The sequence below is a fragment of the Amblyomma maculatum genome, chromosome 2 (genome assembly GCF_055883805.1).
Source record: "Amblyomma maculatum isolate TAMU_Amacu chromosome 2, ASM5588380v1, whole genome shotgun sequence".
Taxonomy (NCBI): Eukaryota; Metazoa; Arthropoda; class Arachnida; order Ixodida; family Ixodidae; genus Amblyomma; species Amblyomma maculatum.
Window position 1 is genome coordinate 74447740 of NC_139345.1, and position 288358 is coordinate 74736097.

At 45.7% G+C, this 288358-nt stretch overlaps 6 protein-coding genes across 14 annotated transcripts; 2 read left to right on the forward strand and 4 right to left on the reverse strand.

Annotated features, from left to right (window-relative positions):
• Positions 1 to 605: 605 nt before the first annotated feature.
• LOC146199025 (uncharacterized) lies at positions 606 to 102823 on the reverse strand. 2 transcript variants are annotated; one of them, XM_084594498.1, is made up of 12 exons: positions 102518 to 102823; positions 60039 to 60311; positions 54478 to 54557; positions 54194 to 54269; positions 52577 to 52735; positions 15906 to 16070; positions 15410 to 15559; positions 14532 to 14835; positions 13437 to 13778; positions 12337 to 12525; positions 11482 to 11767; positions 606 to 9631 (listed from the first exon to the last, which is right to left on the reverse strand). In XM_084594498.1, the coding sequence occupies exons 2-12, from the start codon at positions 60223 to 60225 to the stop codon at positions 9338 to 9340; spliced, it is 2232 nt and encodes a 743-aa protein (XP_084450624.1). In that variant the 5' UTR covers positions 60226 to 60311; positions 102518 to 102823; the 3' UTR covers positions 606 to 9337. The 2 variants fall into 2 exon arrangements, with proteins under 2 accessions (XP_084450624.1, XP_084450625.1); XM_084594499.1 differs by lacking the exon at positions 13437 to 13778.
• A 4603-nt stretch (positions 102824 to 107426) lies between these two features.
• On the reverse strand, positions 107427 to 149460 carry LOC146199026 (calpain-7-like). Of its 4 annotated transcripts, XM_084594503.1 has the most exons (20): positions 149321 to 149459; positions 149040 to 149079; positions 142927 to 143075; positions 141234 to 141342; positions 138187 to 138422; positions 136742 to 136809; positions 133850 to 134128; positions 131830 to 132043; positions 131126 to 131211; positions 126044 to 126137; positions 125190 to 125336; positions 124183 to 124413; positions 123557 to 123701; positions 122046 to 122145; positions 120215 to 120344; positions 120069 to 120144; positions 117627 to 117835; positions 116974 to 117116; positions 114542 to 114634; positions 107427 to 112825 (listed from the first exon to the last, which is right to left on the reverse strand). In XM_084594503.1, exons 3-20 carry the CDS (start codon positions 143032 to 143034, stop codon positions 112681 to 112683), a joined length of 2613 nt encoding a protein of 870 aa, XP_084450629.1. In that variant the 5' UTR covers positions 143035 to 143075; positions 149040 to 149079; positions 149321 to 149459; the 3' UTR covers positions 107427 to 112680. The 4 variants fall into 4 exon arrangements, with proteins under 4 accessions (XP_084450629.1, XP_084450631.1, XP_084450627.1 ...); XM_084594505.1 differs by lacking the exon at positions 149040 to 149079 and having other exon boundaries at positions 138265 to 138422; positions 149321 to 149460; XM_084594501.1 differs by lacking the exon at positions 149040 to 149079 and having other exon boundaries at positions 149321 to 149460.
• On the forward strand, positions 149384 to 178277 carry LOC146199027 (uncharacterized). Its single transcript, XM_084594500.1, has 14 exons — positions 149384 to 149572; positions 150370 to 150684; positions 151591 to 151812; positions 154883 to 155263; positions 160015 to 160386; positions 164346 to 164486; positions 164787 to 164882; positions 166208 to 166306; positions 168098 to 168430; positions 170321 to 170423; positions 171076 to 171153; positions 171503 to 171631; positions 174983 to 175088; positions 176066 to 178277. Exons 1-14 carry the CDS (start codon positions 149384 to 149386, stop codon positions 176235 to 176237), a joined length of 2736 nt encoding a protein of 911 aa, XP_084450626.1. The 3' UTR covers positions 176238 to 178277.
• A 3526-nt stretch (positions 178278 to 181803) lies between these two features.
• Positions 181804 to 193516, forward strand: Pyroxd1 (pyridine nucleotide-disulfide oxidoreductase domain 1). Its single transcript, XM_084594506.1, has 11 exons — positions 181804 to 182093; positions 182238 to 182318; positions 184320 to 184439; positions 184611 to 184682; positions 184777 to 184833; positions 184930 to 185003; positions 185672 to 185862; positions 187146 to 187225; positions 190098 to 190313; positions 191451 to 191714; positions 192942 to 193516. Exons 1-11 carry the CDS (start codon positions 181983 to 181985, stop codon positions 193185 to 193187), a joined length of 1512 nt encoding a protein of 503 aa, XP_084450632.1. The 5' UTR covers positions 181804 to 181982; the 3' UTR covers positions 193188 to 193516.
• krz (beta-arrestin protein kurtz) lies at positions 192852 to 231438 on the reverse strand. 4 transcript variants are annotated; one of them, XM_084594510.1, is made up of 10 exons: positions 231142 to 231438; positions 206777 to 206884; positions 206625 to 206716; positions 203421 to 203793; positions 202697 to 202917; positions 201006 to 201078; positions 197683 to 197826; positions 196172 to 196258; positions 195423 to 195554; positions 192852 to 194479 (listed from the first exon to the last, which is right to left on the reverse strand). In XM_084594510.1, the coding sequence occupies exons 2-10, from the start codon at positions 206860 to 206862 to the stop codon at positions 194395 to 194397; spliced, it is 1293 nt and encodes a 430-aa protein (XP_084450636.1). In that variant the 5' UTR covers positions 206863 to 206884; positions 231142 to 231438; the 3' UTR covers positions 192852 to 194394. The 4 variants fall into 4 exon arrangements, with proteins under 4 accessions (XP_084450636.1, XP_084450635.1, XP_084450634.1 ...); XM_084594509.1 differs by having other exon boundaries at positions 206625 to 206731; XM_084594508.1 differs by lacking the exon at positions 231142 to 231438 and adding an exon at positions 230557 to 230828.
• Positions 231439 to 249814: 18376 nt separating this feature from the next.
• LOC146199030 (lysosomal dipeptide transporter MFSD1-like) lies at positions 249815 to 285645 on the reverse strand. Of its 2 annotated transcripts, none has more exons than XM_084594513.1 (13): positions 285512 to 285645; positions 281160 to 281368; positions 276055 to 276122; positions 275260 to 275368; positions 272887 to 272983; positions 272104 to 272202; positions 270696 to 270807; positions 259913 to 259969; positions 259035 to 259191; positions 258186 to 258283; positions 256329 to 256441; positions 253909 to 253956; positions 249815 to 250049 (listed from the first exon to the last, which is right to left on the reverse strand). In XM_084594513.1, exons 2-13 carry the CDS (start codon positions 281310 to 281312, stop codon positions 250012 to 250014), a joined length of 1149 nt encoding a protein of 382 aa, XP_084450639.1. In that variant the 5' UTR covers positions 281313 to 281368; positions 285512 to 285645; the 3' UTR covers positions 249815 to 250011. The 2 variants fall into 2 exon arrangements, with proteins under 2 accessions (XP_084450639.1, XP_084450637.1); XM_084594511.1 differs by lacking the exon at positions 285512 to 285645 and adding an exon at positions 282208 to 282474.
• Positions 285646 to 288358: the final 2713 nt, after the last annotated feature.

Genomic DNA, 288358 nt, shown 5'->3' on the forward strand with positions numbered 1-288358 from the left:
TGAGTGCTTCTTTGTGCGTGAGTGTGCTGGCACACACGACAGCAGCGTACACTCGAACCCATACGCCTTACCCCAACATTGGACACATCTGCATTTTGAATGTCGCTGTAACTGGAAGAATCGCGCCGCGCCGATATTTTTTTTTTTTTTCACTTTTTTTTCCCCCGCGCCTCTCGACGCACACCGTACACAATTCGGAGCAGTTTTCCACTTTACATCAGCTCTAAAGCTACATCGCACGCGCTCTATAATTATTAAATATTTTAACAATCGCGAGTTGAACTTCTGGCTAGATAACACCTTCATATCTTCACATCTGCTTACGACGCTGGTCACTGCTAAACTCGTCTCGTCTAAGTGTCTGCCACACAGAAAGCTATCGCCACTAAGACGTCATACACGTCACTGCTAATATGGACACAGTTATACTCAAGCTCTGCTTTCATTGTAAAGCAGTACACTGGCAACATTAAAGTATAAGATACGCAGCTCAAGCGCAACATTTCTCGCCTCGTAAACTGCTGCTGCTTCAAGTACGCGGCTAAACCCTGGCACGAAGTATACGTTCAAAACGTGCGCTTATGCGTGCGATGTAAAAAAAAAAAAAAAAAAAAAAAAAAGAAAAAAAAGAAACAGTGCTTAGGTAGGACGCTAAGCGCTACCATCTTGTGGAAGTAGTGAGCAGTCTTGCGGATAATTCCTTCGGCATTACTGCGACATCACTTCCACCTCCCCGGGTCGCTTTGCTAATTCCTTAAAACACGGTGCACGGTCAAACCGGGCGACTTGTCGCTCTTTAATAACGAACTAGGTAGGGGAAATAGGTTTCAGCTGGACTAAACGATTACTTCCTATGTGCTCGTGTAATTTAGGTCACGCGCCTCTCCCACGACGCGCACCATTTCTGCCTGCCCGGCACTGGAATGTTCGCTTCTCTCGGGCCCCACTAAAAAAAGAAATGTGCTAGCGGCGGGAAAGCTAGGCGCGTCACCAACAGCTGCAGCTACCACGTGCACCAAACAACCTGTCGCGGAAGCATTTATTATAGCGAAAGCATACAGTCAAAAAAGAAAAAAAAATCAGACATATTCAACTAAAAGTATCTGCTAAGCATTCAGTAATAGGAGCTAACTAAAAGCATCCCATTCACGAGGACACGTTCCATTGAGACATGATGCATTCATTATTTATCCCGTTTTGTCTGTCGCAAGCATTCGTGCGAATTCAACGCGAGCAACATGGACAGAAGTTGGTTACGGACAGATCTTGGCAGTGAGCGCACTAACGCTGTACTTTTCGTCAATTGCCGACCAGACAGCCGGAAGACTTTGCTGCGACCGTCCGAAACCCGAACCTACTAAAAATCGAAAAAGAGAAATATAAGAAACGTAGCATATTCCTTTCTTGGCTACGAAATGACTGGTGAGTGGGTATAAGCATACGCTATTTGTCGCTTAGGCATTCCGGTAACCATAAATCCACAGTGACGCAGACCGAGATTGTGCAGTTCATTCTCGAAACTAGCAAGAACATCACCTGCGTCTGCGCACTCTCCAGACAGTCCACGAGAAGCAACGCGAGAGGTAGACGAAAAAGTTGCTCTCTTGACGTCTCTCTCTCCGGACGAGGCGTATACGCCTTAAATATTGTCCCGTGTATAAGTCGTTATGCTATACGGGCAACATCGTCGCATTTATGGCAGCTTGTAGCTGTGGGCTGAACTTTATCACGTTGTATACCATTTCCTCTCTCTCTCGCTCACTCTCCGTGTCAGAATAGGGGTGTGGAATAAAGCGAAAGAAATTGCACATGCCCAAACAAGTGAAAAACCACACGACGCATAACAGGAAGGGGCTTGGAGCACTCGATAACAATCACCGGATGGGAGTGGATATAGTAAACGTTGCAACATCACACGACAAAAAAAAAAAAAAAAATAAAGCAGAAGGAGGAAGTGGGAAGATAAGGGGGACGACGGAACGGAAACAATATGGTTCCACGTAAGCAGTCAGGGAAGGGCGGACCTTACCTTACTTATTTATTTATAAAATGACAAGGCGTCTCATTTCGTTTTTACTCTTTATGAAAGATTAACGGACACTACTTTAGTTTCAAGAAAGTGCGAGAGCATTGACAACGCAACCTGCCTCACTGGTACCGTCAAGGGCATCGCACAATCCTATCCACCTTCATTATCTCTCAATCAAAATTCAATGTGTTTTCATGTACACGTGACTGCTTTGTACCAGACGAAAACAGTGGACACGGCAATTTTCGCACCCCTAGGACAATAGTCGCCACTCTCGCGCTGGTAATACGACGAGACAAAATCGGGGTAAAATCAACAAAAATAACAAGTATTCTCGTATCCTACGCTGGTGTTCTAGTATGCAAAAAAAAAAAAAAAAATCCTTTCGGTAATCTTATCAACCTCATCAAACACTCGCGCGCTTAATGAAACGTTTGAACGCTTCAAATGAACAGAATTTAGAGGGCAGATACTTGAAACCTGGAGAACAACACTCGCGGTAATAAGAAGTAGACAGGAAAAACAGGAGCTTGCTGCCGCGAGACAGCGCGGGCCCTTGTGTTTACGGCAAAGACGGTCGTTCCACTGCTGACGTCATCCACATGCTTCACTCGGCTCGTATGGGCAACGACAGCAGCAACCGCCTATGCAACGGTAAAATGGATGGAAGGATGGCGTCCGGTCCTTCTAAAGGTGCGTGGCAATTTCGAGGACGCATATCATTTCTTTTGTAACTTTTATATGTAAACTTTAATCTCAAGTTCTTATCAGCCAAGGTCGGATTTTCGCCTGACAACTCGGCGCAATCAGCTTACAACGCCACCCGGCCTATATATCTATATTTATGAAATGCTCCGTGACATTATAAATGTATCCTTTCAGGTTCGAATCAGCCAGGAATGAACGTACGTCCTGAACACCAAGACATCTCCCCAGAAAAGATAGGAAGGAAAAAAAGCTTTCGTCCCAAAAAGAAAGAAAGAAAGCTCAATTCTTAAAGACTAATATTATAAGGTCAGCCTCGGTGTGTAAAATGTAGCCGAGACGAATGGTAATCGCTATGTACAGAAGAGAGATAAATGATGTCAGTGAGCGTTACAAGTTTCTTGCTGGAAGAAAAAAAAAGTGGAAAACTACAGCGCATTGTAATCGGTCTCTCTTATGCACTAATCAGTATACTGTCCAGGCGCTTACCGGATTTGCCGAATAAAACATATGGAACGACGCTTGCAGCAACGCACCGCTGCTATTAAGAACGCACAGACACACGCGAAGCAGTACACGCAAGCACTGGTCACACGCTAAAAGCTCGTACAAAAACGCGCTTTACTGGCAGTGTTATACAGCGGCAGGCCAAGCCCCTCCCAACGACAAGCAAGCTCCGCTTCCGCAACAAGATCCCGCCTTACGATACTAAGCTTGCGTGTCCGTCCACCAAAACTCCGGCTGTTGGGGGCCTCCTAAAGATCGATGTCGGCAGTCTCCAGCGTGGAGAATGGCTCGCGCGCTCCATACATATCTCTCCCATGTCGTTGTTCTCTATGTAAAAGATGTCAAGTTGGCACACTCCTCCTGTTGTTACTGAACGCAAATTACGATACTGGGAAGCATGATGAAAACGCGAGAGGTATGGAGAAAGCTATACAAACAACGCGCACCGAAATGTTTTCGAAAATAGCGTACGTTGAGCGTAATTACCTCTGATACGTTACGTTTCATCGCTTCGTATTGTACAAGGTGCTGCGAAAATTTAGGACCCGTTGGTAGACAAAAAAAAAAAAAATGTCTCTGTTATCCTTATACCTTCGATCAAGGCGAGAACGCGGGTGCACGGGCGGAGGTGGACCTCGTTCAAGGTCGGCATTAGAGGACGAGTTTTAACTTGTAGTGATCTCTTCTCGATTTTGCGAGACCCTTTCACGAAGCCGTTTAGCGAAAAAATAAATAAAACCGCCAATCAACTTCAGGAACGAATTATGCTACATGCCCTTGCACTAAGAGCAAAATGCGCAAAGGAAGGAGATGAGGCAGCGAGACGGTGCTAAGGCTTGGTTTTTTGGGTTTAACTTCCCAATGCGAAACAGGCTATAAGAGACGCAGTAATGGATGACTCAGGAAATTTTGACGACGACCCCTGGGGTTCTTTAAAGTGCGCTGACATCGCACAGCACACGGGCGCCTTGCTTTTCGCCTCCATCGAAAAGCGGCCGCAGCGGTTGAGATACGAGACGGTGGTAAGTAGCGAAGCGTCTGAATACGTAAATGTGTGCTAGTTGCAGTGGGCTTGTGACTTACTTTACGAATGAAGACGTGGAGAGGTTTTACAGTGCTAACGAAGTGAGTCGACCCAACACGGTCTATACGTTTTGAGTCGTAAATGCATTTTGAAGGCCGGACATTCTCACTCACACGAGTGTTCAAGAAAATGAAAGAAAAAGTGAGTAAAATGGAGCTTTCGACGGAGATATGGACGTTTCAATAGTTGAGTCGCGATAAATAAAAAAAATTGCGAACAGCGCGCCGCCTACGCGTCCCATCGCTTGCGTTTCGTATTATCGCCCCGTACGCAGCCTACGTAGTCACATATATGATTGTAAAGTCTCCCATAGAATGTTTACGAAGGAATATAAGAAAATGTATTATTTTTTCATGTATATATACAAGGGTTCACATATAAAATCACATAACGGTAATTATTATTTATACATCAAAATATCAATTTTTAACACTTGTGGTAGCGAATAATGTGAAAATCAATTTCTTTGCATATAAACAATCTGTTACATACGAGTGTGAAAACTGCCACGGACCTCCTTATTGATACCATTAGAGATAAAACGAGATAAAAGCATAAAAAGATCGAAAGCAGGCCAAAACTGTATGGAACAGCCAAGCAAAAAAACTAGCCGGCATGATCCATCTCGCTTATACACCAGAACAATTCCTAAAATGCATTCTTAATTAAGCCATCGTATCTTAAAAATCATCGATTCTCGCAACTTTGCACTTTCACGTACCACGCTCTGCAGTTCAGAAATATCATTTTCGCACCAACTTCCGGCCACGTCGGGCTCCCGCTATCTAAGCTCAGAGTAGATTATCTTATTCAGCTTCAACGCTGCGCGCCACACAGGTCGATTAGGGCGTCCCAACTAATCTATCAGCCCGGAAATGAAGGTATATACCATCGACGAATTACACGATTATTCAGAGATCACTTAAGCAACCGCGGCTTTCGCGGAAGGAACAGAGTAAACCAAGTCTGACAAAATTTGTGAAAATGAGGCTCACATCAGTATTTGCGAGGTCGAGCTTCGCCTACACGGAAATGTGACGCAAGGAGAGAACCTGGTTTGCAAGTTTTCGCAAACGTTTCAGCACGAAGCACTTTATAGTGTAGACGATCAGATTACATCAGGAAAAATATATTACTTCTGAATATCGCTATGGTACCGCACGACGAAAGCGCAGGGTTCCTAATCGCCCCACAAAAGCCGCGCAACCATGGCCACAACAGATTTTTTTTCTTTCTCTTTTTTTTTTCTTTTTTAGAGTTTCAGAGCCGTTATTTTCTGACCGATCGTACATCAACACAGGTTTCCACCGAGGTAACGAGCACGTACACAGTGAGGGAATCGATTTGTATGTGTACAAGTCGATCGACTGAAACAGGGGAGAACCGTCAGCGCCGGCAAGATCTAACAGACGAGCGGTCCGCTTCCACCGTTGAAAATCGAATACTGGAAGGCATCGATTCCGGATGTGTACCGTCTCGGGAAACGCCACCTCAGGCGGCATCGATCTAAACTAGCACTGACCCTACACAAGTTCACGGTTGTAAAATAAAAGGAAACAAAAATCAGCTTGAACAGGCCGGCGCGCGGACACACAGGCGTCAATTCAATATATTTTATCTAGGCTCGCACATGCAAGCGTAGCGATTCTTTTTGCTGACGTGACAAAAAAAAAAATAAAAAAAAATCGCAGTGTTACACACAACATTGCCAACAGTATGGACGAATACGAATTTTCCAACAGAGCTCTTTGATCGTACCAACGTCTCAAACTCCTCTTCTAAATCCATCTATTCCCCGTGAATTATGGCAGAGATTAGCAGCTGCAGGCGTCAGCTATAGATGCGCCAAATAACTGTTGCCCTTCGTTGTTATTTAGCCCAGAAACGAAGGAGGTTACTCCTCCATTTAAAGTTTTTAACTTAGCGCTCGCAAACTATTACATCTGCGCATTTTTGTTACTGCGCTGTTTTTTGTGGGCCGTATGCCAGGGCTGTTATCAACCATCTCGGAACAGTTTGCAACTTTACGCCGTTTCATTTTAGAATAGATGCCTATAGCGCGAGTTCTTGTTAAGTCTTGGTTTCGCGATGTTTAACAGTCTTATCTTACTGCCCACCCAGCAGCGTCAGAACAATCTGCCAACCTCCGAGGTTTGGACCCAACGGGCCAGCGAATCTGGAGATGTGAGTCCTACGGGAAGTTTCGAAATTGGAACGATCGATGAGCTCTTGTTGCCAGCGCTTCTATAGGAAGTGCGTGACGTTACGAAGCACTTTTTTCAATTCGCGTTTCTCCAACCTTGACCTCCTGAACCACGTGTCTTATGGCTTCAGTAATGACCAAGACGTCATGGGCTTACGAGAGGTTCAGCTCCTTGCTCTACTGCAGGACATATGACCAAAGAAGACAGTTATGCAGCCATAGACGCGGAGAATGCACGATTGCCACTTGAACAAAACTACCTAAATGCCTCAGATTATTACTGAGATGAAGTGGAGACCTTCTAGCAATGACAGAGTTCGTGTAAAGGATAAAATGTGACGCGCACCCCGGTGGCTGCTTCATGGTTACTTCGTCTTGCGCAAAAATAAACTAATAATAATAAACACGATAGGTACGGTAAAGTGGCACACGTGCCAGCCGGTGACCCTCACTGCTTACATTTCGCGCCCTAAGAAGAAAATTATGTTTAAAAAACTCCCTTTCCGCAGAAACTCCACAGGCTTCACTTGACATTTCCTGCTACGGATAAGTCCCTCCCTCATAAGAAGCTGCAAAATGGCTTAAAGCCATGTATGATCAAGACAAAGCATCACGAAGCTTTCGTTTCAGAGGTTTAATGGGCGGCGCCCGCCGAGCCCGTGACGAAATCACCCTCGCAGTCTAAAAAAACGTGCCTAGACCTTTCTGTGCGTTGTTCCTATAACGTCGGTGCAAACTGGCAAAGTTCGAGTTCCATTGAAGACAAGGCTGGTGGGAGGAAAATGAAGAGGAAGACGTTTTCAGAAGCGGAGTGGAAGACATCTCTCGTGTCACGCCCCTTGTGCGTTACTTACATTATACGGATAAAGGACAAATAAATTTGAAAAAAAAAAGAAGAAAAAAAAAACGATGTGACAATTGAAGTTTGCGGGGCTGACGTAAATGAGCACGGCCAGCCAACAGTCTAGGCGACCGAGATAAGGCCTCCGGTCAGGTGTCCAAGCCATGCTTCACTCTGCCGACTGTCGCAAATTTATGCTTTTATCGCCTCTGGTCGCCCTACAGCTTTAAGGGAGTAAGACGCCTAATTTCATGGGCACGAAAAGCTCGCTACAGGGAAGTATTAAAGGGAATCAACGTTTGGAATACGCTTTATAAACATCAAAATACGCACGACTGAGCTCAATTAATGTGCGAACCTATTGTTAATGGGATCAGATGATCGTTTGAAATGGCGTTCAGAGGCTCATTTTTCCATACACACGTGGCCACCACGCAATACGCAATATCGTCATCGTGCTGCGTAAACCTCGACAAGCAGAAACCTAAATTGAGACTACAGAACCCAAAGCTTGCCCGATATTAATTCACGCAGAAGCGTACCGGTGAACAGAATACACCCTGTTACAAATTACTAACGCTGCGCGCGACTTTTACAGGGATAAAAATCTGACCCATAAGCATGATGTCTCTACTGCTTTAAATGACCAGTGCAAACGCAAGGTTCTTAAAGTTATTATCCATTTTCAACAAAGTGAGTAAGAATATCGAACGAAGCAGAATGTGCTGCCTCCTGGAACTGTCAGAAAACGACCAATCAGAAAACGGCAACAAACGTACGTCCTCTGCGAGCTGATGGCGGTTTCCACCTGCTCGCTTTTCGGAAGTTCTCCGCGACCGCACGCTAGTATGCGCTATCACTTTATGAAGTGCTGGCGCCGGTCCTGCATGCATACTTTACCCGAAGCTTTGTACCGCACCCGAGTACAGCATGGTACGTACCTACGGCATCACAGGAACGTCCAAAGTATGACAACCACGAAAGACCCCCTTCTAACAAAAATAAATAAAGAAATACAAACAATTTTAGACACAGCACGCTCGAAAATGTCCCACTCGATCGCTCAAGTGCTTGATGTGACGACAATTTTCACCATGGTGAAGGAATCAATGGCCAGTCTGACAGGGCAAAGCACTCATGCCGAAGTACAGAGGGCGCCAGGCTTGTCCAAGGAGAGGAGAGCAGTGCGCTGTAATTTTGAGAGGGCGTCGCTCTGGGAGCTCGCGGGCTGCTCGTGAGCACACCCAGTGAAGTGGAGATACATAATTATAATGCCAAACACATGCACGCGCTGCACATCCGCCGTCGAATAGTGCAGTTAAACAAGACTTCGACAAGAAACCCAGGCTGCAAAGAAGTGGACGTCGACAAGCTGCTGGAAGAAAGTGAACCTTTCAAGGTATATACGCAAGATATGAAATAAAAAACAACAAAAAAAGCAAGAAAACTTTAGCTTTACGAGCTGTATAAATAAATAAATAAAAAAAAACGAGCTTTAACTGTGTCCGTGTAGAGCAGGAAAGCGAATGTGCCTGCAACCTATAAATATATATACCTCGCAAAGTTTTCTTTTTATTATTTATATTCATTCACATATCATACCTATAATTTTCCTGGGCGCCTTCTTAAAGTTTTTTTCTTTTTTTTTTTTGAAAAATAATTTCAGTTAGAAGCTCAGTCTCATCGTTTTGCCGTGCACCACTCGAACGTCCTGAACAAGCCAGACGCCCACTGCACGTGACTGCGCAAATGACTATGACAGAGCGGCGAAACAGCAGGCGCGCACGATTCTTGGAATCGCAAAACGACTCCGGCAGAGCGTGTCCATGCCCGCATATCCTCTTTGCCCGACCCAGCCACCAGCGAACTGCTTGGCGCTTCACCAGGACGGTGTCGCTTATTTGAGGGGTCAACCCCGGTGATGTGGACGACGATCGAGCCAGCTGGTGGCGGAAGAAGGAGGCGCCCTCACACGTAGAGCTTCCAGATGGAGATGGGCTGCCGGTAGAGCCCCGGGGCGCCCTGCTCTCGGCCTCCGAACACGTAGAAGCAGAGCCGCCACTGGTGCAGCTCTGTGCGTCCGCCCGGCGGGCTGCCGTGCGTCGTGCGTCCGGCGCTGCGCAGCCGCACGGGCGTGCTCTGGCAGCTCTCCTCCTTGATGGCCTGGATGGGCGCCCGCTTGGCCACCGTGGCCGTTTGGCTGCACACGGTGGCCGTCCGTTGGGACACGCGGTCCCAGGAGCGCGCGCGCTCCTTCACCACCTGCCGTAGAGGAATGTACCGCGCGACGGCGGGGTGCTAACATTAGTTCAAGAAGGCACCGGTTAAGGCGCGTGACATTCAAAAGGAAGAACGAAATAACCTGTAAACAAATTATGGGCTACACTTAAGCTCCGCCTTAAGGGCATGACGTGATAGTATTAATGACTCCGTATGCCGACTCCCCCTGCAGTTCCTCCCACTCGCGTGCATGCAGTTTCAGATTGCTTAACTACCATTCCTTTATTCTCTGCCTCTTATATCTAAAGCATTCTTATTAGCATACTGTCCTCAGCTGCCGGCCGTAGGCGAACACCCGACATAGACATGAGCTCCGCTTTAAGCGAAACGTTGATTGGTTGGGTGGTTGGTTTGTGGGGTTTAACGTCCCAAAGCGACTCAGGCTATGAGAGACGCCGTAGTGGAGGACTCCGGAAATTTCGACCACCTGGGGTTCTTTCTTTAACGTGCACTGACATCGCACAGCACACGGGCGCCTTGCTTTTCGCCTCCATCGAAAAGCGGCCGACGAGGCCGGGATTTGATCCCGCATCCTTGGGAACAGTAGTCGAGCGCCCTAACCACTGCACCACCCCGGCGGGGTATCAAAGTGCCTACATGACCCAGGAGTAATAGGGCACCTGACCCGGCATCTAAGAGGCCTGGAAGGTTGATTCCCATCGAGAAATCCGAGTTGGCAGTTTCGCAAAAACTTGTGGAAGCACGTGGTATTGCATCGAAGAATCAGAGCTCAGCACCCTGTCACCTGCCAACTACCACCTGCCGAAGCCATGCCCGTAAATTTTCGCTCACAACGCCCACAGCGCAGGATTTGCGGCAAAACGGAGCCATTAACGCCATCGCGTTAGAAATAGGTATAATTCTAACCGCTCCCCTGTGCAGCGTGAGGCATCTAAGGTCCCTTGATCGACCAGCCCATCAAGGTACCTTAGAAAGGCCGTCATCCCCCAAACGACTGCAATTTGCTGGTAGCGACGAAGCTTTAGGCTGACAGCCCATACATAGGTTTACGAAGTTACATGCTGCACACTTCACCGTCTTATCTCAAATGAACACAAACTCAGGGATTCCCCGCGTATGCGAAAAAAACCAGTGCGCAACGTCGCAAGACCATCGGAATGAGCCATCAGCCGCGAGGCCAGTGTCGTGAACGAATGGACGCAGCGCACGGTGAGAAGAACGCTCTAACTCATCAGCCGGATGTAACCACGGAAACGCATTACACGACGTTTGTGCTGGCGACTAGGATTGCGAGAAGTATATTTAATAACGCGACAGTATTAAAGACCTCGGCCTCTAGAAAATCCGGCGTCGACGCGGTCGTTGTGAGCGAACAATCACGAGCGTATACCTTTCTTGGCAAGTGGTAGTTGGCAGGCGACATGACCGGGAACTGACTGGACATCGGGCTGTGTGACGTCACGAGACCATATATGGCATGGCCGAGTTGGCAGGCGCGCCGACTCGGGGGACATTGGGATGGGAGGGTGAGATGGAGACCCCTCGAGGCCCTTGGATGCCGGGACACACACGCTAAATTTAGGCCACGAAGTGTAGCCCTCGGACGGCGATTTCTACGGGACGTCTGGCCAAGCGCATGAAACCACAGTAAACAACCTCCTGTGCTACGGACTCGCCTGCGTTTCGGAAATTTATGGCTGTCTGCACCTTTCCCACCATAGAGGCAGTGGTGAGTGCCGATCGCACAAGAACTGTGTTTATGCCCTCCACTCCTAACTCCACTCCTCTAAAAGCAAATCTGTCGCATGTGTTTCTGGGTCCCGCAGAGTAGCGCTCCCGATTGGGCCGCACTCCTGAACAAAAACAGGCACCTGTATTCCCGGCTGGGCGGCGGCACTGAAGGTGCTCAGCTCGATGGCGGCCGCCGTGGCGGCGTTGAGCGAGGTGGGCCTCGACCGGGGCCCGTGGCCCGTGAGGAAGTTCATGATGTCCCGTTGCAGCTCGGGGTCGTCCTCGGCGAACGAGTAGTAGCCCGAGCAGTGGGACGTGCTGTGCGACAGCTGCAGCGGAGTGCTGGCCGGCGCCCCGGAGCTGCTCGCGTCCGAGAACCACGTGTAGCTGCTCGTCGAGCGCCGCGGTCCGCTGCCCGCGCGGTACCTGCGCCAACGGCGAGCAGGGGGCTGTGCTCCTTCTCTCTTCGAAGACCACGCTATGCACTGGACTTCATGATCACACATATCAGGCTGTGGACCACTGTCTCGGCGAGCTGCTCCGGACCAAAATAAGGCTGCTAGTGAGGTGACAAAATGAGGGGCAGAAAAAAAGGCCGTTGCTTTGGGTCAATCTTACCTGTTTAAGTCTCAAGAACTATTTTACTCTAAATGGGATAAACGAGTGACTGACGGCTGTGAGGCAGCTCAGGCCCCTCCTCGCCTCAGTCGACCACTCGTAGCATCCGCGTAACATCCTCGTTGCCTCTTTGGTTCGATAACTACGACTTCGGGGTCCAGACTAAGCAGCCCATTCTGTAGAAACTTCTACATACGGTTGTCATAGCAAAGAGGCACGAGCAGTCCCAAAATGGGACGAAAACAACAAAGCTGAAGGCTTCAGCTAGACGAACGAATGCATTAAAACAAAGTAGGTCCTGACTTGCTGCGAAAGGCAGCGAAGCAACTTCCCACTCCTTTTTCCCACCGGCCCCTTTTTCGCTTTGAATTGTGTACCTGACGTTGCTCTGGTCAAGGTCGATGAGCAGGTCGGCGCGGGGGTCGGCGGCGTTCTCACACGGCGTGTGCTGCTGGTCGCAGCCGGTGGTCGTCGTTGGCGTGCAGCAGCAGCTGGCTCCCGCTCGTGCAGCAGCCGAGGCGGCCGCCGCCGAAGACGACACGTTGAAGGTGTTCAAGCTCTGGGAACTGCGAGGCCGACCGCATGCACGGCGATATGTCAGACTCCGCGCCGACCAAGATCTGCGCCTTTATATGCTTCAGATTCCGACCGCGTCTGGTCCACTGTGAGTAGCATCGGTACAAGGCTACCGAAGTCTCAGTACACAGGCAAGCTCTTGGCTGTTGCTTACGCAAACTTACCGAGCACTGGTATGGTTTATGGGGCTTATTTCAAATACCGCTCAGGCTATGTGAAAGGTCGTCCCCGGAAATTGGGATGAACTCATGTTCCTTAACGTGCACTGACATCGCACAGCATACGAGAGCCTTGCTTTTCGCTTCCATCGAAAAGCGGCCACCACGGTCGGGGTCGAGTCTGTGTCCTTGAGATCCATATAGTCGAGCGCACTAACCATGCACCGACCCACCACGGCGGGGCCCTTACTAAGGACTAGCGTAGCATGGTGTTCCATGCCTCATTACACGTCTAGCAGTGTTTCTAGCGGGTGCCATATATGAGCGGCGTTCAGTGACCATGAAGTGACTTGCTCAAGAGCGACCAGAGTGCTGCGCGTGGAAGGCAAAAAGTGCACAGGGCCCGCACACCAGCAGCAGAAAGACAAAACGCTAAATCAGCTACAACCTCAAAGCCTGTGCTGCCCCTTACTCGCGGTCAAGCACCTATCAGATGCATTCGTCCAGGAACGGTCACACAGCGGAACAGATGGGCTCGGGGAGTTGCTTCCCACTCCTTATAGCAGATGGAATCCAGGGTGCAGAGGGATGAGGCGGCGGGATGGGTTAGGGGAGTCAGCGGCGGTGTGGCATGGGTTCAGGGAGTTGCTTCCCATTCCTCATAGCAACGGGATCCAGGGAGCCCAGGGATGAGGTGGGGTGGGTTGGGGTTGTCAGCGGCGGTTTGGGGAGGATAGGCGCACCTTGTAATTCGTCGGGATCTGTTGCTCTGCGGCGGCGGGCTGAGCATGCCCGGCGGCACAGGCACCGAGCAGTCCCGATTGCGGGGCAGTATCTCGGACAGGGGCCGCACGCGGACGATCAGCTGGTGCCTGGGCGTAGACGCCCCGCTGCTGTCCGATGCCTCGAGTACGGCGTCCGAGCTGGCCGACTTCTGGATGGCTTGAGGAGTGGGGGCGTTGGATGCCACCCCGTCCCCTTCGAGCAGCTTCACGGTCTCGTCGCGGCGCACGCCGCCCACGGCGTAGTTTCCGCTGGAGATGCTACGCACCAGCCGGCTGCTGGACAGCTTCTCTTTTAAAGACCTGCGTCGGCATCCCCCATGGGCGGCCGCCGTGTATGCGTGTGCAAGTACGCAGGACAGTGACACGGAAGTGCGTCTAAGCAGGCTACGTCCAGAGCATGCTTTCCCAGCCACCACTAAGAGACCCCATCCCTGCATTTAGCTCTAAACTCAGGCAGAGCCAGCGGGCATGTGGCTGCGGGCGTCATACAGCGTGCACTTCAGTGTGCGCTCATGGAAGCGGTCTCAGGAAACATGAACGCATGAATGATGACGTTAGGGCGAAGACCGTGAGCGAACGATAACAGCCACCATGTGCATAACCATCGGTAGCCGCCAACACTTGTCTAAATGCAATCCAGCAGTAATCCATTAAACCGGGTCTTCCCTCGACATCATGGAAGCAGGTAGCAGACACGTGCATGAAGAATGCTTTGCCATTTCTTTATGGTGGTCCACGATACTGCCTCGCTTCCACACCACACAAAAATGATCTCGTCGTAGAGCAAAAATAGAGAAACAGTGGAAGGCCCCCAAGGTGTCTTATGTCTCAAAGATGGCAGAAATGTGTTCTGTATTTTTTTTTTTAATAAATCCAAATTGCTAGCCCCCCTACGCTCCCTACCTCACATGACTGCATATTTCTCGCAAGGCACCTGGTTAAAAATTCAAACGGAGCCGGCCATAAGAGTGTTCCGTACACCCAGAGGCACTCCACAACTTCATGCGCATCTACGCGAGTCCCCGTTTAAGGAAGAGAGGGAAGGGGCCGCACCTGAGGTTGACTTGGGCGCCGCAGCCGCCGTACGCGCAGCCCCCGTCGTCGTCGTCGTCCTCGTCTTGGGAGCCGGTGTGTTTGCTGCACAGCCGGGACACTGGGTGCACCTTGAAGCGCATCGAAGCTGCCCGGCCAGCGGGACGGGGCCGGTGCTGGGACAGCGCAGCAGCACACTCTTCTTCTTCCCGGGAGGCCACGCGGTCAGCCCATGTGGCCAGCCCTGGGTTGACCAGGGCCACGTGCCGACACCGAGGCGTCGGCACGGCGCCCTCCACGGCCACCTTCTCCCACGTTTCGCTGGCTGCACGCACAAGGGCCAGGGACTCGGCTATATACTGTTTCTAGAAAGTTAGGGTCGAAGGTGTAAGTTCATTGTTGAAAACGGTGCGGAACGCAGGGCGAAGGAGATAAGCAACACGAGAGCTAACGAGAACAGCTATGCTGCAAGCTAGAGCCGGTTTCACGCCGAGCAATTCTAAGGCCGCCTGCCTAATTTATACTCATCACTATGGCAGTAGACCAGCTATAGATAAGAGTGCGCGTCCACTTTTACAACAGGATCATCAATGAGGTGTGTACACGAAGCAAAACCACACAAGGCTATGGTTATATTTTACTTGACTAAAGTCCATTGGCAGAAGGTTGGACGGGAAAGAAAGAGGCGAAGTGTGACGCCACCAGTGTCAGAGATGAACGAGATAATCGACCCAGTAATTCGGTCTGCAGGAGAGGCTGTATAGATGTGATTTCCGGACAAGTGAAGATACCATGACAACCAGGACAGTAAAAAGAGTTTTAGTAATAATGTAGTTAAGTATTTATTGGCCATCGCGAGAGTGAAGCCCATTAACCGCATGCACGTGTAGATCCCTTACCAAAGTGAAACCTCCAGAGGTCGTTGTTGGCGGCGCCCGCCCGCTCCCCGCCGAAGAGGTACATGAAGCCTTGCGCCTGCACGGCCGCGTGCCCGTGCAGCTCGGCGGGGCCACCCTTGGCCTGCCGCACTCGACTCCAGCGGCCACTGTCTGCACGCGCACGGAGTCAAGTTTAGTGCACTCCAAAAGGATCACCCACAAGGTGAGCACGTTTCAAAAGAGGCAGGAATTATTCACCTAGCGCCCACATGAGCGCAGACTGGTGCAGACACACGGTTGCAACAGAAAGCTGCTCACGTCTCCCAGAATTTTCGCGGTCGAAAAAAAAGTTACTCTTAGTCCTGGGGTTCGAGCCTTTTCTAAGAAAACTGCGCACGTAGCCGCATGGTAGCGCTCAGGCAAATGCGAACGAGTCGCTACTTTCCTGCATAAGACTAGCAGGTGTACGCAAATGACGTCACTCTACCCTGAAGGGGGCAGAGGCGTGCCCGCTTACCGAAGTGGTAGGTCCAGAAGTCGCAGCGCTCCTGGAGGTCAGTGAGCCCTCCGTAGATCCACATGGCACCCTGGTGTACCACACACGAGTGGTTGTGCCGAGCCGGGGGGTGCTCGCCGCTACTGCTGCTGCCTTCGCCGCTCGTAAGCTCCCACTGCTCCGAGTCTGCGAAGGAAGGCAACGCGAGTGAGAATGGCGCTGGGCAACGAGTCTGCGAAGGAAGGCAACGCGAGTGAGAATGGCGCTGGGCAACAGAGCGCTGCCCCGCCGGGGTGGTGCAGTGGTAAGACGCCCGACTACTGTGCCGGAGTTCCCGGGTTCGAACCCGACCGCGGCGGCTGCGTTTCGATGGAGGCGAAACGAAGTGGCGTCCGTGTGCTGTGCGATGTCAGCGCACGTTAAAGATCCCCAGGTGGTCGAAATTACTCCGTAGCCCTCCACTACGGCTCCTCTTTCTCTCTTTCAACTTTCATTCCCACCTTCCTCCCTTCCCTTACGGCGCGGTTCGGGTGTCCACAGAGCAAGTGTGACAGTTACTGCGCCTTTCCCTTCCTATGAATCAATTTAAACAGAGCGCAGTGTTGCCACGTCTAACTATAATATAAAGTAATAACTATAATAAAGTAAAGCGTCACACTGGCGAATGCGATGAGGACACGGCGGTCTGCACAGCTTCCATGATTACATGTACAGAAACAAAGTGAAAACTGACTGCCGGCCCGTTAGCGTTAGAGTAAACTTGGAAGTAGGCTTGGCTTGGTTTGTGGGGGTTTAACGGCCCAAAGCAACGCAGGCTATGAGAGACGCCGCAGTGGAGGGCTCCGGAAACTTCGACCACCTGGGGTTCCTTAACATGCACTAACATCGCACAGCACGCTCTAACTATACTGCACCATCACGGCGGGAATTGGAAGGAGGTAATGCCTAGCGGGGGACGGGAGACAGTGGGGTGGGAGAGGTTAGGAAAATGCTGGCACTAGAAGGAAAGGGGTAATGCGCAAAGAAATGCTGTATTATCGCGCTTTCATTACTGCGCACACTTGCTGGACCTTTGATGTAAAGAAACAAACGATCCCCACCTGTTGTCAAGAGCGGCCTAAAACAAATAGGGAACCGAGAAAAAGGTGATGCTGGGCGATTTGGTTCTTCGCGTTTCAATAAACGCATGGATGGATGGGAAAACATTTATTTCATCGGCTTTAAGAGGTTCAGTTTGATTTGCTGGCCGCGCCAGATGGCCGCCAGTTGCGTCCTGTCGGCGACCTCTTCGGCCCACTCTGTGATAAGCGTTTCTTTTATTCAGGCGAGAGAAAGCTGTAGAGTGTTATACATTGAATGCTGGGAAAAAAAGAAAAAAGGCTACAACTTCTCAGGCGGCCAGTGCGATTCATGCAGCGATATATTCCAATTCAATTTATTTTACCAAATACATGGTAGGAGCTCTTGGGAAAAAAGCTGCTCGGGGCAGCTTGACGAGGCCTAAGAGACCATAACAAGGTAGAGTGTGACAAATACATGATTGCAATAACACAAAAAAGCAACTAATATTTTATACAATAATATACACTACATTATACACAAGTATATATAAATTAAAAGTAGCTTGGCTATGTCAGTAGTTCTGCTTGAGTGCTGTTAACGAACTATTCTCTTCACAGCAGTAACACATAACATATGTACAACATTAGGCAAGAAACAAATATATATATATATATATATATATATATATATATATATATATATATATATATATATATATATATATATATATATATATATATATATATATATATATATATATATATATATATATATATATATATATATATATATATATATATATATATATATATATATATATACAAAAGAAGTCTTTAACAACATAATTACCGAATAAAGATCAAAATAATAAAAAAAGTGTGAAAGCATAATGCAGTCAAAAGAAGGCTACAAATTACGTTTTCTTTTACTTGATTTCCGTCCTAGTTCCTTTTCATGGCACATTTAGAAACAGTTGTAACTCGTTTGTTTCGGGCTTATAGGATTGAATATATATTTGTTTAGCAGTGAGGGAAAGTTGTGTTTCAATGACTGGCACTTATAATTTGTTCGAAAATGAGGAACGTGATAGTTTTCATTGTTTCGCGTATAGACGACTGGTTCATTCATATTCGTTAGAGTTTGCCAGCTATTTGTCTCTCGTGCACAGATCCTATAGCAACCCATTTCCGTGTTCGAATTTGATTTCACCGTGAGCCTGGAATTTGTTGGTTGGACAAAGGCGGGTGAAGGCACATGGAAAGGCAAGGTTGAATGTGTGTGCTGTGTGGACGCTCGTATGTCCGAGAGGCTTCACACGAACGCCAACCCCGGATACTTTTTTTGCGATCATCGAAGTGCTAATGCTGAGGCATTAAAAATGCGCCGCATTATCAGCCAGAAGCATTCGCGATGTTTCACACGGCCGGATATAGGTTGAAGGGTTGCATATGCAAGCAGCAGACTTTTTTTTTTTTTTATGCGAGAAATTTCCAGCAAAATCCTAGCCTTTTCGTCCACGCTCTAGCCTAGATTATTCGCGCCCTGAGGTTTCGCCCCTACACGTGCGAACAAACGAACCAAAAATGCGATGCCAAACATACACGTTTTTTTTTTTTTTCAATTTTCTTCGACTTTTTTTTTTTTTTTTTTTTGCATCAGTAACCGTCCTAGCAAAGGCATAAAGAAAGAAATAGAACGATCGAGGCACAGCATTCCACGACAGACATTTTCTTCTCAGGCGACGACTCTCGATCGGGGGTCATCGCTCAGCGCATCCGCCCCTCCGAGCTGCACGGCGCAAGAGGACGGACGCGATCGCGACAAGCGATGCGCGCGATAGCGAGGCGTTCGAGCCATCCAAGCAAGCGCGGCTGGCGCGGCCGCGCACCCGCCGCCGGGCCCCAGGGCTGACAGCGCCACGCCGCCCAGGGTGGATGACTCACCGCCCGGCCGCCGATCGAGGCGTGACGCCACGCGCGCGCTGGCGGCACACGATCGGGCTACGTCGGCGGAACGCGAGCGCTATCCGAAAGCCGCAGTTTGAAAGCAAAAACAGAAAACAAAGTAGCGGAAGAGAACGACGGAGAGGGAAATGAGATAGAAGGCTCTCGGCCTGGAAAACAAAGCCGCGCTGTCGCTACGCCAGCGACGCGGCGCAGCCTCCGGTACCAGATACGATCGCTCCCGTTTCAGCCCCCGGAGAGATTCAGCGCCACCACGCACACACTTACGCCTGCGTTAATTAAATTGCGGGTTAAAACAAACGCCCGCATAGGAGACCAGAATATGCACACAAGCGCGCTTGCGCCCAGGCTCCGCCGCTGAAGTGGGAGGCTGTGCAGGGAAACTCACCCGCAGGCGGACTTCGCGCGCCGCGGCTGACGAACGGATGTGCCGAGTTATGGGGGCCAAAGCGCAAGGCTGAGGAGGCAACTCGTCCTAACTAATACGCTCTCCAACCTCATATTCATTCATTCCTCCGCAGTCTTTGCAGAGATTTCCCAGTCGCGTTGGCTCGAAAGGCATAGAGTTGTGGAGGCTACCTTACAAAAGGGGTGCGGGAAAGTGTTGCCTGCATATACTAATTACGGGCTACGCACTTCGGATCCTTAATTCGAATCCAGGCCGATCCCACTCATCCAAAAGGCGAAGAGGGAATTCCCTCACGGCACGCTCAGCGATCTGTGCGAGAGGGAGAGAGAAGGAAGAAGGCAGGGAGGGGAGGGGCAAAACTTTACTGCAGCGCAGCGCTAGGCGTAGCGCCCATCTTGTGCCAGAGTCGCCAAGATCAGCTGTGTAGGGTTGTAGCTGCGTAGGTCAGCTGTGTAGGGGTGAGCCAAGCCCGCCACATGGGAATATAAGGGTAGAAAGGACCGACGGAATCGGCAACCTCAGAGATACCGACCCCTTTAAACGGACAAGGGCACTGTCCACGGTCCGTTCAATTTGCCCGCGGTGTTAGCCGTAGGCTAGCTCGGCCCAGCTCGATACGTTACCGAAAAGAGCCTGATACCCAGCCAGCATCTCGAAAGTTAGCTCGCACAAAAAAAAAAAAAAAAAAGGAATTTGCAAGTACAGCAAACTCAGTCTGACGGAGCACTGTTACGTTTAACGTAAAAACTATGCTCAAGCTTTGTTTTACGGTCATCGGTTAGAAAGCGCTCCCGGCACACCTCACATGTCCCATGCTTGTACGCCATCATCACTGCAAACCAGAACTGTCATTATCCTGTACAGAATCCTTAGCAAATCGATGGCTAAATACCGGCGGACAGACCGCTACAACGCGGAAAACTAGTACGCAGCCGGCGGTTTGTCACGCCGCCTAAAAAGTCGCGTTTGCAGTCGTGTGACATCATGTCGAACACGTGACTACGCGGTGTTTCACTACTGCTTACATTGCTGTCTCGCGATATTCCTTCCACTTTATTCAGCCCCCGTGTTAGCATCCATTCAGCCTCCCCACGAGCGAGACGCCGGCTCCTCAGCACGCTAGCTGCCACGTGGTGTTATCACGAGCGAGTCGCTGATGCGCGTAAATAACCTCTTTTTTATTTTGTTTTCATAACAAGTTAGGTGGTAGCTTCCGGGCAGCGAAGTAGAGTCTGTCATCATCTTGCCTCAACGTAGCACGGCTGAGAGGGGAAAAGCCGCATGCTGGCGTAGAGACGGAAGAGGGAAAGCCCTGCGCGTGGTTTCCATGGTGATAGGCATGCGCACGGATGCAAAAGGCCCCGTTCTCCGAAACTCTCGGCGTCAATGTTATCCTTGTGAGAGAGAAATCACAGGCATGACCCAGGCATGTGATAGTTGAAAGGCGAAGTGGCCGAGCACGTGATGGTCGTCGGACTCCGTGACGACAGGAGACAGCACGATATGGCCCTAGTTGGCAGGAGCTGCAGACTCGGGCAGATCCTTTGAGATGGGAGGGTGGCACGGGAATCGAGGCACGCTCCTGGTTAAACCGAGACTTTATATCTGTGTTCGGTGGTGGTCTTTCCTAAAATGTAGCGGCTCGCGAGGCCAGAGCCCTTAACACAGTCAGGTCATAACCTTTAAAGGCGGGGCTTAAGAGTCCTCAAAACATGCACAGCTTTCGCTATAAAGAAACTCTTCAACGGTTACTAAGCCATTGCAACTCGACATCCTACAACAGCAGTTTGCAGTGACGAGAACGGCACAGTGAACAGGGCTACATGGATCCATGAAGAGGCGCTCGATCATCTTTCTAATTTTTCCCACTCCACCTCCTCTTCATGCCAACGCCGACGCAGAACAAGAAAGCGTGCATGCACTGTCCAAGCGCGCATCGTTCACACGCTCCGATCATGATACGCAGAGGAAATGGCGCGAAAAGCTTCGAGCGCCGACCAATCGGTAAACAAAACAAAGATGGTTTGGCCCCCACTACAGGGACTTGTTCGGAGCAGACGAGATGGAGGGGTTTGTAAGGAAACTAGCCTCCTTAATACCTGTATACCGATGCAAGGCCTCTTCCTCCAGTGCACGTGATAGTTCTATATTCCGTGCGTAGACCAGTGAGAAATTTGGGGATCTACGAACTGGTACATGATCCAATGTAGTAAAGTGAACTCCTCCAGACGGCTCACAAGTAGTGGGGCGCAGTCGACAGCTGACAGTATAGACTCCATGGGCTCTGCCTCAAAGCGGTAGCCCCAGGAAACTGATCAAAGAAAAGACCGGAATTTCGGAGGACAGCTCCGTAAGTGGTATCACTAAGAAGTGCCCACTGTCTCGCAATGGCACATGCCCAGCGCTTCCCCCTCCTTACCACCTCAACAAAACTTCTGGCTCAGCACTATGCAACTAAACGAGGTTTGACAGCTGTTGCTGTTTGGCAGCTGTCACTGTTTGACAGCTGTCGCAATATTTTCTGATAGCGGGAGAGGCTGCGGCATCATTTCTGAGAGTGTGCTAAACTTGACGCCCAGTTGATGGCAGCTCAGCTCGCATCTTCAGTCGCGCCGAGGATGGAAAGAGCCGATTCGCTACACAATTCACTAACTGAAACACTAGGCCCCCTTGCCAATGAGAACCTTTAAATCACCGTCAGAAGGCAAATGCCACGCCCTCTGTCGACCGCGTAGAACGAAGGCGTCTGACGTGAAGACGACCCGGGCCAGTTGACGACGAACAGCGCTGGCCGGGCTTCAATAAAGGCGCGGACCGAACAAGCCGGCCAGGGTTGAACGGATGAAGGCTTCAATGCACAGCCGGTGTAAAGACGCGCAGCGCGGAAGATCATTGAAAAAGAAACACAAATAGAGACAAGAGGGGGAGGACGCATTTTAAAACCAGGCGGGTGGCGGCTGCACAGCGTGTCTCCCGACTAATAGGCTCTCCTCAAAATGGAATCATCCAGAGGAAGCCATTGGAGGCCAGAGAGAGCTATACCCGGGAGCAGCAACGGCTGTGGGCGGACGAGGCGAGTCAGACGTAACGGGGGAGCGGCGGACCCCTTCCGGAAGAAGGGTATTCAGGAAGAGGGGCGCCCTCCCCATGCAACTGTGATGCGAGCAGTGGTCGTTAATTTCACCGGGCGCTGAACAAAGGCGGCAGAGGAGACTGCGTCTTTCCCTTCACCCCCAGCGCTCTTTTGCGGGTGGCTACGGCAGCGCTATTCCTATATCTGAAGCCAGCTCAAAACGGGGTGAACGACTTCTCCAGAACTGCCCGCCGCTGATTGGATTCCGATGGTGGCAACCGTGATCACGGCTACCACCACGCCGCCGACAAAATCAAGAACTCTGAAAAGATTGCAATAAGCGTTACAGATTCGGCTTCCAGGACCAGAATAGGTGGATGTGCAGAGGCGTCCCTGTTAGGGCGCGCAAAGCAAGCTGAGAAGTCCCAGTGCTGCGCCTATCGCTAGTTGAAAGTATCAAACTGCCACATTGTAAAAAAATAGATAATAGATTCACAGACGAACAATGACATTCATTAATTTTCTACAGGATGCTACATGATTATGTTATCATCGATGTAAAGACGTGACAGTGAGATCATTGCTCGTCTCTGAACCATTTATTATGCAGTAGCAATTTCCTTTTAGGTGACCTACACATTTTTGAATGTCGAATAGCCGTCAACTTTTCTTTGATGTGAAAGTTTCGAGTCAAAGGGGACCATCCTAACCCTGAGGTCCGAGAAATGGACACACCCCGGCCACCTCCTAGAGGCATGCTTGTGGTTTCAGTTGTGGTTCATAAAATGGGGGGAGGGGGGGTACGTGCAAGGTTGGTTTATGAGCTTTAACGCGCCAAAGCTACTCGGGCTATGAGGGACGTTGTAGTGGAGGGTTCCAATAATTTCTGCTACGTAGGGATCTTTAACGTGCCCTAGCATCACACAGCAGGTTGGCGCCTTGGTTTTCGCCTGTATCTAAAAGCGGCCGCCGCGGCCAATGCTTTGACAGTACCGCGCGACCGTCGACTGCCTGGCGCTGCTGCGCCGGAAGACGTAGGAGGTGGCGAGGCAAGCGAGGCAAGGGCATGCCCACAGTTCCTGCTGCTGCAGTCAGCGTCGCATGCTAGGCCATTCTAATTAGTGCGAATTAACCCCTGCCCGCAATCGCCTTCCTTGTATGCATCGGCGCCACAAGAAGCTGTGTGACTGCTTTTTATCTGCTGCTAATAGTGCGGATAATATCTGTTGAAAACATGCATTTGCTGTAAACACGTTACCATGTCCAATAAATAGCTGCAATCATTACTTTTGGAACAAGCAATTGTCGAGGACATTATGTAAATATCGTCACATTAATTAAAGGAAAAAAGAAAGCGCCCTGTAGACAGTGCCCGCAAATGGAACAGGGGCAAATATAGTACTCGGAACGTTAGAAGTTTGCCCCGATCAAAGCCAAAAGCGCACACTAGATATTGTCACGTACTGGTGACAAGGCCGTTGACACCAAAAGAAGACACAGGCTTGATGGTACTGAAATTACCTCTTTATTGGGCTGACTTGCGCCCGCAAAAAGAACTAAGCAACTCGGCGCGTGGCGGCGACAGCAACAAACGTGCTCGTCGATCGTCGAACAAAGAATGCCCGTCACACTCGTCAACGCTCAATTTAAAGGCTGCTCAGAACAATCTAGATAACGTCGCAAACTGCTACTAGTACACCCTGGAACATTGTGGAAACATACGCACGTGATCGGAATCTTCGAGACAGATCTCGGCGCATCTTTCGCGACAAAGAAAATGATATATAACGCGTCGTATCGCGAAAACGAGCATGAACACGGGTTACAGAATTGATACGCGTGCCAGAATCAGTGATAAGGCCGCATGCCGGCGGCTGTTAAAAAACAACAAATACAGTTTTGAAGGTTTCGCGGTATTATAACAAGCGTTCTCAGAACTTGGAAATGAAACTTTATTCAGGGGGTAGCGTCCGACGGAGCAGAGCAGCGAAGTAGACGGCACTCGCTCGAGCAGCATGGTTCCGCCCCTGTGCTCGTTCTCTCTCCCACTTTCCACTTTGTTTCGCTTCGGCGCAGCCGCGCCAGGCAGCCGACGATCGACCGGTATACTGTTAAAGAATAAGCTGGGTGTACAGGCGCGGCCAAAATATTACGAAACACGTTTCTGCGTCCGAAGGTTTCTCAAGCCCTCCGTAGAAAAGATATGATGGTTACTCGAATCCATACACGAGAGAACACCTGTGTGATGTGCTAACTTATGTACAAACACTTTCGAATTTTCTCTAGGTAATGAGTGACAAGTTTGAGTACCCCGTAACCTTAGGACCGGAATTGCAGAAGTGCGTCTGCCTGTACAGCTACTCATCCCTTCACTATGCGCGCTCTCCCACCTTCCTGCAGAACAGAGTCGGGGGAGAAAACCCCTCTCTTCAACCTAAAATACAGTTCCTCTCTTGCGTATTGAACAAGATTATCCGAGTAGCCGATGTGCCACATATAACGTCAAACATCATATCTTCTCTTGGTGATACAGTGAAAAAAATACTAATAAAGGGAACGGGGCTCTGGATTCGATCTTGTGGCACACCGCGCCATGAAAAGTTAGAAGGCCGACATCCTCGTTGTAGGAGATATTCCTCGTTTTCATATATGTAGGAGGAGTAGCATTGATCTTGAACTCCAAGGCCGGCAACGGGGGGCGCCCTACAGCTGAACACGCCGCGTTTCGCTGCACGAGACAAAGCGGCGCAGAAAGGAGGTAGTGCTTGTGGCAAGGCACCTCCTGTAAGGAACCTAACAAGTTTCGCGAGCGAGTGAATGAATTGAAAAAAAAGAAAAGAAAAAACCAACCACACAAACAGCTCATGGACACGGGCTTCAGTCCAGGTCTGGTACTTTGAGGTAAGGCAAACGTGGAGGGTAGGTGGACGAGCGAAAACTTTGCGCACGCGTGTTGTGCCCGAAGAGAGTCTGTTGAGGACACGCCCTCCATAACGACATGGTTTGAAAGGACCGAGCGGCGAATAACAAGTAGAAAACATCTGCTCGAGACCCGAACAAAAGGTGGTTACGCACTACGCCGGAATCGCAAATAAAGGAAGCGCGTTCCACGGCCACTCAACACGGCGATGCAATGCAGAGTGGGCCGCGGGTTCAACGTGCGGCCGCAGCATTCCCAGCGCGCGGGCACGCGGAGCCCGACGACAGGCGGCTTTGTTTTCACCACTCGGGAGGGTTGGAGCGCGGTCATACGACCGGCTCCTCGAAAAAAGGGAAGGGGGCCGCTGCCGGAGTTGCGCGCGTCTGGCGAAGAGGAAAAAAGGGAAGAAGGAGACGATCTCGCAGTGGGAGGCAGCGTTTGAGAGATGATTTGGAGTGCGCGAGATGCGGGGAAGCCGGAAAAGCGGGCGGGGACGCAGGAGCCATCCGCTCTCTCCTCTTTAAGTCCAGCCTCTTTGCCTCTTTCTCCTTCTTTCCTCACAGGCGCACTAACCTACAAGGCGGTGCGCGCCCCTTTCAAACGCCAGGCCCTGGGTCGAAGAAGGAAGAAAGGAACGTCGATGAGGGTGAGTCATACACCCGCTGCCGAGAGGCTGAGTGGGAGGGGGCGACTCGGAAACAAAACGGAGCCAAAGAGAGGAGCCACGGGCAACGGCGCGCGGTGCGTACGCTGGATGCGGGTTATAGAGAAAGCCTGTGCAGGGGCCAGCCCGCGTGTCGCTAACGACGCTTAAAGAGAGGGGCGCGGAAGACGACGACAAGCAGGCGCTCGAGAGGAGCGCGGGCTCTGGCTCCGGGGCTAAGGATGCCACCCTCTTTTAGAAACACTTGGGGAGCGGCTCTGTTTGGACAGTCAGGCGACGCGAGCGTCGTTGGCGCTCTTCTTGAGGCGACAAGTGCGGGACCAGCGAGGACGAACTGTTACCGCTGGTCGAGCATCCCGCTGAATGCCAGCTTGAGTACACACACTCGGAGACCCGGAGACTTAAAGAAGAGCGTAGCGTTGGTAGTGACCGCCCGTCTGTCGACAGAGATTTCGGGACTTTGCACGAAGGTCAACCTGGCGAAAGTGCGTTCACTCTCTCCCATTAGAAGGATAGAAAAGGATAGAAGAGTTGCGTCGGCTTCCGTCAGACTCTTTTGGCCCCTTCCTCATGGCACAAAGCGGACATATAGACACCAGAAGGAAGAAGGAAGGTTTCATTTAACGGTTCAAGGCGGCTTGGCTTGCTCGTTAGCTAAAGGTACTGATGCGCTCAGATGCGACATCTACCAAGAGGAAACGCAGCGATAGCCGCCCTCCAAATACAATTACAGGACCCGGAGATTTCCATTTCGTTCCTCGCGCAAAAGTTCATTCGTACTTACGAGTATATATTTATCACGAAGCCATTTCTTCAATGAAGGAAGTATTGAATCAGGAGCACGCCGTAGCCGGACGGTTTCTCGGAAGGCGATCGGTGAGAATGACATGAACCAGCTACTACCATAGAGAAGGAAAACGGAATGAATTCCTACTGCTCGCCCTGGTTTCCGGCCATTCTGCCTTGCTGTAGAAAGCAAGTGACGATGTAACACGGCATCGTTACTAAGAAAAAAAAAAAAACGGCGTACGTGGCTATGCATCAGCTTATATTACAGATGGTTTGTCTTGAGTGCCGAAACCTCCGTGAGCCGACTATTACTGGGAAAGAATAAGTTTTTGGCTCGTTGAACCTCGTTAACTCTAATGAACACATGCTCGGTCGCCCCAGGGAAGGACGAAATAATTGTCAGCAGCGTGATTTTTGTGTCGACCTGATAGAAACGATTTCCGGAGAAAGCATTCCAATAACCGAGACCCGCAGGAAGACGTGTGCAGCGGCTATTTCAGAACGCATCTGGTGAAACTATAAACGGCAAGTTTTTCGCAGGTGTCGACCAGGGATGGCACCGGGAAGACTGCAAGACCAACGTGGCACCCTCATTTCTCGCCTGGTTTCGGAGAGCGGCTTTCACCGTTGATAGCATCTCAAGCAACCTCTTGGTGAGCCCAGCAAACTACAGGGCATCTGCTTTACGCAGCGACCAAGCCACGGCTCACCCACATCTCACATGGTTGCGTTGGCAACACAAGTCGCTGCCACCGTCGACATCGCACCACCTTAAGTGTTATACTCACGGCTGTGCATACCCCGCGAGATTGTATGAGTACTATGAAATGAAAGCCGCACAGTCAAGGAAGAGCAAGGCGGGGGACCTCGGAACAAGGCGGTAAAGTTGAACGCAGATGAGCTAGGCGCCTCTCAAAGACGAACGTTCGCCCAATGAAAGGCAGCAGACAAATGCACCCAGAAGGGAACAATAGCCCATGGATACCACGGGATACAATGAGGACGGAGGAGCAGCATCCGTAGGCAAGTGTCGGTAAAGGGAGCGCAAATGACAATGGAAGAGAAGGCTTCGAGCACAGACCGTCGACTCATATGAACACTGCGGGGGGTTGCTCGCTCTCTCTGCAGCCGCTGAGGAATGGCCGCTAGCCCGCTTTCAGTGGTGCTAGACAGCGGTGAGGCGGAAGGAAAACGCGTAGCTGAAAGCGGCCAGCACAGTGTAAGCGCCCAAGCTTCATCTTGTGAGGACGGGAAGGTATGCTGAATTTCGTTATTAGCTGCTTTCCACCAACGACACGTGGATTAAGGCAAATAACTCAAACACTTTTCTGGAATCCATATTGGTCAAATTATTTCGAACTTGAGTAGACATCCGGGCTCCTTGCGTTTCAAAGTGGCGATAATGCGCCCTCTCAGTCATTTATTGCAACGACATTAATGACATGCATGAAGGCGAATGCTGCGAAAGAACACTGCAGAAAAATTATATTAACGAATAACTAAATTTCCGAATAAGAATATGCGTTCGAATAGTGATTATCCGATCTGTGAAAATGCAGAATTAAAAATAGCAAACACTGTTCATCTCGTTTTTTTTTTTTTTTTTTTCAGAGTTCACATTGTATTCGCAAATAAAATTAGATTGGAATTGCACAGTGCATGTCCCTACTGAACTATCTAGTATCCGTCCTATACAGGATTCCGCATACCGGTTTTTTATACAGCAAGGACTTGCATGCAACCGGGTGGAGCTGTAATATTACTGCTAGATACAGTAAATTTCGTTAATTCGGCCTTCAAATTATCAGGAAAAAATATGCCCGAATTAGCCGAAAGCTCGAATTATCGAATATGCCCGAAAAAGCTGACCGAAAGCACTTGGTATCACAGTAATTTTACCCGATGAACACCTGTACGATGGCAGTCTGCATATGTGATGAAGCCGAAGTGAGAACGACGTTTTTTTTTTTTTGTTTTGTTTTCGCGGTTTCATCAAGTGCTTCGTTGTCCGCATACAGTCGGGAAGGCCCTCTTCCCAAAAGAAAAGGTCCCATTTCCCAAAACGGCCCCGTCGCGTTTTGAGGGTGCTTCATTGCACAGTAGGCACGGTCAAGTATTGCTCCAGTATTCACGCGTTGCCTGTTGGCGCAGATTAGGAGGTTGCGAAAACCTGTGAAAACTGAGCTGTTGAGAGCAGCGTCAAAACTCAATTTAATTTCTACGTTCGCTACCGCATTGCCCATAACTAACTGGAAAAATAATCAAATGCGACCGCCATGAGATGAAGGATCCGAGGAGGGGGTCATACAAAGAGGTCCACCGCCGAAAATTCAATGTGTTTGGAGACCTCTGATGGGTGCGCCTGGAAATATCTGAATTCTATCTGGGTCGCGCAGAAGACTGTCGCGGGATGCGACAGAATACGCAGGCAGCACCCGACGGAACACCTAAAGAAGCTCCACGGGAGAGCTGTTCGCTTCGTTCGATACCCGCCTTCCTTCTCTCCCCTGCCCCGGCTACACAAAATTTAGTTCTGTTTTCCTTTTATTTGTTTTTTTTTTTTTCTTTCCCGGCGAGGCGAACTCAGGGCCCTCGGGCGCCCAGGGGATACGCGGGGCGGGTGACCCGCCGAAGTCTCGCGGGGAGGCTTCCCATTTCGGCCGCTTTTCATTATTGCGAGACGAGCGCGTGTTTGCACGCCAATTTTGCGCCAGCCCCGGATCCCGCGTCGAAAAGAAAACCGGGATGACGCAAGCGCTGACAGAATTAAAATAAGGGAAAGAAATAAAACGAGATGTGAATTCAAAACCGACGTCGACTTCCTGAGTGCAAGCGCAACTGTAGCTTGACAGACAAAGGAACGTATTAAGAAAAAAAAAAAAAAAGGACAGTGCTTGCCGCCAAGGGTGAACGGCTGCCAATTTGAAGCTCACCGTAGCAATTAAACTGGAAGAAAAGCGAAAAGGAATAAATCTTTGATCGTGGTAACGAGTATCGGGTAACGAGTATTGCCATAATTAATGCGACAGCTTCGGTATCGGGTCTGCGCGATCAATTAGTGCAGCGAAAGTGGAGAGCACGCCACCTGACAAGGCGGGAAAACATGAGCAGCGACGAAAAACAAAAATACAGCAGCATCTCAACGCGGCTAAACATAGCATAGCGCCTGAAAGCAATAGTTTTGCGTAGTTTACCTTGGTCGGTATAGGTGATCTGCGGGCTCACTATCAATTTCGAAGCAGACTGCATTCACCCGGCTCATCACGCGATTTTACGCGGTTAAACCGTGGGATGCATGTGTCACTGCTGACGTCATGCACACTTTTAATGTAAGCAAACACAGACAGGTAGCCTTAGGTCAGGTGACGTCATAGAGACCACCGACCAATCATTTGCCGGCCATGTCGCCTGTCAGCTGCCACCTACTTCCCAGAGGCATCCTCAAAAATCGAGGCTTTAAACATACCTCCTGTTTTCTGACTTATCCCGTGAAGTAACACTCACGCACCGCCCCTTTTCCTCTGTCCTAATTTTTAATACGGGGTCGCTCAAGCACTGGTATACGTCCAGCGCAGAGCCTATAAGACATGGAAGCCACCGCGGTGGTGGTGGCCGATTAGTTTGAACATCCGCCACGCATGCGGGATACAGTGAGGCAACTGCTTTCTTTTCTTGATTAAAGCAGTCAAACACAGTCCGCTTCTTTTCTCCGCCCTGGCCCCTGCAGCATCCCCCCGAAGCCACCATTAACTCTCAGCAAAGCTCTCCTGTCCTCCATTATACGTCCTCGAAAAAGCAACGGCGTTGCCGCCGCGTTGCGACCGGAGCCGGACAAGATGTATCGAGTGATGTGCTCGCATCGACGCGCTTTCATTCGCGTGCCAGCACGCTCAGTGCTTGAACAGCGTGCGACAACGAAGAGCCGCGCTCTCCCACAGCTTCCACGTGTAGGACGGCGACCTTAGCGTTCCTGCACGAACTTGAGACGCGTGGTTGGAATTCGAGAGCTGCCTGTGCAGGGCTTAGCTTAGAGGCAGATGAGGTTCGGCGCGCAACATGTTGTGCTCGACGGCTGGTCCCTCTCCCTAATGCCCGAAAGAGAGAGCGAGAGAGAGAAAAAGCTTAAAGATACTTTGGTGCGCCAGCATTGGCAAAGAACAAGCTAAAGGTCCCAACAAGCCGCGAAAAGGGCGCACCTCGATCTTTGAAGTGACCCAAACCACCAAGGCGAAACGTCAAGAGAACAAAATAAAAAAGGAGAAATAAAAAGAGCTTCAGCGTGCCGTCTGTTGCAAGTGGACAAAATCTGCAGCAGGCATGACATTAAAGGGCGTGATGTATGGAGACGGCTATAATATTACAAGGTAGGCTTGGGCGATCCAACTTTTGTCCTACCTTGCACAGCGAAAATTGTAAAGTACTTTATACACGTGTGAGCACATTCCATTGATGCGCTCATGTACAAACCAGGGAAGCGCTCATATTTTATCAATGGGGCGCGTGAAAACACTTCAAACGGTGATGCGTGCCTCGTAATATTTCGGCCGCACCGTTGTGCGACTGCGTAACAACGTTTGTTGAAAGAAAAAAAAATAATGCCCTAATTCTAAGCGATATCAGACTAAGATATCTGCAATCATCTGCGGAAAGCGTTTCGCGCGTTAACGCGCGTGGCATTTCGCACAGGGGCGGCCGTGTCTTTCGCCTCGACCAACCAACGTTACTGATAAGTTGGCTTTTCTTTACAGCTCAGGAGCCTAGTGGGTGAGCTCGCTGTAGGTATCTCGAAGTACAGCGGGTAAGAATTGCGGGGAGATTACAGCTCCAACTTTAAGGGCATGAACCGATAGATTTAATTGACACCCTTTTGCCGGCTCCCATTACAGACCCTCGTTCACGCACACTATTGGCCAAAAGTACTGAAGCCAAATGGTTTTCGTCTCAGCCGCAAAACGAAGCAGTCGCTGCGCCATTAAAGATTAAAGGGCAGTGAAATGTTATGACATATCTTCTTGCTGTGATAAGAAATCGCTTCCTAGCATTTTGAATCTCATTTGGCCTTTAATGATGGCGTGACGGCTCCACCTTTCGGCCGAGATAAAAATGATTTGGCTTCAGGACTTTTGACCAAGACTGTACATGCAATTTGCTACTCGTTATAGCACCCATTTCATATTTGCACCCCCGTTATCTCGCACCTACTTAATCACCATACAGTCGCAAAATATCAAGTTATATGAAACGCCACCCGACGTAGATATAAAGCCTCGTTCTAAGGAAGCCATACCAACGTGCCTGTGCGGCTTATAGGCAGCGTGTCCCATTCTCCATACTCTTCATTCTGATCTCACCCTCCCTTCTCGAAGGCGAAGACCGGTTGGCAGCGCCTGCCAAATCGGACATGTCACGTGGTCTCGTGACGTCACGCGACACGATGACCAGTCAGTTATCTGCCAACTACCATCTGCATCAGCCCATGCCCGTAATGTTTCGCTTACAAATCCGGCGCTTTATTTCGGGGGAACAGGCCTTTAGCGCAAAAGACGTTATATTTCGGTCCTAGACAACGCAAGTTGCGAAAAGAAGCGTATAAAACTAGAATTTTTTTTTTATTGCATTTGTGCAAATTACAGCTTTCGACAGGCACCAGCATCGTGATCTATTCCGAACAAGCGCGTTGGACCGCTGCAGCCATTGAAGGAGCAAACACGTAAAAGCACCAGAACAACTTCTTCCGTTATCATATTCGACACCTAAAATATGCACATTTAATTCCTAGTGATGTCCGCAGACATAATACCATTAGGATATATACATAATACCGTGAAAAATTAAGTCGGCGATCTTTCGCAGAATGGCGAGAAACTTAGACGTAGTTATAAGGGAAACGGTGATAGTAAGCGCTGTTGACTGCATTCAACCAGTTCAAACCCACTACATGTATTCTGCGTGCACTCACTCTCAGCCTTACCCCAACCTCGAGGAGAAAGGTAGGCGGCAGAAAAATGTCATGCATAAAAATAGGTGTAGTTGAAAATGGGGGGAAAAGAGAAGCGCCCATTTGCTAGCTGCCCGACACTAGATATGTAAAACTAAATAAAAAACGAATACAAAAGAACCAAATGTGCGGCGCCGCAATAAGAAGTTCTTTTTCGATAGACGACGCCGTAAAAAAACCACAGATGTTCTCAGCGTCCGCCCACCAAACCAATCTGTCCCTTTAGGAAATATCCCCAAGCAAGCTAAGAAACCCGGTGCGCGGTCGAATCAGGCGGCCAGAATATCTAGCGGGTCTTTTTCCGATATTCCCCCGCTCAGAATAACTTTGGCAGCGTTTTCAGCTCGGGTGGGCAGCCCGCATTGCTCGGGATCCACAGAGGCCGGTCAATAGGCCACTCAGCTGGCACGCCGACCCGTGTTCCAGCTGACGCCTTTTCCGGAACTTCCCGCGCTTCTGAAGTCAGCACGTCGATTGCTAAACGGCCGACGACACTAAAGTTACCGCTCTTAAGTATGCGACACGCCAGCATGTTCCAGAACACTTCAAGAGTCCCAGAGATTTCTCCTACGTTGATAAGATGTAATAAATAAACAAGATAAAGAATATGCACCAACTTGCAAGAGACACGTCGAGTGTTCATTTGTATGTGCTTCTGAAAACTTGGCATATTTCAGAATAAAAATGTGGGCTTTTGATGGACACTCCTCCTTAGCCCACGCGTATTTACTTCCAGCCCGAGTTTCGGACTCTTTTCTACTCCACCAAAACCTAACACGCGCTCTTCCATAATCATATGGTGACGCATGCAGCGTAGCTACGAAGGCTGCAGGGTATGAGGGCGAGCCTATTCTCAGCGTCTGTGAAAAAAAGAAAAAGGAAACAAACAAAGACAAACTAAGATGACGATATAAGACTCAGAGCGAACTGATTTAGTATTATGCAGTGTGCTCGTTTCATCGTTTCAAATGCGTACTAAGGTAAACGAAAAAAAAAAAAAAGCAAGAAAGGGCGTGGAAGATAATTTACGAGGTGCGGAACACTGGTGAAGCAACGAAAGCAACCCTCGTACAAGGCTGGGGCGGGAAAAAGATCAGAATTACCTGATCGCCAGAGTTAAGGCGGCGGAGAGAGAGAGAGAGTAGGGGGGGGGGGGGGGTATATAAGCGGGCTCTGCAGCCTTTTCCTCTCCTCTAACAACTGCAATAAATAATAAACGGGACAGAACCGAAAACGATATTAAAATCAAACACAGTTTGGTGCTCAGCGTTCGGGAAGCAGGAAAAACAATACACAAAGGAAGGGCTTAAAGGATGTGGAGAAGCAGGAGAACACGAAAGAGAGCAAACAAGCGGAATGATAAAGCGAACCGGGAGCGCTGAAGAGAAATAGTGAGAGACAAAGACAAAAAAAAAAAAAAAAAAAAAAAAAAAAAAAAAAAAAAAAAAAAAACGAGGAAGAGCACGGCTTGTTCAAATATGTAGGAGCGCATTATACGTGACTGCAGAGGTGTCGCACGGATGCTGGGGCGCGGATCGTCGACATTGGGCGCTACGGCGCCTAGACAAGCGCTAAACGCTTGCTGGTTGCCGATGCATAACGTAAAGACCCTGAACGCACTCAGAGGCTCTGACTTCGATCGGTTAGGACGGCGATGGGAGAAAAACAGCGAACAAGGGAGAAAAAATGACAGGAGCAGACGCGGAACTGAACACGGAAACCAAAAGAAGCTTATCCTCGACTTCAGTCGCGACTAGTGACAAGACTTTAGCCTCGCTAATTCCACTCTTCAATGCGGCTAACTTGTTTCCGCCGCACCAATGCGAGTTGACGCACTTCAAAGAGGCCGCTGGGTAAACGGGCAGCGGCAGCACCCTGCCACTCAGAACACAGTGGCTGCTACGGAACGGACGAAGAACGAAGCAAACATCAGTACAAAACATGCATTCTAAAACACGCACGTACGAACAAATTCACGGGCTTTTTCAGAACAACATGGCTGAAGTGTCGCTACGAACTGCCAATCGCACATCTCAACAAGCTAGAAATAAATTTCTTGTAAGTGGCCAACGGAAAGGCTTTCAAACACACTGCCTCGCTCCTTCTTGGCTGGGTGCCCATATAGACACAAAAAAGAAAAGTAAGAGCCCGGTGCCTTCCTTTTCTGTACTTGGTTAACCGTGCAAGAATAAGTGCCCTTCGCGATATGGGTGTCTGCTGCATTCACGCCTCTTTCTTTTCAACATAGTCTTTTTTTTTTTCGCTTAGATTGCCCCGGTTCAGATTCTACAAAAAAAAAAAAAAAAGAAGAGAAAATAACTCGAGGGGGAAATCAAGATGTTTTAAATATGCCATCACTGACGTGACCAAAAAGAAAAACAAAAAAAGAAAATTAGCAGAAAACTGAAGTCGGGGTCAAGCGAGAAGATCGAATCGAAAGAGCGAGAGATCGAGAAGCAAAATAAGTAGAATGAATTAAACGCAACAAAGTTCAGGAAAATGCGACCACGACAGAGCAGGTGGAGGGATTTTAGGTATCGTCACCACTTCGGCCACCAAAGCGGTGACCTGTTAAAACCTCCGTCTCGCATTCGGGAAGGCCTGAGTTCGAACTCCAGTGTCGCCGGGTGTACACCGATTTTTAATGGCCATAAGATTTTCCCCCGGCCTGGTTACCTGCTATTTTGGGATGAAGTTCTTGAGAAAAGAGTCTTAGGCCGTTGCTATGACGGGTCAGTGATTTATTTTGCAGGCACGTAAACCCCCATCGTGCGGTAAAGGCTACATTCAAGCGACCCCATCGCACCCTTTTTGTCTCCTAATTTTCTGCAATGTTGCTTCACTGCAACAACACTATTACTAAGGAGAAGCAGCCGTCGTTCTGCAGGCAGGTTTGGGGAACCAGCGAATGAAAAACGTCTCTTGGTTAGTCGAAAACTAGACGTTAGTTTCAAGCACATTAAAATGGTTTACGTTGCTTACACTGAACTATTTACCATGATTCTCTGAACTACTGAATTCACAGCTGAAAGTTACGACCCATGAGCCGGCCTACTACCGGGGTCACCGAGACCCAAAGTAGACCACAGAGACCGAAGGAGTAAATGCGCCCCAAACAAGCTCCCTTGTTTTCGCCCTGTCATGCATCAAATATCTCGCTTGCGGCATCCCAACATTAAACGCGTCTACGTCTTCATCTCCAGCCCTCTTATTTGACGCTGTGACTCACGTTAGCGTACAAAAGACTAGAAGTTTCAAAGAAAGAAGCAAGGCAAAGAGAGAGAGAGACGCTTCGAAAAGAGAACGCACGTATCACTTCAGGCTCCCGCCATTCATTTCTTCTCTGTCGCAAGTTGAGCGAGGCTAATCCCGACGCCGGATGTCCCCGTGATGTCTCCTACACGAGAGTCCCTCGTGGCGGGGCTCCTTCGAAAGCCCCTTCTTACATTCGGGAACTCCGACGCCCCGTTCCCAATGTCGCTCTTTCATTAATGCCCAGAACGACCTCGCGCAGCGAAAGCGCCTCATTTCTCTCGCTATGCGCTAATCTCCTGCCCGAATGCCGAGCTGTACCGCGTAAACCCCGCTGCTACTGTCTTCCCGTCTCCAGCAGCAGCTAGGGAGAATTGCTCGCGCGCCGAGTTTATATCTAGCGCGGAGGATTAAGGCAGAAGGTCGCGCTCCTAATCCCAGCGGGCGAGCATGAACGTCCTCGCCCGACAGCAGCTCGCATAACCGGAGGAGGACAGTGAGTCGTCAGGCACACATAAAATAAACCTAGTGTCACGCTCCAAGCTGCGTAAAGGCTGCACCGCTGCCACGGAAAACCGGGGGGGGGGGGGGGGGGATAGTGTACTCACGCGCGGCGCCATTGCTATCGCTGCTGCAACCACCACAACTCCTGAATACGACACGGTTTTCAAGCTCCAGACGAGCTTCGATAACGCTGTCGTAGCGACTTGAGAACGAATTGCAACAACGACGCCTACGTGGCAGACATTAAACAGTAAAAATCAGCGCCCAAGAAACGATGTAAGGCATATTTTACGAACTCGAATAAAACACACAGACAAAAAGAACTGACGTAAATGGCACCCTCATTCTGCTTACGGAGCAGCATTGGAAATATTCATGCTTCCGAGATGGGGCATTATCAGCGATATTTCTTTTAACATTTAATTGGTATCAAGGCTGGGCGAAGCTTTCGTTGCACAGCTTTGAGTTGTTCCAGATCATAATACTAATACCATTGTTCGCGCTCTACAGACTTTTAACTGGATACTGGCTTATGACAAGGGCTACAGTCCAACTTCACGTAAAATAAACACGAAGGGCGCAAATATGTAAAAAAATACCAGCGGCATTCCAACCAAAAGTATTTTAGAGGCACTGCCACGAAACTTACAGGATCGCTCTTGTCGCGTACGCACCACCATAGAGTTGTGCGACAAAACAGCAAACCCATCTTGTACCGCGGAAACATCGCCGCTTCGCACGCACGTCAGTTCCAGCGGGCTCCGGTCGAAGGTTTCCAGCAGCGAATGAAAATAATCGCAGTGCGACGAGGACGAAAATGTCTGGCCACGAGGGAGGGGGCAGCCGCCCCGGGCGTTCCCTGCCCGGACTGCAATTTCGCCAATTTGAGCGGCGATGTGCGCAGGGAATGACGAGGGGGCGGGGGCTGCCAAGTGGCCCCCATCTTCCCGGCCGACGCCAGCCATAGCAGAGTAAACCGCCAATGCACCCCCCCCCCCCACCCCTACTTTTTCTCCCCCCTCGGACACTCCCTCTTTTCACGCGCCCTCTCGCCCCGGGGGAGCTTCGACGGGCACGTCCCAGACACGTGCCGAAATGGAGGAAATACGAGAAAAATAAAGCGGGCGCACGCGCACACAACGAGCAGAGACGTCTTCCAAAGTGATGCCGCCTTCGATATAGAGTCACGTCTTGAAAGCACTTACCGGTACGCCTCTCCTTCGCGCCCCTCCTTTTTTGCTGCGCAAAGTTATCCTCGGGGCGCGCTGGAGGGGAGAAGGTGTCGCTGAAATATTGAGCCCGAAAAACGTCCGCTGGAGATGCGCTGGGATGCAGAGCGAGAGAGGGAGAATGAGAACCAGGAGGATGTTGGAAAGGCCAACGTGCAAGTTTGGTTCTCTGGCCGATGAGGGGGGAGGTTCAGGCTTTCGTTTCCGGCAGTTTCCGGCAAGTATTGGTGGTGGTGGTGGTGGTGGTGGTGGTGGTGGTGGTGGTGGTGGTGGTGGTGGTGGTGGTGGTGGTGGTGAGCCTCAGCGGCGTGCATATGAGATGTTCCCGCCGAGAAACAGACGAGGAGCCTGCCATTTCGCCAAAGGCGCATGCAAAGAAATGTTCTTCGCCAATAACGAAAACGACCGAGAAGACTGCAGGCGGAGCAGCAGACCATGAGGAAAGACAAGCGCGGCAGTTTTCCTTCGAAAGGCCACCCTTTACGTTTTATTTTCTCCCACTGCTTTTTTTGTTTACTTTATTTTATTACCTACTTATTGAACTGCAAGCACTTGGTGACAGAAATAGCAAGAAAAACAGTGACCGCAAGAAAGCGTTGGTCACAGCGATAGGGAGCGTATGGCACGAGGCGCAGTTAGAAGACACTTTTGCAGGAAGAACTGTATCGAAGCAAGACGAGACAGCACAGCGGCTGTGCATGTCATATCTAAGCGTCTATAAATTTGCAAATAAAAGGCGGGGGGCAAGCGCGTGCGACGGGAGCCAGCGGAGACAGAAAACTGCCTGATAAAGACAAAGGAAAAGCAGCACACAAACGCCGAATGAAAACGCGCTGAAGGGCGATAGAAAATTTCCTTAAACATATTAGAGAAGGCTCGCACCACTTATTAGCCATTTTGGACGTCTCCAAGAAAGCCTTCAGCAACAATAAGGCGAGCTGGTATTGCATTGTTCTAAGCTAAAATCGCGAAAGACAAGAAGAAGCAAAACAGCAGCTAGAGCCCTGTCTCGCGTCTTCTTAGTTACCGTCTCACGACTTTCCAGCTGTTAGGTTAGAAAGATGCCTTTAAGGGCAAACGCACTGACACCGTTATCCCTTTGGTTATCCCTTCAAATCTGGTTATCCCTTTAAGTCGTCTCAACGGACGTCACGATTCAGTACCAAGTTCTGATGAGCGCCACCTGGATGACACAAATATATCCTGTCGGACACAGAGGCTATTTAGGGCCCATCGTGTCACGGGTCGTTTTCTGCTTCTCCGAAGACTCGCACGGAAATGTTAAGGCGTCAACGAACATTACCTTCCTCTCATATCCGCGAGTAGGGCTCAAAGTGGCGTCTTCCGACTGTGCACCTCTCTCTCGTAGCAACCGGCAGTCCGTCAAACGAAGCCCGTAAGCAGCCCGTCAAACCTTCTCTGCAGATCTTGCTCGGACAAAAGCAACATGCAAAGTGAGCCACAAAAACGTAAGCGGAACGAACGTCGGGGACGCCCTAGAAAAGAACGCAGTCGCAAAGCTCCCGTGCTCTCAGCTAAAGCGACTTCCTACCTGAGAGCTGCGAAGAAAATTCTATTTTCGTCGCAAAGATAGCGAGGAACGGTGGGAAGAGAAACACAGCTCCAGACGCTCAGCGATAAATATACAAAAGAGCTGTTTCTCAACGCGCCAGCAGAGCGACAACTCTGATTCTTCCGGACTCTTGCTCCGCGTCGTCGCCGAGGCGTACTTTTCTGCGAGAAAAATAAATAATGAAAAATAAGAGAAAACAAACACAAGCCAACAAATACAAGCCAGCGAGCTGCGCCGGCGGTGAGAGCATGCTAGCTGGGTTGGCGCTGACAGGAGCGGACATTCTTTCATGAGCATGGCCGACTTTATTCTCCCTATCTTCTCTCTACCACTGCTGAAGAACGAATGTGAAAAAAAAAAAACATCTCTACGCTTCCTACACAGCTTCTGAACAGTTTGATGCGCTACGAATCTGCCCTACTTGCTCGCAGCGGGAAACCTGTACCGATGAAAGGAGGAACAGTGCATCTATCTTCAACTTGCGCACACCACCTGGAAATCTGTTTATATATGTGTCGAACTGAGCGCACCTTTTATGTCTTCTTTGCAGTGGCGCTCTCGTCAGCAAAATGTACCCGTAGCATTCACTTGACAATCCCCAACATAAACTCTCCATTACACTTTAGGACAAAAACGTGCGGAGAAGTAAAACAAAAATCAAAGCGTTCCAGCTTAAAGGCTCATGAAAGAGGACGTAAAATTAAGCTGCATATTGGAAACAAAACTAGGTTCACAGAGTTAGACAGGCCTGCATTTTTGTCACCACTGTGCCCCGTCTTCGATATAGGGCGAAAAATTTATTGACAGAGATAACACCCCATGAACAGACGCACACACACACACAAAGTGGCGCAGCGCAAACGAACCGGGTGGAGGAGGGAAAAGTAAAACATGGAAACTCGCTCGGGAACGCGCGATAAGGACGCCAGCTTAATCATTCCGCTTCGAGGATGGGTTCATCAACGAAGAAAGCGTAAGCGAGGGAGCACGTCGTCATAGCAACAGGACAAAGTAAAAGCAGTGTGAACTTCAACAAACTTGCAAGACGAGCAGATACGCGTGGACAAGAACACATGCATATTATACGAAAAAAAAGGGGGGGGGGGGTATGAGTGTGTGATGTGGTGGGGGAGGGGGCTGACGACGTGAAAACAAAACAGGAGCTGCTTAAATGGCTCGCACGCTTCTGAAACTGATTTCAGGATCGCTCAATGGAAGAGCTTAAATACCGCTTTCGGACCACAGAATCGATTGCATTGCATTATTTATGAACCTCATTAGCGAACTGAGATGCGAACACTCATTGCCGCAGTCGGTAGAAATGAACGAAAGCTAGCGCAGACCAGACAGTATAATCGTCTCTGCTACCGAGAACGATGATGTTGAAGCTTGCTATTATTTATTTCTCAAATCCCATGACATTTACAGCAAAGCAAATAGTAAAAAAAAAGCCCAGAACGATGGAAAACTGTACGGGGAGCAGGAAGGAATAGAATTGAGGAAAATGATTCAATGGGACAAAGTTCCAACGGAAAGCTTACTTCTCCGCATGCTGCGTGTTTATGAGGTGAAGCTAACTTATTGGCGAAGCGCCTTGGCGGAACGGAGTATAACTGTCAATTCTTATGGAATGAAGAAGGAAACACCTTATCACTAAGAAACTGTCGCCACTGGCGATGTTACTGAAAGCCCAGAACGATGGAAAACTGTACGGGGAGCAGGAAGGAATAGAAGAGAGGAAAATGATTCAACAAAACAAAGTTCCAACGAAAAGCTTACTTCTCCGCATACTGGGTGTTAATGAGGTGAAGCTAACTTGGCGGAGCGGCTTGTTGGCGGAGCGGACTATAACTCAACTCTTATGGAATGAAGAAGGAAACGCCTTATATCACTAAGCGACTGTCGCCACTGGCGATGTTACTGAAAGTGATTCCAGCGAAGGACAGCGCGAGCACTACGCTGTAATTACATCCTCTACCACGCTGCACTGACCTTAAAAACTGCACGTCGATGAATAAAATTACGTGTTCCTCTTCGTAGACCTTATTTTGTTGGTGCTCAGACCCAGCTCATGCAAGAATATGACGCGAAATATCGTGCATTTATCGTGGACCAAAGCCGTTCACGGGGAGACCGCTAAACGGTCCAGATCTACACATTAACGATCCATATCTCTATAAGTGCAATTATTAGCGCTTCCGCAACTGTGCAGGCGTGTTGCTTGAATTTGCTTTCGCCAGCAGTTCACAAAGCATAAAACACCCGCAAGTCATTTAATTAGCAAACGTAACCAAGAGAGAAGAGAGCAAAGGCACATAATATTGCGATTGTCCAATGCATTTGGAATGAAGCCCTAGAGCTGGACGAGATTTCATTAACGGACTAACGACAGCGCGGATCGTGGACGAAGCCGGATGAAGGTTGACATTTAGTGCAGGCCATCCGCTTAGAACTGCGGATGTTTCTTGATATCCTAACGGAGGACGACCAACGTGTTCTAGTGAAAACGTATGATTCGTCTATCCAAACCCATTAGGGCGGCTAACAGTCTCCTTCCACGCTCGTTGTTGAAACGAAAGTAAAGTTTATTAGACTTGTTTTTCTTTCTACCGCTATTCTTTTGCTCACGCCGGGCACTGAAGCTTTCCGTCTCTTGAGTTCCACGGAAAATCGCCGCCGCAAAGAACCTCAGTGACGATTCTCAAGTGGCGCCGAGGAGGAAGCAATCCCACGCATCGGAGGAGTTGGTGCGCACTCCAGCAAGAGGAAAAATTGGAGACGCGAAGAAAAAAAAAAGGAGGGGGAGGGGCGCCCCACATGCTTTAAGAGATCTCCTAAAAAAATAAGAAATAACAAATAAAATTTAAATGGAAAGACAAACTACTCAGCCAAAATGAAGTACAAACAGGCGAACCCTAAAGCGATGGAAAAAAAGAGAAAATAGAAAGAAACACAGGTTGTCACCTCTCCCGACAACACAAACATACAACACGGATTGCGGACACCAGAAGCATCCGCGTGGGGCTCCTAAATCCATGATGCGAGAGAGTACCCGAGTGTGCACGCTTTTCCAAGTGCCTACACCTCGAAAGAGATGGTCGAAAAAGGGAGCGCCAGGCGTCCGAGCAACAAGGAGTGAAAGCGGACGCAACGATGGCCACAAGGTGAGCGATAGAATAAGACCGGCGAAAAAGAAGAAAAAGAGACCAGCGGCGTCGCTTTAACGACGGTAGCAGCCATACCCGGGATGGAAAAGCAGCAGAAACCACCGCTATGACCGGCGGCGTTTTCAGGCATAGGGCGCTTCCTTTTGGTCGCGGGAACGGGCTCCAGACGGAAGAAGAGACGGCAAGAAACAAAAATAAAACTAAGAGGAAACACAACCTTCCCCTCGGGTGACAGATAACTGCGCCACTGAAGGGTAATACGGGCAGGAAAAGGGCCATCGCGAATAGCAGTCTGCGCGAACCGACGGCCCGCGGTGCCACCGTTCATTCCCAATACCGCTGGGGACAGGTTATTAGGGAGCAGTTCGCTGCGCGTCCCTCCTTGCTGCTTTGAAACCAGCGGGAGCTAGGTCCTGTAAGTGCGCCCGCGCACTAGACGCCGCGAAGACAGCCCACACCTCTTTATACGGGCAGTGAACACGATTCAGACCGGGGGCTATGTCGTACTACAAAGTTTCTCTTTTTTATTTACCAGGGATTCTTTATCTTTATTATGGATTCTTTAGATATTCTTTAAGAAATAACCCATTTGCATTTCACTTTTCACCACGATCAACGGTCGTCGTATTTTACCACGTTGTAGTGTTTTGTTTGGGACATTCGCAAGATTTTTGCAGGTATGTGAGATTATAAGGTAACTGAGTCAACAAATGCAGAGCTAGCTCTTGTTGGCGGATCTTTAGTTCGAGGTAAAAACGTAGCATGAAAAAGTGACGGTCACTCAGCCTAGAAAGCACTTGGCTCTTATAAGAGCATGAATTTTGTTTATCTACTCACGATGCTTCAAACTTCTCATGAAATGGGACTCATCTCGTGAGGTGGGTAAATGAAAGAAGTTTGTGTAACTACAAGAATTCAACTAAGGATAAAAAAAAAATCTTTAAGGCAACATAGCATGTCATTGATATCAATGCAGCTGTATGCAGTGCATCGAATACTTGACCCGCAAACAAAACAAAAAAAGAAAGAGAGAGAGAGAAGAAAATGCCACTGATCAAAATCCTTTGGTCAAATGCCGCGAGGCAATAAATTTTAGTTCCACTTTGCATATAACGTTTCCTCGCCAGCTGCTGCATTCTAATTTTTTTTTTCTCCGGTCGCCGTTTGCGTATCCGCGCCCGCAGATATGTTCATTCAGATTCCCTCACATTTTGAGCGCCTAGTTTATCTCTATTCAGGTGCACTGGAAACTCTGCTGTGTAGCTGAATTGGACCAAAGAAACGTCCGATACTGACGTGAAAGTTATCAATCACCGACTAATGACCTGTTCACTTCACTCTGATATGCACGCATCAATAGTCGGATTCTTTACAGAGTCGAGTAACATCGAGACAGCGTTCTCGTGAAATGATGGGCAAATAGAGTGTTGTAGTTTTTAGCAGCGAAAAAAAAAAAAACTCAAATAGATGTCGCATGAAAAGGATCGTCCGAGCGCTATCTGAAAACTAAGTGAACTTTGAAAATAGAGAGAGGCAGGGTATTGATCTTTAGAGAGCAGGCAAATTACCCTTCTTGCCGCTTGCATAAACATCGCTTTGACTGCACCGAATTCATCCGGTAGACGAAGCACCTGGTATCCACTACACTCTCCAAAAAGCAAAAGCGCCACAACGCAGAAAGCGAACGCGACGACTTCGCGTGGAAGCCAGCCGACCGTCGCCTCCCCCGAGCCAACGAGAAGCCATTAGGGACGAGCCAAGCCCAACTCCAATCAACGCGCTCTTCGGTTTTAGCGCAAATAGCGTCTCGGCGCTGTGTCACCACAACCATTACGAAACGAAGAGGGAGAGAAAAAAAAGGTATAAAATAAAAGATGACACAAATCGAGCCATCTAGAGATCTCGGTCGAAACTGAAAGGGGGGGGGGGGGGGGGGTATGGGTGAGGTTCTAACCGTTTGGAATTCACGCTCCATAGGGTATGGTCAACAACCCGAACTGCGCATGCTCAATCAAGCTGATGACGACCTTCATGCTCAGCACCGAACCAGGCTCACCCCTACACTTTCGAGCACCACTATCGCTGTGGGAGTCTAGCCATCGCCGCAGGCTTTGTCAGTGGCAAGGCGCGACGTGCCGGTGAGGGAGCCGATGTCACGCGGACCCCGGGTTGCGGCAACGACACCGGAGGCATCGTGGGAGCATTACCCACAACGCTCTCTCTCTGCCGTGTTTACGACTCGTCGTAAAGCGGGTGCCCGTCCATCCCGGCACGAATGCGTCGTGAATAGTAATCGCGTGGCCTGCTTTTTCGCGTCCGCGGCCGCACGATGAAGAGCAAATTGCGCGTGCCGACGCCAAGGCGGCAGCACGCATATCTGGAGCCGCCCAGGCGGTTGCGCACCGAGGAAGAATTCGAACGAAACCGGCGCATTGCAAGGCCCGACGGCGCAGCCGAAATCGAGATTGGAGGAGAGGCGGCGGCAGCGACACGGTGTGGTCGCGAGTCCCGCGCGCGCGCGCGATGTCGTCGTTAATAGATAAATACCGCGCGGTAGGAAAAAGCGATTTGGGGGGATGGAGCGAGATTATATATGCGAATGAGACGAGCGCGGTGGTTTCGGCACTTCTCTCGGCCTGTGCGCTCGATGTTTGAGGCCGTAAATCAGTCGGGCAGAGAGAGAAACATCGCGGTGCGTTCTGCGAGGCTACATCGTGAGCCTGCGGGGACTAACGAAGCCGCTCTCCTTTAATACGGGGCGGCGCTGAGGAAGCGTGCGCTGCATGCCCAGATAGCGCTCGAAAGTGGTCATCGTTGTAGGCACGCCCCTAAACATAGCGACGGCTGCTGAAACGATGCTTAAACGTGCATTATTAAATTTTGCTTCCTCAGACGACAAAATCGCTCCTTGAAAAGGGCAAGTAATGTTTGTCACGCCATTACAAAGCTCTCTTCGCCCACACGCAACGGAGTTTTTCTACCCGAAAGCGAAAGCGGGTGCTTGGTATAGGTGGTATATTACCTCCTCACTGTGGCACTACTGGATAACGTTTCTAATTCTGAAGGACAAACTACTGCTAAAAGGAAGATTTCTAGAACCGCATCCAGAGCTTGCACACTATAGAAGTGGATTTCGGTGCACTCACCGCACTGCCGCAGACGCCGTCGAAGATGTTGCCGCGGTCAAAGCACACAGGCCAATTGGGATGCCTGGCGACGCAGCCGATTTATAAGTGTTCGTAACTCTAAAGTCGGCTCACTAATTAAGAGCGCAAGCGAGCCACAAAGCAGCCAGATGCTGGGCAAAAAATTACGGGGGACACTTAAGCTCCGCCTTTAAGGATATGAAGCAATATAACGTAGGCTACCAACCCACTATATATAAAGCCCTGCTTTAACCAATCCGTATGAACGTGCTTGCGTGGACTAGCATCCAAGAGCACTGGAAGGTTTCCAACTTTCTGATGTCACGTGGTATGTCTGACATCTCCTCCGAACTTTCTCCTTGTAGGGCTCGTGGCGCGCCGCACATTCGAAGGCCGCGCCACTATCCCAATGCCCCCTGCGCGGTGCCTGTTTCCCTCTCCCCGCTCGTTCGGGGATGATCGGTCCCGCGCGAGGGGGCTATAAAAGGAAGCCTCGCGCCGCCGTCGCTCTCTCTTGGTTCTTGGTCCCTGGCTCGTCGCTCCTGCTTCGCTCCTGGCTCTCTCCACGGAAACGAACCGCAGCCACCCGGACGACGACCCCGGACAGCCTCGACGACGCCCGCGCTTAACGTGAGATAAAGGATGTTTGCTATACGGCCCACTGTGTGCTTGTCGTGCGCATCCCTCGGGTAGAGAAATCGCCCACATCCTATCATATAGTCTCGTTAAGTCGCACAAAGGATCAAAGAATCAGTGCCTGGCCACGTCAGCTGCCAGTTACCACCCGCCACTGCCATGCTTGTGATTTTTCGCGTAACGCGCCATGTAACACTGTAGCGTTAAAATAATAGCAGGCAATCCGGGCTGCTGGAAAAAGCATAAAGCGTAGAGCGGCTACAGCTTGCTTTGAGGGGCCAGCATTCAACGCGCAAATCTACTGCGGGCCCATCATAAACATCGTAGGAATATTCACCGTGAAGCCTGATACGTCATCTGACATGCAAGGCGCACTGTGCATGGCATGGCTGCTCATAGAGTCGCACGTGCTCGCACCAACGAACCCAGAGCTTTAGCCTCAGTGCTAACGCTTCGAGCACAGTCCGCTTCGAGTCGGAGCCGAATCAAATAGAAATCGATTCAAGCAAGCGCACGGGGGTAACAGACCGACAGCGTCCTGCAGCACACTTGGGAGAAGGTTGGGAGCAGGCAAAATGGAGTTTTGGGCAAATTTGGGAACCCTTAAAATGTGGATCTGCCAAGTTTAAATGAGCACAAACTGCATTTTAGAGCCGCATATACACCATTATGCGGACACAGTGAAGCATCAGATATATAAAATTTGTAGAAAGTGCTGCCATTCCCAGCTACTTCTGCAATATACATTGTGCGTTCGTAACATTTAATTCCACCCAAAGTATCCGCGTTAGTTCAATCAAATACAATGCAGCTTGAACGAATATGGTAGCCTGAAAGCACAAATAATACTTAAGAGAGGATAGGACTCGCACTCGCCCTGTCCTCTCATTTTCTGTATGCTGTCTCAACACTACATTTATCGTTCACGTTATGTCTGACGAAGTGGCAAAAAGAAAAAAAAAACTGAGAACAACTTCCATTACAATAAATTTATTCGAAAAAAATTGACAAATGATCCCCACTTTTTAGACGAGAAAATGACTTCTTTTTCTTTTTTTTTAGTATTTCTGTCAGTGCTTTATTTTGTGCAATTGTCGGGTGAGTCAAGGCAGAACAGCTTGAAAATAGCAATCAGCGCCTTCCCGGCATCCTTCACGATGTGAAATGGTAGTGGCGGTGGCCCTCACAAGTAGCCTGCGTCGCGCGTGAGGAGGCTTCACCGCACGACGCGCTGAACGGCGCTTGACGAGCGCACGTTTCCGGAGGAGTGGAAGGACCACGCGGACGAAAGCGCTGAAAACGGACAATGGCGTCAATTATATGGTGTCCGAAATGTCGCGCAGCTGGGGCTTGCTGGCTGGCTGGCCGCCGTAACTCTATGTGGCTGATGCGCGGACGCCGATAGCCGCCGTCGCCGCGGGCTGGCGTAAAGGGCGCGAAGCTCGCGCACGCAAGTAAGAGGTGCGCGCATGATCAGTTAAGGTTAAGGATCGCTTAACGTGACAATCGTACCTGGACACGGCCTAATCGGGGCAGCCTTTAGCCCTCGAGTATCGGCTCCGCCGAACTGCAGGCCCTGCGATAGTCCCAAAACCCCTAAACGCTATAGCGAGCAGCGAGAACGAAATCACGCTCCAGCGCGCGCGCGTTGCATTGTACGCGGTGCGGTTGAGCGGGCTAACTTATAGCCCAACGTTTCTTTGTTTCTCTGCGGCCGCAGTTCGTAGACTCTGACGAAAACGGACAAATATAGAAGCGGTTGCTGCGAAATAACCGCCGAATTAAGCGCACACATGTTGTAATTAACACACACGAACATGCACAGACGCGCCTCTGATGCAAGGCTGCGGGCTGCATTCAGTCACGCCGCAGCGAAGCAAAACGTTCGAACAGAAACAAACTTTTTCAAGGTGAGGGGGGTAAACGTTTTACGCGTAATTCTGGAGTAGAATGGCGCAAGAAAATTCGTACAGTATGGCATGGCGCAAGTGGCGCGGCAACTGCACCTCCGAGCAGTCGAACAGATTTATTCGAGTCGGAGGGAAGCCGGGACCTGTCGAGATCGAGTGTGTAGGGGCCACGTAGCCGTGGTGGAGCTGCGTCGAACACGAAGGTTCTATTGTCAGCTCGCGCGGTACCTTATGCAATTTAGTACTGGAACACTAGAAAGGTTCTACCCGCGTGCAGTAGCGAAGCTCATGCGACACGGTTGTGTCTGTGTCGCCGGGCGGCTTGTACGACGTCACGAGACGTTACAGCCGAAATGGCAGAACCTGACAACTTGGACAGCGCTGATGAGACCCAAATCGAATCCAGCAGGACTCTTGCATCCTTAGTCAGATGCGATACCAAAGGCTATGCATCGCACGTTCGTAAGGCTCGGTTAACGCGAGGCCTTATATCTGCGTACATGTCCGGTGGCCTTTCCCATATTGCGAGATATTACGGCTGTATGCCAATTAGTATGCGCCACCCAAAACCGAAGTGAAAAGCGGAGTGCAAGCGCAGATATTTCGCATCTGGCCTAACAAAGCTAAATTCTTCGTCATTTTATTCTTCCGTTATTAGGGATATGGTGCATTTCATGAAAACAAAAGGGGTAAACAAATTGCTTTCCCTTTTCCCTGTTTAGTGGACATGGGCTTTTTTGTTTTCTTAGTGTACCATTACTTCTCTCGTAAACATGTTGAGGGCGCCTTAGAGCCATACTATAGAAGCGCCGTGGTTAAACACTTTTGCCGAGCTTGCGGGAATTACGTGCTAGACAAATCACGTTTGCACCTGTGATCAGCGTACACACGATCACACAAATAACGCGTTACGGGCGGCCTTTTTGAGAAAAAAAGAAAGAAAGCGCTTGGATCGATGCCGTATTACCCGCTTCGCAGGCGACGCCGAAAGGCAGTCTGTTTACACAACGGAAACGAGTTCCCTCACCCCTCGTACAAGCGACCCTCTTCCCACCATGTTGTCACCAGGATTATAGTAAAGTTGAACGAAACTGGGCAGCCAAGCTAAAATTCAGAGAGGCGTAAACAAAACGAGAGAAAAAGGATTCGCACTCCCTCCCGTATGCAATTCGCGCTCAGCGGATTTAAGTTTTTCACACGCACGCTCCTTCGGCAACCCTCGTAAAGAACGAGGCCGGATTCAATTCCGGCGGAACGCTGCTGATTTGTTTGACTATATGCTTCCTAAAACACGCCGTTCGGAGAACGGGCCGACAGAGAAGGGATGCGCAGCCGGCTTGTATTACGCGCACTACAATCTCGCCAGAAATTTAGGCGAATCACAAAAACGCACGCTTCGAGCAAAGTTAGAGCAGTGTTCACTTTTGTTTCCTGGAAAACCCAATTTACTCGCCGTCATGTCTTCCCCTTCCCAGCGTTCGCAGAAGCCAACGGGCAATCTTCCCACCCACGCATTTTGCGCGGTGCGCTTTTTCCATTATACACCAGCGGCACCCAGGGAAGCGGATTATAATAAATGAAAAATCTCGCGCTCTGAAACTTATATAACCCTTGCAAACACTTAATACGCTGTGCACACAGCCAGGAACTGATACTGGAAGTCGTTCATCATCCAGCAGTAGACGAGCAACGTGGAAACACATAGAACGCATATTCGCGGCGATGGGCGTTAACAGTATAGTTTCGTCGACCATGGCCGTCCCCCATCCACAAAGGTGTTTTAACTTCGCCCGTCTGCCGATTGCCACAGTTTCTTCATCATTCCTCCGCGATATTGTGAAGCAAGACGGCAGCTCATCAAAATTACGTCTTTCGCAGCCACCCGCTGTGCGGGCTTAAGGAGTTAGCGCGCTATACTACTAAGCACAGAGTGGCGGGTTCGACCTCTGCCGCGAGGCTGGTGCAGCGCAAACTCTCATTTGCTGAGACCTCTCAGCACGTTCACGAAACACCGTGCGGTCAAAATATATAACTCCGCGTTAAAGTGTATCGCACAGCCGCCGGCAGCGCTGCTTCGGCACACGAAAATTTTCTGATTGATCAACGAATCCACGACATTCGCAACTATCCATATAGACGCGGGAGCGCCGGAAATGCGCGCGCAAAACGCATGCAAGAAACGAGAGGCAAGGAGAATGCGAAGCCACCCGCAAGACGGTTCAGCACCGAGAACACGAGTCGGCGAGAGCCGCAATTAACGCGTGCATCAGGCCTGAGCCGTTCCAGTTCAATCCCTGCTTCGATGTAAATGCATTCACAAATAAAAAGAAGTCAGACTTGGAAAATGAATATGACACTGTTCAGCTCGCATCTTCCGTGATTTCGAAGGAAGGCACAGTCGCGAGATCACGGCGTACGAAGAACGTCGCGACAGAAGCAATAAGCGCTACGGAGCGGGGATTAAACTGGAGCAGCGCAGATCGAAATCACTATTGAGTAAATCAGTCTCCAGCTACTCGACTAATCTAAAAGATGATGCAGCTCGAATTTGACAAGTACCCCGAGTAATGCCTATATAAGTACCCCCAGGACCTCTCTCTCTTAATAAGCGCCTTGACGCCTTCTATTTCCAGCGCGTTTAATTTCCGCCATGAGGTTCAACGCAAGTGAACTTCCGAAGCGCTGGGCAATATATTTATAGCGGGAAATTTTTCTCCTCTTCGAGCGGACGTTTAAAATGAATACCGCGGGGATATATCAAGCTTGTACAGGAAAGTGCCAGGGAGAAAGCACGCGAGGGTAGATTTATTAAAGACACTGAGGTTCGTATGAAAGGATCACGACAATCTTTGAAACACGGTTCCTTAACAACTCCAGAGCCCCAAGATAGATGACATTCCTGAATCCCAATAACGGCTGCACGGACGTCTACCTCGGTGAATAGAAGCGATAGAAGAAAAAAACAAGACTTAAAAAAAAAATGGACAGCATCCCGAGCACACTGAATTTAAAATGCCCGGGCGCTGCATAAGAAGGAAGTTAAACGAATTAAAAGCGAATCATAATATAACACTGAAGCAAATGGCACTTATATGATAAAAGACCCAGAGCGAAAGAAAGATGAAGATGAGTGGGAATATATGCAGGCCCCGTGGTTTTCTCGGCCGGTTATGAAAGGAGAAGAAATTGAGTGGAAAGCATATATACACACATGCAAGAGAAGAAAATTATGAGCTTCGTCTTGGCGGTATGTGCAACTAGCGACGCACATTGAGGACGGGCCCTTCTCGGAGCGTTCCTTGCGAGCTTATACTTACTCGCCCGCGTGATTTATTTTTACGGCGTCCGTTATGGCGAGGTGGCTGCTCTGATGGGTTATTCGCGCAGTGCGCTGAGCTTGCACGCGGGAAGTGCGCGGCGATCTCCGCGCACGCGGCTACAGACACACGATGACACGGCGCGAAGAGCAGGTGCTATAGGTGTCCGAGTTGAGCGAGTCCGTTAGCGATGCTGTGGAATACAAACGGCCGCCGCTGCTGAATGAGCGAGATGGAAAGGACAAGACTTTGTGCCCGCGTCCCTGTGTATCCCTTTGCTTATGGCTTCGGAGGGTGCGCATCATGGTCTGGTGTCTCGAACACCAAAACTATATACGACGGGCCGTAATGTGCGTGCACGTTTGCAAATCGATGAGGCTCACTTTCTGTCTACGCCGCTTGAACCTTTCTAACCCGGTTAAATGGAAAGAAAATGCTTAAAAAGTTTAGGCACTAATTAGAGCAGAGCAACGACAAGAAGGTGATCGCAAGACATCTAGACCCAGACCCAGTGGAACCAGTGAAGCTCATATAAATACTTTGCGTCACCTAAGGAAATAAAAAGCTTTGCTTCGCTAGCAATGGACTGAAACCATAGCACAGCACAGCACAGCACAGCACCCCCCTCCCCTCTTCTTTTACCTTCTCCTCCATATTTAGTTGTCTTTTCAAACGGGCTCCGTCTGGAATACGCATGCCAGAGTAAATGCTTCCCAGCCTCGACTTGAGCACCTGTCTTCCATCTCTGGGACAGAATGCTCGAAAGATAGCTATTCGACACCGCCTTGTGTAAAACGAAGCACTTTGTGACATAGCACTCCTAGGCTAGTCTTGACATTACTTCATTAAAACTCATTATCATTACCTACCCCCTCTGCCTCTGCAGGGCCGGCGCTTGGGACAGATAGCGCAAGAGCAGAACAAGGAAGGAGACTATACGGCCACCGTAGTCACGCATTCGCATAGGAGGTATAAAGGTAAAGGCACGGGCCTGCTTGTGTTGACCATAGGTGGCGAGTATGCCTGAAGAAGCGCTCGCTTTTTTTGTTAAGGCCGCCTACGCGTGCGCGAGCACTTGCCGAATCGGAAGGCCCACAGCTGGGAGGAAGAGCCCCGCAGGTCCTGGTACCCGCCGAACACGTGCATGGCACCGTTGTGCACCACACAGGTGTGGCCCCTGCGGCCGGTGGGCCGCTGGCGCTCGCCGCCGCCCGCATGCTTGCGCCACGCTCCACTGCCTGCGGAGAGACAGGAAGAAGGGGAGACATTTAGAGGCACACCGGGAAACATGGGAACCAGGGCGAGGCTGGAATCGATGCCATGGCGGCCCCAGGGGCTCGCCATGATACATCACATCGTTTATTCAGCGCTGACACGATATCCAATATACTATGAATGCAAATGAAAAAGATAAGAATAAAAGCTATGAAAAGAGGGTAACGAACAAGACAAAATACAGGTAATGCGTAAAACCCATCTCCAGACCCCGCCGAAACCGCAGTGCTGAAATAAACAAAATAAGAAACTTCCGTTCCTGCAATATAAAAACAGAAATAGGCGCGCGAATATAATATTACAAATTTTATATATGCCGGGCCAGTAAGTGCATTTGCTTGTCCTCGTCCATTAAGATGAAGCGTTGTTCAAACATGACATGGCATAAAACATGTCATGTTTTACGACATGTCATGTAACCAAGGATAATTTGTACGCACAGTGAAGCTTCCTCTTATGTTCTTATTATTTATCGGCTCTTGTTTTTATCTTCGCTCTAGGAAAATTGTCAATGAAAATTTTTGGTCATCTCGCTCACGTGATCTCCGTACGCACTGGTTTTTGCTGCCCAAATAATACAATAAGCTCGATTTAAGAAAATAAGAGTGGCGCGGACGAGGGAGTAGAGACGACAGACATGCGCTTGTCTCTTTCTTCTCTATTGTTCCAAATCGTCGAACCGTTGACATAAACCAACCAGCCCGCACCAGCCCTGTTCTACAATAAGGCCAGATTATATACACTCAAATATTCCATAATTTTACACCAAATCTGCTAGCGGCTCATTTGTGCCATAAGCGTCGGCGTCTAGCACTGGCGTAACACATCACTTGACCAACAGGACACAAGAGACCGGTAAAGGCACGTGACATCACTGGTCACGCGGCTGGTGGCGTCAGCGAGCGCATTCCGCGCGGAGGAGTCTTTTCACTCATTAGTAAAAATAGCAAACAGCGAACGGTCGTTTTCCTGTCAAAAAAGTTGGGCAGCAACTCAATAGCACGGCAATATGCATCTCTAATCTCTATATATATTGGCCCCGCCGAGTGGTTCAGTGGTTAGTGCGCTCGACTAATAACCCGCTAGATGCAAGTTCGACCGGCCGCGTTTCGACAGAGGTGAAACAGAAGAAGCATGTGCGCTATGCGATGTCTGTGAACGTTAAAAAGCCCTAAGTGGTCGAACTATCCTTAATTCCTCGCTATGATATCCCACGTAGCCTGAGTCGCTTTGGGATGTTAAACCGCATAAGCCCATTTATCGAAGTTCGCTTTTCTGCAAAGCGGGACGCCACAAAGTCCACGTTACCACTCCACTGGGAGAGGCTCGTTAGCGGTGTTTTGTCCAGATGACTTGCTTGGTGCGCCTTCACATCGTGAGCCGCGTCCCCGTTGCCTTCTGACCTTGCGATGCGCACTCACCTGTGTCGAAAATCCAGAGTGGAGTCTCCCCTGTCGACGCGAAGCCAACTTCACCGCCGAACACGTACAGCTTGCCCTGTGGGGAAGGCGAACGCAGTCAATGGAAGCACTCAATCACCGGCTGCAATCACACCGGCGACAGCAGCGTCGCTGTGCTCTCTTCCCCAATTGTCACTGAATGCAGTGGGTGAACGGGAAGCAAGATCGCTTCCCCGAATGCCCCGTTGCGTGCGCAGTTCTTTCAAGACATCACGGAAAGGTGGCGGTCGTTAAGATACACGTACCTTCCAGGAGACGACGGTGTGTTCCTGAAGGCAAGGCGGTCGGCTTCCTCGGCAGCGCAACTCTTCCCACCGACACTGAACTGCACGACACAGAGGCAGGAAGAGAAAAGAACGGCTTGAGAATTGAGAGAGAAATAAAGAACGGTCACGCAAGAAGAAGCTCACTGCATGTTAGCAAACCGAAACAGTTGAATTGCCTTTTGCTGAGCTTTTCTAGGAATTCGCCATAAACATATAACTTAGAAGAAAAAAAAAGAAAAGAAAAAGACACGACATGGTGCGATTGATCTGCGCTTGCGGAATAGGCTGTCCACTTACCTTTTAAATTGATCGCCATTCTAATTCTTTTGAGATGGCGTCCAGAGGGCGGGGGTGGGAGTTGCATTTGTGTGCACCGGAGGGGGCACGAGTGCAGGCGTTTATTTCGATTGTCTATTTCCTTATTTGCAATGGCGCGTAAGCTGTTAGTATAAGTGAATCCCCAGAAGGCTTTTGCCTACGAACACTAAATACTTTGAATTGGAATTTAATATTTCCTTCCTCGGTATCGACAGCCGACTGATGGCTGTGACGCCAAAGTTCATTAATGGTCACGTGAGGCATAAAAAACTGCAAAATACTTGCTGGTCCTTCATTAGTTGCTATTTAGACTATATCCGGGGGTTGGCGTTAGCGTTCCAGCGCAATAAAATGAGGAATCAGCTATTATATTTGCTATTTTTTGCACGTCTCGCCTGACAGGCGGTGACCATGACGTGTCATAGAAATTGCCGGGTTTAAACAATCGAAACAGGTGAAGGAAAGGGAACTGTAAATCATTTAATCATCGTAGACGAATATTAAGTGACAACCTAGGTAGCCTAATGCGCACGCACGCACGCACGTCCACACACAAACGCACGCACGCTTATAGGGAGAGAAACAAAGACAGGCAGACCGTGGCAGGCAATTCCTCCGCTGCTAGTGCTTATGAAGTGGCAACGCGATCCTCCCTTCCTCATCCTCGGCCTCAGCCCAAGAGATTCACGAGAACTTGAATTCTTGAACTACGATGGTCAGTATATTTGTAATTGCCAGCATACGGGCCCAACAGTTTTCGGTCTGTAGTCTAAACCCTAGACCCCCGTGCTCACACTGCATACTTATACGTTTGAAATTAAAGACCATAAGTGCATTGTCGCATCAATGGCATTTTCAAGTTATGCACATCGAAGAAAATGGTAGGATTCATCTTCGAGATCATGGGCTTCCTAGGCTAGTTAGAACACGTTACGACTTCCATAGGAGAGTGTTAGAGTGAAATAGTTGTTTTGAGGAACAGCCCAAAAGCAGGCCGCAACATGCGTTTTTTTCTTCTTCACGACACTGCGAGAAGGCTTCTGCAACGTTACAGAGGAGACAAGTTGGCACACCTTAGACCTGACTGCCCACGAGCTGCTGTGCGCAAGGTAGTCACACTCCGCTGAGCACGTGATAAGGAATGGTAAGGTCGCGTGCCATAAGCAACAAAAACAGTCACCAGTTGGAAGCAGCCAGAACAGAGGTAGACGCGGCAGTGCCGTGAACCCGAAACCAAGGGCGATAATTACTTCCCGGCACCCATACCACTCGCGCAATTGCTCGCGACCGCAGTCAGGGTGCGCAGCACATATCGACTCCGTCGCTGGCAACCAACGTGGAGGAGGGAACGGGGAAGGAACAGCCGTCGTTGTCCGCCTTTGCTCGCTGTTGGGGCCAACGTACCGACGTCATTAGCGAGTGCAATCTTCCCGATCACTTAGAAGGCGGTCGGCGCGCCTCGTTATCGTGTTCCTCGGACCACCGGCGACTCGCAACCATTGTCCAATGGTGGCGCACTCGGCTGCCACCTGGCGCATGCGGCTCTGACATCGGAGACCCCGCTTTACCCGGCCGGGTGCAAGGAACCTGGGTCGCAATCGGAGTGCCGCCGTGAACGGTCGATCGGTCGCCACCGCCCGTGCTACGAATACGGGCGTTCACATACTAATGGACGCATATCTTACGAGGGAGACCCATCGCTGATGGGGAAGACCGGAGACAGGTCGAGAATCAAACATTCCGCGTCAGGAGCTAACAGTCGCTTATATCGCATTCCCTCCATCGAGCAAACAGCGCCGCGTACAAGAAGTGTTGGTGCTGTAGGACAAGTTCCCCACCTCAGCGCACAGTAGTCTCATGCAGATGTGCATGTTTTACTACTCCCAGTAGATTTACGGCCGACATAAACATTTTCTTCTAGCGAAGCTACTTTTACATTAAAAAAAAAAAAAAAGAAAAGAAAAAAAAAAAAGAAATGTGTGCTTCCTCTACCTTACGGTTAATTCAGTGACCAGTCGTGTCAGCGTTCTCGCGAAAGCCGAGTACGACCCTTAAACAATCCTGTTGTAGTAGTATTCCACATGTGTTCAGAAACTTAACACGCTTTGCTCTGGCCCCGTAGGATAAATACATTTCGAGAGCATTGCAGAATCGTTATTTTTAATGCCTCTTTGCCTTTCTTTCTTTCCTTATCTCTCTTGATTCTATTTATCGTCCTTTGTCTGGCGTTCTGCGTTACGCTCTCCGCACTGTTACACCCCAACACGTCCACACACCACGCAATTAAGCACCGCGCCATCCGGCGCCGGCGACGAGAATGGGGGCGGCGTAGGAGAGGGGCGCCACCGGACGTCGTGACGTCACGTGTGCTAGGCTGTGTCATGACGTCACCGGCGGCAGTCCCTATGGCAACCGCATCGTTGTGACGTCACAACATTTGCGTAGCCATTTTGCGCATTTGTTTGGTCTTTTTTTTCGCTCTTTTACGCCCTAATAATATTTTCATTTGATTAATTGACACTCATTACACACTTCTAATCACTATAAAAGTCAGAAGCTTCTATTTGGCGTGACATCACATTGAACGTCGACATTATTAATCGTATGGCTATTTCGACATCTGGCTGATTATACGATTACATGTTTGGCTCTAATTAAGTGACTAATCACCTTATGAACATAATTTTTGTTTAGTATCACCACATCATCATCTTTCGATTGCAACCCCTCGTTTGATCCTAACTCTTACAAGCATGACTGTACACACGTTTTGTACACACTACCTTGCCGACATAGCCTATATAGTAATGTGTCCGCATTAATAAGGATGTCATCTATGAACGTAGCAGATGCGCTGCTGAAGCTACTTGCCTTTCGACATTGTCTGCGCGTGGGCTGGCATTTAAATTCAAAAGCCTCTCCTTTACACAGATTCAATAGTGCATCCCCACTATTTGTTTTCGTTAACTTTCCCGCTGAGCACTTGTAGCACTACACAAAGGCTGTGCGGAGGCTGTAGAAACCAGGCATGCGGGAAAGAAACAAACTAAAAGAGGGCAAACAAAGACGGAGGTGCGGCTGCCACAGAAACCCACAGTAAGCTCGCTGTTCACTTCATGCCGTGACGTACGGCAAAGAGACTCGCGGCTAACAACAATGCAAGAAGAGGAAAAAAAAAGAAACGTCTCCATCCTCCGGGGAATTTATCGAGAGTGCCCCAAGGGAGAGCGAACTCCTCGCCAGCCGAAATATTGTCTGGCGCGGCGCCAATAAAACAGGGTTTGCGTTCCGCACACGCAGGCTAACAATGCGAAGCTCCACAGATGGAAGGGACGGCAAGGAACGGAGAGAAAGTTGCGCAGGGCCGGCTCCCCAAAGGGGCGAATAAGCGGGCGCAAAATACATAAACCGAAAAAGGCAGTAGGGAAAAGAGTCGCAAAAGATGCGGACGACGAATAAAACGAAAGCGAGAATGCGCAGGTCACTTAAGAGTGGGGAGAGGTGAAAATGAAAGAGGCAGCGAAGCAGGGAGTGGGGCAATGACGGAAGAGACAGGGCACGTCCCCAGACTGTGTGGCGATGCGCCTCCGGCGGGGTTGCGGACAGACACGCACAGCGGTGGCTATATTATAAAGCTTTCTTTTTCTTTTCTTTTCTTTTTTTTTTTGCATAGTGTTGCAGTATATCCTCAAAGCCACACCGCCATTTTGCGCGTGAACTTGGCGGCTAGCGGTAGCGTTATAACGACACCTATACACGGTAGCGCTAAACTAAAACGTCTAATTTTGGTGCGAATCTGAATACAGTTGAGATGGAGTGCACAGTTTCAGAGCACAGTTTCAGCACTGCGTAGATGTATAGCTGAGTGCTGAAGCGATCATTCAGTGGCAAGGGTCCGGTTCGGGTAGACTTACTGCGCATGCGCTGCCGACGCCAGGAGATGCTATTTAAGTGCCCGATATAGCACTATCACGATGAAAAGAAACGAGAACAGCTGTTGGCCTTCCTTGCTTTTCACCGCGCTCGTATCTCTGCGGTAATGAAGACGATACAGTTGTCCATGATCGTATCACGGATGACACATGCGTCTCTTTAATGCTACCAAACACAAGCGTAATGAAAACGAAGGCGAAAACTTCTTTGATTTGTTTTCGTCGCAACGCCACGCCTCCGCCACGCTGAAGCTCTGTGATGCCGAACAACAAGCGACGGCCGTCCACATTCATCTGTGAGAAACGCTGAATTTATTCGTTCTGGTCAATCACCCTTTGTTTTCTACCAGATAGGGCGTGACGCTATTTAACCGAGATGCATGAGACTTCAACCAGACCTTTGCGACAAGAGAGAGAGAGAGAGAGAGAAGAAAAAAACAAAACAAAATGTTCGATCCATTACAAGCCTGAAACAAAGATGAGACCGTTTATTACGTTTGTAAATCGAAAAAGAGCAGTGCGGTCTTTATGTCCTGCTGTTCATTTCACAGTTCTTTCCACACTCAGAGGTTATGGTGCACTCTCCTATTTTTTTTTTTTTTTTTTTTCTGGCATGGGTTGTGTGCTGCTACAAATTTATTTTTATTCCGAATTCCAGCTGTTCTAGTAAGGAGTCGGCAATACTGGAAGTTGCCAAGTTTTAATTTCCCACCAGTTATCAGTTCGCAAGTCGAGCCAACGTTTCGACAACACTTGTCGAAACGCTGGAACGGTGGCTAGACTCTCTCCCTCTACCCCTGTTGAGTGCCTCTTTCATACTGTGTAGCCATCTTCTTTATCTCGTTCTACCCTGGAGCCACCGGTAATCAGGTATATATGCCCAACGGAGGCCGTATTTCAGCGAAGCCGGAGAATCAACTTAAAAGTTTCGCAGTGTTTAAATGATTTACACGCACAACGAACTACCTTACATTTTACTTGTTACGACTGGCAAAATAGTCCAGGACAGCTTTGCTAAAAGCGGTCTGTAATAGACCCCGCAATAACTGACTGACCAACATTTACTGTTTATCCGAGTGGCCTCTCCAGGTACCCTTACGTAAAAGCTCCCCGAAGAAAATTCTGCTACCGATCTGATTTTAAATATATCGAAGAGCTCTAAAGCTTAATTCTGAGCTCTTGCCATGAGGTCACCGTAGGCTACAAGTGACTTCCCTTCAAACGGCCGGTGCCAGTGTACACTTGGCAGACGCGCGTGCAGTCGCCCACTCCCCCGGTATATGTACTCACCGGGGTCGAACCTCCAAAGGTCCTTGAGGGGCAGATTGGCCGAGCGGCCGGCGAGCAGATAGAAGCATCCGTCCTGCGAAATGCACATGGCATGCTTGGAGCGGGAGCTGGGAGCGGCGGCAGCGGACTCCTTGACGGGCGCCTCGCCGCTGCCGGGGGCGTTGGCCAGCTGCACCTGCGCCCACATGCTGAGCACGGGGTCACGCGTCGACGCCGTCCTGGAGGCAGAGGGCGCCTCCTCCGCACCCAGGAGGAGGACGACGGACACGAGCCCTGAGTGGATAGAGAAGGCAAGGGCGATGCAATGATTTACTGATTGATGGGTCAATCAGCTGTTGTCAATTAATATGTTTGATTGGTTAATTGTACTGTTTTACACGCCGAAGCAGCTCTGAAGCATGTCGCAGTTGTGGGCTATGGATTCATTTCGATGACATGTGGCTGCTTAATGTGCACCTATATCTCTGCCGACAAAGTTGTTTGTTGTAATGTGCGCACCTGTGTAGGGGGCATAAGTCAATACAAGGAAATGTGCGGTAGCAGTCTTTACAGCTAGTGGACAATTCACAGCACGACTGTGATATTCGGTACTCTTAATCATATCTGCCTTAAACGCACAGAAGTCTTCCAGTGAATATCCTGCGGCGAAAGTCGCCTTAATATTTGAGTAGCATATAAAATGCACAAATAACAAAACTGCATTAAATTGAGGAAGCCCCGCATAACATCTGCGTTGTAATAACGCGTTATCAATTACCGTAATCGTGCTTCAAGATTTTTTTTTTTCTTGCTCTGGAAATACGATGTTGAAATGCGCTCTGCTTCTCAAGAGTCGACGTCATCTATTTAACAGTCAACAGCCCACAAAGAAGCCCAAAACAAAAGTTTGGAGCACTTATGCACAGCATTTTTCACGTTTCTTGCGCTGAGATAGAATTGATCACATATTTTGCGCTGGGTACTTCCAGAGTGCGAAGTACTCCGACAGCAAATTGTCTTTTCTTTTTTTCTTTTTCATAAACACAGCACACTTTTCATGTTTTGCTAATTTCATTAACGCTCTTCCTCTACTGCCAAGAAAACCGTACAAATGCTGACAAACGGACACCCCGATCTAACGTTTCCGCGAGGCATAGCATGCATAAGAACACCACGAGTCGTTTAATACTATTACATGGCCCGCAACATGCCAGAGCTGGCAATCAGGAAAGAGTGACCAGCGTTTATCCCAAAAGGAAGCTGCCCGGCACACTGACTGCGTACAGTCTGCGAAGAAATACATCCGCCTGGGGTCAGTAGCTGCGCGAGGCGCCGGATGTCCGGCATCAGCTCTCAAAGCCGCCGAGCATGGAACCAGCCGACCAAAGAGGCGCCACAGGGTCGGGGCCGTGGCGTGGCGCGCGGAAGGCAGATTAATCCGAGCAGAAAGCAAACAAACCACCTTCAGGGAAGAAACACACGCACGCATCGGGCACGCACAGAAAACACGCTCAACAGGCGTCCGCGTGCCGGGTCTCCACGGGACCCGCTGGCGCCAGAAGCAGAACGCAATTACGTCATTGCGACGGCGCCACTCCCCTCTGCCTCGCACCTTCTTGCTTCGCTTCTCACTAGGCGCCTGGCCCGGGCAGCCGGCGCTCATTAGCCGCCGCATATCGCAGCCGCGCCACTGCACACTGGACAGGCGGCGGTGCCAAGAAGCGAAGCGGGTACACACGAGGCGCACACGCCAGAGCGAGCCGACAGACCAAGCGGGAGAAAGTCGACCGGAAAAGGAAAGAAAGCGGCGCCGCCAGGTAGTCCGCCACCTTCTCGATCCCCGACAGTTCGTGTACCGAGTTCGGGTTACAAATCTCTTCCTGCTCCCGCTTTGTCCTGCACGTCCCTTTTTTTTTTTTTCTTCTTCCTCTCCTTCCTTGCGGGGAACAGAGGGAACGACGGTAAGGATTGGGAGACATCGGTCTTTCTTAGCCGCGGTCCGCAGGGAGGGGGCAAAGGAAGAGAAAGACCGTCACGAGATACGGCCCACGAAGGAGGCTCCAAACGGCCTTCGCAGGAAAGCAGGAGGAGAGGGTAGAAAAAGAACGGGGTCGAAGGAAGTGGCTGCCCCCTTTGCTGCCATGGAGTCCAACGTTTCCAATTTTTTCGTTCGCTTCCTTGTTTTTAGTGCCTTCTCCTTTCCCCATTCGGCAGCCTGTCTTCAGGTGCGCAGTGGCAGCCGCAGGCACCACCGAGCCCCATAAAATGGTAATTTGGCGCCAAAGTGTTTCGCGGGCTAATCTCGCGGAAATGTTTCTCGGGAGAAACTGTTTCCCTCTTCTTCTTCGCTTTTTTTTTTTATTTTCTTCCATCTCTGATTCACGTCTTCAACGCGGTGAAGAAATAAAAAGGCGACAGTGGAACTTCAAGTTGTTGTGAGGTTAATTGATTCCTTGCACCGATTCTGGTACAACATTACAGCGCTCTGATATGAGCTTCGACAGGCAGGCCGTAAATGAAGCAGTTTGCCATCCTTAGTACCGCTTTAAATGTGAATCGATAAGAGCCTCTCAAAGAAGGCTCTTAGCGTCACACAAATGCTGAAAAGGGGGAACTGAAGGATGCACAGAAGGTAGCGGTACAATCCATGCTGCACCTCGACTGCCTCACTGCAGGAATGCGTGCATAGTGACCCGTGTACGTCTTTTATAGTCGTAAACATACAATGGGTTTAATTTAAGAAAACTAACTTTTATCCATTCCTATGCAACCGGCAGTTGAAGCACGATGAATGATTAATGCTGGTCACATCGAAAAGCTGAGTTTAGATGTAGTTTATTAAAGCGGCGGTTCTGCTCGTCTCTTGGACAGGGGTGTTTATACAATGACGACAACGAGAAGTTCGTGCATAAAATCCAGTACAGGGTTGAAATCCGCTACACCGCGATTGGTTACGCCACTGTCTTAGGTCATAGCACCACAGTTAGAAAGTGAAAGGTTCGGAATGCGAACACGTTGACCGGATTTTAATGAGCGATATTTCTATTTACAGTGTTGTTCTATGACAGGACTTCAAACCTTAAGAGAAGCAATGGCTAGTTCAAAACAGCCTTTATCTCCGGTTTTGATACAGGGCAGGCGTAACAATGCCTACAGCGAGCGGCTCACTGCTATCACATTACCAGAACTTTGGTGGGAGGCGCGTCGCTGCAAAGAGCGTGTCACTGGCGTGGGTACAATGCATTCCAACCGCTCGGTTAGATAAGCTTATCTAATGCACTTCTTTATATATAATATTATTAATATATCAAACTAATTCGCAATCCTCTTTGAATTCAATATTACCAGGATTCTAGCGTATGTCAAAACATCGTACAAGTATTAAGGCCGCTAACAAATTTTCCCACCGAAGCTCGTTTTCAGCTTCCCAACAACAAAAATATTTATTTAGCAGGGAAGCGGGCCCCACAAGGCAAATAAATTCCGCCAAGTATAGCGTTATTAATCGGGCACTCTCCTTCTAGACAGTTAACACCTTTAGCATTGTGATTAAGTAAACAATACGTAATTTTCAAACCGAAATTTAAACCCAAAAAGATGCTTTATTCGTCGAAGCTGGCTTCCCCGCATCAGCACCACGCTTGCAACAAAGCACACTTTACACCACCAACGACAGAGCCATGCAAACTGCAAAGAGGTACGAACACTGTTCCATCATTTTTAGGCGACAATAGTGGATTGTAAATAATGCACTCCATAGTCGATAATTTGCGATGACATTTGAATTCAGACCTTGATTTAATTATGAACATTATGTGGATAACGAAGCTGAATAGTCTTTCGAAAAAAAAAAAAAAAACTTATGCACGCTAATTAAACCTGCTGCATATAACAAGCCCTTGTAGACAAAAATATGGATGTGCATTAAGAAACCAAGAAAACTTCCGGCACAACGAGATGCTTCGAACAGCAAAAATTCGGAACAAGGCACTCAATTTCTCAATTTTTTACGCGGCCAGAAATACGGGCCATTAATTAAAAAAAAAAAGATAAAGAAAATACTAAAACGGCGAAAAGGCATCAAGCAAAGAGCGGCAATAAGCATCGCTTGGGAGAAAACCGGACACTTTTTTTTTTCTTCCGCGAAGTTAATTGCGGCAAAAAGGCGGCGTTTGTATCCAGCATGTTGCATATACTGCGTCTCACAAGATATCTGCAGCACTGTGAGAGGCAGAGGAGCCCTTGCAATTGTGCTCCTAAGTGCCTCTCGCCCGTGGGCACTATAATAGAAAATTGTGCTCCTACTGTCACCCCCGCCAATTTGAGGGGCGAGAGGTGCGTAGGAACACAATTGCCTATTGTAGTGAGCGTGATCCTGATTGGACAGGGGTCGGGTAGTATACTTGTCCCAATCGATAAAGAAAAACGGACGCAGTAGAGGAAGCACCAAGCCGTTTCCTCAAGATTGCGATTGATGTAGTGCCCTCCGCGCTTTCCCAAATACTGAACACCAGCTCCTCACGCTCGACAACAAAAAAGCAGAACAAACAACTCTGACAAACCACAAACCGCCTCCAAATGTGCCTGGCTGGTCGATACGTCTGTTGCATTTGCTTCTTATGTCTCATACATCGTAGCTTCCCCACAACGATGTAGAAGTCACTGGACGAAAAAGAAAAAAAGGTCACATGCGCTAGCGATTCCCGGGTATGTCAGTATGAGCGACGGCTCACTCCATCCGCGCTGGCCCTCCTGATAAAAAAAAAAAAAAAAAAATGATGCCCGCAGAAGGATAAATGCGCCGCCAGTGGCTGCGCCCAGAGTTGCAGGAAATAATGATGAGCAGCCCGCACCGTCGTGTATCTTGCTCGCAACAGCAGATTCGGACATACGCGGGGTCTTTGCATGGCGACGTCAAGAACATACAAAACGAACCGCAGCACTGTTCACTCTGCATCCCCCCCCCCCCCCCCCTTTTTTTTTTCTCAGAAGACGCACATATCAACACCTCAGTAACAGCGGGCTGCACAAGGTAACCAACGCGGCAAAAATGAATGAAAGGAACATAGTTGCGAGAAAAGGCAATCGGCGCTAAGTGACTCGCAACCGGGGTGGCGATAACACTTTTCTATACGAATGGGCGAAAGGGAGTTGGAGGTGAAGCGACACTGGCGACATTGTGAGTTAGGTGTAAAGCCAGGGAGAAAAGGAAAATCGAAACAATCCGAAACGACGACCCCTCCCTCGGTAGCCCTCGCCAGTATATCATGCCATATGTCCAGGCGCACGAAGGGGCTCGTAAATAAATGGAAATGGGGAGAAAACGCTATGAACACGAAACAAATAAAGGCGTCACATGAACGCGAAAGGTGATCAATGCGCGGTGCGAATGGATGGCGCCATGGCAACCTTATAACAGGTGGACTGGTGAGCGTGTGTGCTTGTGCACTCGCGTGGGCGCGCGGTTGTTCACTGACGCTTTTACCCGGAGAGAATGGTACAGCCGGAAGCTATTTGTGCGATTGGACGTTCGTCGTAACTATGCAGATCGGTTAGTTCGTTTCTGAACAAACATAAAGCAATTCTTAGGGTTTAGGACCTGATGAAAAATTTGTTCTCATGTAAAAAGTTTGTTCTTTTTTTTATCATGTTGTGTCATTGTACTCAATCATGTCAATGAACGTGCCCTAGGCCGACAACGCTTTCTTACGCGGTGAGCACCGTGCACTTCTTCAGAACGCTTCCTGCAATACATAAAATACACTACAATACAGCCTTTATTTCCCTGAAAACAAAGTAGTCGACGAGGCAAGAATACAAGCAAAGAGCGCTTGTGTACGCAATATGCTGAACAACACTCTTCTAAATCCACGCTCTCAACGCAAATGAAAGCGGTACAAATGCCGTAATTACGGAAGTAAGGTGTTATGAAGCCGCAGTATTGCGACCTGTTCAACCAGAACTTTCTTACGTACTGAGAAGCTGGGGCAGAGATCCACTCAGTTTGCCCACGAAACAAAGCGGTTCCGAGCTAAAATTTGTGACAAGGATTAGCGAAGATGATTTCATTCTGTGAGAAGTCTGACAGGTGAGCCACTGTTATCAGGGTGTTTACAGCTAGCGTGCCCAAGATTGTTCCGGACGCAGTGTATGTAGTGATCCCAACCGAATTAATGCCAACATATCTCCGATAGATCAGCTAGCTAGCACTCTAGTTCGACCCCTCTTCATTAGGTTGTGACTAGCAGCGTTCGAGCTGTTTGCCGTCCGTACGTCCAAACAGCACGGAAGAGAAGATGTGCACACACGAATACACTGTCCAAACTTCCCAGGCGTCGGCAGATAAGCGCATGTAAAACCATATATCACCTCACGTATTCTTAAGGCTTTCTCCCTAGAAAAATTACGTACTTTATTCTCTCAATACATTTACTTACACTGTCGCTTTGCGTTCGTCTGTTCGCCTGGCTACAATTGGCCCCGCAACAGCTATCCCACAGGCAAACGCAAATCCTCCCACATGCGGAAATGTGTCTGACTGAAGCATAGATGGTAGTAGCAGTAGTAAGAAGAAGCGCCGTGCCTCGTACTCTTTGACGGCCCCCTGGCCCCCTTATCGGCGACGCGACCGTTGCTCATAGCGCAGCCCATCGCTCACTCCGAGCGTTCTCTGAGCCTGGCAGGCAAGAAGGCAGGCAAAGAGAAAGAAAGAAAGAAAGAAAACAAACGACAACGCAAAGCGCGGCTCTACGCGCTCAGGGCTCGGTCCGCAAGCGGCGTGCAGCAGGGGCTCCTGAGATGAATGGTGCCGGGCTGTCGGGCTAACCCCCCACCCGCCTCGGACTCCCTCCGATCTCCGACCCACAGCCACCACTACACCACCATCGCCCGCCACTGGAGCCGACCAGTACCCCGGTGCGACTGCAGATCAGAAATGTGCGCCTCGGTAACGCAACATATATCCCGGTGGCGAGCGATGAGGGGAAGAAGAAGAAGGGGATGAAGGAATGCGCGCACCGAAACGCCGCCGCCCCTTTATCCTGTCCATTATTATTTCGGGGAAACGACGACTGTAGAGCGGGCTTTCCCAACCAGCGCTGGTCCCCGACTTGCCCCTGCTGATCCAGTTATACGTCTTGTGATCCCCGCCGTAATAACCGCGGCCCCGCATCAAAGGGCGAGAAGACGAGGCAGAATTTTCACGTGCATAGATCTCAAACTCAGATAGTGCCATGTAACTAAGGATCGCGCCTTTCATTTGCCAGTTAATGCTTATGCTGTTAAAGTACAATCAGATGAAGCAGCAGTACAGCAAGTGAAGGCTAAAACAGACGCTTGGGCAAGTTGGTAATCCTATGTATGGTGTCTATGTATATCAGTGTCATTGCGTTTTCTTTTGCTGATTGTTCCCAGTATATATTTTCGCGGGACGAGCAATAAAACATCAGTTGAAATTCAGCGCTTGTTTGTGTACTTATGTCCTCGTCTTTTTAGCGCTGTCTACCCTCAATAGTATAGCAAATGAAGACTTTTTTTTTTCTTTATAAAAATGCCCCATCGAATTTTTTCGCTTTTAATTTCCAAAGTACAAAGGTTTGATATCTCAATTTCAATAATTTATTGGCCTCACACGAGATAACGTACACCTCGCACTAACCTTCTACTATATCACGTAGATGAGTTGCAGAACTCATTTTCATTTAAGTACTGTTCCAAGTAGTACCTATACTGACAATACTGGACGATTGTTATCTGCACAATTCATTTCGCTATACATGCACTTAAGCTTCTGTTTTCACGCGGACGTCCATAATAAAAAATACGAAAATAACAATGGAAGCTGAAGCAGACCGCGACTTCCGGGTGCCCACACGGCAAAGTATAGCTCTAGGATAAAGAGTCCGCTAGCTAACTTCGCATGTTCTCAGCCGTAAAAGTAACAAGACAATCGGACACCGCAAGGGCAGTTTTACTGAAGCGAAAGCTTCACTACACCACCTCGTGCCAAGGCCAGCATGGGTAGCATTTAATCTTCAAGGACCCAGAGGACAAAGTATGGCTATAAGCAAAGACCCTACTCACACGAGCCACTATCCTTCCGATCCACAGCCGAGCGCGCAAACTACAAGCACAAGTCGGGCTCGTGAGAAACTGACAGATAGTATTTTTCCTTGTCTAGCGTGTGGATGATAGTAGCGAGGACAGTGGCGATGCAGTTAGTGATAATGATGACAGTAGCGATGACAATGACGGTTCATTTAGTTGATAATGATGATAGTACCGGTAGTGATGATGACACGCAACAAGAAACGCAACCAAGCCTAACGAAACTTTCGCTTCGTCTTGTTTAGCAGGGTTACAGCAATTTTTATATTAATGAAAAATCAGACTAGCATGCACGCAGCATACGTCAGGTTTATTTTCGGTGCATGCAGTGATAGCAGCAATGCTAAGTTCGTGAAAAATTGGCGTGCTTATTTACTAAGGCAAACTTGTCAGGTATTACAGATCACGCACAGCAGTATCACATATCCCGTTTAAAGATTGACGCCAGCACAGAAATCATAAGATTTTCATCGCGTCAGAGTGCGTTTTACTCTAGAGCTGCCAACCATGCAGCAATTTTACGAGCGAGGAGCTCCACACGTGGCGAGTGCAAAAGACACGCGGGAAACCGGGCACGAGCCACGCCAGTGTTCAGACTCCTAACTCGGGCACCCATCATATGTGCTCCATCCCCAACGTTACAATCATCTGCCTCATGTCGCTGCTTCTCAAAATGTTCTGGCAACAGGGCATGCATCGGCATATGCCTCGCCCGCAATTTCTTGTTCGCGCGTTGAGCAATATACACATGCCAGCACGCCACCAGTCCGGAAGAACCACACGCTGGGATGACTAAAGGAACGCGTGTCCTCCGCTAGCCGTGTTGGACACTGCGGCAAAGGAATCGCGGGCTCTCGGAGAAATAAAAGGGAGACCCATCCTCGCATCTTCCCTCAAAGCAGCAGCACGGTGCCGGCTCGCAATGGTGAGTAGGCGCGAACGACCCCCGCCTTTGCCGCACTGGTACAGCGGAAGGAGCAGCAGACGAGAGAGAGTGGCGCCGAGGTGGGGGGGAGGGGGGGGGACACAAAGAGAAGCCGCACAACAGAGGAACGGAACGCTGTTGATGACACGAGACGTCGCCGGACCAAGAAAGAGCGCCGAAGACTCATCCTTCCCGCGCCACCATCGCCTTTTCCCTATTCTTGCCGTGCATACCCCCTAGTCCTCCTCCCTACGCTATCCCCAATTCTCTGCCGGCGACGGGAGCGGGGAGTCGCTGCTCCCCTGACCGCTGCTGGCTTCATCCCCGAAGCGGCCCGCATGCAGTTGACTCCCTCGGGGGAGTCGGCTTACGCTCATCCCCCGCGGTGAGGGAGAGAAGGATCCGTTCTCCCATCTGACACATAAACGCGATGCCGAGCACCCGCTTCACTGCAGACAGAGCGCGGGAAACACCAGGACGAGCGGCGAGCAATACGAGGCAAACTGGGGGTATCGCGTCAGTCATATGCGTCCTCCTAATAGGAGCAAGCCGGCGCTCGTAGAGACGTATATTTATCTTTCTCCCGGGACGCGACAGCAGTCCTCCGCGATAAAGAAAGAACGAAAATCCGACGGCAGAAATGAGGAAAAGAATAGGACGAGGGGAAAAGAGCGGCAGTTAAATAAAAACAGACGTCAACTGCCTGGAATATAAGCGTGTGCACAAATTATAACCCAACTTACTTTCTCTTCTCTTTTATTTTTTTTTTCCCACTTGATTCGCTCTTCCTTTCTGCTCGTTTTGTTGTCAGCAAAAAACAATAGCCACATCGGAACGACATAAGGGACCACCTCTCCCAGATATCTTCCTTTCTTTTTCCCCAGACAGCGCAGGAAGCGGTGGGGGGCGTCGGAAGTCGTGCGCGCGGCAAAACTGACAGTGTTATCAAAAATGGGGGGAGTTTCAGGCTTAGCGCACTTCAGGAAACTGCGACAGGCATCGTATTAAAAACTGTCTTGGTATAGTAGCACTAAGAGTAATATGAAGCAAGCGAGCGGTGGCCGAACTGGAAAAAACTGCATGACAGCGTGCTGTATAAGCAGATGCGCGGCAAAGAGCGAGGCTGTACGTCGGCACATCTGGCTGACCCACCTCGATAAATTGATGCTCTCTCGTTATCCCCACCACGAGCGAAGCTGAGCTGCTACCATCACTGCTAACCAGAGGAGTTTTCAATACTTCATGCAGGGGTTTGTTCTTTGTGCAAGCCGTGTAGAAAAATTTGTATAGAAAAAGTGTAGAAAAGTACTTTAACAGGATGGAAATTTGGGCTGGTTGGTGCATTATCTGTGGCTAAAAACAGCGCTAACACGAGACGAAGCAGAGAAGGGACACGACGCTGTAAAGACAACGAAGTGTCGAAAGACAAGATCCAGCGTCGTGTCCCTTCTCTCTGCTTAGTCCCGCGCTAGTGCTGTTTTTAGCCATGGAAGTGTAGAAAAAGCGCGCGCTTTTTGCTTCGTCAGGAATGGCACCGTTTAAAGTCGGCGCGACCATGGTACCGTGGCTCCCTCTTCGCTTGACGGCGAGTTCGTGCGCGAGCTATAGGGCATAAACGTTCATTCATCGCTTTGGCAAGCGTGAACAATGTTTTATTGCGAAAGCAATACTGCTAACACTTTTCTGCCGTCGGTGGAGGTCGTTCCTTCGCTCCGGCTACCACGTGACAGCGTGACGTCGACTGGCCAGTCTGCGCCCATCAGCTCTCTAGACTAACTAACTTACACGCGCTGTTGTTCGGCTCGGCTCGTTTAGCTTAATTATGTTGAGCGCACGTTTCCTGTCCGTAGGCTCCGAAAATTATTCCGACAATGCAGTGAAACACACGGAAAAAAAAAAAAAAAGAAATCACCCGCATCTTCACTGCCGGCATCGCAGTTCCATGGCTCAAAATCCCACGCTGAGGTATAACCGAGTTTATATTCACACAGTAACTCAACTCATTCCTCTTCGCAGACACGGTACGCGCGATTTCGGCTAGCACGTGGAAACGGTTTCAAAAGCGCGCAGATGGGATTATAGTCAAGCCGCCATGTGCGGCTTTTACCTTTCACCGTGACAAACGCAGCACTTCGCATACACTCGAAACATGGATGATGGTGATGATGAAGAGCGGACAGAGAGGTTGTGACTAGCGATTCACATCGCCTCATATTATTAACGCCTGGGCCTTACAAAACCATAAAAAAGTGACCGATCGCGAGACGTTCATTCACGAGCAGTTTTCACTGTCCCAATATGTTCGTACCTGAAAAATAAACTTTACACCCCTGAATAGCTATACGTTAAAGTTGCAGCTACATTCCTCACCTACCCCGCCCCCCAAATACGATACCCCTACAAACACAAACAAAATTGGCATTTTTGTTGTCTTCGTCGCAAGACGAAGATGTGTTTTGTATGCGCCTCCTGCGTGCCTGCAATTAAGCAGAGACGGCGTTTAGGGCATCGTGAACAGCGCGCTGTGTACTGCTTCAATGTATAGCACTCAATTCCAAGAGGCAAAATGCGAGAATAGAGAGTGGACTTGATCATGGCGGATGCTCGAATGGACAGCAAGTGCTGTCCACCGTGCTGTCCACTTTGTGTTCTGTCTTCAAAGCGCAGTATTTCAGCCAATAGGGTGGATGCTGCAGCGAACATGGCCCCTCCCTTCAGAACGACAGGAAAAGCACGGCCACTGTTACCAATAGCAGCACGCTCCCCGACAGTACAGCAGCACATGTACCGGGAACTGGCTTCGCGGCGACATTGGTTACTGGTGGAAGAAAACGAAGTATAGTAGGAGGGGCAGTACGAGAAGGGGTAGCGGTATCAGTAGCAGCAGTTGAAGACGCCGCCGATGATATGTGGGGCCGAGGGGGTTTCTTGGCGCCTACCAGTAGTCTACGACGACTGCGGCGGTCGTGTGTTACCAATATAGGGCAGCACACATGCTCTCTACAGGCTTACCTCAAGAACGGATGTGCAACGCCTATTTCAAAACTACTTTAACACACATCGGCGCTATATATCTAATTTTTTTTCCTTGTTCTTCACTGGTGCGCCGGTAGCTTTGTTAGACTGTTGTTAGAGCGCAGATTTCTCAGCGGCCTCCCCTCCTTTCAACCGCGCACTGCATCATGGCAAAACAAAGTTCGCCGCCAAGCTCCTGACAAGGTAATTCTGGTAATAAAGGGAGATGGAGATAGTCACGACTCTTGGGCTTTCCGGGCACAGGCGGAGGGCAATGTGAACGCACCAGCTGCTTGCAGTGCTCTGCGTGACGCACTGCAAATGATTGCGCCACTGACATCGAGCGCGCGGTCATGCAGTAAACAAGCAATACGAAAAAAAAAAAGAAAACGGGAGAGGGGGGGGGGGGGGGGGGGGGGGGATGCAGGAGGAAGTGCACTGGAGAGCGCCTCTCCTCGAGAAACGATATCTCGGACACGGCGCCCGATCCACCACTGCTCCACAAGCCCAAGGAGGCACGCACGCGGAATCGATTGAGCTCTGTTGCAGTCGGCTACATCTTCCACGATTCGGAGGGGCCGGCGAGCGGCGGAGGAGACTGGATTATTGAACTTCCTCGCCATTCCACATTCGCTTAATATTTTTTTCATGACGCGGTGTAACTTTTCTTTCACATATACGCGCACGCTCTGCCGCCTTGTCTCGGCGTCTGCGTCCCCCACTCACTTTCGCGAACTTTCTTATACCACGCTCCTTTCCCGCCTCAAACTCCGCACCCGTACACGTCCGCGCGCAGTACATGATTTGTCTTGCGTCTTCGAGATGCCGGGGCTCACTCTTTCGATGCTGCAGCGCACGTTGCCTCCCGGGGATTTTGCCCGTTGCCCACAAATCCGCGGTCCCTTATGTCCCGATGGTGCGCGCCCGCTTCACGCACTGGGACCTGGCGGAGAATCGGAAACGGGGGCGCACGGTGTGCAGCGTACGGAAGCGCAAAAAGAAAGAGTGGCGGGGAAGGAGAGGAGATGATGTGGCAGGCGCGATTGATTTCGTTGCGCAGTAGCAGTACAGCGCCGGCAACAAGGGGGAAGAGGATGGGGAGGGGACGGAGATGAAGACACACGAAGCCCAGGTGTTCGCCTCAGCCGAACGACAGCCATCTCCCTACAGCCCCGCTTTTATGCTCAGCTCGGAAGTCGCACCGGAAAGGTAGCCCTCTTGTTCTCTTCAGCAAGTATGATTCGCGGTGTCTCGGCCGAAAAGAGTGGTGTATTTTGTTCTTTTTTCTTTTTGCTCTCGTCGCCTTCTTGTGGCCTTTCTTTTTTTATTTAAATCTTCTCGGTATACGAAAACAGTTTTTATCGGAAATCCTTTTTCTTTCTTCCCAGATTCCGTCGAAAATTTGCGAACTGTAAGATAAATTTAACGCGCAACGCTTCTTCTTTTTGACATTTCCGCGCTGTTTCTTACCACCGTGTCTCTTCGTCGAAACCGATTGTGTTCCTTCCAGAAGAACTGAAAGAGGCGACAGAAAATGAAAGGAAGAGAGCGGGGCCGCCTGAAAATTCAATATTTAATATTCAGTCGGTGGCGAAGATTCTCCCGCTTACGCCCTGTTTGAGGGCCGGTTTTTCGTCCAGTCTTCGAGACAGAGGTGCGGGAGATATTCCACAAGCGTGCAGAAACTGAGGGAGCCCAGAGTTGTGGGGCGTGCGATCAGTTTGTAGCTCACGCGTCTTCGTATACGGCATGCGGATGACCGTATACGACTCAAAGAAAAAAAAAAACAGTTTTGAGGGAAGGAAAAAGCGCTGTTACTGTATCACACCTTACTATACTCTGTATGCCACCTGGGTCGACACCTCAACCGCGCAGTGAGGCAAATGTGGAAGGAGAGAGCGAAAAAAGCAACGGAACATGAGGTACAGTAACGTGCATACGTCTATTCGAATGAGGATAGACGTACCTGACCCCCCCCCCCCGCCCCCCCACAAGAAAGAAAGAAAAACCTCCAAGAAAAAAAATCTGGATACGAAACTCAATTTTAAGTGAGGATTAGCTCGAAAAGATAATACAGGGAAAGGGCGCAAAAGCAGCGGAAGAAGGAGACAGAAAAAAAAAAAAAAAGCGAGGGCACAAAGCTGGAGTTTTTCTAATACGGTACTATATTCAGCTTTAAAACTCGGCAGAAAAGCCGGTAAAGTGAACAGTGCGACGTTTTATCTTGTTCCCAAGAGCACGTGCAAAACCCTGTTTGCATTTGCATAATCGGCTTATCATATTCACTGAGCAACAAACGGCGCGTGCGATTTGCAGTATTCTGAAAGCTGTGGCGTTAAACGCTTGTCCACCACCTTCAAAGACATCAAAGACACAGGAACGGGGATGAGGCGCTGACAGAGGGCGCTGACAGAGGGCGCTGACAGAGGGGGCAGACAGAGGGGGCAGACAGAGGGCGCAGGCAGAGGGTTCAAAGCCTAAAAACCGCGAACTTTCATTTTCAGTGCGTGCGTGCATACGCCGCAGGCGGCTAAAGAAAACTTTCAGCGAACACCTCGAGCCAACATAAGCCCAATCCAGAGACTATCGTTGAAGATCAGTCGAGTGTAGATGTGTTGCTCGACAGACGCCGACGCATCGCCTTCCCATTCATAATGTGCACTTTCGAAGCCCACTACAGACGCTATGACGTCACCAGCAGCATTCGAGGGACCCTTGAACAAGCGGAAGTAAGAGGTCGCTGATCTACAGGAAATGAAAACCCAACGCTGTGGTCAACAGCCTACAAGGGTGGTAAGTGACAAGCGAATAGAGGTATCGCGAAAATATTAATGAACGGACTTTGACGGGCAGGGGGAAGTCAACAACAGAGGCTCCACTTCCGCTTTTAAGGGTTTCGTTTTAATCCCGACTGATGCGTCGATGCCGGTATATATGCATCCACTTCCTTCCACAGCGCCTCGGGTGCACTGTTTGCCATGTTTTTACATACTCTGAGGCGACAGCAGGCGCCTTCGCTCGTCAAAACAACGCCGAGACATAAACACTTTTGAGTTCCACACAGAGTTCTTGCGAAGTGCAAAGCGTGCTGTGCACAGCGTTCGCTCGTGTTTTGAGAGAACACGAAGAGCGCGCGCGGCCACGCGTCGACCCGTACTGGCGCTGTGTTCGTCCAAGACGTATACACTCAAAGCTCCTGCGTACAGTAAACAGTGGCGTCATCTTTTCAGGATGCCGATGTGCTTCCTGCTTCGAGTCTCTTAGACGCTTTACGCCCGTGAAATGCGTGCCGAGAAACGAGAAGAGAGAAAGCTCATTTAAAGCTGTTTTCGCGAAGAAAAAAAAAAAAAGCGAAACTAGATTAGCTTTGCTTAAAGAGCCTGAGTTAATTTTGAGAGCTTTTAACTCGATTTATTACATTACCACGCGTTTCGCGGCACTTTCAGTTTTCGTGATTTATTTTTTCTCTTAGATCAGTAAAGGCAGAGGAAAGTATCTACGTAATAAACAGTGCGCATTCTTTGTGTCGCTTATGCGTTTGCAAAGGAAGAGAGATAAAGGGAAATAGAGAGGGAGGAAGAGATAGAGACTGCGCGCGCGTGTGTGTGTGTGTGTGTGTGTGTGTGTGTGTGTGTGTGTGTGTGTGTGTGTGTGTGTGTGTGTGTGTGTGTGTGTGTGTGTGTGTGTGTGTGTGTGTGTGTGTGTGTGTGTGTGTGTGTGTGTGTGTGTGTGTGTGTGTGTGTGTGTGTGTGTGTGTGTGTGTGTGTGTGTGTGTGTGTGTGTGTGTGTGTGTGTGTGTGTGTGTGTGTGTGTGTGTGTGTGTGTGTGTGTGTGTGTGTGTGTGTGTGTGTGTGTGTGTGTGTGTGTGTGTGTGTGTGTGTGTGTGTGTGTGTGTGTGTGTGTGTGTGTGTGTGTGTGTGTGTGTGTGTGTGTGTGTGTGTGTGTGTGTGTGTGTGTGTGTGTGTGTGTGTGTGTGTGTGTGTGTGTGTGTGTGTGTGTGTGTGTGTGTGTGTGTGTGTGTGTGTGTGTGTGTGTGTGTGTGTGTGTGTGTGTGTGTGTGTGTGTGTGTGTGTGTGTGTGTGTGTGTGTGTGTGTGTGTGTGTGTGTGTGTGTGTGTGTGTGTGTGTGTGTGTGTGTGTGTGTGTGTGTGTGTGTGTGTGTGTGTGTGTGTGTGTGTGTGTGTGTGTGTGTGTGTGTGTGTGTGTGTGTGTGTGTGTGTGTGTGTGTGTGTGTGTGTGTGTGTGTGTGTGTGTGTGTGTGTGTGTGTGTGTGTGTGTGTGTGTGTGTGTGTGTGTGTGTGTGTGTGTGTGTGTGTGTGTGTGTGTGTGTGTGTGTGTGTGTGTGTGTGTGTGTGTGTGTGTGCGCGCGCGCGCGCGCGCGCGCGCGCGAGTGTAAAAAGCAGTCCTTTCTAAATAAAATTTAGTTGCTAGTCAGAGCCGTGTTGTCTCACTTCTACCCTGCCTGTCCGTGTTTTTCGCAGTTAGACCATGTCTTATTTGTATCCAAACCAACCCGCCAACTTTTCTGTCCTCCAGAAATCTCTCCCTACAAAATATCTTCCGAATGATTGGAAGGTCGGTAAGGTAATACCGCCACCTAAAGGGGGTGACCAAAAACCAGATTGTAATTACAGACTAATTGCTTTGGCGTGTACAGCTTACAAGCTATTAAGCAAATCATTTCTAAGCATATTCGACAGTACTTAAGTAATAACAACATAATATATCATCATCAACATGGATTTCAACAGGGCCTATCAACCATAACACAATTAGTTGAAGTAATGCACGATTTTTGTGACTACTGATCTCGTGGGTCAGATTGACACTATTTTTCTCGATTTTATGAAGGCCTTCGACAAAGTAAACCACAGAGAACATAACTGGATGATGAGGCACGATCTTAAAGAAGATTCACTGGTACAATGAATTGAAAACATCTCGAGTTATCGACGACAGTTCGTATTTATCGAAGGAACTATGTCCATTACGCGCAAAGTAAGATCAGGTGTACCGCAAGGTTCAGTACTTGGACCTTTTTGTTCCTGTTGTACAACAATGATATTATGACGGACAGGGTCAATTAAATTAAAATTGTTTGTATACGATTGCATCATTTACACTAGGATTCAGACTGTAGACAACCAAATTAGACTAAATCAGTACTTGGATAAAATCAAGGACCGGTCAAAATTGTGGCAAATGTCATTAAACCCCAATAAATCAACATGCATGACTATATCACACAGACACCAACCGCTAGAGTTTGAGTACTCAGTACAAAGAAATAATAAGCTCCGAAGCACAAATAAAGTTCGATAAAGGTGCGAACATTACGTCGAACCTTAGCTGGAGGCCACACGTCAAGTCCATTGTTGGTAAAGCTGATAAGAAGTTAGGCTATACCTCATGAGAAGATAGTTTGCTTCAAGTGAAACAAAACTAATCGCATATAAAACGTTGGCGCGCCCTACTGGAGCATGCATGCGAGGTGTGGGACCCGAAAAGCAAGGTACAGGAATTGGAGCATGTTCTGAGACGCGCATTACGTTTCATATTTTACCGTTTCAGGAGAAAAGATTCAGTAACTCCATTGTACAGTAAAGCCAATTTACCGTCCCTTTCTGTTAGACGGTATCGCAAGCGTCTGTGTCTTTTTCATAGCATTGTGAATGAAACTTTTGGGTTTAATAAGCAACGTTACCATCAAAGACTGCACATCTCCTATAACTTGTAACAAACACACTCGACATGTCAAAGAATTCACTGCTGCTAAAGATTGCTTTAAATATTCCTTCTTTCCGCTGACAGCCCCACGACTGGAATCGGCTACCTGCCGACGTGATGTCAGCAGTATCTCGAGATACATTTTCATCTCTGCTTTATGATCACTTGTGTAGTATCTAGCAATCATATTTTGGTTATGGGTTTGTTGCAGCTGCTTGTCTTGGTATTTTGCAACTATGCACGAATTGACCTCATTCCTACCTTAGCCCTGGAAAGGACTGGCAGTATGTAATAAATTAGAATCTATGCGGCAAGCATGGAGCTATACTTTTCTCATGCCACTTAGGCTTCATCTTTATAGACAAATGAACCTAGAGTCCACCGCCTGGTAGATAGACGCGGAGCCCGTCAACCGGGGCTTGACCAAGGCCGACTGCCGCTATTTCTATCCTTCACCTTGCTACCCCTCTATATGCAGATAATTGTTAAGATAATAAGGCTCAGGACCCGTGATGGCGCCGTGCACTATCATCTCAGGAATTGTGATTTTCGTTTACTTTACTGTTTTTTTTTTTTTTTTTTTTTTTTTTTTTTTAATGGGGAGGTGGTGAAGGGGCATTAGAGCACTGCCGTCCGAGCATTGGTCACTCCCTCGCCTTAGCCCCCACCTACCTTTTCTTTTTCCTTAGTGGATGCGTGCCATTTCTACTTAAGAACTACGGTGCGCTTCCCTTTTTCTAGTCAAGAGCGGATGAGCGCGCGGGAACAATGTGCAGGACATTTGTATACGTGCGTCACACGCAGTGTTGGAGGCACAAGAGCGGAATAAAAGCTGCCGACACGTCGCAAACATGCGCGCTTCACGTGACTGGTCGGAAACGGAACAAGAAGACGTAAGAAGTCCCCCCGCAGCGAAAGCCCGCAGAGCAGACCCTGATTGGCCTCGCACTTTCACCGCAACGACCGTTCTCTTCTGCATAGCCTCCTATCATGACCGCGCACAAGACTCACAACGTCGACTGGCGCCCGATTCGCCACAGCTTTCTTTTTCCGCCTCGCCAATATATATATATATATATATATATATATACATATATATATATATATATATATATATATATATATATATATATATATATATATATATATATATATTTTTTTTTTTTTTCCTTTCTCCGCTTCAGTCGCTTCTTCCGCCGTTGCGTAAGTATCGCTCCGCCGGTTCCGCTCGGACGACTCTCTCTCGGAACGCGCCATTGAGCATAGCGCGAAGAAGGAGGCGGGGATGCAACGGCTCGCGCGGGTAGCGTACAAGAAGAGCGAAGCAGCGCCGCAGCGAAGCAGCGCCGAATATTGCAAAATCGAAAACGGAAAGAAGTCATGTTAGAGAGAGAGAGAGAGAGAAGATGCGCGCTAGTACGAGATGAGGAGTGAGGCTGTGGAGGAGCTGGAGGAGCGGAGGAATACACAGTGCAGATGCGCGCAGCGGATTGTGCGCCCCCTACAGCTTTAGAGCCCGGAAAGAAGGGCAAAGCAAGGCGGCTTTGTCCTACCCGCCCCATGGATTGCTCCGAGCTTCTGCTGCCGATGTATAAAGCGCTTACGGTTTCTCTAAGCCGAGACGCAGTATGCAGGTTTTCTTCCGAGGCACAAGTGGAGAGAAAGCCAGTTCTTGGCAAGGATAAACGAAAAGACCCCCCCCCCCCCCTCTCCCCGATAAAGAAAAAAATAAATACAGTAGAAAGCATCTCTACGGTACTATGTCGCGGACTGCTGGCAACGAAGCCATGTGTATCCCATCCTTGTCGAGCCGCTCAAAAGGACGGGAGAAAGTTTGGAAACTTCTTGAAATTAAATTCATAGAATCCATGGAAATTAAGCCATGGAAACAAATCATTTTCGCCAGCACCGAAGCGTGAGGAGCATAGCGAGGAAAAAAATTAAACAAATAATCAGGCCCAAATGTGAGCCGTCGTACCAGCTCCGAATAAAGAAGCGGCAATGAAACCAAGCACCACAGACCACGATACGTCCAGCGTTCCCTCCCGTCCGTTATTCAAGAGTAACACACTCGTGAGCACACAATAAAGCCCCGAGCGACAAGCACATTATCAGAATGAGTATTTGAGGCTTTTCGGTTACTATATATATATTTGCCCTTTCTCATACAATCACCTAGAGGCGCATTTCCGCGGGCAAGAGCCGAGTAATGCAGGTGAAGATATATCAAAAGTACACTGCTGTGTCGGTTTGTTTCGCAAAGAAACGAGCACATCGTTAAAACATGTGCAAGAGTACTGTCGCGGCCGAATGTTAACGGGACACCAGTGCGGAATATATATATATATATATATATATATATATATATATATATATATATATATATATATATATATTTCAGCATAGTCACGTAGTCTATTCGCCTGAAATGCGTCAAAGTATGAAGGGACGTGCATGCATGCTTTATCCGCTGGAAACTATAAGGCCATTTTTTTAACCTACACCACCTACACCAGTGCAGGAAAAATACATTGCAAGTATAGGAGATTTGTTACAATAGTGTAGCTGGTGTACTTTAAACAAATGACTCTTATACCACGCGACTGAGTCACGAGGCAAAGATAATTTTTTTTTTTTTTTTTTTTTCAGACAGCAAACGCAAAATTCTGATTGTGATTGCACATGGAAACAATAGTAAGAGCACAACTGTACAAATGCAGCCGCTCTGTCAGATACAGTTGTAACGTTGTACGTGCTCAACAGATGAGAATGACCAAACGAAAATAAAAATTCGCAGCATAATCAACGCTGTGTAACGCGAGATTCAGGGACGGCTGTGAAGGAATTTTCAATTCGCGATATATATACACAAGAAAAATAGCTTGAAAGCGACGCGCATAAAGGTACAGTTAGAGAGTGTTGTTCTTAGCTTCAAACAAGTACTCGTTCTCCCACTAGAGCGCAGCGCCATCACTGCTGAGTCTCTCCTTGGGCGGCGCGTTTCGCAGCCGTCTCAGCAGACGGACCGCGCGGCGCTCTTCCGCTATCGCCATAACAACCCTTCTTCTTCCGCGCAATCACTCTGCGGATTATCCCCGCAGCAGCGGGCTTCCGTTTTCTCATACCTCATAGTTACCTCAATAGACAGAAAAATTACTGCAGACTGGCAAATTTCAACTTCCTCTTTCCACGGTAACTATACTCTCCAAGTGGACACCATGCCTCTTGAACTTAAGCTCTATCTCTACCCTCTTCTTTAACCTAACCGCCCTCCAGTTGGAGATTCCTTCGCACACTCCATACGCTCCTACTTCCGCGGTAACCACCATCAGACTGGTTACTATGGTAGCAACCCTCCCCTCATTGCGTCAACTATATCGCCACTGCGCCAACGCAAAATACACGAACGGGCGCTCAACAGCTGTCGCCGCAAAACAAATGTGAAACGTAAAAATCGCGCCACTCCGCGCGGAATGGCACACAAAGACGCCTGGCACAATTCTCCCCCACTTTGCTACAACGCGGCGCGCGCATGTTCCGTCGGGCGGCGACTTTTCTCGTGCGCGCGATTGCTTGTTTCTCGTCCGGAAGTACAGCTGCCGCGTCCAATATTACGCCCATTAACCATGTTTGACCCCCCCCCCCCCCCCCCCTTTTTTTTTTTTCTGTGAAAAGCGAAGTATGACGGCGCTGTGGGCGAAACTTGACGTCATGTTGCACTGTGGTGCTCAACGTACTTAGAGCTCAGCTACACCCGCAGTTCTGTACTACAAGCTCGGACAGAAAGGCCTCCGCTATAGCCTCGGCAACAAAGGCCAAGCAAAAGCGAAAAGCGCAGGCTAATGTAAGTCGGTGTACGCGGGTACAGAGGCGAGAATGGAGAGCGGGAAGAAGGGTTGCGCGCAAACTTGCGAACACTCGTCGACAGCTAAACGCATAGCAAGTAGCGAGCTCCTCAACACGACCAGCACTTTTCCAGGCTCCCTGACCCCCGTCTCACTTCCACCGACCCGAGGCCTCACTCAGTAAGCGCGCTGGAATCCCGGCAGCAAGCGGCCGCGCCCGCTTCGGTTTCCTCCCAGGGAATAAGGGCTCCGCGCTCGCAGCCGGGGCCTAATGCGAAAGCAGTGGCCCTTCGATGGCTGGCGCGCAGCCTCCCCCGCACTAACTCCCGTCCCTGCCAGAACCACCCCGCGGGCCGCCCCATTTAATTACTACCGCGCCGTGTGGGGTAAGAAGCGCGCCCGCACCAAAGGTCGTCCTCAGTCGCGTTGGCTCCCAAGAATACATTGCGACGCTTGCTGCCGATGCCAGTAGTCCGCGTAGAGCACAAGACTCGAAAAGAAACGAAACTGGGCTTCCTAGCGGATTTATAATATTTTTAGAGTTGGATAAACCGCATAAGGAAAAAATAACAAAAAGAGAGAATTCTTTGAGACCTCCCCACACGCCCTTATCTTATAAGAGAGATGGGCCTCCTTCCCTTTGCTGCACTCGGCCGAACACATTGGCCGCTTCAGGTGGTCGACATCACCTACGTGTTTGGCAGCCGACCCATGATGTCGAGGTGAGACTTGCGACACTCGCACCTGAACCAGCGTCCAGGACCTAGGGCGTAATCGGCGTTCTCTGTCTCTGTATCCCAGGCTTTACCTTCCGCTTTCCCCTTGGAGCAATACGACTGCGTTAGCTATGCCGTAAAACCAAATGTTACACTCTACTGGCACGTCAAGGCCAGCGACTACGCGAAACTCTATGGCGCTACAGGGCCCTACAGCCAAATTCGGAGAATGCGGATCGAATTAACCATCCAAAACAAAAAAGGAAGTGCGCTATTAAATTTAACTACCGTCATGTTCATTTCAATTTGCTCGTCACGAAAACACTGATAAGAAATGTACAGAAATGTACAGAAGCAGGCATTTGTCGATAAAAGGAAGCGGGCGCACGATGACGAATATTGGACCAAGCAACGTTATGTATGCTGTACAACGTGCATAAATATAAAACAAACTAAGTACCGTTTTACATGGCCCTTGTGCATAGAGGAAAGAGAGCAATATGACACTCAGAAACAGCGAAGTCGCCTGGGAGCGCAAAGGAGTCGCTGCATCGCGCGGACTCTCCTCGTGGTTATAGTTGCCAAACAGTATGGCTGCCGCCGCGGGAGTAAGGGCCACCATTGCAAGACATCTCCACGAGCGCTATGGTGACGACGACGGGCGCCCGGAATTAAATTAACCCGCCCCGAGACACTCAAACACGTGCGCGGGTTCGCACGCAACTCTTCGGCGAGCATGCACGCGGCCCGCGAGCAGGTGGTAGAATTGATCGGCGGCCCTGCTTCACTCCGTCACATTTCCTTCGGCAGGCAGGGTTATATTCTGCGTTGTATACGTGCCCCGTCAAACAACGCGTCGGAGGTTTAGTGTCCCACGGGATATGTGCGGGCCCCGTGCGCCGCCTCCGCGTCACGACTTAGCCCGTCGCATGCGCTGTCACGTCCCTTCCTGCCAAATCGAGTTTCCCCCGGTGCCTTACTGCTTGGAGCAGTTTGCGGGCGTTGCGTGCTTGCGTCAACACCGATACAGAACACTCGCAAAACAATCTCTCGAAGGAGTTTTGTTTGCGATATTTATTTCATTTCTTCTTTTCACAATTAAACGATTCAATAATTAAAAAAAAAAAACAAGGAAACGTGGTTTTCTTTACATGCCTCACATCCCTGCGCAAAATGGCGCTTCGTACTTCAACACGTACTAAAGCTGCTCCCAACTAACGAACTAGCTGTATACTGCTTAAACTTCATCGTGCAGAATAACGGTTAATTGCACGCTGCCTTTTGGTGTCAGTGTCATACACGCGGAGCCCTTATGGGGCAGGGACAGGCAGGTCACCGCCGCTTGCGGCGGGGGCTTGCCTGTCACTGAATTTTTATCTGTTGTAGGCCGTCATTGCACCCGCCACCACTTCGGTGGTGGTGGACGATGGCTGTTGTTGCGGCGCGCACCTTTCTCTCCCTCTTCTTCTTTCTTGTCTATTTTCTCTTCTGTCCGCACGAGGCAGTGGAGGTGGCTCAACTACAGAGCCAGTAGCAGGCCCGTGTATTTTCTTTTCTTTCTTCCTACAGCCACAACAACAACAGATACACGCGGAATCGCGTGCGTAGCCTCTTCGCGGCGCCATATCAGCTTTTCACTGTCGAGGGCAGCGATCCAATCAGCCTGAGATGCAGGAGGGTGATAAAAGAGCAGCGTCATATAATCAAGTAAATAAAACGTTCCGTGCAGCCTCCGTGCAGACCAATTAACAGTGTGTTTGTGTGTGGGGGAAGGGGGGGGGGGCTGAATCACTGCGGTGACTCAGTGGCTTTGTGCCCGGCTGGTGCTGATCACAAAATCGTTATATCGAATCCCGGCCACAGCGACCGCACAGTCGATGGATGCAAAATGAGAAAATGCCTATGTGCTGTGCGATGCCAGCGCGTGTCAAATACCACCAAGTGGTCTGAATTAACAGGGTGCATGGAAACATGTTTTTTTTTTTTAAGGGTGCAATGCCTGTTACGAAAGCATTTCACCCCATAAAAGTCCAGCAACAAGCCAGTGGAAAACTTCCATACCCACTGAAAAGAGGGTGGGTATCCGGCGGCACAACAGGCCGAACTCAACAACTCCCGAATACGAGGCGAATGCTCTACCATGAAACCCGTAAATAGGTCCGGAACTCTCCATTACGACGTCCCTCACAGCATATGCACTGCTTAGGGACGTTAAACCCTACATACCAATGACCTGTCAGGTAGGGTTGATGCAAACAGGACGTCCGTTGAAAGCAGCAGCAATGTATCAAAAGTTCGAGCCGAACGGAGGAGGGGGAGATACCCCCATCTGAGCCACACCAGCTGCGATTCAAATTTCCGGGAGGATTTTCTGTCGGGAACGCACCTGCATCCTGCGCAGGCAATGCCATTTGTCAAATGCGAGCCGAAACAGAAACAGCCTGAACAAGGAGAGGCTGCATCGAACCAAGCGGGCATGCATAAATATAAGCTTAATAATACGCTCTGAGGGACTAGTTGGTGCATGACTTCAAAAAAAAGAAACAACAACAACACAGTGCGCAACTTGACAACTCTTTTGGTGGGAGATCCAGGCCTGCGCCCAATGGCCGTCCGGATGGGGCTGTCAACGCCGTCCAACAGGCACCTTTCCTTGTCCTCTGCTTCAGCCTTGTTGGTAGCCCTTCGACTGATAGACAGGAGTTCATGTCCCGGGATTCTGGGCTTTGTGTCCGGCGCGAGGGTACTCGGCTACTGCATAAGGAAATGACTCATCGCTCGAGAGTTCCCCGGTTTGTTTGGTTTCACCCGGCCTTCTATAGGCCACGTCAAGAGAATGTGCAGGATACTTGAGGCAGGTGCGGCTACTCTACGATTGGCTGCAAGTGTTATGCTTTGCAGGGGACCCTGGGAGTGTCGCTCGACTAAAACTGCAGTCTTTCAGACGGACGGCAGCCCAGACAACAGAATTTCTGTGGCAGAGGACACTTCTTGTGCTGCCCAAAAACGAAGGAAGGAATGAAGACCGCAGTATGGCTCTGCAGGTTCTGGGGCATGTCAGCATCCCGGATGACGTTGTTGGTGTCCTAAAGAAGGGACCAAAATTTTAGCATCGAGCCCAGAATCCCAGGACATGAACTGCTGTCAATCAATCGAAGGATTGCCAACAAGGCTGAAGCAGAGGACAAGGAAAGGTGCCTGTTGGACGGCGTTGACAGCCTCATCCGGACGGCCGATGGGCGCAGGCCTGGATCTCCCACCAAAAGAGTTGTCAAGTTGCGCACTGTGTTTGTTTTTTTGTTTTTTTTTTTTAAGAGATATAAGCGTTGTTTTGTTCCTTTTTTTTATTTATTACTTAGGTATACAGCGAATCCAAGCAGGATGGGCTTCACATGAGCATGTATACGAGAAAATATAAGCAGTCAACGCGAGAAGTGAACACGGGATACAACACGATTAGACTTTTCTTGCAAAGCAACCGTACGAACTGGGCATGCAAAATATGGCATTGCAGCTTTTTAGCATCAGATCCAAAGATGGTAATCAATTTCAATGAGTGATTGCGCGTGACGAGAAACTATGCTAAATCAGGGCTAAGGAAAGTTCATAATTATATCGCGTTGTCTCCGTACTAAGGCGTTTAATGGACTTTTTTAGGGTTCATTTAATCTGTGCTCAAAGATTTTCCTGGAGAAATGTAAGCTGACTAACTTTCCTCCGTGCTTCAACATCAATATATTATTTAGTTTCACTAAATCTGCAGAGGAATCTAGGCATTTGCACTTCCAAAAAAACCTATAACTACATTTCTCTAAACCCTTTCGAGCCTAATAATATCACTTTTACAATGGGAATCCCAAACGGCGGAGACATATTCCGGTTTTGACTAGGTGCATGCATTACAAACTAGAAACCGGTCTAAATGCTGCATTCTTCTAGTTTTCTTCCGAGGAACCGTAATCTTCTAAGAGCGATTACATAAATATCAAATATCGAATATATATTCTGACCAGGTGAGCTTGCTTGTTAATGCAATTCCAAAACACTTAAATTTATCAACGTCTGGGACAAGACCGTTATGGATTAAATACGAAAAAAGCACTAGCGGACTCGTTCCTAGTTACACTCAGAAGTACTATTTTCTCTCTGTTCGGCCCCATCCTCCAGTGACCACACTGTTGTGTTCAACTGCACTAATCCGGTTTCAGAGCCTCGCAAAATTATTTAACATTTGTATGCTACACATATGAGTGAGACAGAAAAGGCGCTTTTCTTTCGCCAAAAACGTACCAACTAAAGACAATTAGTTTAGAATTTATCGGGTTTAACGTCCCAAATTTAAGCGACTCAGGCCATGAGAGACGCCGTAGCGGATGTCTCCGGAAATTTCGAACCCCTGGGGATCTTTAACGTGCACTGACAACGCACACTACAAGGATGCCTTGCAAACTCTGCGTAAATTGCAAACTAGTGTATAGAAAACGAAAGGCGCGGTGTCGTTACACACTTCTCGCTGGACACCTACGCCACGCCGTATGGTAAGGAAAGAAGGTGAGAGTGAAATACATAAGAGGTGCGTCGTGGAGGGCTACGGAACAATTTCCACCACCTAAATGGTGCGCGACCAGCCGCCACCCGCCGATTTCTGCCAGCTCCGTCTCTGGAGGAGTGGGAGGCCGTGCTGCGCTGCTCGGACCCGGCCATGCAGGCTCGGGTCACTGAGTGGGACGAAGAGATCGCCGACAGGACGCAACCGGCGGCCATCTGGCGCGGCCAGCAATCAAACTGAACCTCTTAAAGCCGATGAAATAAATGTTTTCCTATCCATTCCACCACCTATAAGATCGTACGTGCACTGCAAACATCATTGTGCCAGTTTCTCAATGCTAAATTGCAAAAAAAAAAAAAATTAATAATAATAATAATAATAATAATAATAATAATAATAATAATAATAATAATAATAATAATAATAATAATAATAATAATAATAATAAATAAATAAAAAATAGAAATAAAACACCCAAAAAAGTGCTTTCACACGTCTTAATTGGGTTAAGCGGTGTTTAACAACGTTTAACCCGGCTAACTGATAATAACTGGTTTACAGGAAAGGAGCATTAGGTGCCACACTTTTTCTGTGGACTCCTGAACCGAGCCGTAAGGAAAGGGAGGAAGATGGGAATGAAAGCGGAAAGATTAAATAAGTGCTGTAGTGGAAGGCTTCAGAGTCGTTTCGGTCATTTGGGAATATTTAACGTGCACTGACATCGCACAGCACACGGACACCTCTCCGTTCCGTTTCGCCCCAATCGAAACACGTCCGCGGCGGGATCGAACCCGAGTGGAGTAGTCGGGCATGTAACCCGGCTATATATTTTTTTTTTTGTTAGACTTGGCCATTACCAGAAGACAGCACTCTCAATAGCAGAATGCTCGTACACCCATTGCGTGCGCGGTAGGCCAGTGTGAAATGGGAAACAAATAGATTAAATGAGTGTGGAACATCTGGTTCCTGACTGACACAGAGCGCACAGCCACCGATCTCATAGTATATAATAGCTTGCAATCAGCACAGACTTGCATCTAGGCGCCGTAACACACACACAAAAAAAAACTCAGCCTGCAGCCCTCACAAAGTACTCCGCTAGCTGAGCGCCAGCTTTGAGTGAGAGAATTTTCGCCTAGAGCATAAAGTCCCTCTTGCAAGAAAACGTTTTGCCCCGGCAAGAGTCGCACCATGGCATGCGCAAGTTCAGTCCTTCCTCGTCGTAGCTCTAGAAAATGTCCAATTTAATGGAAAACGAGTTAATATTGGCAAAACTCGCGGATTCTTAGGGATGAAACGACTTAAGCTCCCATTGTCGCCTAACTCAGGGGAACATTAGACGGAAACTGCGGCGCGAACCTGCGGCGGTCGAACATGAAGCCGGACTCAAGGCCGGACATTTTCAAATTCAGAAATTTTGAGCACGAATGGTGCCTAGCGAAAAAACAAGTGCCGTTCGGGGTTCCAATCAGCTCCGAAGCATAGGGAGCACCTCCATGTTGTCACTGGCAGTCTCTCGAGCTACTGTCTTCACTTGCCTTCGTCATATATTTCGAAACTTATTTTCCATTACAGCCCCATTCAATTGGAAGCAGTGCACCAAACTCTGGCCCAGGTGGCCAACCTTGGCTAGTGGACCTGCCCCGAAGAGCGGTAACGGCTACTGAAGCGCTGGGCTGGCAACACAATCATTCAGCGGCGGACTAGCTACCTTTCGAGCCCAATGACATTTCTTCCTCCCGCTTATCATTTAGTTCTGCCATTGCTGTGAGAGAAGCATAACATGACGAGTATGTGGGGGGCTGAATAGATATGGGGGTGGCATAAATATAGTCGAAAGCAATATTCCTGTCCCCGTGGCCGTGAAAAGACGAGTTGAGCGAAAAAGTGTCGCCCATGACGCCATGACGCATGTTTAATTACAAACCGACAACAGCTTCAGATCGCAAACTTTTCACGATACGCCGAGCGCGCTGTCCGACTGAACAAGAAGCGGATGGCAGTATATGCCGCCCTTTCAACAGCCGAGGATCCGATCAGTGTCTGCGCGCTGTGCCCTTGCTGAAACACATTTCACGCTCACACTCACTTTCCACAGACAGGCTTTCTTTTCTCCAAAGGTTATATCGCCACGTTTAACGGCAATCATTCCCTCGCTTCTGGATATCCACAGGCCTCCCTGCCAACCACAAGTGCAAGATACGCGCCTTACGTAAGAAACCTCGTGCACAGCGTACCCCTTGACACCGCCCATGTGCACGGGCAAAACTAGCCGCGGCAAGAAGTGCGAGGCTATGCATGTAAACGACAGCGCAGCGATGGTGAGTCATGGCAGGAGAAAGTACTACCTTCCGGCAGGCAAATAAAAGTAAGGGCAGGCCCGCGGACAGAGGAGGCCGCGCGTTATCTTGCTAGCACGCGTGAATTGAATTGTATTTCCTTGGTCCTGCTACAGTACGCATGTCGCATGGGTGCTGTCATTGAGACGCACAGCCTTCCTGCGAAGCTTATTACTGCATGAAAAGATGATGAAGCGTATTTGGCGCGATTTGGGGCTTTAGAAAACGAGCTTTGGGGTCGAGTTGGCCACACTCTCGAGGCACAAGTGCATCATAAGGACCTCCCTGACGTGGCTGATATTTTATTTAAATTGCTACAGCTACTTACCCGAAGAGGAGCTGGCAATAACGTCTAGACGATGTCTTTGGAAAACTCTACACAGAAGGTGCCCATAAGGGGAATTTCGAAATATCTATACGCATTTTCTCGTGCTTATTCCACACTCCCCTTAATAATCTGCCCGCAGTGCGAATACGGTGTAATTGGTATAGACTGATTTTATGTGGTTTGCAACTCAGGCTACGAGAGACGCCGTAGTGGAGGGTTCCGGAAAACTTCGATCCCCCGGAGCTCTTCAACGTGCACTGGCCTCGCTCAGTACAGCCGTCGAAGCGAGACCACCGCGGACGGGATCGAATCCAGGTCACAGAAAGAAAACGCGGTATTCCATTCAAGTCATTGAAGCCCGACAGGTACGTACGTGCCAGGAACAACGCTATCAAAAGAACTATACTATATATATATAGAACGCAAAATGCACTTCTCAAGATTCAACGCTCTTTATTTCACTTCAAAGTGCTCTCAGGGATCGCTGGTCCCACATCCGGGGTCCAGAATGTGTCCTGCCTTTTTCTAGTTTTTTTTTTTTTCCAGCCTGCTGTAACACTTCTATGCGAAAACGTCTATAAGAAATATAAAGGAAGGGAGCTGCCACTGTTCTTCGCCGTCGCTGACAGCGCACTTGAGATCGACAAGATCGCAGGTGAAGGGGAGAGCGCGGCCTTGCCGCGAACACGGGTTCCGCCTCGGCGGCCAATCAGAGCATCGAACTGCTCCCTTAAAGGTCAGCGACGGGGTTTCGGGGTCGCCGCCGTTGCCTAGCAACGGGATCGCCTCCGAGGCCACGGCCGCCGGCTGGGAGCACCGGACGCACCACTCGCGAAGGGGCCGGTAGAATCAAAAGGACTGACCGCAAGATGTTCGCAAGGAAGGCGTAAAGGCGCTGGCACGGTGGAGTCAATTAGCGACAGATCGGCCTTCCGGTAGCGTCGCGACATCTCTGGTTTAATTACCGGGCTTTCGACGACCGCCCACAAGTAATACAAGCAGCTATAGTTTTGTGCTCGCACTCTGCCTGCTACAGCGCGCGGGTTCTCCTTGAACAGGCTGTCCGAAAATCGGAAGAGTTAAAGACAAATGCAATGACAGCTACAGAGCACCAGCGACAGAAGCGTTCTTTTCTGCGCACAGAGCGCTGTGTCAACTGCGCGAGCCCCAGTTTCCACCGAGCCAAGCCGCGTACCAACACAGTGGCACTGGCGTAACTGTACCAACGCGCAGTGATCCGTTTGCCTGATAATGAGATATTCGTAGCTAGTACCTGCCTATTACTGTCGATCACGAGCGCACTGGGATGATTTAAAAAAAAATTCAATTTTCAAAATGATAAGCAAGCTGCACAATGTCCAAACTAAAAGGATCCGTAGAAGCACGCTTTGCCTCTGTGCCACTGGAGTGTGCGGTGAACGGCGCTTACTGCTAGGAGCACGTCTTTTGATCGACTAAAGAGCGAGTTCAAAGTAGCTTACAAAATAATTCCGTAAAATGCTTTATGGGGTTTAACGTTCAAAAGCTGCTTAGGCTATGACGGCCGCCGTAGTGGAGGGCTCCGTAAACTTCGCCCATCTGGGGTTTTTTAACGTGCACTGACGTCACAAAGCACACGGGCGCCTTGCTTTTCGCCTCTTCGCCTCAATTGAGAAGCGACCGCTGCGGCTGGGATTCGATCCCGCGTCCTTGGGTTCAGCAGTCGAGCACCTTAACCGCTGTGACACCACGGCGGGGTAATTCCGTAAAGTGTACCTGAAAAATCAGAAAAGGTTTTTTTTCTCCTCGCAATCGCTTTTGCTATAACTTTACGCCAATAGCATGTTCGGAGCGATAGAACTGAGAATGATAACAAGAGCTCATTCTGTGTAGAAAAAAAAATAGAGAGAGAGAGAAAGAGACCGAGCTAAAACAATCACAGACCTGGGTAAGGCTACTGCATATCCACGTAGAGCCGTGGAACAGTATGAAACGGAGCGCCGTTCGATCATTAATTCGTTGATAGTCGACAGATATGTGTGACAAGGATTTTTTCCTATGTTCTAAACAGGTTTCGTATTGGCGCATAATACCTAGAAGACATCCCCAAATTTAGTCGAGAAAAAAAAAAACTAGAAAATTCGTGAAATTGAGTGGAACATTTGTTCTCCCTCTCATGTTGCGAACGGCTGTATCCCGGAAAGCAGCGCACTGCGCGAGGCTACGAACAGTTTAAAAGTCTGGAGTGTGTAAATTTCTATGTGCGGGATGGGAGAAGAGAAGGGGGGGGGGGGGGGGGGGGCAGGTAAGGGAAGGGACGAAAGGATGTGGTTTAAATTTGGAAGGCTACGTCCCTAGCTGATGCACACCCACTTCGACACTTACTTAGTTTGTTAAATAGGCTGCGGCCTCCCCCACCACCATTTCGGAACTTCGCGCGCACTATACCGCGCCGCTTTCTGCTGCGTCAGACAACCAGCAGAATTAGCTCCCACCAAATTTCGCGAACCACTGAGCTTCGCCTGAGATTTGCTCTTTTTATACCTCCGGCAGCTGTCACTTAGTTATCTACTATCTTTTGCGACGCATCGAGAGTAGCATGCACTGTATAGCGCGCACCGCAGAGTCGCCTCAACATTAGCGATCTATACCGTCCCAGTAACCTGGATCACCGTTACGAAAGCCTAATTTGTAGCCGATGCACGTGCGCGACGACAGACTGGGACGATATAGGGGCTCAGCTTACGCGTCATGCACTACGGAATCCGGGCATACAGGAACGCGCACTCAAGCAATACGATAGATTTTCTTGACTGTCAGACTCACAACACCACGGTGTGAGGAGTGCTCCTGGCGTCGTAGTTCACAGCATCTTCAGAGACCGAAGTTATTCTCTGTCTTAGTCTAAGTCAGATGGCATATCCATCAAAATACGAGCTGGCTACAGCAACGTAAGGGTCCCCGCTGTTTCTTTAGCTTCCCCCTCTTTTCCCCCGAAAGGCATGCTTTCGCAGTAACGAAAAGTGGACCTGCTACACTACAGTGTCTGAAGCAAAGAAAGACCTCTCGTGATTGCGTGCAGTGGAGAACCCTGGCGATGAAGATGTCGCAGGGGCTCGCGAGCCTTCGGCAGAGGCAGTTCCGCGTAAGGAAGAACCAAAAACAAATATGACCGCGAAGGAGACTGGATGCTGCACGTGACCGGCATTCAGCCACCGGCAAGCGCTGACTGCCACACGCATCAGCAACGGGGAGTGGCTGGGGAAATAGGGTCCGCACACGCACCCCGCGCCACGCTGTTGATGACCCACCGACTGGCAATCATTGCCGTACTCCATCGTCCCCTCCCCATCCACTCCCCCTGCAAGCCGAAGGACCACCGGAACGAGAACCACGCTCGTCTGACACTGCGAGATGCCCTTCAAGCATGGGGTCTCTGTCTTGCCACACGCCATGGGGCGCTGCGGGCTTCGGACGCAACAGAGACGTGTTTGCGCTGCACTCTGATAACCGCGCAAACTGCTGACGAGTGTCCAGAAGCGATCGAGACAGAACTTCGGAAGTAGAGGCTGGAAACGGAACAGCACACCCACGAGAGCGCGCAAGGAAGACAGAACTAACAATCTAAAAATACTGCCCGTTGTCACGCCGAATTCCTTCTTCTTGCTTCCCCAGAGCTCACATTGGACTGCGTTCCTTGGGGAAGCCCGGCACTTCTGAAGCTTGGCGAAAAAGGAAAGCTCGTGAAGCCATAAACCGGAAGTCGCGTGCAAGATGCACAAGTGCCCCAGTCTGGGTGGAAACTAGCGGTGCCGTACGAGAAGACTCGTTGACAACGCGGCACGGTTGACTCTGTCGTGCTTCGAGAGAAAAGACGCGCATAGAACATAAAAACACGCCAGCAGAGTTTGCTACACAGAGTGCGCCGTCATGTACACGCGAGGTTTTCTTTGGTCGGAGTAATTTTCACTTTCCTTGCACGTACACGTACACACACACACACACACACACACACACACACACACACACACACACACACACACACACACACACACACACACACACACACACACACACACACACACACACACACACACACACACACACACACACACACACACACACACACACACACACACACTCTCTCTCTCTCTCTCTCTCTCTCTCTCTTTTCTTTTTTTTTTATTCCATTCCACTTATTAGCGACGAGCTGCAAAAAGACGCAACACGCACTGTAGTAGAGCACATTCAGCAGTCCACGATGACTTCCCATATTGCCGGCACTACCTCCGCATCCTCTCAGCCCACATGCCTCCGACAAGGTTTAGTGCAGATTACATGCTTGGCGCCAAGAAAGCTCACAGCTCGAATCCCGCGGGTCACCTTAATGCAACGAAGTTTATTCTGGTGCCATTACCCCCTTGCCTCACTCCCTCCAGCATTTTATTCTCATTCTCTTCGTGTGTGTATGCAGAGAGGAGTCCGTGTGTACGTCGCAAACGCAGCGTTCAACTGCAAACGGGGCAACCCATTCCAAAGCGCGCGCTACAGAAGGAGGCTATACAGTAAACAGCGGGAAAGGTCGGCGCGGCAAACGGTCAATCCCAATCACGTCCGGTGCTTCGCGAACGCGCCTTTAAGTGCCACGCGCGGGACCCTGCGGCCAACGGGTGCGGAAGAAGACGCGGCCTAACGAGCTCAACGGCTCGGTGCTCTTGCCGGGCACGTCAGGGCTTCACGGCAGAAGCCGTGGCCGCGATACAGCAGGATCGTCTCTCGCTGATTGGGACGGGCGCTTAAAGGCCCCGTTCACCCGGATTCGCAGGCCCTCGTTCGTCGCCGCAATCGGTCTCGTTGTGGCCTGCCACGCGCACTTTCTAGACACCACGAAGAGGAAAGGTCCGAAGCGACGCTATCTAGCACAATAACCAAGAACAGAGTATTGTCTTTTATTCGTCTTTCCGAGCGAAATGTGCGCCCCGCCCCTCTCCTCCCCCACCGCTCCTATTCCCGTTGTTCTACAGAACCATGCCCCCTATGCATTCATTCGAGCGCAGTCATGTTAGCAAACAAATAAGCCGAAAAGAGTACGCCTAGCTGTGCGACACAAAGACGAGAGGAGGAGCAATTGAGGAGGCAGGACCATTTGCATGGCGCTTCTCTTCGATCGCCTAAATGAGGCCCGCCGCTCTAATTAAGCCAGGACGCCGAGACGACCGCGAGCGCCGTTAAGGGATCGGAAGGCCGCTCCGGGTGCTCAAGGCGGTTGTACACCGAGAATCGAATAGCAAGTAAACAAATACACAGTAATTAAACATACACTCTTCATGTGGGGAAACAATGCATACTGCTCTGAGGCGTGCCGTAGTGAAAGATTCCGCATTATTTCTGAACGCTCGGGGTAATTTAACTTATTTATACAACATATCACTAAAGACCGTCAGTTAGAGGGTATTACATAGGGAGGGGATACAGGCATATAATCAAAAGTAAACAAATAAACCACAATTACAAGAAACAACAAAACAGATAAAAGCATATAAATATTAGCAAAAATACAAAACAAAATTAAACATTCAAGCTTAAAAGAAAAAAACAAACAAAAAAAAAACATGAACAGAGCGGCAGACAGTAACGTTGATATAAGCTATACAATGTCTCACAAATAACGGCATGAAAATAAAACGAGAATTATTATTAACAGAAACAAAGACAGAGACCTGATGCACTGGTAAGTGAACAGAGAACACAAAAAGTTTAAGCAGAGGTAGTGGCAGCCAATAGATTATAAAATTCATCCGCATCAGTGACGGTAGCAACATGTGAAGGCAGAGCTTGACCTAGATCTGGCTGTATACGCGCAAGAACCCTTGAATTTCGGCTCCAGAGGCCACGAGTCCACGACGTGTCCGGAATTCGAACTCGCGACCGCATTCTAAGCAGTAAAGCCTCACAGCAGAAGCGCCAAAGTGGCAGAGCAGAAAAAGGCGCGCCCGCACGAGTGCCACGCGAGAAATAAAGGCCGGTGCAGTCTCACCAGTCCGCTTCTGACGGTGACGTAAGAAAGCGGGAAGAAGAATGCGAGAGAAAGAGAACGGGATTGAGGGTATATAAGGGCTAGAAGGGCGTGATTTGCGCGCCATCTTGCGCAAGCCGCTCAGAGAGGAAATTCATGTCCTCCTGGGTTCGCTTTAATGAGCCGCAGTGTGTGAGAATGTAACTATAAAGGCGTCCCAGTTTCTTGACCCTGCCACCCCAAAAATATTAGTAATGAGAATGAGTTGTACCTTACACGAATGACATCCCAGTCTGCAGCGTCAAACCTGAGCGCGAATCTTTCCAGATGGTCTTAAGAAAAACGCACTTCGTTAAGGAAGTGCGTGCGGTTCAAGCCCAGTCTTCTTCGCACCGGCAGTGCTCCTGCATCCTTCCTTATTCAGTAGACTGTAGCCGTATAAGACCAAAAGTTCTGAAATCTCATCTCGAGGGACGAGGAAGAAACTGCCCCTGAGTACTGCGGGTCTTTCGAGTTTCGGAGGTGGCGGTAAAACAACGAACGTTTTCGCCGATATCACATTACAGGTGACATAAATTTCCAATACACAGCCCCAGCCCCATTAGAGCAGCGCTGAGCCGATGGCCTGCAGGGAACTTGGCATTTTCCAGGCAGTGAGGCGTTCATTCCAAACAGTCAGGCAGCGAGATCTGTATTGAAAAGAGCTCAGCAAAACATATCGGTCAAAATCAAACCTTTCGCTTTTGTAAATGATGGCCTGCCCAGGCCGATAACGACTCGACCACAACAGTGATGAAAGATTTTAACAGCCGTATACACCGTCGGACACGTTGCAATACGCTTGTTTAGAGTTGCTTTTGCAACCGGAACTCTCGATCGCTGCTAAAGGACGCTGCACACAATAGATCGGAACGAAATAAAAAAGGTAGCACTCAGATCTATGGCTGGGACGGCTACGGTTCCCTCCATGAAACTGATTGTTCACCTGCTGCTAAAAACGAGATAGAGACAAAGAGAGAGAGGAGAGGGGGGGGGGGGGGGGGAGAGAGAGAGAAAACAGCTGGCGTTGCGGGACAGCTTGCATGTTATAAATACATCAATATAACAACACTAGCTCATCCCGAGCCCCACCCACCAGCTGTTGAAAACCTTGCTCGAGCGTAGTTGCATGGGGAAGACACGCGCGCGTCACTCAGTGGTTTGTACAGCTGATTCCGGCCGCGGCGGGCCGCATATAAACGGAGGCGAAAGGACGCCCTTATGCTGCTCGATGTCCAAGCAAGTTCGAATCTCTGGCGGCAGAAATCAATCCGAAGTTCTCACGGCACTTTCTCCCCCTTTTCGTCGCCTCCCCCACCTATTCTCACAGCGCGGTTGGAGGGCTCGCCCTGAGTCGCACTGTGCCTTTCTCCTCACAACAACCAATTATTATTCCATTGTCAGGGACAAAGGAAACGGCACGCTCGCTCTGCCCTGTGCTCTCGGTGGCCCGAGTGCATGTGCCGCGGACGTCCTAGCATCTGTCCTGTCTCGGACCACGTAACAATATTATCATTAATATTTCCGAATGCACTGTCATTAAATGAAATGCAAAAGGCAAAATTCAAACGGGAACACAAAAGAAACAAAGCTGGTTGGTTAAGAAGCACCAACGAGGTTCGTCATCAGTTTCGAAAAGCGGCAGTATCAACTTCGAAGCGACGGTTAACCACACGAGTATTTCCCTTAGCTAAAACTTTATAGCGACGCCAAGGTGCATGCTTGATTTGTGCACGTATCTCGCGCTACCTTTATCGTTTTCCAGTTGGGCGCGTGCACACCCGTGATCACGTGAATAATAATAATAATAATAATAATAATAATAATAATAATAATAATAATAATAATAATAATAATAATAATAATAATAATAATAATAATAATAATAAAGTGGTTTACAGGATCTCGAAGGCGCAGTATCTGTCACACTTTTTCTGTGGACACTTGAACCACGCCGTGAGGGAAGGGAGGAAGGTGGGAGTGACAGCCGAGAGAACGGATGCCTTAGTGGAAAGGTTCCGAATAATTTCGACCACCTGGGGATCTTTAAAGTGCACTGACATCGCACAGTCCACTGACGCCTCTTCGTTTCGCCTCCATTGAAACGTAGCCGCCGGCGGTCGGAGTGAACACGGGTGCTTCGGTACAGTAGTCGGGCATCTATCAGGTGAACATGCACACGCAGCTTTTTCCCGCGGAACCTTTCTCACCTTTACTGTTTTTTTAACACTTACAATGAACGTCACACGTGTGAAGGTATGTAAGTACATAGGTTGTCGGTTCAAATCATTAGCGCAAACTAGCCTCTTACTTCACTATAGCAGATGGATACGCGGGATCGAATCCCGGCCTCGGCGGCCGCTTTTCGGTGGAGGCGAAAAGCAAGGCGCCCGTGTGCTGTGCGATGTCAGTGTTGTTGTTGTGGCTGTAAGAAGGAAAAGAAAATGCATGGGCCTGCTACTGGCTCTGTAGCTGAGCCACCTCCGCTACCTCGTGCAGACAGAAGAGTAAATAGAGAAGAAAAACAGAAGAGGGACAGAAAGACGCACACCGCAATAACAGGCATCGTCCACCACCGAAGCTGTGGCGGGTGCAATGACGGCCTACAACAGATAAAAATTCTGTGGCAGGCTAGCCACCGCCGCAAGCAGCGGTGACCTACCTGTCAGGGGAGTGCACGTTAAAAAACCCCAGGTGGTCGAAATTTCCGGAGTCCTCCACTACGGCGTATCTCATAGCCTAAGCCGCTTTGAGACGTTAAAACCCCACAACCAAACTAAAACGAAACGAAATGGTATGACGCCGCCTTGAACGCTTTGCAAAGAACGGTTACGTCACAGTTAATAATAATAATTGGTTCACGGGAAGGGAAAGGCGCAGTATCTGTCACACTTGCCATGTGGACACCTGAACCGCGCCGTAAGGGAAGGGAGGAAGGTGGGATTGAAAGTGGAAATAGAGAAAGGGGAGCCGTAGTGGAGGGCTACGGAGTAATTTCGACCACCTGGGGATCTTTAACGTGTGCTGACATCGCACAGCACACGGACGCCACTTCGTTTCGCCTCCATCGAAACGCAGCCAACGTGGTCGGGTTCGAGCCCGGGAACTCCGGACAGTAGTCGGGCGTCTTACCCCTGCACCACCCCGGCGGGGCTTACGTCACAGTTTTGGTAAGAAATTAGGTGATAATTGCGGTCGGCGCTCCCTGCTCACACTTCCCTCGTACGCTGCTCAATGGGCTATTAAGGATTTCGCCTTAAAAACAGTCAACACAGACGCCGCCACGTACCGCCCACAGCGGTCAGTATACGCACGACGAATACGGCTCCGCACCGCTACGCGACCTGTTGCGGAATTCAAATGCTCACACGCGGCCACAATGCCGAACGGCGAGGCAGGGTTTCAGGCAAGTACTGCAGTTTTCCTTGATTCCCTATCTATATGGTTGTTGCTCAAGCAAAGTTTTCTTTCCTTTTTTTTTCGCCACACACGTACGTAGCTGCCCCCCGTCTCATGTACTGAGAACGGGTCTATATATAGTTAATACTCGTATGTCATCAACGGCAAAGAATATTCTTCTACTTGCATAACTTGCAAAGTTATTTCATTCGTGCTGCAGCCCCTTAGCTAGATATCAGTGTTGCGTCTTTTAACAGTTATAGCTTCAACTCCGTAATTTATCGCACCTAAACGCAGCGCAATCGCTCGCGCTTCAATTCTGTAGCGCAGCTACGCTGTTCGTATTCGATCCGATTGAGGAGCTACACTATTCGTATTCGAAACGGTTCGGAAAGAACACTCGTCGCGCGCCCGTAGTAAATGCGTGGTCAACGCTTACGCTTGCTCTCGCCGAGTTTCGCAGCTTACGCGGCTCCTAGCCTTCTTGTTTTTTTTTTTTTTTTTTTTTTTTTTATTCCGCTGCAAGCGCCTAACTCTTCGCACTTACCATCTTATTACAATGCTCCAAACAAAGCGGCACAAACATTATTCTCATAAAAGGACGCCGGTGCACTCAAATTTTCCGGCTGCACTGGGGAAAGATAGGAATAGAACGGGCATTGAAACAGAAAATGCCGTTGCCGCTGAAATGGCAGAACTTGTTCGATCTTGTTGTAGAATGAAGCAGCGCAAATAAAATGGAGCATCAAGCAAAGAAAACAAACGCACTAGCGCTGGTACAATACGAGCTCGCCCATTATGCTATGTTGCTGCTATACGATCCAACTTGATGTGGTAGTTCTGCGGCGGTATTGCTGAGCCGCTGACCCCGATATGCTGAAAGGGGCCACGTCTACTGGCTCGCACACATCTTTATTCGCCGATCCTGTTTGCGTGGTGCCACTGCGCATTTACAGAGCTGGGCCACCGCCTTGAGCCGTGATGTTTTTTTTCGTTTTTTTTTTTCGTTTTTTTTTTTTTTTTCGTTGCAATGCTTCACGCCTTTACGAAGCCTGAACATGGCAGGAGGGGACTTAATTACTTCATCCTCTCGGTGCGTTCTATGCGATTTTTCTAAGATCAAAACTGATAAATGTTCACCGAATTCAATTTCTGAAATTCGGCATCAAAGGACAAAGCTAAGTACCCTTGACAAGCACGGAGTCGGTGTTACGCTGAGCCAAACGGCGAAATTTAACAAAGCTCATTTTGAGCAGTGACTTGATCAATTAAGTTCTTATAGCGTCCGTTAGTGACGTGCTTTTTTCAACGGCCTTTTGGTTAAGTGGCCTCCACGCACAATTCTTCCGTAACAGAGAGTAATTTCTTTTTCGTGGTTGTCTGAACAAAAAGCTAAGTATCTGATCAAAATATGAGCTCAAGAATTTCAATACCTTTGGCCTGTTTGGTATGGTCAAATATTAAAAACTGATTTCGTTTACTGTTCAGCAAGTTCAGAGTAGTAGTACAAACGACGCCTACCCTGGCCCATATATAGATAGCAACTGCTGCTTATTAAGTTACATTCTACTAAGAAGAAAGCCGTTCTGTAATATAAGAAGAAAGCTGTTCTATAATAAGTACGTCCATTTGTGCTTTAAAAACTCGTCTATGGCGGTTAACAAATAAACCGCACAGGAGTACCACGCGTTTTCACCGAAAACAAAAAAAAAAAAAAAAAAAAAGTCCAACCCTTCGCTGGTTGGACTTCTGTGTTCAGATTTCCTAGCAATGAATAGATGCATTGCTGCATTTCGATGGAGGCGAAACGAAGAGGCCTCCGTGTGCTGTGCGATGTCAGTGCACGTTAAAGATCCCCAGGTGGTCGAAATGACTCCGCAGCCCTCCACTACGGCTCCTCTTTCTCTCTTTCCACTTTCACTCTCACCTTCCTCCCTTCCTTTACGGCGCGGTTGAGGTGTACACAGAAAACAAGTGAGACAGTTACCGCGCCTTTTCCTTCCTATTAATCAATGTTTTTTTGTTTGTTTTTTACAGAGGTGTTACATTCCATGACCTCAGTCAATTGAATGGTAAAAACACCGGAACCGGATGTCACTACCACTTCCGGCGTTTCCAGCAATCAGATAACGACGCAAACTCGTAATAAGGACCCTGACCGTGCACTACAGCGACTCCAATTTTGAGATGTCCTCCCTTACCTCGCAGTAATTAATTGCAGTGGCCTATCAAAAGACCACTGCAGTTATGCAAGACCCCTGCGGTTAACTGTTCTTGGTCCCCGCGAAAAAGACCTTTGCTGAGCGACGGTGGTTTTCCTACGTCAGTAGCTACATAGAATAACGTCCCATACTCAAATTAAGAACGTTGGGAAAGGTGAATAGAATTAGAAAAAAAAAAGAAAAAAAAAACGCTTTAGAACGAGGAAAGTTGACACGTTCGCTGCTCGTAAACCAGCGTATCTGCTGCGAGTGAAGAACTCAGAGCTGCTGAATTTTGCCGGAGATTAAACTCGCATCTCGATCTGAAGGCGGCTACGGTTTCGGTTGACCGCTGCGCGCCAACAGAGGGGACGATGATGGAAAGAAATTAGAAAAACAACGGACCGGCGGGTCGAGTCAACACCACCTCCATCCGCCACTTCCGCATCACGAAAGCGTTTCAGCGAGTCGCCCACGGCTGCGCGCATTGCGGTGGCTGTCGCAGATATAAAACAGGGACAGGCGTAAGATACAAATTGTCATGCTGAACCTTACTTCTGAGCTGGCATACAGCGATCGCGCACATGCATTGCTGGGCGCTAGCACACGCATGATCGAATGAACGATGCATGAGAATGTGTTATATTGTGATATATCCGTGCGGAGAAGCGCGCTGCGGCGCGGTTCCGCGACAAAAGCAGCACTGCAGGTTCTGCAACGGAGCACGTTTCATGCATATGACTACGAAGAAAAATCACTGCATTGTAAAAGCAGCAATCATTGTATTTATCCATACTATATACTAGCATTTCGCGCATGTTGGGCGCGCGCTGTGTGCAGAAGATACATTTAATTGGCAATGAAACCTGCAAGTACTTGCAAATTTGCAAGAAGAGTATTCGAATACAATTTTTTTTTTTTTTTAATTTGGAAAGAACAGAAGAAAAAAAAGAATCTGCGTGCAGATATAACACACCGCAAAACGCGCTCATGAGCACGCCGACTACTCCGCATGCACGGAGCAAGAAACCACACATGCAATCAGGGTGGTAGAAACTACCGTCGAATAAAACAACCCGACAGCTGACGCGCGCGACATGCAATAAAACGCTAAAGCTAAAGCTGAAGTACAAACTATTATCTATGGCAATCGCGTCATCTGAAATGAAAATGCGCAGGTCGAACCGAGATTTCAGATGAAATGATATTTGCAACGAATATCATAACCTAAGCTAGACGCACGGAAACAAACGGTGATGTTATAGCGGCTGAAATGATCAGCTCAGATTTCCAGAGTATCTGCAAAACTGTCCTCACCTCACTAGTGGGTCATTTGGCAGTTCGGCGATCGGGCTTCCTTGCAGCTCTTCAGAGTTGTCCGAAGCTTGGTGCAGTCAAGCTTGAGCTTCGATCATGGCACAAATGCAACGGGTTTCACATCGATTTGGCACGCAGACTCGGGTGTTGTGAGCACGAGCGATTAATTTTTGCACCATTAAGTCCTACGCGAGGTGTGGGGAAAATTCGGGAGTATAAATGAACACCACTCACGAGTGCTACGCGCCAGCGCTAGCACACATACACACACGCCCACAAGGCCGTTACCAGACGACAACTGGCGAGGACAACTCCAATCAATAAGAAGCCGCCAAAATCAGACGCTACGTGACGCCACTACACGCTATTTCTCGTACTATTTTTTGGTGACGCTTACGACTAGCCTGATTTATAAAAATGTAAATACGTATTGATTCAGGTACGTGAAGAACATGAAAACGCATATTAGTTTTTTTTTTTTTTATGTACTGTACTTTGAGCTTTTCATGACGTGCGCAACGGCGCCAAGTTTGAAACACATGTTTGGTTAACTTCGGGCTTCAAATTTGCTTTCAGTGGCTATTTCTGGACCCAGTAAGACAAAATAAACGTAATACATAAGGAAACTTGCTTTACAAGTTCGCCTGAATGCGCACGAAAGAAAACATCAGGAAACTTGCTTTACAATTTCGCCTGAATGCGCAAGAAAGAAAATAGTTGTTTACACAGATTAGTTACCGAATTCAAGTCATAGCCTAAGGAGGCTATGTTCAAGTGCGTTTAGTAATATGGGAGGACTAAAAATCAGCCACTCAAGCCAGCAGCCATACGGCTACAAGGGAAGGCTATACAGCTTCTTTTGATACTTCTAAAGAAAAATTTGTCCTCGTCTGAAGCTTGAACCCGGGGCCACTGCGTGTGCGGGGCAGTCGCTCTACAAAGTGAGCAAACTATAGGACGGCCCCATTTTACCGCGATAGCGTTTAGAGGCCCCGTTCATCGAAAATCCGGCTTTAGCGGCAGTCCGCCAGCGCTGGTGTTGAGCGAAAAACCACGAACATGACACTGGCAGGTGATGGCTGGCAGCTGACACAGCCGCGCACTAACTGGGCGTAGGTTTGCCTGTCATTACATTTTGCAGCAGCTGCCAACTCGGGCCTCTCCTTTCCGGTCAAAATCAGCCTGCGAGAACCCTTGCAATCACATTACCCTTAGGCCACGCAGGTACGTTCATACGACTTGGTTAATGCGGGGCTTTATAAGTGAGCTGGAAGCCTACATAAGCCATGCCTATGTACGATATCGCGTCATAACCCTAAATACAGGGCTTATGTGCGCCCATAATTATTTTGAAATAAGAAAAGTGCGCAAAATACATAAATCAAATAATAAAACTGTCCTAACCTAAGAATGACCCATGAATAAGCCCCTACTCCCAAGTTGCATCAGGCACAACTTCTCATCAGGCACATCTTGCACAACTTCATGGCATCTTTTTTAAGATTTCGCAAAGACAGCACAGGCAATGGTGAAACAAAATTGTGGTCCATATAAAATGCAGCCTTAGTTATCACAGTGGCTCCTGTGCTGTAGCCAGCATTTTTATGGTACCACCAGTTCACAAAAAAACAGTTTCATTAAGGCTGAACAGATCTTATTTACTGCCAGGTCTCAGAATGTGGTGGTTGCCGGGGAATGTTGATGTAAAAGTGAACCGAAAACCCTTAGACCTACCCTTACAATATAAAAAATGACATGTTAGCCACACCCTTTGCAGCATTCTGCGAGATTCTTATGTCAAGCTTTCTTTCCAGACTGCATAGCTCTCTGTTGGTCTGGCAAGTATGCACTTTAAGACAATAAGCAAAATTACATCCTAATATATTCAGGAATATTATTAAAGAACTATAGACACCTCATTTATGGGTTCGTGTTTTATCATTTGGAATGGTGCCTAAAACATAACTGTACACGGATCACAACGTCACATTCGCCTACGACTGCTGAATAATTTATAATCGAAGTTTGTATCTCACCTGTTTCTGTTTCAACAGCCAAGCTGTGATGTCACATTCAAGCATAGGTCACGTGAGGGATGAAAATACAGCGATGTAGTCATTGCTGTGTCATTTGAATTTGCTACGATAAAGCCAGCCTGCCTCAAGAACAGGAATCACTACAAGTGAAGAATGAGCAATTATATCGCTGTTTTTTTCATGCCATACATCAAGACATGATTGTGACTCATTTTAATGGATACATAGTGAAGAATGCTCATTATACCAATAAATTCCAATAATACTCCAAAAATTAACAGTAGTAGTAAAAAATCCGTTCGCTCATATAGGGGACCCGTATCGCCCTGGATGACGAGGCATATTTTAGCAGTATTGCAGCAGAAGGACTTTTGGTATCACAAATGGAAACAGCATAAGGATAATAGCTATTACCTTGGTCAGTATAAAAAAATGCGCAATCAATCAGTGGCACTCATGCGTAAACGGAAAAAAGAATACTACACACATTTAATCGAACAGAGCTCCGGTAACTCTAAAAAACTGTGAGAAATAGTGAACGGTGTTATAGGCAAACCACACAAACAGACGTTTCCTGACGTGGTTGATCAGAATGTTGTAAACAGCTTTAATTCATATTTTACTACCGTTGGAATTTCTTCAGGTACCAGTTTAAATGACACAGATATAAATTCTTTCTTACCGAACCCACTCCCAAATTCCTTTTTTATGAATGACATTGAACTTAACGAAATACATTTAACGTTGGTATCTATGGATAGTAATAAAGCTGCAGGTATGGATGAAATTACAGTATGTATGTTAAAAGAAAACATCGATATCCTCGGTCCTATATTGTGCCATGTCCTCAACCACTCACTGCAAACCGCCAAATACCCAACGTCGCTAAAAACAGCCCGAGTTGTCCCGATATACAAAGACGGTGATCGCTCAAACCCTTCTAGTTATCGACCAATATCTGTGCTCAGTGCCATTATTATACTTTTCGAGAAAATCCTTGCAAACAGAATTAAGAGATTTATAGAGAAATACAACATAATTTGCCAACAGCAACACGGTTTTCGGCCGAATCATTCAACGTCATCAGCTGTGCAGTCATTAGCCCAGATTATAAACAGGGCTTCAAATAATAACAAACTTGTGGCTGTAGTCTTTTTAGATTTAAAAAAGGCTTTTGATATGGTCGACCATTCCATCCTTCTGTACAAGCTAAAGCACTATGGTTTTAGGGAACGGATTTTCGAGTTGCTTCCTTTAATGAACGTCATCAGGTAACTGTCATGAATAATGTCTCATCGTCACCACAACCTATACGTACAGGCATGCCCCAAGGGTCTGTTCTGGGCCCAATGCTTTTTTGGGTATATGTTTCCGACCTTCCACGTGCCTTAAAATTCGGAGAAATGCTGATGTATGCCGATGACACCGCTATAATTAATCACAGGCAATAGCATCGAGGAAATACAGGCTAAAGCAAACGTCGATTTGGCAAACATTTCTGAATGGTTTTTAGCTAACAAGCTTTCTGTTAATGTCAAGAAAACAAAATATACCATATTTCACTCTTGTAGTAAACAAGTAGATACCAACTCTTTTAGCATTAGCATTAACAACTCCGTACTAGAATATACACCTTATTTTAAATATCTTGGTGTAATCTTTGATAGGCATCTGCACTGGCAGAATCATTTATTAGCAGTGGGGGCGAAGGTGGCATCCGGGTGCTATAAACTACTGCAAGCACATGACTTCTTTGACACAAATACACTGCGTATTTTATATTTCTCCTTTATCCACAGTCATCTCTCATACTGTCTGGAATCATGGGGGTGGACGTACGACAGCTATCTCGAGCCGATCAGAAAATTGCAGAAATGATCGTTACGAATCATAACACATTCTAAACTGGATCACCCCAGCAAACCATTATTCCGCGACCTACAGATACTACCCTTCGATTCACTGCGCCAGCTAAAAACAGCAACTGTAGTTAACAGCATCGTAAGATGTAACCACCCCTTTCATATATCCCTTTTTCATACATCATCACATACTACCAGAAATGCAACATTAGGAAACTTTAATTTACCGCCTACCCATAATGTGTATGGAGAACGACAGCTGTCTTTCATAGGTGCTAAGATATGGAACACTCTACCACAAGAAATAAAATACGCTCAAACTTTCGCGTCTACAGCTAAAACATTTTTTCAGCGCATGCATTATATGTGATACTAATACTGTGCACCGTTGGCATCTGATATATTACTGTAATTTAGCACGCACAATGTTTTTTCTCTCTCTTTTTTTTTTTTTTTTAAATGAAGCGATTGTTCCTTGTTCTGCTTGCTTTTTAAAATTTGTATTGATGTATACATCCTACTCCCCGCTATTCCTAGTTTGTATTATGCATGTGACGAAGTGTCTGCATTATTGTATTTCATTTCTTGGACCCATAACTAGCCTATGGCTACGGGTCTAAACAGTGTTGGACACATCTTTATTGTATTTTCAAGAAAAATAAAGAAAAAAAAAGAATAAGTGCCAAATTTGGTCCCTCCCGATGCAATAAGTTTTAAACCCTAAGGATTACAGCTGCACAAATGGCAGGGATATTAACTGCTGTGAAAAAAAAAAAGCAATTGGTGAGTGCATTTTAAATCACTTAGGAATAGACTACCAAGCCAAGAGACACAGGTTTGATTCTGGCCCCAGCAGTAGCATTTCAGTGCAGGACGCCAGGTGTCTGTGTACTGTGTGATGTCAGCGCATGTTAAAGGACCCGACTCAAGTGGCCAAAATTATCCAGAGCCTCCTACTATGGCATCTTTCAAGGCCTCTGTTGCTTTAGGACGCCAAACTCTGCAAACCAATCATAAACCAACCAGAGATGATGCATTTATTTTTGTGCTCATCATTCAACAAAATAAATATATTGTCAACAATGCCATCAACAGACATTTTTTGAGAATTATCAACAATTTTCATTCTGTAAGCCCACAACTGGAGTAAAAAAATCAGGCCTTCAAAAACAACTTCAACAAGTTAACAAGTACTGTTGAGTTACTGGCAATACAGAAGTAGGAGAAGCCATCACAACAAACAGGCTGCACAGACAGCATGAATTCTAACAAAAGGTGCGTGCATACCATATACTATACATCAGGAGAAAAATGTTCATAAAAATTTGCACGTGACCACAAATATCTTTTCCTCACAATGTAGGTGAGATGGAATTTCATTAAAGTGGTTGCACACAAAAGTGCAGACTGCAGCTTTCTATTTCTAAATGCATAAGTTATCCACAAGAATATTTATTTTATCATGACATCCATCGTCTAAAAATATTAATTGCCCACTCATTTTTCACCTCACGGCTCTTTCACTTAAGATATGCATATATTCATGTCCAACTTGACCACTAAAAGCTCCTGAGATGATTAAAAAATGAATATTTAAAAACAGGAATCTGAAATCCAGACAGGCCAGCGGCCACATGGAAAGAAATAACAATATTATACAAAAAAATCAAAGAAGGAGCAAAGCTTAAAAGACAGCAGTGCTCTAAATCACATAGTATTTCATCATTACTTTTTTTATCCATCTTTGAGTGCAGTGATTTCCTCTTTAGTGCAAACTCAAACTGAAATTATTCATCACTGCTGAGGCCAGTGTTTGCTCCTTTAAAGCGGAAGAAGGTGAGCCTGAGACCTGTCTTAACACTCCGAATTGTGAATGAACAGCACCGGTCACAGCTGTCACACAGACACACACACACAAAAAAAAAAAAAAAAAAACTGCGAGAGCCACACGTGTTAGTGAGTGCCACCAAAGCAGAAAAATTGAACTTCATAGTTTACATAACGTCATGTCAATCTCATATTACTCATCAAATAAGAAAAATAATGGTTACTGACTATTGGAGCCACTAAAAAGTGAAACCCTCTAACAGCCCAGACATGCAGCCAGTAGCGACGAGATGCAATCTACATTTTCATCTGCCACCACTGCAATTCGAATTCTTCATTCAGGCTGCATGTTCAAGTTGTGAAGAAAGCCTGCTTTTTTGCAGCTGCAGCATTATGTATTTTCCCCCCAAGCTATACACCAGGGGATTAACAAAGAAGCCTTAAAAACACAACAAAAACAAATTTTTAAATATGGTGCGAGTCTGAATGGAAGGCTAGGTGATCAAACATCACATGTACGATCTTTTATAAAATATTTGGAAACAAATTCAGTTAAGTGTGTTGAATGTGTCAGCCTCAAGAAATCATACGTACGACAGAAATACACAATCAAGTTCCTGCAAAACTGAATACAGGGTGAGTTGGTGGGAGCTAAGCATTTTGCACAGTGCTAAAAAAGAAGACCGGGGAAGAAACACACACAGACAAACCAAGCGCTGACTAACAACTGAATTTTTTTATTATTAACTCGTGCTTAATAAGGTTCATGTGTTGCCTCACACAGGCACACACGGCATGAAAAAACACACACACACACAAACCAAGCGCTGACTAACAACTGAATTTTTTTATTATTAACTCGTGCTTAATAAGGTTCATGTGTTGCCTCACACAGGCACACACGGCATGAAAAAACACACACACACTCACAAGAAAAACAAAACAGACAAGCCAAACCACACGTACACATAAACTCACTGCACTGGTAGATTGTCATGAAGATAATCCACTTCTATCTGGTGTAATGCCACCTAAGGTTTAGCAGCACGCGAGGTGCTCGATGTGGCGATCAGATATGCCTCCACTATCTCCCGGCACACTTGATCTCTGTGTCGAAAGACATCAGCACGCCCCAAATCCGTTGCACATACAATATTATTTTCTTGTATGTACTTTATACACAGGGGTCTTGTATAAAGTACCTGTCTCGTGTGGGAAAGTTTATTATGGACAAACTGGAAGGTGACTCAATCTCCGCCTGACAGAACACGAGAAGTCATTGGTGACCTCAGCTACCCCTCCAAATCTTATGGTTCATTGTCGCTACTGTAGCAAAGAAAATACTTTCGTATGTGCACCGGACTTGGGGCATGCCGATGTCGTGTTTCGACAAAAAGATCAAGTGTACCGGGAGATAGTGGAGGTCACATCTATTGATCGTCACATCAAGCACCTCGCGTGTTGTTAAACCTTCGGTGGCATTACACGAGATAGAAGTGGATTATCATCATGGCAATCGACCAGTGCAATGAGTTTATACACACGCACGTTTTGGCTTGTCTGATTTTTTTTTTGTGTGTGTTTTTCATGCCTTGTGCACCTGAATGAAGCAGCACTTGAACCTTTTTAAACCAGAGTTTTTAATAATGAAAAATTTGGCTGTTAGTCAGCACTTGGTTTGTCTGTGTGTGTTTCTTCCCCGGTTTTCGCTTTTCATGCTGTGCAAAATGCTTAGGTTCCTGCTGTTGCACGGTATGATAGCTGTAAGCCAGTCAATGAATTCTTCACCAGTGGCCCTTATGTGACCTCGCAAACTAAAAAGCTACCTCCGAAACATTGAACGTCACGAATGTAACGCAAATACAAACAGAAACAGATGCATGGTTTTGCTAATTATCAATCAGCTAAATTAATTCTGTTCAAATGCCATTCACATATTAGTGCACTGCAACTATAACTACATGTATATTACAATGCCAGCATTTTTTGTGCACACTTACTCGGTGAAGTACAGCAGACTCCCTTTAAGACATACATCAGGGGACAAGAAAACCTCTTCACCTTATCAGACGCTCATCTTCATAGAAGTGCCAAGATATGTGAGCATGCTAGCTGTGTCCAAATACCTCATTTACAGTAGAACCTTGTTGATATGTTTTATTAAAAATTCGGGGGAGAAAACGCATTATCTAGAAAAACGTATCATCCGAACTGCCTGATTTTGAAAAATTTAACTGCTGGATAAGGTACAAAGGCCGCATAAAAGTGTACATCAGCATTTATACACAAATTATACACTGCTCTGTCTTCTAGCTCTTGCAAAATTCAGTCCGTATTTGTGTTGTCCTCAGCGGGGAAGAGATTTAGCAACAAATCCAGTTCATATTAGGCAATGACGAGTCGGGATCACTTCCTTGGGTGTTTCCGGACTATCAGCAACATGTGGGAAGGCCATCGCAATGGCTTAACAGTTGCAGAATTTTTGCTCATGTGCCCGTCTCCCTGACCCGGCCCGCTGCTCGTAGGCAAAAATAAGTTAAGGAAACCAACTGTGGTAGGTGAACGCCGCAGACCAGTTTCTCATGTTGCGAGTGTTCCTTTACACATGTCCAGTTGATCACAAAATATATTATACGGCCATAATTTGTAGAAATTTCTAATGCTGTAACCGGGAAATTGTGTTATCCGGGAACAACTTAACCGGGAGAAAAATGATGTAATTCAATGGAAGATGTTATACTGACCACAATTTTGAGATGAAAAGGGAAATCGTATGAACCTGGAACGTATCAATGAGGTTCTACTGGTACTCGCATAATGAACCTACTTTTTGTTTTTTAAAGAAATATTGACCTCACTTTGAGCGGAGGGTTCATTATGCGAAAAAAAATATTTATTTTTTTTTGAGAGCCGCTTATCACCCCACCCATCAGTCACGAACGAAAACACATGGACAGCCATGATTATAATGCCGCCTTTTAGCATAAACCTTCAGTTATAAGTCAGCGCTGTGTGTGTGTCTCGTTTTCTTTTCTTGTCCCTGTGTAGCTTGCTCTGTTCTGCCTTGAGATGAACCAACTAGCCCGCCATGTCTTTATTCAGTTTGCTTCAAAAGTCATACATCTGCTGCTATCATGCATTCCAATATGATTTTGTGGCAGTGGAAGGCGGTCGCCTCAGTCGCAGCATGATAAAGTGAACATACTAAAAACTGGGCTTGCGCAAACGAACGAGCTGAGCAAGCCACCGCTGGCACTCCTGTCAAGGTCGCTGACACTACCAAGTTTGCCCTCCACCCCCAATCCCACCAGGTCAAAACATAAACATGTCGTGATCTTAATGCAGCATCTTCGCGTGCCAAAAAATGCGACACGGATTGCGATGACGGGAAACAGAGGGACGCGCTAATGGCCAACATTTTTTTTTCAAATCACCAGCTGTTTCATCTCACTGCATCCAAAAGCAGTTGCTTGTTTTTGGTGTGCGTGATTGTGTGCGTTCTTTTTTTTTTTCCATTCTGCTCCTAACGCTTCAAAGGTGCTCAGCAGCAGTGTAACTGTGCAGCTGTCCCCTACCTCACTGCTTCCAAAGCACAGCTGTTATCAGTTGCATAAGCAGGCACAACACATGCCTTGCTACCTGCTGCAGGTAGTGCACGTGGCACCAAGGTTTGTCGTATCTGCGCATCGCAATAACGCATGTTGTGACACCACGTGAGTAGAAAATGCAGCCCCAGAGATTTCAATCCCACAATTCAGTTAGCGGGTGCACTCTGCATATACACGCCTTTAAGCTTGCGTCGGGCAGTGCTTGGCATACGACGCAAGCAATGATGGCATCTGACGATGTCAGTTCAGTTCTTTATGCTAGTGCTGACATGAAGCTACCTTGGCCTTTTCTGTGCCAGGTGCTTTTCTTTCCCCACATGAAACAGTTTGTCTTAAACAAATTTTTTTACACCGAGTCCCGTGAGATAGCAACCAAACGCTTACATTGTTCACCTTATATGCGAATTCGTCTTAATGGGAGTCTACTGAATTAAGTTACCTATTTTACAGAAAACAAAGCAAGAAACACTCACGACCTAAAAATGCACAACAAGGGAGCACAGGCTTTGTTTCATAGTCAAATCACAGCTTTATCTAAAAGTGACATCGTGGCATTTACAACTTTGCTTAAAAAAAATATAGAACATGCAAGGCAACAAAGCACTTGACAATCAGAAAAGTGATAGTACTGGTGAATATCTCTGAAGTAAAACTCCTCGCATGTCTACTTATTACGAGAAGAAAGATTTTTTGCTTTCTGTACAAATTTAAGGTCTCAGCACCCACAATATGATTCTTTCGTTAATCTCTCATGATTCAAAAGCAATTTGGTGCAACAATCTTTGCAGCAGTACACCAAGAAGCCTTGGGCAGGGAGGTGGGCCCAGGCACTACTGGATACGTGACATCTTGAGCGGACAGGTGGCTGACACAGTGAGGAAGAAAGGCCCTTCCTGGAATGGCTTGAATGTGGACGGGATGACGTTGTACACACCAGCAGGCACACGCTCCAGTTCCAACACAGTAAAACCAGACCTGAGAAGAACAGTGAGAGTCACAACAGACTTTAAGGCCTAGGAGAGGATGGCCAGGTTGCATCAGGCTGAGAAGAATAGTGACGAAAGGTCGTGGATACTAAAAAAAAAGTTTCACCAATGATTATAACAGTATGTTGAGACTACTTCATGGCAACATGGAAAGCAGGCCCTTTTTAGGAGAATTCTAACTAATGAGCTAACATGAAAAGGATACTAACAGGTACTTTCAATGGGTAAAAAAAAAAAAAAAATGAGAAGAGAGATCAGTGCCAAATCTTGTGTGTTGATATGTCCAGTTATGGGAGGAAAGTCACGACTACCATGTTAGGCAGCCTGCAGGACCATGGACTTCTAAAAGCTCCCAGTGACGAAGCGCAACTGAATCGAGAATTACACTACGGGAAAAATACAATGTCTCTGTGATCGAAAAGCACGGATCTTATTGATTTGTCCATCTATATCATCTCTAACGTGAAAACATCAAACATATCTGTGACCAGTAAAACAAAAGTTCTTTCAAGCCTCCAATATTCTGTGATGTTCAATTACATGCTGCAAGCATTGACAATGTAATGATACCATTAGTGCATATCATTGCCCTATAGCACAGTTCACTAGGAAGCATTATGAGATGATAGGCTCAGGCAAGCAAAGCGTACTGGCCATCTTTGTTCTTACTTAATGACGGGAGATAATGTGAATTCATCTTCTTCACTTTAGTGTTTATACCTTAGTTTGTTTGGATCATGAGATTGAAATCCATGAGTATTTATTTATTTGAACATACTGCAGGCCCTTTTCGGGCCCATGCAGGAGTGTTTACAATGCATCACTGTGCTCAAACAGAGTAAAAACAAAAAATACAGAGATGTTCTCTGATCCACACACAAAGAAAGTGTAGGAGAGAATTAAACAGAAAAGTCAATTTTTTCGATATAATTAAGAAACATTTCCACGGACGTACACTTCACCGCATCTTCAGGTAATTTATTCCAATATGATGTCACAGAAAATGCGTCACAGAAAATTTGTATAGTACCTTCAAGATTTTACTACATTCGAGGTAAAGCAGAGGGAAATAAGTGTTTTTTGTGTTGCCTGTCGAGTGCTGCGGAGTGCGAATTTTCTGTTATAAATGCTGCCCTTCGCCTCTACTTGTGCGGGTATCACAGCCCAGGTAGAAAACAGTGCCATGCATTTTCCTTTCTCTTTTAAAATTTGTCAGTACCTTCAGAACTTTTATAAAACATTTATTTCATTTTCTTTCCAATTTGTATGCAAATAATGAAATCATTAAAGACACATCTTTTTTTTTTCTTTTTTTCAGAACAATGAAAAGCGCTCAAATACTCCCTCCTCTTTGATCTCCTTGGTTTCAGTGACTGCTGGTTTCTATAAAATGATGCCAGACAAACTAAAAACACACATGCTCCTAACCTGCTTTTAACTCCTTAATTCGAACATTTCTTCAAAGAACTCTTAAATTCGACCATTTCTCCAAATAACTCTTTCACTTTCTTTATGGTCCTCTTTCCCCATACTTTATTATGTGCACCCATATCAAACCTGCTTATGTATTTTTTCCTAGGAAATTTCAATTGCTAGTGCAATGCCATTCTGCCTCTTCTTCTTACAAATTCCTTTTGGTTGGGCAGAAATGGCTCGGACAATGTACAAAGTGATGCAAGAATGGCGGATAAAAGCTAGTGCTTACTTGAATGTCCCAGACCCTTTTCGAGCAAAGAAGTCAGAACATGACGGGTTGTTGACGGTGACAGTCACAATATCAAAGCCAATTTGGTATTGCCTGCAGTTAAAAAAGAAGAAAAGAAATATGGTTACAACTATTGTATACAGAGCAGACATGATGCGTTTTGGATGTAAACCAAGAATGTGATAAGGGCACACGTGTTAGCAACATATGTGGCACATTCTTTGTCAATCTGCACTCCTGAGATAAAAGAAATGACGATCACACCTAATTAATAGTAAGACTTTACTGCAATGTCTTCCACGGGACCCCGGCAATGTAGCAGCAGGTTTCTAGTGTAATAACAAATAACTAAAATATTCAATCCGTATTCGAAATTTCCAATATTGCTACACTCCAACAAGACGTGAGAAAAAAGCATGCCCTTTCAAGTGCATATCTAACTAACTGCTGAACCATGTTTTATATAAGGTTTGGAGTGAAGGCATTGCAGCTATTTTGGAGAAATTTCAAGAGCATCAGCAAGCTTGCATCAAAGCATGCAATAGATACTTTTAAACTTAAGAGCTGTTGTATAGAATTGAATGTGCTTTCAAATAAGAAGAAAGGGCATCCAATTAAATTTTTAGTTGGAAAGTTATCATTTTTTCGATATTTCGGTCAAGCGGTAGTTTTTATACTGCACTGGACAGAAGGGTTTCTCTTACCGTCTTTAAGCATGAAAGCACACAAGTAATGCAGTGAAAATGCACAGTACAGTGTGGAAACCTAAACACACTTGTCTAGAGCATGCCAACAGTGCAGATCACACAAGCGTGCCTTACAGGTGGCCTAAAGCCCAAAGCGACACCCCGCTGAGTATGGAATTTTGTAGGGGTAATCTAAAGTTCATACAGCTCAAAAAGCTATTTTAAGCCCATGAGGGCTGAGTGAAATATCACAAATGCACACTGGCACACACATGTTTGGAACACTGCACAAGCTCGCATATGCCTTAGGTAATCTACACCAAGCCATTCATTGGCGAAAGCACGTGCATTGCAAAGTTGAAAGCTCAATAGCAAAATACTAGGAGTTTGCAATTAGGTATGTGGGCGGTAATGTACACTGCTTGGCAGGAGCATAACAGTCCGCACCTTGTAATATGGCAATAAGCAACAACTGACAAAAGGAAATCCATGGATTTACATGACTACTACATAAAAACCAAAATAAAGTAACATGGCAGGTGGTAACATCTTCACAATTAGGACTTCCAGTGAGTGGAAAAAGTGGCCAAATTGTTCACTGGTGGAGCTGCTACGATGACAGTGCACCAATCGGCATCCAAAAGTGGCTCTTCAGCCAAGTTTGGTCAGTTGGTCAGTTGCCACAAACTGGAGCTGAAGCTCTAGAAATAAAACTATGCTATCAGGTTATTTTCTGGTCTAGCAACATGAATCCTTTTATTGTCATCTTGCCAGTCAAGTGCACATCAGTGAGAGAGAGAGAGAGAGAGAGGAGAGAAGTGCACGTCCTGTACTGCAACATGACAACAGGCAGGATATTTACTTGGCTGCTTGCCCTATAGGACACATTGTGAATCAACCTCCCCTTCGAAAGCCCCATACAAAATTCTGCAGTTGGGCTTTCCTCCACGTCAAGGTTGGCCAAAATGAGATGGCGGAGCAATAGCCAGGTGAGCTGCAAAGGCAAGAGGATCCGTTGGCCGTGGTGAGCAGTATAAGTGCATTACAGAAAGGTCAAACAAAAAAATGCTGCTTTCTCATTGCGATTTTTCAAAACGAGTGGTCAGCCATCTTGCTTTTATTAAGTGTATTATGTGATAAAGCCCAACAGGGGAATATCGCACGAGGTCCAAACCTAGCAGCACCCGATGATATAAGTAGTGGAATGTGACCAGTTCGAGTGACAAACAACACAGAAGAAAATGAAGTGGCCACGTTTGGTGAATTTTCTTGAAACCATGACCTCGGTCTTCAGATAATTTGCCGAAACATTGTGGCTTTGAAACGAACAGATGTATAATGTCAGCAGAATTCGGCTGCAGATTATTTTCAAATTTTAGAATATGTATGTCTCGAACTGAATATGAAAGGAATAAAAGATATTTTATTCGCACCCCATGTTCCGAATGTTTGAGTACCCCACAAAATACTGTGTACTGAGAGTATGCAGGTCATAATGTGGTGTATGATCTGGCCCAGATGAGCTTCCACCTGCTTCTACTGTGTGTTTCCACAGTTTATTGGGAGTCACAACTTCAAACCGCTAAGAAGTGGAAAAAGACACAACATGCCTCCATTGATATCTTACACTTCTCTGCAGATTCTTTATTTAATTTTACGAGCTTAACAGCTCTCAACCTTTATATCTGCTCACTCAGGATCTAGACACCTTTCTGAGCATGGAAACAGAGAAAGGTGCAGTCTCACTTGGGCCCCTTCAGGCTGACGAGCATCTGGTTCTGGTCATGGCTGCTTTGCAGGGTCACTTGGTACACTGGGTTGCGGCCGTAGGTCTCGGGATGGTTTCCGCAACCACCTGCTGTTGCTGCTGTCCATGCCCCATGCTTTTCCTGCATGGTTACAGTTAAAAGAAATTGATGCGGACAGGCAATGACTGAGAAGGGTGGCATTAGTAGCACAGAGAACAAGTCAGAACGTGTGAATTCCTTGTTAAGCAAACACACTCACCTTTATTAAACAAAACAACAACGCTACAACGCCTTTTTTTCTTCGACGTCTAGCAAATCAATGCATGCTTTTAAAATTCTTCAACTGCGCATGTTACAAAATTTAAAAAAATGTCGTCAGCACAACACATACGCACACTTGCAATCAATGATGATCAAGAAAGGCTTGAAAACTGGGGGGGGTACTTTAGCTGAAAGAGACACAAGCGTGGATTCTGCCTGCATCCACTGATCTTCATTCCTTCGAAAATTGCTCCGAGAATAATACTTCTCCTGGTAAAGGTCTTCTTGTGATGGTGCGATGACCTTCAGCACCCTCTCGCAACTGACATCAACGTGCAACTTGCACATTTAAATGTGCCAGCAAATGCACTGAGCTAAGAAATGTCTTACCTCACGAACATGTTTGTATGGATTTTTGATTGGTGCCAGTTGGAAAGGACAACTGCTGTAGGCGCGCAGTGTGTAGTGGATGGTGCTGTTCTTCTCATACTGTGACATCACCAGAGTGTAACGAGTCTCCCCGCCCTGCGGTACCACCATCTTGCACAGGTAATGTGGGCTGTTGATTCGCACCCCGTCCTTATAAGGTGGTGGGTCAACTGCAAATGCAAACCATAAAAAATAGGAAACTCCATTAGATATCATTCAACTTAGTGACAATTTATAGTAGAAGGCTTTACATTTACAGTTACATAAACTTCACAGTTTTTTATTTAAAATCTGCAGGAGATATGCCAGCACAGTCAGTGCATCTGGATTTATTAACAGCAAGGTGGACATTATGTCCACAATAGAGCATGCTGATTAGAAAACTACTCAACTAATTATCAAAAAAATATTTAATTCAAAACGATCAACACTGAAAACAAGGCCAATTTTTAAATTTTCTCAATCGGTAATGTAATTCAAAATGTCAATTACCGAAAATGCACAATTTAACACACAATGCATACTTGCAAAATGGCATTGCTGAGCATAGCAGTCATCAAATCATATTAACTTCTAAATCATCAAATACACAAATAGCATCTTTATCTATTTATAGATATTTCCTGCTGGAAAGTAAACTCAATAAACTTCAAAATGCACCCTTTTGGTGCAATATTTCAAACCATACTGCCAATCTGCCTTTTTTGACAACACCGTTCTGCGCATGCATGCCCATTCCCTCGTTGAAAAGCTCAGCTGCAGATGCTCAGTTCTTGGTCTCCGTGATCACCACAGCCAGGTGATTGCGGAGGCCATGTGCAGTTAATATTTGTGACAGGCCTATGCAACAGATGGCAGTAGCTGTTGAGTACACACATTGCCACTTCGCAACTGGTTGTGTCTTCCAAGGACATTTTCAACCTGCAGCAGATGAATTTTCAAGCACTCCCAAGAGGGCGCCACGTCTTGTGAAAAAGGTGGATTAAGAAAATTGACACTGATACTGAAAGCCTTCAATTTTGCAACATTAAATTAAAATAAAGATTTAGTCAGTTAATTCAAGTTTATTATATGCCTAATCATTAAGCTCAATCAAGTATATCCATCAGCACAAATTACAGCGATGTATCTCTCAATATTATCAAAGTACAAATATGCAAACGTTTAAAAAATTACCTTCCATAACGGTTCTCTATGAAGTAATAATAGCTTCGCAATGATTTTGAAATGACGATTAGATGATGTCAGTAACGTGCATCAATACGATCTATGATGCAATAAGGACATTTCAAATGAATGAAATACCCCAGACTCCAGCCTTAAAAAAAATATCAATGACAGTGTCAGGCCTGTTCTACTGACAAGCAGAGTGCTTGGCATAAAATTTGACCACCAAATCAGCATGGCAGTTTGCATTATAGCATGGCACTGGAAATTGCTTCACAAATGTGCCATATACTTTTTAAACCAGTGACAATATTTATATTTGTTACTAAAGCATTAAAGACCTTATTCTGCAGGAAATTTAGCATCGTTAGCATAGGGAGTGAAAAATTGTGCCTACTTCCCTGGCAGGTTGCACTTGGCAGGTGAGATGGGTTCTATTTTTTCGGCGGGTTGTGTGACGTCAGGAGCTCTATGAGCTGGCAGCTCCTTCGAGATCTGAGGGTAAGATGGGAATGAAACCCTTTTTAACAAAGCTTTGTCGATGACTAAATCGAAATGCATACAATGTTAAACTTGGACAATTTTCCATGCAGCCGAAAGAGGTCATGCTGTCAGCATTAACAAAAATTTGGAGGGACATTAACTCCGCCGTTTAAGGGTCAGATGCAACACCATTTTGACTCCTGTGTGTGGCTTCCCTTGTGGATGCTCGTTCGAATACATGCACTCTGTGACTGCATTAATCACTAATCACCTAAATTGTGCTTCTATTAACTTACACGCATTAAAATACAGTCGGAAGCTATACACTTTAAGAAAGATCACCCAACAGAGATATAAAGGCTCATTTTAACCAAGTCATACAAGTGTGCCTGCATGAATTAGTAGCAATGTGTGTAGCAATGTGTGTAGCAAAATGTCTGACTCAAGTTTCTAGGGTTCTAGAGGGTTTCATTCCCATCTCACACTCTGATCTCAAAGGAGCTGCCAGCTCACAGAGCTCCTGACATCACACAACCCGCCAAACAAATAGAGCCCATCTCACCTGCCAGGGAAGTGGGCACAATTTTTCACTCATTATGCTGACAATGCTAAATTTCCTCCAGAACGAGGCCTTTAATGCCTTATGAACAAATATAAATATTGTCACTTATTTAACTCTCAAACTTTTGACTGAGTGGACAAAACTCAGTTTAACAAATGTTGACATGAATGAAAAAGAATAGGTGGGCTTACACGGTAGGTACACCTTTTTCCCGTTGTTTTTGTATACGAGTAGACAGATGTATTCACGATTATTGGCAAAGTCCTCCTGCAAAAGAAACATGGCATTCCAGCATTGAGTGCACGCACTCACAGTATCAGGAGGTAGGAGCACTAACCCTGTCCGTGATGTGGCGCGTGAGCAAAATCCACACAGCGCAACCCGATCGGCTGAGCTCAAGTGTAAACTGTGGGTTCTCGCCAATGTTGTAGAGGTCTTTGACAGGGCCTGTGCCAGCATTCCATGTCCTGCAGCACCAAAGGCACACATTTAAATTAGTGACAAATGAAAATAAAATGCACCAACCTCATGCAGAAAACTTCATCTGCAACCAGACATAAATACACACTGCCTAGTTATTTTATATAGACGCATCATGCTCATACTTGCTATTACATAATACTACCATAATGTGCATTAACGTTCAATTTACATTAGATGGAGGGCTAAAAGTCCACTCAAAGCTTTCACAGCTGGTTCTCAGTAAGATTGTGGCATAGGGAGGCACTGCACACATACTGGACAGATCAGCATAATACAGCCAATCTTGAATATATAAAATGAAAATAGTGCTTATATTGAAGAGTCAAAGAACCCCTTGAAAATCTCATGCAAAGTATAACACTAGTGAAAGTGCTTATAGAAGGAGGAGGAGGAAACAACATTATTCAACGCATTACTAAGCGTCAAGAATGTCCTGGGCCAGGGTCACCAAGGCCAACTGATCATTCAGCTGGTCAGATGCTAACCAAGCCTGCCACGTTGAGGAGACTCCTGTAATACAAATGCCGTGTATCAAACTGCATGCCCTTACTAGTGGCACTTCTCCTAATAGCACACTCGTGATCACTTTTTGTGTGCGAAGTGTCGGACTTTAGCCTCTGGCATCTACTCACTGTGCCAGTGATGTGATAATGCTGTAAACTGCCTAACTTGAGGAACATGGCACGTGACTACGGTAGCCATCGATAAGGCAGTACAATTTTTGCATATGACACCCTGTGAAGAGGACAGCGTCCTATACCATGCTGGTCGTAGGGTGAAGCTAACCTGGCTGACTAAAAGCTACTGGCTGCTCTAACCAGACTTGCTTCGCACCCTTTGCAGCTGAACCCAACTGCACCTTAATTTTAATTAAAAATTATTGTGCTTTAAGTGCAATGATAACATAATTAGGCCTCTTATGCTAGGTGGTGCCTATTAACAAAGCACCGTTTGCAGTGTCTTTGATGTGAAGCATGCAATGCCTAGTGACACACAGTGAACGGTGTGCTGCCAGTACGCCAGTAGTTAGAATATTGCTTCGGAATGTGCATTTCTCGCACTGATGCTACATTATATCGCATACAGGTTGCAGGCAACCTATATCAATCTATTTTGCAATCCCCTGCAAAATTTGATCTATTTTGGATTGACTGTGGCATATTGCACTTAATGCGTTGGGACCTGACTGAAGTTCTCATAGCATTAAATCCGCTGGATCATTAATATCTCCTTAGCTAACCATATTCACACTGCTCAGAAATTAAAGTAGGGGTAAGCAGCTGACATCACATTAAAATCAGGAAAGATAAAGCTAAAGCTGAAACCTGTAACAACAACATGGGAATTATAATAATGCTGGACCTTATCTACTGACGCGCACTACAACGAAGGGCGAAAGGCCGAACAGTACACCCATGCAAAAGTTCCGCTCAAATCTTTTCATCTTTCTTCTAGACTCATAGTGCAAGTAAGACAAAGCAGCTAATCCTTTCTTCATATGCCCTAATGTTTGCATGCAGAACAATGACATACTGTCAAGGTATCAATAAGGGGAACTTACAACTGTTCGGTATGTCAGAAACCTATCCCAAAATTCAGTCCAATCATACGTTGCCACAATTTCCCACCACATGCCATTCTTTCAAATACCACACACAAGTGCATTTTGGCAAATTCAAACTCACCTGTGAGTGCAGTATGTGTACTGGAACAAGCCAGGGTTCCAGTTGAGGTAGGCAACATCAAAGAAGTGGCATACAGAGTCATAATCAATCCAGAACACACCTGCAATGTGACAAATTAATCTGAAGCGTGAAAAAGCACTGCCGGAGGCGAAGTCAGTGCAAACACTCATATGTATTAATCATGAAGGTATGGCTATTATAAATGCGGTGTGCTCCAAACTTCAATACCTTCTCTGCATCGCTAGGAATCATTTGTACCAAAAAATGCACTGAAAGCATTGTCTGATGAATCCCTCCTTCTCATGCTGCAGATATATGCTACGTTGGTCAGGTATAACACTAACTCAACAAAAAGCATCACCACAATAACAATAAAAAAATTTAGAGAGTGGGCAAATACGATCAAACGAACTTCAGACTTTGATGAAGTTCGTTTCATCTGCTTCTTCTTTGACCATCATTGCTGCTTGCTGCATACACTGATTCTGTGCATTCGCAATTCGCATACCTCATCACCAGAGATATGCATGCATGGTTGCTCTCTCTACTGAATTCAAACTGCGGCAGCCACTTTTCGATGGAGGCAAAAAGCAAGGCACCCGCATATTGTGTGATGTCAATGCACGTTAAAGAACCTCGGAAGGTCGAAATTTCCGGAGGCCTCCATTGCGACATCTCTCATAGCCCGAGCTTCTTTGGGACGTTAAAACCCATAAACCAAACCAATCAAACATTCTTGTGCATCATAACAAACATCTAGTGCTCACAAGTGCCACACGCTTGTACTAAATTCATCTCAAAGTCAGTGCTTGTAGCATCTACTTGCAGGTGTCTTTATGCCGTTACCCATTTCTATGGGTCATCAACTAGCCCAATCACATCCATGTGAGAGGACAAAGGTATAATGACATATGAAACCTCTAATAATAATGCCACGTTTTTACATTCTATCAACAGTACAGTGTACCAACATCTCGGTTTGTCTTTAAGCACTTTAAATGTTGATACTGACACCAAAGCACCTAAGAAAGCCATTGAAAGAGTAATAAGAACCCAAAGAAGAAATTAAAGTATTTGAGCAGTGCTAAGTGCTATATTGTAGGAAGGAAATGAAACAAGCATTTTTTTTTACAGTTCAAATTATCAACTCTTGCAGAACGATCTCCGAAAATGCAGCCAAAAGGGCACACACAGCTAAGTGACATCTGACTTGCATAGCGCACAATAATAAAAAAAATGTTGTTATAAGGATTTCAAGAAGAAAAATGAAATTCGACCTGAGGTCATAATGTGTTCAAAAGCAGAGCACTTGCCCACTGCACCGAAGAAGCTATGAAGCTGAGCGCTGTTCACTGGACTTTGACTCGTACTCACAAATATTTTCCTTCTCAATAGGTACTGCCCACTTTGTACCACTGACAGCACAGGAATACACCATAATGCCACCACCAATGTGTACAGCATTCTTTCCAGAGCAGAACTAAAATACCTAAACTGCCATGCAGTCATACCATTGTCAAACATGGCAGCATTTCGGGGGTCATAACGCAGGGCCTGAGCAAGGGCAGGGGTCCAGCTGGTGGTGTCACGCTCTGAATAGCGACCCTTCCAACGCAGGTGGCTCCAGGGATTCTTGAGCAGGAACAGCCGCCGGCCCTGGCCACAAAGGGAGACAAAAGAACGGGGTAAAAGAGAGTGCGGGACACTTAAGCTTTGCCTTTACGGTTATGATGCAACAGTGTTAATGGCTCCTGTCCACAGCTACCCTCACGGATCCCCGTTAGCCTGCACGCACTTTGCCACTTGAAACACTAAACCTTTAATCTGAGCTCTATTCACTTTAGCATAACGTATCGGTCAGGTCAGGTGGTCGTGTGACACCGCACAATACCATGACCAATATGTGCCCGACCATGTCAGCTGCCACCTAAACGGCGACAACGCCAAGGACAGATTTTTTGGGGAACTGGGCCTTTAATGCTTTCGAGTTAACAGCCAAACCTCTTTTTCTTGGTTTCTATACAGGTGAGAAAGGCATGCATGCCCCGTTCCAAGAACCATCACAGTAGTGGATGCATGCTGCTATGGTGCAGGCATTTCAGAGGGCATTAGCCTCTGCCATCTGCCTCAGACTCACCTGCACATGGCGCACGTCGAGCATTGCATAGGCATGTGAGGGGACCAGGCCTGACCGTTCTGCATCAGCCTCGCTCAACTCCCCAGTGGCGAGCGTAACTAGTACATCTCCACGTTGGTGCCGATCAAGCAGTTTGTTAAACAAAGCATCAGCATCAAATGGTGCGTCTGCATTCCCATGAAGGCTCACACGCTCGGGGATCCAGCCTGTCAGGGCATGCAGGTCGATGTTCTGCACAAGGTAAACACTTGTGTTTAGCAATCACATGACAGTGTACAGATCATTATTACTAGAAAAGCATGAATGTTTCACAGACCTTCCCTAGACTAACACTTATGTTGAAACATCATACAACAAAGTTAGCGTATCATGAAAAGTTCTCAAAGATAACATTTTCTGTTTGAAATTAACTTGGTAAAGCAGGCTTAAATAGCTAATTACATCAATTATGAAATGAAAAGAACATTAGAAAACAAGTACTGAGCTTCCAGCAGCGTGACATTTCTATGCACAACAATGAATCTACTCACTGATAAAAAGATAGTACCAGCACTCCGATACAATTTAAAATCATGAAAACTATACCGAATAAAAAAAGTGCATATCACACCTCTTTAAGTGAACTACCTGACTCCGAGAAGCATGATCCATTTCAGCAGTGACAATCCAATGCTGATTGTAACAAATGTTACCGTTTCAAGTAAAATATTTTCGAACTTCATGCGATTCCTGTCTCAACAAAGATTAACTGCTACATTTGTGACCTCAGTAGACCATGGTCATCCCAGAAAAAGCAACCTTATAACAATTTTTAACAAAACAAATTCCTCAGCAGTAAGCTGGTACAGTTGGGCACTTAACTTAGCTATTCAAAAACGATACTAGTGATGTCAAAGGCTCACTGCTTGTCAAGCAGGTAAATGAACTCCCTTATAGTGTAAAGTTTAGCCTCTTAAGCAAACCTCCATAAAACTTCTTGCACTACTAAAAAAAGCTACACAACTTACCGAGTTGGATCCAGGGAAGTCATAGCCACCCATAACCTTCATGTAGGCCTTTTCCAGCAGTGAAACCCAAAACTCATTCTTATTGTTGGAGTATGAACACAGCATCTCTGAGTTCTTGCCCATGGGCAAGTAGTCATCGATGACAACCTGGCAGAAAGTGTACCCCAGGCATATGCCTAAGCACAAACAGACCACAAGAAAATAGTAGCAGCAACCGTATATTTTTACCTGTACAAAGTGATTGAAGAGGTGAGATGAAAGCACAGAACGTAAGAAAGGCAAAAGAATTTTAACAATTAAATAAAAAACAAAACAAAATCTTCTTTATAGCCAAATCAGCCAGGAGAAAAACACTCACGGTGAACAAAAATTTGGGAACACATAAGCCCTGCCTTTAAAGGTGTGACGTGACAACGCCAATGGCTCCCGTTTGTCAGCTGCCTGTTAATCTCTCAATCTGTAGCTTTATCATCTCACACATGCTCATAAGCATAGAGTCATGGGCTACAACATTATATGAAAGGCTACCCAACATAAAAAGCCTGCTTTAATCAAGTCGTATGAACATGTATGAGTGGCCAAGAGACAGGCAGCATGTTTAACTTGAGATTCAAGGGTCCAATCGCTTTTTCCCACCTCAAAGGCAGAGCCCAAATCGGCGGTGCCTACCAATACATTCAGTCACGTCGTGCGTTCTCATGGCATCAGACCCGACGACTAGTCAGTGCACAGCCATGTCATCCATCAACTACCTCCCGCCAGAGACATGCCAGTGATTTTTTGCTCACAACGTCAACAACAACGCCGAATTCTCCAGAGAATGGGGCCTTTAATGCTATCATGTCAAAACTTACTTTTCGTGGCACACCGTTGATGTTAAGCTTGACAGTGTACTTGCCGCAGGGATTGTACACCGGCTGCCCTTGGCGGTTCTGGGGAAAAATTATGCTGAAAAAATATGCCATGTATGCAACAACTAAATTATAAGATGCCAAGAATCAATACTATAAGATGAAACAACAAGCAGCAAAACCAAAAGGAAGTTAGTACATATCATGGTTGTGACATCTTTCAAGTTATATTTATGCATGAGTGCAATAAACATGAGAAGTCTACTGGTTTGCATGTATGAGAAGTGTCCAAAATGTGAAGCCCCACTTTTTTTTCTTGAAATATACAAAATTCAGAAATATTGCATCCGCATATCTGCTGGTCCTACGTTACTTTTCAATGTAATCGACAGGGCATTTCACACAACCAGAACCAAGACGATAAAGAATGGTTGTGCAGTGCAGCTTGATGAGATAAATGACATTTACTTTTTCGTCACGTAGTCTCTTGAAAGTATTTTTTGTATTCAGCCGAATAATTTACCTAACGTGAATTATAAAAAAAGTTTATGGCTAAATTTATGCTAAGTTGCAGAGGGGGTCAGGTACAACCAATCCAGTCTTTTCTACCAACGCACCTCCTATGTGCTAGTTTTTTTTGGCATTTAAAAAATGCTTGCAAAATATGCAAAATACCATGTGACTATGCTCACATGCTATCACATAGCAAAGCCCCCCCAACTGCGTTTTTAATTCATGAAACATATGTGCCGACCATGCTCAAATGAATCTCCGCGTTTTATTTCGACGGGCTGCATAATGATGCAAATGAAAACAGCCTAGCTTTAATTACATGACTTCAGTGCTTTGTCTAGGTTTTTTTGTTTTGTTAGGGTGATAGCTAACTTAAGTAAATAGAAGCTTTATTTGAGTTCGCTGTAGATGACCTGCCCATCACTAATCACCGATCAAGGCTCACAGTTTTCATATCTTGACTCACTTCGAAGGCTTTGCTAACAGCAGCGTCAGCCACTCATTTCGAGGCTGCGAGTGCACATTTTGCTGATCAAAAAAATGCTTGGCAGCGCTACAATACAGTAGCGCAAATTTATAGTCATGTGGTATTTTTCTCATTTTGTGGTCTTTCTTTATACGACGAAAAAAAAAAAAAAGGATGTATGAGGTATGCCAGTAGAAAAAACTGGATTGGTAGTTTGTGAACCCCTCTACACATTAATGAAACACATTTGGCCCCAAACTTAATAGCAATAACACTCTCTACATCAACGTGCATTGCTTTATGCCCTAGAGAACAAGGCATGCATGCCTACTTTGCACCTCTATGGACAACACTACCTGTGCTCACACACTAGCCTGAGAACAAAAAAAGTGATTGCCACATATGTGTGGAGTCTACTCATACCCTCCTTAGAGTCCCAACTCAGCCCCACCCGATTTTTATCCTTGTGCCTTGAAAATTCTTAATATGAGAATGAGAAGAGCATTTATCGCACCATGAGGACAGGGCTACACTAGAAGGAAAAAAAAAACTTGGAGGACACAAGGTCACTTTAGAGCATGACACACTAGCACTGAAGGGTTCCTACGGTAACTGCACAGTGTCACATGTGTCAACACACTTCTTGCCTTAACATGCTGCCTTACCCAGTCTCGAACAAACCTGCCTAGGTGACATTGGGGTAACATGTCTAAATTACGACCAAAGAGTTAGAGGTTCAATTCCACTACCTGACCACCTACATTTTCTCTTAGGCGACATCACTAAGTGTAACGTCACCACTGTGTCACAGCCCCTCTGCATCAATAAGAATTTTCAACTCAAGCTGACGCTGTTTTTCCCATCAAACAAGACTGTTAATGCTACTGCATTGAAAGTTGGTACAAAGAAGGCATGCGTGCCCTTGTTTGCTAGAAGCTCAAAGCCATACACACTGACTGAGATCACGTTAAAAAGTAATATAAGTCCACCAAATATAAGACTGTAATATTTGCGAATTTCCTAAATTTTAAATAAGCAAAGTCTCGGAAAAAAATGAGAGGCATCAATTTGTGGACACGCCTCGCAGAATGGATTTCAGAGAAAGCAAGCCTCAATTTTTTTTCTTTTTCCCACTTTGCTAAAAACTAAAACAATGCATTGACACCTAGAAGTACCACTTCAACCAAATAATGGAGGGATAGGCACAGTTTCCCCAAATTTTCTGGCCACACTATCTGAAATATAAAGTGCTAAATTTAGGGTTACCGGTTGACGGGTGTCCTTAAATAAGACTCAGCAGGTGCTACCACTCCCTAACTACTCTGTACATGCCAAGGTAGGTCAGATTTGTGTTCTGCTTCCTTTTAACTTCAGCTCTAATTGAGCCCGTATTCTGAGTTTGCATCGTTATCGAAGTGTCGCTATCTCACGTGACCTCAAGTCATCTGAGTGGTTTAAACACTGGAACCGGGTGTGGCCACTATGGAACCGGAAGAGGGGGCAACCTCATGTTCCAGAGTTTCCACCAATCAAATGGCTCAAGGTCACGTGAGATCATGACACTTTGATAATGACGCAAACACGGAATATGGACCCTGTCTTAAACTGACACAGCTGCATGCACTATGAAAGCCAACACAAGAAACATTTTGAGGGACTACCTTTAAGTGGGACTGACTCCCTATTATGAATTCATTAAATATGACACCAAAGTGAAGTGCACAGGATGACTTAAGAAAAAAATAAGAATGATTAAAACCTGCTGGATAGTTAGTGCCTTTCTCATGCTTCCATAGCTGCCAACAGGCCTCCAGGCCCTTGTAATCATAGATACAGCATCAGCACAATGCCAGCAAAGAGAAAAATGATGCTGGCCAGGTTTATGATGGCTAGGAGGGCAGAACTACAAGGCGCAATATGTTGAGCCATGCAAGAGGAAGAAATAAGTGCACTAAAGACACTCAGACTGAACACTAGCTCGGCACAAAGCATACACGTTGCTTCAAGGCATGCAAGGGGTAAGACTAAGTGCACTGAAGACACCCAGTCCTGGCACTAGCCCTGCACAAGTTGAGCCATACAAGAGGAAAACACTAAAAGCAATGAAGACACTGAGAACCAACACTAGCCCTTCACAAAGCATACACATTGCTTCAAGGTGTGAGCAAGGGACACCATAAGAACCACGAGACTACACATGCATAACTGCAAACACTTTAGCACTTTGATTTGTAGCTGCAATAATCCATGACGCAGGCATATTTCCGTGAGCACAAACTGACAACTCATGTAGCAACGTTGTCAACGAGTAGCTGCACAGACCGACCACATCTAAGGAGAAAGCTTTGTTCTCAAGGGTTAAGCAAACTAAAAGAACATGGCGAGGCACTGAAATAAAACTTGTTAACAAGAAATTGCATGCTGTGCCAAAATATGCCATTGAAGGGCAGCTTCAGTGTACATATCAAGAACATTTGATTCACAATTTATGGAGTTTAATGCTCCAAAGCACAGCTGTGCTAATACTAAGCGAAAACTTCAAACAGCGAATAGAATATGCTCTCATTCTATTGATAAAACTAATGAAATAGCCCATCTTCACAATTATTTGAAACAAATCGTATGCATTGAGCTTTTTGAACACTGTTTGAATAATTAGTAGTAGTTTCCAATAAGGCTTGCCACAGAATTTTTCTTCTGAACACTCTTCGAAGGACAGGCCCCACATCGACACCGTGTACCTTGCTGTAGCTATTGGTATGCGTGGGATGAAAGTTTCAGAGCCACTGAGCAGAGTATTCACATACTGGTATTCATAATGATCATGCAAGGCTGGACGACATGAAAGGAACGAGGTTAGTTCAACAAGTCCAGCCTTGCTGACCTTGCCTCATCTGTGGCTTAAAATGTGCCTCCTCCTTATCATACATAACTGTGGCTCATCCCATGTCCTGAGGTGTGGTCCTAATTTATTTTCGTTTGTCATTAACGAAAAAACGCAATTTTTCTATGCATACAGCAACTTGGCAATATTGCAGTTATACTGAATTTGTTTCGGAGCCCCTTAGGAGATATATAGCCTTAACTACATAATTTTGAGCACCTAAATGTAGCGTCACCGCTGCCGCTTCACTGTTTTGCATTGCGGATCTTTTTTGTACCAACATTCACAAAAGTAATGAGTATTAGTACAAACATTTAAATCGTACTCGATTTCATTTAGACACCATACAATATGTTTTTGATTCAGTAGTAAAGCTATACTATTTGCATTTGATTCAGTTTGGAAAAAGAATTACTCTCACAACTTTATCTCGAAGCAACTCAGTCTAAGTGGGATGCCATAGTGGAGGGCTCCGGACGATATTGACTACTTGAGGTTCTTTAACATGCATTGATATAAAAAAGTACATGGGTGCTTTGTGTTTTGTCTCAATTTAAAAGAAGTACAACAAAAATAATGTGTACTGCAACAGCCACAAGCAGATGGCAGAAATGAAAAAAAAAAATATGCACAGCATAAATTATAAAAAAAAAAAGCAAAAGCCAGTAACTAATGGTGGACAGGCAACAAAAAACGACCTGCTAAGGAAATCACAACTTCAGCTTTGCTACCACGATGTGCAATGGAACAAGCTGAACTGCGGTGGTGGTTGCGGTTTGTGGGGTGTAATGTCTCAAAGTGACTCGAGCTATGAGAGACGCTCTAGTGGAGGGCTCCGGAAATTTCAACCACCTGGGGTTCTTCAACGTGCACTGACATCGCACAGCACACGAGCGCCTTACTTTTTGCCTCCATCGAAAATCGGCCGCCGCGGCCGAGATTCAATTTCGCATCCTTGGACACCGTAGTTAAGCACCCTAACCACTGCACCACCATGGCAGGGTAAGCTGAACTGTAATTGAGTGCCTAATCAAAAGGCAGTTAGCCACTGGTATCCCCACGAGCACAGCCATACAGCTGTAATCTAGTAAATTTTTAAAAAGTTACCTAAACCAAGCAGTGCTCATACAACTGTTCGGTGGAAAAAAGAGATGGTGAAATGTATCCTATTTTTCGTCAGGACAACCTGACTGCATGAGAAGAAAAAAGTGTGTAATTTTACCTTGTGATGATCTTTTTCTTGAAGCGTTTCTCATAGAGGCCGCTTACAGCCAAGGATGCCACAAATGAGCAGTCTGACACTATCGTCTGTGAAAGGCATGAAAGAAAAAAAAAATGTGCCAGCATACCAAAGAAGAGGCACAAGGCACATGCTGTGTGAAGTAAACCAATCTAGTTTTTACCCAAGGAACCCATTTCAGTTCTTCCTTACAAAATTAAGAGAGTCAGTAATTACGAGTGAGAAATGGAGCAAATAGAGAAGCCATCTGTGATACCTAGCAGCACTAAAAGGAAGCAAATGCAATTAGACAAGCATTTTGTCTGAAACTGCTACAATGTGGAGAAAATACCTTATTAAAAATTTCTCTTTTTTATCAATAATGTTGCTGTTACTTCACGGTGCAGGTTCAGCGATAGGAAGCAATGGTACTACAGCAAAACCTCACTAATTTGAGCTCCGTTAATTCGGAAGACAAGGCTCACTACTCTGACAGTCAGCCGAGAAGATATGATAACACACCTTCTTTTTTTGCTGGAACAAGTGGCAGGCAAATCATACATAATTATCTGTCTGTGTCCGGACATATTTTGATGAGGTAAACTGTACCATCCTAAACATTTTCCTACTCCTCGCTATGTGTAACACACAGGCACAGACAGACTTGGACTGACCCATGAGGGTCTGCTTAGAGCAAGCAGCCATACCTGACGGATACTGAAGCAGTCAACCACTTCAATTATCTTGGGGTCATGAGAAAGCTCCTCCAGACGCGCCCAATGGCTGAAGGAAGCACGCTGCTTGGGTGACAGGGACAACTTGCCATTGGGGTCACAGAAAGGCAACTTGAAGGCAAAGCGGTCCCTTTTGTCAGTTTCCAGGAAGGGCACGTACTCCCGCCCATTGATCAGCGACGTCTTCCTGGGCCGGGTGTACAGCTCGAAACAGGAAACCTCACATAAAGACTAGCATGCTGCCATTCAAAACTCACAAAAAATTTCGACTAGGAGATAACCTGCTAGTCTGCCTTCTGACGTGACAGATACACAATACCTTATTATTTTTTTACCATACTTTTTAATTACATACCTTTAACAGCAGCAGTTTCTTCTCAACAAGGTGGAAATGAGATTAATTGGTTGGGCATTATGAAGAACTGCTTAGTACTACAGAAGGCATTAAGAGAGGTAGAAATACACGTGAGCAGCTCAAGCAGAAAAAATTTAAGCTCTGCTGTTAAGCGTATGATGCAATAACGCTTTACACACACGAACATTTTTTTATTATTTTTTTATTTCTTTTTTCCTTGTAAACTTTTTTTATTACACCAACACTTAGCAACAGCAAGCCTTGGCTTTTTATTCTGAGCAGTTTAACACATTTTAATGCACTTTATTTTTACAATTATTCAAATGAATTAATTGATTATTTACACACTCTAAATTTTCTTCATTAGGATTATCAAGCATTGGCTTTTCGTTTTGAGCATTTTGACACCTGTGAAACCCTTCCTTTTTCCAATGTTTTTCATTTTTTCAATAATTCCAAACTATAAATTTTCTTAGCATCAAGCATTAACTTTTTATTCTGAACTCAGAATGATGGTTAAGTGGGTATTATGTCTCAAAGCGACTCAGGCTAGTAGAGACACCTGCTCAGAATGAACAGCAGTCTCTGATAGCCTAAGTCGTTTTGGGATGCTAAACCCCATAAACTATCTTTTTGGGCATTTTGAGACCTCTGAACCCACTTTTTCCAGCTTCATATTTCAATTAATAAACTGATCAATTACACATTCTAAATAATTTTAATTGGCCTCATCAGGTGCCGCCTTTTCATTTTGAGTATTCTGATACCTTGAACTAATTCATTTTTTGCAAACACTCACTTACTTGAACAACTACAAACTAAACTTGCCTAGTTAGCATCATCAGACACTGTTTTTTCATTCTGAGCATTTTGACACCTTTGAACCCCTTCCTCCAATTTTTCATTTCTTCAAGTATTTATATTATTTAATTATTAAATTACAAACTAATTTTAATTAGCATCACCAACCACTGGCTGTTCATTTTGAGCATTTTAACACCTTTGAAACCCCTTTTTTGTAGTCTTTTTTTTTCTCGACCATTTCAATTAATTACCTGATCAATTACACACTATAAACTTTTAATTAGCAGCATTATGCGTTGGTTTCTCATTCTGGCTATTTTGACACCTTTGAACACCCTTTTTAATTTTGTAATTATTGTAATTGTAATCTGTAATTATTGTTCTCACTGGCAATTATACTAATAGAATAGCTGCAGCTAGGCTGACCTAATGCCTAGTCCTAGTTCAAACCTTGTCAGCATACCAGCACGTTGCAGGTTGCATCATGCAGCAGTAGAGTGTCTTGCATTAATTTTAGACCACCTGGGCTTCTCTAATGTGTGCTGATGTCACATAGTACACATAGGCATACTGCCTTTCATGTTAAGTCTGCACCTAAATGTGGCAGCAAAATGCCTCAGACTGGAAATCAGTCAGCTAAGCATGCAGTACTATCTTACCTGTTGCAGACAATGTAGTTACAGTGTGAAGCTCATTTATCAGGGTAGCCGTGTGACAGAGTGAAGCTCTATTTCAGCTGTAACACCCCTGTCCCTGACAGCTACTGAAGAGGCTAATGAGAACAGTAACAGAAAATGTCATCACACAACATTCCCTGTTACAATCGGGTCTCACCTGAGAACGTCAATCTCCTCTCGTGTATATCCCTCGCTGCCACTAACGAGAAGTTTGTTCCCAGCGTCACCCACATGTTCTCCATCAGGCCCAGGGTAGCTCACAGAGGAAGATGTAGTGGATGACTCTGAGCTCAGTCTGGTGGTCACCGATGTGCTGGAGGCCTTGCTGCTGCCTGGTGGCCTGGCCCCTTCAAGCATGGGCGCTGATGGGGCAGGGTGGATGATAGTGCTGCCACTACCGCAGCTGCTGGCTAGCTTCACCTTCATGCGTTCTGCCCTGCAACCCATGAAGAGTACACAACATGAAAAGAAATTCAGCACAGACACTTAGTGTATGAATGTGAAAGCTCAATTTGACAATGCATAGTTATGATATCCGTTTCCTCCTGTGGCATGTTCAGGTGATCAACAGCACGATGCCCTCTGTAGTTTTTCTGCTTATCCTTATTCTTATGCATAATCTGCATCTTTCTGCTCTTCCCTCAGCCTCTTTTGACAGCAGACTCTCCCCTCCTTTTCTTGGTGCCCACTGCGCTAGGTCATGTGAGTGTGTTGAGGTTATTCAGGCATAACAACATTGGAGGCACATATGCCATTGGTTAAAATCACCATTCCAAACTAGTCCCCAACTTGACTAGCAGATGCCCGCCAAATGGGAAGCGAAACAGTCCGACGCCACTCAGAATGCTGCAAGAAGAACGATTACGTCACAATTTTGATATGAAAGATGGGAGATCTGTCACCACATGCAGGTCCACGCCAGAGGCGATAGCACAACTGAGCAGAATATACAGTGTAGCGGACAGGAGTGTTTTTACATGGGATGCCTGTCATCGCAGACTAGTCTTAAAACATTTACACATATTGCTATGGCGTTTCTGAGTTCATCAGCAAACAGAATTGGTAACTCGTGTTACATCGCACGCCTGGTGCATAAAACAATGAAGCATTTCTTTTTGGCTGCACAGCCAGTACTCCGACAATGTTTTGAGTGCAAAACGGCAACTGCTGAAGTGCCATTGCAATCCACAGATTTCTGGCGATGCTTTGATCGCACTCTATTAAAATCAGCGCGAAGAAAATGAGGTTTTGGGGGGACACTCAGAGACCCTTATCCACTACATTATACATATATATTCTAGTTCACTGCGTTGACAGTGGGGGAAAAGTCTTGCCAAGGGGTATTTTTTGTGCCTGCCGTTGTTTCATGTGCCGCTTTGGTGGCTACAAAACGCTATTTTGAAAGCATCTTTATGAGTACCATCAAGTATTGGCAACAGCACAGGGATTTTTGCATAATGAGCATAATTTGCTTTACTAAATATTTTTAATAATTCGAGTCATTCCAGATGAAAGACCATGAGACATACTATAAGCATACCTGGCTCTGGAATGCAATGCAAAGGCTAGGTGCCTCATTTCATCACAGCCCAGTTGTCTCGTAGGCTTTCGCATAACGGTTAGGTTATTGTTAAGAGCTAAAAAATAATTTTGACAGCCTAACATTTTTAGTGTACAACATAAACATCAGCATATGCCACTAAACAAAAATGCAAACTGGACCTGCAAATTTATGCCTGGCAGTGATTTCTGTACTTGCTGAGCCAAGGCAATGGGTATGATGAAACATGGGGTAAGGAAACCATTACAACAAAAATTGGGGCACAGTGCTGACGTCAGCTCAAGATAATTAAAACTACACTTTTGGTCGATATCCACTCGACTGCCAAACTTAGGCAGCTCACAAAGGAACATCAAGTCCCATACCCTGTAAAGTAATCTCACAACCAAAGACTAATCTCTACCCTGATATCTTAAGTTATTTTGTACTCCTTACTTTCTTGCAAAATAGCGCCCACAATAATGCCTTAGGAGTAAATACGGGTGCTGAAATAAATAAAATAAAAATAAACAACATAACAGAAAGTGGATATGAAAGCTGCAACGATTTCAATCCAGCGAAATAAAAAATTTGAAGTACACTTCATCTTCATCTTTAATTATCATCATCATCAACCAAGCCCCCCCCCCCCCCTTCCTTTTCACCCCCTGCTATGCTAACCTTCCCTTTATTATTATTATTATTATTATTATTATTATTATTATTATTATTATTATTATTATTATTATTATTATTATTATTATTATTATTATTATTATTATTATTATTGCAGTAGCATTAATGGCTCCGGTCTGCAGCTTCCGTGTCACTTTTGTTCATATACATGCACTTTGCTGCTTATTCAATTCTGCTTCTATTGACTCACACGCACTTATTAGTACACAGTCATAAGCTAGAACATTAAGTGAAGGACCACCATCCAATACAGATATGATGGCCCATTTTAACAAGCTGAGAGCTGAAATGACAGTGAAAACGGACATTTTGTCAAAACAGGGAAGACAGATATTGTTTGCTCAAGCAGCTTGAATATTGTTCAGCTCGACAAATTCTGATACACCACCCTGTTCTTGGCGCATGATAGCCTTAGTTACTTATGTGCCAAAAACCTCAACACAACACAACACAAGATTCTGATACCACTGAATTTTCGCATCTGCGTTTTTTACACATGACCACTCGCCAAAGAAAATTCACAGAACCACACAGAAGTTATGGTGCCTAAACTTATTTGCAGACTGTGCACTTGGCCACTGCAAACTATGAACTGGCTGCCAAAAAAATTTGATAAAAAAAAAAAAAGAGCTTTTCAAAGAGGATAGCCAAATTGCAGGCTGTGCACCAGATGCAGACTATGGTTTGGAACCATACCTTTATGCTCTAAAGGACTGCTGTAACCTCTAAATAGCTTCAATACCATCTACGTAAACTGTAATTTTGACCTGATAGCGCAGCAGAAGGCCACAAGGTTAACCGAAGGTGACACACCTTTCCAGTCCCTGAGATGCAATGCTTGTTAACTTCTCATGAAGGGTCTTGTCATCAGTGGCAGCTCTCTGTTGAGAGTAAATAACACGAAGGAAATTTTATACCATGTGATTATTTACATGAAGAGGTAGAGAATATCCTCTGCACAGGAAATCACTCATCATGTCATCAGCACATAAAAATATAGGTTATTTTTTGTAACGAAGCTCTGAACAGGTCAAGTATGTTGCAACTCAATGGAAAAGAAAGAGCTTTTTTTTTTACTGCAATCTCACTCGCTTCAGCAAAGCTAAGTGGCAAACATTCCTCATTGATTTCTTAGCAAAAGGGTAAGATGCAGTTTGTGCTTCACTCCACTATACCTGATGGACGACACTAAAAAAATACTGTTTCGAAATTTTAAATTCCTTTTTCCCAGAATTGAAATCTAAACTAAGAAAAAAGAAAAGAGCTAAATAAGGAGGACTGCGAATACTTACACAAGCACCGCTGGCTGCATTTTTGCTTCAAGCTCTCTCGATAGGGCACACGGCTGAACAAAGTGCAGATTGCGCGAATGCGACTACACCAAGTGATAAATGCATATTAAAAAAAAAATAATAACAAAGAAAGAAGAAAAATAAATAAGGTAAGAGTGGGGTGAGAGAAAAAAAAAAAGAATCTACCCTTCTTACACAAAAAAATTACAAGCACATACACAATGCACTTCATTTTACTTCATTTGCAGAAAATAAAAAAAGAAAACATGCCTCATTGTAGTTCTTGGAGAACTTCTAGCTCAGGAGAAGCTGTTTAGCCACTGCCAATGCGGCCTAGATATCATATATTCCTCCCGAATGGAGCTTGTGCTGTGTTGAAGGCTGCTACCACCAGGGACCCAGCTATTCTAAAACGAGTAAAAGCATCCCCCTTTCACATGAATAGCTTTCAGGGTAGAAAAACATTTGGAAAAGGTGCTATTCTGTCTTGGATCAAACTAAAATGATGCAAAAGCTGATGCTTTCAAAAGCAGTCCACTAGGTACACTGTTTTCTTTCTTTCTTTTTTTAACATTCATGTTTTGTATGCATTCTTTTGCACTCTCCACAGCAACACAGCAAAATACAGCATCAGAGCACAGTGCTGGTGTCAGCGTAACTGTGTTTGTGCGTCCCACCATGTAGGAGGTCTGTAGAAAATGGTCCCACAACAGAATTCCAGCAGTGTCAAGAATAGCTAGTGAGGGCGAACATAGGCTGGTTGGCACAAACGAAACATGAAACAGCGCTAAGAGAAAGACAAGCAAGCAGACAGTGCAATGCTTGCCTGCTCGCTTGTCCCATCTTCCTCCTAGCACTTTTTCATTCTTTTCATCACAGCCAGTGCCCAAGTCCCACTAGCTATGTTTACAATACGTTACTTAAACAGAGCAGCCAAGAGAGAGAAAGCATGTCCCTGTACTGTACTTGGCCAGGTGGGGATGGGGAGGAGGGGTGCCCCTTGGGGCTGCAGTGGCGGCCCCAGGTGGAACGCAGTGCCCTCACCGCCTGCAGGCAGAGCTCTACAGCCAGTGTGTACAGCTCCAGTGCCTCTTGATAGTTGTCTGCCTCATCTTCGTCCAGTGCTTGCGACAGCAGGAACTTGGCTCTGTCCAGCTGCAGCTGCTGTGCATTGCTCGTCACCGAAAGATGCGTGCTTGATGCTGCGGCCACAACGTGAAAAATCACAGCGATCAGAATGGCAGCTAACCAAATATTTTTTTTCAATATGCACATAACACTATGAACAAACCGACAAGAAAGAGGAGCAACTAAAAGCATATGCAGCAGGAGCACTGTAGAAACACTTCTATATACACACTGTCCTCCAATTTTGCATATATCTATGTACAATGGGCTTATCAATAAAAGCCAGAAAGAGAAGGAAATAGCTAAGTCACCACTGTGACTACCCACAGCATATTGCAATGGAGAGCCCATAGGCAGATGCACTGCAGCTCCTTCTATGTACTACGCATTCCTCAGAATTGAACAGAAGCTATTCCCTGGGCTACCTAACGATGCAATAATGGTACTGTGCAGTGCAGAACAATGATCAACAATACAAAGACAATTACCAGAGTAATAGCAGTCAAGTTCCAAAACATGAACGCGCTTAGATAGTGACCATTGCTCATGTAGCCAATCGGCCTCACATAGTAAATGTATGCATACTCTTCATTTTAACTCTTTCGAGACTGCCCCACAGACCATCCATCGTTCATATATAAAGGATAGTTTTTGATGTGGTGTCAAAAAGCAAATTTTTGTATGTTGGAGTAAGTAGCTACATCTAGGCAGACAGTATGACAATTGTAGTTTCGTTTTATCTATGTGTCACCTTTTGTTCAGCAGGTGACAACATAGAAGAAATAATTCAGAGTGCACCGGGAGGTCTCAAATGTCAACAAATATGGCACCGAGCTCGCATCAGGACATGCTGCAAATTTGGCGCCACTCGTGAGACTCCATTGCTTTAACTGCAGATTTTTTTTATGATATCAGAAGTTAAAAGTTCGAAGCCAACTTTTCAAGCTGTGAATTTAGCCTGGAAAATAAATCACTCAAATATCAACTTCAAATGGCAGCCCAAGAAAAGAGTACTTTCAAATTCAACTCGCTGTTGAGTGCTTACATGTGCTCACTGCATGTTCCAGTTGTTTCATTCCCATTCGCTAGAGTTTCAGCAGCCTATGTATAGGTTTCAGCAACAAGGAAAACTCTGTCACGTGAGGTGGTTCCTCCAGAACTTCAACAAGTGCAAAGCTCTTTTAGAGATATTAAGTGGGCTTTGAGCATCTAGATCCGAGAGCAGCTCCTAGGCAGATTTTGAATTTTGATAGCAAGCTAGAACACATGCTGCTATCCTCTGTAAAATGTGCCGCAAAATCTACCAGCCATAAATCACAAAAGTTCTAAAAAGAAAAAACTGTAAATTGGGCTATGAGCAGAGAAAGACCGAGCTCTGAACGAACATTTTTAGTAATTCAGCATAGTTATGAGTATGGCACGTGCTTCAAAATAGGCTTTAGCCCATAATGTATTAGTTTCTTGGTAATTTTCTTCACTGCATATTGTTAGTGCAGTCATCAGAATGGATATGCGAGACTTCCAATAATTGCCGTGGGAGCTGAATGGCAATTACAGCTTTTGAACAGCACTAAAATGAGGAAATATGTAGATAGACCCACCAAATTTTTACAGATAATAAAAAAGACAGAGTAGCATATTTTTCATATCCTAGAGTATTTTCATTGAGGCGTTTCATTTTGATATTTATGCCCTTTTTTTTTACTTTCTGGAGGTCATTTTTTTTTCAGGAAGTTTGCAGAGATATTTTTTCTTCGTGTCCTGTTACAACGGTTACAGACTATGTCATTTAATAATCCAGCAACACTTCACACCATTGAGCCCGAATCCTTTTCGGCGCAGTGCAAATTTTGTGGCCAGAAGGCTAACTTATACCATATGATATGGGCTTGTCAACAAAATACCAGTATTGATATAATAAATCAGCCAACGTGGGAAGGCTGGGAGACGACCCTGTCCAGCTCGGACCTCGAGGAACAACGAGCCGTCGAAAAAGCGCGGACAGCGGCTTTTACCAACGGTGTTCCGGACTAGGAACCCAATCAGCCTTCCCTTAATCTAAGCCAATGTCAATAAATGTTTTCATTATCATCTTCGTATCCTGTATAAAGGAAAAAAAAATATTGCATGCAGTATTTAGAGATCATCTAAATAACTACATTTCAGTATACATTGCAGCAGAATCATTCAAATATTTCAGTTTATAAAATTTTTCAGGACTCTTCAAAGTTGCTTGTTTTACTCCATGGTCCAGAAAGAGTTAGCCCCAAAGAAGGAAGCTTAAACACACATAAGTCCAAAAGAGGCATTATATTGCATTTTGTATATTCTGAAAATTTATTATTGCAGTTTTTTATCCTTATGTGCATTCTCTCCCACCCCTTGAAAGCTGATCCTGAATGACCTTTTTCACACTATGTATAGTGCTTAATAAATATTGTGTTTGTGTACAACACAGCATTTAGAAAGCTACATTTTGGTATATGTTATGCAATGGATGTTTAAATTTTGCACTTATAAAAAGCTTTTTTTAAGCTCCCTTAGAACCGTTTTTTATTATTTATTTTTTGTTCCAAAACAGTTAAAAAGATAGAAATGCCTGCTTGATTATTTCTTCCGACGTGTCCATGACACTATGCACTAGTTCATCATCCACAGTATCCTTTACCATCTTCTCCAATATTATGCATCCTTACAATAAGAGAAACAAGCAAGCAAAGAGTAGCTAGTAATTTCTCAACATGTATACCTTCTTGCTGCGATTTGGTGATATTTTCAAACCTGCAGGCACATATCAAAACTCTATTTAAATTCCCTAGTAAAAGAATGACATAGTGAATGCCATGTGAGCATGCAACATGCACCAGTCAAAATCTGGAACCTACTCAGTTTCACTAACTCCTCAGCCCGCTTGAGATATTCATTTGCCTTGTCAGAAATGCAGGCGACCTGAGAGCCCGATAGCATTGCTGACTGCAATGCTTGTGCAGCTTCCTAGAAGCAACAGAAAAGGTTGTTTTTTTTTTTCATTACTGGTGAATCACACAAATAACAGCACAAGAATGAAGTATTCATGCTTGAAATGGTCCTAAGAGTGCGCAAGTAAGGATTCAAGTAATAAAGTCAGTCACAAATGCATTGCCTTGTTCGAACTACTATAGTATTATAGGGAGAATGAATGAAGTCACTTATCTTCACACTGGCATGCCTAACATGTTCTGTTACATCACGAACCAGACCCTTCCCCATCCCTTATATGAATAACGGGAAAAACATCAGAAAAAGAAACATTCACAAGGACAAGGAGTACATAGGACAATACCTCCTTCATACCTTGAAATGAAGCTCTAACCCTTTCCCCAACTTCCCCTAGCAATGTCCTTATTATGCGTTAACTCCCACTGCTCATCAACTCTTACCCCACCTGATACAGGAAATTAAATTCGGCCCCTTCGAAAAAAAATTTGACTATATGCCTGTTGCAAGCACCTCTAAACTAGAAGACCACTTTTGTTAATGTATTGCCCAGAAAAGAATGTTTTTCATTACACCTCACTGCTCCAGAGAATGGTAGCAATTGTTAGAGCAGAAATGAATCTGCATTTAAAGAAATTTACTAGTTAATTATAAATTATTTATATAGAATTTGGTCTCTCGATGTCAGATATTAGAATCGACAAATTACTATGCACCAATTAAGAGAAAGCTCACACGAGTAAGCACACCAGAAGAAATTAGGAAAATATATTTTAATCTATTATCACTTCACTTTGTAATGCAGAATCATTCGGCAAAATCATTTGTTCGGCTCGACCAGTAACAAAAAATGTTATATCATGAAGTCTTCAAGACAAAATTACTTTCCAAATGACCACGGCTGTGCTTTTAGAATGTTTATTTTATTTTATTTCGTAAACTCATTAGGCAATGTGAAGGAGAAAATTAGCCAACAAAAGAATTTACGCCTATGCCGACTATTGTGTAAGCTGTCATATTGATGTTCCCTGTCATATCACGTCAGGTTCATTCAGATCTACAGCAGTTAGCTCAAAGCTTTGCAAAAGAAAAAAAGAAAGGAAGCCGTATTTACTGGCATTTTTATCAATCGATGCCGCAGACGACAGAAGCATAATATACGAAGCAAAATTATACATAAAAGAAATTTCCTGATGGACCACCGGGCTGCACAGCGCTTGAAAAATTCTCCAGCTAAACAGTTGACCATTCAATCATGTTTAACACGTAGGAACCTCGAAAAGAAAAACTTTAGCCTCACACAAATCTATATCCTCCGAAATATGTACCGTTGCGATCACATCGCTGAAGACATCGTCTAGTAGCGACAGCCACGAGGATGGAAACGGATGGAAAAGTGATAATCAAAGCACAGCCTTGTATGAAGACTCTAGAGAGGGAGAAATGGCTAAACTAAATTATGGAGTAGGGACCTGTTGTTTCCCTAACAGTAAACTTCGACAGTCTCCACAGCCTCGATCCACTGGTGACAGTTGGCACAATCAGGAAACGCTCTCATTCATGTGTCACATCTAAGGAGACAGATTGCCACAGCAAACGCACCCTGTAGTAGTACGCAGCGGGACCTGGGTTTCCCTCGAGGTCGAATTTAACAGCCCGAGAGGCAAACTCCACAGCATCACGTTCAAACTGGGCTCTGCTTTCACCCATGGCGACTGACTCATGCCCGGACTGCCGATGCACGGTCGTGCCTGGAACAAGAGACACACAAGTTTACAAAAGTTTGTTACTTGTGAACGAAGCTCCCCTGTAGCAATAAAATAAGGTATCACCCACGCAATGAAACTCGCCGCTGCGGTGCTTCGGCTGCTACGGCCTCACGGACGAGAAAAGGAGCAACAGAAGCAGAAACAGAAAGGTTGGATTGACCTGGATTGTTTCAGCTTGACTTGGCTGCGCCGGTTGCACAACAGTCACTACGGGCCAACGTTCTTAGCGGATCGCTTCCTTGCAACAAAAAGCAAGTTTTCAAATCACTTTTAATATTGCTGGTCTACTACGTTTTGCACAAATGTTTGTCTTTAGGCGTGTTCAAAACAGACGCAACGTTGTTATGGTAACCAAGAGGTGACAATGGTAACAAACAAGAGAAAAACAAAGCAAAAGGAAAAGAGACCTACTAATTCTTACCGCATCTTTACTGACTTATTTCGCACCGCTAGCCCCTTAGGTTTCCGTCCTGCGTAAACATTTCGTTTTTTCTTGTTAGTTTTGCGTTTGCGTCTCTCGCTTTATTTCACTGGCAGCGAGTGCCTCGGACAATTAACGCTGCCGAGCGCTGCTGCCGTCGAAAAGGAACGTATGCCAGCTGTGTCCACGCCAGTGTTACATTCCTCTGGCTCTTGATCGCGGCTGTGCTTCGCGGTGTGGGGACGCTCTGCGCCCCGTTTCATCTGTGCCACCGTCGTGACGAAGTGTCGTGTTTTGTTGTGGATTGACCTCGTACCCCGCGCTACCACGAAGGAGGTGAATTTGTTTTGCTTTCGCTTCTCGTGTCATACCGTCGCGTGTCGCTTCGTCGTCGCCGCAGCTTTAGCCGCAGCTGTCGGCGCAAACTGCTTGATTGAATAGAGGAAGCTCGTGACATTGAATCTTGGTTCGCAGGCTCGGATCGTGCAACAAGTTCATGAAGTGCGGGAAGCAGCGCACAACCACTTGCTTCGCTGCGGGCGTCGCCTGAAAGGAACATTGGTACTGGGCGTACTTTGAGCCTGCTTGCCTAACCAGATGACGAAGGTCGAATTAGCGATTATCGTGCTTTGACTCACAGTGTCGTTGCACGGTCACATGGCATTAAATGGACACTTAAGAGTCCATCGTTTATCTCAGGCCGATGAATCATATTTCAAGTGGAACGGCCGCTGTATGCATGTTGGCGTTAGTTGGTGAACCGTGTTCTGTTACCCTGTTGCAAACCTTTGACCATTACGGATCGAGCTAGCCGTCTCTTATTTCTCATTTTTTTGTTTGAGTGCAAAGCAGCCGGACAGAAAGTGGAGCGCGCGTGCACGCATGTCTCGGCGTGTAACCGCGTTGCGCACGCCGGAGGCGGCGTTTAATTGTATTCGTGCCGCCTGAAAAACGCGTGTCAAAAGCGGTCGAAAGAGAGTAAAAGAGCGCATTGCCAAGGTTGCGTGAAAAGGAATTCCGTGACGGCGTCCACATACAGCCAAGCACTGAGGTAGCTGCCTGCACTGGCGGACTGGGCATGAGTGACGAGCGAGAAATGGTCTCGTTCATGCAACGTCACGCCCGTGGTGTAAGATAGGGTAGTCACGCCTGTCGGAGTTATGATGGAGATGAAGTCGCGCATAATATACTGCTGCAATCGTTAATGGAAGGTTAATCGTGTGTTGTCACAGAATGTGGCACTGTAGCTGTAAAGAGCGGACGTGCGCTGTGTTGCGCTAAATGTCATTTTTCATTGGCACATTTGGCTTTTGTCTTGACTGACGCCTTAATTGGTATTAGTATACATCATATATCAACATTATACATGTTTTTGAAGTTTCATATTTAGATGCTTTGTCTGGTCATTTTCTTATCTGTGTTGTATGGACTTGTTCTTGCACACATCTGCAACACATATGTGAATCAGTGCACCAGAGTAGCATGTACCAAGTACTTAGGGAAGCTTCAAATACTGTATTTTCTGTGAGCTACTTTTTTTTTTTTTTTTTTTTTTCGTAGCTACACTCATATACTATGTGTTGATTGGTATTCCACAGCTGAAGGTGTACTTAGAAGTAATTGAATTCAGTGAAGTGACTGCGTTGATTTCATCGGAAGCATTTCGAATTGTAATATCACAAGGGGGAAAAAGGTGAAAGGTCACATTGCTACATCAGGCCTCTTTCATTTTACTCCCTCTCGCGTCATGAGTATGTCATAGGTTGCGGCCATGTATTCGAAAGCCACCAGTAGAAAGTTTAGTCGTCTACAAACAGTTGGTGTGTGCAGCTCTTGGCACTTTAAAGTATCAGGGAAACAGTTGTTTCCTTCATTACATGTGTATGTAACATTTAAGTCAGCTGACGGGACTGTAATACTCATTACTGTAACTGGTGGTGTGGTTCTCAAGGCAAGAAAGGGTCATTGCTTAGTAACATATGGCTTTGGTTTGCTGCTCTAGTACGAAACGGATTGCTGGATTAAGTTTTATTTGCTACCTTACCTCTTTGTGCTGCAATTTTCTGGTGAAAGCAAGTCTTGTGGGCCTGACATTATCCTGCAGTGTTATACTAAAACTACAGCTTACACTGAAAGGGCAAGTCCAAGGAGAATTACTTGTGATGTTAAGATGAGGCTCAAAAAGCTTTCACTTCCATTAAGCCTACTATTTAAGGACTTTTCTACTCTAAGCATTATATTTTGAAATAATTGACCTTACCATTAGACTGAGTTGATGCAACATATAGCCCACATGAACTCCTCTAAACAGAGTTTAGGGTTTTAAACTTGGTACCAGTTTCACAGTAGTATACAATATCCTGGCTTCTTTTAAGCCAATGTGCAACTTTTTATGCAGGCAAAATGATCATATAACTAGGTGGTATAACTAGATGTAACCCATTAATATGTAATCAAAGTTCAGGCTATCTTTACCTTAGCTGTTGCGTCTCCGTGGAGGATAAACAAAAAGTCTGCTTACATTTGGCAGTGTTAATACATGGACATGCCCTGTGGCAAAATTTTTTAATGAAATCACTGTAATTGTGCTACACTTTCTACTGCTGTCATCTGATTCTTTGAACAATAGGTCAGTATTTCCGGAATACTTCACATTTGGAGCATTCATTTTCCTTCTCCTGTTTTAGCCACATAGTTTTGGCCACACAAAAAGACAGACTTTAAAACATGCTCTATTTTCCCCCAAAAGCAAACCCACTATCCTGTAAAGGCATAAAAAAAACATATAGTTACAAATGGGCACATTCTTTCCATATGTCATCGGGCAAGTAAAAAAAAGGAACCAGCGTGTGGCATTCATTTTCGCTCTGTTGGTGAAATCACCTGCTTTTTGATTTATACACCTTCCCTTGGAATAGAAGTGTAGAATGACTAACAACTTATGACAACTAAAGGTGGTGTCGTGGTACCGCACGGTTAGGCTGTAGTTGAATAATACTAAAGAAAAAATAAGTGCCATGCCTCTCACGGGATGCCCTTCTTTCATAATGTCACAGTTAGCGCAGTTAAGTTGTGGTGCGCCCCATTTCTTTGCCATACCCTGCACTGTCACGTTAGCAGGTCGTGAGAACTGGTCAGTGCTATATGTATGTGGGGGCAAAAGCCACATTTTTTTTTTTTTTTTTTAGTTTTATCTGACTATAGGCATGCAATATCTGTTTGTTATTCACTGTCAATGCAATGTGAGCGAGACAGCTAAAGCAGGAAAAGGGAAACAAGACAGTGTGAGGACCGTTGGCAAAAGTGTAAATGGATTCGGCATTTATTTTCTTCCCAGCAGCTATTTATGTGTTTCTTTTGTCTGCATCACATTTATCTTAATGTTTAATTTGATGCTCATGGTGCGCTTCACTTGCAAGTTATCAACCTCATTTAGCTACACTTGAGTAGCGTACTTATAGCTTGGCTGAGGCTCATTGTGACTTTATTTTGTCAGTTTTTATTAAATCAACAAATGCTATTAAAAATAACAGCTTGCACAAATAGAAATTCTCACAACCAGGCTTGCATCTTATGTTTCCACATTATTTAACATATTTCAGTAGTTTACTTAACCTTCTAGGTTTAAATGTATCTTGAATTTACAAGTGTACAAGAGCTCTTTTATATATTTGAATCCTTGCTCCCTAAAGCATTTCCCATTTTTAACTGAATGAAATCTGCGCATTTTGCCGCTGCTGAGTTGACAGAAATGTCCAACATCACATGGATAGACAAATGAAATGCAGGTGGTTTGTACAGTCAGTGTCAAGTGAAATGTGAACATGGTAAATGGAATGTGAACACAAGAGCATGAAAATATTAGCTTCTGCAGAAGAAATGCAGGATAGGTTCATTAAAACTTTTACATAATGACCTTTGCAGCATCCAAGTGAAAACCAACTAGCAATGGTTCTCCTTCAGCTAAAATTTCATTTTGCTGTTTCTGTTTTCATTGTTTTGTTTGCATTTCTTTTGATAATTCATGTACATAAACACTTGAACATTAAGGTGCAATATTAATATGTTTTCTTGAGCACAGAACAGGTGGCACATTACTAATTGAATCAATTAATTGCGGCATGCTCCTTGCCAACATCTCACACAAGTTGCTGGCAAAAATTCTCTTTATCTAGGCAACAAATTCAATAGCACGCTTGTCGTGTGTAGTTATTCGTTAAGTTAGTCCCGGATACCCCATCTTGTGTGTGTATCATTCCACTGTCATATTTCTTTAATTTTACACTTTTTGAGTTATGTGCCTAATAGCCAGATAGCCTTCCTGTGGCTATGAGGAATTAGCATGCTGAAATCTACTGGAGTCACTAGAATTTGCCAAGCTAGGTTAATTTTTCAGTTTGAAAGCATACGTTTAATTTGTACCATATATGAAAAGGGAGCTAGTCTAGCTTAGATAGTACTGTGCGTTATAGGTAGCCATATCGCTTGTTATCATGAATTGAAAGGGAGCTGATATATGTGTGACTAGCCTCTCCATCTAACAGCCTCTTTGTGTCACTTCAATATTTCTTCATGGAGCACCTATTATTTTTTGAGGCAAGAAAGGGAAGAAGGAAGTCTCATAAATGGTGTCACTTATTTAGTTAAGATACTTTTAATGCCTTCACAAGCATTACAAAAGTGGGTATGCCTAAAATAAAATGCAGCTCAAGATGCTTAAAACAAAATGTTTAAAAACAGGCATAAGTAAGCCAAGAAGCTATGCACGATTTGATAAAAGAGAAATATAGCTAGGAACAGGTTCTTAAAGAATAAGAAAAAAGTGAACATGTACAAAATAGGCAGATACAGTAGTTTTGAAAGGATAACGAAAATACTGCAGACGGAAGTTATGAAACACATCAAGCAACAGTATAACGTTTTAGAGACATAATGATCAACACATACAAAAAAGAAGTGACTATAAAACAGATAAAACTGACATCACTCTAGGTTGCAAAGGATGATAGTTTGTTTTCCGTCATTAACAAAATAGGTTGCATATTCAGGTTTAGTATTCAGAATAGCAAGGCTATCTGTCCGCTAGTAAGTCTTGCTCTGATGGGCACAACCTACTAAGAAGCACTTTGGTAGAGTGCAGTTTGGCAGTCTGCTGTAGCAGTAGTGGGAGGAGGTAGATGTCTATCTGTCCGTTTACATACAAGACTAGGCATGTTCGATGTATCTACACTAAAGAGGTAGATACATAGAAATTTCGTCAGTGTATTGTTGCTTTAGATTGGATCACTGCATGAAATTTGTGTGCGCTCAATGAAGATATTTTATAATGCATTTCTTCTGCCACACAATTTCGGTTTCAGGTCTTTGAATGATGGTTGCGACATCACAAGGGAGTATGAGGTCTGAAAAAACGGCAGTATAATAGCCCTTTGTCCAGCCGATGCCATACGAGTTTGTGGGAATTAAAACTGCAAAGGAGTGAATGTTTTGCAGCTTTTGTATGCAGCATGGGATCTCATACTCACTTGTGACCTTGGAGTCATCGTTCAGCAGCCTCAAACAAAACTGAAAGTACAGATATATAAAATTTTAGTAACAAATTATTTACTTACTGCTATAGTGTTTCATGTGGTCATGCATGTCTACTGATGTTATACACACAGTTCCAAAGGAAAATGACACAAGCCAGGATTTGATGATTCTACCCCTTTAAAGGCATTCATGTTTACTATTTTATAGACATTCTAATAGGCGGTAAATTAATTCTGCTTATTTTTTACTAGAGAGAAAAAAATAGAGCACTCACAGGTGGTGCGTTAACGTTTCAGGGTGATGGGTGAAGCGAGCCACAGATGATGCGAGCTGAAGTATGTGTGAGCAGACCCGGGTGCTGCCAGAGTTTGTCCAGCCGACTGGACGGCGAGTTGACCCGCTGGACAAAAGCAGCAGCCTGTGGTGGCGGCTGACTGGCCCCAGTCGCCATGCAGCCGCACGCCAAACCGAGCCGAGAGAGGGTGTCTATGCATCTGTCAAGTCACTGGCCAAGAGCCTTCCGCAGGCAAGGCCCTCGGTTGACTGTGCAGACGGAGCATGCCAGTGTCTTCCAGCATGAAAATATCTTCTCTGAGCGGGCAACTTTGGCTGCAGCATGCTTGCACCTGTGATTTAAGACTCATTTACATCAATAGGTCGCATGTAAAAGGTTGGCGAATAATGGGCATACCTTTATGAGGATGCTAAACGGAGGCACTGTTTGTGAGGGTGCACTTCATGTCAGCACCATGTGCATTTCCAATAACTTGGCACCTATGCTTTCAAGGAAAGGGCCATGAGAGAAAAGTTCTTAATGAAAGATAGGCAGTCATGCCACACTGCAGAGAAAGAGAAGTGAGATTAAAAGGCGCTCTATAAGAAGAAAGGAAAGAAATACTCATGTTAGCTGAACACAGCTGATGATGCTTTCAATATGGATTCAAAAACTATAAAATGTCCTTGCAGGAGCAACGGAACAGGCTTTTAAGAGCACCATAAAAAATGTAAAGAACTTTCTGAAAAATGAAAATTTTCACATGAAAAGGTAAAAAAGGCATACAGAACTGAACAGGCTCTGTTCCTTGCATGTTGTGTCCTTGCTGTGTCCTTGAGCAGTCAGCAGCTAGTTTAAGCTTTACTCCTTGCACGTAGCGGGTTAAGCAATGCAGCGCTGTTGACAAAAGTCCAGCCTGGTTGTATAGGTTGCACAAAATTTTTTACCCATTTCATATTTGTTGGACGCGAACAGTGATTGTGTAGAGCATTGTGCATGTTTTCACCGTGAAATATGTTGCACTCAACTTTAAGAGCCTGGCAATGCAGGTTGACAAGGCAGCTCCTCCAGACCTCTGTGGCGAGCCCTTGGGCGTGCAGTCCGGCTTGCAGCAACAGCTTCGACCTTCGTGTTCATCACTGAATCATGCAGAGGAACGGTGGCAGACGCGTAGCCTGAGCGCCTCACCAAGCGACACCCTGGATTCACCTACAGGCACGGCAAGCCCTGCCTCACGCTCATGTGAATCCTTGGAAGAGCCCGAGGTTGACTACTCGGACAGTGAGCAGGCCTCCAGCACTGAGGCAGCCAAAACAGCTATCTTGCCAGAATCATCATCATCATCATCATCATCGCACCAATATGTGAGTGTACCGTGGCTTTGCTTTCTGTATGGCAAGGAAAAACATCCCTTGCCATGCGTTGTTCAACTTAAATTCAGATTTAATTGCAGCATGTGTTTGCATTGCTATGTGAAAGTCGTGGAATTTAATGGTGGGCAGGGTCATATTTGTGTGAAGGGTGTGGCCAAGAGCTGGTCTGGTGCCGAAGGGCAGTCTACGGAATTTTATTGGCCATATTTCTTTAGTAGCACTTGGAAGCTCCTTGCCCAAGTAAATGCATACAGGGCGATGGGGCTAAGAAACACAGCTCTTTCTAATCATAGTTGGCATCTGCAAACCCTGTTGCCTTGGCAGCAGGCAGCCGTGTTATGTTTGTCAGAGTTTTTGGACACTGAATGCTATGGGAAAGCAACATTGCCTAGTCGAATAATTATGTTTGGCATTGTTCTGCCATGTTTCTGAGCCCCGTGGCCAGGCATGCTTTATTTAGACTAGGTACCTTCAATTGCAGCAATAGAGAGATGGTTGATAAAAGTATATAGACTGACCTTTAGGTATGGCCTTATATTGCCATATTCAGTATCATTTCTAAATTTCCTGACGTTTTACTATATATTCTTTTAATATTTTGCTTTCTTAAGGCTACTGCGCTAATGGAGTTCAGTACTAGTTGTGAGAAACAAAAACAGTGGGCTCCCTTTCTAATTTAATCCAAGTACTGCCATTTTCATTGCAAATACATTTCTGCCACAGAAGAGCCTAATGATATGGAGAGTGCGTAAAAAATGTTTCATTCCTTCGTGTAGTTGATAGGAAAAGGGCTGGTAATAAATGTGCCCCTCCAGCCAGGGGAGCATCAACCTCTGTGGCCTCATGCCTGGTGTTCACAGTTTAAGTGGTTGGCATGTGTGCTTTTTTCCGTCGCAGAAGCACGATAGGGGGTCGCCAATCTATGCCAACTTCCCACCGCTGCCATGCCCTCCAAGCCCACCTCACCCATCGCCCGATGAGCAACCACTGCGTTTTCTGAGTGACCACTGGGCCGAGTATGATGCCCGGCGCATTGGTCGAAAATTTTATTACAATTTCCATACGGGACAGCGTTCGTGGAAGCCTCCCAGGCGCCGAGGGGAGCTGCCTACCTGCCATGTGCGTAGCCCTGCACTGTTTTACATGTGCACCTGATCAGCAAATTCATTGTGACTTTTTATCTATTTTCTTACCTATGGCACACAAATGAGCTCACTTATATTAACCCGAGTGTCTGGTGGTAGGTGTTCGCTATGTATTCAGGTTTTTACTGTGTGGTTTAAGCATAACTTATTGGGCTTTTACTGTAGACACAGCAACTATCTAACCCACGGTTTATATGAACCCTCCATTACTCGAGAAAATTTTTTATTCCCTTTGAGTGAGGATTCTGGCTATCTACCTTAGAAAATTTTAAACTCTGTGAATCGAAAATAAAAAATCTGCAATATTCCACAGGAGACATCAAATGATGTTCAGAGTACAAAAATATAGTTTAATTTTGCAGTCTGCACACTAGTTTTGAGAGCAGTGACAGGAAATAATTTTTTTTTTGCTACCTTTCGACAAAAATGCGTAGTATATATATGCATGTGCATAGGTATGGCCTCTGGCTCTGGATATTGAAAGAAAGCGGTGTCAGTCATTGAGACAGAGAGAGAACTTCACTGAAAGGGTTCAGTGGAGTGGAGAGAGCGGAGAATGGCAAATTGGTTCAAGACTGGGCAGCTCAAAACATGAGAGTAGCTCATGCCTGGCGGTGATACCGCTGCTGCATCGCAGGTAGGATGCATTAAAGTACCAAACATATGGCTTCGCTAGGTTGTGACGTGTGCATCTAAACCATTGCATTTCAAATAAGATCAATATATCTGTTGCTTCCATCTGAATTTTTTCCTTATATTCATACAAATAAGGTAAATTAGCCAGTTGTTATCATTACCGTCATTCCTGCTGGCATCCATAACAACAACAGCATAAAAAAGATAGAAATGTGGCTGATAGTTTGCTGAAAAATGCTTAAATCCACGATTTTTCATGGGGTTAATTATTCACGGGAAACTAAGGGCCTTACCTTTGAGTTTGAATTATCGCAAGCCAGCTTTGCAAAGCTGACCTTCATTGTGTGCTTTTTCATGATACAGTACACACGCATCGCCATCAGCTTGCTGTAATTTTCTTGTGCGTGTTTTTCGTTTTTGTAGATATTGCAGATATTTGTAGATGCATATTTGGATATGTGTGCAAGCTATGGTTGTAGGCATAAAAAACAGGCGGTAACTAGCATGACCAGGATGTAACGGATGAGTGCAGTTAAGCTCTAGGAGAGATTGTGTGCCCTTCATGTACTTGGATCACATTGACATCATCACATTTGCGTGGTCTGTGTTAAAAAAGAGGCAGTGCTTTCTTTGCATCCTTTGTGTGGAGGACAAGAGACATAAGGTTCTTACCTGTCGTGTGCAAATCAAAGGTTGTGATGTCTGGCAGTTTTATGGTACCTTTGGGCATTGTGATTGTCGGAAATTTCAGTGACAGTCATGTTTGTTATGAATAGGCTCATCTCGAAGCATTGGGCTCCTTTGCTTAAAAAGTCATATCCTGGACAGTGGCCCTTTAACCTATGTAAAGAATTCCTCAAAAACGTTTCTTTTTTATTTATTTAATTTTTTTTTTCACTTTGGTTGGTAATTGTACTTATCCGTAGTGAGCTGCTACGCGAGCGATCTGTGTTGAATTTTGTGGTTATGCTGCATGACTAAACTTTGTCGTGTTCACTGCAAATTAATTTATTTCGTAATGAAGATTACCACTGCGCGTTGACAGCCACTGACTTGCTTGATCAGAGTTGCATTTTTTTTTATACCGAGCGGTTTTAATTGTATTCACAGCGGCCAATTGCAAATGGGAGTTGTGGGATTGATTATCGCCAAGCTACATATGCGCTCGTGAATCAGACTCTCCGCAGATCTTTACGTCAACTACGTACCGCATGGCACATTGTCGCATTCTGAGTTTAGCCTACACTGAAACGTGGCCATGGTGGCCGGGACTGAACTGGGTCGCCCTAACTACGGAACCAACCATCCGCTGCAGTCTGTAGTTGTAATGAAAGCTAAAAGCCTGAATACCCGTGAAGAAATTGTGAAAAGTTACGCCGACAGCTGCCCACGAACAGAGCAGATACAACAGGCACGCAGCGCAGTGATTTGAGAGAGTAACGCAAGGATAAGCAGATCCGTGCGGTGCATGCCCTTGCTACTGTTGCCATGCTTACCTAAAATCCTTTAACCACACAGCCACTCAATGCTAGCAAGGGGCTTTGTGCTTTCCAATAACACTCATTCGCCACTCGGTGTAAAGAATCATCCGAGGATGCAATGACGTTTCGAGGGGAATACTTCAGATCTGGTTTGCGCACACTGTTTATGAGCGACAAAAATCACCATCTACTTACTCGACTGAAATTAGTTGTAAGTATCCAAAGCTTTGTCATTCTCGACGCGTTCCACAGATAATTTGCTGTGTGAGAACAGCCAGCAAATAATAATATTGCTCATTTTCTCTGGCGGGCAGCAGCGCTACGCTTCTGCGCCTTGAACCAACTCTCTGTCTGGTATGGTGTGCGCGGGACCGGACGCTACACACCTTGTACATGGAGTTTTTCCATGTACCGCTTTTGTCCTCGCCCCTGCTCATGAAATACTCACATAGCCTTGTGTACATGAACTTGACAGAATGCAATGCAGGTCGAGTCGATTATTCGAGGGAAAAAGCCAGTTTTGGATGGGAAATGCGTGGCTGGTGTTTTGCTCTCTTCCGCTACATTTTGCCCTTTCCCTTTAAAGTGGGACCCGACTCGACTTTTGTTGGGTTCATGTAAACCCCTTAAACACATGATTATTTTGTCTGCCAAAAAGGTGCCTGCGCATCGCAATAACATGCTTTTGACGAGCTTAGCCACAGTGCTGCTCCCATGCTTTTTTGCCTACTGTGGGATCTCAGACGACTGCAGCACCACCTCGGCCGCCTTGTTTGTAAACATGGAAGAGGTCTATAAGTAGTGAGCAGGTTTCTATAGGTTGGAATCTCTGTTATAACCTTTGGTTGCTGCATGCCACACTGCCAAGACCAACCCTAGTAAAGCCTAGCGGATGATGCTGTGACACAGCTAATCTCACTTCCTCAGGAGCGGGATCCTGCAAACCCAGCTCCACGGTCAGCCTCGCCACGGGTCTCCCAACGCAAGGGTCCTCCGCCACTCCCACCTGCCAAAAAGAAGCCTACCACCCAAGGCAATCTGCTGTCATCAAGCCAGGACAGCTTACTGTCGTCCAGCCGTGACAGTCTGTTGTCTTCCAGTCGAGAGGATTTGCTGTCCAGCAGTCGTGACAGTCTGCACCAGTCCTTCAAGGGCTCTCGAAGCCGTCCTGCTCAGAACCAGCCCACCTCTTCTTCCCTTCCACGAGAACATGACAATGATGAGCCCGTGCAGCACAATGGCAATAGCAAGTTCTACTTTGCTCGGGGCAGCCGCTTAGCAACAGCTTATCAGTCTGCTACGGACAGGGTACGTACCGCTGAATAATACTGCCTCCTGTGCCATTGCTGCTGCTGTAGGCATTGTGAAGCTAGTGAAATACTTTCCATGCTGAGTCAATGCATGAACAAGAAAGTTTTCACTTGTGGCATGCAATGAACTCTCAACAATCCAGCTTTCATCTGAACAGACATAGTGTTAGAAGATTTTCAAATTAACTGAAAATTCTACTTATCGAATGGGCCCGAAAAAACTGCCAGAATTCATTTGAATCACAGTAATTTTATCTGATTAACATTTGTATGATGGTTGTCTGCATTTGAGATAAAGCCCAAGTGAGAATGACAGTTTTTTTTTTACTTCTTCAAGTACTTTGTTTTGTGTACGTTGTTGGGAACACTGAAGATATGCTGCAAAATTCTGCAGGGCTCTGCTACCCTTTTCGCAGTATGATGCAGTAACACAAAATGGCCCCTTTGCTTCGTTTTGAGGATGGTTTACCTTACAGTACCTGCGATGAAGCACTGCGGTGAAGCACGCAGTGCGGTAAGACTGTGTGTGTGTTTAGTGCACAGCTTCAGTATACTGCAAGCAGCATGTGGCAGCATACTGTAGTGTACTGGAGGCAGCAAGTGAATGATGCACGTGAGGGGTGTACGCATAGGCGTTAGAATGACTTGACGCCATTCCAAGATAAACATGAAAACATTGACGCTACAAGCAAAAAAGGTTAGACTGGCCGACAGGCGTGCCTAATCGTTGCCGCGGCATGACGTGAGCGTCAAGAAAACAAAACTGAAAACTATGCAGCAAGCTTCATTTCGGAAATAGGGAACTTCTAATATTCTCTGTGGCTGCCATAATGCAAATGAATTGTGAATGCATCGCTGTTCCATTCAGTTAGATTCAGGGAGGTCCATTTCTGTTATCGCATGGTGTGTGAGTTATACCTCAACGTGATCTCGTGTCCGAGTTAACTGGAGCAAGCCCGTCCATGTCCTAATTAACGAGCAACCTATACCATAGATTTACATGGGCGTCACACGGGACCACTCTCCTAGTTTCAGGTATTCGAATTTCTGAATTGACAGGGGTCGATTAGCAAGGCATTACTGTACTTCGGAAGTAACACTTCTTACAGTGGAAGAAGTTCCCATTCAACTGCCATCATAGGACTGACTTACATCTGGGGCAGTAGATGCACGTTGGATTTTAACATGTATTTCTCGTTTCGTTTTCATCTGCAGCAAAAATTAAATGGCTTTTATATCTCCTGTGTTCAGCAAGCTGTTTAGGTTATGTAGACACCTTATTTCTACACGAATCTGTATATTTCTTTCTGATTTTGTTATTAAATTAACCGAGTGTGAAGTTTAGCTGGTCACTTCTTTGTTAGTACTGCATAGAAAGTTGGCACAAGCAAACAAACTGCAGAAAAAAAATGCTAGCACAACATTATGAACAAGATGCATGCTTAAATTGCGTGCGTGGCTGATATAGGTAGAGCCTGTATATCTTGTGAAAAAATCTCGCACGTCTCTACATATGAATACTATAATCTTTCTACATATGAGTGTAAGAACATAGAACTATGTTGTCTTTTTTTGTCGTCTTTATCTTTTACATCGTCACATTCTTTATGCACATTCGCTCAGTTATATTGAAAATGACCATGTCCAGTTAGTCTCTTGCTGGCCTGAGTCAGCTTGAATCAGCATGGTGGGTCTGAATAACATTCTTATAGTTCTTCCCTTGCTCATTGCGGACAAAATTACTTATTAGTATTTGGAAATTAAAAGCGAACAACCGGAAAGCTGATGCTCTTCTAGAGAATGTAATGTAGCAATTATTTTCTTTGTTTTCTCTGTTTTTTTTGCTCTCACTGACAGGCTAACGAAGGGCATTTGGATTAAGGTTACACTTGATTTTTAAGTGCTGGACAGTAGAGCTGCAGAAATTTGGTGACAATTTGTAACTTGAGGTAAACATTGAATAGCTGCACAAAGTGTAGACTGTCATAAGGTTACACACTGCCATCTGGGTCATGCCATTTCAGAGGTGAGTGAATATATTGGGTTGTGCAATTTTTTCTGTAATACTTATGTTTTCAATTTTGTCAGTACTTACTTGCTTTGTGTTGGGGCCAGATGTGCATTAAGAAATCAATTGTAACTTGTAGTGTGGAGCTTGCATATAAGTATATAATAAAATGTATTATTCTAGACGAGCATCTAGCTAAGTCGCTTATGAGCACAGTTCATTAATGAACACGGCACTGGCTGAAAAACGGCGTCCAAGCGCTCTAGTTCAAGAAAGCTTAGAATGATGAGACGTGGAAGTTTCTGCTTTCATTTTTGTTTTAATCACTTGTAACACTGTATTTATCTGTCTTTTTTTGCCAGAATTGTAATTTTATGTTTGACACAGCACACTTGATTCTTGCAAAAAGAATAAAGTCCACAGAAACTTACCTTGGAGAACAAACTGGCCTATTTACCGACGCAGCTAATGTCAGCATAGTTGCATACTACAAGAAAAAAGAGATGAAACCCAAGCACACCTCGGTCCGACTGGGGCGGAGTGTTGTCGGCATCTGCTGTAGACTTCCTGCCCACTTCCTTCTTTCCTTCACCCTGGGAGGAAACGCTGTGCTTTCACTTCCTGTGCGTCGTGTCGGCTAGGCTTCCCGTGTAGCAAAGAGCCCCCGTGAGATGTTGAGCGGTCGTTCCTTTCTGGCTTCTCAGATAAGTCCTTCAATGTAATGGACCTCTTCTTTAAGAACAAGCTGAACCGAGCTTTCTCTTACGAACTGGAAAGCCTGCCATCTTCACTGTGCCAGAACGTGGGGAACTCTCCATATAGCAGTGCTGGCTCAGAGACCGATTGCTTCTTTTCGCCATCTGATGTAACTTCATTGTCTTCACTAACATCCTCCGAAGAAGAGGTAATGGTCTATTTTTCTTCTTCTACCTGTGCTGCTGGCACCAATTATAGAAACTGACTTTCATGAACATCATAAGTTGAATTTTGGCAGCCGGCATAGCCTTTGGGGTGTTTGTTTATTTACAGCCACGTCCTTCATGAAATTCTGTTGTCTCAAGTTGCTTTTGTGCATCTGCCGCATTTTTATCGCATCCATGCTTTTCCTCTCTTTATCTCTCACAATTGGGGGAAGTTTCATTGCAATACAGCTCTTATGGATTCTTTTGTGTGACTTAAATTAAGGAGTGCAAGCTTCATAAACAATGGTATCTAAACTATACACTTATCGATACAACTGCACGGAGGTTAGTGTAACAGTCACAAAGAATCATGACCTGTGTGCATGCAGTGTGTGCTTATTTTTGTCCTTGTTATCTGGCTGATTATGTCAGAGGTGTTAGGTTGCTATGGCTGCTCTGGCTGCATGACAGTATGTTTCCTTTCAGGCTTTCTAAAGGCTATCACTGTTTCTATTCCTTCTGTTTCTAAATCATATTCCTATTATTATCACCCGTTTTCTGCTCCTCTGTAAGCAAATTTATGATTTTTCATATCGATATCGCACTGTTCAGTTATATGACGGATGTGAAAATGCACTGTCAAGTGCCATTTTCGTATTTAGTCAGATACAGCACAAGAACACATTGGCAGGTGGCCTGTACAAGATAAGCTGTCCAAACAGGGGCCTCGACCTATTGTTATGATATCACAGTGAATCACATTGCACCTGCCAACCCCACCCGAAACGTCTCACTAGCAGGTGCCAGCTGATTGACTGTGTCATGACGATAGGCTGGCGGCATTGTTTAGAGAGCCTTCTTTGGTGGATACTCGTCCCTGGGTTCTTAAGTTGTATTCGTCTGTAGACAGTAACAAGGCATGCAAGAATGTTTGGTGCTATTCTGTGTCCACACTACCACAACAGCCTGCTGCATTATGCAGAGTGCGCATGTTTTTGCCCTTGAACATTTTTGCATCCTTTTTACTTTACTCGAGCTGTGCTAGTTGGTTGGGTTGCACAAAGTACTTCTAAGGAGCCTCTGTTCTCAATGCGAGGATGACAGTTGTAGGCAGGTTGTGTGCCTCTGGTTGAATGGTAATAGTCAAATGTCCAGTTGCTTGAGGATTGCCAGGTTGTCTAAATTAATCCACTACCCTGCTGGGGCATCTCACTTAGCCTGAGTTGCTTTGGGGCATTAAATCTCATGTACCATACCGTATTCTATCTTTCATAGGAGGACAAACGTCTTAGCTGAGTTATATAAACAGCTAGTGCTAGTTACTGCGTAATCGGGGTTATTACGCAGATGACTGCTAACTTAAACCTGTGATCATCCCTCTGATTCAGGAACTGTGGCTTGCATTAAAGGTTTCTGGAAAGAGTAATTTCAAGTGACTGTGTTGCTTTGTACGGATTTTTTTCCTTATTCATTGTAGCTTGTATTGCCAAACATCGGAAGATAGGCACTTTATGTCAACTGTTTATAAATTGCTGAAGCTGTGCAAAATCTAAATTTTCATGTGGCTGACGTGAAGCTTTGATATCTCAAGTGTTTAAAATGCTCTCATACCCTTGTTTTTCTTTCTGTTATATGCTATATACCCTCAGTGTGAGGGCGACTTTGAGTATTCCTTTTCTTTTTTAACTTGGGTCACAAGCAAATGTCAAATGCATTGCATACAAAATGCGGCTGCTCCATTCGCTGTCAGCTTGGCAGGAAGCTCAGATAATTCCACAGGTTTATGCTATTTGCTTGGCTTTTATCATCACCTTTTACCTCCTCTTTCCCTCTTGGCAGTGGTATAGCTCGGCAGAAGACCCAAGCCAAGTGGCAGGCGACAGACCCCGTTTGGTTCCAACAAGTTCCATTGAGGAAGAGACTGACTCTTGCTCCGAAAGTAACCTGCCATGGGACCGCAGGGCTCTGCCACTGACAGCCGAGAGCAGCAGCAGTGTGCGTGGTGGCCACTACACGGCCACTGGGCCAACACTGACACCCAAGCTGAATCGGCTGAAACCCACGCCTCCACCAGTGCTGCCCCTTTCTTCAGCACATTCGGACTCGAAGCATGCACGAGCCATGAGGACACGCTCCATGATCCTGCCCGAGGATTACCCACTGCATGGACCATCCGTAGCAGAGGCCATTGAGACCTTTGACACTCTAGAGGTGAGTGGGCCATGTGCTTAGCATGAGTGCTTGTGAGTTTGCTCGTGCTCATGCATGCTTGCATGCATTATTTTGTGCCATAGGTTTTGGTATCAAAGGCTGTAGCATGAGCTGCTGCCTATTTTGAGAGGTGTGGTTGGTAAAAGGCATGAGAGGCTTGTCTTGTTGGTGAGGTTGTGGGAACAAGGCAGCAGTTCCAGTGGAGTCGTTTACTCGTATTGTAAATGACAAAAGAGAGGAAGGAAAGGACTAAAAGAGGTCAGGCTAACCTAAGAAACAAGGAAACACAAGGCACACTGGAAGTTCCCTTACTTTTAGGAAACTTGAGGTGGTGCAGAAACTACAGGGCTAAGGCAGGGACGTGGTTGCATCCTGGGTCCGTACTCTAATTTTTCAGCATGCTGCACGTACTAGTAGTTCTCGTGCACTGGTTTGGCTTCTTGCTGGAATCCATTTTGGCCACTTTGCTGGAGTCGCAAGCATTAGGGATGTGCGAATATGTGAAATTCCGAGCGCAGTCGAATGTGCTTCTTATTTGATTTACAATTTTTGGAGGTTTTCCAAGTATTCAGCAGAAACAAAAGATCGACTTAGACCACCAGTGAAATTCAACTAGTGGGTTTTCTCATGTACAAGGTCTGTTCCAGAACTTCTCGGACTGATTTTTTACAGTTTTCCATGCCTGTTGGCAGGGTGGCGCTTTGGGCGAAAACGTTAGTCGGGGATCTAAGCTTCAAAACGAGACCAGTCTCTCTTGCCTGAGGCCTGTTGCTGAGGCAGATCACGCTTTGTGCAGAGGCATCTACTGCACCTTCATCAAGAAAAAAAAAAATAGACCAGTTTCTGGAGCAGTGTTATGCGATCAAGTTTTGCGTTAAACTAGGTAAAAACAGGATGGGAATGCTTGAAATGTTTCAGAAAGCTGTGCTGATGGCACAGTGAAGCAAAGACAAACTTTCTTGTGGCACAAGGGGTTCCGGGAAGGTTGAGATTCCATCAATGACGACATTTGCTCAGGATGCCTGTGGGCATCACAAACGCATAACTTGGTGCAAAAAGTGCGTTAAGTTTCGTACAAGGGCCGGCGATTAAGTACTTAGTATCCTTGGTTCAAGCTGTATGAAACACTCTGCATATACATGTATACATACATATGCCCCGCTACGGGGGCTCAGTGGTTAATGTGCTTCACTGCTGACTCCCAAGAACTCGGGTTCGATGGAAGTAAAAAGTAAGGTGCTCGTGTACTGTGTGATGTTTAAGCTTGTTAAGAACCCCAGACAATTGAAATCCTTGGACCACTCTTCTACGGTGTCCCTCGTAGCCTGGGTCGCTTTAGGACTTTAAATTGTATAGACCATAAAGCATAAACCTACGTACATGCATTTGTGCATGCGTGCATGCATTAGAAACCCGCATTTAATACGGAACTGCTTATAATACGAATTATGGTTTTGACATAGCAAGAATGCAAGAAAATTTTAATTTGCATTATACATAAGAAAGCTCAGCATAAGCGTTTTATTTACACTGCATTTTTCGGTTGCCCCGCACGGCGTATGCGGTCCATCTACGCTCACTTGTCCAATAGGGGTCAAAAAGGGGGCACACATCTCCATGTGCATGGTTCTGGTTCCCACTCCGCTTGTCGCTCTGATATGCTTGGTCAGAGATTTTTTACGCTGTGAATAGAAAAGCAGCTCAAATTTGTCTGCCAATCAGGGACATCATGCGGTCTTTCAGTTGTAAACCAGTATGCAGCGCACAAGCTGCCAGATGGCTTGTGCAGTGCGCACTTCTCTTAGTATCTCGCCCCATGCATAGATGCGCAGCATGTGCACCCATGAAGTGTTCTCCGATCTTTGGATTTCAGGATGATCGTCGTCCGGTGCACTGTCTGTCGAGGGTCCCTTGCCAGGTACATCTTTCCGCAGACTCTTTGGTACCCCTAAGTGCATACGGTATCCCATATTTCTTGGAAGCTTGACCGGCGAGCTCTTCGAGAATGCTGGTCAAGTGCCTGCAATCCAACTGTGGGATGTGGCTAGTGTAGGCATAGAGACCCATTTCAGCCATTCAGTGGCAGTTGCCGTGGCTCTCCCTGCTTCATCTATTCCAGCAACAGTCTACCCCTTGCTGAGGCTTTCAGCAGCTATGATTACTTCCCCTTTGAACATGCCGAGTGTTGCTTTCTTGATCCTGACATCACGCCAGGTACACTCATTCTGCTTCTGGTCCCATATACATTGCGAGACTAGCGTATTGAAATCGGGTCGAAACTGAAACCATTGAACATTCAATCAGCACGAGGTCACTTCCTCTCACTAGAAGCCTAATGATTGTAGTGGTGATCAGCTCTTTCGTTACCAGCATAAAAGTGGTTGTTTTTTATAGGTTTCTGACAAACTTTTATGCTGCAAATTATATGATATTTAAAAATTGGTAAAGTAGGTACCTGAAACAGGCTTTACTGTATAGTTCTCACTATCCTTTGCGGTGAAACATCCTTAAATCACCACGGGTTGACTAAAGTCCAAAAAATCAAGCAATCAGTCACAATGCGTCCAAAATTTCAGGGGCTCATGTACCTTAGCTCTGTAAAGCATATCGCGGTGCTGTGAAAAAGTCCGACAAATTGAGCATATCTGAAAAACGAGGAATCAAATTTTTAAGTCGGTGACTGTAATTTCATACCTGTTGTTGTACAGGCATATGGCATTTAGATCTGCTGCGGGGAAAGACAATTTGAATAAATCCGCTGCTTTGGAAAACTTATACTGACGCTCCATAGCAGCCAGAAGTCCTTCTACAAAGCGTCAAGCTAAGAACGATGCCAGGAGTTATGCTCGGCCAAAGCAAAATCCTTCTTTTCAACGACGGAACGCAGTCTCCACATCTGTTGCTGCGTCACTGCAGATGACAGAAATGTCAATCATGACATATTTTCATCAAGTGAACGAGCTCCAAGGAAGAACAAACAAATGATAGCCAAAGTTTCAGGATGTTGTTCGGGAGTTTCAATATTGGAATCAAAAGCTGAGGATGCAACATCGTCTTCTGAGCTGCTGCTGTTGATAGCATCCAACAACTCCGCTCTAGAGGCAAAAATTTGCCTGAAAGAGATTTTTTGCGAACGAGCGCTGTTCCCGAGGTTGATGCAGTGTCGGGAGCGTTCCACGCCGCAACCTGAACTTCAAAGGCGTTTGAAAAATAGTCATCACGCAGGAAAAAATACAAAATATGCCGAAAACAAAAATATAGTGCCTGAAGTATGAATTAGACAGCGCAGTAAGTCCGTTACGATGCTGGTGGTGTGAAATTTGAACTTTGAGTTTTTCGATCACCGGTGATCGAATCACAGTGGCATGATAACGAAAGAGTTAATAACAAAACTGCAACTGCAAATTTTGGCTGAAAATTGGTCTGATCCACATATAACATGAGATGGAAATCTAACTGCTAGAATGGCAAGGAGACCTCGTGTTATATGTGCGTTTTTATGGCATGCATGCATGTATGTATGTACACACGTATGTATGTATGTATGTATGTATGTATGTATGTATGTGTATTTGTATATATGGCTTGTAGGGTTTAACGTCCCAAAGCAACTCTGGCTATGAGAGACGCTGTAGTGGAGGACTCCGGAGTAATTTTGACCACCTGGGGTTCTTTAACGTGCACTGACATCGCACAGCACACGGATGCCACTCAGCTTTTCCTCCATCAAAACGCAGCCGCCGATGGTCGTGTTCAAACCCTGGTACTCCGGCACAGTAGTCTCGCAACCTAACCACTGCGACGGGGCATATGTATGCATGTATGTATGTATGTACGTACGTACGTACGTACGTACGTGCAAAAAATGCGCAGCAATAGGAAAAAGTTACTACAAAAGAAAAAAGCTTTGACAAAGGTGCAAATTTTGACTTGCTTGTGCATTGTGTTTGTCTCATCAGTTGGTGACTCGTCAGGGCACTCTCAACAAGACGGAGCTGGTGAGAGCTGGCAAAAAGCAGAAGAAAAGCTGGTCACCAGCATACGTGGTGCTCACCAACCGCAACCTGTTCCTCTACAAAGACATCAACTCTGCACAGGAGGTAGGAGTTGGCAGAAGATGTGGAAAAGATTTTGAAAAATTTGTTATGCTTTTAGTAACATGGGTAGGAAGATGCTCCACCTAAGCTGCTTCTTATTAACACTTGAGGTTAGGGTTCGCTATAAAATTTCTCTACACTTAATTTTTATTGTCCAGGAGTCGCGACAAAATAAATGTAAGGAAATTTCGGGAGCTTTTGGAACTTGCAATGTAGAGACTAACACTTTAGAGATGCCTTGCACATCTGCAGTTCCGTATTTAGCTCTGCCACTTGCCCTGATTGGGATCTATATCTGCACAGAAACCAGCTGGGAAAAGCGCTGAACTTCAAATAAACCTGGCTGGTGCAGTCATTGACTGGTGCCCTGACAAGTCTAAGCGGCGGAATGTTTTTCAGGTAAGAACTGTAGCTTCTAGTAATTTTTTTGGTTGCAAACAACTCTACTGAACTAACTTGAACTAAGCAGAACTAAAGGTCTCCTAATGTTGGCACTACATATTACGCACAGTTTTTTAATCGCAAGATATTTAAAGATGATTCTGCTGAAGTGTCCATTGCTGATCAAGGCATCAGTGCAGTTGAGCTTTAATTAATGAATGTTAGAAGCTACCCCCCTTTATTTCAATTTTTTAATAGTCGTTAATACAAGGAAAATTTTGTTCATTGACACTTTTCTCATTTTTTACTTGAGCATTTCAGTTTGTCATCCAGCCTAGTTTTCTTTTCTCTCTCTCACTGAGCTGTTACTGCAAAATTTTTCATTACAGGGTATGGATGTGTTATGAAGGTTATACATTTTGTCAGAATTCTGTATTACCCTGCAGCATTATTTTAACTGACATACTGCCCTGTACATATCTTTGGCATTGGCTGCCACAGTGGCTTCAGTGATTTGGCCACAGTGGCCAAATCACATATACAGTAGAATCCAGGTATTTAATACCTGTATAAATCAAATTGTTGTTTGTGATGTGATGTTTATGTGATCGTAAGGTCAAATTGCAAACCCCGTGCAAAAGTGCGGCACCATTGCTTGTATTTATCAAACCCACAACCAGCGGAACGTTCAATGTGTCAAATGGAATGCCACACCTGGGCCACCATACGGCACTCTTCTGTCATATTTTGCGCATGCGGCAACACCTGCTGGCAGCTGTAGCAGTGCAAAACTGCATCGCAAAGTGAATGTGGGATGCGCTTGGAAGTGGTTTTCAGTTGCTCGTGCTTATTTTTCATGCCATGTCAATGTCATCCAGTCAAGTGAACCTAACTAAAGCCAAGCGACTGGTCTCATTACTTGGGCTTTTCTGCTGAAGGCATTGCAAAAAAGCAAGTGTGTCTTCATTTCATCAAGATTTCATGTGATACTTGAGTAGGAATAGACTGTAATGATAGGCATTTGCTAATTCTGAAGCGCCGTTTACTGCGGCTTCGATGTGAAGGAAGTTGTGCCTAACAGCGCCTAGTTAGGGGGCACTACCAGTACGCCAGCTGGCTGTACGTTACTGCTAGAAGCACCTCACTAAGTGGATACAAGGTATTCTTGCTTCCAAGCTACAAATAAACTTAACTATTGTCATTTTTATATGCAGAAAATTATTAATGTATCAAAACGTTAAATAATCTCTTTCGAGTTCAACATATGCAGGTTCATTTGCAAAACCTAAGCCTCTGGAAGCACCTTCAATGCAAAGTTTACTTTCTCTTCACTCATGTTACAGCTGAGTACTACAGCTGGGCAAAAAGTGCTTCTCCAGGATGACAATGTCCAGACAAGCAAAGAATGGTTTGACACCATCAGTGCAGCTATCAAGAGGCTGGTAAGCTAGACCTTTTCTACCCTGTGGCTGTTGTGTATAATGTAGTAATAATCTAGGTCAGGGGTTCTCAAACTGGGTTCCGTGGAACCCCTGTGTTCCGCGGGCTGTCTTCTTGTGTTCCGCAAGAATCCTCAGAGCTCAGGGCAAGCACTGCTCTTAAAGAAAAATTTAATGGTGAAGGCTTGGTGAAATTTTGGATGGGGACTGCTCCGTTGTTTCCATGCTTCTTTGAAAGGGCAGTGGACATTTTGCTTCCCTTTGCAACTACATATGCATGTGAACAGGCATTTTCAGCCCTCGCCTATCTGAAGAACAAGCACAGGAGCCGTCTTGACCCGGCAGCTGATATGAGACTGGCTCTGAGGGGAAGGGGGGGGGGGGGGTTCCCTGGAACTTTTTGAAGGCTTTTGGGGTTCCTCCAAGCAAAAAAGTTTGAGAACCCCTGATCTAGGTAGATTGGTGCGCAGACAGAATTTCTGATTTGATTGCTTAAGTGGAGTACATTTTTGTAATTATCTATGCCTCACATAACTGTTTGCCAGGTTTAAGCTAAAAGAGAAAAAGGTTAGCCACGACTCGTAAATAATATTTTACCTGTTTTAAGAACTGTTCATCATCTTCATCATCATCATTATTATTATTATTATTATTATTACTATTATTATTATTATTATTATTATTATTATTATTATTATTATTATTATTATTATTATTATTATTATTATTATTATTATTATTATTATTATTATTTATTCAGATCGGTAGTGTACTTCGGCAGTGTTTTTACGTGGCGCATCCATATCATATGTTCCAGTAAGCTTCATGGTAGGTCAAACCATTCTTTAATATTGCTCATTTTTGCTCTCTCTCTCTCTTTATGTGGTGGTCACTTTTGCACCCACCTGCCTGCAGCATTGTATGTTACTCCATAACCCGTTTGGGAAGCCTATTTGTGCATGACCAAAAACTTATTGATGCTATGCTAAAGGGAATTTTTAAAGAACGTAGCATCCACATGCATGGTTCTATTTGACGTATCCTTGTTTGACTTCCTTGGCATGCCTTCTTTGGTCGTCTTTTTGGGCAAGCTATCATCTCTCGCTACTTTTGGAGTAGTGATTTTAAGAATGCCAACATCTCACGTCGTACATTAAGAAAATTCTCACGGTATTTTGTACTGCATCACTCTATGTATTTTGCTACAGGAACTTGGGTGGTGTACATTGTGGCTGTTTTCAGTCTTCTCACTGACAGTGAAGTCCAAGTTAATTCGAAGTTCAAGCTGACATGTTTCATTAAAAGCTTAAAATGCCTGATTTTCTAATCATCTAATATGGTCATCTATGTTTTCTGAATTAGATTTTCTCATACACTTGTACATTTAATGTGACAGCGTTAAAGATGCTGTTCTTCAGAAAATGCCATCAAAGTATACACTTCTTGCATGATAATAGGCTATCAAGGAAAAGGTCCAAAATGTGTGAAGTGAAACTTCCGTTATAAGTGGCTAAAAATAAGTTTCTTAAGTTTAAGTAATCATAAAAACAAACTGGAAGAGCTTTGCAGGAGGGAGTGCTATACTTCACAGGCAGTGGTGATGTGACCTAACCAGTACATTAGAAACATGGTAAACTAGGAGCGCTTTTTTTTAAAGCTTTATAGACGCAGAATGACGCCATGGCCACATTCACTTGGGAAGATTTGAGAGCCCTGGCCTTGTGCTCCATAGCCCGCATAGGTGTGCCTGTTTAGCGTGGTGCTGTTCACCACAGTATGGGTCCTGTATTGCAGCCCAATGGTTTGGGCCTCGTCATGGGCTGGCAACCAGAGCAGCTTGCCGCTCCACCTCCCGCGGAAGAAACCATGCCTCCGCCTTCGTCCAGCTTTGCATCTCGGCGTAGCAAGAAAGCTGGTCGGACCAAGTCTATTCGCCAGCCAGGATCTCCGCCTGCCCCAGTGGCTGAGGTGGCCCTGCAGCCACAGTCACAGGCAGCAGCCACCGTGCTGGACTCCTGCAGTGGCCAGAGCCCCCAGGAGCGGAAAAATCGAATACGGGACAAGCTCCGGCATTTCTTTGTGCGAAGGCCAACACTGGAGAGCCTCCAGGAAAAAGGCATATTCAAGGTTTGTTTATTACAGCATTATTTTACCAAGCTCTGGCTCTCTGGGCACTGCAAAGAGTGTGGCCACATTCAATCAGTTGAATGTGTCAACAGGATTGAGCGTGAAGTCATCTCAGGTACATTTCACTGTTGCTGATTCAAACACTTTTGTTTCCAGCAGGGCAAAGGCATGTTAAAGCCCATAGTATCTTGCTGTAGAAAATTGAAGCTCCGCAAATTCATAATGAAAAGTGTGCAATATTCAATTAGGAACATAATGCACTTGAAATAAATATCATGAGCTAAGAATGCACCTCGCTTACCCCAAAGGTTCCTAATGAGAACCAATCGCAGCTGTTGCAATTCAGTGTCGGGTAGTGCATGTTAATTTCTTTACTGAATGATTGGTGCTTATTCGATGCAATGGCCTCCAGCAGCCAAACTTTTTGTGATAAGTCCCCAATGCTCATTCCTACACCTTCTATTGTGAACCCACTCTCCATCCGGTACGTTGTACAGGTCTGGACGCTGCACGCCTTGTATGGGGCGATTTTCCTTATGTCGCTTTCAGTCCTCGCCACTGAGGCTCAATAAATACTCACTTACAGAGCACATGGTTATTTCTTCTGCCAAAAGGCACCTGCACATCACAACAACACGCTCTTGACAAGCTTGGCCACAGTGCCGTTCCCGTGCTTTTTGCCTACCATGGGATTGCAGAAGACTGCAGCGCCACCTCTATCACCTTTTTTGCTTGTAAACATGGAGGAGGTTTGTAAGTCAGTTTACAGAATAAGTGTAGGTATGTCTACCAAAAGTGAGCTGGATACTGCAAACCTATTTAAAAAAAAAAAAGATATTTTAAAAATTCATGGAAGAAAAAGTAGTGTTCAAGGCGCAATCTTGTGTACACTTAAAAGGATTGGGAAACTAAACTTTGAGGCTATAAAAAGCATGTTATGGGCTTTCTCTGTATGTAAGGTCACCCATGGCAAGATACTGGACACAACTAATACTTGAAATATACTTTAATTCAATTTCAAATAGCCACTAAATGCTTTTTTTCACAATTGAGACCCATTGCTAATGCGATAATCACTTGTAAAGCTGAGAACGATGCCAGTGAATACTAGGGACGTTACAGCACAGTAGCCTAATATGCTATCAACGACACCACGACGCTTGACATGGGCTAGCCACCTCATCGGCAGTTAGTGGGCTGATCAGCAGGCGTCGGCACTGTTGTACTGGCATTGGTGCTCAAGCAAAACCTTCATGCCGCTGAGGCTACGACCTCATTATTGCTTCTCTTTTTACTTTATTCAAATTACAATAAGCTAAGCGAGAGCACATTTCGTTCGTTCACAGCTCAACACTCGGCAGCAAACATCGATTGAATTTCAGCTAATGCCAGCCTTATTCCTCGACAAGTAGGCCTAGTGAGTCCGCGGGGATTGTATTCGCAGTGCCACCGATTGTGCAGGTATAGTTTGCAAGTTTAGCGAATACAGATGGCCTTCGAGTGTACTATTCACAGCAATGATGTGAAATAGATGGTTCTTTATTATCATCTTCCTAATGTTATTGTGGTACGAGCTGGTTTCCCAACGAATGTTGCAGGTGCCTGGCAGCAGTTGTCAATTCGTTGGTATCGCTTGTGGACAAATTAGACCGTTGTAATTACTAATGAATGGCACTGAATTTCTATATAATGCAATTTAAAGTGAGTACTATATTGGTCAAATTGGAGAAAACAGACACAATGAGTAAGAAACAGCGGTCCTACTCTGTTGGCTCCCTTCTTATTTTTCCCAGCCCTGTGATATTCAAATCACCGAGATGCTACTGTATGCATGTGCTTCTGTGCAACTTCTTTTGCATACATGTGATTTTCTTCTTGTTTTTGCCACAGGATGAGCCTGTGTTTGGTTGCACACTGGCACACTTGTGCGAGAAAGACCGGTCGACAGTGCCTCGCTTTGTTCAGGAGTGCATCCTTGAGATTGAGAGGCGAGGTAAGTATCATTCTCATTGGTTGTCGCTGGTAATGGCTCAGTGACATAAATGTTCTTAATTTCAGGGAGAAATTTGAAGTAATGTTTATTTTTGTGCTCTCAAAGCATTGAAAGATCCTGTACGGGAATCCCAGAGTTCATTATGCCATTGACGTCACAAACATAAAAGCAAGCTAGATATGCATAAATGTTTTTGATAACTCTAGAGCTCATTCATTTGCCCATAAAGCCACACAATAATTGTTTTTCTTAATTCATTTATATGCTTGCATAAGTTCTCTGTGATGTCTAACTGGGTTAGTAAATTTGCTTCACCGAGAATGGAAAATTCTAGCTTTATTTCTTAGCTTTTAAAACCTTCTGCAGCATGATGTTTACTTTGTTATGATGATGACTGTGCCCATACTACACTTGTTCTCTGCATAGTCAGTGCATGTTAAAGAACCCCTGGTTGGTCTGAATTAATAAGGGGCCTTCCATTACATCGTCTATCAGAGCACTTATGCTGCATTGAGACATTAAACCTCACAAATCAAATCATGTATATAATGGCTTTTAATGCACCATACGCCTTTCTTATTTTTACAGTGTAGATACTTGTCTTCTAGAGTTACTTAGTTAGCAGCTTAAAGTTTTAATTGCTTCATTGCAGACATGACAGCCGACGGTCTTTATCGAGCGAGTGGCAACCTGTCTCAGGTGCAGAAGGTCCGGTGCCACGTCAATCAAGGTGGGCATTCATGTCATCGTACACCCATTTCTGTTTTGTTTCATTTCCTGGTTTTAATAATGTCTTTCTTGTCATGCAGCATAAAGAAAAAAAAAACCTTTGATAATTTTCACTCATCTATCAAGGGCCTTGTTAGTCTAACTCTTGTGTTGGTTTTTACTCTTGAGCAGTTTTGCTTTTGTTGTTATGACTCTTCATCAGAGTGTACTAATATCAACACGTCTGCTTGTGCACCAGCTGTTTGACAGATGCTGTCAGTAAGCCTAGGGCTTCAAATGAATGTCAAGCTTTCTTGTTTATTTGTGGTGCTACTGAAATTGCCATGTGCACTTTTGTTGCTGTGCTGCAGATGACTACACTGTATTGTCACTAGAAGAGGACATCCATGTGTTGACTGGGGCACTCAAAATGTTCTTCCGGCACATGAAGGAACCCCTCTTTCCCTACAACCTGTTCAACAAGTTCCTCAAGGCTATTGGTATGCACAGTTATTATCTTACTTATCAGTTAAGTAAATTTAAGTCTACTGATACACATCTGATCCCAGGTGTATTGAGTATAGTATTGCTTATAGTCGGACTGCCTGAATATCCTTTTTTAAATGTCATGCAAAAGTATAATACTCTTGTTCGCATTTATTGAACTCCTATTGACGGAACGTTCAATACATCTGCAGCATACCACTGCAAAGGGTGCTTCTCCTGGAAGCACTCCCACAAAAGTTTTGCGCGCATAGTGTCCTTGGGCAAAGCTAGCAGCGCTAACGCTGTAAAACCACGTGATTAGGTGAACGTTGAGACTGTGTGAAAGCTGCCTCAGTTCTGGCATGCTTGCTTTTAGCATGACAATGCTGTCATGCAAAGAAGCCTTTGTTGACTGAGGGCTTGTGGTAGTTTGGTGTGACGTGGTTCGCTGCTGAAGGCTACGTGGAAATCGGCTCTACTCCAATTTCATTTGAGGTAATATTGCTCCTATAGCACACAAGTGAAAAAATTAGACCTCTAGTGACCTTCGGTGATGAGTTCCAAAAGCACTGTCTGCTCTAGCTTCGATGAGAGCCTCGACTCTAATGCCACTGTGCTGTGAGACTTGAGCAGTTCGAGCTCTGACGCTCCGATTTACGTATCCCACGAGGTGGAGTGTGATGGCACCGCACCTTTTCAATGCCTTATGAGAGGTGCAGGACGACGTGCAGGTTGGCGCACCTATGGCAAGCACGTGCTGGCCTGCCAGCATGCCACTAAATAGTACATCACTGCAGAAAGCATGCCGCTGGCGTAGGTGCATCGTATTCATGCCCCTGGGTTACAGAGAAGCTCATTTGTGACATGTTTTATATATCGAATTATCGATATATGAAATTATTGATATATTGGAATTATTAAATTGAAAGCTTTACTAGCCCCATTACGCGAAAATCCGATCGCCAGCGTGTGGACTGGATGGTACCTCAAAAAGACTTCAGGTGTCCACAGAAACAAGTGTGACAGATGCTGCTCCTTTCCTTTCCTGTGAACCTAGTTAGCTATTAAGGCGAAAGCTTTTCAAAGGTTTGTGATGAAAATCTGGTGTTGGCGAGATCAGTCAGCAAGATTCTGCGAGCGACATATACTGCACCTTTCCTTTCCTGTAAACCAATTATAAAACACCGGCGAACTTTGATGTGTTCAACAGTATGCCAGTTGTGTTCAACAAAGGGTGTGCGATGTACCGTGTGCAGCAGCAAGGCTTAGGCTTTTGCATCTCTCCACTGCAGATTCTACAGTACTCTTGGAACTGTTTTGCGATCCCCTTCCAGTTCGATATACTATCCAGTTTCGAGTGTAATGATTGTAATGACGGATGTTAGTTTGTGGGAAAGTTTACGACTTGTCAAGTAACATATAAGGGTGGATAAAGAAATGTAAATGCTTAGACAGGTGCAGCTATCTGTCTGCGAATAGTAATAGGGCTGCCACAGGTGTTTTTACTTTTTTTTCTTGGATGCAGAAGCAGTTGCAGGCTTAATTTAAATGCATTCTAAAAGGGGGAAAGGCATAATTATGTCCGTGGCACGTCATTGATTATCCTGTCATAATGACTCAGTGGCTAAGGCACTTGCTGTACACTGTGGGGTTCAAACGAGTGGGAAGAACTCTGGATGGTCAAAATTAATCAGTAGCCCTCTATGACTTCAAACCGAAATACAAGGGTTTTGACAAGGGATAGACTACAGCCATTGCCGGCGGTGTACTGGCCACTGGATTTGCTGCTGGGGCATGCACTGAGGCTCATTTTGAACTGCCAGTGCTGAAAATGTCTCAAAAGTGAGAGAGCTTGTGGGATTCGGGCTTTCCGCAGCTGCTTTTTTGCACAGCCGCCGTCCGCTCCCCTGTTGTTCTCTTTCCCTTTCTCCCGCCTCAAGCGATGGAGAGGTGTCCGGTTGACTTTTCACTGCCACTCGGCCACAGCTCCGCCCCGGAATCCCAGTGGCTTTTCTCATTGGCGCCTTTTGGCGAGAACATGGCATCGCTCGTGAACTTGGAGGCTTGTGTCATTGCAGCGAGGCGCTTTCCTCCCTGCGGAGGTTGCAGTATGTTTCGGTGTGTACGTGGTGACAGCTGATCGGGGCCTCGGCTCGCGCGACACTCGAATTTGTGGTGTTTGGTGGCCTATGCCCACGTAGAAACTACAAGCTTTGTCCTCATTAGTGTGGCAATGTCAGCGGTGCTACAAGGGCTCCACTGTGATATCTAGCTGCAGAGCTAGTTACTAGTACATATGTGACAGAAGCAGTGCATTGTCTTTGAGCTGCGACTAGCACGAGTGAGCGTCTTCTGGTCTATGTTTCTTATTTAGGCCTGGTCAGATAAACCTTGCACCAGCTATGCTGTGCTCTTTTTCTCTCACCCCATATTTATTTTTTTCCTATGGAAAATCCTGCTCAAGTATATACGTAGAAGTAACATTTTCTTGGTATATTAGTGTTTTCATACTTTATTCAAGAAATGAAGTTTTATGTGCTCTTACTCAAGGAAGTTTCTAACAAATCAATTCACAAAATTTTCTTAAATTATACAAAGCAGGCAGTGTAATGTGGTTCAGTTAGTGCTTCACAGCAGCGAATGGTTGCCTGTGTGTTCTGTATGAGACAGTGACCACAAATTACTATGGCCCAACTTAACTGGAATTCTGTTTGCGATGCACTTCATATTCGTGTGCAAAGTGCTGCATTAGGGGGAGCGAAGTTCCACCGCACTGCCTCCCCCCCCCCCCCCCCCTTTTTTTTTTTTCTCAAAACTCCTACAGCGCCCCTACAGCCAAAACACAGCGCGAAGATGAGGAATGGTTATAAAAATTTATTTTGATGCGTTAAAATAGCAGCACATACAAAATACTCTACGCTTAAGAAACAAAACAAGTTTTGTCATGGATGCAGAATTAAAAATAACTCGACGGCTCGCTTCTCACAACGGTTTCTTCATTCAGTCCCCAGCTCTCCAGAGGAAAAGGTGACTTGGAACGCAACAACATGAGTCCTCGGCCGCCAGTATAGTAAAAAATTCTGTATGGCCATAAATAACCCTGTACTTTTAAAAACGACGACCCAGTTCCGACAGAGTGAGTTATGGGGGCGAACTTGGCCCCCCTCCCTCCCCCTATAGGGTTGGGGGGAGGCCGTCCCCCTTCCCCCCCCGTTTGCTCACGCCTATGATAAACTTAATCACAGTGTTACAAGCATGGTGCCCAAAAAAGTTAATAGTCATACTAATACTGCACTACTCTCATGTATGCAGTGTTTGTTTCACTGGGGCAAGCTTCGAAATTAAATGTTGTTTCTTCAATGCAGGTCAACCTACGAGAACGACTAAGCTGGCCATGTTTAAAGATCTCTTGACTGATCTGCCGCGACCTAATTATGACACACTCAAGTACCTGTTGAGACATTTGCTGAGGTGAGTGGTGTCTTCAGTAAAACGCTGAGCGGGCTGCAATCGCTTCTGAACATCAGTGTAATGAACATGGATATCTCGAATTATTGGCTATGCTGAATGTTCCTAAATACTTTTCACACATGGAATTCTTACTTTTTTTATATCCAACTTGGTTTGTCATAAAACGAATACATATCAAACTGCGAAGCACTAATCTTTGCCCACTTGAGTGACAGGCGGCAGTCTTTGCCTTTCATATTTTCTCGATATTTGACTTTTTTTTTGTTGTTGTTTTTTTGGTCCTCAACAGGAACATGCCTTTGGCAGGTGTTACATAGCAGGTGATATGGCAGGCACTGATTGGTCGGCTGTTGGAGTGACGTTCCAAGACCGGTTGTCATGGCCAAACTAGCAAAAGCGGCCAACTGAGAAAGCACTTTTGAAATAGGAATCAAATGCATCGGTACTCTTGGATCCCATGTCAGACACAACTATACGTTTAGGCCATGTAGGCTCATCCATATGGCTTGGTGCCCAATGCGAAAACCGAAGTGCTAGTGCACTTAAATCACATTTGGTTTAACCATGCTAAATTGGTCTGAACCTTTTTCACTCTTATTCTTGTTTTTTTGTTTTTTTCCGGACTCCTTAATTGCGTGAGCAGCTTCGAAGTTGGGAATTCCGTCGGCACGAAACTATCTTACGACTTTTGCCGGTTTCCTATAAGGAGGTTCAGCTGTAGTCTTTATATTATTTGCCACAAATTAAGGTCTTGCAGGCATGTGACGCATCTCACAGCGTTGCAAGCGTCCACACCTTGCAGCGTTGTGAAAAAGTAGCTTCAGCTTTCTCATGCACTAATTTTGAACATAAAAACCCACTTGACTTCACTGAATGCATTTATTGTGGTTTGGGTGGCTACAGCAGCAGCATGTGTTCCCCACTCCACGCCCTTTTTTTCTGTTCCTGATTACTTCTGTTGCATTGTCACGGTGCAGGGTGACAGAGCACAGTGACAAGAACCGCATGCACATTCAAAACCTGGCCATAGTGTTTGGGCCGACGTTGCTTTCCTCGGGCGAGGAACCCAGAAACCTTGCACTGGACATGATGCAGCAGAACCAGGTCATCGAATTCCTCCTCCTCGAGTTCAACTTCCTGTTCCCCTGAATGGGACTCTCCATCTTCCCAAAGAGCAGGGAAACTGGTCCCCTGCGCATTTCAGTTCCTACTATCGTTACAGTACCACAGTCTTGTGGTCGTCATGAGGCATGGAGTAGCCACCGAGAATGTCCATAATCTGTTCACAGTATGCACGATTGTTCGCATACTAGGTATGAGCTGTGGACCAGCCTCATCTTGTCGGGCAACCCGACGATGTTGCCACTTCTTTTTTTCTGTCCCGTTTTGGTGCATAACAACACAACAGCTGCATGCTAGTCCGTGGGACAAATGTGCCAGAGCATGGTCAGGTGGTGCTTGTGTGCTCAATGATTGGGGATATTGGTCTGCACTTGCCAATGAGCAGAGCCATTTTGGGAAAGCATTACAGAACTATTGTTTCGAGGCCACAGGTGCGCACTTATCATCCGTCACACTTTGCAGTCACAATGTACTCTTGACCGCCAGCTTCTCTACCTGTTCACCATGTTTCCGTAGAACTGGCTGAGTAGAAAACCATGTCCAATGTCAGACATTAAGTTATGGCAACCTAGACCTTGACAAAGGTAGCATATTTTGAGTCTGTCCATGCAAGTGCCCAAACTCATCTATATAGCACGTTAGTTATAACGGGTGTGTTTTTCTTTAGGTGTCATAACGCAGTGGCCCTGCTTCAATTTGAGTGGCAGCTCTTGCTGCTGAGTGAGAGAATCCATGGCTTTGAAGACATTGCAAGAACACTGTAGCAGCATTACCCTTGTAAACACACTGCTTGTATAAAAAGCTAGCTACCAGAAAGTAACCCTGCAGCTTGACTGCAGGTCAGTTAGTGGGCCACGAGAAGCATCTGGTGTGCAAGTTAAAGCTCGTGTTCAAGTTTGTAGGAGAGGTGTTGGGTAAACCTCTGTTGTTATTTTTGCCCTGTAAGAAAGGGGGAAGGTACCCAGCTGGTGTGGAAATCAGTTTTGTATTAGCTAGCCATTGCATTAGTAATCACATTCAATATGTATGCAAATGTTGTTTGGTTTTGTTAAACTGGAAGCCCTTTCATTTTATCCAAAGGGTAGCTGTGCGGTTTTCCGGTTGATGACTCTCAAATATCTCACTGGGCTGCATTGTACATACAGTGGTGTGTTGAGTGGCTGGTGATCTGTTCCTTTGTCATTGAATGCATCAGATACCTGCAGTTTTTCTGGGGTGCAAGTAGATTTGCTGTTGCTATTTGGCTAGTTTGAAAAAACTGCACGATTAGAGTGCTGAATTTTTGTTGCATTTTCCTATCGCCTTGCTCTTTTTGTTTTGTTACTGAGAACTGCTTTGTCCCGGGTGTCCTCGTTGTAGTGAAGTGTACACAAGCAAATGTATGTGTCAGAAGGGGGTAACGAAAATGCAGCGGCAATAATGACAAGTAGTGATGCACTGTACAAAATGAGTTAAACACTTGCTGCTTTTGTTTTAGAAATATTTTGTTTTTACAGGCACACCCTTTCCTCACTTTGATGCTTGTAATTTACTATTTCCAGTTGCTGGATGTACAATACAAGATTCTTTGGAGTGGTGTTCAATATCAATTGACTGTGCACCTCCCTTTTTTTTAGAAGCAAAGCGGATTTATGCTAGATATGCAACAATGTAATTTTGAGTTGTTGTTAAGCATCCGTCTTGAACAGATCTGTCATTCCTGTCACATATCTGTAATGTGGCACATGTGGCCTTGTGGGAGTATCAGGAATTCTGCAACGTCATTGCTATGAGGCATGCAAATGTGGTTGCTAATTCTGTGATATTTTGTGACAGTATTACAGCCCATCTAAAGCTGAAGCAGTGCTGCCTCTTTCGTATGTTGTTGGCTAAACAAAGGTATGCCATTGTTTGTGAATAGAGGGACATGTATCAGGTTTATTTATTGACATTCCTCACAGTATGCTCTGTGCCTTAAAAGAAAACCAATGATATGCAGTTTTCGACCATGTTTCCAGTTTGTGTTGTTGAATTTAGAGAGCACTATAAATAAATTAATATCAAATAAAGTTGATTTTTCGAGTCACACTCAGTTGTACTGTTCTCTTCCTGAACTCAATCTATAAAAAGAGAAAGCAAAAAGAAAAAAAAAAAGTCAAGGGGAAGCAGAAGCTTTAAAGTTTTCTAAAGAAATGGCAGTGGAGGAAACAAAGGTGCAGTAGAAGAAGGCCTGCACATGCAATCCACTCTGGCCATGTGCAAGCAAGTATAACTCAAGAACGTTAAAAAGCATTTTCTTCATTTAGTAGTATTATTAGTAATAGTAATAAAAACAGATGGTGAGAGAATGAGGCAGATCCCTAGGCTCCGTTGTAGAATTTTCTAGACACTTAGGACCGCCCTCATGTATGAAGATGAAAGCAAGCACGTGCAGCAATGCCAGATTAAAAAAAAAAAAAAAAAAAAAACTGACTGTGCTAGATCGTGCGTTGCAGTGAGGTGATTAGGGCACACAATTGCAGGCACGTAAGTCAGTTCAAATACCTGCTGCTTAACTAGACTAGCATATGCATGCCAATTCGGCAGACAAATGGTACGACATCGCCGGGAATGCTGCATGGTGAACGGTTGTGTCATAACTGTAATACGAAAGGGACAAAGCTGGCGCCACATGGATATAGTGTTCTAGAATTAAGAAGTGTGCCGTCTGCCGCCGGCGAGCTGGTCGTTTCAGCGATGACAGGAGAGAGGGCGCTGTGTGTAAGAGAAGCGCATGAGCGCTGAGCAGACAGCTGGGTGAACTGCCTTCGTTACCGCTAGTTCTTCGGACCTTGAAGGCGCGCAACAATAAATTGTGTCCCTTTAGCTCCCACATGCTTGTCTAGATGTATTAAACCGGTTCTGGGCACGAATAAATGAACTAGTTCTCTATAAAAGTGGTCGTCGCCGGGGAACTTATGTATAAACGGCAAGAAACATACATCCGAGACCCCTCTTCTCCCACAGAAATGACTTTGGGAGAATCAGGTGTTGAAAAAAATGTGCCGTCATAATTTCCATCTGCCAGGAATCCAAGAACATACCATGACTATGCGTGATTACGTTTAAGACTGCTTTTCTGGTGTTGAGTCAGAGACAGATTGCTGATGAACTGACAAGGAACAGTAAGAAATTTCCTGAACGTTTTCGGCGCTTTATTTCTCGAACGTTAATGGGAGGTCAAATAACGAATGTCTAACATGCATTTATGATCACATAGATTTTTATTATCGGATGCGCCAGTTTATGCGGGCTAGACTGCGGTCCCCCATCAACGCTCGCCTGGACTGAAAAAACCAATGGAGGGTGTTTCAGGCTAGGCTAGCGTGCTTTAATTGTTTGCGCCACATGTAAATAAAGATATGTGAAGATTGCTTGGAGACAGAAATTATGTCAGGGGCTGTTGAATACTTATTTGAATGTAGGTGAATACACATGAACAGGCAGTTGTATAAAACTATGAAACAGATTAGCGAGACCTCATACAAATACACAAAACCACAGAGTGGACAACTTCAAAAACCAGCATGGTAAACAATTCGCGACTTAAGTGAATATAAATAAATAGCTCGAATATGGTACCAACATATGAAATGCTACAGAATTATACGAAAATCTCACTGAACTACGAGTATGTGAATGAATTAAGCATGCAAGACGTGGACAGAATCATTAAATAGAGCCCTCAAAAACGATTATTTGCACCTCCTCACCTTCAGATGCTTTACTTGCTCTGCTTTAGAGCTCTGCTCTTGATTTAGTGACTTCAGATAAAAAATGAATCGCGTTATTTCTTTACCATGGGCAGGACATCCAGACTCGGGAACCTCTGCGCTTTAAAAAAACATCGCAAAATCATAAATGCTGCTCGCAGTAATCGTAATTCTTGAACTAAAGAAAAAATGTGACTCTTCCAGCATGTTTACGAGCTTTGCAAGCTCCGCAGACGGATTAAGAAGACCTCCATGGTCGAAGTTTGAGATAAATTCATTTTCTCAATTTTGCGCGCGCATTATTTGTTTGAAATGAAATACGCAGAACTAGTACTACATTTTAATTTGTGCATGAACTTTCAAGCCACATATACTGCAATATAAGCTGCGACTTAGAACTGTGCTTATGATTATCTGGAGGAAGGGCATTCAATATGTAGCTTGGACGTCCTCGAACCTTCCCTCGGGAACCAAGCGGTGTCATCAATCGGAAAGGCCACGCAGTGAGAAAAAGAGAGAGAGAGAGAGGGCACAGGAGCCAAAGTTGACGAACTGGAACTGTGACTGCGCTATCTACAGACACGTGTTATCCTGCTTGACAAACCATCAACAACATATCATAGTACGACAGAGAAGCAATGCGATGCAACGAAATTAACGCAAGGCACGAGCCACAGAAGCAGACGCCCCGAGCCTTTCCTCTGCAGCGCGCGCGCTTCTGATGCGCTCCTGTAGCGTTCTTGTATATGCTATAGGGAGTATATACAGGAACACTACGCTCCTGCGACAGACAGCGGCACCAACGTTTTTCATCGCTCCGGCGATTATAACCTCTCCCCACTTCTCAATTCTAGAACGCTATAACATGGAGGAAGGACTGGCACGCCATTGTGCACGCCATTGTCCCACTCGCCACTTCGGTGCTTCAACAGCTGGCGTCACAAATACGAGCCAGGGAATCGAACCTTTTAGTTCAGTTTCAGTTTGACTTTATTTTCACCACACATGTACGGAAGATTTGAAAAACTTTACGTGGCGAGGAAAGCGGGAAAAAAGCTGCGTGCGATGCAGCTTGACTGGCCCCGCCTCCTCTTAAAGTTGGCAAGCAGGACAGCAAAACAGCTCAAGAACACAAAATGTTGAATGTATGCTCAAGACATGAATTATCTTTTGGAAAACTAGAAACAAAGAAAGGTAAACAAAACCATAATGAAGATGGATGAATGGGAACAGAATTTTTCCTCAACTAAACATTCCATGCAAAACATTATTCGATAATGGACGGAGTTGTTCTAATAAGGTTAAACTTGTGAAGTACACACGGAAGGCTAGACTGCAGCATCTGTAGACCATAATTAGTACGGGGGAGGTGCCAGATTTCATGAAACCTTGTTTAACGAGACGAAGTGTTTTCTTTAAAGTTGGCTGTGTTACTTAAGTTGGTAATATGCTTGCGTAGTTCATGATTAAACGACGTTAAAAGCTGATATTCATCGAGCAGATCTGTTTTTATAACCTTGTATTTTTAAAATAAAACGGCACTGTGAGCCTTATATGGCAAATTTGCTACTGCGCGCAGGGCATTCTTCAGCAAAACCTGCAGCTTATGAAGCGTGATTGTTTTGTGTCATTACCCCGAACTAGATAACAATATTGGACTTGTGATTGAAATATATATGCTACAATGCCTTGGCACGGGCTCGACCTGCGTCACGAAAACACGAAAAGTTCGTGCAAAATTTTGGCTGCAAAGGTGAAGGCACAAGCACCAGCAAACAGAGAAATTAAAACCAAAACTGAATTGTAGTCGTAGTGGGGCCGTACGTATCCAGCTCAAGCTGTAGCCAATGCTCCAACGTGTGCTTCGCATTTGGTTTCGGTCGCGTTCGGAAGCGGTGGTTGCATAGTTTCTAGCACGGTTTCTAATCACATTGGTCACGCAGCCATGAGAAGGAGTGACTGATTTAGATCATAATCACGCGGTCCTAAGTAGCAGTGATTACTCTAATTTAACTAAAATCAAGACTTATTCGCCTACAGCATGAAGGCCTTCAAAGACAGCGCCGATGTCTCTCCAAGAGAAGGGTCGGATCTCAAGAGCACGTTTGTTGTGGTCGGTGGAGGCATTGCGGGAGTGTCCTGTGCTGAGCAAGTAAGTTCAAACAACGGTTTTTAGCAAGAAAAATTTTCGAATCAAAAGTGTTCATATTTGCTGGCTTGTTCACAATGGTCTTAGTTGGAGGCGCTGACAGTCGAACATTCGTGCCCGTTTTTTTTCCCCTCGAACTTTTTTCAGCTGGCTGTGAATTCTCCGGAGGAATCGATTCTACTAATAACTGCGTCGCCCATAGTAAAAGCTGCAACGAATATAATAAAGGTAGGTCATTTTTCATCCGACAGGTTTTTCGAGTAATTAATTGCACTGCACAGCTATGCCGTCTGATGTGCTGCCATGTCCATTTCTCTATTTTGACATCCCAGTAAAAAAAAAAAAAAAGAGAGAGAGAGAGAGAAAATGATTTGGCATTGCCAATAGGTATCAGTTGGAAACAATTTCCTGCCAGTTGGAATCTACTCGACCCACATAGAACTATTTGGGAAATTATTTCCTCCAGTTGATTACGATTGAGTCCAACTGGGCTTACAAATTGGAGCCATGGCAAAACCAACTCCACTCAGTACATATATCCATTTGAGCATATGCATATTTGGTAAACATGGGAAAAGTAACATGGTCTTTATAATAGTAGCTTTCAGAATCGTAATGTGCTAAATTGTATACATCATTTTTACTACTCTGAACTGACAGACACCACTGGCCCCAGTATTAGTGCCGTATAAGTGGATTATGTAAGTGGTAGCCAATGTGTGTGCTCTGTGTATATATATATTATTCAGCTTATGTTAGCAGTGTCCGATATTATACAAATGCCTTTTGAATTTGATGCATGATTTTTGCTTATGATATCTAAGAAAGCGTATATAGTTGCCAAAACTTCAATTTGTAAACATTCGTAAGGTAGAGTGCCATCCTCACAAATGGAGCCTTTCTTTAAACCCAAATATCACTCATATTGAGCATTTTGTGCAACTTAATAGGAGGCACATTTTATGAATGCCTCCTGGGTGCAGGTTTACCTGCACGAGACCCAATGGGTGAGTTTTGGTTGGTTCAATTGGTCAAACTCTGTTCTAATTTACAATTGAAAAATTCTCACTTGGTACCAATTGGAAATTTCCCAGTCGGAGTGAGTTTTTGTTTTTTCTTATTGGGATGTAGCATAATTATAACTAGGTTCAGTTATGTTTTGAGTGCAAAGCATGTGGCTGTATGTAGCAGTTCAGCTTTCCTCACATAATGAGACAGGAAACAAGCTCTGTGACAACAATGTAGCCCTCCCCATAAGCTGATCATTTTAAATCCTGTCATGTTACGTGGTCCCTGTTGCATTAATTCATGATTCCTAGCTTCAGCTTAATTCCCGGTCTTCTTTTTGCACATTTTTCACACAACAGTTGTCTCTCTCTGTCATAGCATATGGTTAAAGACTAAAAGCATGACATATGCACAATAAAATAATCTTGTGTTTTGAAGGAAAAAGTAGAATGGAAGCAAAAAAATTATGATATACTCCTCTGGCGTTTACATGCCAGATTAGTACATTAAAGCGAGAGAAAAATCTACAATTTTTATACCAGGCCTGGTGCCTAAGTTATAGAAAAGAAGTCCTGTCTTGGCTTTTAAAGAGGATCCTTTTTGTCTTTCTTTTTGTATGTCAACATATTTAATCATACATCTTTTGATACTTTGCTTTTTATAACACCAGGCCACCTCTGTGCAATGTGCTGTTTCATGTGGTTTTAATATCTGCAGCCTTAACCCAATCGAGTGAGCCAGCAGCTGGGATTTCGGGGGTGTACCTTCTTTCTCCCTTGCCTTCTCTCCCTTGTCTGGAGAATGTTACGTGTGACTAAACCTGATGAAATAATGCCTATCTTTTTTTTTACGTAAGGAGTGTAAATTTATCATCAGTGGCTGTGCAAGTATGACATTTTCTGTTTCCAAAGGTTGAAAGCATCTGCTGTGCTTATGCTGTACGTTGCGTATGTCACCAGTAATAGTTTTAGGTTCAGTCATAGCCCGCTTTCCTCGTATTCTTTGTACAAAAAGTTCCCCTACCGCAGTAGAACCTCATTACTGCTATAACTGCTTGAGCTATGATTACTAAAGCCTGAGGATGTTCAGCATACAGTGTTTGAAGAAATTGCTTGAGACATATTCATAATTAGGAAGTCTGATTTGAGAGCTCAGTTAGAAAAAGTGAAGAGTGTTGCACATGTTAGCTTGACAAATGCATGTATTTGTGCTATATTCTAGCTGTGCAGGGTAACGGAAAGCTTCGACATTGAAGAACGTTCTTTGAGCTACCTGGAGCAGCAGTATAGCAATATCACAGTACTGCAAGATGTGCTTGTCTCCCTGGATGCCAGTGCACATGTAAGCATAACATATTCTTAATGCATCCCATAACACTACATAGGTCTTTTTAACTTCTGACAGTCATGGACACCACCACAAACAGCTTTTATCTGTTTGATGAAAAAAACTCACAAAAAAGCAAGTCAGTTGGTATACTAAAACCCAATTGAAAAGAAATATATTTTGCAGAGAGTGTCCCTGAAAAGTGGCCAAGTTGTCTCATATGGAATGATCTGCCTTTGCATGGGTGCAAGGCCCCAGGTACAGTCCACAAGTATTTATTGTGCTTACAGGCTGGTGCTCTTTGTGCTCAACTTGTTGACAATTCACCCCCTTTTCCTTTTTTATCTTTTAGTTAATTACTGAAGACAACCCACTGGTTATGGGCATTCGAGACACTGAAACTGTTCAGGTAGCAACAAGTTGCTATCATTTCACTTATATTCATTCTGTCCCTTTATAAATGTGCCGTTTATTAAATACTAGCCACCTTCTGTCTGTTTTTCAGATGCTCCAGAGCCGTCTTGCTGGTGCCAGGCTTGTAGCCGTCATTGGCAATGGTGGCATTGCCACAGAGTTGGTGTAAGCATTGATGAGAGCTTTATTGTGCAGCTGTTTTCATGGGGTGAAAAAAAAAAGGCACTTTGTTTCCACTCTGTTCACTTTTTGATGTAGTAGCAGCTGTAAAGATGTTGGTATATCTTGATCAGCTAGTTGCATCCTCTGTAGTAGCTTTTTAACTGTACATGATCAGTTCTAGCAAGGCTTCTGTGGGAACTTCAGTCATTGTTGGGTGACTCAAGGTCTTACAGAAGCATCAATTGGTGCTCGGGTTTTGAGGGCAGAGTAAGTGGTCTTAAGTTCCACAGCTAAGTACTGCTGTCTTGCACCATGTGTAGAGCATAGTTTAGTAGCACATTAAGCTGACCCATCCACTTCACCTGAAGCTATATAATGTATTTACATCGGTTTTACACAGTGCGTGTCTTCAACACGGGCTGATCGTCACACGAGTGTGAAAAGGGTGCCCCAACATTTTGCTTCTCAATGACAGGTGCTGCATGCCTAGGATTTGACAAATTCAGTATTTTTTTTTTTGTCAATAATAATACAGGTAGTACCAAATGTACGACTGAATTTGAGACTATAAGAAAAATTATATTGCGGATAATCGGTGCTTCTGTTTTTCTCCTGTGGTTCTATTATGTACACTAGAGTTAAAGTATTTTTGCTTAATACTATATGTACAGGCATGAACTGCGTGGCTGTCAAGTTGTTTGGACTGTGCGGGAGAACAGCATTGGCGCCACCTTTTTTGACCCTGGTGCTGCGCAATTCTTTCTGCCACATCTGGGGGCTCAGACCTGTGATAGCAACGGTAGTTCAGGCACAGCTCTACCAGAGGCCACTGGCAGCGGGGACGCTGAATTAGCTGACCATGGTTAGTAGCCCGACTGTGTGAATACCAGTCTTTCTACCCTTGGCTAGGCACAAGTATTTTAATATAACAAATACATAATGACTTGAAGGCTTGAAGATGGTTTTTTGCTTTCAAGAGTCACTGCGCAGGACAAAGTGAAAAGTAATACTATGTGGGCTTCAGTATCAAAAATAGAACTGAGACCTCTTGAATGGTTGGATGCTCAGGTATTGCAACCGATATGTTATGCCAGAGGTAGACCTAACGTAAAACGTTTTCGGCTGCATATACGGAGTAATCCAAAAATATAAAAAAAAGTAAGCCTTTAATAATTTGGTAAATATATGCTGATGTAAGATGCAGATTTTACAGGATTGCTCAAAAAATGCGGGAATTTTTTTTTTTTTCGAAAATAGGTACATTTGCCAACAAGTAGTGCTTCAGCTGTCATGTATGTGCGGCACCATTTTTCAATGAAGATCAGCAGAATCTTGAATTGATAAATAAAAAAATTCTTTTTGTACATTTCTGTGAAAAACGCACCATGCAGCTATCTGTGCCTTTAGAATTATGAAATAACTATTTACTTTTTCTGTCATTTTTGGGCTGTATCTTATTTGGTTTTGCTTTAGGTGATTTTTTGTGCTTGCCTACCACATTTCTTTTTGCTTCATAGACCACTCCAGGTGCTTTGTGAACTCTGGTAAGAGAGCTTTGAGAATGTATGGTATGGTATATATGTATTTGTGCATTGTGTGCATTTGCTGCACTGAACTGTGAACTATAAATAGCAAATCTGCAGTGCTGCTCTTAAAGAAAATATTTCAGTGCCACAGATTCAGCGCAAGATTTTCCTGGAAAGAGAAACTTTAACTTGAACAGTTGTGCGGTCAGCCCATAATATAGTACTCTGTGTCAGGTAACTTGAGCGATGCAACATAGCATTATTTTCAAACCATCCTGAAAGGCTAAATGCAGCTTGTGAGAGAGAAGAGGAGACTTTGTTGCATCCCACGTTCAGGTAATTGGTCTAAGTCATGAGGCAAATCCACGTGACAAACCTAGTTGCATTTCTAGGCCAGGCTGCACGTAAACTCTCGGTGCTGCACACAACCTTGTCAGTGGCAGACAAAAGGTTAGCCAGAAAGGACAAGTCAACTATTACTTGGGGAGCTCATTTTTTAGCTTTCGAATTGGCAGGGAAGTGTTTTTTATTTCCTTTTTGGAATCAACTTTTTCACAATGAGCTTTATTGCAGCTAGGACGCGTGAGGCATTCTCACAAGTCTCACTCTTTGTGTTCAGGACAGCGAGATCCCTCTCTACTAGGCAGTGCGTTGGGCCCAGACTGGGCGAAAGGCCGTGCTCTTCAAGGTGGAACGCAGGTGATAATTTTGGTGCCTTGCTGTGGTATGCCTGGGGAATTAATTTTTCTCGCTAGCTGCGGCAACGCAGCATCATGTAACATGTTAAACTTAAACATTCCTCATCACAGTCTCAAACTTGTATGAATTGTGAATTTTCGTCCCAATATTTTAAGCATATAAAAGAATTGCACTAAGCAGTTCTAAGCATGTGCAGAAAATGACTTATTGTCATGCTTCAGCAGGCATACGTGAGGCTGCCGACATCATTTCTTATTTTTATTTGTCTCTGGACTGTTAAATATATGCTTGGCACATCACAGAATTTAGTATATAACTACTATGCTGCCAGTACCATCTGTCGTTGGCTGTAGTGTGTCTTTGGCGGCAAATGGAGAATTTTCTCACTGTACATGGCTAGGCATGCATACTCAGTCTGTGCACTGTAAGCATGAAGACTTAACCCTTTCTTTGCTCACTTCACCTGTGGCAGCATTGTTTGCTACATTTTCTAAGTTCTCTTGTGTAGCTAACCAGAAACGCTCTTGTTGTTTTGCCAACAAATACAGATGAGATTGTTTGCCAGGTGGGTCTTAAGCCATTGATAAAGACAGGCAGTAGAGCTAAATCTACTGGCAGTGGCACACAACTAATGCTTCATTGTAGTGGAGTGTCCAATAAATGGCATGCATGGTTGTGCACTCAGAACCTATTGTAGAATGCTGTAGGTTGTTAGTTTCACGTTTGACATGAGCCAACTAGCTCAGATCTGGATTATATTGTAGAATGCTTTCCCTCTGCTTGCCACTGGTTTAGTAGAAATATTGATAGGTGGTTGCATCATGGTTGCATCATGGTTGCATCAACCAAACTGTGTCTGCAAGGAGGGTGGCAGCAGCGAAAAACTGCACAAAGGCATGTTAGCAAGCGAAGAGAGAATGGGGGAGAATGCAAGGAAACACTGAATGTGTGAAACTAAGGTGGCAGTATAGTGTGTGTTGATCAGACTGTAGTGCGCTTGGCTCAGCAGTTCCTTTCACCTTACTTCACGTGCTCAGACCGTGGGGTACGACAGATGGGAACGCCAACTAGAGTAGGGTAGAGAGCAGTTGTTCTAATTAGTATTGTGATACCTTTGTCATGTTAGGACGGCGAATAGTTTTATTGCGAAAGCAATACTACGCCAGGTTTCAGCCTGTCGCGTAGTCCGTGGCCGCAGTCACGAATGACCTTGAACAGCCAAGGAGGAAGATGAGGAAGAAGGAGGAGGAGAAGAAGCCCGCAGCTAATGCGTTCGCTCCATATTCGGTTTAGCAGCATTGAACCCTTCTTTTTTTTTTTTCTTTTTCAGTATCCACTGAATATGATGGTTTCAGTCAAAAATTGCGATAATTTTGACAGTACCTGCACCACGTAAAACTGCTCACTCACTCTCACTTTCTCTCTCACTCACACACACACACACACACACACACACACACACACACACACACACACACACACACACACACACACACACGCACGCACACACGCATGCACGCACACACACACACACACACACACACACACACACACACACACACACACACACACACACACACACACACACACACACACACACACACAAAAGTGGATTTCTCTTTATGGTGTCATTTTTGGTAGAAGTAGTACGGGCATCATGTAATGATACTATCAATCAATGCTTTAGAAAATGATAGCCGATTTGTTCAAGGTACTACATGAACTACATTTGCAATGCCTTGAAATCTCCTATATCAGATAAGAGCTATAAGAGAAATAAAATTGTTCCTTAGCAACAAGGAAATATTTCTTCATTACTGCATGCAAACCAGGGCTTTTGTGCAATACTGCATGCATTTCCTTGCACCTTTTCCAGTGTACCACAGATCGTCATCATACAGAAGACTACACGGCATTAGCTTGTAACACATGTTCACATCAGGCAGATTTAGCTGACTGGACGACTCCTTGATAACGAATATAACAGTACCACAGTTGTAACGGTGCCATCAGTGCTAGTGATATCGGCCTTTAGGTGCAAATAGAGCACTTTACGAGTGCGGCAGCGTATGTTCATGGCTATTTTGATTGCCTCGCACAGAAGAGCTATTGGTAAAACTATTTATTAACTCTAAAAGCTGGCCAGCTGTTATGCTAGAGTTATCGGCAGTGAGCAACTGCCATTTTGACTTCATTTGATAGGTGGCCCTAAATCCATGCATCCACTATGAAATCCAGGTGTTTGTCAAGTATTGATGTTTATTATTTCTGTGCACACTCGGGCTGCTGTACCTTGCTCTGTATTCGCATCTAGCATAATTATCGTCCACAGTGTGTGTCGTGGCCACACACCTAGTTCTCTTTTATGTGCACCAGCTGCAAGCTTGGAGTTTAAAAATTTGTTCTTGAACTCATTCTAGTATTGAATTGACATTTCAGCATATTACATCATACTCTCCCTGCGCCTAAATAGACATCAAGCTGTTGAACAGATGTTAGGTGATGACGTGAAAGAGAAAGGAAGTCATTGCACTTTTAAGCCTACGCACTAAGATTGAAGCAAAGTTTACCTTTTGCCAAAAGACGTTCCTGAAGGGGCATTGGGTGCCAGCATTATTGCTGCATTTATTTTGACACATTTAATGATGCCCTAAATTTATTATTAGTTGGGCTTACTTTCCTATTGTGTATGCCAGATGTGCAATGACTTGAAGCAAGAAACATGCTGCTCACTTCTGTACAATGCTAAAAGTTTGCGTGCTAGTAAAAGCTTCTGGAAGAGATCACAGGTTGTCTGCCTTTGCTTGCGCAGTTCTAGATGTAGATTCCGAATTGTCTGTGAAACCTTTAATCTTTTTCTTTTTTCTTCCAGAAAAAGGTGCACATTGAGTACTGCAGTGAGGTGCGTCTGCTGCTAACACCAGCTGAATTCAGAGAGAGAGGCCTCAGTGATGCCAGCCATGATTTCGAGTGTGGCGCTGACTGGCCCATCTACCTGCTTCTCACTAATGACAAGTGCTTTGGCGCAGACCTTGTTGTGAGTGCTACTGGCGTCACTCCCAACACGAGCACTGTCAGAGCATCTCAGGTGGGACTGTGGCTCAATGAAGAGCCCAACATTTAAACTTTTAAACTTAAATTTGCCAAAAAGTTCATGCAAAAGTTTTTTAAATTTTGCATGAACTTTTTGGCAAATTTTAGAGAGTAAAGATAACAAATTTAAAGCACAAAACATATCTGCCTCCAAAGAATTACTGGAATATTTTCCAGGAAGTTTCTGCATTCATGGCATATAGGTTCAACATTTCCATCCAGAAAGCAGTCAATACCAAGTGGTGTGCGATTCTAGCAGAGAAAAAAATTGTGGCACCTCTGTGGCCATTTGTCAACAGATTAGTGGCTTAGAACTTGAGACTCCTTGCAGGCTGATGGCAGAGTCACAAGCACATGAACTTGTCATAATGTCTGGATTTTGGAGCCAACCTGATCAAAAAACCCAAACAAGTAATAAATGGCCTATAAATAACTACTCATTCTATACTTGCCCAAGCTTGTTGATTTGAGACTTTTCAAGGAAAAACAACATGTAAGAACTTTTATAGTCTTTTATGAGCATACAGTTTTGATGTTTTGATTGACTTTTCAACTTCAGCCTGTTGTGAACATGTCTGGTCCGCTTACTAAGTAGAGTTTACTGTGGTGGTGCTAGGGGCCATCATGCACAAATCTGTGGATATACGTTTTCAGTATTCGTTGCTGGCTCAGTGTGTGCAGCTGTTTGAAAGCTGGAGACATACAGTGGGAGGCAAGCACCAACTAGGCATCTTTTCCAAAGCGCAAATACATACTGCTTTTCACTAAGCACATAGTCATGGTGCTTGTTCCTTCTGTTTATATACTTACCTGGCCTTTAAGTACCACCACTATGGTGACTCATGGAGTCACCTGCATGCTCACCATGATGCATTGAACTTATATGAAGACAGTCTCTATGCTGATTGTCAGTGTAATCTGAATAAATCATCATGCATCAGATTTGTATTGCTTGTCAACATCATGAAGAGCCAAGCTTGACAGGACAACTTGAAGGCCAGTGAAAGTAAATTGAAAAAGGCAGTGTGCCTTTGCAAGTTCTGTGATAATGTCTGGGTTCGAAATGGCAACAGAAAGCCATACTGTGGAGCGCCAAAAGTGATTCTAATATCTATCCTTTCACACTGTGCAGTTGGCATTAGCTCCCGACGGTGGCGTGCTTGTGGACCGACATATGCGAGCATCATTGGCAGACGTGTATGCAGCAGGTGATGTCTGCACAGCTGGCTGGGAGCCTGCCGAGCTCTGGTTCCAGCGGCGCCTATGGACACAGGCACGGCAGATGGGTCACTGGGCAGGCACCTGCATGGCTGCCCACCGGACGGGTGGACCCAGTCCTCTGGCAGACGCACGCTTTGACCTGTTCTCCCACGTGACACGCTTCTTTGGATACAGAGTGAGATGCTTAGTTTTCTGAACATGAGGCATGCTTTTTCTTTTGCAGTATTTGGACCTTTGATTAGCATGGGAAATGCTACAGATGCTTTCTGTGCATATGTTTGGCGTACGTTTTGATTTGAAACTCATCCACTATCACTTATGTCAGGCTACATGTTGTAGACTGTGATGCGGGTTGTTTGACCCTTTATACGACAGCGGGACGCATCTGTCCCACTTGCTTCAAGTGCCAGTATATGGACAGTGATGCACCTGTGTGTCAGGTTTTTGCGTGCTGTTTATTACCATACTAACATACGAAACCAATAAGTTTGCTTTTATCTTTTGCCGATAGGCCTTCTTGGTGGCCTATGCATTTCTATGTGTGTGGGTGTGCAGTTCAAATACCATTTTGGCGGGAAAGAATCAGTTTGAAATATTGCTCCTCACGATACTTTTTGAAGCACTGAAGAAATTTTCCTCCACATCAAAAAGATTGAGGTATGGATACACGACACATTTATGGTCTTTTTACGAAGCTATTCTAAGTTCGTATTGCTTTCATAAGTGCCATTTTTGCATTTTTTCTACCTCATTTTATTGTTGGAAATGCCAGAACCGTGATGCAGTGGCAACTGAACAGACATCCGGTTCTGGCATTCCCACCAACCAAATGACTCTAGGTCAGTACAAAGACAACACTTCTGAAAGCAGTGCAAACTTCGAATATAAACCCAGTTGCCAGAACAGCTTGGGCATGATGTTCAGTTTCTGTAGCTATCCTGAGTGCACTTGTATCATTTGTATGCATGTGAGACATGTACAAGGTGGCCAGAAATGGCTTTAATGCTAAGGATTTTATCAGTGCATGTCTGCATGTACACTTCATAAACTGCTTTTCTGTTCCACTAAACGCACATGGTTTGGCAAAAATAAAGTCGACAATTAAGGTGCTGCGGCTGCCAGTGCATGAGTCATTGGTGAAGTACCACTTCTCTTAATATTCATACTTCCTTAGATGTATCTGCAGCTACAGCAAAAGCAATTTTACATCATAACATTTTACTTGGACCATGTGCCAAGTTTTGTTTCATGCACATCGCAAAAATTGGCATTCTAAAACATGTAGGCTTTTTTTTATCAGTGCAGACATGAAACAGGTTTTCTGTCCATGGTGGACATTTATTAAGAGCAGCATTGCAGTTAGCTCACACTGCCAGTCGATTAATGCCAAATGGCCTTGCAGGTGGTTCTCCTGGGTGTCTTCAATGGCCAAGGACTAGCCGAGTGCCGTGCCTTAGTCCGGGTCAACCCAGGCCAGGAGTACATCAAGCTCCTCCTGTGTGATGAGAGACTGAAAGGTGCCGTGCTGATTGGTGACACGGACCTAGAGGAGACTTGTGAGAACTTGCTCCTTGACCAGCTTAACCTGGGGCCACTCGCTGATCACCTGCTTGATCCCGAAGTGGACATAGAAGACTTCTTTGACTGAACTCGTCTCACAATACCCACAGAGACTGGGCACACTCATTTGCCATTCACACAAGTCTCTTCATAGACACAGGGCCACTTTGCACGACGTCAAACAACTCCATGTTTGGAGACTTCCACTGGGGAACATGACGAACAAGGATTGTGCCTTCAGAAGCCATTCAAGGACACCAAGCAAGGCCAAGTGAAGAACCTACTGCCATCACAGTTCTTCCGTTCGAGCAGCTGGCATTCGGGACCCTGATGAACCTGGTATGAGCTTGAGCACGGCCGCTGAATATAGTATCGAAGCGGCAGTTCAGGCAGAGGTGCAACAATGCCCTGCCACTTTTCAAACCACTTGCAAAAAGGACTAAAATTCACAATGACATGCCACACATTTCCCTGCAGAGCAGCTCAAGGGAAGCCTGCTGCTGAATGCCAGGACAGGAACAATGCATGCGTGCATAAAGACTTTGTTGTCAAATTCTGTCACTTGTACAAATGTGGACAAAAAGCACTTGTTGCTCTTTCAGGCAGAAATTTAAATGTCATGGGGAGAATACTGCCACTTATGCACACCCATCATGACCCTTAAATTTCGCTGGCAATGTGCGAGTGGAGTCAGAATGCAGCAACCTGCTCTGCTCCTTTTCTGTCTACACCTGTATACTTTGGGACATTAAAGCTAGTCTTGCAAGGACTCAACCTTGTGTGTCATAATTCTTATCAGGCACCAAATCATGCAACGTGGGTGCTTTAATTAATCACACGTGACAGCTGTGATTAACTTTAGTCAGAGGAGTCAGCCACACTGACGCTGCGAGGGAGCAATACAGCGGCACTCTTCCCTTTCCAGCCACACTGCAGAAAGGTCCACATCAAACAGAGATGGATGGACGTCCACAATTTGCATGGTTGCAAAAGTCCACTCTAGAGATGTGCGTCGTAGAGAAGTGGACAAGGAAGGTGGAACACGAAAGGGAGGCACCACAGACGCCTTCAGCTGTTGGAGTCCCCTGCCTGAAGGTGTTTGGCGACCTGCCTCGGACAAGACGCAGAGTGAGGGACGGGAACGCTGGGAGGGCAGCTGTCAACCTACAGCCTTGCCTTCTTGCAGAAACCCTGTAAAGACGGCACACGCAAGGTGGGGCCGCCCATTTGGGTGGGGACGGGAGCTAAGCTCATCGACGGTTTGGCACTTGGGGAACGCACTGACTGCAGTCCCCTCAGGCATCCGTCTCACCACGGAGTCGCAGCCGTGCAAAGTCCTCGAAGATGATGTCGTCGTCATCTAAGCTGGCCACAGCATCCCTGCACAGCAATACAAGGAGCTTTACTCAAGAGAAGGTGAAACCAGAGTGGAATGCAGCATCAGGTATATATCCTTAATACTAATACTAACCTTTTTCTTTCATTACAGCTTTTTTTGTCTAGTGTCTAGTTATGCGCAACCTTCATCACAATTCATGAAAAACGAACTTTTAAATCCTAGCTTTTGGCTTCAAAACCTATAAGCGCTGTTTCTTGTGACATACATGGAGTGGTTGATTCAACAAGAAAGTCGTGTGGATTTGTTAAAAAGAAGCATTAACATAGCTGCGGTCAACAGAGAGCTTTACCTAAGGGGATTCACACTTTCAAGCTTAAATCAGCGCTTCACACAGCAGCCTCGAGGCATCCAGGGCTAAGAGTTTAAGGCAGGGCACCACTGCTCATGTACAGAGAATGCTCAGTGCCACACTGGCCAGATAGGAAACACAACTTCTGATAAAGAAAGCTCGCTAATTTCATGCCCCTTATGCTTGGATCACATGAAAAGAATTATGCTGACATACTCATTTAGTGGTCGAAACTAGTGCAATAATGAGGATTAGAAATACAAGTGATAAGCAATTTTAAAAACTGACAGCATGATGCAAGGCCCGTGTGCATTATATCTTCCAAAAGTATGGAACACTGATCAGTGCCATCACATCATCTGGCACCAAAAAATAAACATTTATTGCCTTGGTAGCTGAAAAAAAAATATGGAGGAAACTGCACAAACTGAACCTCAAGATAAAGATAAAGTACTGAAGATAATGGTGCATTGTAAAAATTTGTCCTCCCACTTGGCAGCACACAGTTTCACTATAAAACACGGCTGGCAAAAATAAGTATGCAGCCCATTCCCACAGAAGCTGTTTGCTCATGCCTGTCTGTCTCTCTCATCGCAACACACTGCACCGAAATAATGAATGGAGAAGAAACACACGTGTCCAGCTCAATCAAGTTGGTGTCTAGTGGCGCAGGGCCTGGAGTCTTGGGTTCGCTGACAACTCTAACCGGGCTTGGTTCTTCAGGCTTTGGGTGCATCAGGATGAAAGGCAGCTCTGCTACAAGATCCCTGGGAGCAAAAGGGCAGGCAATTTCCTTCCTTTAGTATTATCTCTGTCCTCTTCCGTATGTTTGGCTTGCAGTAGCGGCTTCTAGCCTGTCCACGCACAGTTGAGCAATGCAAGCTGTTTTCCTTATGTTCTGTCTGCAGCTTTAATGATATATTATAAAACCCAACAAACAACATTTCACTGCCACTGCATGTATGCATGAGGCAAGGACTGACATAAAATGCACAGTTAATAAATACAGACTATTGAAAGTTATGTCTATAAGCTTTGAGCACTAACGAATATGCAGTGTATGCGAAGAATATCTGAAATTTTTATAAATTATGAAGTGAGTATGACATGAAATTCTGCGTACAATGTTTGGCATCACGAGGACCTCTTTTACCCAAGAAAAAAAAAAACAAAAAACTGCATCACAGGCTGAAATTATGATGGTTGAATAAGCTACTATACAAACCTGTGCACCTGTAACAACTAGTGGGTTTCGAACCCAGGCCAAGGCAAAGGGCTTTGCTGGTCACTGCGCCATCTCGAATGCTTTTCTGACAATTAATTTTTCACTCTCACATATGACCACTGAACCAAGAGGAATGAACTCAATGGCTTGGGGACTTACCCTCCAAGCGGTCCCAGGCAGAGTTTCACCTTGACCTTGTACTGCACGATAATGCCAAGGTTCTCCTTCTGCGCTGGGTCCGTGATGCTGCATAAAACATTCAGTGCAGCACAGACTGTCAACAATAATGTTGCAGTTCACTTGGGAATTTATGTTAAAGGGGTAAAGACACTACATTTACCACATTTTGGTTCTTCAGAATTGACACTCGACATTCGCAAATGTGAACCAGCACTAAGAATTCATGAGCAATAAATAATTTGCAATAAAGTTACTTTTTCATTTACCTTCAGTTTTGGTTTCAGCAGCAAAATAATATCCAAGGCATCAAAAGCAATGCTGAGATTGCACGAGGCATACAAAAACAATGCATAATCAATACATCATTACATTTCACTCCAGCCTTCTACTAGTCTGCCCCCCAAAAAATTGGAATGGCAACTAGTAAACAAAAAAACCATTATAGTAGTACACTTTTTGTGTTCCTCTCACGACCTCAGCTATGCTTTTTGCATCAGAGGCACTGGTCGGCTCTTAAATGTGAAACTACATTGGAGAAGAAATTCAATTTTGAATTTTTTTTACCGAGCATAAGAAAAACGCATGCAGTGATTCATGTTTGGTAATGTTGTGCACAAGAAAAGCATTCAGGAATAATAAAAAATGCACTGAAAGCAGATTGCAAAGAATGCTGTATGAATGTAATTTTCGCATGTGTGTCAAAAACTGCGGCATTTTCTTTCCATCAATGTTTCTCCCGATGTAATGCACCAGTGGTGAAGCTTTTACAGTGTGCACAAGCAGTAATGGTGGCTACTGAGCCGTCGGGGATGTAAAGTTGTCATGCAACTGAAAATGTGAGAAGTTACCTTGAAAGATTTGCAGAAGAGCAAGTTAACAAAAGCAAATGTAGCAGCAGACTTAATAACAAGTCCGATTATTGAAAACGAAAAATCTCATCTGCCTGCCGCAGGGAAGCGTGTATGCCAACACAGCTTTATTCATCACCATTTGAAGCAGTACAACTAGTCAGCCAGTCTAAATAAATTAAAAAACTGTTCTATCGTGAAAAGTCAAGGTAGTTGGTTCCCCGTTGTTAATAATTCACAAGCACGAAGCAAGATGACAACAAAGGACAGAAAAAAAAAAACTTCGAGCACATGCTTTTTTCTGTGTTCTGGTTCGGTTTGGTTTGTGGGGTTTGACGTCCCAAAGCGATTCAGGTTATGAGAGACGCCGTAGTGGAGGACTCCGGAAATTTCGACCACCTGGGGTTCTTTAACGTGCACTGACATCGCACAGCGCATGTTAAAGGCTGCTATAATCTCAGCCATGAAACGTTGAGGCTCCCCACATGTAAACCCCATACATACGAGCATCTACTACGGAATTCATTATAGACTGATTTGCTTTGGGACGCTAAAACTCCAGATGCTATGCTTAACCAAACCATCGCCCATAAAATGACTCAAGAAATCATGACTGTTTTCCAGCATGTCAGCTGGCCTTACATGGTTGAGGAAGCGAGGTTGGTGTCTTCATGTTTGAGCTGTCCATCAAGTGCAAGACCCCTCTTGTCCTTGTTGTTTGCCAGCAGGGGCCGCAGGTAGTACACCTTAGACAGGGTGAAGCCAGGGCCCACAGGGCACCCTTCCCTGGAGAAATGCGAAGGATACACTTCGAACGGCATGCATACATAACTTTAAGCACTAAGCTAGGTTCTCAAAGTTGGGTATTAATACCAATAAGTTTAAGATTGTGGTAGGTACATGTGTACGTAGTTATTTGGAACCCATTCTTCACGAGAACTTAAAATATCACTTCGCTAAAGCTGGACACTTGTCGGCACTATATGAAATGCAGAGCTCATGAAAGCGGTGATGTGATGTCCATACAATAACACTCACCAGGATCAGGAGTGATTTGTGACTGCATGGTAGCATAGGAACGAGCAGGAAAAGCATCACCAACATTTTCCAGACAAATGGCAATTAAAGGGGTCATGACAAGGTGGTTTGATGTAATGCAGTTTGGCACTTCTGCGGATAATAGAAAAGTCTGTGGTTCTACTCTCAAAGTTTTAGTACCTGATGTGTGTTGATAAAACACTATGGAAATTGGAATTGGGAAACTACTCGCACCAAGAGTGATCGCCATACCGAAATGCTTGCATGACATCACAAGAGTATAGATGGCGGAAAGTCATCTGCAATTCAGGCAACAACGTCAAAGGATGTGCCTCCATTAAAGACTGATGTAGCGGTCGTCCCTTGACGGCGGGACGGCTTGATAAATATGTTACTGCATAAAAATGATAAGAGTAATGTGCTTTTTTCAGCATAGTTAAGGTACGGTCGCAGTTGGTAGGCTAGGAGGCAGGTGCCTTAGCTGACTGACACTCCAATCTGTCTCATTACACCGGTAACAACGCCATTGTGGCAGGGGTGTCGCCCTCTGCTGTGGTCTGCAATGGTGCGCAGTTTGCTTTCGTTTGCTCGTCATGATGCTTGAGAACTGCATTTTATGTGGAACAATCTAGGCTGTCTAGTATCAACAACAACAGTGCTAGAGAAGTATTGCATACGTGACAGCATGTAGGAGTGCAGGAGAAGCTTTTGTGATTCTCGGAGACACCAGCTAATACAGAGCCTGTTAAGGATATGTCTGGCTTCCAAACATGCATCTATCGTGCCATTTTAGAAAGGTAGCTTCAAAATGAAGACTGCATATTTTGTTATGGTCTTCAAAACATATACACCAGCTGTGAACGAACAGTTGCCTACATAAGTACACGGTGAAAAAAAAAAATTGCTTAGGATGTTCTGTTTTTATCTGTTTCCATGGGTCACGCCCTCATCCAGTGCTGGTGGCCTGGTGTGACCCTCACACATACTTATCCTAATTTTAAAAAAATACATCGCCTCTGAGACGACATTTCATACTTTCACGATCTGTTCTAGGGTTTACTTGGCTTTCTTTATGAAGAGATGACATCACAGATACCACTGTGAAGTCATAAAAATGCTTTTAACACTTTTGTTTACAAATTAGGCACCATCCCACTCGGGATGCAGAAGTGGAAACTGGTGGCGTTGAATGCAGCGGCAATGGTGGAAGCACCTGAGGGTCACACAAGGCCAACAGTGCGTTCACAAGTTTTAGCGGTCACACGTGAGCATCGAGTGTAGTCTTGGCATTGGTGACCCCAAATCGACGGCTGCTTATACACTGCGGAACATGTGCATGTTGAACAGGAAGCGCTGATGTGACCCAGTCTGGTGAAGAGTGCTAAAGGCAGCCAACAGCTGTTGGCATTGCTTGTGGACGACAAATTTGGCCACTTTATTTAATGCAAATAGCTGCTGAGCGTGCTTTTAGATTAAACAATTTAAAATCATGTAAAGGTAATTGCAAAATGCATGCAGATACAATTAACAGGAAGCGCTGCTCCTACGCTGAGTCAACAACTCTCGAATATCCCCAGGCATGAGATCGCATCCTTGGCACTTCTTGCAGCACTTTATAGTATATGTAAACAATAAAACTGCCACTGCCACAGAATACAAGACAATATTTGTATACACAGAAAGCAAAGCGCAAAAAAAAAAGCGGCAAAGGACAAAGTGAGGACAGGACAAGCGCTACTATCAACAAATGTTTATTACTGTTCCGGAGCATATATATACACTTCAGTATCACAAGAGGAAAGAAGGGAAAAGAAACTACAACATATTCACGAAACATCTATCCTATTAGGTGGCACGTGAATATGTCGTAGTTTCTCTTCCCTTCTTTCCCCTTGTGATACTGAAGTGTGTGTGTATATATATATATGCTCCAGAACCGCAATAAACGTTCGTTAATAGTAGCGCTTCTCCAGTCCTCACCTCATCCTTTTGTCGTTTTCTTGTGCTTTGCTTTCTGTGTGATGATGAACCAACACGCCCAAACATTTTCCCGTCTGAAATATTTGTATACACAGGCTATGTAAATAAACACACTCCAGTAGGACTCGCACAATAAATGTTAAATGGTGCACATATTTACCACTAGTTATTTGCCTAACAAGCACCAGAAGAAAAAAAAAGCAGGTGGAGCTTTGGGAGCTGGCTGCTGTCTCGTGTGCAGTTGTGAATGAGATGAACCAGAGATAGTGGCAGCTGTTGTGGCACGAGCAGCGAAGCATTTAAATGGCACTGGGTTTTTAAAGTTGTACAAAAGCGGCCGCACATACATAATTTCGTATGTGGGCCATCGTTTTCCATGCTCTGGCCATGGCAAGACCAGTGATGGTTTTGCAAAAAGACTTTACCAGCAAATAAGAATCTATGTATGTTCGACTAAAATGCGTGCGTGCCGAATTCTTCAAGGATCACTAATCTCACACATTTTGCTGAAAGTGCCCCCCCCCCCCCCTTTCCTAAAATGTAGTTCTGCTGCAAAAAACTTTCCAAGTGACCCCCTTCCATAGCATACATGCATGCACCTCTACGCAACGGACATTGAATAACAAACGACATCATTTTATGTCAACGATCAACAGTTGCCAGACCAGCAAGTTGATTTCAAAGGAATCTAAAAAATATAATTCATGTTAAAATTATCTACTGCACTGAATGAGCTGAAATTTTGAGATGAAGAGTGCACAAAATGCAATGATCAATGTTTGTTCAAATATAAGCAGTCTTAACTCCTTTAAGTAGCCATTGTTTTCTACTGATGAAATTTTTCTCTTGGATATCCCAGTAATTTTTGTTAAGTTTAAAGTCAGTTGCTGCTTCAGTAGGACAATACATTGCTTATTTCTTTCGTGCAGAACAAGAGGGGTACTCACTCAGAGTCTATCTCAGCCACCGTGCACTTGTACTGTGCAGTTGAAAACAGGCAGATGTCAGCAAACTGGCGCACTGCAGAAAAATTAAAAAATTAATAAAGTGAAGTAAATTGATGGCCTCCATGCTCTAACTATACTATTTCCATGATTAGAAAAGGATTTGAGTAACATTCTACTTCTTTTTTTCTTACGATGCATGCACAAATGTGTTGACAAAACTCTATCTGCATGTGCTTAAATCAATCATTTCGGGCCGCTAGTTTCCTGAGGTAGCTGCAAAAGTAATTATTTTTTAATTCTTATTGCAGACACTAGGAATAGCAGAACAATAGTAATGTGACTTAGTATTTACTATATTTCAATGAATATAATGCAACCGCAAATATTATGTGATGGGGAAGGACGTGGCCTTTCACACAGCAGGATATCCTTTGAGCTGCTGTACTGTCGCACCACCGTTCTTTGATACCTCCTCTTTGTATTCGTTTGCCCCTACGTTTTGCAGCCTTGATTGAGGACTTTGAGCTTGCTGTAAATATCTCAAAGAACAGAGAGAAGAAAAAAAAAACAGTATAGTATATTCGTATTGTGAATATGGTACTCTGATGCACATATTTGCAATGCAGTATTCAGTTGAATTCTCTTGACAGTTAAAATCTGATAACAAATGAAGTTCTACTCATGCCTTGACAGCAAGCTAGTATGTCAAATGCAATGTGCTCACACCCTTTTAAGGTAAATCATGACAGTGGTGCCTTTTGAAAGCAATATTTATAGTAGGGCAGAAAAAAATGAAGTCTTCAGATTCAAGAATGATCAGCATCTAAATTGACAGCTTCTGCTGGTCGTAATAATGAACTGCCCAGGAAAAAAAGGATGAAGAGCAGTTGGAAGTAAAGCTTTTGTACAGCTGCATCCTGCTTGTGGGCACAGGCACCATAGCAGGCACAGGATTGTGCACCAGAGAATCCTCAGAAAAATTATGCAGTCACTTTGGGAGTATTGTTTCAAACAAGTGCCATTCTTCAAGTAAAGAATACCAAGGGCTACCTGACGCTGAATTTTTCCAGCCACCTTTGGTTTTAATGAAAGCACATTCGAAGTATGCAAGGCATGTTTCTAAAATATACATATTTATTTTATGTGTTAGAATTCCACAAAGTGTGTTTTTTTTTTCTTAAATTCCCAGAATTCAAAATATTCCCTTGCAGAAAATTCGGAGCCTCACCAATAGCAGTATTTATACAACAATGCAAGTAGAAAACAATAAAACCCACCTAACATGACCAGCCATGCTTTCAATGCATATTCAAAGGTGTGAATAACATTTATTACAATGAATGTGTCTAGTACAGCTCATGGCCTCTTTGTTCTGTGCAGTCGCACACTTCGGTCAAGCCTTTAGGCTCTATTAATGTTGGAGTCTATTTTTTAAGAAGTGTGAGTGCTATCTACGTTAATGGCTTTCACACTCTGTACGCCAGTGATATGAACAGTGCATGTGAAGATTTCTCCACAAAAGACCAAAGCTAAAATCTGGCAACACTGACCTTGCTGTTCATACTGTTCTGAACTTCCCAGCCAACATTACTTCAAGACACACAGCTTAGTCGCGCTAGAGCCATCTCAACAGACTGCACATGTCACAACCAAGACCATAAATGCTGTAGGGGAATCAATGGTAAACGCACCAGAGACCTTGACCTTCTTGACAGTGCGATTGGAGTTGTTTGCAATATGGACATTGACAGCAATGTCCTCTCCATGGTGGTAGAGTTCCTTGTCAAGGGATGCCTCCAGGTGCAGCTTGTTAGGCGACATGACAAACTCCTTGCTCACCTCCACGCTGGGCTGTTCTCCCTGCCGGCTGGGCGCGTACATGATCTTTCGTATCGCAAGGCGTACCGAGTTGCTGCACGAGAGAAAGAAAGCAGGAAGCAACAAGCTGAAAAACGGCTCTGCAGCCCATCCTGCTCCTTCCTCAACAACCCAAAAGTCTGCCAATCTATCTACTTATCAATCCTTAGCTGTCTGATAGCAACCAAACCACGAAGCTGCTTGCCAAAGACTAATGTAATGCCAGACATAGTACAGTAGGTAACAAAGACATTAATTTCAAACTTCACAGCTGGTAACAACTGCATGCATGAAACAATGCAAGTAACAAGAATGACAAATGTGTTATCAAGTGTAAAGCACATTTAATCTGCATAAAATGCAGCCGTGCTCCTAATAAGGCCTTGTAATTGACTAAGGTGTACCCAAACCTCTCAAATTCCACCTGTGCCTTGTGCTTAAATACAAACACGTGCTCAGTACTGAAATCCATAATTTGAAAATCATAAGAACCATGTGCACTCCCAAAATTTGCAGCGTTGTCTATGTGCAGCAGCAAAGCAAATGTGTGCCACTCACCGCTTGTGGGGCTTGTCATCATGATTGTCTGCCACATAGCCCTTGAGCTCATAGTCAACTCCGCAGGGCTTGCCTGTGTCCCCCGGAGCGGGCTGAAGGGTTACTGAAGCAGGACAGTGGGGTGGCAGCTCGAAATAGAAGGGGTAAGCATTGGGGCCGAGCTTGCGCAGCAGCCTTTCCTGCAGCCGTGTCAGCGGTCGCCCAGCAGACTCCGGTAGAGGAGGATAAATTTGCTCTGATGCCAAGTAAAGGTCCTTGCGAAATGTCAGCCCCAACACATCGAGGTCTTCGCGGCCATACCGGAAAGCCGCCAAAACGTGTCCAAAAACCTTGCGCTCTTTTATGTATTCTGGATCAATAAGAACTACTCCATCTGAAATGCAATGCCACGCAATGTTTGCACCCTAGAACATGAGAGGATGCACACCACATATCACTTTGAAAAACAACTGAATAAAAATAACTGCGCTGCTCGTACAAGCAAAAGTGGCACATATAAGTACATCTGCTCAATTTAAGGCATCTAAATAAACATTTTCAAGCGCACACAAAAATATGGTACAGGGACAGTCTAAGGTTACTCAGTAAGCCCTCTCTCCCGCTGTGGCTTAACTAATGAAGATTATAGCATACAGCCCTTCACCAATGACCCATATAATAGAAAAGACAGATTGTATATGCTGGTGGTAGGCAATCTAATTTAGCTATGTGTGAGGACAGCATGGCCTGTCTTGTGCTTAGTTCACAATTGTGGCATAAGAAGGAAGAAAGATGTGCTTCCTGACGCATAAAATTATCTGCACAAACTATGCAGTAAAAGCTCGTTAATTCGAATTTCACGCGACCGAAAAAGAAGTTCGAATTATCGAATGGTCTCGAAAAAACTGACAAAAGCCATTTACATTACGATGAATTTACCGAATTTACTCGAGTAATGAACCCACTTGTATATAGAACGCGACCACTACTTTTGCCGCCTAGAATTTGAAAAAAAAAAAAGAAAAAAAAATTAATCGCGCTGTCGCAGTTCACAGCACATCTCTTGGCAGCATGCCAAGATGCTGCGCAGCGATAACATCACGATGCATGTACAGGGTGTTGCACAATTAGACCCGCGCTGTAGAATGCTTCTCCCAGCTAAACCGCGGAATCCTTGCAGTTCAGATTTCGCACAGAAATCACATTTTGTCGCTAGTATTTTTTAATACTAAATTTGTTTGTGGTACTTGCCTGATTCGATCAGAAGAAGTAAAATATTCCCATCGCCTGCGGCGGCGGCGACGCCAGACGAACCGCTGCCCCAGCGATGGGACTGGTGGCGCCACCTCATGCTGCTAACAACAACTCTGTAGCAGGAAAAGAGGGGGCGAGCGTTTCTGGCAGAAGGTTTGAGTTGTTGTAAGCAGCATGAGGTGGCGCCACCAGTCCCATCGCTGGGGCAGCGGTTCGTCTGGCGTCGCCGCCGCCGCAGGCGATGGGAATATTTTACTTCTTCTGATCGAATCAGGCAACTACCACAAACAAATTTAGTATTAAAAAATACTAGCGACAAAATGTGATTTCTGTGCGAAATCTGAACTGCAAGGGTTCCGCGGTTTAGCTGGGAGAAGCATTCTACAGCGCGGGTCTAATTGTGCAACACCCTGTATATTTTGACGTTAGCCCTAGCGGTTGGGAGCGAACTTGGCAGAATGCCAGCGCTCTTGACTCCACGCCGTACAAGCAGCCTTCACGTGTTTCACCGCACGACGCACTGAACGGCACTTCACAAGCGCGCGCGCGGCCGCTCGCCTCGGCACACATTCGTCGTCACCGCTCCATGGTGTCACGCGTTCATGGAAAACGAAAGGCCAACGAAGCTTATGCTATGTCTCGTGATGCCCGCACAACCAAATTCTAGCGATAAAACGTGCTATATTTTCAGATTGCTTCCGGATTTACCGAGCTGTTAGGCTTAGCGAGTTCGCCTCCTTTGGTTGCCATGGGGACCAGACGGCGGAAAGCGCGGAAGGTTCAAATGAGGTTTCCCGGTCTCGGCCTGGATTGACAATTGGCCGATTTCGTCTTGTCTGACGAAAACGGTTTATATAACCGGTAGTCTTAAGGTAGTTTTTGCACAATAATAGTGCTTTTTGATGAATAATATAACGTTGTTTGCTTTTATATATTAAAATGCTTTTCCTTGGCTACCTTCGTGGCGCTGCAATCGACGAACGCAAGCCCGGCTCCGCTGCGTCGGGAAAACCCCTATTCTAAAACTCGCCGCTCGGCTAGCTACCGCCGTCCGAAACGAAAACACTACCGCCGTCCGAAACGTCGCGCAAAGGCGATCGGTTAGTTGGCTGATGCGCGACCAATGACCGTCGCCGCGGGCTGACGTGGACGGCGCGAAGCTCATAAAAGCGAAACTGAAACTATACCTAGTCGACGCATTAAGGTGGTGCTGGTTGAGCCGTGTGTGTATCGTCAACTTGGCGTTGCGAGCACGTCAGAGGTTCGACGAGTGCTATTTTGAGGATCGCTTACAGTACCATGCAATCGTAACCGGACGCGGCCTAACCGCGGCGTATACCCGTAGCGCCTGTGCGACGTCATAATGCTTTACATGGGCATCGGCTGTGGCCGCGCCGACAGAAATGCTTATCCGTATTTCCGAAATAATGGGCTTCTAATTAACAAGCACTGGGTTGCAAGTCTCGCAGGACACGCGAAACACAACAAGCACCTCCGCCGTCACGCCGGTCATGCTTTACCCATTCTTCTATAGTTTCACCTGGTTTTACCTTCGTCCCCGTTTTGGACGAGCGCAGTCTCGTAACGATGCCGCCCTATCCCAGGAGCGTTTCTTTAGCCATATGCTGGGCGACAGGCCGCCCAGACGCGCGCTAGTTCGAATTATTCGTAGCGGAACTGACCCGCGTTCAAATTAACGGGCATTTTTGTACACGCTTGGCTGAACCAAGTAGTGTAATTCGAATTATCGATGTTCGAATTAACGAGCTTTCACCGTAGAAGAAAGCATGCTATCATATGAGCATCGCGCAAATACTGAAATGATTGTGTTTTTAAACAGACAAACCATAGTTATGCCAATGAGGTGTTTGTATGTGGCTGGCACCACCACTATTCACGTGCAACGTAATGCATGCCCCTATGTGCGCCCTAGCAGCTTGATATGAACAGACGCTGTGCGCGAGTACTCACCTATGGGATCCACACTGGTGATGTGATCCACAAAGTCTCGCTTTCCCAAGTACATTGTAATCTTGCCATTTGGTGAGCTCTTTTTGAACACCCTGCATACAATAAAGCTGTTGCTGCTTCAATGAACACTGTTTTCCATGTCGTGTGCATACCTTGTGCCTCCCTGCCTTTTGGCCGACTCCTCGGCAGCAGCTGCTTCTGATCCAGCAACAGATCCTGGGGCATCCTCCATGCTCATGTTGGTGACCAGCACAAGAAACCTGAGAAACACATTTTCATGACAATCTTTCAGAGCTCATTTTTACAGGAAAATAATATACGCAACGCACAACTCTCGATTATGGGTCCTCGCGATGAATAGTGGCTGTGTCGTTTGCCTGCTCAGTGTTATTTCAATGATTGGAGCCCAGTCATGGCTGACAACTGCATTTCAATTAAGGCAAGTTGCAGAGATGTCCACTTAGTTTTGTGTTTTTGTGGGGTTTAACGTCCCAAAGTGACTCAGGCTATGAGAGACACCGTAGTGGAGGGCTACGACAATTTCGACCATCTGAGGTTCATTAACGTGCACTGACATCGCACAACACACGGACGCCACTCTGTTTCGCCTCCATCGAAACGCAGCCGTCAAGGCCGGGATTCGATCCCGCTTCCTTGGCCACAGTAGCCGAGCGCCTTAACCGCTGCGCCACCCCGGCCGATGCTCACTTAGTGAAGTTTTGGTTCCGCAAAGAACTTCACGTGGTCAGAGTTGATAGACCAATTTTGCTTCACGCACTGGGCATATGCACAGCTATGTGGGAAGCCGCAACACCTGTAGTTTTCGTTGCTTTGTCACTGCTTCCGATGAAGCCTTGAGACATATACCCAGCCCAGCCACACTGTAGGGCTTTGCCAATCAGTGCTCTTCTGGATTACTTTTTAGACTGCAGTTAAGATAAACTGCAGTGGAAATGTTCAATTTGTTACTTTCAGCAATGAGTGATACTCTCTTGACATGTCACATTAATCCTCCCAGAGGACAGAAAGATGGTTAGAACTTAACAGAGTTGCAACAGCGATAGATTCTAAACAAAATGATTGGTCCAGGAACAAATCGTGCTATACAATTTAAAAGCACAGCTGCTTGCACGCCCACGCCTTTCTCGTTTTCATACCTTCCTCCGAGAATGATTGCCAAACAGCTGCGCCGAGGATCATAACTACTGGCATCCTCCGTAGCAGCACTGGCATTGTGGCGCTTTCATGAGATCAATCTCTCTGCAGCCTTTACTATCTGCCTCATAGCCGACGTTAGTTAAATGCAAAAAAGTAACAATGGATGCAACTTACAAACAGCTAATGACTAATGCATCAGAATATTAAAGAATCCCACAGCATTTTTCCTAAATGACACTTGAAAGCAGCAATATTTACTTTGTCCACTATGCTTTACTGCTGCGAAGTCTAGGTATGCTGCTACAGTCACATATATACTGATGCTGCTTTCAAGTTTTATACTCAGTCATATCAGAGCTAGTGCAAAGTAGAGCAGCTATAGACGGTAAGTAATTTGCAAGAGATTCCATTACCCCTGTTCACTGCAATGAGCTGAGCTCTACTGATTTGCTCCAATTTTTTTCTGGATCTGTTGAAAACACCTTTCCTGATATTTCACTGTGGAGCTGAGAAATGTAGCAGAACTTAATTTCTCCATATGGTAGTCCCCTTTTCTAAATGATAGACAGCATCCGCAAGCCCTGACATCAGAGAAATAATTTACAGTTAGTATAGCAACATTATGGACACGATGACTGCTGCATATCTAAGTGGGATGCAGTGGCAATGATGTACATGACATTAACCAAGATGTACAGCATTTGTTAAAGCTGCTTATATTTTCATAAAATTACAGCCAATTTGCATGGCTATCAAGTGCTGTAAGTAGCTACGCACCACTGTTTACCACTTATACACATTTTGTACACATTGTACACATTTTACAGTTTATTATGCTTTTTTTTATTTGATATAAAAATGGATTCCACTCTGTACATTGTTTATTTTCATTTCTTACATTTTAGTGCAGATTAACGAACACAGTTTTTTTTTTTTTTAGCATTTCAGTGCTCATGAACAAATAGTTTTGTGATATGGGCCGCGGCGTCCACAACGGTGACACGTCCTCGCTATCTCACAGGGTGCATCTGCGGCCGCTTCACCTCCTCCTTAGCTGAAATGCGTGAAGCGCGAGTAAATAATTATAATAATTGGTTCACGGGAAAAGAAAGGCGCAGTATCTGTCACACTTGTTCTGTGGACGCCTGAACCGCGCCGTAAGAGAAGGAAGGGGGAGCGAAAGTGGTTTGGTTTGTGGGGTTTAACGTCCCAAAGTAGGTTTGGTTAGTTTGGTTTTGAAGCGAAAGCTGCACTGCGCCATGTAAAGCCAAGGTCGCAGTGCAAAACCAGAACCGCTACTGCGCATGCGCTGAGCAACAGGTGCGCTGGGCCGCCGCCGACTCCGCTGTCTTGCTGAGCCGGGCTATACCTAGCTAAATGGGCTACAAACAATATAAACAAGCTGCGACAATAAAGAGCTTAGGAGCTTTACTACCTGTAACCATGTGTACAAACACACTAGGTTTAACCGGAGCTAAATCATCACAATTTTTAATGTGTAAGCATTGTATGGCTATGTTTGCGGTCTCGTGTCATCACGAGCTTGTCTGCACGAATACGTTCGAACGAACGAGTTTTAGAGCGCAGCTCTTTGGCGTCCGTTCCTGGGTTTCGCGTCGGCGTCGACCTCGTAACCAGCTCCGCCCCCCTTTCATCCCCCCAGCGCTAGCAGCGACCGACTGATACCGCTGGATGCCGCTGACGCCGCTAGAGAGTCAAGATGACGTGACTGCATAGAACACCGTCGCCGCCATGCAGAAAGAGGAGGGGAGGGGAGAAAGACGTGGAACCAATGTCGGATCATAGGACTGAGCGGAGGAAAGCGAGAAAGTAGTTTATTTATAATTGAAGAAAACTGACATATTAGGTATTATCCAATCACTTATCATGGCTCAATATGAAGCCAACCCCACGCGCATGAACTCCGCACCAAGAAAAAAAAAATGGCAGGGGTTGCCTTAGCTGTACATGTGGCGCCGTCTGCATGAGAGCCGCCGCATCAAACGGCGGATTTAACTGTGGCCTCTGCGAGCAGCTGCGGCGCAATGGCGCGCTGGATAACGGGAGCCCTCGAGTTTAACTTAGTTTAACCTGTTAAACCAAACCTGTGGCGCCGTCTGAGAGCCGCCTTGTCAAATGGCGGATCCTTAAACCTGCTTATAACGAGCGAGAGGATCTGCTGCTGTGGCTCAGCGTTACAAACAGTTAAAACCTGATTAAGTCGGATGTCAGGGCTCGTACCTCTCCATGCAATGAAGAAAACAGCCGCGGTGGCTCAGTGGTTAAGACGGCCAGCTACCGAATCGGAGTACCCGGGTTCGAAATTGACCGGTTCCAATCAGCTCCGATTTTGTTTAGTGTGCACAACAAAAGGCCGCGGTCAATCATTATTCATATTGTTACGGACGAGGAAAAAGCGGGCAGGAGCGCTCGCGCTAGGCCCGCCGCGATTCATTATATCCCCCTGTGTGGGTATGTGCCACTATTTTAGAGAAGAACAAAAATTATCTTAAGGTCATCGGTCACCTTCTCTCTGTTCTGTTTACCTGTGTTCACCTGCTCACGGCTCCGTAACATTTTGGTTGGAGGTGCTAGGTAATTCATCTCATCCTAGCCCGGAGCTTTGGCGTCCCGCGTCTGCAGCTCTCACCGTCTGCGGTTAGTTCCTGGACCCATCGCTTGGCTGGACCCCAGCCTGCCGGATCCGACCTCGTTGTTCCACCGCCCCGACCACAAGACGACGGAGAGACGCTGCCTATTAACCCCACTGACCCGAGACGCCATCCACACGACCAAGAAACGACGAGAGAGCCGAACGACCATGACCCCAATGACGCGATGTGCCGACCAAAGGCCCCAACGACCCAAGAAGCCGCCACATATGAAGACATCACCCCTGCCCATGCCACGCGGTGCGTGTCTGGTACTCGGCCATGGGATCATGGCGACCAGTAGGCCGAAAGCGTCCTGGGCCAGGCTTCATCGGGGAATCATCGTGGCGGCAAGCCGTTGTCTTCTTCCTCTTCTATTTTCAAGCATCCAGTCACGCCCATCATCATACCATGGATCTCATCGACATCGACAAACTTCCTCATCCACGATGTGGCTGTGGAGACAACCAAACGACGCCTTGAGAACTGGATAAGGCATACTAGATAAATAGTGTTGGTGGCGTTGCGCCAGGGCGAGGCAGACTTCGTCACAGTAGGGAATTTACTTGGCTAGGGCCTGCCTGGTCCACCTGGTAAAAAAGGGACGCCTCAGAACCAAACCAAACGATCGGGACGATCGCTCGGTGGCCCCTGATAGTGTTACAGACGAGGAAGAAGAAGCGGGCAGCCGCGATTCATAAAAAAAAAAAATCATCTCAAGGTCTTCGGTCATCTTCTCTATGTTCTGTTTGCCAGTAAACAATATGCCCCATCCCTCCCTCCGTCGGATGGCGAACTTGAAAGGCCCTTCGGGGCAACGTTTTTTCAGGGAGACTCGCGCGTTGGAGCCGCCATGCCATACTTAGAGTTACGTCCTCGCGAGATCACGTAGTTGTGAAGCTTAGCCAATCAGAGCGACGGCATAAACAAGCAGGACCGGACCGGACAAGATTGTTCGGTGGTGCTGAGCGGATAAGTGCTTCCGCACTAAATCTCCCCCACATATAACCACCGGCCGGACCTATATTCAGGAGGACATCGTTTTTCGTGATCTTGTTTCTCCGACGCTGTCTGGAAGCGCTGCAAGGTAAGGACAGCACGTGGGCGATCGAGGTGCTTAAATTTAATTCAGTGCCATCACGGGGAACAGGACAGCCATGCAGGCCACTGGAATATACTATCAGTCCATCATCAGCCTTCATGCGAGGAGAGAGCACCGAAACCAACAAAACTACGTGTTTTCAAAGAAGCTTTGCCCCTGGAAGTGCAGCAGACATTGGAAATCGGCTGCAGTGGCGCGACGGGTGCGTGCACGCTTACGAAACCTCACCAAATTGAAGGCCGCGTCAATTCAGAGGCTGCTCAACGTTCACGCCTCAATGTCGATGGCCTGAACCTGTGCTTTCATAATAACTGAGTAACTTGGCCGTGGCACCGTATGACGTCAAGAGATGCCTCCTGCGCTGGCGCCAAGCGCGGAGAGTGTGCAATAAGCGGATGTGCCACTTCCGCGACAGCCGACCGCATTCAATCACGACCTCGACGTCGGGCATATGGGCCTGAACCATGTGGCCTGAACGTAGCGATTCTTTTTCGCTTACAAGTAAATTCATCAATCGTATATGAGCTGCATGTGCATATGCATGCAATCGTAGCATATAATAATTCAACCATATTGCGAATAAACAATCAGAAGCAGTGTTATTAGCCGCCTAACGTCACAAATATTTTGTTGTGTGCTTTTTATTATAAGCGCGAGGCAGTCGAGATGCTCGCACGCACACACATGCGAAGAGCCTCAACAAAATAGGCGCATGCACATCTGGAGAGCCGAAAAAAGGACCTCAAGGACGAGAGTGTCGAAGCAACGACATTCTTCCTGGACGATCGAATGCGCAGTCACTGCGGGCGACGACCAGAAAAGAGGCAGTTCTATACGTAGGTATACGGGATGCGTTCAAAAGAGCTACTTTGCAAAATAGGCCCTCGTGTAGTGCAAACTTGGAGAATTCTGTTTAAATTGAGCAAAAAAAAAAAAAAAAACGCGAAATCTATATATATATATATATATATATATATATATATATATAGACATAGATTGCTTGTTACTAATGGGCCAGAGTTAAACTCAAACTCAAACTTAAACTCTCAATTCTACCTTGAAGAGGGACGGTCCACCGTCCGAAACTGTTGGAACAAAATAGATAATCGGGAAAGTTGTGTGACATCCTGTTTATATATATATATATATATATATATATATATATATGCATCTAGCACAGAACCGGGTTAATTGGAGAAATATGGGAGAGGCCTTCGCCCTGCAGTGGGTATAGTCAGGCTGATGATGATGATATATATATACTTGAAAAAGACCGGACCCCGGTCGAAACGTCGAAATAAATCCACCGTTATGTTTTTAAACTCATGGTGATTAATTTTACATTTATTAATCAGTTGTCATCAACTCTCTCTGAGATATATATATATATATATATATATATATATATATAAGAGGGAGCGCGGGGCATTCTCAAATAGCCATCATGGAGAGTGCCGGTGAGCATCATGCGACAGTATGACTTCCTAATTATTCACCGATATTCACGGGCTCAAACGCCACACAAGTCGTTCGTTTTAATTCCCGCAGAGCGTGTCCACGCTTCTGCCAGTGTTTCATTTGTTAATCCGCGGCTCTCGACGTGTGGCACACCCCGTGCGCATCACGGATTAAACATGCACTACGCTCGGAGCCTCGATGTCGGCGGCGGCTATATAGGCGGGGCAGGCTCCATGAGGTCGCAGCTGCTAATGTTCCGGCCCTGCGGTCCCCGTGGCATTTGCTCGGCCCAGGAGGACCGGGCTGTCTCGACCCTCGCAGATAGACAAGGAGCAAACACGACTCCCCGGCCCGTACATCCGTTGGCAAAGAACGTCGATAATTCGATATCGGCTACGACCAGACAAGGCGAGACGACCACACACCGGCACGAGCAGTTGCGAAAGCAGCCTGCGTTTAAGGACCCCCTTTATTGCTGCAGCGGGCTTTATGTCCGCGCGTAAATACCGCAGTCGGTGCACTTGAGAAGGAAAAACGCGGACAGCGTCGCGAAATTCGCAAGTATATATGGTTAGAAGTGAGTGAAGCTTCCGCTGCCGCCCCAACAGCGGTGGACAACACGTGTGGACATATGTTCGAGGATGTTATTTATGTGAACCAGCGCCGGAAGACAGCGATGCCTCGCTTCTTTTTTCTTTCTTTTTGCGACGCCCCAGCAAAATCGTACTGCCGCTCAAACGCGGGTACCAGCGACCAGCTAGGAGCACAATGAAATCCTGTAAGCACAGGTCGCACTGTTGCTACGGCAACATGCTTCAGGTATATGCAACACGTACGGTGCTCGACTCGGCGACGTTGCTCGGTCAAATTAGGCTAGGTTTTTGGAGTAAAAGGTTATCGATGGCAACCGCAGACTCGTTCAAGGCCACTCAAACAAGACCAGACTAGATTTGTGCATCAAGAGAGTGTCCGCCTTGGGCACAGCTAGGATTTCTAAGCCAGTTTGTAAACCGCTAAACCACGAAAGGGAAATAACTAAGGATGGGATAGGGAAGGAAAGTACTGGAAAGTACTCGCAGATTATGACTAGCAGATTACCGGTGTCGCCCAAGAGGAAAGTATATAACAGTTGCATCTTACCGCGGTGCTCACCTACGGGGCTGAAACACGGGGAGGCGAACGAAAAAGGTTCTATACTTAAGTTGAGGGCAACGCAGAGAGCTATGGAACAGAAAATGGTAGGGGTAACGTTAAGAGATAGGAGGCATGCAGAGTGTGTCAGAGAAATAACTCATGTTACTGACATTATAGTCGAAATCAAGAAGAAGAAGAAAAGGGCATGGGTAGATGTGCGAAGAAGGGAATAACCGATGGTAAGTAAGAGTAACACATTAGATTCCAAGGGAAGGAAAGCGCATGGGCGGCAGAAAATTAGGTGGGCGAATGGGTTTAAGGTGTCCGCAGGAGTCAAGTGGATGCAGCTAGCAAAGATCCGGCTTAATTGGAGGAACATGGCAGAGGCCTTCGCGCCCTGCACTGGGTATAGTCCGGTTGATGATGATGCTAAACTGCGTTTGGTTGAACCGGCGACAAGTGCGGTAATTTAATCCTCAACATTCTGCAAGGTTTAAGTTTATGCATATAACAAGCTTTATCGTTAAAGTATGCGGTTATAATTACGTCACAAAGCGACTCAGGCCATGAGGGACGGCGTAGTGGAGGTCTCCGGAAATTTCGATCTCCTTAAGATTCTTTAACCAGGGTATTGGCGCTCCCAAAGATGTCTATTCGAGCATATTCCAATAGCACGTATCACATCCGAGGTGTCAAGTTTCATGACCAGAACCCTACATTTTTACGCATTAAATAAACAAAGAAGTTTCCTGTTTGGGCAGTTTTAAATGCGCGCTGGTTTAGTCCTTTTCAACGGAGAGGTCTGCGCCGTTATCTGCAGCTTCCGTCAAGTTAATTTTTAAATCTCGCATTCGAAAAAGTAATGGCCGCTCCTGGCGCAGCGCATTGAAAATGCTCGGGACCATATAGTAAATGATATATGCCCGGGGAGGGACTCGAGCGACACAATAGGCCTTTGTCGCCCCTTCCTCCTTCCGCCGTCTTTTTCCTGCAGTCTGCGCTTCGTACTCTCCGGAGGAGTAAGAAAAAAAAAAAAAAAACGCATCACCCAACTATATCTATCTTTTCAACTGCGCACATTCTTGAGCCCGGGGCCGCATAACATCCTCCACGACCGTACAGCTCGCTCATGACAGGCGCGGTCATAAATTAGCACGTCTGCAAGTCCGTGGACGTTGCTAACTCGGCAACGAGAGAGAGAGAGAGAGACAGACAGATCCGCACTAGACGTGGCCAGAGCGAACTGCATCAAGAGTATACATAGCTGGGCGAGTTGCTCTGAGTGTGCAGCAGGATTGGCGCATAACTAACAACACGCAGACTAAACGGAACTTGCAGATCCCTGATCGTAACCATGACTTATGCAATCAATCACGGCACAGTTCTCCAGTAGCGAAGAACTGAGAGCGGGAACGGAACAGTAAACGAAGAAATACAACATGAGAAAACCAGATATATATATATATATATATATATATATATATATATATATATATATATATATATATATATATATATATATAGAGAGAGAGAGAGAGAGAGAGGTTTGGTTTGTGGGGTTCAACGTCCCAAAGCAACTCAGGCTATGAGAGACGCCGTAGTGGAGCACTCTGGAAATTTAGACCACCTGGGGTTTTTAACGTGCACTGCCATCGCACAGCACATGGGCGCCGTGCTTTTCGCCTCCAGCGAAAAGCGGCCGCCGAGGCCGGGATTCGATCCCGCATCCTCGGGAACAGTAGTCGAGCGCCGTAACCACTGCGCCACCCCGGCGGGGTGAGAGAGAGAGAGAGGCTGCAAACTGCAGCCGGCAGTTCTAGTACACTATATCTGCAAAGTGAAAACCAGCGTCGAATTCGAGTGCGCGTACTACCGCTTTCGATGGTTCTGCGGAGCAAGTGTTCCGAGCATCTTCCTCCTTAGCCCCTCCATCCATCCATCCGCACGGCACGTTATTTTCGATACGTTGTCGTTTCCGCGCTGCGCGCCTGGCCCTCATCTGGGCCGCAGCGTCAACAGAACGAAAAGCCAGCTCCAAAACAAACCCAATTCTCGGCCCGCTGTGACACGAAACAGAGGCGCCAGGTATGCACTACAGTACACAAACGTAAGAGAATGCGGTCGCCCTCCCCGCTCGCTACCCGTGGGCTCGCTGTCCGCTTTCGTCCGCTGCTGACCTCGGAAAACATCTGTCGGAGACCTCCCGAACGCTCACTCAGAAACCTTGTTGACGAGCGACGGTTAGGAACATAGTATAAACACCTCAGCTTTAGAATAAATCTGACGCCTAAGCACCCCCCCCCCCCCCCATCCCCCTCCTCTTCCAAGCCCGCTCATCGCCTCGATCGATTTTGGATTGGCAAAGCCACGTAAGCATGTAAGCATGTGACCGAGCGATCGGGACGAGAGAAAAGACATGCGGACTTCCCTCGTGCGCCAGGCTCTATCTTCAAGTTTTTGTTTTTTTGTTTTTTTTTTTCCTTTTCTCTTTTAAGATTTAGCTGCTGCAGATTCACTGTGCTCCGCACGTTCTCCGCGTGGTCGGTGTATGGCTTTCTTGTCTCACACCTCAAATCCACGCGCACTGCCAGGATAAAAGACCCAACACTCACGACGTGGTCCAATAAAAATAAAGGCTTAAGCTTAGGTATAATCGCCCAGACAACACCCTTTACGAAGGCGTGAACACATTGCACCGTCATCATTCGTTCAGTGCTGTCACACAAGGGGCGAACAACGCAGGAACGGAGTACGCGGCCATGCAGGTATACGATCGGCGGTCAAACGGCTCGTGGCCAACCCGAAGTTCGCAAACGCTGTATTTTATATTTTGACAACTATTTCTTACACCAATCGTTTGATCTTGATGTGTGCGCTTGCAACTGCTGTGTGATCAACCAATTGTTATTCTACAGAAAAAAATAATAACAATGACCCATTACATCGCAAGGCGCCTCCATGCAGAACGCGGCTCGCGGAGCTATGGGATGCAGGCTCCAAAAAATTTCAGACTTTGTACTGAAAGAACTGGTGAACTTCATGAGCCGGCATTACCATCAGACTCGTTTTCTAACTAAAAGAAACTAAAACGTCTCGCCCCAGACCATAAATGTTCTTTACAATAACGAAAAGGAGGACTGACCTTCAATGTGCGCAACTTTCGGAGGGACATCAAGTCAACTGCCTACAATATACCCCTGTTCTCCCCTGCAGTTGATGACTTGATGTCCCTCCGAAAGTTCAGCCCATTTAAGGTCAATCCTCCTTTTCGTTATTGTAAAGAACATTTATGGTCTGGGGCGAGACGGTTTAGTTTCTTTTAGTTCGAAAACGAGTCTGATGGTAATGCCGGCTCATGAAGTTGACCAATTCTTTCAGTACAAAGTCTGAAATCTTTTGGAGCCTGCATCCCATAACTCCGCGAGCCGCGTTCTACATACCCCTGCTCTCCTCTGATGGGGCTAGGGGAGGTGGGTCACCGCCGCTTGCGGCGGGGGCTGGCCTGCCGCCGAAATTTTATCTGTTGTAGGCCGTCATTGCACCCGCCACCGCCTCGGTGGTGGACGACGGCTGTTGCGGCGCGCGTCTTTCTCTCCCTCTTCTTTTTCTTTCTTCTCTATTTTCTCTTCTGTCTGCACGAGGCAGCGGAGGTGGCTCGGCTACAGGGCCAGTAGCAGGCCCGTGCATTTTCTTTTCCTTCTTCCTATAGCCACAACAACAGCCTTCAATATATATGATGTGGGGCAACTCTCTCATCTCAAAATCGACTTTATTTTTGTCTTTTGAGGAGAAGTGACTAGTATTTACTAACCATTTTTCCGTTTTAGGACCTTTTTGCGCCATACTGAAGTAGTGAACGCACCCCCCCCCCCCCTCCCCCTCTTGATTAAACGCGCAAAACAAGTCGTTGCCAACACGGATCGCTCGCGTTGCCATTCCCTGAAGTTACGCTCGTCGCGACAATAAAGTTTCTCAAGCGTGCGCCACACTTCTTCAAATATGCTCGGCCGGAAAGCGTCACGTTCGCATTTCATTGCTGCAAAACGGACAAAAATAAGGATGTTCTATAAAGTTCTATGTCATCGATTGAGAGTGGTTCAAAAAGAACGTAAAGTATAGCAGGCTGCTGTCTCGTTTTTTTTTTTTTTTTGTTACTCCTAAACCACGCTTAATTCAATTCCCAGCTCTCTTCAATGACGCAGGAGCCCTGTCCGGTCGTTATAGCCTCCACGGAAACTGCCTCTTGCATTCTAAAAGCCGCTCGGGTATACGAAAACGTAGTCACAACACGCACAACCCCGCGCTCAGACTGCACGAGAGGCAGTGGGGAAGGGGCGAGAACTTAACGGGATGTTAAATTCAAATGACCGCTCGCAAACGCTTTCTTCCCAACTGCACACTGCGCACTTTTCGATGCTTTCCCGACCAGCGGTGAAGCAATGTCGTCGAATGCGGGGCGGGGCACGGCTTTTCTTCCTCAGACCTGGCGCCATCGAACTGCTTGTGCTGGCTTCTTCCCAAGAAGCAGGGATGCATGGTGTATACGTGTTTCGCGTCCGACGACGAAGAGGTCAGCGATGCAGTGCGCTCTTGGCTTCGACCCCCGCCTATCCACGGCTCTTCGACAAAGGTGACCGTGGACCGGAGGCAAAGTGCGCGTCGCCGGTGGAACGGTCTGCACCGAAATGCGCAGGGAAAAATTGCGTCCATACTTTTGTTACGAATGAAACACCCAATTTCGCCTCTCGGTAAAACAAAAAATACACCTCACTAGTCGGAACTCACATCTAATAATAATTGGTTCACAGGAAGGGAAAGGCTCAGTATCTGTCACACTTGTTTCTGTGGACACCTGAACCGCGCCGTAAGGGAAGGGAGGAAGGTGGGAGTGAAAGTGAACAGGGAGAAAGGGGTGCCGTAGTGGAGGGCTCCGGAGTAATTTCGACCACCTGGGGATCTTTAACGTGCGCTGACATCGCACAGCACACGGACGCCTCTTCGTTTCGCCTCCATCGAAATGCAGCCGCCGGCGGTCGGGATCGAACCCCGGAACTCCGGCACAGTAGTCGGGCGTCTTACCACTGCACCACCGCGGCGGGCCGGAGCTCATATCTACGTATAAGTTATACACTAAATTCAATCTTCGAAATTCCGTTTTTATAGCTTCAAAGTTGCTAACAATTGACCATGGTGAGCGACGTCTTGCATTATTTCGCGGAGACCAGTTATAGCAGTAGTTAAAAAAAAAAAGGAAGCTTGACTGTCTAACAAGCCAGAGAAATTATATGTCGTTGGCCTATAATTTCGACCAACGATTATAACCTCTCGTTTATATTTACTTTTATACTAGTCATGGAGAAAAATTTGCGTGGCGGTCACTGCAGAGTTTAGTTCTGTCCGACTGTAGCCGGATAACGAGCAGGATGTTAACGCTCAGTCATAGGTGAAAATGCACAGAGCGCAGGAGCCAGGACCATGGTGGAAATTGTATACCGCTGGCGTCGGTCGCCTAGGTGTACGTTTTGGGGTACATCGTTCCGTTACCCGTCACGCCTCTGAAGGCTGGGAGGCTCTACCTCGCCATACGTCATCTGCAAACGTACTGCTAACGTACTGCGCTGTTCACTGTCAACTTCATTGAGGAGAATTACTCCGCAAGCAGACGACATCACGTGGTCAGCGCACTGAATATAAAGTCGGAACTGCCGTTTCGAAACATGACTATTTTTCGTGGAACTTGTGCATGCTTTTGAATTTCCTCGCATGCAGTAAAAACAACCCAGATAAGCACGGCAGCCACCCTTCGAAATTGACAACCGCTCGTGTTTTTGTTCCATCACTTTTTTTTTTTTTTTTTTGCGACAACAGTTCCTTCTGCAAGCACATTCTGTAAAGACGGCAATAGCGTTGTCATTGTGGTTTGAACTGTGTAAGCACACGCAGCTGCTCCCTAGAACGTGGAACATAGCTGTCCTCTCCTTTCAGGTATCCGGAGCAGTAAACAAATGTTGATACTCCATGAGGCAATTTTCCGTAGGAGCTGCAAAACTATATAGCCGGAATTAAGCCAATTACCTATCAGATTAATGTCACCTATAGGTGACCTATATGGTTGTACCAGACAATACAGGACCTATAAGACCATACATAACCTATTAGGCCAGTAGGCTACAAGACTTATAAGACCAGCAGGCGGCCAGATCTATAAGGTCGATTTTCTGGCAGACCCATAAAACCAGTATGAATAATCTGATAGGTTTTTTTATTGTTTTTTTTTTCTGCCAGGGTAGCAACATCTGTGTGTTACATACAGTTCAGCTGAATGGTGAATCTGACAAAGATTAGCCAAAGCAGGCTATACTTTTCACAGCCTATAAGTGCCACCTTATATCGCTGAGGAAGAAAAAAAACAACGGTAATTTGTCCCCCATGTAGCAATACTCGCCAAAAGAAAAAAAAGAACTGAAAACTTCCCAAAATAAAAACCGAAGGCTGAACGCAACACATACTGTACACACAGCACATGTTGAGCACCCCCGCCCATGCGAACTAAGAAAACCCAAACGCGCCACTATGAGGCGGAACCACTCAAACGAGGATTCTCATAGACATGGAAACACTGACAGGCAGAGACGGAGGCTAGGACAGCGGAAAAACAAAACATAAACGAACAAGGAACGGATCTAGCACATTTCCCACTATGCGGACATTAGCTCAGCTAAAGCCTGGGTACCCGGCCTCTTTTGCATTGAAGGCTCCCAATAGGGATTTTTGTATGCGTGCACGTTGCTAATATTAGCAGGGGGCGATCGCATGCATCTCCGACAGCATATTAGTGCCGCCTCCGTGCCCACGCACACGACGAGGGCCGTCACACTGTCGCTGCGCCGCCACGAGAGCATCCATGCATTTGAAATGCAAAAGCACACCGCCAAACAATCACTCACGCGCGGCTGCACAACCGGCAGGGCTGTCACCAAACACGGCAAGAAAATAAACTAAATAAAAGGCAGCGCGTGACGGTAAATGCGTTGTCGTCACATTGCCTTTCTCTTCTGTCAGCGTCGCGAAACACCGCCCATAACTTCATCCGACGGCACATCGCATCATCTGGTACGCGCTCGGGATGGCACGGTGCATATATATATATATATATATATATATATATATATATATATATATATATATATATATATATATATATATATATATATATATATATACTTGGTCGACTCCCGTGCAGCGTCTTCTGGCCAGATGAATGTACCGAAACTCATCCCCAACTCGGGGGAGGGGGAGCGCACACACGAAAGGAGAGAACAAGCAGATTTGGGCCCTAAACAACGGTCGCTGCATGCGTCGATCTTTGCCCGCCAGAAATGTCAACAAATGTCGGCTTCAGTTTCCACAGAGCGATAACCCCCTCTTTTCCATTGCCTGACTTCTCATCCGACTTTTGGTGTCGATTTTCCTGCGTTCCCTATAACAAAATAAGGCACGCGTCGAAACATTTCCCTTCACGCTTCCGCTGTGCGGCCGCAACATGCATTTCCCCTTTCTATTTTCCTCCTTCCCCATTCGTGCCGCTGCTTAACACTTGATTCCAACACAAGTAAGCCGGCCACGCACAAGCACAGCGACGAGGGAATATGCAAAGAAAAAAAAAAAACTGACTTAGAAACATTAGGGACACTCGAATAATCGATAATTTTGAATTGAACATCCGATTCGTCGGAGAGCGAATCAGATTACAGCCATGCCCACATACGCAATGAGTGATTTTTCTTCAGTTGTGCAGATTCTGTAGTACTTCCCTGTGGTCTCTAGTTCTGCCATGTATTTTTAATAACTATCCAAAATTAGGCCGCTACGACAAACCATTTCTTTCATTACACTCGGATAAAACTTTGATCTCCAGTAACCATCCCACACGTAGTTCCTCCGTGAGAGAAAGTAGCCCCCTGTTTATGTTTTCCGGATAACCCAAATTAAAAGTTAACCGTCCGACCAAATTATAAGCTCAATAATTAAGATTCCACTGTGTTGTTTGGTATAGTCAAATATGAAAAACTGATTCTGTTCACTGTTCAGCGGAGTAATACACACGCTGCGTACCACTGCCAACTGTTAGCAACTGTTATTAAGTTATGCCCTACTATAGCAATGTAACATGTGGTAGGAAGTTACTCTATATCCACAGCCATGATTCTAGTTCACTATAGCCATGCCATTTGGCCCTTCAAACCTTTGCCAAATCCTGTGCCAGTCTCTCATGCTAACAGCCAAGCAAAACTAAGCCAAACCATACCAAGCAGTATACTTTCGCACTTCTTAAGCTGCAAATTTTTACTTTTAAGGAATTCGGTTCTTTTTTTTTTTTTTCGGTGTTTTGTTTGAAACGCAAGTTTATTTGAAAAGCAAGTTTGTTTTTTTCGGCGAATATAATTTTTGGAAAATGAAATACTACTTTCAGTGATTTATTGACAATACATTTTCTTAGCGTTTCTGCAAGCATCAACTAGGCTATTCACTAGAAGTTAACACTCAAATTGTAGTATTTGGAGCAGAATTTACAGAATTACTCATATCCTTTACAAAAGCAACGCAAGACTGAACAAGACAGACGGCAGAGCAAACGTTAAAAGCTTTCTTTTTTTTTTCTCTTTTCTTTTTTTTCTTTTTTTTTTTTTTTCTCAGAGAACTAGGTTTACATGTCACCGCTTGGTTGTGCGCTGAGTTGAACACGAGAGTGAGACACCACGTGTCGATGGCAGATGGAAGTGCAGCTCAATCGTCCATGCACGGTGGTGAACATCCAACACAGTTTCACAAAGGGATGAAGGGCGCTGCCATACTGACTGCGCTCGTAGCACAGAAAAGAGTTGACGACTTCCGCCCCCTTTAACTGCGTAGTAAAACAGATTTCGACGACCGACTACTGTGCCGGAGTACCCGGGTTCGAACCCGACCTCGGCGGCTGCGTTTCGATGGAGGCGAAACGAAGAGGCGTCGTGTGCTGTGCGATGTCAGCGCACGTTAAAGATCCCCAGGTGGTCGAAATTACTCCGTAGCCCTCCACTACGGCTCCTCTTTCTCTCTTTCCACTTTCTCTCCCACTTTTCCCTGCCCTTACGGCGCGGTTGAGGTGTCCACGGAAAACAAGTGAGACAGTTACCGCACCTTTCCTTTCCTATAAATCAATCAATCAATCAATCAATCAATCAATCAAGACCCCGAGGGGCGACCGATATCTGAAATCGCAGCTCTTTTCAACTTAGAGGGACTGTAACTTCCTTCTACTTTCAGGGACCATACTCCTACTTAACCGTCACCATGGTACCGACATTTTTGGGCTAAAACCAAACATTTAAAAACTAAATTCAGTGAGCGTTTTTCGTCTTTTATTTATTAAAAGCGAAAGTCTAGTAGATCAGGCGGGTTTCGTGCAACTAGATGTTTTGTCAGTCACAAACTTACTTTTCTATTCATTAACTTATGGGCATAGAGCTGATATTCGGACTTCGAAGTCAATGTTGCGTCTTTCAACAGCTGAAGCTGCAGCTCTATAGCATCACCGCTCGTGCTTCTCTGTTTGGCGCGACTACTCGTTTTCTGCGGGTATTCGCACAAGCAGCGAATATTAGTTAGGACATTCGATTCGTATACTGGTTCGTGTTCGATTCGGCTTTTGGCCGCACTATTCGATGCTCGCATCGTATTCGGCAGAAAAGCTAAATTATTAGCATTCCGATTGCGTTAAAGGCCTCGTCCTACAGAAACTCCGGAGCCGGCGTTGTCGCCGTTGTGAGTAAAACAATCGCGAACACGCCGCCCCTGGATGCAGATGGTAGTTGGTTGGTGACAGGGGCGTAGCCAGGGGGAGGGGGGGTTCAGTGTCCCCTCCCTAAATTTTCTCAGCGCCGCATCACCCCAGCCCACCTTCTTTCAGCTTTTTTTTTCTATTAACAATTTGTTTTTCGGCCGGCGGCGCATAACACCGCCGAAAAATAATTCTGGCTATGCCACATGATAGGTGCCATTGCCAAGCTGCAGGAGCTACCAACTCTATTGGGCAGCACCTTTGAGATGAGAGGCTGCGATTGGAATTGGACCCTATACGGAACACGCTGATCCCGTGTCAGACACACGCAGGGGTGTTCGCACGGCTTGGTATCAATACGTCGGATGGTCTTTTATGCAATGTGGCGGATTATTAATGTGTGTGGGTGTGCCGTATAGTGCAGGCTCAGATTAAATGATTAGTGATAGGAGCGAGCAGCGAAGTGCGTGCAAGCGAATGAACATCCGCAGACCGGAGCTATTCATGCCGTTGAGTCATGCCAATAAAAGAAGGCTCCCCTCAATCCTTCCTACCCCGACCACAACTATTATGTGCTCCAGCACAGTTTGATTTAAAGATAAGTAAGCGTCACACGAACCACGGCACGGTGTCACGCTCGGAGAATTAATCAATATGCAGCCATTTGCGCTATAGTTAAAGGGCAACTCCGGTGGTTTTTTCATCATTTTGTGTTTTTGGTTGAATTATATTTCTCGGCATGTCCTGACTCCAACACAAAAAAACGTTTTTCGAAATTCCAATTAGAAATATATTTAAAAAATAAAAACAGCAAATCGAAACCGAAACTGCTTTCACGGCCAGAAACGACGTCCCAGTTGACGAAATGGTGACGTCACACTCAGTATTAGAAAAACACTCGTACGTGCGTTGGATGGTGAAAATAAAGTATGGAAATCATGACGCACTGCATGAAATGTCTGAGGTAGTTCAATATAAGCCTCACAATTTCATAATCACGCGGGAAGTGGACGGTAAGGCCGGTATACTGTTCGTGACGTCAGAAATTCAGTGTTGCCCGCAGAAATACTCTCAACTTAAGCCATGAAAACGGCATATTTTAAAGCCGTGTCGCGCGTGAACGGATTATCGCACGGCGCCCAAATTTTGTCGAATGCGTCAGGACGGAGCGCAGAACCTATGGTAAAAATTTTACCCGAATATTCGAATGTCAAAAAAACCTCCGCAGTTTAGCCATGCGATATACCCAGGCTATCTTTCTTTTGATATCCATACAAATAAAGAAAGAAGGAGGAGGCCCCGTCGACAGCAGATCGAGAAGAAGTGGTTTGCGATTTTTCGCTTAGTAACCGTTTTACGAAGTTTAAGCAGTACTTAACGGTTGCATAGCTTTACGAGACAGCTTAAACAGATGGCAAAGCTCCACACATTCAATCACAAAGCTGCTGACGCGACCACGCAACAATAAATGCGCGCTACCAATGAACATTTTTCTTGTGTTGGCAGCTGCTTCTTTGGTAGTGCCATTCAGTGAAAAACGTTAGCTATATACAGATGCCACACACTCGACAAGCACTGCTGGCGCAGCACTGTGAACGAAAAGATGGACAGGATATATATTTGCAGCCTGTCATTTTTTACAGGCAGATTTTCCGCACTTTCCACCCAAGGAAGAAAAAGAATGAACGCCGCTCACATAGGCGAGCATTTTACTCGAAAAGTTCCTCTCGCCCCAGCGGCAAGGTGCGTTTCGCACGTTTCTACTCGCCACGCCCCCTTACTCAATAAAGACGACGTGTTGGGTAAAGTGCGAAATCGAAAGAACCAGGAGAAAGAAACTTAATTCTCCGAAAGTATATAAGGCACCGCAGAAGGATTTCTTCTGGGCCCCAATTCTGGCCGACCAGACATCCTAAACTGTCACACGCTACTCGCTCAGCTAGATTCGTTGTCGATCGAGGTCTAGCCGGCAGCGCTGCTCCGCTTTTCGACCATTTCCATCCGTTTTCCCGCGCCGCCGCTGGAGTTGCAAGGGGAAGGGGGGGGGGGGGGGGGGGGGGGAAGCCGAACGTGATCCCCAACGGGAGACATCGCAGCGCTCCATCCAGCCGCTCCGTCTCTTCTTTCGCGCCTTTCCTCTTGCCGCCCGAAGATAATAACACCGCACTCTCTCTCGGATCGATGCACTCCCGAGGAACGGCCGGGGACGACGCGTAGGGCACATCTCGCACGGCGGGAAGGAACGACTGCTCATCACACGCCAGATAAACCGGGAGGAAGAGGCCTCAGACCATGCGGCGTCCCGCGCGCCCTCTGCGAGCAACCATCCATTTGTCTTTCGATATATCTTCCTCGGTCCCCATCATGCGTCCGAACCATGCACTACTTCCGACGTTTGCGGCCGGAAATCCTGCGAGGCGTTATTTGGGGCCCCGTTTCGAACCTGGAGTAAACCGCACCGACGCCAGGAGGTCCTAATAGAGTCGCGGATTGTGGGACCTCGTTTTGCACACGATTTCTGTAGCAATCAGCAAAAACTTAATGTCGCCAGGGAGCAACATCTGGTTTCCTTTAAGAAGGTCGGGATGAGTTTCGTTTGGATATAAGTCGCGATGTTATTTACCTGCTTTGCGAAATAAACGACAGAACTCGAGCGTCCGCACTATTGCCGCATGAGGAATGATGATTCAAGACATTTATACGTGTGCACCACCCAAGCCAGTACTTAAAGCATGCCGGGCCGAAAGAACCGCGAATGTACGAAATAGCAGTCGCAAGGAGACGCAGCCAGACTACATGTCTAGACGCGGAGCTCCTCTCTACAAATGTCGCGCCGACGCTCGATTTAGATTAATCGTTACGAAATCGAAGCCATGCTGCACGGTCTCGAATTCCCCGCAGCAACCTCCCGACCGAATCGTGTGCGCATAAAGAAAAGACTAGATTCTAGCATTTCGAAGCAACAGCGCATGGTGAAAGCGTAATTCGCTATTTCAATGCGCATGCGCTGTGGGACCCACGGCCGTTTGGGGCTGGGCATCGCTCTAGAAAATTTACTGCATGCAACTACGAGACGACGCGTTGCAAATAACTCCTGTTGATCGTGTACAGACAGCGGCATCGGTGAGGCCATGCACGGCTACTGACTTAAACCCCACGAAAAGCTGTTCTCGCGGTCGGCGTAGCAACATTAAAATAGCAAACAAACAAATTATATTAAGCGCCAGTGAGGGTTAACTGGACAGGTATGGAAGAGTCCTTGTTCTGCAATGGACGCACTTAGGCTAACGATGATGAAATATAAATAGACCATTAGCTGCATTTTAACACGTCATCACATTTATCATAAGACATCCACGTCGCTGTATTTGCAAGTCGAGTCTGTATATATGCTTTCTATACCCTCCTTGCATTTTTAACGTAGTAACCAGTCTAACTAGAATTTTCCCAGTTTCTTCCTTCTTAAACAGCAGTTAGCCGGGTAAATCGATTCCTTCACGAACTTTCGAGGGTGACGCTTTGCGATCTCGAGGCCAGCAGCCGTATACGATGTGTACTTTTGTGCGTAACACGAGCTATTCCTAACTAGGCTGAAACAGAGCGGCGACGGACGGCGATGCACACACGCTCACATCGTATTCTGCCCCATACTCAACGCCGACTGACCTTCCTTGACATGTGAGCGTGCCGGAATGCGCGAACATCATCATTGCCGGGTGCGCGCGCCCGATTCTTGGCTCGCTGCGACTGTTTTCATACCGCGCTCGGAGCACGTGCACGCGACGTACGCTGTTCAAGGCTAGCCGTGACGTCAAATCCACGGAAAGCGACTAACAACTCGGTACCAAAGCATAACACATGCTCGCCCGTGCGGCACAAAACGCGCTAGAAACAATCTGCAAATATATAAAGAGATAAAGGTAGGACGGTCGAATAGCTATGCGAAAGGGATATTATAGCGACCCCATATGAACATGAAATTCCGATCTGACAGGCTCAGCTTGCTTTTCTGCACATTTATGAACGTCGGACGAACATCGCATACACACTGTACGCACAATGAACTCTGTGAGAAAGGCAGAATCGGTCCATTACGAACAGTCAGGACAGAGTAGTGAACTTTCTGGAAATATTTCCTGAAATCAGTCGCTTCTTTTTGCTTCCGAAACGTCCAAAGGGTAGCCAAACCACTTCAAAAAAGTCGTTCATGTTGTGCTCGCGCAGATAGTATAGGGGGTCAAACAGGAAACCGCATTCGAAAACTCCAACGGCACTTTTAAGAATCGTCAACAATCAATAAAAAATTATAGTTGCAATCAACATTCGCCAGAGTACATTGGTATGGCCCCGCCGTAGTGGCGCAGTATTTAGGGCGCCCGACTGTAGTGCCGAAAGATGGAATTGCAGACCCAGCGGGCCGCTTTTCGATGGAGGCGAAAAGCAATTGTGTGCTGTGCGATGTCTGTGCACAGTAAATATCCTCACGTAGTCGAAATTTCTGGAGCCCTCCACTACGACGTCTCATAGTCGGAGTCGCTTTGGGAAGTAAAACCACATAAACCAGACAAACCAGTACATTCGTATGAATTGGAAAAAAAAAAAAAAAAAATTTTAAATGCCGCTGCGCTGACTAGTACGTTCCCTCGGTTAAGCTTCCCTCCATCTTAACACAGTCCCCCAAATGGTCGTACTACATATGTAGCTTTTAGCAAAAAATGAACGCATCCTATATACGTTTGGTTATCGCTGCGAATATTTAATACCCCCAACTCTCGGTTAGCGCATGGGTGTATTTATTTGGCAAAGAGAACGAAAATTTGTCCGACGTTTACGCCATTCTCGCCTCTCTAAACTGTGCCGGCGCAAACGTTATTGGCGCCCAAATCGCAGTACCTTAGTGCTCGTAATTTTTCGCACACTATCGTCACAGCCGCAAGCCAATCAGGGTTGGCGTCGGCGTGAGCGAAAAATCACGTGCATGCCTCTAGCAGGTCATGTGATCAGGCAGTGATTGGTCGCCGGGTTGTGTGACGTCACAAGACCAACTGGCAAAAAAAAGCCGCGGTTCAGGCGTCCATAGTGAAAGTGTGACAGGTACTGTGCCTTCCCCTTCCTGTGAACCAATTAGAATAGGAATTAGTTGGTAGGAGCTGCAGACTCGGGCAGATCCAAGATGGGAACCGCGAGTACACCGGGACATATAGATCCCGATTAAGCCACGCTTTTACGTTTGTAAGGGTCAGCTATACGTGCCGATGCAACACCACCTTCACTACTCCGATGTCGGGTGGTCTTTCATATAATGTGGTAGGTTAGGGTTGTACACTAAACAGCATGTGTCGGATAATAGAAGCACAAATTAAGGGATTGGTGATTAATCCATTAGAAAAGTGCACGTACGCGAAAGTGGATCCACAAAAGGAGTTGTCTACGGGACGCTCCCGTAGGTGGAGCTGAAGTGTACCATCAATATATTTAGACTATGCCGCTTTGCTGATACGAGATGTGGCTCGTGCATATATGCCTTATTTCAGATAGACAGACCTCCCAGAGCAGGTATTTTAATTTAAAAGCGAAATCTAGAAACGAAACCTGCTAGCAGGTAGTTTAGGACCACACACAGAAGTTATATCCAGTGCCTCACTACTGTACAAGACGTATTTACACTTATTAGGCCTTTCGCAAGTATACAACTTCGCTCATGTGAATTCTCGAGTTCGCGGGAAAATATTTCCAAAATAAAATGGGCATAATTTTACAGTTACGATCTTTTTAAAATCGAAATTAAGCAAAGCTCAGCGAAAACGCGTCAACAACCTCCGTTTGAATTCGTCAAAAATAAAAATAAAGGTAAAAATATTCTTCTGGTAATATTTAACCCAAATACTAGGGCGCCAATGCCTTCGCTACAATTGAACTTCTCTTGCTAATTAGACCATTTGTGCACGGAAAGGCAACTTGCAATTCCAACCTATGCCCAAAGAGCAGTGATGGACGCATTTCCCTGTACCATGCAGCTAGTGTGGGGCCACTATGCGATTGTTTTATAACAGTGGCCTTTCATGCTGGAAACTACGTTTGTACTTTGCCTTGCTTCAACAGTTTTCAAGCTTTCTTTCTTTTTTTTTTTTAACCTAACACACACATGCGTGCATGCATACACTCGCGCCCACACGCGCGCTCACACAAAGCGCACGTAGGTCGTAAGCGCAGGCGTTCAAATGCTATCAGAGGCAATGTCGGTCATGGGATTCAGTTTCGTGTTCACAGGCGCTTGAAGGCAGGCTACGCTCGCTGATAGAGATCTAAATGTGCATCTGCAATGCAGGCTAGGATCTTTCGGAAACCTAGTTCTTGCTTCGGAGTAAAAACATATACACCAACAATTCTCAAAGTTTTAAACATTTAGAGAGCTTTCCGACATTCAGCCTTCTCACTAAGCACGGTACGCAACACGGAAGAGCTGAAATTGATGTTCTATGAGCTAAAGGTAACGTTACAGCTAATCAGTCAAAATAGTATCTACGGTTAGCGCGTCCCGGCAGATGCAAACCAGAGCTATAAAGGTAGGCAGATAGGAGCACAGAGGGTGAACCAACGCGAGTTTACCTTTGCAAGCGTCCGGCACAAAGCGCCCCTCCATTCATTTGCTCCGCATTTTGACACCTAGCACCGACAGCCGATTAGCGCCTGCTCCTGCTTCTCTGCGTGCCGGGTGAAAACGGACGGATGCTTCGATCGCCTTGTTTCCGCCAGTGTCCCTCGAAGGCGTCACAAGGCGCATTAACGGCCTTCCAACGGCTGCACAAGTGTTGTGTGCGCAGCCAGCAGGTCGAAAGAGCTCGTCAGTGACGCACTCGCCCTGCGTCAAATGGTTCCGGTCCCATGCCGTTTCCTTGCTCGCAACGCTAGAAAGGCAACCGTGAGAGGGACATAAATTGCCGGTTTCGCGGTACGTTGTTGTTGCAGAAGAGTCGAAGGTTACATCCGTTTAAAGCGCCGGCCTTGGCCAGCCTACACGGTCAGCGCGCAAATAAAATATACAGCAAAAGGTGCCGGGCCGCGGTCTACCGGAGAAAAAAGGACGCGGACGCGCAGCTCGGACGATGCGCCGTGCAAATCGCGCGCTGTCTTCGGGCCGTCATGCAACAATGCCTGACGGAGAGTGCTGGAGTGAAGAGCAAGCTGTCGTACCGAGAGCCGCAGGTGGTGACGGATGGCTTCCGAGGTGGGCGCCGCAGCGGCAAAGTGGCTCGGCGCAATGGCGGATGCTTGTCAGTCGGGGCGAGGCGTGTTTTGCCGGCTCCTCGGGTATGGGTGCCCGCAGGCGAAAGTCCGCATCAATGCTGCTCACTGGGCCCGAGAGCCGCGCCCGACGCGCACGTAAAACACTATTCCTCGGGCGGCGTCCCGCCCGCGCATCCGACACTCCCAGCGGATAAAATCAAGCGCACGGACGGACTCGCGCAGGCGCTCGGACGGACAGGCGGCGCTGCAGCACAACAAAAACCGAGAGAGCACAGCTACCCGCGACTGCTGCTTTTCTTCGCGCTGATTGGACTAGACACGTCACGTGCGCAACGCTCCATCTTGCGTAATTTTATTGCGCGCCATATTCAAATTTTATATTAGCACAGACATGCGTAAAACATTATATATCAGGGTTGATGCTGTATCAGCGCATTCATACAATCAAAATGTAATCAAGATTTCATAATGAGTCGCTTAAGCTCCACGGAGATGCGAAACGACGAGGGTGGTGGCAGTAAAGTCACGCCCAGCTGGTGAAGGGCGCAAATTTAGTCAACACAGTCATTAATTTGCTCTTATAAGATGCACATCAGTGTTAAAACATAACCTTTAAAATTGCATGCGGTTTTTACGCATAATTTGCTGACTTTAGACCGCTTTCATTGTTTTCACTCTCTTTTTTTTTCGTTTTGTCTGATATTAACCGAATAACATAACATTGCCTTTATCGTTGACCAAGAGAACGCCTTGACTTGATAAGGAGAGAAAATTTTATACTTCCAAGCCATGTTCTTTTCCCTAATTTTTTATTCCTATATCCCAGTAGTAGACCAATGTCTGAAGCTCGTCCTCATCGGAGTTTATAGTAACGTTCAATAACTAAATCCATTCGATTTTTCCTCCCTGGTGCCAACAGATCGAACACTAGAAACCGTCTTTGAGATACCCGCATGTTCATGCAAGGTTACGGACAGCAGTAATGCACAAATTCGTACCAACCTGAACAGGTTGCAAGTCTATTGATCATAACATATATCGCATTTAGAAGCCTATTTCTTCGTTTTCGACTTCAACTACCAAATTATCGATTGCCGACTACAAACGGCCGGCTGATGTTTGGATGCAAGGTTACGGACAGTAGTAATGCACAAATTCGTACCAACCTGAACAGGTCGTACGTCTATTGATCATAACATATACCGCATTTAGAAGCCTGTTTCTTCGTTTTCGACTTCAACTACCAAATTATCGATTGTCGACTACAAACGGCCGGCTGATGTTTGGTTTAGCTGGCAGCCGACTTGACCGGCTGTTAAGCTTTGTACCGGCATCGAGGCGAAATTCAATGTACATATAACTGGGTAAGGGCTGCCAAGAAAGGTTGGTCTGGCGAAGTATAATGTACTAGAATAATCAATGTGCAGTGATGAGTTTCCGATCACCTTATGGCTAATGCCATTGTAGCCGACCGGCCCGCGGGCCAACTGACATATATATACTTTTTGACATGCCTATCCATCGTGTGACAGTCGCATGCGATAGTGCAGAGTGCATATGTGCGCGTTGTTCATACTCTCACACTCCCTTTTTGCCGGTACATGTCTACTCTTTCGTCGAAACTACGTACACGGCAGAGTGCTTCACGCTCTTTTGCTTCGGACGTATGACCGCCCATAGTGAACTTGCATGATTGCAGCGTAACATGTTGTCTGTCTGTTGCGTCATACCAAGGATCGGAATTACTGAACGGCACATGCACATATAATTCCAAGCGAATACTCATGTGCCTATGTCGCACCATTCTCGTAACCGAACTAGCAAAATTTACGGTTCAATAAGCTGTTCTATACACTTTTTGTAACGCTCATAAAAACATGTAGGACGCTGGCGCCTGCAAATACCTTTTGTCGATAATCGGCACGCACACGCTCATAAAAATAGATCTCTGTGCTACAACTTACATTTTCCCCATTTTGGTTGTTCAAATCTACGGCAACCGTTCCCGTTAATAAAACTCTCTTGCAATTTTCCCCTCGATTTTCCCGAATGTCCGCGAGCCGTGGCATATCACTTAAATAGATATGCTGTTGAAAGATGTGCTTTCAAGAGCTGGTTTTCAAATGAAGATTTGAGAGATGATATTGAGACGTGAGGAATACTGTTGCCAAAAATACTTTTATTGAGAAACGGTTGATGCATCATTTTGTGTTATTCGTCGATTACAAAGGTGCCCTATGTAATATAGGGAGTTTGCATGAAGCGATGCATGCTGGGTAATCCGCCATGATGTTGTCGTTGGCAGCAGACGACTCAGCACGGCTGTGCCACACAGCCTCGTCTACATGGTCGCGTAGTTCGCGCAGACGATGCTGGCGCGATCGGACAGGCCGACTGCGAGTTCTTCACGATTCCAAAAATACGTCTGCACGAGGGCGAGAAGGCAAATGATTCCTCTAGCGACGCCGACGCAAAATGGCTCCCACGGGCCAACACACGCGAGATCGACGCCAATTCGGGCAAGTATCAAATTACTTGCCAGAACTAGAAATCATGAATGCCGGCGATGTCGACGAGCGGCCAGGTCCATACGCATAGTGCAGTTAGTCGTTCTCGCGTAGCTTGAACATGTACGCGTCGCACTGCTTTGCATTTCTTCATAGCGCGCCAGATTTTTCAAGCACAGCGTCGACGCGTACGTTCCTCAGGAATATGACGACAGTTGCACGCATGTAAGGGCAGCGCACGAAAAGCCGCATATATGCTCGGTGGACAGTCGATAACGACAAGGCGCTTCTCAATTCAGCCTGGCTGCGCTGCGTGCCGTCTGCTGCCGGCGACATCATCATGGCAGATTACCCAGCAGGCATCGCTTCATGCAAGCTCCATATACCCCAAAGGTCGGGCTAGTGACGGCGCTAGCGTCTTCTTGATGCATGTTCGGGATGAAACCACACTCTGCAAGTGCACATTGCTTACACTGAGGTACCGCGCTCCGCGATTCTGGACTCGACAGGCATCTACAACGCCCTCGAAGAGTGGATCGCAATAGACACACAAGCTCAACTTCGACTCCAAGCCTTTAATCATTGGCGGGCGATACTTGGACACCAGGAATACGACGTAACACATCCCCGCCATTACTTCACCACCCCATCATTGGAGACAGTTCTCAGGGTTCAGGTCCTGCTATCCCCCAAATATGTCGTCGAAGAAACACAGAGAGGCCCGATCGTCTTACCTGGCAGGACATAGCTGCCAATATTACCCCTATACGGACGCCAGCCATAATCTATCGTAAAGCCAAATGGCCGTGCCATAGGCAACACTGAACACTTCCCTACTCTTGCAGATATTATAGCCATAGCCGAAGCCACAACGAATCCCTGATCACAAGAGAAGAAACGCACACTACGGACCGATAGTAAGGGCTCGCCTGACAGTTTTCTTAGAAAATAGGCTACTAACTCACCTTCACTCCACCATGCAATACCACCTTCAAACATCCTCAGCTATACGTCACCGTTCAATGGGATCCTGGTCATGCGGGCTTCGCAGATAATCTAAGAGTGCATACGCGCTCCTGCGCTATAATGTTAATCCGGGACCTCCCTCCCTCTGGCCCGAGGACAACGACCCACGGAACCTCAGGAAACACCTGCGCAAACGCTCAAATAACTAAGGAATAACCGAAGAACATTACCTTACCCACCCAAACATATGAAATGGAGGAGGGCAGCATCGCCCGCCGCGCCTGATGACTGAAGATTATACGTAACTGCATTCGTGGCCTGCCAGGAGGATCAACTTGCGCACACTGCCATGCACAATTGAGCAAAACAGCAAAGCCACAAAAGAAAACACTCTAAAATAAGACACATATACGCCTCGAGGAATAGTAGAGCTAGCTCGCTCCTTCAGCGCGGTCCGAATCGTCCCTACTGCCACTGTTGGTAGAGCAACGTCCGTGGCGTCTCGGGCGAGGAATCATCACGCGTTTCACACACGCACTGGTTCCCGTGTCCTCACTTGATTCTCAAAGTAATTTATAAAGTTGCTACCTACGTATACCTAGTCGTTTATAGTTGCTCCCGCTACTAGCTACCACGTCTTGTATTGGTACGCGATCGAGGCGGAGCACCAAAAAGAAAGATGCAAGATGGCGTATATGATTCGGTTTGGTTTGTGGGATTTGACGTCCTAAAGAGGCTCAGGGTATGAGAGACGATATGTTAGCACAGATTTTTAGTTGTTTTTTTTTTTATTCACAAAGGGGAGGGCGCCGTAGCGGGTAGCCAGATAGAGAGCCTATGGCGTTTCTTGGTACCGGCCTCGGTGAGGCTCGCATTGCCCCTTGCGGGCCGTCTCGGGTGTCCGATGAGCGCGTGACATAGAGCTCGTGCCTCTAACCCGCGGGCACGCGTGGCGGGGGCGGGGAAGAGGACGCCCATTTTCGGTGGAAATAAAAGTTGTCCAACCAACCAATCGTGGCTCTTCCGATAAATTCTCTGGCTCGCGAGGCCCGTGCTCTTCCCGGCGGGCCGTATCGCGGTTGTCCGATGGTGACGATGTCGTCAGTCGTAATTGCACATACCTACGGTGGCGGTTGTCCGTTGAACAAGCGTCGCAGAGGTCGTGGCTCTTCTTTCTCTCGAGGCTCGAGACTTTCGGTCGGTTACACCACGGTCGCCTCGATCAGCGCGCGCACTGCGGGGACGCCGCGCGCGCACCGATTGAGGCGGCCGTGGTTACACCAGCAGCGGCACCGACGGCGACGCGGAGCTGCGCTCTAAAACATTCCGCCTCTGAAATAACGTATCATACTTTCATAATAATGTTATAGGGTGTTCATGGTTGCTCCTCGAAATTAAATTTAGGGGCATCAGAGGCATGTACAACATTGTATTATACTCCTTTATCTATTAACCTAAACTGTCCGTTCTCGCTGTCGCTCACCTCTTTAATTTCTCCTGCCTGTCTCCTTACTATCCCTTTATTTTCGCCACCCCAGTTCAAGTGCTTCACATCATTTCGATAGCAGATACCGGAGCAGGCAAAATAATATTTTCCTTCCTGTATTGTTTTATTTTATTCTGTTATAATAAAGAACCGCTTATTACTACATCAGAGGCCCACTGCGAAATCAGAAAACTTGCTTGGAAACTTTTTTCGACATATTCCCCATGTCTCCGAACAACGCACAGACAAGGGCGATGACGTTTATTCTCCGCTGCAATTGATAATAATGCATACATAACCGTCTAGTCCAACAAGCCATCTATTAATACTCCTATGGGCGCTAACCCTACATTTAAGTGATAACGATGATATTAGCGATAACAATGACAGTAGTGATGACAATGATGATGAAAGTGGCGATGAGAATACCGGTGCATTTTGTTGATGATAGTAGCGATAGTAGTATCAAAGACATGACGGTATACAGTTGATGAAAACAGTCCTGTAAAATGGCTTTCGCCATTACCGCTTTTAAGCAGACTTCTCTCTGGCGCATAAGCCTGAGCAAATGCACTGAGTCTATTATAGATTTCTTTCGTATACTGTCGTCCATTCTCGACGGAGCACAAATTGCTCTCATGGAGGCTGTTCGGCTGGGCGTAAAGCTCTTTAGCTGCCCAGGCTGCCGCCTCGAGTAGTCCCTTTTCCCAAAACACTGCAACTGTGTAGACCCAGGAATAAATTGCGCATCGCCTCTTCTCCTCTCCATTTTGTGGCGAAAAGCAAGGCGCCCGTGTACTGTGCGATGTCAGTGCACGTTAAAGAACCCCAGGTGGTCGAAATTTCCGGAGTCCTCCACTACGGCGTCTCTCATAGCCTGAGTTGCTTTGGGACGTTAAACCCCACAAACCAAACCAAACCAAACCATTTTGCCCTCTCACACCGCCGCCTTCAAGACATGACCCTTATAATCATGTTTCGATTCTATCTACGAACAGCAGGATCATTTCCCTTTGTCTTTTGGCAGTCCGTTGATAGAACGTGCATGAATGAAGACGCAACGGACACATAGTGCCGGCTGTGCTAAGTTAAATTGGTTCACCGGAAGGGAAAGGCGCAGTAACTGTCACACTTGCTCTGTGGACACCCGAACCGCGCCGTAAGGGAAGGGAGAAAGGTGGGAATGAAAGTGGAAAGAGAGAAAGAGGAGCCGTAGTGGAGGGCTCCGGAGTAATTTCGACCACCTGGGGATCTTTAACGTGCGCTGACATCGCACAGCACACGACGCCTCTTCGTTTCGCCTCCATCGAAACGCAGCCGCCGAGGTCGGGTTCGAACCCGGGTACTCCGGCACAGTAGTCGGGCGTCTTACCACTGCACCACCCCGGCGGGGCATCCGGCGTGCACATAGGGCAATTTTTAGCGAAAAAATTGCCCACGATTACGTTACTTCCTAATGCAAAATTTGAGCGCAGCACATTTTTTTAATGGTTCACAGGAAGGGAAAGGCGCAGTATCTGTCACACTTGTAGCTGTGGACACCTGAACCGCGCCGTAAGGGAAGGGAGGAAGGTGGGAGTGAAAGTGGATAGAGAGAAAGAGGAGCCGTAGTGGAGGGCTACGGAGTAATTTCAACCACCTGGGGATCTTTAACGTGCGCTGACATCGCACAGCACACGGACGCCTCTTCGTTTCGCCTCCATCGAAACGAAGCCGCCGAGGTCGGGTTCGAAACCGGGTACTCCGGCACAGTAGTCGGGCGTCTTACCACTGCACCACCCCGGCGGGCTAGCCATCTCCGCTGCCTCGTGCGGACAGAAGAAAGTAGAGAAGGAAAATAAGAGGGAGAGAAAGATGCGCGCCGCAACAGCCGTTGTCCACCACCTGCGGTGGGTGCAATGACGGTCTATAACAGATAAAAATTCGGTAGCAGGCTAGCCCCCGCCGCAAGCGGCGTTGGCCTACCAGTCCCAGTCCCGGCCCAGTAGGGCAAGGAACAGCCGCCCTTAACACAAGCGTTTAGGGGTAGCTCGGCTGGAAACGCTGATTGGTCCAAAATTTGTGACAATCAACGTCATGGGTTACGTGATATTTTGTGACGTCATGTCCGGATGTAGGGCGCACGTGTTTTCCCTAGACTGTCCCTGGATTCCCCATGCTTTTCAGAGGCGCGACCCGGTGGCATGGCCGGCGGTGTCGGCGGTAGTCGGCGGCGCGCCGCAAGCAAACGGCAGCTGCCCAGCCGATGGCCGTCGGCGGAGAGGCACGAGGCTTAGCTTGCATGCAGTGCGGACACCGTGGAAACGGCAGCGACGTCAAATAACATATGCACGCTTCGAGCCGCGAAGAGGTTTCCGAACCAGCTTGTCACACCACACGAATTACCGGGGGAAATCACGGTTTAATTGCTTTTCCTCTATCTAGATCTGTGTGAGACCTTTCGGCGACAAAAACAATCGAGGTTCGCCAACGCAGTGTGACCTGTTCGTAGGCCGGCCGGGCGAATTTTCCAGTGACAATTGCACACCATGTTTGCGGTGATTCCGCTCTTCTGCACATTTCGTATATTTGCAAAACGTTTCCTTGCAAAATAGCTTTCTAGGTGCGACGTCTTTCAGGCGCGCAGGCTGTCGGCAATAGTCGTCCGTCCCGTTGTCATGCGTCCCGATATAATTCGGTCTTTTTCTAAGCGAAATAGTTCATTATGAATTGTTTTAACCAGAAATGCGCTCGGTGACCGCTCATATTGGCTAAAAAGGGCCTAATTTCCTCACTCCAAACTAATGCGCCGGCGAATGCATATGATGCCGGCCGGCAACACCGCGGCGCCGGCGCTATTATAAGCACATCCTAGCTGCAATAGCTAGCTAGTCGATGACTGTAGGGGGCAAAAAAAAAGGCTTTGAGGTCAAAGGGAATAGAGATACGTACTAGGTCATTCGACTCTACAAATTTTTTAGGTCAGAATTGTGATGCTGGGAGTGATATGTTGATTAGGAAAAAAAAAAAAACTAAATAAGCTGTAGTATTAAAGGATGACCTCTCACTGTTTTGGTTACCCTGTTGCCAAAAACAATTAGGTGCCTAGTGAATATCCTATTCTCATTTGGGCTATGATTATTATAAAACTATGTAAATCATTTCACATTGATCAGGGCTTGTTTTAGATTAAGTTTAATAAAGCAAATCCCCATCTTGCACTTGGAGCATAATGCCTTCATACCTCAAATAAAGTTGATGGAGCATATCATAAAGTCGCAATTAATACAACCGGATTTCAGAACATTCAGCCTCATGATTTCAGGCTAACGAGAAGAAATGTTGTACATTGTTACTAAGGAGGTCATGTTATATATGGGTAACTATAGGATCATTATAAGATGTGTACTTTTTAAGTAGTACAGAACTGTGCGTAGCCTTTAGAAAACATGAAAATATTGCAGCGTATATCACATGAAGAGTAATGGCATTGTATGTTTTGTAAGTGTCAGCATATGTTTGCTGTCAAATTGAGATCCATGTGATGCATGCATCTTTTAATGACTTAGTGCTTGTTCTAATGCAACGCATGGACCATTTCAGCTTGTCATGCCTTCGCATGTCTAATATGTAATAAACAGCGTCTTACGTCTTCTGCATTTCTTTCACAGCAACAAGTTTTGCATCCGTCATATGTGTCAATTGTGATTTTTAACTGGACCTGTAGCCTGAAACAGACTGCTGACTGCCATCACAAATTTGTTTGTTATATATTCACACACTGCCTTTATTTTTGTTCATAAAAACATTGAAATGCTTTAATAACTTTCATTGCCTTGAGTAAATGTTTGTCATTCGTTACATTGATTGCTTGCAGTCCAGAAATTCTTTACATTCTTATTTGGCTATACCTTACACTTACAAACACATATAAAGTTATATATGTGCTACACTATTTTTCCTTCCATTTAGTATCTCTTTCACACAACCTCAGAGTTTAAAGACAATTATTTATCAAACAGCACTTGTGAATATATCTAAGTGGACACTTTTTTAATTGCACAATGATGGCATAATGCAATGAAGAATAAGTTAATGTGGTCCACCACTTCAGTTTGCAAAAGACTTATGAAAGAGAAAGGTAGCATGCACTATAGCCAATTTTTCAGTTTGCAAAAGACTTATGAAAGAGAAAGGTAGCATGCACTATAGCCAATTTTTAACAAAATTTTCTGGGCATATGCTACCTTTTATGCAACTAATATGTCAACAGCAAAAGAAAAAAAAAAATAAAAAAAATAATAAAAAAGCTTTCTTATACATTACTAAGGTGCAAAGATGAGTAAAACGAGTATTTGCTGAATTTCTGGCTGTCCAGACATTGTGGGATTGCTTTTCAGGATATAAAAAAGCATTTCTTTAGCATAAAGGAGGGGTTAGAAACCTTGCTGTCCCTATAGGGGTGTGAGGACTGCACTGGGTGCAGTGCTCAGGAAAGTGTGGCTGGGAATAAGGGGGGGGAGGGGGGGGGGGGGGAGAGGGTGGTAATGCAAAGAGAAATGAGTAGGCACGGATGCTTTTTTAGGAAGTGCAGTTAGAGAAATATATGCAAGGCAATTCACATGCTGCAACACTGTGGGACTTAAGTTCTTTTCCTCAAGAGAATGCTTTCTCTCTTTTGTTGCTGTAAGAGAAGGTTATTGTTAAAATGAGAGATACAAGTCAGTCCATCATGAAATCAAACCTGACGACCCCCACTATCACTCCGCTGCTGAAGACCACTTTGAGAGTAAGGCATCACTGCTCATTGGTACCTTTTTTATTTGCATGGAGGCTACAATAGTCTGTGCCATTGCTTTTCTATGTTGCTTGCACCTATAGCATGCAGTACCTGAAGTAGTAAATGCTGCACAATTTCATTTGCAGACAAAGCACCTGTACCTTGACAAAGTGGTGGCAAAGATGGATGATTTAAAGCTCTTTCTCAAAGATGATGTGTGGCCACAGTGTGCAAGGCTATTGAGCAGAAATTCATAAAATCAAATGAGCTCACAATATCAGTAGACAGGCCCCAGAAGTTCAAAAAGAGTATGGTAGGGGAATGTGTCTGAGGTCCAGGGTTTTCATTGCAGTAAGAAAATAAAAGGGGTGATGCTTGACTGCACTGGTAGATTTTATGCCGAGCTCTGCATTAAAACAAAAGCGATTTTAGAAGCCGCAGAACATATCTGGTCCTCTTGAAGTGAAGAGATTTCTTTATTCTACTGAGGGACCTCTCAAGCCTTAAAGTATGTATTCCGAAGCTTACATCCTTCTACGACAAGCTGTCTGATAGAACACATTTCATCGAAATGCCTTGGCTGAGGAGACACCTCAAATTAAAGTGGCAAGCACTGGACTCGAAGAGGCCAACAGTTGGGCAGCATTGGAGTTCCCCAGATTGAGATTTTCTAGAGCCTCTCCCCAGCCTGCAACTATTCCTAATATATGAGTGTCTGTTGTATCCTGTGAGAGGAGGAGGTTGTGTCCTGTGAGGAAGAGGACCTATGATGGGTCAGTGCAAGCTTTCAGATCTTGCATTATCATCTCTCGTAGGTGAGCTGGCAAAAAACATTGATTTAGACAAACCGAGTAGCAGCTTTGAAGCCTTAAAGACCGGAAAATGAAAATGTTGGCATGTCGTTTTTTTTTTTTTTTGCTTTATGCTCTTTAGATCAATACCAGCTTTCAAAACAAGATTTATAATATCTGAAATTAGTTGCTCAAAGCAAGATGACTTCAGTGTTTTCAGCACTTTTTGTACACAAGCGATTTCTATGATTGATCGAGGGGTATGCTTATTTCATTCGTGCGGCAGGCTTAATTATGCACTTGTCCCTCTGCAAAATTTGTCTTTTACAGCGTAGTTGTTGAAGGCCTCAATTATGACTGCTTGTTTGTTTTTGTAACTTAAGTTCTCTTCTGTGTGTTCGAGTTGTCCTTTCACTATTAGCATGCTTACTTCTCAAATGGCATTTCTACGCCCATATTTGCATGTGAACGCTCAGTCTAACATTCTAGCTGGTTCGTATTTACTTTATTCTTTGTCACTGTGGCCGATGTAATTGCAGTTGTCTTGTGCATGTTCAAAGCTTTCAGCAGTCCTTATGAAGAGTTTGTGGAAACATAAAAAATATGAACTGCAATACAGCACATTGGCCAGTTCTCAAGGCTTTTGCTGGCACTGCGCTATGCCTGATGTAAACGAAATTGTTCACAATGGCACCGCATTATAATCCTGGTCGCATCTGCCACTTTTTAGTTACTGTGCATGTTACCAAGTATTTCTACATGCTCAAAGTTTGCAATTCTTGTGGTTTTTATATGGCCTTTTATTTGAGTGGTCCCAATCTAGAAATTCATGTCAAAAACCTCTACTTAGTTCTTCACAAATGCACCTTTCTTAAGAAAAGAAAAAATATGACATATGCCCCTCATAATATAGCTTATTATCAGTTGTGGGGTATGCTTGTTACGTTGAAGTCTTAAGAAATGAAGGGAAAAAAAATGCCAGTAATAAACACACTATTATCAGCATACATGATGAGCTGAACACTGTTGTCGATATGAATTATGTCATTTATGTACGAATTCAGCAAAAGTGTACCTAATACTCTTCATTGAGGTACTAAACAAAATATTTAAAGGATGATTTGTTTTTGTTACTGTTCATCTGATTTCTTGAATGGGACTTGATTCAATTATTTCCAATACCTTTGCTTGTGCTGGTAATTCAAGAAAATATCTCTACGAACGTGTGCTCTATGCTCTAGCAGATTTCATAGAGTTCCCTGATAGAATATTGAGCTTTTATATTAGCATTGCATGGCATGTTAATTGGATGTGAATCATGTTTGATGTTCACAAATGCATGCCATTTCCATAATTTCGACTCCCTTAATTGTACGAAATGTTGGCACAGAGCTGAACTGCTGCCATTGAATTGGACTCCAAACTGTTGACTAGGGGCCAATATCCAAGTTAGAAATGGTCATTTCTGATTTTGATTTGGCCTCAACTGTTTTGTTAAACTTGGAACAAAGCCATACTGCCGCGGTGCAATCCATCGCTACGTACGTGGTTCGGCCAGAACAGCTCTTTAGACACAGTGGCAGACACAGAGACCAATGACAATTTTTATTTAAGAAACAGCCAACAAAAGTGAACTGAAAACATGGCAACCGCTCACCCCGTACGTGGTTACTATACGAAGGCACACTGCACTTGAACCTTGTCTAGGACGCCTAGCGCGCCGGATGCTTTCGTAAAAATAAATAAATAAATAAAAAAAAAGAACACGTTGTACATGACATCGAATCCAGGTGCGTACACTTCTGCCTTTTCCCGCGCTCTCGCGTTAAGCGATCCTTGGATGGCGACTAACCTTCGAAACGTGATTAATTTATAAAAAAAAAAATACACAGCGGCCCAAAGCCGCGCTGTATATTGTAGCTTATCGCGAGGCCTATAGTTTGTCGTCACTGCATCACTGGAAAGAACGACGCTGGCCACGTGCTAGCTGCAGCAGCTGTGGAATGCACGAGGTAAGTGGGAATTAAGCAGTACAGTACTTTATGCAGCAATATTCAAGACGATTATGCAGTTATATAAAATGTCGATACTGCCATTAACATCGCTGAACAAAGCCGCACCACACTGAGAATACTCTAGCTATTAACCCTGTTGTATAGGCCTCTTAGTTAGCGTTCGTCGCGGCAGCAGAATGACGCTTGCCACGTGTTCTGCAGCTGCTGCACGAAGACTCGGAAGAATGCGTGAGGGAAGCAGGTAATAAGCACTGTAGCACTTTATTAAAACAAATTTGACACGATTATGCCTGCGTGTATTTACGTATAACCTGGTAAAGAGGCCTAGCGCACAAGTTATTTTGGTGGCCGCGGCGATTGATACGAAGCCACGTGCAATATAGAGAGGGAAGATGAGTACGGGATGTGCGTCTGAGGTCTGCCAGGAAACATTGGGGCGGCCCTGAAAAGAGCCGTTTGGATGCGCAGCGACGTGACGGCATGGCGAACACAACGCCCTGCACTCGTCCGTGGCCTTTGCCGTGCACCGTGAACAGTGGTGCACTACGTCGTACACAGCGCCTGGTTATGCTGCCCTGGATGTTGTAGCGATGCTTCCACTGTAGACATTTACGAGGGTTGCGGCGATGATCGATGCCGCGGTCCCTGACATGAGCTGCTGCGTACAAAGAAAATCCTCGGCCTCTTCGCAGCATACAGGAAACGGTGCTGTAAAAGAGTAGAAAAAAAGTTACATTATGAACATAGCGATTTGATGAATGCGCAACATATGACAAAACTGTCGACAAAGAAATCTGCGTTCTTGCACCTCAATCATGGTTGAGAATGCGCACGGCAGACGTGCGCCTCAGCATAGCAGTCAGGCAGCGGTTAGTTGCCGACGACGGATGTTTTCGTGGCTTCCATAGCTGTGACCAATTTTTTTTTTTTGAACACGAGGAGCGTCCATGCCACGAGCTGCTGCTGCACGAGGTCCTGGAAGCACGTGGGGAGAGATAAGCGACACAGCACTTATAAATAAGCAAAATGCGAGACAATTTTGGGCAATTTATACTTACCTTGACGGTGCTTGCGATCTCCCGCAGGTCGTTGCCATTATCAACGTCATTCCGCCCAACGTACAGCACGGATCGGCGTGCCGAAAGCCCATTCACGTAAAAGCGCAGGCCCGCCATCGTCGAGCACCTCGGTGACCGAACGCGCCGCAGCCATGCAGCAGCGAGATCCACGAACCGAATGCCGGAATCGCGCGCGTTGCCAGAGCGGAGGGGCACCTAGCGATTCCCTAGAGCGTCTAGGGACGAAAAAAAAAAACAAGCAAACCCAGTTTTTGTCCGGTTAAGCATCGAGCCGACGCAAAAAACGTCACGCCAGGCCGCGACGTGTCCACCAATCGGCGTTTCCAGCCGAGCTACCCCTAAACGCTTCTCCCTTAACCACCTCCCCTCCTCTGGTTGTGTTCGACAAGGGGCGCGCGATGTACCGTCACATGTCATGACGTCCTAGCGCGCTCCTTGTCGAGCCCAACCATGACGTCACCAGGCCGCTCGGCAGCAACAAACCGCCCGCCTGGGGGCCGAGGTCGCGAAGAGACAAAATCTCTTTGTTAGCCTTTAGTCGCGGAGGCTCCAGCCCCCATCCCCTAGGCCTGCGTGCCGGGGGTGCACGGAAGTAAGGGGTCTCTATTTAAGGTGGACAATAAAAGTCGTCATCTATCCATCCATCCATCCATCCATGCGAAGCTGGGGCATTTCACTCCGTCGGCTCTGAGCAGAGCGGAGGTGCGTTCGATGGTCTCCGTCGACTACGGCCGCTCGAGCACAAGTTGGATTCGACGGATTTTGGATATTCGACGAACGGACGCCGAGGATATCAATTCTTCTAATGTGGGTCTTCGTCGTCTCTACGTTTGGGGACTTTGATGTGTTCGACGAGCCACGTGGTGAGCTAAGCCTGAGATTAGGCTTAGCGGTGAGAAGCCACCGGCGGCGGAGGCTCCGCTCGGAGACTGCCTTAGCTATGAGAGAGACCGTAGAAGGCACGGAGATCGATCCAGAAGAATTGAACGTGCCGGGACAATGTTACGTTAGCAAGAAAGGGAAAACGGCCACCCTAGTGAACGACGAGGCACGCAGTATGGAACGCCAGCGAGCCGCCGAGAAGCTCGCAGGCAGGAAGATGGCGGCAAAGTCGGTTGAAAGGCAATTTGCCCGATTCCGGACGGCGCCGAGAGAATAGTCATGAGGCCGCGCGGCGACCTCGTACGTCTGATGAAATACGGAAGTGCGTATTTGGCTGACGTAATAGTTAAGGCGGCTGGCGTGAGCCCAGACGTGGCTGGAGAAGCACGCAGGACGTGATGCTCCGACTCAAATATGACAATCGACTAGCGTTCTAGAGACGCCAAAGTGATTCTCGGCCTGGACTTGACAAAGGCTTTTGATAAAGTTAAACACGAAGCGATCCTCCACTGTCTCCAAGAAATCGGAGTAGGTGCATGAACATACGAGTACATCAAGGACTTTTTGTCAAACTACCTGCATGCAGTTTCAAGACATTCAGTCCCCCACAGTGAAGTTAGGGAGCAGAGGGACGCCGCAGGGCTCGGTTCTCTCCCCGTTCCTTTTCAACGTGGCGATGAGGGGCGTCCCAGAAGCTCTGAGGAACATAAAGGGGCCAAATTTCAGTATTCATGCGGATGACATCAATCTCTGGATTAACCAGGGTAGTGATTCGAGCATAGAGGAGTGCCTGCAGGCGGCGGCGGACACTGTCGTAGACTACGCTGCCAGTAGGGGTCTATCATGCTCGCCGCGAAAATCGGTATTCATCTATAACCCAAAGTCACTCCGATGCAAGCGCAGCTGGGAATTTGACATTAAAGTAGAAGGGAAACCAGTTCCAAAGGTAGATCAAATCAGAATCTTAGGACTATTCATTCAGGAAAATGGATATAATGATGGGTCAAAAGGGATTCGCCACGCAAGCCATTGGCATATTTAGAAGGATCGCGTTGAAAGGACGAGGCCTGAAGGAAAGAAGCTTGCTTAAACTAGCCCATGCTTGCGTAATAAGTCGCGTGAGCTATGCCACGCCGTTTTTAAATATCACGTCGGAGAAGAGGAGATATAGACTCCCTCATTCGACGGTGCATAAAGAGGGCCCTGGGCTTACTAATTTACACATCCACAGAGCAGCTCCTTTCTATGGTGGTGCACAATAGCTGGGACGAAATAGCAGAGGCTGTCAGAGTTTCGCAGCTGGAAAGATTAAGTCGAACGACCATGGGCAGAACTATACTCAAAACGGTAGGCCTACAGACAGATAGGGGACTATGAGAAAAATCAAGCATCCCACAGGACTGCCGAGAAAATCTAATCATTCCCCACCTTCCTCGTAACATGCATTTCATATTCACCACAAAGGGAGAAGAGAGCAGAAGCTCAGACGCTTCGATTCGATGGACAGCAAGTCGGTTGCGTACGTGGATGCGGCAAGTGGCAAAACGGGGGCGGCGGTCGCCTCAGTGGTCGATGGCCGAGGTGCCCCGGTATCAGCCGCCACCATCAGAAGCCGCAACACGGAAACGGCTGAAGAAGTTGCAATAGCGCTCGCTTGCGTCGGAACGCAAGCTAATTTCATAATCAGCGATAGCAAAACAGGTATTCGGAATTTTGGAAAGGGTAGGGTCTCGCCGGAAGCGGCAAGGATTCTTGCCAGTAGACGACTAAACAGGAAAATTCGCCTAATTTGGACCCCTGCACACACGTCCGTTCCTGGCAACGAAGCGGCCCACGAGTTAGCCCGAGCTCTCTACTTCCGAGTAACTGTGGAGCCGCCCGACTGCCGGAACATGGACGAGCGTCTGCAAAATTATGCGGAGATTCTTCAAAATTACTGGTTAAGCAGGAGACTGACGCCACCACCAGATAAAAGTCTAAACAATAGGGAGGCAGTCGCATGGCGGCGTCTACAAGCTGGGAACTTTGTAAACCCAGTCTGGGCATATGTCCAGATGGACGATAGAAAAAAACGATAAATGCAAGCACTGTGGGGAGAGAGGGAGGACCCTTGACCGTATAATCTGGGAATGTGCTAGCGCCCCAGGGGTTATAACAAATATAAATTGTGGAGAAGCCTGAGAAGCCCTGCTGCGGAGCGAGGCCCTTTCTCCACAGCAGCAAGCCACCCGCCTGGCGGAAGAAGCCGCGATGAGCCAAGAGCTCTGCCTGCTTCTGATCGCGGAGGTCTCAGCTCTCGTCCCTTAGACCTGCGTGCCGGGGGCGGGGATTGGGGGCCTCCTTATCTGGTGGAAAAATAGTTATCACATCACATGTGAAGCTGACCCCGCCGGGCGTCCGATCCAGGCGCCCGTGCGGCACCTTTCATTTGCCGCTGGGTCACCGCCGCTTGCGGCAGGAGGCTAGCCTGGCACCGAATTTTTATCTGTTCTAGGCCGTCATTGCACACGCCACCGCTGGTGGTGGACGACGGCTGTTGTTGCGGCGCGCGTCTCTTTCCCTCTTCTTTTTCTTTCTTCTCTATTTTCTCTTCTGTCTGCACGAGGCAGCGGAGGTGGCTCAGCCACAGAGCCAGTAGCAGGCCCGTGCATTTTCTTTTCCTTCTTCCTACAGCCATAACAACAACAACCACATAGCAAACAGATGCAGACCCAGGTGTCTAGGAGGCGTTAGTACAGCAGGCATCAGCGGCGTTTGAAATTGATTTAGAGGATAGAAAAGGCGCAGTATCTGCCACAATTCTCCGAAGATACATGTACCACGCCATAAAGGAAGGGAGGAAAGTGGGAGTGAGAGAATAGAGGGAGATAGAGGCACCCTAGTGGAGTGCTACGATTCACCTCACTATAATGGCTTTCGCCTCGTCGCACTTTAGTGGTCCAAAGTGCACTCTAGAATTTTTTTCGCAGCAGTGGGGAAATCACACGGATGGAAGAACCGAAAAGTCGCGCAACTGACATTGCTTAGCTGGCTGATGCGCGGCCCACAGCAACCGTCACTGCGGCATGGCGCGCAGCTAGCAAAACCGAAACTTAGTAGTGTGCCTATTCTCAGAGACAGGCGATCACCAGAGGTCCGTGGTCTTCCCAGGTCTACCCACCAACATGCAGTTCAGGTTTGAGGAGGGCTATTTTGACGATCGCTTACGGTGCCAATCGTACTAGACTGCGGCCTAACGGGTGGAGACCGCGCCAACAGCAACTTCGTGTTTCCGAATGAACGGGTGTCCAACTAACGCGCATTTAGTGGCACATATTGCAGGCCACACGGAGCACAACTGGCAGCTGCCGTCACGGCTGCCAACGCCCCACCGTGCGATGCCTCCAGTCACTGTGCCGGTCACGTAACTGGCTTGGCTGAACCCATTCCGCCATTTTTTACCCGGCTTAATTAGGAAAAGGAAAAAAAGCCTTCTATGCATAGACTCTATAGGTCCTGACAGCCCTAAGAAGTGCTGTTCAAATTATTCACAAATTCGAATGACTGAGGGTCGAATTAAGGAGCTTTCACTGTATAGCACTTTAGCGACACATCTAATAAAGGACTGTTTTAAAATACGTTTCCTCCGCAAGTAAATTTTTTCTACAATAAATTGCTTTGTTGTCGGCCTAGAATGCCTTGCACAACTACCAATGCAGTTATAAGCTAGAGTTATTGAGGTGCATCAAAGAACAGCCACTTTCATGGCTAAGGGCACAGCTATTTACCTTATTTGCCCTGGTGTGGCTGAACATGTGCATTTTTTGTCAGGATTAATACTCCTAATATTATATTTTATTTATGACTGTGTGCAGTAGCTTACACTGCCCAATTGCCTTTGTGCCTCAAATGAAAAGTCTTATTTATTTTACGAGTTACTTTCAATTTGTTATCCAAAAACCTTCCCGGATGTGAGCCCTCGACGTGCTTTCGTCTTTGTAGAGGAATACGAAGTAAACAAAATAGTCAATGAATTACAAGAATTAAGACATTTAAATTTCTTGCTTGATCCAGGGTTGCAGAGTGCTTTCTTGACCCAAGATTGCAGAGTACAATGCAAAGCACCACCACACAATTTATCCTTGATTCATTGACATAATGACAATTGCTTTAATAGTGAAATATACACACCCTAGAGCGTACATGATGTATAAAATCTGCTGCCATGCTTACAGCATGCACTACAATAAGATATTTTAATGAGTGATGAGGATCAACAAAATTGTTGTGGTGACGAGATTTGCTGACTTGTGCCGTTGTCTCATACCCTCCCAAACTCACTAAGAATTAACTCAGTCTTTCTTCAGCCGGCTCCGATTCAGAGCTCCACCTACAGAGAAAGGAAATAGCAATCAGGAAAATATTTGCATGCAAATTACAGATAGAAAAATGATGAAATGTCCTACAATAGAGTGATTGGCCGTAGATCCTAGCACAGTGTTCGAAATGCATTAATTAGGCCTTTTTATTCAGAACCTGACATCACGCAACTAAAGCAGTCATTGTGCAATGTTTTAGATGGCAAAGTTTTTAAACTAAACCACATATACAGAAATGTGACTACGACAATGTAATGAGTACAAACCAGGCTATGTTATGATGTATTTTTATAGTAATAAGTGAAATACTGGACACAAAAAAAGTAGCAGCTTATGAGAGGGCGAGACTTTGAAAATGAAATGTACTTCTTTGCGTTTTCACACTCACCTTTTTAAAAAAAAATCTACTGTAAGCATAATCCTGAAACTTAGTATGAGCACATTATGCAATCATGACTAGAATTATTCGCTTTAAGCAAAAATCAGATTGCGTGCTTTTTAAAAATTCTCAGTGCAATAAAAGTGCCGCCAGTTAACGTCTTTATAATATAAATAAATATAAATTGACTTACAATTTATTCTAGTCACGCTCATGTAGAAAGTCACTGAGTGATAGTATCAGTGGAAAATTTTGTTGGTTTACACCTTACCATTTCCGAAAAAAAGATACATGAACCTCCAAACTAGCGGCTTTGAGAAAAATGCATATAAAGCCTCCTGAAACTCTTAAGTTCCTTTTTTGTTCAACACGATTATGAAGAATGAAAAGGCCATTTTTGAAGTTGCTAATACCCAACTGTAATATATTTTCTGAAAACTAAAGGAACAATATCAAAATTTATTGCTTTTACAAACAAGAAAAACAAAGAAAACTTTTATATAATCGAGCAAAAAAAAAAATAACCAGGAAAGCCAGAGATCGCAAATCACGAAGTATAACATTTCCAAAAGACAAAGAAATACCCCTACGAGCATTCGAGGTAGCAATAAATAAAAAATATATTGATAAATTATTAAATAAATAAATACGGTATCAGAAGGCTGAAATATATAAATATTAATTTTTTGATGAAACAAAATTCGACTAAGCTTCAACAAGAATATTGTGGGTATGCTGCATCGACCGATCAATTACTTAAATCGAACACTCTTCGCATTCTTTTTCTTTTTCCTTTACATTGCCTTTGCTTTGCAAGCTCTTTTCATATGTGCTCATGGTGACGCACCTCGACCCAATATACGAGACATTCTGCGCCACACATCGTTATATTGTGCCAGTACTGCTCTCTTATAGGTATATATAGCGTCATCGGCCTAATTTATAAGACTTTAATGAGGTGTCGCTTAGGGTTTCATGCTGCAAAAATCAGGCGTCATCATTGTTGGCCGTGACCAAAAATCTGGATAGAAAATTCAGGAGCAGCTTAAAATGTTCAGATTGACGCTCAATCTCTCAAGGAAAATCCGTCAAAAAAAGGATTCACAGGTCAAGACACTGTGCGCAGCGGATCCCCCGCCTTCTTACTCTAATACAGAAACAAAATCATGTAGACGTTTGGTCTCGATGGGAGGGGTGGGTAGAAGGTTTAACAATGGTGGAAGAACGTTATTACAGCGGATGAGACCTGGGTATACTGGTATGGCCTATAGATGAAGTGCAGAAGCACTCAGTGGGTTGAAAAGGGGAGCCTAGACCGTTGGAGGCCAAGGCGCAAATGTTGGGAAAACAAGGCAATGGTCATTACATTTTTTAAACACAAAGGGGGATTGTATACACCTAAGCAGTTTTTAAATGCAGAGGAACACGTCAAGAAATAGGTCCAAACTTGTGGTAAATTCAAAACAGCACACCGGCAACGCAAGGGCTCATGTTGGGAATACTCTGGTCCTATTTCTTGCTTGGCAAGAATGTTTACAGTCCCTCATCTACCTTAAAGTAACCTGGCATCATGCGACCTCTTCTGGTCCACCATGAAAAAAAAATGAACTAAAGGGACGGTCATTTTGATACGGATGCAAACCATTCTTTGGAGGTGGTTTTCAAACAGCGGGAGAAAAATGGCTTCACCCATGTTTTCCAGGCATGGTAGAAATGGAGAGACGCGTGCATTTCGCTGAACGCAAAGCACTTTCAAGGTGACCAAAGTAACGATGAGAACCAGTCTGTCTTTAAGGAACAACCCTCATATTAGTATCAGCATACAGCACTTCTTAGGAAAAGACCAAATGGTGCCAAATAGTGAGCTGCTTTGCTTTCAAAACAAAATGGGATTGCATTATGCATATGTGAACACTGGCAATTTCGAATATGAATTAAATATGTTACCTGGTTCATATTTGATTTGAAATATTGATGATCAAGAACCCTGACAATATCTAAAGATTTCCAAATGTTAAGCAGTGACTGAATACTATGCTGCAATTTATACATCCACCCATGATAAAAACACATTATTTGGACAAATTATTTAAAGATGAGGTTTAAAGTTTGGTTTGGTTTTTAGCATTTAATGTTTCAAAGCGAATCAGGCTATGAGGGATGCCATAGTGGAAGTTTACAGAATTTTGACCACTTGGGATGCTCTAGTGCGCACTGACACTGCATAGTGCATGGGCGCCTTGCATTTTGCCTCCATCAAAACGAGGCCACCATGGCTGGCATCGAACTCTGGTACTCTGGTTCAATTGGCGAGTGCCCTGTCAAGAAAACAGTGCAAAGGTGTCCTTGCTTTCTTTGCTGCTCACATATAACAGGCTTGAACCCCTCACGAAATTCCGCAAGTGGGTTTTCCAACACATCAACCATGATGACAACAAAATGGCTGAACAGTAGTTTCCAACTACCATGACAGAAAGCGAGTTTTTTTTTGTTCCTTGTTTGGACTTTCCATAGCATGTGACACATCTAATGCTTACACCAATGGCATCTGTCTTGTTGCCTTTACAACACTTTTAGTAAGCTCCGCCCCCTCGTTTTGGTCTGTAATAACTCAACTTTTGGACAATTCAAAAATTTTTTTTTCAATCCCATAAGTTGGCATTAATAAGGCCTTACTATCCACCTTGCGATCTTTATTTGCCAGTATTGTGTAACCCTATAAAATGTAATTTTCCTACCTATTTTGCATGACCACCATTATAGGTTGAATACTATTATGCAGTCTAATCAAGCATTATAGATTTCTGTACATCTTTTTTTTTTTTTGTACTTTATCAGTCTGTATATTTGTCTATTTCGGTCACAAAAAATATACACTGTATTGAATAAAAAGGATAAAAAGAATCTGCCTGTTTGTCTTTTTCCAAAATCCTTTTCCATAACAAACAGAAGCCCAGTATTTAATTCAATACTTAAAAGCATTCTTTTTTATACTTGTATTCAAGTTATACCCAAAACAGCACCTGCATTTCCCTAGCTTTTGTGAAAGCACAAACGTCTAGGGTACACAGAGTTGCTGTTGAAATAGAACACGGCTTCCTGTAAAATAGGAAAAAGAGGGGAATAGAGAAAAGAAAGAACGCAAAAGGAAGTATGCAAGTGCCACCTGTGTAATAGCCTTAGCTCTCTCATGCAGAGACAAAGGCTTTTCTCACATCCCTCCAATAATCCATGCCTCTGAATTATTTTCAAAGGGCAAAGAGTGTTTAAGAGTTCCACTGCAGGTTATTAGCAAACCTATTGGCTTTAATACTTCTGATAAAGATGGTAGCACATTCTCAACTACATATAAAATCCCTTACAACATAATGTCGATCATGAACTGCAAATTAAGTTTTCAACTTGGACACTATTTTTCTAAGTGTTATATATACCCAGCATCTGGTTTCATGAACAGCAGACAAGATATGATAAGGGTGCCCAGCACTTACCTTGCTTTGCATTCACTATGAGGAGCAAGAGGCAAGCAATGAGAGAGCCTGTTGACAACAAAAAAAGAATGAAATGAAACATTGTACACAGTGAACAAATTCCTGCATTAGGATACGTGTACACTATGTTGAAATGTGTGGACCAATACGGAGAAAGTCAGCGACTTGAGAGCTAACAGTCTGTATAAAAGTCAGCATCGTTAAATAAAAGAACAACCTAACCTTGAGATGTTACACAGCCCCCAAATCATGCATTGCACATTATGAAATCTAATGCAAAAGATTATATTGCTTAAAAATAACCGCTATAAAAAAAATTCACAGGGTTCCATCCACACGAGGCCAATGAATGAATATGTGAATGAATTAGAATAGTGAAAAACTGTTTTTGCTGTAAAGACCATACAGAAGAGTAAAAAGTTTGGGTGAGATGGGCGTTTGGCTGTTTTTTTTTCTTGCCCTTGTCCTTCATGTGGTGCTTTTATTCCCTCACCACACTGAGTTTTCTTAAATGTAAGAAATGCATATGACCATGCAAGAAGACTGGGAATGGTGTCGTTCTGATGCTATCCTTGCCCATCAATTTTAGAAATTTCTTAAGTTACGGCCTAGTCATGGGCTGTCCCTAGGACTTCCTGAGCAGGAATGTTTAAAATTTCAGGAATTCAGAACAAATAATATGCAATATTTCGTAGGAATCAAACCTCAGATAAAGTTAACTTTAAATTTACTTTCTGAAAAACGGCACACATATTGCCAATGCATCTTCAACAAAATCAAAGTCAACTGTTCCAATTCAAAGACTAGTAGTGCTTGGAATTGCTCTTTCCATTTGAAGATTGATGCTTGTTTTACACAATGCCCGAAGAGCGAACGAATGGTCTCTGAGCATGGCCACTTCTATTTCCGGACGCCCCAATGCTGCAACGAGAAGATGCCTCTAGAATAGATGCTGGATGTTACGTGAAACTAAAAACATTTTCTGCAATTGCCATACTAGTGACATTTCCAGAAAGTGCCAGTACTGTGGCTATCCCCATAGAAGGATGTGCACCCGCTGCCGCCACAGCTGCCAATCTCAGCAGAACTTTATTACCAGATGCTATCTTAAGGAGAATTCAAATGACTAAAAATCACGTCCATTTCGTTCTGTTAGCACTGTTGTCAGCAACAAGAACACTGAACAGAATGCTGGTGATAACATAAAATCTGGCAAAAAATGTTCAAATCCGTATTTTCACAAGAATTGTAGAAAACTAGGGGCCTCGGCCATAACCTATACATATAAGCTATCAAGAAATTAAAACAGTGAAACCACAACTGTGTGTCCCCCTTCCTGCAAGATGATGCTTTAGAGCCTTGATCATACTCGCTTTATATGACTGCTGGTGGAAATAATGTAGAGTGAAAGAACCTGATGAACTTTCCTGACAGACTCTGCATCCCCCCAGGGCACTGCGAATTCGAATTAGGGTGAAGTTACAATAGCAGAATGCTGCACAGTGATCCACTGACTGTCTGCAATGATGATTCTGCTGACGGCCTAGACTGTGCTTGCGAAAAATGGCTGCCAGTAGGAGGTGGATCTCATCCGATTTGCTTTTCCACACGGTTCGCTACTGTTGGAGTTTCAGATATAAATAGCAGGGTAATTCCAGCATAAGCTGTGCTGGGTAGTAACTGGTAACAATATCGGATGTTTTTGTGATCAGCAGTGGCAAGTTCTAGAACACGTTTTGCCACAGATTCGGTTGGAATATGTTAGACTGGCAACACCGAGCAAATGAAGTCGCGGTGCGTTGTCACCTGCAGGGCCACACATTGCTGCAGTAAACACGCCACCAGCCTAGGTGCGCCCCTGTTCCATACTAACGTCACTATTATATTTTGTTTCCCTTTATGTTGAGTCTGCCACTAGATGGTGCTGCAAAAATGGTGCAGTGATGGCAGTTCTGGCAGTCTGAACAGAGAACCACGTTGCAAGTATCCTCCTGCTCTGCGCTGAGAACAATCTTTGAATATTTGGAGCAGCCATTATCCTGGCGCATTGTCTAAAGCAACGATGCAAGAGGCATGTGTGATTGCTACTTAATGTTGCAGTGATGGGAGCATTCAGACATTTCATCAACACAGAAATGCCACATTTCAGCATAGACTCGGTACAAATTTAATAACAATTGGGAATTTTATGAGTCATGAGTAAAAAAAAGCAAGCTGTTTTGACAGAGTTGCAGCTGCATTTATTGCGCAAATGTGTCTACTGTGCGAGGTTTTCGATTTTAAGACATCACGCTTATGTACGGTCTCATGTGCCAGTTGTACAACAGGGGTTCTACAGTGCATGCGTAGCCTGGATAGCATGAGGATTGCAATTCAGATGGCTGCAGACCAGCAAGTCAAGTGTAGGCTAGGTAACTTACAGCAAAGCCAGGCCATTAGGAAGACCTCGAGTACGAAATAACCACTGCTGTCGACAATCATGCCGGAGACCATGGCGATGACGGCAAGGCCCAAGTTCTGCACAGACTGCATTCTGCAAGGGATGCCAAAGAGCTGGTTATAATTTTACATTATAAGTTTCAGGAAATCAGTTGACAGGATGTGGAAAGCTGGAGCGATATAGGATTATGCCCCCTAGCAAGCATAATCAGCATGTTATCAGCAAGAATAATGCATGTTCAGTAGTAACAATTACGTGCAGAAAAAAAAAACCACAATAAGCAAGCATGGAGTGTCTTGTCAGTATAGCAGAATTGTGGACACACCCCAGCATCAAGTCTGTGTGCTGCAGCATGGCTGTGCCTTTACTCAAGGGGGATACTAATGAGTAATTACTTTAACATTTCCATAAAAGGTGGTTATAATATGAAGCGTCTGGTCCCAGTTGCACACTTTCCGCGGAATGATGACATCGCAGCTCTCGCGGTCTAAGGCCGTAAGGCTAATATTCAGGAGGCGAATCGGTAAAGGGAGGCGATAACATGCTGCCCTCTGAGATGCCTTAACTACCAGGTCTGTGAGCTGCAATGAGAAGCCAACTTTTCAAAGAATTTGGGGAGTGAGTGCGAGATAAAGCAGGTGGGGAGAATGAAAAAAATAAAAAATAAAGCTGGCTATGAACGTAGGAAGAAGGCGACGCAGACCGCTGAGAACGTAATGGTCGTAAAAGCACAGTGAAAAGCAGGGATCATGATGGTGACGGAAACAAAAAAATAAAGGGCCAATGCTGGCCGCCCCCAGCATTCGTTTGTACAAGGAATCATTAATGTGTTACATTGATAGCCATGTTATTTTATTCATGAAAGAAAATGACAATAAAAACTTGATAAACAATTGTCACATAAAGGGATGGGAAGATGATGACTGAATATGTTTTGCAGTATTTCTTTTATAAAAAAACTATGCATGTGTTGACTGAATTATCAAACAGCATTCTCAGAGCATCACCAACACAGAGTAGACGAAGTGATATAATAAACATTTCTGCTGTTTCGGAGGACTATACTATGGAAGGGTGCTACTTATATGCCTCAAAAAGCCATGCACATATTTAAAGCAAGGAGGATCTAAGGGAGCACCAGCATTAACAATGAGCTTATCTGCTTTAAAGTTTGTAGTGTGAAACAATTATACAGTGTTTAACTTTGCTGAATCTTTCCTTAAGAAATGAGCAATCAACAAAAGTCAATACCAGGTGCTAATGCTACCACTGACCAAAACCAGGCTGGGATGACACTAAAGCCCCAGCTCCGAATTCCTCTGGTGAACTATGGTTAATAAATCTGGTGGTTAATAAATATGGTTAATAAATAAAGTGCAATAATAATACCACCATGTGTGGCTTGGTTAAAAGCAAACATTTGGGCTACTAATTGCAACGCTATATTCTGACACTTTGAATTGTGTAAGATTATTCTGGTGCTCAGTTTCTCTGGCGTAAAATGGTTGGGAAAGTGGGTTTTTAACCTTATCTCGTGCAAGCCAAAAACACGTTTCTCAGGGCAAGTTGCCCTTGTGGCATTAAAATCAAATCACCATCATCATTACCATACCTTAATTACAACCGCAGAACCTCAGCCTGTATAGACAGCTATTATTACAAAACAATAACCAACACCTCTACTAACAATGTTAAGCAGTAACAGAAATCTCAAATTTGTAATGCAGTGCCTTGCATGGATGGCTTCAGCTCGGGTTATTTTAAAGTATCAAGCATCATGGTACGCGACAAAGGCAAGCTAGAGTTAAAAGAAATTCAATGAGCTGTGGTGACTTACATGCCATAGGCTGTGCCCAGCTGGTGTTCTGGAATCACCATGGCAACCAACGGCCAGAAGGCACATGCCAAAAGTGAGTACATGAGCCCCATGAGAACCTGCACAGAGCATTCGCAATAGTGTAGTCAAAAGCAAAAAAATGTCTTCAGGTACAAGGTGGAAACCGCATTGCACAAAAAGGTTAGATTGTTTACACTGCTTCAAACAAGCCTGCTGGCACCAAAGATGAATGCTTAACAACAATGCTAAGTTAAAGTAGGTTATTGAGATATCCTGATAAATCTTCTTTTGTCTCAAAGAACGAGATTTTCTAATGCACATGCATTCAGCAGGGTACTGCCTTAATAAAAAAAATTCCCAGAGGCCATTCTGTTCATAAGAGGGCTCAACCGGTAAGATGGCCGAACCTACATAGAGTTACTAAGTTACAGCAAGGTGCACTGAGGTAGTACTGAAAGGGCATTCTAAAACCAAAGCATGCTTAAATCAGGGCATCAGGCCCCATATTCAATGCAAAGCTAATATCACAAGCTAAGTTCATATGCAAAGTTAATATAATGTGTATGCTGTGGTATTACAGAGCAGATGGCCAACACAAATGCCTAATCCACTAATTAAATGGCCCAGGAGAACTTCAAGTTTACTCACAGCCTTTGAAAAATTATAATGTAAAAGAAAGGATTCAGGTCACTGTGGCTCTCTGAAAGAATAACTCTTGCCCATGCCCAAAATCCCCTAATCATCACTGTGCACAGCAATTACACTCATCATGCCTATTTTCATTTGAATGCAAGCAGGAGGTTTAGCATGCTCTGTGTCAAACATTACTTGAGATGTTTGTAAAATTACCATGGCAACCCAGGGATTGAGAAAAGTGAACGCCAGCAAACCGTGAGCACCCAGCGTCCCAAAGACAGCTACTGTGACCCAGATGAGGTTTCTGCCCAGCAAGTCCACCAGGATGCCGAAGACAGGCGAGGCAAATGCCGAAATGAGGTATGGGACGCTGGAGATAGAATAATGACAAGTGCTCTTTTAGTGCGCCATGTAGCAAACTGCAATTTGAACGAAAAACACATGAAGGACGAAGGGCAAGTTCTGGCTGCAGACACACGATGCATGAGACTGAGTGATGCTAACAAATCGTGCAGTACTGCAAAATTCTATGAGCCAACACAAATCTTATAAAATAGATGTATGATAAACTAACTTAAAACTTAAAATCCATTAACATAATTCCATTAAAAGCATGGCACCAACAGGTTACAATGCTTTGTGCTCTATGGTTCTCCTCATAGCATACAGCTGTAGACACACAATCTTGAAGATATGTGGCAAGTGTGGGTATTTACCAATGCAGGCAGAATAAAGTATGCCACACTTTGGCAGTCAGGAGTTCTGATGCATTAACCTTGTAAAAATTACTCGCATATTGTATACTTATGCAAGGAAATACCCCTTGCGTACTTTTGAATAAAGGCAGCAGGCTCTTCTGTTTCTGTTATTACAAGTGCAAGAAAGAAGGGGAATGCTCAAAGGCAAACATTATTATTCTGCCTGTAATACATATGGTTACATACGGAATGCCTGAGCATAACACATATGATGCTCAATGGCATTTTACTGAATGCTCACTGGACTGCATCTTCAACGTGTAAAAGCAAACAAGCAAACAAACAAAGCAAAAAAAAAAAAAAAAAAAAAAACGATGTTCGAAGTGAACTCACCTGTCAACTGAATTTGCCTCAACAGCTGATAACTGGTACTTCCTCTGGAAGAACACCCTGTGAATGGATAGAATTGCCGTTGCAACAAGGTGCTCTCACTTGTATTACCACCTGATTAGAACTGTTTCATGAACTGCAAATATGGTCGTTTTGTCTTTAGCACACAATTGTTTTAACTGACACCTATAACGTAAAATTTTCTCCAGATGATTGCCCTTGTGGTATTGTGAACTGCAGTGACAGTTGGGGCATGCAAAATAATAATGCCAGTCAAAGTGTTTAGTATCTGGGTGCTGAATATGAAGAGCAGAATTGCATCCATTGATCCATAGCCATGGATCCATGCATGTGGAACATAGTGACATCACTTGTGAAGATACTGCTTATCACAACCAGTGTGGCATGCTGTTCTGGTGTCAAGTGCGAAATCACTATTTTGGGCAATCAAAATGACATGTCATAACACTCCTTCTCGTCATTCGTTTAAAAGCTTTGATTGCACTTGGTTCATTATGCCAATGACACTGATACCGTATAAATTGGAAATGAGGCCTTAACAGCTGTTGCTGTACAAAGACTAGCATAAAATTGTCCTGATCACAAAGGAGAACTTTTTCGAAGGCCAGAAGCTGAACAAACTGGCCCCTCTCTGAACAAGCATGGCAGGTGACAGCTAGGACAGTGGCTTCAAAACTTAACTGTCACTAACAGCTTTGCTGTAAAAGTACTCGTCACAAGCCTGCCTTCTGAATGCATGCATTAGCCTGACACTGATGATCATCATTGCACGAGATACTTTCTTTTACTCGAGGTGAGGTCAAAGACAGTCGAAGACCCATTTGCCAAGCAATTCTTTCACCCCACTTAAGCCGAGTAACCGGCCAGGGGAAAGCTTGTACACACTGCATCAATGGTAGGTGCCCAGCAGCAATGGGTATCGAACCCAGCACATCCCACATGCGAGGCCGATGCTCAAGCCACTAGGACACCACTGCAGTGCACTAACCTGATGCCCAATTGATGCCACTCTGATAGTGTCCAATTTACACGGCTATTGTGTAAATAACAGTGAGAAAAAAACTTTTTTTTTTTCAGGACATATGCAAGCACTTGCACAGAAATACTATGAATGTGATCGGTAATGTAAGAAAGGAGAGAACCCAAAAAAAAAAGAAAGATTGTGTGATTAAGCAAAGATTTTCGTTTAAGGCTACCCTATCATTTACAACTCAGAACTGAAAGCGCAAATTTATACACCTTGCAACAAATTCGTTTCAGTGGTATAAAAAGAAGAAAAGCAAAACAGGTTCAATAAAAACCTAATTGTACTGGTTTTTGGTTTTTAACTAACAATGCTGAGACATAATTTGCACTTTTGAATATAGAAAAAAAAAAACAAAAAACAAATGCTGAAACAAAATAAATGAGAATAGCAAAAATCTCCAGTAATAAAACAAAAACTCCCCTTGTTGGCACCTCATTACAATTTTTGCGATAAACAACCATGTAAGACTCAACTTGTAACAGACTAAATATAAGCCGGTATATCACTAGGCTTTTCTTCAACTATATAAACAATAGACAGCTGCGCAGTTATTATTCTTACCACAGTCCCACAACAGCCGGAATCGTTTCTTGCAAGGGCACTGAATACTACGCGTGCAGGTATAAAATAAACCATATGCTTCACGGTTTACGCCATGATTGGTCCATTTCATGCTAACAAGCTGCCTGATAGCACAAACTGAACTGAGGTAAGAAGTGAAACCTCATCCTGCAAGGTAATGTTTTGAAAGGGGACTCCTCGTCTGGGCATGTCCACCAGTCGAAATGCTGGCTAGCAAACTGAGGCTGCGCCTAATTTTTGCTCATTTTGTGCTGTCAGGAACTACATCTCTCCTACCTTCCCTTTATTGTGGATCTCACTGCTTGACATCCTAAAGTAACATTGCACAAACAAATGCTGTAATTTCTGGACTATCGCTTCTTTATCAGCACACGGACTAGAGGAACCAAGTATACAGTATGGGAGCTCTTAAGGTGGCGGTCCCACTCCAGCGGGGAAGAGACGACAATTTTGGTGATATTCATACGCCCACTGCGCCTCACTCGTTTAGTTTATAAATGTAACTTTAATATATTTGTAAAGTTTATTTCCTCTCCTTTCTAGTGGTGCATTTGGTTTATAAATAGCTGCAACGATGTTTAAGCTGTAAAGGAAAACACAAATGTAAGAAACGGCTTTTCAGCTCTACTTGTCTCGAGAAAAGCAAAATTGTGCAAAATCTTTTGCACCTAGAAAAAAACCGTTCGAGGTGTTTTTAGATTAGATGTTAATGAACAAAGTTAAGCATTTTTATTGCTGTGTATTGCATAGTTTATTAGCCACGTGCCTGTGAAAAGTGTATAAAACAGGTAATTATACATACAATAACTTTCAAGATATGCATTCTGCTGCGGAGATTTTTTGCGCAGTTGGAGGTCGTACACAGTTCGCTTTTTCCTGAAAATATCATCTGTCTCCTTCATTTAGTGTAAAAGTTATTTGTGATCAAACTTAGCGTTTTTTGTAAAATGGCTAAAAGTAAATGCTAAACTGTTCAAGTAATAAGCTTTTATCTGCGCTGAAATTTCGCGTGGAAAAACTTTACACCTTGCTGTCAGAGGATAAGCATCGGTTTTGTTCTACGACTCTCGAGGAATGTGCACTGTCAGGGTGATTTCAGCTAATTTTTTCGTGGTTCACTTGAAGCGCGCGAGCTCTTCATGAAGTATTTTAAGCATGATTGAAATGCTGCATGGCTTGTTTGTTTCTGGCGAATATAACTTGAAGGTTCGGGCTTTCGTTCCTTTATTCAACTGCTAACAATTATCAACTACAAAGTGTACAAAAAGCAAATAATAATGGAACAACAGAGCCACGTATAATAAATTTAGTAGGTAGCGCCATCTATGAAATTTTATGTGCACTAAAAGGTCGCAGTTCAGAAAAATTACGAGGATGGCGCCACAAACACCCTGAATCGAGGGGTAATTACGAGAGGGTATTGTGCTTCTACGTTTTCCCTCTGCCCTTTCCTTTCCATCGGGCGAGAGAGGTTAACACTGGCGAGTCGGGTCGAGTGGTCGGGTCGAACTGAGGTGCAGGTGCTTCGCGCACTCAGGTGCTTCGCGCATGCGCAGTAGCGCTACTTGAAAATGGTCCCTTGACAAATGTACACTTGCTTGCTTTGAGATTTATTTATCGCCTCGAATTAAGTGTGTCATACTGTTTGTGTGCCGAAACGTTGCCAGCTAAGGCTCTCGCGCGTGCAGCTGAGGTGGGCCCGGCTAAAATGAACACTGTACCCTGGCGAACGAAACGTGCTTCTTGTCCAGTACAAGTAGTGGCTTTCGTTATCGTTTCTAGCTTCTTTAGTAACACACATGATATATGCTTGTGTTTGGCAAAAGCAGGCATCTTTCTGCTCATGGGGCTGCCTCGCTCGAGAAGCGAATAGCAGCTAACATGGGGAAACCGACGAACAAAGGAGGCCTCTTTCCTTCCTCAGAAACGACTAAGCGGAATGAGCAATTCAAAGAACAGTGCTGTCATAATTTCAACCTAGTAGCTAGAGATACATCCAGACAACGCGAAATCTCTGCATTCTTATTATCGAGTCAGTCTTACACTCGTTAGAGGGTCGGTATCATGCAAACCCTCAAAGGAAAAATAAAACTTGATGCTATGGAAATTATCAAATGAGGATAAGAGGTTACGTGCCGCATACATTTATTGCATGATATGAAGATTTTACGAGTTCAGAACAAAGATAGAAACGGTAAAAGAAATACTGAAATTCTGCTTCGCTCTGCACACATGATAAAGAATGCATCGGCTGCTAAAGTGTAGTTTATTTACTGGTATCAGCCCAACTGCATTGCTGTTTGTTTATTTTCCATATCTTAGGCAGGACAGGAAAAACAAATGTTACAAAAGTGTGAATAAATTTGACTTTGCCGCCGCAGCCAAGGAGGAAAAAAAAATGGTTGGCAGGGTCGTAGTTGCTTGTAGTCTTGGATAAAGCCCTTCTTGGAGCGTCCCTCGCGCCGCGCTTTTATCACAAACAACGGCACGGTGCTGGACAAAGAAGAATTTGGCACTAAGCGTCTCAGTGCAAGCAGCGAAAAAAAAAAAAAAAAAAGCAGTTCGAACCCGAACGCTGTCGGAGCTGGTTATTCCTCGTCAATTAGCTCCGCCACAAAGCTATCTTCAGATGATTGTGGTGTTAGCATCTATTGTGAGGGTGTGGAATTTATACTTTTTTTTTCAATGGCAAGAAGAAAAAATATTTTCCCCTTTCTACGATAAAATGAATAGTAGGGCACGGAACTATAACACTGCATAAATTAATACAATATAATTTCAAAGAGCGTCTCCCTAGGAGAAATTGCACGCATACTTGCACTCTCTGCCACTTTACTGGTACAGATAAAATGTTTCGACAGTTTGGCAAGTGCAACTTGAAAGCCTAAACATGCACAAGCATGCCTCTTCAACCTTTCTACTGAAGTTCCTATATAGCGCAAGCAGTGCAGGCTCCAAAAAAAAGGAGAAAAAATGATGTAGTGGGCGGCCGAAGATAATCACCAGCGTTTAAGTCATGTTTCTTTTTTTTTTTTTTTCCGAATGTTGTGTTTCGGTGATGATAGTAAAGGTAACGTGCCGCAGTAGCTGCCGGGGACTTTTTCGGTGAATGGGCAAGTAGGAAACAGCCATGTGAAGCTTCTTCAATACAAAAATGTAATGTTGAATCGGGTTTTGTCACTGCGTTTCCGTCATTCCCTTCACTAAAAATCGAAAAGAAAAAAAAACGATGAGGCTCAACGCTGCTGAACCGAATGTCGAGCTTTAGCTCAAATGAGAGAAACCACTGTAATCAATAGTTCGACGAAATGCAGTCTGATCAGGTGGTGGCATAAAAAAATATACAGGGTCACTGACCAAGTCAAAGTTTCATGAAAACGTACTAACGTTTCGGAAGCCCTACAGCTTCGTTGTTCACAATGGATAAATCAGACAAAAAGCATTCGTTTATATCTTCTTCAAATACTTTGACTTGATCAGTGGCCCTATACGTATTTTTTTTATGAGAGAAAACACTGAATCAGTTTCCCGTTTGATGTTTTTATGTGCGCTTGTTTTATTTATTTTATACGTGCATGATGTCCCGTCCTCTTCCTAGCTAATTCCGCTTCGTGAAGGGGGATATACCGCGGATTGTCCGAAGCATTACGGCGTCTACGGTAAACCGTTGATGCATTCGGCAGGGAAGCTGGTTCGGCGTTCGTTTTTGCTATATTGCTATACCTGCCTAGCATCGCCCGCTACTGCGCTTTGCCGCTGTGGCCGGGAGCATGGAGCGTTCGGTCTAGTTTGCCTGGGCACAACGAAGACGGTGATATTGCTATGGTGATGGCACTGTTTACGATTCTTATAAAAACGCGCCACTCGCGCAAGTGAGCAACAGAGCTAACGCTCTAAAAGCCCGTCGGCAGGCAGAGCGTTTCCAAAAGAATGGGGCCCTTATCTCGAGTAAGGTAGATACCGTGTCACCCAGGCGTCCACTCACCCGCCGTCTCAACGCCCAATTTGTTGACTTTATATTTGAACCTTGTTTTGAAGCAACTCGACTTCCTGTGCTCTGAAAGGTTGCCCGATCATGTTAGCAAAAGTGACAGAAGCATGTGCGAATTTCGAAGCATACAAAGAACGTGCTTCCGTTTGACCACATGAAGCAAAACCACTGTACTGCATTGGTATGGAAAAATACACAAATTATAGCACATGACAAATCTGACAGAACGCAATCTGATCGATGCGTCTAATCGTTTGGCATTTGCAGGCAAACATTTGGTAAGCATGGGCGTTCTTGCATGGAGTAAACATTGGGCTCTGATTATTATGTTGCAAATGTGTGAATGTACAAGTAAGTGCTACATCACGAAATTATTTACTACCAACGCATGAAGCCGAAAGGCGGGCTCAATACTAAAGTATACTTGTTGCATACGTGTGTGTGCCCTGTGAAATGAGTACAATAAAGTCAGGCTCCAAGCTAATAATGAACAGTAGTCCACCCAATATATTGGTTCAGGAAGTGCATGCATCATCACGGGAAGCTGCAGCAGGACAGGTCAGCGCGCGTCTTCCATGCATGCTACTTTTCACATCAGATTTCAGTGTCGAGTGAAATTCTGCAGGAGAAAAATGTTTCTAGGAGATTGATTGTTAAAATTGTATTCTAATTGCCTGAAAATACTGTGTTCCTTTAATTGCGTGCGCACACACACACACGCACACGCGCGCGCACACACGCACACACACGCACACACACGCACGCACGCACACGCACGCACGCGCGCGCGCGAATAAATAAAGTAAGGACTCTGTGGAGCATCCAATTGGGAGTGGGGAAGTGGCCGCCATAAGCGCCTACAAAACTGTCCCCGTTAGGTCCTTTCTTCTGACAACCTTCCTTTACAACCCCCTCTCCCCTTCCCCCATTTCCCAGATAGTTTAGTGTGAATGCGCCTCCTCAGTGCCGAAGAGAACATGAATACATGCCGGCCTCCTGCGCGATACATAGCCTCTTGGTGGATTTCACATCTCTTTCGATATATCGATTCATCTCAAAAGGAAAAAATGGGCAATCATTCACTTATTTACACATTGTAACTTACCAGCTCTAGCTTCCAAGATTGGACAAGCACGAACAAAAAATAAACAAGGGCGATTGTTGAGTGAAGTTCAGCTAATTATAGCTACATTATCATATTTGTAATCACGTTTGATAAAGCAAATTTCTGTTGACCGCAAGAGCTGGCAGCTTCCACTCCAGTCAAGGAGTGTTCCGATCCCTACTATATCTATGGCATCAACAATAGGGAGGTTTAGAATATGGTACCCCTACCGCTTAGGGGGACACGGTAATAGCGCGGGTGACAGTAGGAGCACAATTCTCTATTATAGTGCGCACGCTCCGCTATTACTCTATCCCACTTACGGATGGGTCGCCGTATTCTAAAGCTCGCTAATGATCACTCAATTGCACAGCCCTAAAGACGAGGATCAAAAGAACACAAGACAGGCGCTGACTTCAACTAAGGTTCATTGACGAAGTCTGCAGAAATAATGCCATTCGCTTTTCCTTTTCACTCGTACTAAGATTGCACTGTGCAATCATGTTGACACCCTGTTTTATTTGTGTTCAGACAAGCTAGCCTATTGTAGTCCAGTCCATCCCCCTCACGCTCGGCGGGTAGGAGCAATCGGGTTCGTGGCTCTACAGCGGAAACTATACTTCGTCTCACAAGATATCTGCAGCACTGCGAAAGGCAGAGGAGCCCTTTCAATTGTGCTGCTAAGTGCCTCTAGCCTGTGCGCACTATAATAGAGAATTGTGCTCCTACTGTCACCCCCGCCAATTTGGGAAGGGGGGGGGGGGGGGCGAGAGGCGCTTAGGAACACAATTGCCTATTGCACGCGTGATCCTGGTTGGACCAGCTGGGGTGCCTCTGCCTTTCGCTGTGCTGCAAAAATCTTGTGGGACGAAGAAGGGAAGGCTCTTGTCCCATTTTCGGGGCGCGTATTGTTCGAAGTAGTGGTGCGGTGGGTTGAAGAGGGGAGTTCAATGGGGCAGCCCATGCTGCGCAGGATGGGGACAAAAGTCCTCCCCTTCTCTGCCTTGACATTGATGTGGAGCCGCAAATACTTTTCAAAGTCCGCGCAGCAACACAAGAAAAGCCTTCAGGCAGCGCAAGTCGGGAGGGCTGGGTGGCTGGGTACTCAATTCCTCAGTCATGGATTAGTGGCGTAGCCTGGTGGCAGAATCTGAACTACTTCCAAGATGGCGACTGTGGAACCGCCACCTTAAGAGTGCTGGGACGTCAATATCTGCGTCCCTGTGTGGCATTTGCATTTTTCCAAACCATACGAAAAAATCATGCAGTCTCAGAACCTGTCACGATCAGTAAACTTCCATGGAGTGCAGCCTGGCTACATTGATTATTTTGCTCTCTTTCCTGCTGCCTTTTTGAACAGCATACTGATTTGTTTGCAAAGCAATATCCTAAAGTAAAGCCTCGGGAATTATGGCAAGGAAATAGTCAATCGGTATATATGTCAAGATCTTTCTCCCAATCACCCGCCTCAGAACAGTCATCTGAGTCACATTAGAAGTCCAAAAGGGCATCAATTTCATCCTTGGACAGTCCTCGCTTTGAAGGCATTTAAAAAAAACTGCCGTTTTTTTCCACGGTCTATGGAAGTGCAACACTTACATATAATCAAATTCTCACCATGAAAGCCTGCACAGTTCATGCAAAACGTGGGAAAATACAGGCGCTTTGAGCCCAGGCCTGGAGTTCTGCAGGTGAGCTATCATTAGGTGGCGCATAAGTGAGGCTACACTTTCCATGCATAATGTCCCCATTTGAGGACACATGTTTGTTTCCACTTATCAGGCCATAGCCAAGAAAAACAAACGACATCAAAACTAGCTGACACAAGAATTGTACTTTGCGCATATAATTTTCATTCTCTGACAGAGTCACTGCCTCTTGAATTATTTTTTGTTTCTTAGAAAAATTCGATGACCTCAAACAGGCCTACTCCCTATTAGAACCGGGAATTTCAAAAATATGGAGAGCTCAAGCCACCTGTGAAATATGTTGGGAATCTTGACACGTCCTCAGCTATGGACTCCATGCTGCTAGCGACAAGCTCTCAGCAAGTGTAATGTTTTTATGGCAGGGTAAGTATGTGTCCTCATATCAGGCCCATATGAGGACATATACCTCCTCATATCAGGCCCATAACAGTGCTTTCACTGGAAAAACCAGCGTGTTCAAAACACCGCCTGACCAATGTGGGCTCCACTTGTTTCCAAGCGTACACCATGAGGCATATGGCTCCGAGGAGGTCGACGGAGTACTCCTTGCCATTGTCGTAGCAAAGGAGCATGCGCTTGAGCAGGTGGTACCGATAAATCTTCCTAGTGTGGTGAATGACGCCTTGGTCCATCGGCTGTGAGATCGAAGTGGTGTTCGGAGGTAAAAATACCATCCTGATGGCCTGGAGATGTGGGATGTCGCCATGTGCCGGGCAGTTGTCGACGACAAATTCCAGGACATTCCTGCCCGTGGCCGCGAACTTGCGGTCAAGTTGCCGCACGTACTCTTCAAATATTGCACCTGTCATCCAGGCTTTCTTATTGTGCCTGTAGACGAGTTCATCCTTTGGCGGCAGCCGCGCATTTTTGAAGCAGCGAGGCTTCCCCGTCTTCCCGACGACCAGTAGCGGCAGCTTGTGTTTACCGCACATGTTTGCGCCGAACAGCACAGTAATCCTGTCCTTGGCCTGTTTCCTACCCTTGATGGCGGTGTTCTTCACTGCGAATGTTTTTGTTGGCAGCATCTTATAAAAAAGTGCAGCCTCGTCAAGGTTGTAAACGTCGTCTGCACCATACTCGCTAAGCAGCGGCGCCAATGTGTGGTTTCTCCAATCCTCGACAACGCTCTCGTTAGTGCTGCCGCTCTCACCACAGACGGTGAGAAAGGTTAAATTATTGCGTTCTTTAAAACGGCAAAACCATCCATTGCTGCACTTAAATTCCTCGTGCCCAAGTTGTAGAGCTAGGTCGTTTGCCTTCTCCCGCAGTAGCGTTCCATTGACGGGAAGGTGGGCAGCGTTTGCTTTCTGCAGCCAGCGAAGCAGAGCAGCTTCCACATCTTGATACGTGGGAGCCCGCACTCGTGACCGCTTCGAAGAATAGGTCTTGCCGTAAGCCTCTAGTATTTTTGACTTGTTGCTCAATATTGTGGACAACGTCGAGAGGGGCACGCCATGCCTTTGGGCCAACTCTGTCTTCGAACAAGCGCTCTTGCCTGCTTTCTGGATCAAGCAGAACTTCTGCTGCAACGTTAAAGTCTTGTACTTTGGCATTTCTGCACTGCTACGGTCACAAAGCTAGCACTTCTGCACAGTCCCGCCCAAAAAAACGGCACAGTAGCCGACCCCTAACCACAGCGCACAACACAAAGAAATGGCGCAGGCGAGACCGGCGCGGCGGTGGTGGTGGCGTACTTGCAGCGTCGGAGGCACGGGGGAAGAGTGGGCGAAGCACACCAAGGGATGGAGTGGGGGCGAGGTCACGTGATAAAAACCGGTATGCCCGCCGTGTTGCAGTGAAGCACGTCTTCTCCTCTGCAGGCGCGTGTTTCGGCAGTGCGCGAGGCGCACTGTGGACCGATTTTTGTGCAGAGAGTGCTCCGGCTGGGGCGCTTCGCCTATAAATCATCACCATTACTATGTGGCTTTGCCTCGCGGCTCCGTAGGGCCGTCGTTTCGCCGGGTTTGCGGCGAAACATGGATCAGGCATTGCCGCATAGCAGTCCAAATTTTCGAATTAACCGGGCTGGCGCAGGCCGCCTGTTCGAATTATCCGGCCAAATTTACATTGGAAAATACGGGACCGCAGAAAACCTTCGAATTATCCGGGATTTCGAATTAACCGAGTTCAAATTATCGAGGTTGTACTGTAGTTGCTCGTTTGCCTTAGCAAGGCATTGGCCTATAAGCCTTGCTCTTTCGCCAGTTGTCCCTTGCTGCTGTCGGCTGATATATCGATGTTGAGTTGTACTATTCTAGGTGCGACAGAGGAAAAGTGCCAGAACCAGAAGTCCCCACAAGTGAGCAATGGTTCCATCACTGGTCTTTTCGAATTTCCTGAATTGCACTCACGTGCCCAGGCCAATAAAGGGAAAGATGGTGACATAGTAGGCCACACAGATGAAGCATAGCAGCCAGAAGGTCTTGGGAAAGTAGCGCACATCAGTCAGCTTCACCACTTCACCTGCACGAATGTGTCGGCACAAAACGTCACCACGAGGCAAGAGCAATGTCTCCATGATGCTAGGCATGAATATTCATTTAAAATTTAAAATGTAAATATATTTGCAGCGTGACCTTACATAAAACATAATGTTGAAAAAATGCAATGATTCTGCAAGTTGAATGCGATTCTCTGCCAACACAGCGTACTGCAGAAGAAAGAACGCAATTTATTTCTTGAATGAAACTCTGGGCCACGATGTAAACTATGGGCAATACATGAAGGCAACCAAGAACCACTGGCACCAAGCAAACTATAATCTCTCTCTCTCTCATATTTTTTGTTTGGTGCTGATCCGAATTGAAGAATAGAAGAAAAAACAAGCTGCTGGTGCCATTCGAACCCATGACCTTTGAATGTCTCGTCCAGTGCTCTACCAACTCAACTATGGTGATGGCTGCTCAATTTTCTACTCTTTAGGTATTTATACTACGTGTAACCATCCTTAAGTGTTCACCAGCACCGCCTATTGGATCCCATTGTGGTTGTCTAATCTTTTGTATCTAATAAATTACCTCCCAAATTACTACATTATTATTTCACGCTAATCAATGTACAAAAGAAAAAAAAGATTCCTTTATGCTTTCCTCAGTGTCAACAGTGTCAGCCCTGTTGGGTATTTTTGTATACATCTCCTAACAAGCTCCTCATTTTCCCTACATTTGATTGCTGACTAGCCAAATGAAGGCCATGAATTTAGCAGCCTTGATGCCATAGGTAGTGTAAGAGGGTTATCGCACTGGTCCTACCCTCCCCATTAAATCATAATCATGCTCCACCTGACACTCACGTAACACATCTGCCCTAAGCACGAAAGGGGCGTTAGTGAACACTCAAGGAGGGGTTACACGCAATATAAACATATTTAAGGAACTGGAGGATTGAATAGCTGTCATCATAAACTCAGAGGTCGTGGGTTGAAACCCCACCACTGACAGGTGGTTATTTTTTTCCTCTAGATTATAATCGATTATTTCCATTATTACGTTATTGTTGAACACTGATAAATGTCAACAACAAAAAAAAAGCGCCTATGCATTCCTTGGTGTCAGTAACTATTGGCTCCCTTAGTATGTATCTCACAATGAGCCTCTTATTTTTGTCTACATTTGTTTGCTGACTAAACTGTGGAAAAGTGTCTCTTCTTTCATGTGACTATGTTTAAAAGTGGTTCACAAGTGCGCACTGTGCCTTTAATGGTGTGCTCCATAGCTTATTGATGACAATCTGCTGTAATTGCAGCAAGAAAGTGCATACCTGTCATGGCCTCCTCACGCCCCATGATGCGTTGTGCTCTCCGGTCGAGCACAGCCAGCACGACTGCACATAGCATTGACATGACGCACCACGAGGCAGCTGAAAGAAATAAAGAATGTCAACAAGGAGAAACAGGCTGGAAGTTTGCTGCAGACAGTTCTCATACTTACGCATTGTTTACAATGACCTGTAATGAAATACAAGCATTTCAAGGAATCGCAATGCTTTACTGCCTAACGGGCGCATGCACTCGTAGAAATATGAAAGCAAAGAAAGCTCATTATCCATGTCAATGAGCATCTAATTAAGTATCTAAGTAGGATATCTTATGTAACACACATAGATACCTGCCCAATATGCTACAAACCAGGATGCACCTTGAGAAAGCAGAACTCAGTGCACACTGTGCAGTGTTCCAAGGATGTGCAAGAAATTGTGATTTGCACTACACAAGACCCCTTGGATGTCAGTAGCAGATGTATCCATTAGTGTTACAGCCCTTGTTCCTTTATGCGCTATGCCAAGCAAGATTTGGCCACATAAAATAAGCAGTTGATGATGGACACAGCTTCTTGAAAAAAAAAAAAAAAAAGAGCAAAAAGGGTTTCAGCAAGAAGAAATAGATGAAAAGAGAAAATAGGCACTCTTGTTTTATGAATGAACTAAACATACAATGCCGAGAACGTAAAACTGGACAGTGACGGCAGCCCTGCCTGAGAAAACGTAAACAGCAGCAGCTTTCCAGATCAGTAGACAGGTTGGAAGACAGTGGGCTGCACTCACCAATGAGAAGAGACACTCCCAGCCCAGTGACACCAGGGTATACTTTTGCCACAGCAGCATACAGGAATGGCATGGTCATAAAGTTGGCAGTGCTGCCCTGGATTTAAAAGCAATCAGGTAAGGACAGAGCAAATTGCACACTTTGGAATCTCAATCATTACACAGCAACAGCCTCGATGTATAAATAGGCACTGATCAAGTTAATATGCGTGCTTCCAAACTGCACGTGCATGCAGCTGACAGTGCTGCACTCCGAACAACGCATGAAAACAGCAAATCTTTATATTGGAACCTCATTAACTGAAACTCAATTTGAGCATTTGGTTTACCAAAAACAACTCTTTCATAAGTTCACTATTTCGAGACATTGAGTAAAGTGGCAACACGAGAATATTCTGACGAGTAGAAAATTTTGCATAGAATTAGATCCTTGAAAAAATCAATTTATAGTATTTAAACTGACATATTGGTCCTGTCAGCATCTTGTGCATTAAACAGGCCTCTCTATATTTGCAGTTCACAAAATCTGAACAATGCTTTTGTCGCCTTTTAGAGTTTAATTATCGAAATTGAGATGTGTTACCTTACTAAAAAGTGCAGCTCTAAACAGCACTGTACTGTCCTGGTGAGTGCTTAACTGTGCTTCCCTCAGGTATTACTGTCATCCATAGTTTTGGCACTGGCATGAGACTGAGAATCGGGAAGGTAAGACACTACGAACAGCCAGGTTTCTGGCATGACAGAAAAAGAACTTATATTTATCAGCAGGTAGCCAGAAAAAAAAAGATTACAATGACACAGAAAGGTGTCAGAGCAGTGGCTCATTAATAGAAGCATCACACATGCTGTGCACACCATATCAGTATACTTCAGCATTCAAGCAAATACCAAGAGAATATAAAAAGCTAGACAAAAAAACAAAGCTCTCTGTTGAGTGTAGTTTGGGCTACACCAATACAAAATGCAAGTATTTAAAGAAATACAATTCAGTAAGCTTTCGATGACAAGAAATTCGAGACCTGAAATATTTTAAGATGAGCAGGCCTTTTAAGTCATAATGAGTCGCTTCTGTCATGCACATTACCCTCAGCACAAAAATAGAACATATTCTAGGCTGCTCAAGAATTCAAGAATGCGTTAATTCTTTCACGAGAATGAACAAATTGAATCAATGAGTTCTTGGCATTTTTAGTTACAGTCAAGCCTCATTACAGCAAACAGATGATGAAATTGTAAAGTATTTTTTTTTTTATATCTAAACTTTGCAATATAAAATTAAAAAAAAAATTCATGCAGCAGATGTGCAAGTTGTTCATTGAAAGGAAGGCAACTGGGAGAAACCTTTCCATTAGTTATTGGGCCATTTCAAACCCATTCGTGGTGAATGCGCAGGACGCAAAAAAGCGAGTGCCAAACGTCGGTTAGGCTGGTTCCTATGCATAGCACCACCAGCATGCAACAGAGGCAGAGTCAGACTACAGCTACTGTGGCTCCCCTGCATTACAGCGGCATCATGTCAAAATGAGAAGCCAGAACAAAAGCTATCGCCATTTTAAATGCCTCGATGACAGTCAATATGAACCTGGGATTGGTACTGGAATACTACAACCAGTGCCATGCCACAAACTTCAGGACATTACTTAAGGATGCAAGGCACAAGCAAGCCTACCAACTGTTCACACTGCTATACCTTCCATAGCGTTGTTGACAAGTGTGAAATAAAGCATTAACTGCAAATACTTGCCACCTCACTGTGCACTGAGTTGTCTCGGCAGGCACAGCTTGCCACTCAGCATTTAGGTACATGCATCTTATGACAAACAGAATTAGATGTAGAGAGTAATAATTGTATGTATTTATTAAAAATATTGAGAAACTGTTTGTTACTGCTAATAATTCGGAACATTCGTGTTTTGTCTTGTGGCTTGAGTTATCTGCATGACACTTGCTGCTTTACAGCTGATCTTGCTGGGCATCATGCCTGCAATGGCATAATGTGACAACTATTCTGTACTAAGTTGCATTTGCCATGGTTCCGCCAATGTGCCATAAAGTGCAGGGCATTCGCATAATCCATGCTGATGTCAGTGAGATAGTGAAAGGGCGCAATACACAATGCAGAACTTGACTGGGTGGAAAATAAATCACTAAACACAAGAAACATGTCTACTTCATGACAAAGATTTTTCACACATTCCACCTTTCATTTTCACTCAACAGCCCTTTTACGATTTCAATACTGCCACACAAAGATGTGACCAGTACTCAGGTATGACCGCTCAGAAAGTCTGGCTGTCTTTGACCACAGAATGTTACACAGAATGTAAATTCTGACATTGTCAAGGTGCCAAATGTCTTATATGAACCACTGACCAGCCTCGAGATGCTAAGCTGGAGGCCGAAGACTGTGTTCAGCTCCTTGTCCTTGAACCAGGCCACCGAGTAGGTGTTCTGGGCAACAGCCAGAGATTCACCGCCGACCCTGCGAAGAAAAGCTCTAAATAAAACAGTAACAGGATGCCAATGATCTCTGTAACCAGTTGACAGTACAGCTTAAGTTTTTGCACTGAGCCAGGATGCCAGAAGAACTGTCCATTCCACCCTTTTCACTGTGTGATGCTGCCCTTAAAATTACTGCAGTTTATTCCTTCCTTCTTTATACACCATGACGTTCTGATTTCATGAGTGGGCTTCTGCCAGTAGACTTTTTCTGTATCACTTGCAGATTGCTCCAAATCCGTCTAGTTGACATGACATTCAAAAGATGTGTACATATATTCATCAGCAACAACTATCCACATAAAGCATTGGTGCCAGTCATCAGAATAGTATATTTTCTCTGCCCAATCACAGATTATATGGCAATCTGCAGACCATTATACACCATTGTACTTTGACTTCTCTGAAATATGGACTCCGAGGAGATTTTTGCAGTTGATATGATTACAGGGTTCTCGTTAATATGTCTATGTAGATGCAATGCTGACTGCAAAAAAAAAAAAAAAAAACGAAAGAAAGAAAGGCAAACAACTTTATCAACTGCAAGACTGAATACATGTTAGCTAAGCATAAACAGATCTTAAAAGTTTCAAGCACACAGGCGTAACATGTATGAAGGTGTGGTCAAAATCTGCTCAAGTGCAAAAATGAAGGTCAGGGACTGCTCACCCAAAAATGAATCTTCCCAATTGCATCAACCAGAAGCGATTGACGAAGGCTCCCATAGCAAAGACCACCTGAAATATAGTTTCAACAAAAGTATTTAAATTGGCAAGGCTTTAACAGTAAGCAACCAGCTCAGGTATATTTGTATCCTGAAATAAAAGAAACAGATCCTAATGAAGGATATCTTGAGATTATGATCTCGGTTGTTGCTTCCTTTTAGACAGCATGATGACCAAACATGTTTACAATCTTTGTGCTGTTTTCATCTTGCTATGATAAATATGCATCTTTGGTTATTCTTCTTAGAAGACAAGAGGTTATTGATTCCATTTACCATTCTACTAAGTGGCTGCCAAAGTATCTCCATGGCAGTGATGCTTGGCAGTTGTTCACAAGTTCTTGGGTCTGATCCCAGCAGCAGCGGTGGCATTTTGATGAAGGAGAAATGTGAAAATGGGTCACTGCATTGGGTGGTATTACTCCTAGTGATGCCTGTACCAACTTGCAAAACCCACTTTTTCAAGAGTTTCATATCCTTGGGATTGCTTCGCTAGAAGTAACATTGCACCACATAGCTGTAATTTTTCATTGCTGTGGAATTGAAGCACTTTGTACACCTCATTGTCAATTTGGCATATATATTAATTAGGCTTTTTGATCTAGCATAATGTGCCACCCCCAACAACACAATGCATAATTACATATAGTATTCACCTAATGATTATTTTTAAATGAGATGCGATATTCATGGCATCAGACAACGGTGGTAGCGGTGTGAAAGGTAGATGAGGTTAGCCTTACAACCAGCATGCCAGCAATTCCCCCCCCCCCCCCCCCCCCCCCACCTGTGTTACCCAGTTTAAATAAAACATAGCTCCTGCAACAGCGCTGGAAAGCCAGTGTCCTCTAAGACTTTCAAAAGCAACCTATATCACTGCACTGCGGTCAGTGGACTTCCTGGGAACATCAAGTAAGAGATGCTCATTGACCAATGGCATACTCCCCCTTTCAGGCTGCGCAGAAATGCTCCATTCTCATGATAACAACTCAAACACACTATGAAATTTTGCGTTGCAACCACAACCCAACTCCAGCATGCAGGTGATGTAATACAATAGGTTTTGAGCCCCCATGTCTGTGTAGGTAAAGTCAGTGAATAGGCAGTGCAAGAGAGCGGCCTTGTCTCCTCACAGACCACAGATATTGTGTCTCACAAGGGAGGTGCACAGCTGGTTGAAGGAAAACGAAAGCTGTGGCCCAGAAATTTTGGAAAAGTTTCATTCTTTGGAACTCTCACCCCTGGTAAGCTCGATCGAGTTTCTTGTGCAAGGAAATCCTTTGAAATCTTACCAGCAATTTCAATGTGAGAGGGGAGCTACTGGAAGCATACTGCAGAACCTCTGTGATTGAGTTTTTTTAACTAAATTAACACAAGCTGGCTGATATGTGCAAGACAGCTCTTTGTTGAAGATGCTATGCAGCTAAATGAGTCTTAAATAACGACCTTTTAAGGCTCATATGTAGAAAGCTGCCTCTCAGGCACCCAATTGGCTACAAATTATGCCGCTGTAAATTACACCACTAAGTTCAGTAGTCGTCCCCACTTCTGTCCAACATATCCAGAGGTCATGGATCACAGATGCGGACGAGCACAATTGCCCAGGTTTGCTCACTAAGCCATCAAGGTACATTTGCAGGCAATCTCCGTAGTCACTGTTGCGATGCTCGAGAACCAAGAATTTTGTTTATACAGTGAGCATGAACAAAGCATAGGCCCGAGACAAACTAGGGGGCCCATTATATACAGTATTTTGTGTTTTTATCGTAAACACTCAAAATTTTTCTGCTTCAACCGCTGGCTCGTTAGCGGTAAAACTGCGCTCAGAGCTTGCGTAGAACGGTAACTTTTGTATCGTGGCAAGTTTAACAATGATAATTACTCGGTTGCGCTGTGCATGATGCAAAACTGTAATCACCTACGTAGAAATTGCCGCACCAAAACCTGCAAAAGCCAATCTTCTCGCTGAAGAGCATTGGTGGCACCATCTCTTTACTGCAGTTGAAAGCGCCACGACAAGGCACCTATGGGGGCGTTGCAGGGTACGTGGGCCGTTTGAATACGCCTATTCAAGTGTTTCATTTGCTTCAACTGAAGCGCTTTGAACACTGTGTCCAACTTAGCGAATAAATATCAGATACAACTGATTTGATGCGGTGTTAACAATAAAAAGACATTGTTTCAACTCCTTTGCTTTGTCGGGTCATTTTATCAAATTCAGCTGATTAGTCTGCTTTCGTGGAAGACATCGCGCAGTCCTGAGCAGCTGAGGACGACATCGCTAATTCTTGGATTGAGTTTTCTTACTTATTTCCTATGCTAGTGCAGCGATTTTATTTGCAAATTACACAACAGCGTATTCAAATGGCCCACGTACCTTGCAAAGCTCTCATCGGCACCTTGTCATGACACTTTCAACTGCAGTAGAGATGGCGCCACCAACGCTCTCCAGCGAGAAGATGGCTTTTGCAGATTTTGGTGCGCCGATTTCTACGTAGGTGATTACAGTTTTGCATCATTCACGGCTCAACCGAGTAAGTATCATTGTAAAACTTGCCATGATACAAAAGTTACCGTTATACACAAGCTCTGCGCGCAATTTCACCACAAACAAACCAGCGGTTGAAGCGGGAAACTTTTTTAAAGTGTTCACGATATAAATGCAAAATGCTGTATATTCACCAGCAATAGAGAATCCTTCAGACACTTGTTCACCGTAGGAGAGTCCAAGACGCCTCTTCCCCATGACAAATAGGATGAAAATGGCAGCAAAAAATTGATTTTCATTTCCAGTACAGAGTTAATAGAGTAGGGCTTGACCAGGTAGAGTTCCTCCAATTTAGGCTAATGGTACCGACAGCCTATGCAAGGCCTGCAGAAGTAGAGACAGGCCATGAACTTTGTCTAGGGCCTTGCTGCAGTGGCTTTGTTTGGGTCCCCCAATGTTATCCACAAAACCCCCCTGCGGGTAACTCAATTGGTTATTTGAAGGAAAATGGCACTAAATTCATGAGATATGTGTGGAAGCAGTGTTTCTAATTTAAGAAAACAGTACATTTGTGTGTTTCTGAACCAAGGTCTTAACTGCCGATGATAATGTGCAATGATTATAATTTTCAGGGATTGACAGAAAAGAGAGAATCTGGCTCCAATTAAAAAAAAAAAAATACCAGTCTATTTTTTAGTCAAGCAATGTTTTGCAAAGCAGTTTGAATGGAATGGTCAGGTACTTCCAATACTAAAGAAAAAAAAATCGGTGCTGTCTCACATAAAACAGGTATCATTGCCAAAGGAGTACAGCAAACTACTCCACAAGCTTTTCATGCATTTTTCCCCCCTAATTACAAAACCAAATGTAAAAAAATTCGGCAGAAACATTTAAGACCATTTACGTACGAGAACGCAAAAGTTGTGCAATGACCCCGAGTTTCGACTATGCACAATGCTTGTACATATTCTACACCTTGCATTACGTTACAGCATTCATGACTATACATGTCCTTTTACATACATTGGCATGATGATGGCATTCGAATTTCGTGCCTTGGATGCTGCCACTGCTATGAGCCCACCAATCAGTGCCTGGCCATGCAACCAATCCCCACCCCCCAGGTGTGAGCTCGCGAGAAGGACTGCGATACATGCCGCCAAATTGGCATTCGCGAAATATATATAAAGCCCCTCTTTAACCAAGCCATACAAACGTGACTGCATTGCATGTCTGACTCCCTCAAGGGCCTCGAGTGGCTTCAATTTCCATTTCAAATGTGCTACCCAAGTTGCAAGCTACTGAAAATTTGGCTATGGCATGTGGTCTGTGTGCCATCACATGAACAGCTAACCTATCCATGATTTGCCATGTCCCATGTCGACTATACCCTGCCAGAAGCATGCTCATGATGAGGATTGGACAAACACACATTCAGACACGCCACCTCCGAGTCTGCAATCCATGTCACTGGCTAAACACCACCAGCCAAAGACAAGCTCATAATTTTTGTTGCGAAAGCAACACTACGTCAGTCAGCTCCGCTCGTCGCATATGGTCGTATGCCGTAGCCACAAATGGCAGGCGCAACGAAACCATGGCAGGAGCTGCCAACTTGGGTCTCTTGTCTCACATGGGAAAGTTATGTCAGAATCAGCCTGCCAGGACCCCGGTATTCATGTTACCCCTCTAGGCTATGAAGCCACGTTCATACGGCTTGGTTAAAGTAGGGCTTTATATCGGGGCTGGTAGCCTACGCTATCGAGTCATTTAAAGGCGGAGCTTAAGTGTCCCTCATATTTAGATGCAATAAACACCTTTAACACTACCAACTAAAATGCCGGTGAACTTAGATGTGCTCAACAGAACACGCTCCAACAAATGGCGCCACCATCAACGCCGCTGCCATCGCTGTGTAAAACTGTGCGAGACGGGGGTCATAGTAACTGGGGTGTATATATCTCCCCAGGCCAGCGCTGAAACTGCGTTGGACATTCTGGCTACCGGAATGCCTAGCCAAACTGAAAAGGAGTTGGTTGTCGTGACGGGGGACCTTAATAAAGACAAGAACTGCGCCTTTGTTCAAGCTGCAGAGGAGCAGTTTCTACTTGAGTCGAGCCAGCACCAACCTCAACGCACCACACACAAGGGGAAGCAATTTAGACTTTGTTTTAAACAGTGCCTCGGCAGATACAGAGCACGGCGTCAAAAGAGTGGAAACCAAGTCCCACTACTGCAATGATAATTGCAGCGTCATCATTGGTATAAAGAATAAAAGCCTAGTTGTTACCTGAACAGATTGTCTTGTTTATACAATAGAGCTAAACCAAACGCTTAACCACAAGCGTAGCCATGCAGTCGTTGCTTTCGCAATTCAACTAGGTTAATCAGAGCTACAGCACAGCCAACTATTTTTGTACGTTCTTCCATAAATATCACCAACTTTTCTCGTGATGGGGTTAGTAATGCTTTCACATTAAAAAGGAGCCCACTTAGCAGGGGTCTTTCTAGGAATAAACATTTTGGGCAGATTTAAATGGAGCTAGAATAGGGGTGCCTTGCCTGGCCCACGATGATAATGAATGAGAAGAGAAAGGCACCAAGGCGGATGCCAAAGACACGGTCGATGAGGAAGCCACCCGCAAAGCAGAGGACTGTGTTTGGCCATGAGTACCAGGAGTACAGGCTGCTGAACTCTGAAGCCCGTACAGACATAACATTTTCAATCTGGCTCTGCAAGGCACCAGGGTTGTCGAAGCAGTAATAGCTACCTGCACGTGTGGACACACACAAAGAAAAAGAAATGCCCAAGATTAGACAGCTGAATACAAAGAGAAAGCACTTTATTTAATGACTTATGACTGCATAGCTCCCACAAGGGATAGTAATAGCATACAGACCAAATTTGATGAAGCAAAAAACAAAATCAAAATCAATCAGTTTCTATGAATGATGTTACAGTAAAGAAAGGGGCTTCTAACTGCACAAGTACTCAAGCGTCATGCTACAAACCTATAATCTTCGACTGTCAACGTATCTGCGCCGCCCCGAGACCCCTGATAACGGAGGAACAAAGGAAATCCCTTCCAAGATAAGATTACTGGTATAAGAACCTTAGGAATATTTTTCATATGCACTAAGCCGCGCTCCACTTTCAATTTTTTTTCGGCTCTGGCGTGCACGGAAACTATCTCCTCGTGGGTACACACTGATAACGCAGCAATGAATGACAGTTCATTAAACTGTACTAACGAACGTCGCACACTGCACACAAATCACCGAGAGTTTGACCAGCGCCTCATCTATACTGGAGGCGTTGGTTTGACTGAAGAAAGAACGTTAGATACAATGCGGAGACGCGCTAAATTCGCACGCGGAGTTACAAGCTACGCACACAGAAAAGCTGGACAAGTGACAGTTAATCATGGCAGTTACTAACGCTATCTCCACATTTTCAAGCCCAATTCGCTCCACCTTAATTGCTTGCCCAATAAGCGCTCCATAAGCAATTACTGCTGTTGCAGCTGGTGAATAGCAACTAATCTTGTTCAGGGGAAGATCTCGCAGCTTCTCGAACGAGCCAGCAGGCAAACAAAATGAATCAGCTTACCGAAAGCTAGGAAACAGAGGAAGAAAAGTACAATAAGTCGATGTGCCCTTGTTCTGGGATCGCAAAATGCGCTGGTGCAGTTTCCGAGCCGACGGACAACGACGTCATCCTGTTCCTCAACGCCTTCTTGTACCGAAGGCACGAGACCTGCTGTGTCAGACTCAGTCATACTCGCGCAGAAACACCTCTCACGTGCCTCGCGGCGGTCGCTAAGCTCGCTCAGCCAAGTTATATCTCAGCTGTCACCAACTCCCCTTGCTTGTTGCCCTCCCCGACCGGAAAGGAGAGAGTACTCAATCCTCATTACCATCAGTATCCTCCGTGGCTTTCTTTCAGGGATCGCTGCAGTCATTTGGTTTGAAATTTTTATTTCAATGCATTCATTTCATAATTTGAGCCATTGTTTTATACAATTCGCAGCGTGTTTCCTCGACGTCAAAAAAGCGGCAATTTCAAACGTGAAAAGCTACGATTGAGTATGAACATCTGGGAGGGCTGTGTTTATGGAGATATGTCGCATTTTAAAACAGGGATAGAAGTGTAAGCAGATGGATGTGGAAGGACGGCGACAGTTTGACGCATGCGTGCCACCAACTTCTTGTTACGCAACCAAATCATTGGTTGCGACCACCGTGGTTGCGACCCTGCAGTGGAGTAGCTAAAGCGTTTTTTAGAAGGAGCTCGAGACGAATAAAGAAGTAAAATTTAGAAAGAAGAAAGAAGGAAGGCGTCCTGGTTGCTGGTGAAGCCTCTTGCTTTAGTTGCCGGTTGGGTACTTAGCATGAAGCGATACATGCTGGGTAATCCGCAATAATGTTGTCGGCAACAGCCGACGCAGCGCGGCAGTGCCACACAGCTTCGTCTGCATGGTCGTGTAATGCGCGCAGACGATGCTGACGTGGTCGGACAGGCCGACTGCGAGTTCTTCACGACTCCAAAAATACGTCTGCACGAGTGCGAGAAGGCAAAAGATCCCTCTAGCGACACCGACGCGAATGGCTCTCACGGGCCAACAGACGCGAGTCCAATTCGGGCAAGTATCAAATCAAACGCCAATGCGGGCAAGTATCAAACTACCAATCGCCAGAACTAGAAGTCCTGAATGACGGCGATGTCGACTGGCGGCCACAGACCCAGACACATAGTACAGTCAGTCGTCTGCGGGTAGCTTGACCGGGTCCGCGCCGCATCGCTTTTCATTTCTTCATAGGGTGCCCGATCTTTCGGGCACAGCGTCCACACATACGTTCCTCAGGAATCTGCCTAAACCTGCACGCACGTAAGGGCAGCGCACGAACAGCCGCGTGTTTGCCCGGTGGAGCGTCGAAAACAATAAGGCACTCGGTCAATTCAGCCTGGCTACGCTATGGTAGCTGTGCTGCCCGCCGTCCGCTGTCGGCATTATCATGGCGGATTACCCAGCATGCATCGCAAGCTCCCTATCAGAGGCCGCCAAAAGACAGGATATCAAACTCTACCCAACGTCGCCTTCCTAAATAACAAAGATAAATGCTTTCTCCTCCCCAGGCATCCATTTCTAGTACATCATGTATACCTCTATTTGTATTGTGCCCGCGATGGCGTACCTGTTTCGGACCTGGCGCGACTATTAAAATGATTTCCCTGCCATCCTTTGTGTGACCAAAAAAAGAAAAAGAATGCATGCCGAGATGTCTGGCGCTGATCTGGACGATGACGCCTTCCTTGGAGCAGTCACAACGTCAACAATTGCTCAAATGAAGCGTGGAGACCCTGAGCTTTTCCTACTCATTGCTTACCTTGAAGGTCGCACGCCACAACCACCTCGCCGTTCCTCACGTGCGCTGGCCTCGTTTTCCATGCGCAACGACGTCTTGTACAAGCGCATATAGCTTTTCAGCCCATATATGTACTTATTCGTCGCATCTGTCGCTCTTCGCGCTTAATTTCTGCGCACCTGCCACGATGAACCATCTTCTGGACATCTTGGCTTCAGACGCACATTGGCATGCATATGGCAGAAGTATTACTGGCCTAAACTTGCGGCCACAGTGAGACAGTATGTGAAATTCTGTCGGGACTTCCAGTGCTGAAAGATAACCCTTTGAAGCCTGTCGGTTTGCTCCAACATGTTCATACGCCGAAAGCTTCCTTTCACCAAGTCGGTATCGACTTATTGGGGCCGTTTCCTACATCATCTCAGGGGCACAGGTGGATTGTTGTTGCCATCGATTATTTATCGTGTTACTGCGAAACAAAAGCCCTCCAGCGTGGTACTGATGCTGAAAACGCTGTTTTTTTTTGTTTTTTTTTTTGGGGGGGGGGGGGGGTCGATAACATCGTGCTTCGCTATGGTTGCAGCTGTTATCACGGACCGCAAAACCACATTTAATGCGCAGGTACTGCAGGAAGTAATGTGCCTCAGTTTCACAGCTTACCGTAGGACAACCGCCAACTACCCCCAAACCCCAGATATATAACCTTGCCCCTGATGAACGGACTGACGGAACGCCTAAAAAGACCCTGACAGGTATGATCTTACGTACTACGTAGCGTCGACCACAAGAACTGGCATGCACTTCTGCCCTACGTCTCGTTTGCATATAACATGGCAGTGCAAGAAACTATCAGCCACACACCTTTCTGCCATATTCATAGACTTGAAGTGACGGCAATGTTAGATACAATGCTTCTCCCGAATGGTGCACGCCTCCGTCTCTAAAGACGAAGAATTTGCCCAGCTTGCTGAAGAAACTCGCCGACTGGCCAGACTTTGCATTCGTCAGCAACAAAGCCGTGATGCCCAGCGATATAACCTCTGTCATCGGGACGTCGAATGTCATCGCGATGACCAGGTCTGGGTATGGACACCTAACGGTGAAAAAAAGGAAAAAGTTTCGAATCGCACAATGACGGCAGTCCTTCTTATTCTTGATTGTTAGGAGAAAGAGGACGGCAGAAGCAGAGCGGAGGAACCGATCCTTACCGCTTTACTAGGTATAACAGTCGCTCCCTGCGGTGTTTACATTTTCAGGGGACGTATAGCAGACGGCCTACATTCTGAATTAGTTGGGTAGCGCCCTTTATAACCGGGCTTCCGGAGAGGACAGTCATGGCGCACCGCGGTGAGCATTTTCCTATTGAAACTGGGCATTAGCTTGCTCAAAGTATCGCCAAATGAGCGTGTGAACGGCATAACTCCGGTCGCATTTGCTGAGCTCAACGATGAACAAGCAAGAATTGCTTACCGCACCGCTAAGAAAAAGTGCGCCTTAGTTACCACGTTAGCACTTAATGGCTGGCGCAGCAGAAGCGCTGTACTCACCATTAATAAGTCAATGCAGCGGATCCTGTGAGCTCTTCCCGGCTGCCACTTCGCTATTCGCTCTTTGCAGGACAACGTCTGTCACGCTTTCATCGCTCAAGAAGCAGTAAAAACTAACTTCGCTAACTTTGTGCTCGAGATCAGCGCATTCCACTTCTGAACAACGCAGCAGCATCGAGGAAGGTACTGAAAACAGACGGTGCCGAGATCTGTGAGGTGGGTGGGGCGAAAAAAAACAAAACAAAAACAAGGGGAAGGGGGGGGGGGTGAAATGACAGCTGCGTAGGCATAAAAGCCCTATAGTTGGGGAATCGCTGCTCATAAAAATCAGAGCGAAGCCCTCGGCAGGTTTTTCTGGTTCGCATTACTTTGGTGTAGCGACCACATGCACCCCGCACCTTCCCTCGGTGTTGTCATGGTAACGATAACGAGCACTCAAATGCAAGGAAAGAATAGAAGGGGCCGTGCAGGGCGCACATATTAGAATAAAGTCATACACGTTTGGTAGCGCCCTCAATGACATAAGAAAAAGATACCATTCAGGCGCAGTTCACGTGTGCTTAAGTTCTAAAGAAAAAAGGAGAAGGGGTGGGGAAGTCGTGCTTTTCGCACTGTCATTCGATGCTGCATTCAACCTCGCGTTCTAGTGCATCATTTTTGTGTTGCTGCACAGTGTTAACAGGAATTCAAGAAGCGTAGCTTGTTGGACCAGTTGGTACGTATAAAAAGTCAACGGAAAGGATATGGTGACGTCAACCACGTGATATGCTGACGTCACGACAGAGGAGAGACGGGGGTCCAGCTCGCGCCGTCGGCTGCGGTTGCACGCCGTGCGGACCACGTGGTATGGTGACGTCACACCACGTGATACGCTGACGTCACGACAGAGGAGAGAGGGGGACCGGCTCGCGCCGTCGGCTGCGGTTGCACGCTGTGCGGACCACGTGGTATAGCGCAGGGGAGACGATTGCGCTCGCCTCCGCCCTTCAGGGGTGTTCTGCCCTGATGGGGCTGGTGCAGGTGGGTCACCGCTGCTTGCGGCGGGGGCTGGCCTTTCACCGAATTTTTATCTGTTGTAGGCCGTCATTGCACACGCCACCGCTGGTGGTGGACGACGGCTGTTGTTGCAGCGCACGTATTTCTTTCCCTCTGCTTTTCTTTCTTCTCTATATTCTCCTATCTGCACGAGGCAGCGGAGGTGGCTCATGTACAGAGCCAGTAGCAGGCCCGTGCATTTTCTTTTCCTTCTTCCTACAGCCACAACAACAACAACAACAACTCGCCTCCAGAGAAGCCCCCCCCCCTTCCCCCCCCCCCCCTCCTCTGATGGGGCTGGGGCAGGTAGGGGGCTAGCCTGGCACCAAATTTTTATCTGTTGTAGGCCGTGATTGCACCCGCCACCGCTTCGGTGGTGGACGACGGCTGTTGTTGCGGCGCGCGTCTTTCTTTCCCTCTTCCTTTTTGTTTTTATCTATTTCCTATTCTGTCTGCACGAGGCAGCGGAGGTGGCTCAGCTACAGAGCCAGTAGCACGCCTGTGCATTTTCTTTTCCTTCTTCCTACAGCCACAACAACAACGCTCGACTCCAGTAGACCCTCACAAAAGGTTCCCGAGGCTTTGTGCATTCCAAGTTTAAACCCTGTAAAAGCACGTGTAACCAAGGAAAGAAAAGTTTAGCCAAGTGTAACCATGGAAAGCCGAGTTTAGCAATCAATATGCTTCGCATCTGACCAGGCTTAACCAAGCTAAGCCTCAGCCATTTTTTCTTCACTACTTTCTTTGTCCGCACGAGGCAGCGGAGGTGGCTCAGCTACAGAACTAGTAGCAGGCCCCAGCATTTTCTTTTCATTCTTTCTACAGCCATAGCAACAGCAACAACAACAACAACAACAACAACATGCATATACGAAGCTGACCCCCCCCCCCCCCCCCCCGGGGTGCGTATTTGGGTTTCCTCGGTACGGTGGCTCCGCAAGGGACAAAACGACAGAAGAGACGAAGAAAGCGGGCTGTTCCGACTAGCATCTACCGCCCCCAGGAGCCGAGCAGCCTAGCGATTAGCGGCGCATGCTTTTTACATGGGCGTCATGTTGGACGCGGCACTAGCTTGAGAAAGCCTATACTACTGCTACTACTGTTACTACTACTACCACCACTACTACTACTACTATTATTATTATTATTATTATTATTAGTAGTAGTAGTAGTAGTAGTAGAAGTAGTAGTAGTAGTATAGAGGAAGACTCATTTCTCTAAGTTGGCCCTGAATTGTCTGTAGGTAACGGCCAAATTAACTGGCTAAATATCTTCCCAGTTTTAATTATTAATGATAATAATATTAATTGGTTCACACGAAGGGAAAGGCGCTGTATCTGTCCCACGCTTGTCTGTGGACACCTTCATCCCTTGGTGTCGACAGACACGTGTGTGACAGATACTGCGCCTTTCCCTTCCTGCGAACAAATTATTATCATTAATAATTAAAACTGTGAAGATATTTAGCCAGTTAATTTGGCCGTTACCTATAGACAACTCAGTGCCAACTTAGTGCAACGAGTCTACCTCTATACTACTACTACTTCTACTACTAATATTATTAATAATAATGATAATAATGTTAATAAAAATGATAGTAGTAGTAGTAATAGTAGTAGTAGTAGTGTAGGCTTTCTCAAGCTAGTGCCGCGTCCAACATGACGCCCATTGAAAAAGCATGCGCCGCTAATCGCTAGGCTGCTCGGCTCCTGGGGGCGGTAGATGCTAGTCGGAACAGCCCGCTTTCTTCGTCTCTTCTGTCGTTTTGTCCCTTGCGGAGCCACCGTACCGAGCAAACCCAAATACGCCCCC

Coding starts and splice junctions, on each gene's coding strand:
- LOC146199025 (XM_084594498.1), bottom strand. CDS start 60,225: ATGTGGGCGCAGGTGCAGCTGGCCAACGCCCCCGGCAGCGGCGAGGCG. Junction 54,558..60,038: donor CCTTTGGAGGTTCGACCCCG/GTGAGTACATAT, acceptor TGTGTCGTGCAG/TTCAGTGTCGGTGGGAAGAG. Junction 15,560..15,905: donor CTTCTGGACCTACCACTTCG/GTAAGCGGGCAC, acceptor GTGCGCGTGCAG/ACAGTGGCCGCTGGAGTCGA.
- LOC146199027 (XM_084594500.1), top strand. CDS start 149,384: ATGTGTGAGCAGACCCGGGTGCTGCCAGAGTTTGTCCAGCCGACTGGA. Junction 151,813..154,882: donor GGGAGCTGCCTACCTGCCAT/GTGCGTAGCCCT, acceptor TCACTTCCTCAG/GAGCGGGATCCTGCAAACCC. Junction 164,883..166,207: donor AGCGGCGGAATGTTTTTCAG/GTAAGAACTGTA, acceptor CTCATGTTACAG/CTGAGTACTACAGCTGGGCA.
- krz (XM_084594507.1), bottom strand. CDS start 230,594: ATGAATGGAGGGGCGCTTTGTGCCGGACGCTTGCAAAG. Junction 202,918..203,420: donor GATGACAAGCCCCACAAGCG/GTGAGTGGCACA, acceptor TCTCTCGTGCAG/CAACTCGGTACGCCTTGCGA. Junction 194,480..195,422: donor AACTTGATTGAGCTGGACAC/GTGTGTTTCTTC, acceptor ATTGCTGTGCAG/GGATGCTGTGGCCAGCTTAG.
- Pyroxd1 (XM_084594506.1), top strand. CDS start 181,983: ATGAAGGCCTTCAAAGACAGCGCCGATGTCTCTCCAAGAGAAGGGTCG. Junction 182,094..182,237: donor GAGTGTCCTGTGCTGAGCAA/GTAAGTTCAAAC, acceptor AACTTTTTTCAG/CTGGCTGTGAATTCTCCGGA. Junction 184,440..184,610: donor CCCTGGATGCCAGTGCACAT/GTAAGCATAACA, acceptor TATATTTTGCAG/AGAGTGTCCCTGAAAAGTGG.
- LOC146199030 (XM_084594511.1), bottom strand. CDS start 282,376: ATGACTGAGTCTGACACAGCAGGTCTCGTGCCTTCGGTACAAGAAGGC. Junction 272,984..275,259: donor AGCTTAGCATCTCGAGGCTG/GTCAGTGGTTCA, acceptor TTTTAAATCCAG/GGCAGCACTGCCAACTTTAT. Junction 258,284..259,034: donor TCAATCCCTGGGTTGCCATG/GTAATTTTACAA, acceptor TGCTCTGTGCAG/GTTCTCATGGGGCTCATGTA.
- LOC146199026 (XM_084594501.1), bottom strand. CDS start 143,034: ATGGGTGAAAGCAGAGCCCAGTTTGAACGTGATGCTGTGGAGTTTGCC. Junction 138,423..141,233: donor TGAGGAGTTAGTGAAACTGA/GTAGGTTCCAGA, acceptor TTGTGGCCGCAG/CATCAAGCACGCATCTTTCG. Junction 114,635..116,973: donor GTCAGCCTGAAGGGGCCCAA/GTGAGACTGCAC, acceptor TTTTAACTGCAG/GCAATACCAAATTGGCTTTG.